The sequence below is a fragment of the Haliotis cracherodii genome, unplaced genomic scaffold (assembly GCF_022045235.1).
Source record: "Haliotis cracherodii isolate W230 unplaced genomic scaffold, xgHalCrac1.p SCAF_11, whole genome shotgun sequence".
NCBI lineage: Eukaryota > Metazoa > Mollusca > Gastropoda > Lepetellida > Haliotidae > Haliotis > Haliotis cracherodii.
Window position 1 is genome coordinate 12,524,352 of NW_027266266.1, and position 243,793 is coordinate 12,768,144.

The following is a 243,793-nucleotide window of genomic DNA, read 5'->3' on the forward strand; positions in this document are numbered from 1 at the left end:
ACTAGGATTGTTGACATGAATAAGAATGCAACGAAAGAAGATGTGATAGAAGAAAGCAAGAAGTTGTTTTTTTCCTAAAGGAGACTTGAGTGATTTTAACTATGATCTATTGGATTTCAGTCAATGTGAAGTTGATGATGGCAAAATTATTGCTGATATGGACAAAGAAATGAAGTTCCCAGTTCGGAGGTTTTACACATTAACAACTCATGACCATAAAGCTCATGATAACAACTCAACACTCCAGGACTCTGACGAATCCCTCCCGAGTGTACTTGGACCAGACCCGTGAAGATTCCGGGGTAGAATAGGTCTTCAGCAACCCACACTTGCCGTAAAAGGCGACTAACGGGATCGGGTGGTCAGGCTCGCTGACTTGGTTGATACATGTCATCGATCCCAATTGCGTGGATCGATGCTCATGCTGTCAATCACTGGATTGTCTGGTCCAGATTCGTTTGTTTACAGACCGCCGTCATATAGTTGGAATGTTGCTGAGTGCGGCGTAAAACAACAAACCAACCAACTAACTCCACTCAGGTAGAATGAGTACTTGCTGATTCAGGGAAATGGTCTGGCACCGTGCAGTCCTCATCATAATGCATTGGTCCTTCAAGACTTTGACCAGACAAGTAACTAATTGAGATTTTAATGTTTTTAACATTACAGCTCACCGTTATCAAAATGGGTTTGTTTTTAATGGCTCACTGTCCATCATCCAACTGTCCAAGAGATCAGAATTAAAATCTTCTCTAAATTTATTGGACATTTCAAAAAAAAATTATGTAATTTTACATGTATCTTTTCTTTTCCACCCTTTGAAGTTTACCTATCATAACATGTCTTAAATGTTGTTTTATAGCAATTTAGACACGTTTTGTAACTTTTTGTAACAAGGGACTCTTATGTATTACATTTCTTAGCTGATCTAGTGCTTTATAAATATATGTCTCACTTCTCTCTAAACATTTACAACGACCTTTGCTTACAGAATGACTATCACGTTGTTCGAAGGCGTCATATCAAATGCTGTGATGGTGCAACCTGGATGTATTCATGCCAGTGTACAAGAGCAAGGGAGGCACCGGTGTTAGCCATTGAAGAAATGCATTCCGCATTCCAAGAAATCAAAGGCTTGTTATGTTTATTTGTAAAATGTGAACACTATTGAACGTGACATCACCTATCCCTAACCTATGACGTCACCTAACACTGGGCGTGATAATTGCCCGTCGTCTAGCAATATGAGGTCATTATCAAGTTACAGTGGCCCGCTCATTTGTGATAACATGCGGGCGGTTTAACGATAATTCCATAAATTTTAGCTATAATGCTATTTATGATACACTATATTGTCATTGAGAAAGCACCATCATGCACTGTGCAGACTTGCAGAATCATACTGTGGTTACATTTCAAAGAGTGCTTTAGTTTCTCAAAGAATATCTTGGGGTGTGAATTTGACTTTTTTTTCTCTTCTGCTTTTTAGTTTGTGATTATATTGTAAAGCCTAAAACACTTACATGTACTTTAATGTTCTTATGTATGTGTACATACATATTTCATGGGAAACTGCAAGCTACAGTTTTGTTTAATACAATATTAATTCTGTTAATCTAGACGAGTCCGATCACCAATATGGCAAGTCACATGATATTCTAAGTTCACTTTTTGATGTTTGGTTAAGGTTTACTTTTGAATTTAAATGTTGATTTGAAATAAATGGTAACATTATTATGATTATATATTTTTTTAAGTAATTCAACATATAAGCATATTATATTTTTTTTTGCATATTATACATTGCATGCCTTTATGCCTATTGGTTTCGCATGTCTAAGGTCTGTAATTTTATCCTATAGGTGGAGTTGTATCTCATTTTGTCGACAGAACACGCTGTGTGTGTCCACATATCTAACTCATCCACAGAGTCATATGGCATAGTGAAAGTAAACTTTCAAGGTGGACACACTTTAGCATGTTCTGTCTGTAAAAAGGCTCCTTGCAAACACACAGACGCCATCAAATGTACTGGGCACTCATCAATCAGCTGAGGTGTTGAAAGACCTTTTGGCAGCTAAACCATCTTTCAAGGCACGATATGTCCCTCACCCAATACTTAAGAGCCGAATAGACTTCAGCATGTCTAGTTTTGAAGCAAGGTCTAAAAGCAGTTTTGTCCCAGACACCACAGGCATCTGTGTTTGTGGATGTCCTTGGGGTGAGCGCACAGATGGCCAGGAATCAATGCTGTTTACGACAACCACTTCATCAAGAGGTATGCAGCTGTTTCAGTTTATATTCCATTTTAAAAAAATCAGTATATATACAAATGGAAAAAAAATGTGCCTCATATAAAGAAAATAAGAACATAATACTTGGTCATTTGTCTGATCAATGTTTTTTTCATGCGAACAAATTCATGCGGAAAACTTGTATAAAGGTTTATTTTCAGCAATCAAATGTATTGCGTAATCTTTATTCAGGTTAAACAAAAGTGTTTTATGTGCACCTGACAGTTCCACAATCATTGTATGCTGTTCACCTTAAACAATATGCCCCCAAAGAACACACACACAGACATATTGCTGAGTGTGGCGTTAATCAACAAACAAACCAAATCATAAATGTGCATTATATGATTTTAGAATAAATGTATTTTTATTGACCTTTATATGAAGCATAGCTACTTTTTTCCGTTTATATATTTCAACTTTGACTTGCAATGTATCTACATTTGTTTAATACATGAAGTTAAATAAATAAAACAACAAGAGTGTTTATTATCTACTGCTTAAAAGGTTCTGAGTGAGCTACTGTCATGGTGTGATGATTTGCTCTGTCTGTTGTCTTTCCCTGTTCAGACCGTCCCATCAAGCAAGGCTACAGTAATCCCATATCAAAGTCAGGTGACTCTAAATGAATCTGGTGAGCCAAAGGGTTAGTTAGTTGGTTGGTTGGTTTGTTGTTTAACGCCGCACTCAGCTATATGACGGCGGTCTGTAAATAATCGAGTCTGGACCATACAATCCAGTGATTGGCATCATGAGCATCGATCCACTCAATTGGGATCGATGACATGCATCAACCATGCCAGCGAGCCTGACCACCCGATCCCGTTAGTCGCCTTTTACGACAAGCATAGTCACCTTTTACGGCCAGCATGGGTTGCTGAAGACCTATTCTACCCCGGAACCTTCACGGGTCGGTGAGCAAAAGGGCATTGGTGCTATTGTGTTAATTTAATGTTCATCTCTATGCATCTGTTTGAAATTGTTGTACGGTTGATGTCCAGCCGTAGTTGACAGTCATTTTCTTTGCTTTTATGTCTTTATTTAATAACAGGCTGCGTAAGTGCATGTATTATACTGTAAAGTCGGGCCCTGTACCGTTGGCATGGTCCAGCTGCATATCTGTGTAAAATACACAACATAAAAACTAGGACCAAATTACTACCGAGTGTGGTTTGTTGTTTTACGCCGCACTCAGCAATATTTTACTATGTAATGTCTTATAAAGGTTATTTGTATAATGAGGAGATTTTTTTTCTTTTCCAATTTGTTCAGTTTTTGATAGACAGTGCAGCAATTGTGAAAGGACAAAAGAATTTGATGGTGGGGAGGAACACCTTCTCAACATGGGAACCTATATGGTTTCCCACCAAGTCTTCCGACAGTATTCGAAACAGTTCCTCACAGACGGGTAATATACATCTATGTGAATTTTATATTTCATAGGGCATAAACACTATAATTAAGGCTTGAAACTTCCTGAATATCTTCTTGTTTTTTAGAAATACATTGTCTCTACTATTAAAGAAAATAGCAAATATATACAAGTAAGTGTATATCATTTGCGATCATTATCAATGAATCCATTTATCGATGAATTGTCATATCCCTTCCTTGATTGAATGCTTGCCGTAAAAGGCGACCAAGCTTGTCGTAAAAGGCGACTAACGGGATCGGGTGGTCAGGCTCGCTGACTTGGTTGATGCATGTCATCGATCCCAATCGCGTGGGTCGATGCTCATGATATTTATCACTGGATTGTCTGGTCCAGACACGATTATTTACAGACCGCCGTCATAGAGCTGGAATATTGCTGAGTGCGGCGTTAAACAACAAACCAACCAACCAATCCTTGATTGAAGTTTTTCACCCAAGTAGAAATTCTACTTAAGTCATTATTTTCTATTTAGGTTGTTTGAAGTCAATGGCTGGCTTGGTTGATGCATGTCATCGATCCAAATTGCGTGGATCGATGCTCATGATATTATTCACTGGATTGTCTGGTCCAGACTCGATTATTTACAGACCACCGTCATATAGCTAAATGCGGCGTTAAACAAACCAACCAACCGATAAATACTGTTAGTACCTTCTAGAAGTATCATTTATATAACTAAGAAATACTGAAGGTCTCAGTATTAATACTAGTGGTACTTCAGCCATCACTGTACTTACATCAAAACAAGTAACCAGGAGCTACCTTTGTAACATTTTAAAACTCCATTTTCATAATTTCCAATTATATGCCATAAAAGTTAAGTTTGTGTGTCATCCCCTTGTGGCAAACTTAAAACAAAGCTTAACTGATATCACACAAAAACAAGCCTTAAAGCCTTGTCGTTATCTACTGCATGTGTTAAATAACCTCTAATTCTACTGCTATAGTTTTGTAGGATATAAACGCTCATCTAAAACTCTCTTTTACAGAACAACGCCAGATCTTAAGCAACTTCAACCTCGAAACACCTGTGCAATCTCATGACTGAATCAACGTCCATGACCGAATCGTAGAATATCAGATCTGGAGAAAGCTTTAAGGACCTGTGCAGTTTCTTGAACGAATCGTAGAATATCAGATCTGGATGTCATCATTTTACCAGACACTGGTGTGGCAGCACGCCGAAAGGGAGACTGGGAATTCAGTAACCAACTGTCATACTACTGGTTGATGTTTCAACAACTATTATTTACTCAACTGTTTGTAGACTAGTAGAGCTTGTACAAAGGTCACTGGCATGCTATTGATAGTATTTAGTAGTGGAACTGATTCTTCTTGACAGTTGCAGAATCTGTTCTAACCTAGTCCCTAACTTCATGCAACATTCAATATTTTAAGGGTTACACAATATGTCGATGATTGCCCTCATTATTCTTTTGTTGTTTGTTAGTTGTTTAACGCCGCACTCAGCTATATGACGGCGGTCTGTAAAATAATCGAGTCTGGACCAGACAATCCAGTGATTGACATCATAAGCATCTATCCACGCAATATTGGTGGATTGGTCGGATGAAAGGTCGTTCTGACATGACCCCGAATGGCATGTCCTCAGATCTTTGTTTAGCGGTAGCGCGAGAACTACTATCTGATTGTAATGAGATTCTCATTTTATGATGCATTACTTTCATGACTTACACTAAATCATAATTGAGACTGTTTTCATTAAAAAAAAACACACTTTTACTTTCGTTATTCGGCCAGTGGAATCTGTCAACAACAAACCAGGTCTTTTTGAAAAAGCCTGGATCTCGGTTCATGCAATATGCATGCAAATTACATGCGTTATCGTAGATGACCATATTGGGAGCTGTGAATATAGATGTGCTGATAAAATATTTTGCTCAAAATAGCAATCGAGAGGGTGCATATACAACTGCAAGAAATATTTTGGATATGAGGGTGTTTCTTGTAAATAAATGTTTCAGGGCTACTTCTCACTGTTTTGATTGCAAAGAAAATATAGGCAAAGTTAGTGTATGTATAATAACGAAGTTGATATCCATAATATTCCTTGTCAAATTTAACAGCAAAGCCATGATTCAATTTAGATAAGAATTCTGAGAGCAACTTTCAAAAAGGACATTCTCTGATTATAAACACAATATTTCTGCATGGTTTAGTTGGTTTGTTTCAGTCTAGGAAGACAGAGAATGTCAAGATCTGAAATACAAAGGCCATACCAGGGAAGAAAAAAATAGATATATACTGAAAAATGACTGGCTGAACTGTATTTACCTCAGGCTGGTAACAGCAGCATTATCGGTACATGTGCAATACGTGCATACAACGGCATGAGCACTCTAGAAACTGAAGGAAGGATATCGACCCACCTTTCTTGAAACGTGTACGCAGAAGGCAAAAAGGTACATTTGGTGACTCAGAATCCTCCATTATGCTAAATCAATAGCACACACCTACAAAAGAAATATTACAGGTATTTGTGAACTGAAATTATACAATCAACCCAACTTATCCCTCTACATGTTAATTGCCTAATTTGAGTTATTGTTTTATTAGTTACGGACTGGAAAAAAAGACAATTGAAGGTTTGTCATTATGTTGGTTGGTTGGTTTGTTGTTTAACGCCGCACTCAGCAATATTCCAGCTATATGACGGCGGTCTCTAAATAATCGAGTCTGGACCAGACAATCCAGTGATTAATATCATGAGCATCGATCCACGCAATGGGGGCCGATGTCATGTATCAACCAAGGCAGAGAGCCTGACCACCCGATCCCGTTAGTCGCCTCTTACGACAAGCATAGTCACCTTTTACGGCAAGCATGGGTTGCTGAAGACCTCTTCTACCCCGGAATCGTTTGTCATTATGATTACCTCTGGTGACCTTGACATGATGAACATCATTCTTTTGAATGACATCACCCTACTTAGTATCATGTATCACAAGTTCCATATTGAGTTCTGATATAACCAGTTGATGAGACGAGACATAAGGCCAAACAACATTCACCATGTTCACAGGATAACGTGAACAATCCTGGGATCAGTGAAGGTTTGACACCCAGGACTTTTCCTGCAGGGTCCCCTTGCGGTCCTGTCATCCAGGACATACGATCCTCTTCTGTTGCAAATGTCTAGTGACGGGAAGTACTGGGTCATCAGGTCGGGCTGTGCCTCTGCTACAGAAGTCTAAGAAAAAAATGAATAACTATATAAAATGAGAGAATACATTTACTTAAACTCCAGGAGAAAATATAATGAAAAGTATATGTCATTTGTGGGCTACACAAATTAATATTTTTGTAGTAAATCATTCATCACTGTGAAAAATCTCATACCATGAATATGGGAAAGGGACTTCCAGGCGCAAATTACTCTATCATAGTCCATAAAATAACAGCTATCAGCCGTTGAACAATTAAGATGAAGACTGAAATTTGTCTACATGCCTCCAAATCATGTGCATCAACCTTTAAAAACTGACCTACATTTTCGACAAAAGCAAGCAACAGGGGTCGAACATAAGCAGGAGTTTCTGAAAAGTTAGATAAAAGGGAAAAGAGTGTTGGGACTTAATCTTCCAAAATGGCCATGTGAGAGATGTTATGTCTAAAATTTGCCCCTTTAGACATGAGGATATTGAAAACATTTTCTTCTTCAATGTGAATTAAAGCCATCAAAGGATAATCCGAGCTAATGGTATGAATGAGAGAAATAAAGATTTAGGGGCACTTTCCATAATGAAGATTTGAATCAATTTCAGATAATTTCAGAAAACATAGACTCCAAAAAGGGCGCATATGTAGTCAGCAGTTTCTTGAGCTCTGCCATTTCCTGTTGGGTGAGGTTGCGGATTGAAAACTGCCTCAGGATCTTCCTGCACCTCTGATTTTCACTATGACTCGACAGCTGAAAGTTGGCAAGGTTGCTGTTACAACAGAAGCAACCAATATCCTGGTGAAGTCTTTATTACTTGACTACTGCAACCAGAGTGAAATCAATTGGTCGTTGGTCGCTTTCTTTTAAAAAGTATGATATCAAAAAGGTCCTGGTAAAAGGCGACTAACGGGATCGGGTGGTCAGGCTCGCTGACATGGTTGATACATGTCACCGATCCCAATTGCGTGGATCGATGCTCATGATGTCAATCACTGGATTGTCTGGTCCAGACTCGATTATTTTACAGACCGCCGTCATATAGCTTGAATATTACTGAGTGCGGCGTTAAACAACAAACAAACAAACACTTCTGATGCGTTGTGGAAATCCTTTTTTTTGCTTTAACTGTCTTAATGAAGTATCCAGCAATAACTTTCGGGTCACTGTTAGTTGTGTTTGACTCCAGCCATAACATGTTTCCTGAAAACCCATCAATACATTTCATTAATGGCAAATGGTTTGAGTTCATGATAAGAATCTTCGTGCCACACAGAGTCAGGTCCTTTGCTTACGTAATTGCGCCTTTTTAATCGATGACGTCTCCGAGGAGCAACGCCTTCAGGATCCAGCAATTGAATTATTTTCAAAACAGCATTTCTCGGAACATTCAAACCTGCATGTATACACCTAACGCTTCCAACGGTAACCATGGAGCTTCCAGAGGATTGTGTTATAAGGTTAAAATGCGTCTCAAAAACAATAGAAAATGGTAACAAAAATTAATGAAACCGTATATGGGTGCAATGAGAAGTTGCATTAGAGATACAAAGTGACAGAGCTTTTAGTTCGAAAGGAATTAATAGATAAAATACATTTCACATTTATCACAAGCGTATTCTTGTTATCTAATATTTATCATTGGATTGGTTCCAGGTTATCGTCCATTAGTTAATGAAACAAGCAGAGAGGCAATATATATATATATATATATCATCTGTAGCGTCCGGAGTCACAAAATCAATAGATAGATGAGCAATCTGGTGGCACGTAGGCTTCGGTATTTTTTCGATTACGACTCACATGACTTCATGGTCAGATCTAACTTTTAACGAATGAAAATGAGGTATTGTGACATGGGACAAAGACAGGCCAGGCCCGAACACTATGAAAAGATACCTTCAACATTAGGAGAGGAGAGCCCGGTTTGCAATCGATCGAGACGAATCCCGATCGTTCTAAGTTTTCCCAATTAGTGACGAGCCTGGCCGGTCTGATCCTGTCGTGTATTGATAGATGGGCTGAGAGTAAGTAAAAGTATGTGAGTATAAAGCTGGTGTTGCGTTTCTTTATTATGCGAGTATGAATGCTGATAGATACTATTTGGAGTAAGCGTCGTTAAATCAATCACTCCTTGACGAAGCCGAGCCGATGCTGACATGGCGAGTTGCAAAGCCATGGCTTAACTGACCAGGAACGGCAATACTTTCAGAAACTGTAGTGGGGTCGCGCTTGACGCCCGAAAGCAGTTACGACAATTGTAATTGTTCCATGAGAAACAAGGCAACATCAAGAATATCTGTCTGTGTTTTTCTTCTACAGAGCTTTAGTTTTTGCAGTTTTCTTTTCAATGTTGACCTGGTGATAACTATGTGATCCACAACAGCCAAAAAGCAGAGAATTTTCGTGTGTGATAGACCTAAATTGAAATATAAATTTAGTTTTACAAGATTGTCGACTTCAGATATTTTTTTACCGTAGGCGACCAAAAGTGGAAGAATGATCCTTTTATACTGCCTTTTATAAGTACATGTACGTTTTTTTCTCATAATTACGACTTTTTAAACCTTCGAAACTCGTAATTATGACTTTTATCTCGTAATTACGAGTTTTGAGAAGTCGTAATTACGAGTTTTTGTCTCGTAATTACTATTTTATTCTCGTAAGAACGACTTTTTAAAGAGAAAAACAAAATACCAATATGGTCCTACTTGGCTTTCGTACCTTTCTACTGGCATCGTCTGTAGTTTGTTCTTTTACCCACTTCAGGCTTTTCTGTCTCTTTTCAAGCGAATGAATTCTTGATCGATTGTTATTTCGTTGTTGCAAGAACACGCTTCGGTTAAAAACAGAGAAGGGTTCTTTTCCGGAGCATGGTATACCGTTCATTGTTTCTTCGTCATGTGTATTGACAGCATGCTAAACTGATGAATGTTTTTCATTTATTATTTTTGTTGTTCCAAGGGCAACAAGTTTGAGTTTAGGGTTCAAATCAGGTTTGGGTTTATAAATCTATATTTACAGATGGTTCTAAAGATGAAGGCGCTGTAGCTTGTACCACTGTCATTGCATCCAGAACAATATCTTTACGATTGCCAGATAACAGTTCAATATTCGCAACAGAAACAAACGCAATTTTAACAGCGCTAAAATATATCAATAACCCATCAAAATATATACAATTCATTATTTTTCAGATTCTCTTTCTTAAGGCAATCAAAAATATGTCATTTAAACATCCACTTTTAATCCAAATTCTTGAATTATTTAATGATATGGTTACACAGACACGTTGGTATCACTGGGAACACAATGGCCGATCATGCAGCAAAAGCAGCACTCAGCAAACCTGTGACACCACTTCTGATCCCCTACACTGATTATGAACCCTTGATTGGATCTTTCATCCGAGATCTTGTCTGGTCCAGACTCGATTCCTTACTGACCGCCGTCATATAGCTGGAATATTGCTGTGTGCGGCGTTAAACAACAAACCATCCATCATCCCATATCTAATGCAAGATAAGTGGACACCCAAGTAGGTATAAGTAAATTACATGAAAATAAACCCCACATCGGTTACACCTACTTGGGCTCTCAGTCCAGATTTGAAGAGGTCATTATGCGACGATGTCGTATTGGCCATAGCTGATATACGCATGCATATTTTCTAAAAGGTGAGGATCCTCCGTTTGTCCCTTGTGATGAAAGAATCACACTCAAGCATGTCCTGCTTGACTGTTGATTTTTCCCATCACAAGGGATAAATATTCTAGAACAGTTTTGGTTTGGTTTGTTGTTTTACGCCGCACTCAGCAATATTCCAGCTATATGACGGCGGTCTCTAATTAATCGCGTTTGGACCAGACAATCCAGTGATTTACATCATGAACATCGATCCACGCAATTGGGATCGATGACATGCATCAACCAAGTCAGCGAGCCTGACCACCCGATCCCGTTAGTCGCCATTTACAAATACCTTTTTGATATTACATTTTTTAAAAGATAGCAAATTAATCCATAAGTTTTGATGAACTTAATGTATTATTTTATACATTGGTAGTGCTAATTAACAACTTAGATTGTAAGCGGAAGTTGCGTAAAATTATTGTCCCCCAAAGAGGCTATGTAAGTCCCAAATCATTCGAAGTATTTTTATGCATGCCAGACTTTTAAACGTAGTATTTTCGTTATTTTAATCTTAGGCTTAACTGGTAAACTATCGCCAATGAATGTAGGGTGGTATAAATCCTACCGGGGTCCGTGCAGGAAGCAAAGGTACTGTAAGTCCCCATGGTCCCCAGTATGGTGATCACCCTTCAGTGACTGACGATCTCTAGCCCATTTTTATATTATGTTGTTAACTAATACTTTCTGCTTTTATATATTCTAAACAAGCTTTAAATCGAGCCTGTGATATTCTTGTTATTGTACTGTCCATCATTGACAGCTTTTTCTTCAGTCTACATATATCTATTATTGTAGACTAAAATCTAGTCTCTGAAATGAACATATGGTACATAAAAAAACAGTTGTTCAGTTATCTTAATAAAAATATAATAAAAAGGAGCCCAGTGACTCTCTTCATTTTCAGATACTGCCGTAATCTAGACTTGCCAAACATTATAGACTTGCATGGGCTGTATTTGATATATATTTGTATCAGGGTCTGTAAGTCAGACTAGTATTATTGATGTACCTCTCGTCACGACATGCCTGAAATACTGCCGATGTGACGTTAAATCTTAACTCACTCACTCACTCACTCGTTGACCAAATATGAATTAGTTTCGAAAATATTGCACTATGTAACATTAAACGTCAATACAAGAATCAATTACAGACCCGTGAAGATCCGGAGTAGAATAGATCTTCAGCATCCGATGCTTGCAGTAAGAGGCGAATAACGGGATTGGGTGGTTAGGCTCGCTGACTTGGTTGATGCATGTCATCGTGTCAACTTTTTTAAATGACTGTAAAGATGGGTCATTTTTTATCGATGATTTTGACATTTCGTGTCGTGGCAAATATATGCGCACAATTTAAAGACAATTATAGCTTTGCTTAAATAAAATTCAGAATTGGTGTTTAAAAATGGTTTCAAGATCCAAGACAAACTGTATTCATTTTTGTCGAAGTTATAAACCCCATAAAGATGATGAATCGTTTCAAGACGATACTCCCACTAAGGTTGTTGAGGAAGCCAAATTTTGGGGACTAATTTTTGACCACCATTTAACCAATGTGTCACATATAAGTTAACTGAAGAATAAATGCCTGAAGGTTTTTTAGACTGATTGAAAGTCGTATCAAATTCTAAGTAGGATTAGACAACCCTCCTCCACTTATAGAGATCACTTATTCGCTCAAACATAGATTATGGCTCGACTGTACATGGTGGAGCCTGTAAGTGTAATCAACTACGATGACATGCATCAACGAAGTCAGCGAGCCTGACCACCCGATCCTGTTAGTCGCCTCTTACGACAAGCGTAGTCGCCGTTTACGGCAAGCATGGGTTACTGAAGACCTATTCTACCCCGGATCTTCTTGCCGTAAAAGGCGACTATGCTTGTCGTAAGAGGCGACTAACGCGATCGGAGGGTCAGGCATGCTGACTTCATTGATGCATGCCATTGTATCCCAAATGCGTGGATTGATGCTCATGATTTGAATCACGGGACCCTACTAGATTATTTGAAGACCGCCGCCATATAGCTGGAATATTGCAGAATGGGGCGTCAAACAACAAACAAACACACAAACTGATGACACCAGGTGTTCGCGAAAACGGTTAGCCTATCCTGTCCTCCTGGACACATACACTTACACAGTTTGTATAACGTTAAATGTTTGTTTGTTGCCTATTAAGAGGCCCGTGAAGATCCGGGGTAGAATAGGTCTTCAGCAACCCATGCTTGTCGTAAAAGGCGACTAACGGGATCGGGTGGTCAGGCTCGGTGACTTGGTTGATGCATGTCATCGGTCCCAATTGCGTGGATCGATGCTCATGTTGTCAATCACTGGATTGTCTGGTCCAGCCTCGATTATTTACAGACCGCCGTCATATAGCTGGAATATTGTTGAGCGCGGCGTTAAACAACAAACCAAACCAAGCCAAGCCAAGCCTAGCAAGACGGTTGACAGTACTACGTATCAACGGTATAGCTTGAATACATTATTTATCCAAGAGTCTAATTACAACTGTTTACTAGTTAGGGTTCGTTAAATGAACCGATGATAGATATTTGACACGTTTCATGCATATGCCAGCAGGTGCGTGCTTTGTTGTTTATGATAATTGAGCAAGAGAAGGACACCATTTTGAAATGTCGCCCAAAGAGGTAACAGGTTTATGTGCGATTGTCCTCCACATTTGCTGTGCTGATGCAGGTACGTGTCTATCTTTTGTTAATCATGTATATGGTTTGTTTGTTGTTTAACGCCGCACTCAGCAACATTTCACCTATGTATGACGGCGGTCTGTAAATAATCGAGTAATGACCATCGGTCCACGGTAGAATCCGGGATGGAATAGGTCTTCAGCAACCCATGCTTGCCGTTAAACAACAAACAAACAATTGTATGTCCTGTTCATAAGAAGTTGCTTAGCCAAAGTATTAGAAAACGGTGTATGTATTCAACTTTTTGAGAGATAATGACATAATCATTTTAAGTAATCTCCAGTCGTTTTTTGTTCCTAGTGCTCCAACCACTTACCAATTTATCTATTTGTATGACTTTATTCAAAAAGCCGTTGATGATGGTAAGGAAGGGCAGTTTTTGTGATATAAGTAAAGCTTTTTAATAAGGGTATGAGTACAAACTGGAGAACTATGGTACTAATGAATCATTATTAAATGGTTTGAGGGTTCTTTGACGGATAGAAAACAAAGAGTAGTTAACAACGGATGTAAATCAAAATTAAGCTATGTACTGACTTGTGTACCACAAGGGTCTGTACTTGGCCGTTGCTATTTTTGATTTACTTTTAATATTATACTTTTTGCTGATGATACGTCCTTGTATATTGTTGTTGAAAATCCAGCCATCCCAGCTTTAGCGTTAAACAATGATCTGATCGAAATCTCCAACTGGGCGAAAACATGGCAAGTGGCAAGTGGGTAGCATGGTGGTTAAAGCGTTCGCTCGTCTCGCCGAATACCCGGGTTCGATTCCCGACATGGGCACAATGTGTGAAGCCCATTTCTGGTGTCCCCGGTCGTGATATTGCTGGAATATTGCTAAAAGCGGCGTAAAACCATACTCACTCACTCACATGGCAAGTGAAATTTAACCATGAGAAAACTGAAAGTATCTCATTCTCCCGTAAATGAATTGAATCATTGTAAATTAAGTTGAAATGCATAAAGATTTATGCCCACTGATACCCACTGCCATTCTCATAGAGATAGCATTGTAATAAAATTCAGTCCGATAAGTCCTGTTTGAGAAGTTTAAAATACCGCCTCTAAAGGAAAAGTCTCGAAAATTTGTATAAAGCATTCATCTGAACAATATTCGATTACTGTAGTATGCTTAGGAGATACACATACTGTGTTTTCAATGTAGAGCTAGGTTACCTGTAGATTTAACCCCGCTAAATTGAATTTGGAACCGAACGCGCAGCGTGAGGTTTCAAATGTTAAATTTAGCGCGGTTAAATCTACAGGTAACCTAGCTCTACATTGAAAACACAGTATGTTTATCTCCATTCTACCATGACTAAATAAAACGCGAACTCTTTGGTGTTAGCAAATATACTGAGTGAAGCGGCATGGGTTGAGTTCAGTGTTTTGAGTGGGTTATCAATCTGAATTGCGGAATCACCGAACAAAATATGGTGCTGTATATACGCAAGCAGTTTGTTTATACGTAATAATGTCGAACATATGACAGGCATTGAAAGCATATAAGCAAGGCAACTTGGTAAGCTAACATGAGGTGGGCATCCCTAAAGAAAACAAAGCAAGCTTTGCAAGGCTTTCGCTCTACATCGCGCATCACCATTATGACGTCATATCGCACATTGTGACGCAAAAGATATGACGTCACAGTCGTATATAGAAAAGCGCCAAAATTCCAAGCTCTCTGTTGTCTCCAAAACGTAAATACATACCCTTTTTTGATTTCTGTCGTATTTTTCTGCACGAAATGTATTGCCACACATCCTTTGAATATTGTAGTAACCGCATCTGTGCATTTTGTAACCTGTAATTGTAGATATAATTATTTAAATGTGCCCACCGACAATGACTGAAAATAGTACTATTCTATCAATTTTAGCTTCCGCGGTGATGCGGCCGTCAAACCAGCTGTTTCAATCAAAGGGGGTTTATTGTGATTTAATAGCCTCTGATTGACCAATCAGAATCGAGTAAATTCCAAATTCATGGTTGAATTTGGAATAATTGTACTACAGATCAAGAATTGATACTGGACAAATTAAATCTGGATGCTCCAGGAACCATATGTGGCGGAATTTTGGGTCAAAAAAGATTGTGTACAGAAACATATCAGGAACTGTTATTGCTAATACGCAAAAATAAATCCCTATCCTTATTCTACAAAATGACAAAAAATAATGTAGCACCAGCTTATGTCTGCAACCTTATCCCAGACCAAGTAAACGCTCGCAGTGATTAATCTTAGAAACCCTTCCAAACGACTAGATGTAAGGTGAGGTGAAATGGAGTTTAACGTCGCGTCCAAGATTATTGCACTTATATAGTGACGTGCATGCACGTGTGTTTGTGACTTCTTGTACTGATACCGAGTTATTGTGCTAGCTCACTGAGATGCCATGCCGCAGTTTAACATGAATACCCCACTCAGACACAGTATGCTGACTCCGAGCCGACTAGTCGTTATTTCAGACTTTTTCTATCATTGTCACTATATTGTCGACCCGTGAAGATCCGGGTTAGAATAGGTCTTCAGCAACCCATGCTTGCCGTAAAAGGCGACTGTGCTTGTCGTAATAGGCGACTAACGGGATCGGGTGGTCAGGCTCGCTGACTTGGTCGATGCATGTCATCGATCCCAATTGCGTGGGTCCATGCTCATGATGTCAATCACTGGATTGTCTGGTCCAGACTCGATTATTTTCAGACCGCCTTCATATTTCTGGAATATTGCCGAGTGCGGCGTTAAACAACAAACCAACCAATTTTGTATATTAGCGTGGGACTGGTTGGAGTATTGTTCTAAAAAGGGGTATTTTCATTGTTTAAATTGTCAGGAATTTGCATGTTTTTCGGCCAAAAGCATCTCAGTGAATATCCTCGTTTTTTGTACTTTCCCTAGAGTCTAACCTTGTCGAAGGAAAGCCATCAGACGCATCATATTTAGAGAGTAAACCACCTAGTGTATTGAACGATGGAAAGCCAACTGCGACAACATGGGGCAGTGGAAGTTGTTTAGCCCTATCAGACAGCGACCCCTGGTGGCAAGTTGATTTGCAAGGCAAGGTCATAGTGACGAAGATCAAGGTCACAAGTAGAAGTGATTGCTGTCGTGAGTATGATACAAATCTGTTTTCAAATTTTATTGTCGCCGGAGTATGTAACATATTATTGAACCAAATTAACTACTAAACCAGTGTGTGCGTTCGTACGTGGAAATATGTAGACTCCGAGAAGACCTTCTATAATGCCGAGTGCCAGGCAGGGTAACAACAAGTACCATTATAATGTATTTTGTTATGACGCGGCCAGGAGATCAAACATCCTCTGTCGAAGGAAGCGCGATACCTTAATTGCGTGGATCGATGCTCATGATATCAATCACTGGAGTCTGGTCCAGACTCGATTATTTACCGACCGCCGTCATATAGCTGGAATATTGCTGAGTGCGGCGTTAAACAACAAACCAACCAACGAAACAAACAAATCATGATATTAATAACTGGATTGTCTGGTCCAGACTCGATTATTTACAGACCGCCGTCATATAGCTGGAATATTGCTGAGTGCGGCGTAAAACAACAAACCAACCAACCAATGCACCATAGAGGCGGTCCACCTACTTTATATAGATGGAGCGATATCACTGCCCAGTTACAATGTTAACTTTGCTGTATGCTCAGGGCTGGGTGTGAAATTTAGAAATTTTCTCAACTGATATAGGTGACACGGTTAATACTCGATCTACTTCGATTCTCAAAGGGGCGGTGGAATAGCTTATTGGTGCGATGGCCCAGGTTCGATTCCCTAAATGGGTACAATGTGTGAAGTTTATTTCTAGTGTCACCCACCGTGAAATTGCTGGAATATTGCTAAAAGCGGCGTAATACCTCACTGACTGACTCAGTCGATTCTCAAACTTGATGTTATGAAGAAGCAGCCTGAATTAACTATGGAAAACTGGAACAATACCTTTCGGCTTATAAAATCCATAACGATGATATTCAAATCTGAATCTCCTTGTTGATTCTATCAAGATTAGATTACAAACGCAGTCAAGTGTCAATTTTTGGTAGCTTAGTGGTTTAAGCGTTCGCTCGTAACACCGAAATCCGGGTTCGATTCCCGACATGGGTACAATGTGTGAAGCCCATCTCTGGTGTCCCCCGCCGTGATATTGCTGGAATATTGCTAAAAGCGGCGTAAAACCATCCTCACTCACTCACTCACTCACATGGCAAGTGAAATTTAACCATGAGAAAACTGAAAGTATCTCATTCTCCCTTAAATGAATTACCCACTCACTCAGAAATTGCCCTGAATTGACAGTGACAGGTATAGTTTGTAGTTTGTAAATGACTCGATTATTTACAGACCGCCGTCATATAGCTGGAGTGAGTGAGTGAGTATGGTTTTACGCCGCTTTTAGCAATATTCCAGCAATATCACGGCTGGGGACACCAGAAATGGGCTTCACACATTGTACCCATGTTGGGAATCGAACCCGGGTCTTCGACGTGACGAGCGGACGCTTTAACCACTAGGCTACCCGACCGCCACCCATCATATAGCTGGAATATTGCTGAGTGCGGCGTCAACAACAAACAAACAAACAAAACTTTGGTAGGCCTGTAAATTGTTACCCCATCCAGAGCATAATCCATAGAGCTACGGTTTGCTTGGTCGGTGGTTTGTGAGGTGAGGTGAAATGGGGTTTAACGTCGCGTCCAAGATTAATGCAATTATATACCGACCTGCATGTACGTGTGTGTGTGTATGTGTGGCTGACCGGACTGATGCCGATTTATAGTGCTAGCTCACTGAGATACCATGCCGCAGTTTAACATGAATACCCCACTCAGACACAGTATACTGACTCCGAGCCGACCAGTCCTTGTTTTAACCCCTTAATGCCGAGCGCCAGACAGGGTAACAACAAGTACCATCTTTTAACGTCTTTTGGTATGACGCGGCCGGGGATCGAACTCCGCACCTTTCTCTCTCCGGGCGGACGCTCTACCACTGGACCACGGAGGCGGTCCCGGTGGTTGGTAGTACGAGACTTGCAGATGGGTAACTAAACTAATTTTACTTTCAGCTGGGAGACTTCGCGACTTTTCCATTGATGTGTACGAGATGAACCCTTCTCTACACCCGAACACGGTTGGCGACCATTGCCACTACTACGCAGGGATTATCGATGTCGGTGGGGCCACCGTCACTGTCCCCTGCGACAATGCAGTCACTGGACGCTTTCTACGTGTCTCTGGAAGGATATCGAAAAGTCATAACCTTCCCTTCCAGCTTTGCGAAGTACAAGTGTTCGGAGTGGCAATTTCTAGACTAACGACATGTAAGTGTGTAATCTAGTTTCAGCATAGAATTTTTGAAATGTATTATCATACACTAACAATTCCAAACATTTTTTTAAGACCCGAGAAGATCCGGGGTAGAATAGGTCTTCAGCAACCCATGCTTTGCGTGAAAGGCGACTATGCTTGTCGTAAGAGGCGACTAACGGAATCGGGTGGTCAGGCTCGCTGACTTGGTTGATGCATGTCATCGATCCCAACTGCCTGGATCGATGCTCATGATATTAATCACTGGATTGCCTGGTCCAGACTCGATTATTTACAAACCGCCGTCATTTAGCTGGAATATTGCTGTGTGCGGTGTTAAACAACAAACCAACCAACCAATCAGCATAGATGTTGGTTATCGGCCCATGGTTCAGCAATTTACAGCAGCCATATTAGTCGTGCATGTATAAGGCCACCGGGTGGTCAGGGTACGCTAACCTTTTCGAACACCTGGTATCTTCACTGTTAGACAGTGATTCATAAACACATACTCATGATATACAGTAAACTACGGTTATAACGAATACGCTTATAACGAACTGACGGATATAACGAACTAACTTTTTAGTCCCGACTATTTGCTGTAGTTATGCTGTAAATTGCTTATTACGAACTGCGGTTATAACGAACTAAAATTAGCAGTCCCTTTAAGTTCGTTTTAACCGTAGTTTACTGTATTTAGGTTATACGGTTTGCAACTTTACATATCACAGGTGTAAACTTTTCTTTTGCAACATTTGTAAGCACATGGTTCGCACATTCCCGGGTGGTGGGGTAGCCTATTGGTTTAAAGCGTTTGCTCGTCACGTTGAAACAAAGCATCCATGTCAAGAAGGAAAAATAAATTATGTATGTCTGGCTGTTGTCCGTCTGTCAGTCATGTTTCTTTTTCACATAAAATTTGAATAAGTAATGTTTAATAAGAAAAGTACATGTTTATGTTTAATCTTCATTCACTTATGTCCAAATTGTTTTTGTTAAGAATATCTGTAACTGTTAAGTGAGTCTGATTGTTTGTATGATGCCTTGTTTTGCATTTATTTGTTGTAATAATCATAACCAACCAACCAACTCCCCTCCACGCAATGGCTTCAAAAGGACCACGAATGAAGGACGTGTGAACTTTTATGAAGGTATTTTACATTAAATGCTTTGAAAAAATTCGAACAATCCTCGATGAATCCACTGTTCATTTCTTAACACTCGTTTTTTTCTATCTGTAATTACCGTATTTGATGTAATAAGCGCCAAGGGCGCTCTCAAAATTAGAAATAGGGGACTCTTATTAGAATATTATTTTGGTGGAAAAAACCAGAAAGACTTGAAAGATACATTTCATGGTTTATGCTGACAGCCTGAGATGTTTATGTACGACAGATATATTTTTCTAGAATGTAATTGCCCATGATTAAGGGGGCATATAACAAACGAGTGCGTATTGAACGCGAATAATTAAGTCTTGAGAACATTGATCAATCGGAAGAGGTACTAATTGGGATTGTTCACTAGCCAATATATTAGCAAATACCGCCGTGGGCGCTTACTAGAGCGGGGCACTTATTACGTCGAGTACGGTACCCGTATCTTTGGAACACGACAGAAGTCTCCAAGTATAAATGAGACTTAAGAATATACAACAATAAGAAAGTCTTTTGATAGTCTTTCTTTCCTTTCCAGGTGCATCATTTGTCCAATATAAAGGCAAACGTTTCAACAAAACACCCAGCAAAACCATCAGTGTGAACAACAACAGCAGGGCGACCTGTGCTTCTGAGTGTGAACATCAATTCACATGCGCAGGATTCAACATCCGGTACAAGCCTGAAGTCACGTGTGAGCTTATTGTTGCTGCGGCCATATCAGCCCAGGTATCTGATGCTGCCTGGGATTGTTATTTGTACGAACCATGTCCAATTACGTGTGTGTGACTTCACTGTAATAACCAACACACATATGAGATTTATTAGTGTTAAAAAACACGAATATCAAAATACACAAGAAAAGCCTGATCGTTCCACTATATGATCAATCAGGAAGATCCGGGGTAGAATAGTTCTTCAGCAACCCATGCTTGCAGTAAAAGGCGACTATGCTTGTCGTAAGAGGCGACTATCGGTATCGGGTTGCCAGACTCGCTGACTTAGTTGATGCATGTCATCGGTCCCACATTGCGAAGATCGATGCTCATGATATCAATCACTGGATTGTCTGGTCCAGGCTCGATTATTTACCGGCCGCCGTCATGTAGCGGGAATACTGCTGAGTGCGGCGTTTAACAACAAACAAACCAACCAACGATGCCAGACAGACAACAGTAAGTCGTTTTCAGAAGCCTTTTCGGTTGTAGGCGTGTGTATGGTTCAGATTATGATACATACTCGTAAGATAGCTACGCGATAAATCACAAAGAAAAATGAAGGACAAAGTGTGGTTTATTTCACGATAAAACATTGTTTATCATGGCGTTATTTCTGGAGAATAGAACATGCGCTCGCAACTTGATGACGTCGTATATTGGATGACGTCATTTTGTAGAGGGCGTGTGAATTGTTTCCCATAGATGTAGCTGGGCAACGCAGATATACGCTATGGCCCAACGATCGCATCCAAAAGCGGGAGAGATGTGACAATCGTCATTGGGAGATGATGATGATGATGATGATTAGTAAAATGTTTTATAGGTGTTCGAGCAACTAGGCCCATTTACACCGTGTCCATAATAAAAGTTTGCTAAGTACCTGGATATTTTATAAGGTATCAAAACTGCCACATGCTTTAATAATTGGGAGAAAAAGTAATGGACGTGAGGATTGTGAGGATATGCGGGAAATACCCCCCTGTACATAAAATGGACTTGTCCGACATTGCCGAGGTCTGATTCTATTGAGGCAAATATTGTTAAAGCTTGCATGTTTTATCACCATCCTTAAAGAGGCTGTACATAATGTTGATATCTCATATAAGAAAAAAACGACTCGTGTTTATCGTACAATAAGACTATGCAGGGAGAATAAACCACTCGGGGCTGCGCCCCTCATGGCTTATTCTCCCTTCTTCTCCATTCGCGGCTTATTTCTTAAATACACATGTAGTAGACAAATTGCAAGTGATTCTGTGGCATTTGATTGGCTGAACAAGCAATTTCTGTTGCGAGTAGGTAGCCTTCCAGTACCTTATGCGATTGTTTTATCATCTATTAGTTTCTTTCACAATTACATGAAATTAATAACTTTGTACACGCGAATATAGCACAAGATCCATTCCTTATTCGGTAGAAATACTTTGACACTTTCGTCTTTCAAATACAGTGTTAAAACAAATACATTTATTTCATCTCCTTGTTACTTTTTATCTGGGTATAAAAGACCAGATATTCTTTCAACTCGTTTAAGACATTCCTTTAATTTCTCAGAAAACGTATCATGCTTACGTAGAAATCGGTGTGGAAATGTCTATCACATTTTTCTTTAATGTCCTAATTATGTCTTCAGAACTTTCATTGTAATATTATATTGTCGGTTGGAGTTATATGTCGATCTAAACTATTCTGGGGCTAATTTTCATTATAACATAACATTTTATGTTTAGAAGTGTGCATTATGATTAACATTTTCTTCAAATTTTACTTATCAAGTTATGTATATATATAATTGATCTCGTTTACGTGTATTTTACATTTGTTGTTTTTTGATTTCCAGATCATTATTAAAAAATGTATTGATCATAACAATATGTAAATATCACTATTTTACTATTCTCGCTATTAATAATACTGTCCACTGTCTGAGTATATGTTTATGAAGAGGGCGTCGTAAATTTAAATTTTTTGCCTTATCCTCTTGATCTTTTATGTTAATAAAATATGTTTAATCAATGACACTGCATTTGTTCGGAGTTTTAACGTTCAACAAGGTATTGGGCCCCGGGTATTTTTTAAGTATTTTGTACAATATTTTGAAGACATGCTTGTTTTTAAATTTGGTGTGATGCTATTATCAACTGACATTATTGAAGGCTCTGTCCAAGGGGTTAAGTATCGTAAAAATATTGTCCCCATGTGTGACACGTAATCCTATCATACTCGATGTAACTATCATTAACCAGTGTTTTTAAGCAAATTGCAAACTCACTGATGAGTATTTTTTTAATATTGGCTAGCATTGTGCACAAACACCAGTAGCTAAAGTGATGACGTAAATCCTGCTGGGGTATCATGCAGGAAGCAGAGGTACTCTAAGTCACCTAGCGAGGTGGCCTATAGTTTTGGTTACTGGTGGCCTATAGCTCGTGTTTTAAAACTGTATATATAAAATTGTCATGCTCAAATATGTTTCATAAATTGTTTCTAAAAGGTGGCCTATAGCTCGTGTTTTAATACTGTATATATAAAATTGTCATGCTCAAATATGTTTCATAAATTGTTTCTAAATATAGGTGGCCATTACCAGTTATGTCCCTTCTGTGGCCCTTCTATTGACCAATCAGCTTAAACTGGACTTTTATCGTCAAATAAGGCCCTTGCCTCGGGAAGATGATGCAGTTCTCTGTGTTGCCTATCCAAATGTTCCTGTGTGTTTTCAAGGAACAATTTCCCTTGCATGTGATTGTGACACGTGTCAACCGTTGAGGCAGGATACACTCGCCTTTTCGCGAACACCTGGTATCATCACTATTTGATAGTGATTTACAAACACTATTTGATAGTGATTTCCAAACACATACTCGTGACATAATAGGAATCGTACAATCGACTCTGCTTATATTTCTTATGATTATGGAAATGTTTTTGTCAGAAAAACACCATGACTGGATTTGCACCCACAAATATCGACGAAGCTGTTCCAATTGGTGGTGAGTCCATTATGTATGGTAACCAAACTTCATACGATCTTTAATTCTAATGAAACTCTTTAATGAACGGGGCGGTCGGGTAGCCTAGTGGCCCGGGTTAGAATCCCGACATGGGTACAATGTGTGAAGCCCATTTCTGGTGTCCCCCGCCGTGATATTGCTGGAATATTGCTAAAAGCGGCGCAAAACCAAACTCACTCACTCACTCACTTTAATGAACGGTTATCATGGGAGGGAGGTGTTGTCATGATCACACTGCCGAGGGGACAGATCAATTAAATATTACGTGCGGACGTTAGAGTTAGTTTGGGCTGTATGTAAGCTATACTGTCTGAATGGGTGGATATTATGCAAGTTGCATGGAGTGAATGGCGTTGTTGTATGTATGGCGTTGTGTGATTGAGTGGGCCATAAAAGAGACAATGGCAAGTGCAGTCGTTTGATAATCTAACACAGGTTTGTGTGAGTCTTTGTTAAGTAAATAGGTTTTGTGTAAATCGATAAGGTTAGTTAATGACTTAAAAATGGCTTTGTTGTTATTCCCTGCCGTGACAGTCTAGTCAAAACCATTTCTGATAATGATGCATCAAGATCCAGGGCCCAGTTGCACAAAGCGATCTTAGCGTTAAGATGGTCGTAATTCCTATACTTTCACATTAGGCTTAAGGTAATCTTAACGCTAAGATGGTTATGTGCATGTGTGCCCAGATTAATAATATTGTGTCAGTTTGAGGTTTGCTGATTATAAGTTGATGCTATATAAATACCTTAATATTTATTCATCATACGTTAGGCTTGCGTGACAACGGTATAAGGATCTACACCGAAACATCGCCATTACAGTAAAATGTAGAAGTTGTTATCAATAAATTGTGTCTCCGTTGTCATGATGTATTGTCGTTTTTGTGTAGTTGTTCCAAGGCGTTTGTGATTACGTTTCAAGGGGTGTCGGCACCAAGTCCGTGCTCGTACATTATTGAATGTAAAGGGAAGTCTTAGGGAGCTATCGGCCAATAAGAATTGCGAAAATTTGTCACAAATTCATAACCGGGATGGATGATCTCTTGTGTCAAAATCCGAATTAGAACAGTCCACGGTTGTTTTATGATATCTTTGTCCATCAAACGTTCATTTTATGTTTTAATATTGAAAAAAACGATGAAAAGTCACAAATATCCAGCTTATTACCAAGGTTGATGCAGGGAGTTATTCTTCAGGCTCATCGTGACAGGGGCACCAACTCAGAATGTCGACGCACAACACGAACTGGCGTGCAGAAACGTAAACGTGTCAAGTGCGGACATTGTGCCCCGGTTGTAATGATCAATGAGACACTAACTCAGCCTCGTGTCCATTTAACTTCATTGTCAACCATGTTTTCACTCCAGGCCTCTTTAAATCATTACTCGAAGACATGGATAGTGTGGTTACTGGAGAGACAAGTGGAGCTTTGCCGTTTTACGAACACCTGTTATGACCAGTCAAGCTCAGATCCATTGCGCGTGCGCGCGTGTGTAGCGGCCATCAAATTTCCGAGTCCCGTGGTGGGATTCGAACCACGGACCTTCTGATCAGAGGTCTGACTCCTTGTCCACATGACCAAAGGGGTTAACCCCGTCAGCAAGCTGACAAGGTAAGGGATCTCATCTGTGGGACGACTCCACGCCTGCTACACGTGCGTGCTTGTACAAGTGCTGACCAATGCCGATTTTAAAGTGCAAGCATGGAGAAACCATGCCGCAGTTTAACATGAATACCCAACTCATAAACAGCATACTGACTCCGAGCCGACTAGTCCTTGTTTTTTAGCCCCTTAATGCCGAGAAACCAGACAGGGTAACAACAAGTACCATTTTTCAACGTCTTTTGGTATGAGTGAGTGAGTTGGGTTTAACGCCGCTTTTAACAGTATTACAGTTATATATGTTTTACAGAAAATTTATGTTGATGCCGAGTTGGTATTGCACTAGCGTGGCAAATCTTGCAATCAACCGAAATCTGCACAACAGTTTACGAACCGGATGATGATTTTGATTGGACTATTTATAGACTCGTTAGTTCACCCAAAATATAACACCATAATACTAGCCTAGTTCGGCAAGGGTGGACTTTAAAGGTCGCTTATCACCCTTGCCTCGGGAAGATAGGACCATCTTTGTGAGACTTTTGGAATGACGCGGTCGGGGATGGAACCTTCCGTTCTCCGGGCAGACACTCTTTCCCCTACACAACACACTCTTAGTATTTACACAATGTATTTGAAGTACATGCATTATAACACCAGGTGGTAATATATATGACATATAAACTGAATCAGAAGGCTTGAAACAGTAAAGCATTGTATTGAACATTTTTATTACAGCCTAATAGTTTGAATTTTTTTAAAGGCATTTCTAAGAAGTTGACGGGTGACAAAGTAGACAGAATTTATGGATAATACTTTTTTAATGTCCTATTATAGCGACGTTTTAGTATAGATTCTTATAGCGTTTTCATTAAGATGTGAACCTTTAACTACTTAAATGTAGTCGTGTGTATGAGCATCACAGAACAATCAATGACATTGTTGAAACGTCAGTCAAGTAATTGACTCCTACTAAAAATGTACGCTTAATTTGTTTATAGATTATTCATATTTAATGATGTATCAACTGGTTTAATCTCGAGAAAGGTCGACAACAATACCAGTTTACAATGCACTTCAAGTCCGTTGAACATGCTAGGTATATTAATTAGGACTACAAAGTATAAGCAAGTGGAGTGTATCGACAACTCAGGCGGAGGTGAGGTGAAATGGGGTTTAACGTCGCGTCCAAGATTATTGCACCTATATAGCGACGTGCATGTACGTGTGTGTGTCTGTGTGGCTGCTTGTACTAGTCCGGACTGATGCCGATTAATAGTGCTAGCTCACTGAGATACCATGCCGCAGTTTAACATGAATACCCCACTCAGACACAGTATACTGACTCCGAGCCGACCAGTCCTTGCTTTAGCCCCTCAATGCCGAGCGCCAGACAGGGTAACAACAAGTACCATCTTTTAACATCTTTTGGTATGACGCGGTTGGGGATCGAACCCCGGACCTTCCGCTCTCCGGGCGGACGCTCTACCTCTAGACCCCGGAGGCGGTCCAGGCGGAAGTGGAGAGACCGGCAATCAATACCAGCAATACAAGAGTACATGAGATTGTTATTTAGAATAGGTACCCAGAGCAGTACAGACCAGGCATATTGTTTCAAACATCATTTTGTTTGTATGTACATTTCCCTGGCCGCGTCATACCAAAAGACGTTAAAAGATGGCAATTGTTGTTACCCTGCCTGGCGCTCGGCATTAAGACGATGACTTGTCGGCTCGGAGTCAGTATACTGTGTCTGAGTGGGGTATTCATGTTAAACTGCGGCATGGTATCTCAGTGAGCTAGCGCTATAAATCGGCATCAGTCCGGTCAGCCACACATACACACACACGTGCATGCACGTCGCTGTAGAATTGCAATAATCTTGGACGCGACGTTAAACCCCATTTCACCTCACCTCACCAACGACCGACCAAGCAAACCGTAGCTCTGGATTATGCTCTGGATGGGGTAACTATTTACAGGCCTACCAAAGTTTTGTTTGTTTGTTTGCTGTTGACGCCGCACTCAGCAATATTATGACGGCGGTCTGTAAATAATCGAGTCCGGACCAGACGTTCCAGTGATTGACATCATGGGCATCGATCTACCCATTTGGGATACGATGACACGCATCAGTCAAGTCAGCGAGCCTGACCACCCGGAGTCAGTATACTGTGTCTGAGTGGAGTATTCATGTTAACTGCGGCATGGTTTCTCAATGGGCTAACAATATAAAATCGACAGTAGTTCAGACTAGTACTAGCAGTCACACACATGCACGTCGCTAAGTGCAATAATCTTAAACCCCATTTCATCTTACCTTGTATGCACATTAAAATTTCATAAATTGTGGACATCTAGTAGTAAATGAATACTCCTATCACACAGAGCGGCATCCTTGGGAATTCCGGATCAGAATATGGGTCCCCAGCAACCTATGCTGGTTGTAAGAGGCGATTAAATGGATCGGGTGGTCAGGCTCGGTGATTTGGTAGACGGCAGCGTGGGACGATGCTCATAATATCCGTCACTGGTTTGTCTGGCCCAGATTATTTTCAGGCATGAGTATATCTCAATTCTACTACAATAAATACCAATGACTTCTAATTCGAATGGTTCGAAGCTCAAAATAGCCGTCCATTATGAAATAGCTGTTTGTAATAGTCCGGACTAATGCCGATTGTGTAGTGCTAGCCCACTGAGATACCATTAACCATATTAACATGGATACCCGACTCAGACACAGTATACTGACCCTCTTTGTATTGTCCCATTATCGAAGGGTAACAACAAGTCACCATTTTTTAACGTCTTTTTGCTATGACGAGGCCGGGAATCGAACCACCGAGATTCCGCTCTGCCGGCGGACGCTTTACCCACTAGACTACGGAGACGGTCATTTTACAAAGTGCCATGTCAACGCCAGTAATATATGGAGCACGACTGGAGCTTGAGGCTTGTCTCTTTCGTTGTGAGAACCATGGTCTATTAAAGCAGGTAAAGACTAAATAATAATAAAATGATTATTAACTAGTGTAGTATTACTTAAATGATGGTTACACGTACATTTGTGTGGAGGGTTCGTATTACAAGGCTTTACCACTCGAGTCGGGGACGACACAGGGTTGGTTGTTTTTAAAGAATCGGCTGGCGATCACAAAGTCTTTTTCAAGTAGGACATGCGTGTGTGTAGATTTTCAGATGACTTATTTATAAGATTGCGATGACATCGAATTTGCATTGACGCAGACACTAAAAACAGAACGGTGAGTAGCCCGTGAAGATCCGGGTTAGAATTCGTCTTCAGCAACCCATGTTTGTCGTAACAGGCGACTAACAGGATCGGATGATCAGACTCGTTGACTTGGTTGATGCATGTCATCGTATCCCCATTGCGGTAATAATTGCTCGTGAGGTCAATCATTGGATTGTCTGGTGCAGATTCGTATATGTACAGACACCCATCATTAGCTGGAATATTGATGAGTGCGGCGTTAAACAACGTTGTGTGTCCCTTTTCACAAAGTAATGGTTACCCTACGATTACGTAACTGCCGTACTTTAACATAGACTTACGACAGTCGTAGCGCTTTAGATGTTCGTTACTCCCATACTTCAACACAGACCTACGGCAGTCGTTACACTAAGGTAGTCGTAACTGCAACTTCAACATAGACTTACGACAGACGTAGCGCTCGGATCATCGTAACTCCCATATTTTAACACAGACATACGAAAGTCGTAGCGCTAAGATGATCGTAACTCCAAAACTCTAACACAGACTTACGACAATCGTAGCGCTAAGGTTGCCAACAGACAATCCAGACTGAAACCATCCTCGATTACTCTGTGTTTTGTATCTATATCAAATTACGCGAAGTACACTAAATCAAACAATGCATTATTTACATTGTGTTCGTTTGGTTGTTATTTAAAGTCGGGAAATTGTTTACAGTTGCATATGAGAACAACACACCTGAGTTGCTCTCGCCTTCCCATAAGATTATACACACCTCCACTACCATTCGCCCTTGGGTAAAAATGCATTATTGAGTATATTCTTTTTCATGACAAAAGAAAATTAATCAATATGAAGACGTTGATTAAATAAGTACGTAACTGAACTGACTGCACGCTTGTACAAAACATATGTGGTGTAGAGTTCCCTTTGATCCATAGTAGAAACAGGATTGATTTATCGATTCCAACTTCTTCCAAGACGGCGTTCCGGATCGGTTGTTCATAACTTATAGGGGCCACGGGTGGACCAGTCGTCTAAGGCACCGCGATTCGCTGTGAAGAGTTGCGTCCCTTGGGCACGCCAGAAACCTATTATTTTGGGTTCGATAAGTATTTGCAAGGTATAGTGATGACTTTGTCCCCTTGTTGAAACTCCTCTGAAACTACAAGTCCAATGGAGCAGGAAATTTGCATGAATGGTCCAAGCTGTGCTGTCTCTTAATATTGCTCACAAAATACTGAGCCATTTTAGACGTGGTCGCCTCAAGGCCATATTTAGAAACCCATAATGGCTATCAATAGGCCATCTTTTTTCAAAATGTGTTGAAATTTAGTATAAGTGAAGTTAATAGTGAGGCGTAACTGGGTAAATATTTGTAAATATTATGAATGTTGCCCTTAAAAATAAAAGTAGGTGTAAAATCAGACACCCACAACTTAAACGTCACTGCAAACTAGCCTACCTCCATGTTTCATCAAATATTCTGCATACATGCAATAGGTTTGGGCATATATTTGCCAGGGAAACCTTAAAAAGGAAAAGAAATTGGTCGAGCAACATTGGGGGAGGATGGCCCAGAGGCTCAAACTGTCGACGGACAGCGGTTTTTTACCAATTTTACTTGTGTGTCCTAAACGATGTTGCAGAATACTTTATTTTCATTTTCACAGAATCTTTCGCACCGAAATATTTTAACGTTAACGTATATATTTGTACCAATGAAGGTTGGAGCGACTACAAGTCAATGGAGACGCAGGGCCATTTGGCTCTAATTTTAACTGATCGATCGGGACATAAGTTGCCCAGAAGTCTAAGGCGCCGAACCTCCGATTGCAACTGCATCCGCTTGCAGTTTCTAATCCCCCCCCCCCCCCCCCCCCCCCCCCCCCATTATCATCCTTAGTCTCTCGGTTTCCGAAAATGCCCGTTTTTACCTCTACGAGTCGTGTCATTTTGGTTTATCCTCCAACGTTTAGCTTTTATGTGCAATAAAATAAAGTACCGTTCTAAACTGCCTTTAACAATACCCCGATCATACATCTTTAACCAATCTATAATGCTTCTTATTATTTCATCTCTAAAGGGAGGTGATGCTTCCGGTTTCGTGGGTGTCAAAGCTGAAGCACACCTGGCTAGATTAGAAAATCGAAAGGTATATTACATGTTGCCACGTATTAATTAATGAGCGTTTTGCTAAACAGTTTCTATAATCTATCTTTTTGTTACAAAATATCAACTCGAAACTTTGAAAGTGACTACAGTTTAATAAGATCATTTTTAATTGCCTAAATTCCCTAAAGAACCGGATTCCTATCGCCCTATCTCATTAACTTCCCATATTTGTAAAATCACGGAATCCATTATTAACAACAGATTACAATTACCTCCCAAAACCTCCTTAACGAGGACCAGAGTGGCTTTATGTCAAACCGCCAAACTTTAAATCATATTTTACATTTGGAACATGACGTTAAAACAGCACTCGCCCAGAAACTGTACACACTGGTCCTATTTATTGATTTTAGTAAGGCTTTTGATATGGTGTGGCATAACGGCCTAATTCAAAAACTTAAAGAAAAAGCCAAAGATGGAAGAATTCTAAATTTCATTCACTCATTCTTAACAGACAGAAAGTTTACAGTAAAATCAAATCAAACATTGTCTGATCCACATTCATTAGAAAATGGCACCCCACGGGGAAGCATCATATCCCCAACTCTATTCAATAAATCATTTAAAAAAAACCCAGCTCAAATAGTAGGAAGTGGCGCCTCACAACTGGAGCTGAAACCTGAGATATGAGATATGAGAGCAACTCATTGTATGAAGTTACGCGTCACAACTGCAGCTGACACAATAGAGACCAAGCCATTATATGAAGTGGTACTCACAACTGGAGATGAAACATATAAGACCAACTCATTGTACTTCAAGGCCTTAGGCGTATTCTTAATCAAAACGGAACTAATAAAACGCATCTAAAAACACTATAATCTACCAAATCAAAATTACATAAACAAACAAACATCCACCATACCCAGCTCCCTTAGTTCTCCTCCCCAACCCCATCGGCACCTATTCCAAATCTCAAAATTCCAAAATTCTATATAAGCAACCCCTAAAGCCCCCTCTTGGGTTGCACACACCACTTTCGCCCCTTTCGGAAACACATTAAATGGCCTGGCCGTGCCCGTGTGCGAAATACGCATCAGTCGGAAAGCGCACGTTAAATCTCCAAAGTAAGTAAGTAAGCAAGTAAGTAAGTAAGTATGAAGTGGCACATCACAACTGTAGCCGAAACATGAGAGACCAACACATTTATGTTTGTTTGTTTGTTTGTTGAACGCCGCACTCAGCAGTATTCCAGCTATATGAGGGCAGTCGGTAAATAATCGAGTCTGGACCAGACAATCCAGTGATTGACATCATAAGCGTCGATCCACGCAATTTGGATACGATGACATGTATCAACCAAGTCAGCGAGCCTGACCACCCGATTCCGTTAGTCGTCTCTTACGACGAGCATAGTCACCTTTTACGGCAAGCATGGATTGCTGAAGACCTATTCTACACCGGATCTTCACGTGTGTTATGAAGTGGTGCATCACAACTGGAGCTGACACAAAAAAGACCAACTCATTACATGAAGTTGTGCACCGCAACTTGATATGAAACATATGAAAACAACTCAATATATGAAGTGGCACGTTACAACTGGAGCTGAAACAAAAGAGACCAACTCATTATATGAAGTTGTGCACCGCAACTGGATATGAAACATATGAGAACAACTCAATATATGAAGTGGAACGTTACAACTGGAGCTGAAACAGAAGAGACCAACTCATTTTATCAAGTTGTGCACCGCAACTGGATATGAAACATATGAGAACAACTCATTATATGAAGTAGCGCGTCACAGTTGGAGCTACAACACTAGAGACCGACTCATGGTATGAAGTGGTTCATCACAACTGGAGCTAAAACACTAGAGACCGACTCATCATATGAAGTGGCGCGTTACAACTGGAGCTGAAACCTGAAGGACCAACTCATTACATGAAGAGGTGCATCACAACTGGAGCTACAACACTAGAGACCGACTCATCATATGAAGTGGCGCATCGCAACTGGAGCTGAAACTTGAGAGACCAACTCATAACAGGAAGAGGTGCATCACAACTGGAGCTACATCACTAGAGACCAGCTCATTATAACAGGAAGTGGCGCTTCCTGGAAACATTAAAAGACTAAATCATCGTTACTAGAGGGTACATATCAGTATAGACTATTGTCTTCATTTTGTTTTGGAAATGATCTTTTGGTAGTGATAAGCAAATTGTTATAAAACTCAACAAAAGTTATTTGCTAGAGCGGGTATGCACAACAGAGGTTCATAACACGAAATCTTTGCATTGACTATTGTGCTAAATAATGACCAAACGGAGTCAAGGTATCTGTTCATTTGAACCTGAACCTTTTTAAGATCTATCCGTATATGTGCTCCAGAGATCAGACTTCCAGACGACCTCAGCTGACAGTACAACTGCCTTTCTACGGTAACTGGGGTATCATTGGGTGTGGACAGCACCCGCAACTCATTCTTACACTTCACCATGAATGCGGAAGGTTATACTTTCCCTACTACTCGGAACATTCGGACCAGCAAAATACACCCCTATATCTACTGACCACATTCTTCACAGGGAAAGTCCAGCATAACATGGCTTTCTCAGAATGGAGCCCACATGACCACGGACAGGTGCAATGTGTAACCCATGTCCAGGCACCTTGGTCGTCTAGGTATAACCTACAATTGTAGGACATGCTTACATGCAGTCTAAGTCACCGTGACTATAGAAACTATATGGAGTTAAAGGAGCACCTAATTACACCATACTATTGAAAAAATTATTCTGTCTGGAAAAATAACCGGCTTCGCCTAAGTGATGCGTCTCAACTGGATATAAATCATAAAAGAAGAAGCTCATACTAGGAGGGGTGGCGCGTCTGAAACATATGAGACCAACTCATTATTTAAAGTGGTGCATCACAACTGGATCTGAAACATATGAGACCAACTCATTATATGAAGTGGTGCATCACAACTTGAGCTGAAAGGTAGGAAACCAACTAATTGTATGAAGTGGCACATCACAACTGGAGCTGAAACATATGAGACCAACTAATTGTATGAAGTGGTGCATCACAACTGGAGCTGAAACATAAGAGACCAAATCATCATATGAAGGGGCGCATCGCAACTGGAGCTGAAACCTGAGAGACCAACTCATAACATGAAGAGGTGCATCACAACTGGAGCTACACCACTAGAGACCAGCTCATTATAACAGGAAGTGGCGCTTCCTGGAAACATTAAAAGACTAAATCATCGTTACTAGAGGGTACATATCAGTATAGACTATTGTCTTGATTTTGATTTGGAAATGATCTTTTGGTAGTGATAAGCAAATTGTTATAAAACTCTACAAAAGTTATTTGCCAGAACGGGTATGCACAACAGAGGTCCATAACACGAAATCTTTGCATTGACTATTGTGCTGAATAATGACCAAACGGAATCAAGGTATCTGTTCATTTGAACCTGAACCTTTTTAAGATCTATCAGTATATGTGCTCCAGAGATCAGACTTCCAGACGACCTCAGCTGACACTACAACTGCCTTTCTACGGTAACTGGGGTATCATTGGGTGTGGACAGCACCCGCAACTCATTCTTACACTTCATCATGAATGCGGAAGGTTATACTTTCCCTACTACTCGGAACATTCGGACCAGCAAAATACACCCCTATATCTACTGACCACATTCTTCACAGGGAAAGTCCAGCATAACATGGCTTTCTCAGAATGGAGCCCACATGACCACGGACAGTTGCAATGTGTAACCCATGTCCAGGCACCTTGGTCGTCTAGGTATAACCTACAATTGTAGGACATGCTTACATGCAGTCTAAGTCACCGTGACTATAGAAAGTATATGGAGTTAAAGGAGCACCTAATTACACCATACTATTGAATAAATGATTCTGTCTGGAAAAATAATCGGCTTCGCCTAAGTGATGCGTCTCAACTGGATATAAATCATAAAAAAAGAAACTCATACTAGGAGGGGTGGCGCGTCTGAAACATATGAGACCAACTCATTATTTGAAGTGGTGCATCACAACTGGATCTGAAACATGAGAGATCAACTCATTGTATGAAGTGACGCATCACACCTGGAGCTGAAACATGAGAGACCAACTCATTGTATGAAGTGACGCATCACAACTGGAGCTGAAACATGAGAGACCAACTCATTGTATGAAGTGACGCATCACAACTGGAGCTGAAACATGAGAGACCAACTCATTGTATGAAGTGACGCATCACACCTGGAGCTGAAACATGAGAGACCAACTCATTGTATGAAGTGACGCATCACAACTGGAGCTGAAACATGAGAGACCAACTCATTGTATGAAGTGGTGCATCACAACTGGAGCTGAAATGTAAGAGACCAACTAATTGTATGAAGTGGCACATCACAACTGGAGCTGAAACATTAGAGACCAACTCATAGGAAGTGGTGCGTCACAATTGGAGCTGAAACATGAGAGACCAACTCATTGTATGAAGTGACGCATCACAACTGGAGCTGAAACATGAGAGACCAACTCATTGTATGAAGTGACGCATCACACCTGGAGCTGAAACATGAGAGACCAACTCATTGTATGAAGTGACGCATCACAACTGGAGCTGAAACATGAGAGACCAACTCATTGTATGAAGTGGTGCATCACAACTGGAGCTGAAATGTAAGAGACCAACTAATTGTATGAAGTGGCACATCACAACTGGAGCTGAAACATTAGAGACCAACTCATAGGAAGTGGTGCGTCACAATTGGAGCTGAAACATGAGAGACCAACTCATTGTATGAAGTGACGCATCACAACTGGAGCTGAAACATGAGAGACCAACTCATTGTATGAAGTGACGCATCACACCTGGAGCTGAAACATGAGAGACCAACTCATTGTATGAAGTGACGCATCACAACTGGAGCTGAAACATGAGAGACCAACTCATTGTATGAAGTGGTGCATCACAACTGGAGCTGAAATGTAAGAGACCAACTAATTGTATGAAGTGGCACATCACAACTGGAGCTGAAACATGAGAGACCAACTCATAGGAAGTGGTGCGTCACAATTGGAGCTGAAACATTAGAGACCAACTATTTGTATGAAATGGCACATCACAACTGGAGCTGAAACATTAGAGACCAACTAATTGTATGAAATGGCGCATCACAACTGGAGCTGAAACATGAGAGAACAACTCATAGGAAGTGGTGCGTCACAATTGGAGCTGAACCTAGACTGGACTGGATTCTGGGGTTTAACGTCTACTTCACAGTTAATGTATTCCGTAGACAGGGTAGACTTTGAGAAGGCATTTGATTCCATTGCTTTGTCATTTATAGACAACTTTTTATCCTGTTGGGGATTTGGTGAAAATTTAAGAAAATATATACTCACGGAAAAGAAACGCAAGTGGTTTTAAGCAAATAGGTAACAAACACGGAACCATAAATTGATACGAGTTTTAGCATGTAGTGACTCCTCAATATTTTGGTTGCATTTTGGAAGCCCCGAGTAAAAACGCAACGTAAAAAACGAATCGCCAAAACGCACCATTTCAATGAATATGTGGGTAACATGCACCCATTTCACCCATATATATAAAGTATAGCGTAATGGGTTATATATGTATTACAGATAAGCTGTAATTAGATATAGAGCTTACTAAAGAAAGAAAAAGGGAATAAGGGCCTAGCCTAAGTCTATAATCGCTGGGGTGGGGAGTCATGGTGGCGAGGTAGGGAGTCTATTGATGACAGTGAGCGGTGTTATTGTGTCCTTGACATTGACAGTTGGCTGTGTAATTGATGTTCTACATTACAGTCTGTAGAGTGGAAGACAGTTCGCACTTGATATTTCTATCCCGATCCTAAATGGGAAAAAGTTTGCTTACATTATGATATTTTAAAGCAGAGTTTGTTTGGGATGCTCTAAAAATTGTCCCAGAGTTTATCATTAAGAATGAAATTGATAATGGAGTTGTATATTGCAGAAGGGTTGAAAGGACTGAATAGTAAGGAAATATTGTGCTGATAGTGTGATGAGATAGAGTGATATGGTTGAGAGTGGAAAGTGCTGTTAAGTGGACAGTGGTTAAAAATGTGATCTAGATCTTCGGGAATGAGGCAGTTTGTACAGATACCATTCAGATGTCTTTTTTGCTTAAATAAATTATAGTTAAAGATTTGTATTGCCACTGATAATACGGGATATTATTTTATCAAAAAGGTCGAATTGTCATAATTGTGGCATTTATAGATAGGTTTATGAAAAATTGTCTTAATCCAGCAGAAATTTTGAATTTTGATGGATTGTTATTTTTAGATTTGAGCTCGGTTTTGGAGGTGTGAAAATCAATGGATGGTGATGGTTGAGTTATAGCTAGTTTAGCTGCTATGTCGGCACTGTTGTTACCAGGTGTGTTGGATATGCCAGGTAACCTTAGTAGACTTACAGATTTATTTTCTGATTTTAATTCTGAAATGAAATGGATGATGTTGTTTATCAAGTCGGGTTGGTATGTATGTGGTTAAGTATTAATGATGGGTGTTTTTCTGTAGGGAGATGTTGGGTTGTGTATGTAGTACACTGTGTTGTGATGTGTCTGTTGCTGGTGCTGGTTGATCAAGTATATAATGTTGGGGTCGGGGAGTGTGTTTAACATTGGTGAGATTGTGGGTATGTAATAGTTTGAATAGGCGAGTAAGCTATGGGGCTTTTTCTGGGTGGGTTTTGAATTTTTTTTATTGTAGATATTTTAAGTTGTCATATTTTTGTATAAGTGTTTTGTATATTGGGTTAAGTTGGGCAGTAGTTTAAGCTGGATTGATGTCTGCAGTGTGTGACTGAGCGTGTGTCTGCCATTTGTTATATTGTATTGTGGGCAGTACCAGTCCTGGTACCTGTGGCTATTCTTTGGGTTTTAAATAGATAGGGTTTTAGTTTATCATGATTTGTACTTATAATGCCACTTAGGACCGGAACGGCATAATCTATTTTTTAAATATTTGTGTTTTATATATACTAAGAGGTGTTTGTTTGTCTGATCCCCAGTCGGTGCCTCTGTTGGTCCTCATCAGGTTTAAGTCTTTTTCGCAAGAGTTGACAAGTTTTGAAACATGGGGAGTCCAGGTGAGGTGTTGGTCAAATGTGACTCCTGGAAATTTTGCTTCTATTTGAAATGTGATTTCTTCATTGTTTATTTGAAAGCCCAACTTAGTAGACCATTTTTGAATACTGTTAAGTGCAGAGTGTATTTGGTTTTAATGAGGTTTAATGAAGATGGAGGATGACCAGGAGGAAATGTCGTTTGCAAATTTTGCTGTTGATCTATTATTGTTTTCAATAGTTTTTGGAAAAATGTCATCATCATCATGAAATTGAATAATAATGTCCGCGACAATATGCTACCTTGTGAGGTGTCATTTTCTTATGGGTGGGTATCTGATAATGTTTCATGGGATTTAACTGTGATATATCTGTCTGATAGGAGTGTATGATATTTAAAATTCTCCCATTAATGGCTTTATTTTCTAATTTGTTAATGATGTCATCATGACAAACCAAATCGAAAGCTTTGCTGAAGTCTACAAATAAGGCCAGTGTATATTGTGTTTGTGCTTGTGCTGTCCTAATGTCTTGTTCTAAATGTAAAAGTGGTCTAAAGTTTGTCTATTGTTTGTGAAGCCAGTCTGGTCTGAGCTAATAAGATTTTTTACTGAAATATGATGCTTGAGCCTGTTATTTATAATTGATTCCATAATTTTGCATAAATGGGTATTTAGTTATATGGGGCCATATGAGTCAGACTCATTTTTGGGTTTTCCTGGTTTCAGGACTGGTACTGCATTTGCATGTGCATTGATGAGTTGGTTTGTTTTGTCTCTAAGATTTATGAATAAAAGTTATTTTGATTGGTCCCTCTTTGATTTATTAAGGACCTTTTTTCTTAATTTTCTGGGTTTTTAATTTCAGAGCTCCACCAGGGGACTGGGTTATGGGAGTAGTTTGAGGAGATAGTGGGTGTAGATTTTAAGGCTAATTTATTAGTTAGATTTCTGTTAAATGTGTCTATGTTTGTGTCATGTATTTGGTCTATGTCTGTTTGTTTGCATAGTTTTGTTAAGAGTTGCCAGTTAGCTTTTTTTAAATTAAATTTTATTTGCTTGTAAGAGTCCGAGGGGGGTTTGGTTGGGGTGGGTGGGTGTGTGGCTTTTATGTAATGATATTTTTATGGGGCAGTGGTCGCCGCCCAAGGTGTCATTATGAACTTCGGCAGGATAATTGATGGGGCGGGGTCTGTTTTTCCGAATGATTTGAAAGCCTGGAATTCTGTAGGCCATTTTAGGGGATAGTCGTGTTTCCTGTGAAGCTACTAATAGTGGTTGGATTTTATTTAGAATAAAGATTGATAGTCCGTCAAAGGTTTTAAATGATTCCATTGATGGTTCACTTTTTGTGGACGATTTTAATATTTCATGTCGTGGCAAAAATATGCGTACCATCGAGAGACAGTTGCAGCTTTGTCTCAACAAAATCGAAAAATGGTGTCTCGAAAATGGTTTTAAGTTTTCCAAAGCTAAGACCAATTGGGTCTCATTTTCGATCGCCATTTAACTTTTAAGCCGCATATTAACTATCTTAAAACTAAATGCCTGAAGGCTCTAGATTTGTTGAAAGTTGTTGCTAATACAAAGTGGGGAGGTGATCAGACAACCCTCCTACACGTGTATAGGTCTCTGATCCGCTCTAAATTAGATTATGGCTCCATCGTTTATGGTGGAGCCTGTAAGAGCAGTTTACAAAAGTTAGATTCGATTCACCGTCAGGGCCTACGACTCTGTCTTGGTGCATTTCGAACATCTCCTGTTGACAGCCTATATGTAGAAGCTGATGAACCGTCATTGAAGCAACGCGTATCAAATTATCACTACAATACATTACTAAATTACATTCTAATCCATTAAACCCCGCATACAACTGTGTTTTTCAACCACTTTACGAATAGCTTTTCCACCGTAAGCCTAAGCTGGTACCACCACTAGGCCTTCGGATTGAACCTCACATTACAGCTGCAAATATTGAGTTAGATAATATTTCTCCTTTCAGGCTTCTGTCTTCTCCTCCTTGGCAACTTATCAGACCGCAAGGTGGACTTGACTCTCACATATTTTTAAAACAAGACACAAATCAATTAGTATATCAGCAAGAATATATACAAGTTAGAGCTAAATACGAATCCCACCGTTCCATTTTTACAGATGGATGCAAGGACGGCAGCAGTCTCCAGTGCTGCTGTCATTAGATCCAAAACCCTATCATCCCGCTTACCAGACCATAGCTCAATTTTCACCGCTGAAGCCAAAGCAATATTAACTGCTTTGGAATATATCCAAAAACAGTACAGTTGTAAACGGTTCATCATCTTTTCCGATTCATTATCGTGTCTACAGGCTATCAAATCTAGCTCTTTACATCATCCATTCATTTTAGATATTTTAGAATTGTATAATGACCCTGTTTCTGGCCAATACGACATCGTCTTTTGCTGGTTGCCTAGTCATGTTGGAATCACGGGTAACACTATAGCCGACGCTGCAGCAAAGGCAGCTCTCAACAAATCTGTGACACCATACAATGACTATAAACCTGTTATTAGATGCTATATCAAAGACCTAATGCAGAAGAAGTGGGACACTCAAGTGGATATAAATAAATTACATGCAATAAAAGCAAATATCTGTTATACCTACTGGGGTTGCCAGTCCAGATTTGAAGAAGTCGTATTAAGACGATGTCGTATTGGCCATTCTCGTTATACTCATGAATATTTGTTAAAAGGTGAGGATCCTCCATTCTGTATCCCTTGTGATGAAAGAAGCACAGTCAAGCATGTCCTGCTTGACTGTATTGATTTTTCCATCACAAGGGATAATTATTTCCAGGTTTCATCTATGAAGGATCTTTTTAAGGTAAGTACTCATTTAATTAGTTTTTTTTAAAAGAAATTGAATTAATAGATAAATTTTGATCAAATGTATTGTAAAAAGATTATATAATTGTGATTGTTAGTGGCTGTACCTACAAAGGGGGTTGAAGTAACATAAAATAATTGTCCCCCTGAGGAGTACATAAGTCCTATTTCATTCAAAGTATTTTTCATTTTCCATGTTTTAAATTGTAGAATTATCGTTGTTTTTTAATGATTTGGCTTAACTTTGCTGACAATCACCAGTAGCCAGAGCGATGGTGTAAATCCTGCTGGGTTACCATGTAGGTAGCAGAAGTATCGTAAGTCCCCATGGTACCCTGTATGGTGACCTACCTTTGGTTATTGGTGATCTAAAGCCCATTGTTATTGTGTACTGTTTTGAATTGATACAATTTTATGATGATATGCTAGTTTTAAATCTACATCTGTGATAGTCTAGTGTTTTTACTGCCCTTTGTCGACAGATTTTATTGTCTATATTTATGTATTATTAATGTACAACTTGATTTAGTCACGATATGGCTGAAATATTGCCGATGTGACTATAAATCTTAACTCACTCACACTATCTTGGGCAATGAGGCCTCACGTTCATGCCCATTGGCTTGGAGGCCATTGTAGTTCCATTTTAGGTAATAAAAATTAAAGTTAGTTATTTAGTTAATTTTAAGCTTTAAGGTTGCTGTTTTGAGGGAGGAGAGGGACTTTTGGTAAACTTTGGACTTGGTAGCCAGATTGTGTATTTTTTTCACAGTGGGTAGTTTCAAAAGAATTGTAGCCACTATAAACTGAAATATTTTGTTCATGTTGCTGTGCAGAGGATGCATTTTTTTATGTTTTGTATCTTGTTGGCCAGAAAAGTTTTCCTGTTTTTGGTGATGTAGTAGGGAATGGGGCGGGGGTGAGGATTGGTTGGTGTGTTGGTTGTTATTTCGGGGCCCTGAGAGTGTTGAGTTGGTTGGGTGGCAAGGTTATAGTGTGTTTGAGCCTGGGGGTGATTGTGTTGGTTTGTGATGATGGGAGTAGTGCTTGTTGGTGGGGTGGGAGGCGGGATGTGTGTTTCGGAGCCTCTCTGTATTGTAGTTTGGGGATCGGGGTGGATGTTGCTGAGACTATTGTGTATGTGACTGAGGATGAATGTGTTTGGGCTCGATGGCGAGTTTTGTGTGGAGGCCTTTGTGGTTTGGTTTGGGGTAGGGTAGGGTAGGGTAGGGTAGGAGGGGGTGGGGTGGGGTGGGGGAGATATGAGCTGAACGATGAGTCGATGATTTGTCTTTGCTGTCTAGATATATAACTCCCTGTATTAGTGATTGCCAGCAAGGGGTTTGCCAATTTATGTTTAACCAGTCGATGATGAGGTTTGATCAGGAAAAGTAATTTTGAAGCCTCGGCCGCATATGTTGACATATTTAAAGTTGATATTAGATTTTTTTCGATTTTTTTTAGGCAAAGAGCAAATTCATTTGGGAAATCATTATTATCGGGGATGGAGAAAATGGATGTGGATAATAGGGGGAGGTCATATTTACCCCTGCAGAAAAAGATGAATCCATAAGAAAAAAGAGTTGCATTAAAAAAAATAACCGTCGTTTGAAAAATCCGACTTGAGGGAAGTGTGTCCCTGGGCGCTGAGTAACAACGGGGGTTGGTCTCTAGGGACGCTTGAGCTGGGAGCCGGTCGTGGTAGCTAGGCTGTAGGCAGGGGGTCAGACAGAATAAGGAACTTTAGTGGTGTTGGATAATAGTAGCTTGAAGTCTTGAAGGTTGAGGGTGGTTAGATGATGTTTGATGATTATGGTAAGCGCTCACAGGCTGGTTAATTGTCTGAAGACCATGATTGAGAGAATATGAATGGGGAGCTGAAACATTACAGATCAACTCATTATATGAAGTGGTGCATCGCAACTGGAGCTGAAACATTAGAGACCAACTCACTATATGAAATGGTGCATCGCAACTGGAGCTGAAACATTAGAGACCAACTCATTATATGAAGTGGTGCATCGCAACTGGAGCTGAAACATTAGAGACCAACTCATTATATGAAGTGGTGCATCGCAACTATAGCTGAAACATTACAGTCCAACTCATTATATGAAGTGGTGCATCGCAACTGGAGCTGATACATTGGAGACCAACTCACTATATGAAGTGGTGCATCGCAACTGCAGCTGAAACATTAGAAAACAACTCATTATATGAAGTGGTGCTCACAATCGGAGCTGAAACATTACAGACCAACTCATTATATAAAGTGGCGCGTCACAATCGGAACTGAAACATTAGAGGCCAACTCATTATATAAAGTCACAACTGGAGCTGAAACATTATAGAGATCAACTCATGGTATGACGTAGTGCATCGCAAATGCAGCTGAAACACTAGAGACCAACTCATTATATGAAGTGGTGCGTCGCAACTGGTGCTGAAACATTAGAGACCAACTCATATTATGAAGTGTTTGTTTATTTGTTGTTTAACGCCACACTCAGCATTATTCAAGCTATATGACGGCGATCTGTAAATAATCGAGCCTTGACCAGAAAATCCTGTGATTGACATCGTGAGTATCGATCCACGCAATTGGGATCGATGACATGCTTCAACCAAGTCAGCGAGCCTGACCACCCAATCCCGTTAGTCAGTTTTGGGTGAGAAAAAGAGTAATGCTTGAGCCAAGGTAAGATATTTCCAAACCTAACTGGAAGGTCTGCTAGCGTTCTTACCTGGCGTTGGATTGTTTCCTCTGCTGCCGCCTACTTGGCTGATCTGCAAAACCTTGTTTCTTTTCCTCCTTTGCGTAGACGTGTGCTGTGTACAATCATTTCAATTGTACTGATAATCTGCAAAGCACCCTATAATAGAAACAAAAAAGAACAACGTGAGACTGTTTCTCTAAACTATTTCACATAAAATAGCCAAAAGCATGACCTGTGTAGGTTTAGTTCTTTTTGTTCATTACATACTTACACAACTGATTTTGATGCATTTTCGATGCATGCTGATTATGCCCTCGGATCCCAAATTTAGATTTTCAGAGATTTGTTGCATACAGCCCGCTTCGCACGTTCTGATGAACTTAAGTCTGGATTCATATAGAACCTGAAATATATATTCATTTTACTTGCATATCATTTCGGAAACTTTCAATAGTCACAAGTGCAAATTGGTTTGGGATTTCATCTCTCAATTTGCGAATAGTACCTGTGGAACATTGACAGAAATGGCGAGAAATATCGTCTGCTATGCGTTTCGTATGGGACAGGTTTTACTTCGTATGTGATCAGCATATGATTTTATCGCCGAAATGTGACACACTTTTATGTAAGGATTAAATATGATACAAAAGAATTCCTAGATGGATGCTTACCACAGATACCCCCAGATGACAGGAAACTGTAGCGCCAAATAAATGCGACGTCACGTCACTTTTCTCGCATAACGTATGGCGTTCACAGGGCATGGGCAGCTTTGAAAGCTAGTTAGAAAACAGAACCCCGATGTTCTGTTAATGGAACACGTAGAGAGAACGCATGTGTTCATCGAATAGACCGTATATGTTCCACAGTACACATAAATGCTCCAGGTAAATTTAGCTAACAGAATGCCAGTGTTCTGATACAGGTAAATGTTTTGTAATGCAGGCAAGTAATTTCCATGTATTACCAATGAGCTGTACATCAATAACGTTTCTTGATATATTTAGTCAGGCTACATATGAGTTATTATTAACACAAAGTATGCCGTGTTTATAAACTATTATTCATCAAACTTAAAATATCACCTTTCTTATACACATTTTCTGATTGACTTTCTGTTTGACCAATCTATCTGCATCTCTTCTTCTCTAAAATAAATATAAACACAAATATATGGTCGAATTTAAATTTATCTAACAATATTCAGCATATTATCTCTGCTAATGTGCATGGACTTCTCCCGGAAGAGAAGACGCGCGTTCTACAACAGATCACAGGCGTGCAATAGTGCTACCGGAAATAGAACATTCGAATTCTGTTGCAGAAGGTATAGACGCGTCCAGTGTTCAATATTAGAACACATAGATTTAGAGCATGGCACCGAGAACACTTATGAGGGAATACACAAGCTGGCCGCATCCATCTCGACCGGTTGAAATCCCAACATACGAAGCTGTCCTGGTTGTTGTTGACGGGATTTACCTGCTTACCATATTGCAAGAAACCCAGGCAGAGGTCCCCGTGTGTAACTCCCCAAGACCGGGTCGGTTCACGAGCCATTTGTTTGCGAAAAAGGTGGTCATACAACGCCCAGAGTCACCTCCATACCTGAACGCCGATCCCCGGATAGTTTCGACGTAGGGCAGTCGCTACTGAACCCGTTCCGGATGCTAGGTTACGTTTATTCCCATGAAGATGGGAAAAGCCGTCGTCCACGCACTTACGCTGAGATATTTTGGTGCTTGTGATTAAAATGGTTTAAATATAACCTAGCCTGAAAGGAGATTTCAAAAGTGTGGCCACGACATCTAACGTTAGGCAACGCTATATTGTAAACAAATTGTGTCAAGGCAGGTTTCACATGTGGTAGCTCGGCCCTCGTTTCTGTCGACGGTACACGCGACACGCGACACAAACATAAAACAACTATTGAATACATCGACATAACTTCTATAATGATGTTTGTTTGTTGTTAACCGCCGTAATCAGCAGTATTTCAGCTATATGACGGCGGTCTGTAAATTATCAAGCCTGGACCAGACAATCCAGTGATTGACATCAAGAGCATAGATCCACGCAATTGGGATACGATGACATGCATCAACCAAGTCAGCGAGCCTGACCGACCGATCCCGTTTCGACAAGCATAGTCACCTTTACAGCAAGCATGGGTTGCTGAAGACCTATTCTACCCCGAATCTTAACGGGTTCTAAAATGATTACAGCAATACCTTTTTTGCATTAGGGTTAACCGCATACGATGTGCTGTAAAGTACGATTTCCATTTATTTTTCCTTTCATTGAAACTGTGATAATGACGGTATGACTGGTTTGCTCAAATAGTATTTTCCGCGAGTCATGGTACATGCTGTGACTGTACAAGATAATTGATAATCAGTTATGTATGTATATACATCATCTAATACACATTATAAATTTCCTCAGAAAACGGATTATACTATCATAGGACGACTGCTTGTATTTCCAACATTCTGCCATGGATATTAGATCCAATTAATATTAAATTTACAAATTATTGATGTAGACTGTACTCTCGATTAACGTATGATAATCTATTGCAAGTCTTCAACTCTTATTTGATATGTTATCTGAAAAGTCAGCAGTGAGTAAACGCTTTATTATTTTTCGTTCAATGACGTTACAATCTTCAATTTTATTTGTGTAGGTTAAATAGACGGTTGGTGATTTCCCGCCGCTGTGATTTTGTCGTCTTGACAGGTGCGCGTGATTTGACCTCGTGTGTTGTGACGTGGATGACGTCACGTCAAACAGCTGATCAAATGTTGTGGTCGTATAATGGATACGCGTGGTTTCAGTTTCCAAAAAATTATATATTCTCTTTGACAGACCTAGAATGTCACGAATGGGAAGATTACCACGGCGACCGACCAGTGAATGAGAGCGTTTGTCACTAGACTAACACTGTTAGAATATTTGGGGCCGTTTTCTATTTTTGGTAGGTTGCTGTTTAAAGGTTTGATATTCCAAGTAAATAATGTGCATTTAGTTGAGTAAGGGAATGGAATGTTTTACAGTGAGAAGATTGTCAAAATGGACCCAATATTAAACACCCTTTTTAAATTTTTAGCCTCATATATTTGAATCTCGCATGGTTCAATTTATAACATAAACAGTAAATATAACATTAGATCTACACGCAATATATAGGTAAATTCATAATCAATTTCTGAATGACAAAATGATTTCAGTGTAGACTAACTGTGATCTCGTTTTGATGTTTTAAATAGTTTTCATTTTTTTGTTTTTTTCACTGTGCATTATATAACTTGAGACTACAGCGTTGTGAGACTGAGCGGCTCGCGCGGTAGCCGCGCCAAAATTGCCTTGTGCGCTGAATGCAGTGGGCTATTGTGACATTGAACAGAATTGCTGTGAGTAAGCAAGGAACTACGCGCTAAGGGAATTTGGTATTGATTGCTACCCGAATGGGAGCCTGCGAACTTGATAAAATAGCTTAACGCGCGCTGTACCTCATTATTTGTTCAAAGTAGGGTGCGTACCGGTTGATTGAACCGGTGGTAAGCTTGATACAAGTAAGTCTGGATAAATATTTACTGTTGCATCTACACCTGCCCCTAGCGACAACATACCCGTACTTAGTTGCTCCAATAGGCAATATTTAATCACTTGTCAAATATTTGTCTTTCAGTTATATAGATAACCTAGGTGTTGTTTTGAAAACGAAACCAAACACAATTACTTTTGCTAGAAAAACAATAAATATACTCTTTATACAAATATACTAGACGCATATTTGATCACATGTATTCCCTCATTCAATCAATAACATTAGCTGCCCCTGACTTATCAATAAGGTCACGGTCATTACTAAAGAGCCTGTCGACACCTTCCGTTTTAATCCTTCCCAAATTATCGAAAAGGTATGTTGTTTCACACTTCTTTAGCATGGACTCGGATAGAAATATATTGTCGGCTATCGACACCATAGTGATGTGGATCGCTGTCGCTATTAAGAACATTTCTAACATGATATCTTCGATGCGTTCTTTGTGTTTTTTCGAAGTGTCAATTTGAATCACACAGTTTAACAAAATGAAATGTCAATGTTTGAACGTAAATCAGATTATTTGTTTGTAAAATATCTATGGCAAAGAATGCCGCCATTTTGGATGAAGATAACATAAACTAACGACAGGTATATATGTAGCTATCTTGGATTGATGATAATCGTATGGCTACGATAGTTTCGAAAATAGGCTACGATAGCTTACAATTCCCTTACAATAACTTTATGATGCTTTTAGGGCTACGATCGTTTCGCAAAAAATCTAGCTCATTATTATAGAAGTAATGCGTCTTAGCTGGAGCTAAAAAAGATACGCTCGTCTTAATAAAAAATGGGGCGCCTCACCTGATACTGACACATTAAAAGAACAACTGATTTCAATAACCATGAAATTGAAAACGATAATGTCTGTATCTGAATCGTTAAGATATCTAGGTGGATCTCACCTTGAGCTAAAACATTAAAAGTATAACTCATTTTAATAGGAAGTGGCGCGTCTTAAATGAAACTAATACATTAAAAGACTAACTCGTGATTGTAGGAAGCGGGGTGTCACAACTGAAGCTAAAACATACGAGACGAACTGATCATGATATAGGGTTTCGCGCATCTGAGCTGGAGCAAAAACATTAAAAGACGCACTCATTATGATTCATTCATTCACATTATTTCACGGTATAATCGGCCGTAGCAAGTAACATCCCAGTATCAATACAACGTCCGACTCGCCAACAGCTTTCAACCTCCACCAATAAAGTCTCCATCCAAAGCCTCCGACCCTACCACAATCCAACAAAGTCCTGCCCCCATTCTTCTTCAAGTAAATAAAAGCGACAATACCCTTACTACATTTAATAGAAATCTCTGCTGGGTTGATTGTACGATTCCGACTATGTCATGAGCATGTGTTTATGAATCACTCGAGAATAGTGATGAAACCAGGTGCTCGCGAAAAGGTGATCGTATCCTGCACCACCGGTGGCACCCGTCACAAACACATGCAAAGGCAAGTTAATTGTTCACCTGAAACAACACGTGACCATACTCCATGCAGCCATCATTCCAGTCTCCATTGCCGGTGTCCCGGTATAAACTCTCCCCCGTACAAATTCTCCCCCCGCAGATTTTATACCGGTCCAGATTCTCCCCCGGAGAATCTGATCTGAAATAAAATCTCCCCCGGGCGGAGTATAAAGTCTCCCCCTGGTTATTCAGTTTGTTGCAATTTCTTTAAGTGCTATATTCTTTAAATAGTTATCTTTAATGTAAGGAGGGTTACTTTAAAAAATAGATTTTGAAATATGGTCATAATGAATTGATATTTCAGCATATTTTATTTGGTAGCTGTACCTTCCATCCTAAAATAATTATAAGACATAATCATGCCAAACAAAGGATGGGAGACAAGAGTCTCTACAGAGTTTGATGTTTCTAATACAGTTGTTGTCTGTATACATTTTTTAATATACCAGTTTGAGTCTACATGTGAACACAATCGATGGTTTGAAATGTTAGTCTAAGAACAAAACAAGTCACCTTCATCTTTGATTGACTGGTGTATTTTTAATCTTTATTCAGCACTGAAGAGGCCACGGGCCTATAGTACGAAGCATTAAGTTTATGAATAATCAGCATTGATTTTGACTCCATAAACTGTCATAAAGTATTCATAAAGTATCAGGGGTCATTTCAACTTGCAAAATGATTGACATAGTCCTTTATAGAGCGAGGATTGGGCTGTTTTCCCACCCGATTGAGTGATATTACAACATCCACATGGTTTAGAATGGTACAATGAATGGTAAAGCATGCAAATTACACTAATACGCGATATTTCATAAGAAAATATCATATCTCCGTTGAAACATAAAACCAATATTTATGAATCTACATATTGATATAAGACTTCATCACTGTAGCCAATTCCAAAATTTTAAATATAAACTTTCGGACAGATCAGTTCAAAAGTCTTCAACCTTTAATACATCACAGGATTTGTAGCTAGACACGGGAATCTACAGTCTTGACTGTGTGTTTTCTTTGATGAGAATGTTTCTCACCGACCTTAGCGTGTAAGGGTGTGATGTCCTGGGCAGGAAATGACAGTGTTTTGACTACTCGTCTTTCATTAATTAACGTGTTGGGCATCCCTAATTAACCTTTACTAATTCATGTTAAACCAAAACAGGATGGTTTCTGGAAGTGGACATTCGCGAATGTCATAGGGCTGACACAACACGTGTTAATAACTGTCCTAGAACTTCTAAAGTTACTAAACATTCTTTATATCTAACGACTAGTATTATATCTACCTATATACCATTTTATTTTCTCATATTGCGGTAGTTAAAGAAAACACAGTGCTCAAAGTGAAACCATTTTCACTCCACATTCTAAAACATCGTCTCTATCAGAAGTGTTTGGCAACTTTTGAACTGCATGGCAGGTATTTATAAAACGACTGGGGGAGGAAATATTCTTTGGGGGGGGGGGGGGGGGGGGCAGATTTTATTTCGTAGGGTTGGGGAGAGTTTATTTAGAGAGGGGCGGAACTGTACCGGTATAAATTCGCCGGGGGGGGGGGGGGGGGTTATTCTGGGGGCGAATATATTTCGTGACAACGGCGCCAGTCGAGCCCTGAAGTTCATTCAGTTTGGACTACATACTTTGAAGGTTCATACTTCAATGAACTCACACAAAGTGAAAGTTCATTCTTAAGTAATCCCTAAAGGTAGCCCTGAGGGCAAGAACTGGAATCTTCCTAAACAAATTACTTACATTAGCTGACCTATTATCTACCCCCACCAACTCTGAAACTCTTAAACTGAGCAAGAGTATCAAAACATTAATATAAAATATTCCAAATTGTAAATCTATATGGACATAAATCCCTTCACATGAAAAGTATTACTAAATGGCACATTTGTTACTAACTCGACCCATTTAGACAAAATAAATCTTTATATCACGATCAGTAACAAACTTCTGTTCGATCTCTATACATTAAAATATAAAAACAATCTAGCTTTACTTTTCAGGCCATTTAGTGCATCGACAGTATTCTCGGCAATTTCAAATTTCAATATAACATACAACAAATAATTTAAATTAATCTTTGACAAAACAAAATTCCAAACAAACCAATTACCATATATATTGAATCTTGGCCATGGACAAGATAGAGCTGCAATGAATGGTTAAACGGTCATTTCACAGCAAATGCTCTGCATGTATGTATATTATGTTGTTGGCCAATGTGTGGAGGCGTTGGACAAAATTCTCCTTGTGAAAATTGATTGAAAAAAATAATTCGGTTTGTGTATAATGTGCACGCGCGGGTTCGAATCCCATCATGGGTACAACGTGTGAAGCCCATTTCTGGTATCCCCCGCGTGATATTACAGGAATAATGCTAAAAGTGGCGTAAAAAACATAATCATTCATTCATTCTTTATCTAAAAAATACTGATAAATAACATACCACTTGTTCGTACGGGTTGAGTTTTAAAATCGTATATTAACACTGCATAAGTGTGTTGAGGAAGCCGTTATGACGGCAACGAAACTGTTTTCTCTTACATCACTGGTGTTGAATGGAGATACCATGTTGAAACGTTCGCTCCTGTGACGAAAATGCGGGTCTTGTACCCAAATTGGGTAAAATGTGTGAAACCCATCCTTGGTCTTCCCGTCGTAATGCGGTTGTTATTATAATTGTGTAATTGGTCAAATTGAAAACACAAATGACCTATGTGTAAGAACATAAACAGAATTTAGAATCCACACACACGTACACACACACGCACGCACACACAGAGTGACAGAGAAACGCTCTTACCGGCCTGGTGCTCTCTGGTTCTGTTTGGTATCGACAGGGCAGGGAATCAAGCTGAAAAATGTTTCTTCGTGAAAAGTCTTCATAATGCACATGCCATACCAAAGGTTTAAACGCAGCGTTCAAAGTAGCGCGTGAATAATTTAAACATGAGAAATAGGGGTCTAAGCCCACCGGTGCATTTGATAGAGTGAGCGTCGTCTGCTTCGATCCACAGGGTCTGGATTACGCGCAGGAAAAACTCGTGCAACGGAAGTGTTTCCCGATTGGCTAAACTCGTAACCATGACATCACGTGACTATTCTGGTGAACACCTGCATGAAATATACAACATTTCTAACCTGATTTGACATTTGTTTATATAAATAATCTTAACCGACAAAGCCATTGGCTGTAGGGTTTGTTTAGCGAGGTTAAAGCGTTGACTCGTCACACCAATTCACCAAATGGGTACACCATGTAGAGCCGATTTTGACGCCCCTCTCCGTAATATGGCTTGGATTTTGTTCCAAATTTCGCAAATGATTTAGCAATTATAAATGGTAATTTTTGGCGGTATTCATCCTAATAGAATGGAAATGTAATACAGTGGATGGTCAACCATGAGTTGCCAAGCGCCTTAACATTTTAAAAACGTATTAACTGAGGGTCAAAGGACAGTATACCGAGTTTGTTTTTTTTACGTAATGGAAATTATTGAAAAAACTGTTGTTAAATTTGATTATGTCTATTTACCCATCACTCTTTCCTGAAACAGTTTGTGAAAAGGAATCTGTGGCTGAAAAACTTTGTGTAAAAATATACTGGTTTAAACGCAGCGTTCAAAGTAGCGCGTGAATAATTTAAACATGAGAAATAGGGGTCTAAGCCCACCGGTGCATTTGATAGAGTGAGCGTCGTCCCTAACATGTTTGAAATGTTATTAATTTATGCCGACAAGAGCAAATGTATTGATTTTCAAGATGAGATATCGAAGACACCCATCAACGAAATTCATAAAGTCTGTCCCATCGAATTGCCTTGTCGTGGTTAAAGCATTGGTCGTCACGCCGAATGCTCGGGTTCGATTCCCCACATGGGTACAACCCGTGAATTGCCGTAAATAGAATTCCGGGGTTGAATAGGTCTTCAGCAAACCATGCTTGTCGTAAAAGGCGATTATGCTTGTCGTAAGAGGTGACTAACGGGATCGGGTGGTCAGGCTCGCTGCGTGGATCCAATTGCGTGGATCGATGCTCATGATGTCAATCACAGGATTGTCTGGTCCAGATTCGATTATTTACAGACCACGGTCATATATGTGGAATATTGCTGAGTGCGGCGTTATACAAAAAACAAACCCAAAACAACAAATCTTAGGCGCCGCAATTCGCTGTGCAGATAACTAGAGTTGTGTCCATTGGGCAGCCTGAAACCTATGATCGTGGGTTCAAATCTCGGTTCGCCCCGATTATGTTTTTTTGTTTGTGAGCTCCATACTCGTGGGTTTCACCAAAGTGGTCAACGTCTGCAACGCTGGCGTGACAAAGGGACGCTACTTTGCTCAGCGAATTGCGGCGTCTTAGACGACTGGGCTACCCGAGCCCTGTCGTGAAATAGAAGAAGAAAATATATACGATGTGAATGATATACAATACATAGCAGCATATGGGAACCGTTTTTAATTTAACTATAACGGTGTTACAAGATATTCTGGAAAACTTTTAAAAAATGCACGAGGTGGGGATATATGTCTCCTCGATATCTCCGGCGTTCGCATTTCGGTACACATGTACCTACGATCACTGACCTGCGATCCCTGGAGATATAGAGGATGTGAAATGTGTCAATAATATTGAAAAAAATTCTCTTAAAAAATAGCAATCTGGGCCACTTCTAGACACAGTGGTATATGTAATAATATAGTAAGTCTTACAGAAATAAAGGAAATCAAATTATTCTCTAATTAAAATTTCTTTAAAATGTTATGTCCTGGTTGGGGATATATTGTATTAATTAGTAAAGATTCGTATAGTATATATAATGTCTTTTGATGTAAAAGTGTGGGGTGGTCGGGTAGCCTAGTGGTTAAAACTTTCGCTCGTCACGCCAAAGACCCGGGTTCGATTCCCGACATGGGTACAATGTGTGAAGCCCATTTCTGGTGTCCCCCGCCGTGATATTGCTGGAATATTGCTAAAAGCGGCGTAAAACCATACTCACTCACTCACTCACTCACTGATGTAAAAGTGTAGTGTGGATGACACATAAAAGTATAGATCTGATACAATTTCTACACAGTTAACTGATGACATTTGTATTTAGGCGCCCAGGGAGGCCGAAAGTAAGCATGACATGCCTGACACAGCTGATGACTGTTACCACCTACTTTTTACAATCACTTAGTCGGTGTACATATTATATTGACAAATTTATCTTAAAAATTGTTTTATTTTTCAGGTCCCTCAATGATAATATGGATGAAAATAAAAGCTACAAAACCCTTTCGATATTCATAAGAAATCTCTGTACAAAACAGAGTCGATAGTACGATTCTGACTAAATCATGAGAATGTGTTAATGAATAGCTATCAAATAGTGATGATACCAGGTGTTTGCGAAAGGTTAGAGTATCCTGCCCCACCGGTGTCAGAAGAAATTCCTGGCGTTGAGATCCATTTTCATTGTGTGCAAATTGTGTTTATTTTCATGCAGAGCTACAAGTCATAAAATATTAGTGTGTCTTGTGAGGTACAGTGCTTCAGGCAACAAGAGAACTGTGCTTTTGAAATAGTCAGCCAGAGCACTGATAAATTGCCACTAAGCATTTAGCCAGTGCTTGTGCTTTTTTCTTCAGTCTTTTCCCCGGCCTTCGCCTTTGCCCCAAACTACCTCATCCAGCATCAGCCACCCTGTATTATAGCAACTTACAGAAACAGCGAAGGCTGATTGTTGTCAGAGACCATAAAACAAGATTTCAATGAAAAAGGTTTATTTTAGTGAGCATAGAGAAAAACAGTACATACATCAGATGGAAATCGTTCACGAATCACCTCGACAACACACGATTGAATAACTCTGATTCTTCAACTATTTCTGCAAATCCAAAAAGTGAACCTCTTGTTTATGAGGTGTAGATTGTTTCTGAAATGAAAAAGTGTCTTTTATTACCAAACATTCCAAAAATATCATACCATTGAAATATATATTTTTGTCATTCAATCTGGAGGGAAGCCTATAGAAGAAGCAACTTATATTGATGATATATGCATAATTTTTATACCATGTTAATAATCCAATAATAGCCGAAACAGTTTATAGTTTTCTATCATGTTGACATGATGTGCTTATTTCTATTGGTTTGAATACTTCTTGAAATATTGTGGACATGTTTCAATATCACTGATGTAATTTAATTACCTTACAAGTTACATATGTTTTCATAACTGTCTCGCATTTATGTACTGGAGATTTATTTTACATGTCAGATTTGTTTGTTTTGCATGATAGATGTTCAAATGCATAATAAAATAAATTGATGAAAGCAAATCATATTATATTTTTTTCTAAACTTTATTTCAAGTGTTCATATAAAATAGGGGGGTGGAGTAGCCTTGTGGTTAAAGCGTTTGATCGTCACGCTGAAGACCCATGTTCGATTCCCTACATGGGTACAATGTGTGAAGCACATTTGTAGTGTAACCCACTGTTATATTGCTGGAATATTGTTAAAAGCGGCATAAAATCCTGTACATATACATCTGTTTCCCCCTTTCTTTAGAGTCACAGCGTTACATTCATAAAGCAAAGAATTTAATCAAAGATTTCAGGGCATACTTTCATATGAAATTTGAGCTATGGTTAATCTCTTACTGGTCCACTGTAAACAACTCATTGTATTAGGCCTGTATTTTGTATACTGTATTTTGTTTGGATTTTTACCACATGATATAAGGTATAACAACATTTAGAACACACTGAACACAGGTTATGGGGTTGATCTGCATGCGATTATTTCCAGGCAGTTAGAACAATGTTTTTATGGTTGTTACAGGTGATTTGCCCAAAACATCAGGTCAGGAAGTTTACAATTTCAAATATGTTTTATTAATTTTCAACAAGTTTTAATTATAGTTTCTATAATAATATATATAATAACACATACTAGTATCTGGTCCACTCAATTGAACAACCCCCTGTTTTTAATAATTAATGATATATTAAACCTTTCGTATATTTAAAAGTTTGTTAACATTCTTTTTTTAAAAATCTGTCCTCATAGTGGATGATAAATAGTTTAAATTCCCTGCAAAGTTGCAATGCATTTTTCTATGTAGGTTGTCACAACAAATCAAAAACCAATTATCTATTAAATAGATATAGGCCTACTGCAGTAACTGGTTTCAAACATTTAAACACATCAATGGAGTGATCTATCGTTTCACGTTCAAATGGGGACGGTTTTGCTCGGCTGGTGCTGGTGTGACATACGGAATTCAGTTACTTATCCATAAAATATATTTTGAATTCGGATGGGGAAAAATCCTGTTTCACGGGTGCTTACAGAACTCACGATTTTCTAGCAATTTACTCTCAATAACTTAATTGTGTTGCACATGTATGGTGTGTGATTAATGTTACGTGTGTATTTTGCATCGAAGTGTTGACTTCGCTTATGAGTATTTAGCCAATGAGAAGTTTTCATAGCCATAGACTGGGTTCCTATCTACCTAAACTAAACCGCGCTAAGCTTGCGTCGCGTTCCAACTGTGGAACCAGTTTATCATAGCCAGTCCGACTTTTAGGCTATCCCGAGATTAGAGTTACCTGCCCGTGGATATCACGAAAACTGTGTATCGGAAAACTTCGACGATGGGAAAACGGTATTATTGTGATTATTGCGATAAATCTTTTGCAGATAACGCAACCAACAGGAAGAATCATTTGATGGGCGTTTATCATCAAAAGCAAAAGAAAGCCCATTACGATTCTTTCATAAAAAGAGGTAATTTAATAATTTTGATAACTTCGAAATTAGATTTATCATGTCTGAGACATTGTCTCTTCACCCCTCATTCTGAGTTCATGACAAGATAGGTTCTGTTTAGACTTTTGCTCTCCACTGTTCGACATTTCATTTATCATTGCTTAAGTTACGATTCAAGAGGTATCTGGTAGGCTAATGAAAGGACACACATCATCATTTAATCTAATTCTTAGCTTCATATTCTAACAGATTCTTGTTCTAGTTCTTATTCAGCGAGCCTGACCACCCGATCCCGTGAGTCGCCTCTTAAGACAAGCATAGTCACCTTTTACGGCAAGCATGGGTTGCTGAAGACCTATTCTGGATTTGTAGTCAAGTTGTATAAAGGTGTGTCAGCTATATGTGTGAGGAAAGTTCAAAGTGCTACAGGTCTCAGATGTTTATCACTTTGTTGAAACCCACAAGCTGACAAACCTAGAAACATTATAAGACAAACCAGGATTAGAACTCATTATCATAGGATCCTGACAAGACTAAGGGACACAACTCTGCGGAATAAACGTAAAATATCGTAGTAGTGGGACGATACACTGACGCATCTGTGAAACGGGATGTTTTACTGTTCGATACAAGTATCGATCACAGTTGCACACTAAGTAAAAAAATATTGATTCTTACTCTTACTTTAATAACTGTTTCACCAAACACTAATTAGTAATGAAAATTATTTGGAAAAAGTAAATATTTTCATCCATTGCGGCATTCTTGACACTATCAACTGTAAATCGTCAGTGTGCCAGGTATTTGGCCATACTGTCTATGAACACGATGACTTACGCACCACAGATGAGAGCACATGCAAGCATCGTGATACATATTGCATCGTGACCAAGGTATCGTGAAACATATCGGATCGCACAGTTGGTGTATCGTCCCAGCCCTAATAACCAGTGTGCATATTTTGTGTTGATCTGCTACACGGATTTACACTGCTTACACACTGATTTTTATGTTTATACTCAATAAATGCAAAATAGCCATGAAGATCCAGGTTAAAAAAGGTCTTCAGCAACCCATTCTTGCCGTAAAAGGCGACTATGCTTGAGGCAACTAACGGAATCGGGTGGTCAGACTCGCTGACTTGGTTGAAGCATGTCATCATATTCCAATTGCCTGGATCGATGCTCATGATGTCAATCACTGGATTGTCTGGTCTAGACGCTATTAGTTACAGACCGCCTTAACAAACAACAAACAAACTATAAATGCAAATATATTGATTTCAATTCTTAACAGACATGACCAAATTTGATTTACGGATGGTCCCTAGAAAGTCAGAGTAACAACAGTTAATATCAGCACGATCAGAGAGTAGCAGTTGGCTTCACACGTAATATTCCTGTTGGGAATTGCCCTGGGCTTTTAGGGTGACGAACAAAGCTACCACTAACCTCTCCACTACCCCCCGACCCCAATATCAAAGATGCCTCAAGCTATTCAACAGTGGCCCGTAAATAATCAAGTCTGGACCACACAATGCAGTGATTGATATCGTCAGCAAGATGGCGAGATGACATGTAATCAGCCGAGCCTCACCATCCCATCCACTTAGCCATTTCTAATGAGTAGCACAGGCTACTGGGGACGTATTCTAACCCTGAATCCCCATCTCTCGCATAGATTTTCTATAATGGCGATCATTTTCTTAAAATTATTTCAGGCGACTATGCTTGTCGTAAGAGGGGACTAACGGGATTGGGAGGTCAGGCTCACTGACTTGGTTGATGCATGTTATTGTATCCCAATTGAGTGGATTGATGCTCATGACATCTATCCTTGGATTGTTTGGTCCAGGCTCGATTATTTACAGACCGCCGTCATATAGCTGGAATATTGCTGAGTTTGGCGTTAAACAACAAACAAACAAACAACTGGAATACTGTTCTAAGCAGCACAGAGCCAAACTCACCCACTCACTCACATACTCACGTTTCAAGCATGTTTTCTCTGTTCCAGATCCGGCCAAGGTCTTAGCGGAGTCTTCCAAACTACCATTGTGTCACAACTTCAAAACTACAGGTACTGTGTCCTTGTTAGTTACGTCAACCAATGTAAACAATCGGTAATTTCCTTGCTTAATGCTCGGCAAATACCAATTAACAAAGACTCTGTTGATATTTTCCATATTGAGAAACACTTGTGATGAATGATCTCTTTAAATTAATGTCAATTAATGACTTATAATGATTTCCTTTTTCATGTCTGTATGACAAATACTTGCCATCTGTGTAGCGATGTGCAATGTCAAGGTCATGCACACATTGAGACAATTAAAGTGTGCTACAGTCGGTGAGGTGAGGTGAGATGGGGTTTAACATCGTGTTGAAGATTATATAGTGAATTGTGTGTGTGTGTGTGTGTGTGTGTGTGTGTGTGTGTGTGTGTGTGTGTCTGTGTGTCTGTGTCTGTGTGTCTGTGTCTATGTGTACCATGGGAATTTGAAGTCTGACCTTCATTCTCAACTCGACACATACAGTTCTTGCAGGCCTCTTAGGGAACATAAGGGAAAAATATGGTCACTTTGAAGAATATTTACAAACACTGGATCAGTAACAATGATACTGTTCCAGAGGTGAGGTGAAATGGGGTTTAACGTCATGTTCAAGGTTGTTGCACTGATATAGCGACGTGCATGCACGTGTGTGTGTCTGCTTGTACTAGTCCGGTCTGATGCCAATTTATAGTGTCAGCACACTGAGATACCATGCCGCAGTTTAACATGGATACCCCACTCAGATACAGTTTACTGACTCCGAGCCGACCAATCCTTGTTTTAGCCCCTTAATGCCAAACACCAGGCAGGGTAACAACAAGTACCATCATTTAACGTTTTGTGGTACGGCAAGGAAAGGTTTCGAACACCCAACCTTCCTCTCGGGCAGGCACTCTATCCACTTGGAGGCGGTCCTGTGCTTACAGTAACTTTGTTTTCAGGGGCGGTCGGATAGCCTAGCGGTTAAAACGTTCACTCGTCACGCCGAAGACCCAGATTCGAATCCCGACATGGGTACAATGTGTGAAGCCCATTTCTGGTGTCCCCCCGCCGTGATATTGTTGGAATATTGCTAAAAGCCATGTAAAACCAATCTCAATCTCATTCAATTTGAAATTTCCTGACAGCTCATTGCTGAAAAAGAGGGTCATGTCATTTGAACACGTTAAATGAAAGTGCTGCTAGCTTTGTTATGAGGGTAACTAGAGGCAAGGGACTTTCTGTTTCATAGTTGAACTGTGTTGGGCGTGTATTTTTATGTGAAACAAGGACTCGTCAGCTCGGAGTCAGTATCTTGCGTCTGAGTGGGGTATCATTGTTAAACTGTGGCATGGTATCTCAGTGGGCTAGCACTATAAAATCGGCATTAGTCTCAACTAGTTCAAGCAGCCAGACACATGTGAATAATGTTAAACACCCCTCACCCAACCCACATTAAGCTGACAAGGTGTGATGTATGCCTAGCTGAGATACTGTTCAAATTGGGGGCACGGGTGGCCCAGTCGTCTAAGGCGCCGCGATTCGCTGTGCAGAGTTGCGTCCCTTGGGCACGCCAGAAACCTATGATTCTGGGTTCGAATCCCGGTTCGCCCTGATTATGTTTCTAGGTTTGTCAGCACCATACCCGTGCTAGTGGGTTTCACCGAAGTGACCTGCATCACTTCGGGCTTTCCTCCCACATTAAGCTGACACGCCGTGATATGACTGGGATACTTTTTTGAAAGCGGCGTTAAACCCAACTCACTCACTCACTACTGTTCAAATTAGTGGTAACTGACACCTCATTTATTCACGCACTCAAATTGAACCCAGACAGCAATATGCATTCTAGCAGCTGAGATGACATCCTCAATATTCACATCTTCCTGAGGCAAGGGAGTTAACTGACTGTAAAAGTCCAGTTTCCACCCTTGATGAACTAGGCAGGTATTATGGAGTTATATTTTCTATGCATAGTCAAATCAAAATCGACATTCAGTTCTTAAGCTTCTTTGCAGATTTCTGTTGATTGCAGGATTTGCAAAGCATGTGCACCTCCAACTCAGCTTCAACAGATATTTTCCAAATCTTTTCATGTTTTTAATCAAGGTGCTCACATGATTTGATGCACTTCGCAAGGTGAGACCTGTTTTATCACAATATAGATCTGGATTATCGATCAGATCGTCTTGACTAGGGGTCGCCATTTTGTTTAAAGCAAATGCAAGTCATACGAGAGGTCGAACCTGATTGGTCCATATTAGAGGCATTGAAGGGACATAACTGGTAATGGCCACTGATGGTGCTACAATTGAGCCCCGAAATTCCAGCCTAGTTTGGCAAAGGTGGACATTTGACTTTCATAGTCAGGTAACTCACTTGCCTGGGGAAGATGCAAAATTCCAGCGTGTTAAATCTAAAAAAAATTCATGTTCTATTTTCATAAATACCCCAGACGCATTTCCCTTTTATAGCTTCATTTCAGAAGTGGCATCACTACCTCAATATCTCCTCTTACTTAGCAGAGAATTTCTCTTGCTCTTGAGAGTAATTTGATTGGATGTTTTTTTAGCATCAGCCTATTTGAATCAGGCTCCATGCAAAGCTATGGCAGCAAATGGGTCTGGGTAGTTTTTCGTAATAGAAGGGAGAGTTGAGGATGCTGAGGTGAGAAAACATGGATGTCAGTCTTAGATGTTGTGTTATGTTTAGAGTATCACTGGATATATAAATGCTATTGTTTTTCCAGGGGAATGTCATTATGGTGTCAACTGCCGGTGGTCACATGTGACTGACAAGGTCAGGGAAGAACTAGAGAATGAAAGTGAGTAGACAGACAGACAGACAGACAGATTTATTTCGTTTATGTGGCCAGGAGGCGAACAGTACGACATTTTGCCGGAGGATAATTTGTCGTGGAGCACTATTTGTATATTGGATCTAAATAGATGTACACATTTGAGATATATTAGTTATCAATGTATCATCTTTCTTTCATATATCTTATTAACAAAAACTGCAAGTCTGAGAGAAGGTAGCTATTTTTGCCGTTCTTTGCTTGTACAAATATTCTTTGTGTTGGATACGTATAATAATAGCAGGCATTCTCATATTAATAACACATGTGAAAGTAGGGTAGTTGTGATCATCTTAGCGCTACTACTGTCTTAAGTCTAGATGAAAGAAGGGTAGTTGTGATCATCTTAGCGCTACTACTGTCGTAAGTCTAGATGAAAGTAGGGTAGTTGTGATCATCTTAGCGCTACTACTGTCGTAAGTCTAGATGAAAGTAGGGTAGTTGTGATCATCTTAGTGCTACTACTGTCTTAAGTCTAGATGAAAGAAGGGTAGTTGTGATCATCTTAGCGCTACTACTGTCGTAAGTCTAGATGAAAGTAGGGTAGTTGTGATCATCTTAGCACTATGACTGTCGTAAGTCTAGATGAAAGAAGGGTAGTTGTGATCATCTTAGCGCTACTACTGTCGTAAGTCTAGATGAAAGTAGGGTAGTTGTGATCATCTTAGCGCTACTACTGTCGTAAGTCTAGGTGAAAGTAGGGGTGTTGTGATCATCTTAGCACTACAACTGTCCTAAGTCTTGGTGAAAGTAGGGTAGTTGTGATCATCTTAGCGCTATGACTGTCGTAAGTCTAGGTGAAAGTAGGGGTGTTGTGATCATCTTAGCACTACAACTGTCGTAAGTCTAGATGAAAGGAGGGTAGTTGTGATCATCTTAGCGCTACTACTGTCGTAAGTCTAGATGAAAGTAGGGTAGTTGTGATCATCTTAGCACTATGACTGTCGTAAGTCTGGGTGACAGTATGGAAGTTGTGATGATCTTGACGCGAAGATCCATTTGTGGAATACAGCCTGGTTTCTTAAGTGGATAGTGGCATGAAATATCAAATGTTTTTAAATTTGTCATCCTTCAGACATTCACCTGTGGGGTTTCAAGTTAGAATATGTCTGCAGAAACTGATGCTGGTCGTAAGAGGCGACTTAATGTATCGGGTGGTCAGGCTCAGTGACTTGGTTGATGGCGTGTCATCATTCCCTGACGACGTGGATCGTTGCTCACAATATCAATCACTGGATTGTCTGGTCCTGGTTATGTATTTAGCTGAAATATTGCCGAGTGCAGCGTTAAACATTTCATCCATTCTGCTGTTCTGTAGGTTTATGCATGAAGTTGTAATGTTAATTGAATATATACTTTCACTGCACTTGTATAACAAGTTTTAACAATCTGTTAAGAGAAAGGGTAAGTCAGCCTGTGATATTGTAATAATTTGTCTTCCTTCTTCAGTCAGGAGTAGAAGAGAGGCCACACAGAAGCAGAGGCAAGAGGAGGAGAAGGTGCCCACACTTGAGGAATGGCTGGACAAACGGTCCAAGAAACTGAAGACTGAAGAAGATGTGAAGAGTGGCATCACAGAACCATCGGATGAAGCAGCAGTGTTCCAGCTGCCGGTGTATTCACTACCTCCAGTCCTTGCCAACATCCCCAACCTGCCTCCCTCACTCCTGCCCCCACCCCCAGATGCTTACAAGTATCTGCCCTTGGAGGAGTGGGGATGAACTAGAGGTACATGGGTAGGAGCTTGGCCCTGTTATTATGTACAGACTGAATAATGCTGAGTGCGGCATTAAATGCAAACAAAAGTTTCAGATTGGTCAAGTTGGTCAGGGGGCACTTAATATGGAGAATATGGTAGCTAGGATTGAACATTCACTCCCTTCCTCATTGTGTCCATCTGACTTACACTTGAGTGACGAGCTTAGATGTCAGAAGGGGGCACTGCAACTCCTGTGCAAAGTTGTGTCCCTTGGGCATGGAAGAAAACTATGATCATGGGTTCGAATCCTGGTTCACCCCAATTATGATGGACCCGTGAAGATTCCGGGGTAGAATAGGTCTTCAGCAACCCATGCTTGTCGTAAAAGGTGACTATGCTTGTCGTAAAAGGCGACCAACGGGATCGGGTGGTCAGGCTCGCTGACTTGGTTGATGCATGTCATCGATCCCAATTGCATGGCTCGATGCTCATGATATCAATCACTGGATTGTCTGGTCCTGACTCCATTATTTACAGACCGCCGTCATATAGCTGGAACATTGCTGAGTGCGGCGTTAAACAACAAACCAACCAACCAATTATGATGCTAGGTTGGTCAGCACTATACCCGTGCTTGTAGGTTTCACCTGCATCACTTTAGGCTTTCCTTCTACATCAAGAAGACATGCTGTGATATAACTGGAACACTGTTCAAAGCAGTGTAAATCCCAAATCACTCACTCAAGTATGACTCGACACAACACGACAGTGATTATAAGATTTATTACATGTCATATATTATGGGAATCATTTCACAATTTCCTGTATGTACAGAAATTCATTGTCAATAAATGGACAGAAAACCTATCAACTTCTGTTTTAATCTTGCCATCTTGTTCATGCCAATATTGGACCAACACCCAAGTGGGTGCCGGTTAACTCCGTGACATTTTGATATTTGTCGAGGTGGGGGTTGATATGAACATGGTGATGAAAACTAGGAATGAAACAAAAATGTAATTGAAAATCAAATCATTTTTCTCTGAAATAAACTCAGACTTCCTATTCTACTACTACTAGTAATGACACTCGTCTTGACCTTACAAACAGTACTGTCAAAATGGAATCGTGAAACATCAGAGGTTTCTCAAGAAACTAAACACGTGACTATTCATGCCCAAGGTCAGAAAACCAAGGTTTGACTATATTTCAGCAGAAAAGCCTATTTCAGCTCCAGTGCAACGAAATCAGCTCCACAGCAACGCCTTCAGCTGTAACAACCTAGCAACAACAACAGCATGTCTTTAATAAACAGGAACTAGAAGATATGCTGTGCACAGTAAAAACATGCCAACAATGTACATAACAGATGTAAAATTGGAAACAATTTACAGCTTACTTTTGGCGGAAGAGCAATGTAAAAACTTGCCTCAATATTAACATCTTAACAATTTACAACACCTATGCATAATACGTGTAACAAGGCACCATTTGTTACAATTCTAAATTTTCGGGTTATTTTTAGTCATTCTTTATTTCAGTGCAGATAGCTGCTTCAGGTTTTAATCTGAAATTAAATGAGGAAGAATTTATGGATGTTCCTTTCTATATTATGAAACTGCTTGCTCCTTCATCTGGTGAATAAGAAATCCCCTGATGAAGGAGTAAGTATATACACCGAAACGTGTTCCTCATAATAAAGAAGTTGACATCGATAAATTCTCTTCCTTATGTATCACTTCTAAATGCCATTCAAAGACTTGAAATTTAATATTATGAAAATCATTCAACCTTGACAAATAACTTTGAATGTATTATCGAGCATTATGTTAGGCGTAATTTGCGCAAAAACAAAGCTGCAGGGGACGTGATGACTTTTCACCATAAAGCTTTTCAGGTGCATTAAGGCTGTGTACGTTCCGATACAAGCCACAAGAATTCTGGCCTGATTAAAATACCAAAGACTGACTGCTTGTCCTACAAGTATGAATAAACCAATCTCAATTAAATCAGATCTCTCACTCCAATGCAATAAATCTCTGGGTAAAGATCTGAAAACACCATTGAAGGTTTCTTTGGAAGTTTGTTTTTGAGATAGAAAGTTCAGACACTGGTTGAAAGCTTTGCTACCTCGTACCAAGAAGTTAGATCCAGCCTTGAGGCTGATTACAAAGTTCGCCTGTCATGACCTACTTTGGAAAGTTTGGATCTTCACACAGAGAGGTATCAGAGTTAGGCATCTGTGTCAATTAGATTGGACTAAAATACACTTTGACATGAATTAGTAAATTATCTACAGAAGAAATTATCCAAGATTTAGCCAATCCTATTTTCAAGCTAATGATGGCAGTCGACTGGCATACATTCAATATCAGATTCTCTTGTTCAGTTCTTAAATATTGATATTGAATATCTATGAACAATAAGTAAGATATTATGATAAGGCATATGATTAACATCTTTATTATCCATACACAACATTTAAGGGCAACTTGTGATAAATTTATAGGACCAGGGTGCAACCTGGTTTTGTCTGGTGTAACCTGGTTTTGTCTGGTGTAAACTGGTTTTGTCTGGTGTAACCAGGTTTTCATGTCAACGTGCACTCACCGCAGGTTAAATCAAGTTCGTAAATCAAGCCCTGTGTACAATAAAGACCTTATCTTTAATATTCCTTGACATAATTATTACAACTTCTAAATAACTATACAGACTTTGTAATTAAGATACTTTAGCTAAAACTTAAAATAGAAACTTTCTTTAATCTTTTTGTCAATCTGGTTAAACTAAACGTATGATTGTGGCAGCTTAAGTTGATATTATAAGGGTAACGCTATTTTTCAGGGCATTATTATTTACAGAAGCCCAAGGTCTTCCATTAACTCCCCAATGAAGGAGGACGGTTGAAAAGACCGAGGGCTTCTGCAAATGATTAATGCCCTGAAAAATAGCATTACCGTTATAGCTAGAATGGATGGAATTTGCCATAAGATAAAAAGAAACAACAATATCGGTTTGGAAACATTTACTGCAATCGACACCAATGTCAAAGACCATCTTTTACAAATATGGTAACGCCAGAGAACTAATCAAACGACGTCACTATTGACCATGACGTCACCGTTTCCTAACCTATGACGTCACCTAACAACGGGCGTGATAATGGCCTGTCGTCAAGCAGTATGAGGGCATTATCAAGTCACAGTGGCCCGCTAATTTCTGATAACATGCGGGCGGCTTAATGATAATTCTATCCATTTTAGCTATAATTTCTTACAATTAAGTACGTATGTGGTCTTCTGTGCCCTTATTGCATTACCCCAGTCACACCACTAGGGGAAAACAGGATTGTATCACAGAGATGCAAACTCCAGGTCCTCTGCAACCGAAATCAACATCCTAACCCTTCGCTTTTCTACTCCATCAACCTGCTCTCTGCCTTCAGTGGACTCTCGTTTATTTAATTTAATTTAATATAGACATATTAAAAGACATATATGTCATACATCTGAATGACATGTATGTCCGAAATACGAGATTTAAACATTCAAGTCTTAATACAAAGACAACCGAAAGCTAAATATTTATGAAAAGATCATAAAGAGCGAATGAACACATTTTTATTTGAAAAAAAAAAGAAGTAAATAAGAAGTAGAAAATGTTTAAAAATATAGTGAGTAGTACACTGACGAGGGACGTAAAAGGTCTGGAATGTATCTACGAAACTGAGACATGAGTATGATATGGAAACATTTGGACCGAGTATGGCTTAACTAGGATGCTTATACTGAACATATCCTGCCCAACAGTGCAGCATTCGTGATCACTCGTGTCATTCCAAGAGTAGACGCATGGCGACTGAAGCCCCTTCTTGGCCATCTTATCTTATCTTATCTTCACGCAAGTAGGCATAGCCAAAAATATAATCAGCTTGATGTGTGACGTCCGCCTTTGTTTCGTAAGTTTATGTTTATATGTTAACATACACGGATGTTGTTTTCAACCAGTTGTTATGGATGGATAAAACAGACTCACTTCAGTACATGTATATTTAGTGAGTGAGTGAGTGAGTATGGTTTTACGCCGCTTTTAGCAATATTCCAGCAATATCATGGCAGGGGACACCAGAAATGGGCTTCACACATTGTACCCATGTCGGGAATCGAACCCGGGTCTTCGGCATGACAAGCGAACGCTTTAACCATTCCAGCTGTATTCCAGCTATATGACAGCAGTCTGTAAATAATCAAGTCTGGTCCAGACAATCCAGTGATTGATATCATGAGCATCGATCCACGCAATTGGGATACCGTGACATGCATCAAACAAGTCAGCGAGTCTGACCACCCGATCCCGTTAGTCGCCTCTTATGACAAGGATAGTCCATTTTACGGCAAGCATGGGTTGCTGAAGACCTATTCTACTCCGGATCTTCACGGGTCGAAAGAGACGAGTGGTGACGAATGCTGACCTAGGATGAGCTGTAACAACATTGTTTATGTCGCAGCAAGATACATGTATAAGGCTAATACTGTATACATACAGCATACTTTACAACACGATATTAGGATCGTTGGCAATTACAAAGTCGGCTAACTCTCCATGTTTTTGGTCCACGAAATATTAGAAATTGATAAGATAATTTAGCATATTCATTGATAATATTTCTCTCTGTCCAAATATGAGTCAAATTGATCATAATGAAAAAACAAAAATTGTACTTGTTGCAACAGAAAGGATATGTTAAAATACATGACAAGATCCTGGTAAGATAATCATATGATATTGTATCTCTTGGGAATAAACCAAAGAAGGAAGCATGAAATTACTTTATCAATGACAAAATATTTTTATTCATATTTTAAATCTTTTCATATTTGAAGTGAAAATTATTTAACACTTCCAGCAAAACAAATATGAATATTTTGGACATAATTCTGGACAAAACAACTGGTCAGGCAAACATGGTACAGTGAACAATAAACAATGAAGTCACCTACACCAAGTGCCTTTCATCGTTTATTAGTTAATTAACAAAAGAATTGGCTTAAAATGAAGGTGGTCGGGGGGAAAAAAACAACCCAAAAATGCTACTAATGAATGTAAACAAACTTGTACGTCATACCTGTGATTGTGAAATGATACAGAAGGATAAATGATTGTTTGTTTTTGTTAGAATAAAAGATATTTATACATAATTCACCATTTCTAACAAACAGTGTTCACAAAATCTTGAAGTTTTTAATCTCATCTAACTGTAAAACAGTCAGCCAAAAACGTTATCGTCCACTTCTTTTTCATAATTTCAGGTTATTTTGTCAGTCAGTCCCGTAAACCAATAACAAAATTCAGGCCTAAATCCAACCAAACCAGCCATTGATCGACATTCAGATATTTGTTTATACCCAAGAGATCTGATCAAGTACATATACAGCAGAACACAATATGAGGAACTGGTTACCATGGTTACACAGACTTCAACATAAATAGTAAGCATTGACTATAAGACGATGAGTAATACTGAAAGATGGGTTGAATCACAGTTACATGAAACGATAAGGGTTTTTTTCACAGGTAACAGTGTGAAAGAGTCTCTAAGAATGCTGAAAAAGTCACATAGTTTGAGAAAAAGATTCACAAAAACAGCGTACAGGTGCCACGGTTATATTCATATTGAACTAAAAACATAATAATCACAGTTATGTTATTTTTCAAATTGATAAGTATATTCAATTCAAATTTTGTTTTCCAGAAAACAATTGAGCTTTGTGTGAACAGTATAAGATTTGGGTCTACAGGATAATCATAGGTTTGAGCTAAAGTGTAATAAATTTACATTTGAGAGAGTATCATGAATATCGGAGGTTACGAACATACTAATCTGATTTCATAATGATGATTATAACGGGAGTACTAGTTAATTATATCAAGTGAAATCATTAACTAAGTGCTGTGGTACATAAAGTTGGCACACAAAATTCACTTAACAATACACTGCTGTTAGTAAAAAATCATATCTATAATATGTCTGATTTTTATCATAAATTATAACACCCAGTCACTGAATTCATAAAGAGATACCATTCGATTCACCGAATATGGGAGTGAATCGTTGCAGCCCTACTGATAACAGTACGATTATCAACCTTCTTTCGAATTCAGGGAATTTATCCAATTGAATATTAATCAGTGAGATACATTGAATATTCTTAAAGATACGAATACAAGACGTACAAATTTGCTGAGTTACTGGATGAATTCCAACTGTTTCTTGAATAACGAAAGGAATGTTCTAAACACACCTGTCTGTCTTTAACGAATGCTTCAGCCCAGGTGTTCAAACATTATTAAATTAAAGGTAAAACATCCACATCAGATATCTCATGGTGGAACCTAACACACCTGGACTTGTCTTGGTGCCAATGTAGTGTGGTTTAAATGACCTTGCTAGAATATGAACTAGACCATTCATCAGACTTATATGGCCGTAGAGAAAAACGTAAGTCTCCAGCCAATATTTGAGAAGTAATGTGACATACAGTTGATATTTTGAGTAAAGTTTGTTTGTTTGTTGTTTAACGCCGCACTTGGCAATATTCCAGCTATATGACGGCGGTCTGTAAATAATCACGTCTGGACCAGACAATCCAGTGATTGACAACATGAGCATCGGTCCATGCAATTGGTATCGATGACGTGCATCTACCAAGTCAGCGAGCCTGACCACCCAATCCCGTTAGACGCCTCTTATGACAAGCATAGTCTGTAGAATTCATTTAATATATTCAGTACTTATAACCAAAGAAATTTAACCCATGTGCAGGCTAACACAGACATGACACAACCAGAAGAAGAATCTTCACCAGCTAGATATGTGCTGTGACAAGATTCTGACTCTTACTGTAAGCTGCAATTACCTTATCAGAAAACATTAAGCAATGGAATTGATTCAAAAAAAAATTCCAAAGAATTTCTGTTATCTACACTATGATGCAAGATCTTAATCTAGGATACAAATTCCAATCTTCACAGTGACCATTTGTCATCCTTTGTTTTGTCGAAGTCAGGCAATCCTTTTCCCCGCTTACTAGAGGTGACCTGTTATTTGACAAGGAATCCTTTGATGACAAGCAGCCCTGCATCTTTGCTTCAGTGATAGCAGTTGAGTTCAGTGCAGCGTGAAAGCAATCTGTTTACGTATTCAGTTGAAGCACTCCAGTGCTAGAGCGTGACTGACTTTTTGTTTTAAGCCGCTTTTAGCAATAATCCAGCAATATAACGGCGGCGGACACCAGAAATGGGCTTCACACATTGTACCCATGTCGGGATTCGAACCCGGGTCTTCGGCGTGACGAGCGAATGCTTTGACCACTAGGCTACCTGACCGCCCCTCCAGTGCTAGAGGTACATGTATGGTGTCACTGCCTACCTCCCAGTGCTGCTAGAATTTGGATTGGTACCTGCGTGTTGACAGACAACCTCTTTATCTGCATCACATGGAACCATGGTTGCACTCTTGAATGACATAGCACTTGAACTCTAGACCACTATGTAAGCCTTGTAATATCTACATGTGAGTCGTCACCATATATCCTTGGAATTTTTTAATCTATCATCATCCACAGCACATATTGAATCTATCAATAATACTGAAGTTGAATCATTCAGTATCCACAGCGCCTCACTCCTAGTGCAGTGAAATCCTTCAGTTGTTCACAGTGCCTTGCTACCTGTACAGTAAAATCCTTTAATTGTACAGAGAAATTCCATCATTTGTACAGCACTGAAATCCTTCCATTGTACAGTGAAATCCTTCAATTGTACACCACTGAAATCCTTCACTTGTACAACACTGAAATCCTTCAACTGTACAGCACTGAAATCCTTCAAATGTACACCACTGAAATCCTTCAATTGTACAGTGAAATCCTTCAATTGTACAGTGAAATCCTTCAAATGTACAGCACTGAAATCCTTTCAATTGTACGGCACTGAAATCCATCCATTGTACAGTGAAATCCTTCAATTGTACTGCAGCTGAATACTCAGTATCCTCACTACTTGTGCAGTGAAATCCTTCAATTTTTCCACAGCAACTGCATCCTAATGTATCAACCATCAATATGACTTCTCTGCATCTTTCTATCAACCATCCTTCATGTCAACAGAGGGTCATCCGCCTTTCTCTGAAGCCTTTCAAGCACTGAATCCTTTCAAGCCTGTATCTTTCAGCAGAAATCAGGAACTCAAAGAATTGCATTTGGATCCTTCAAATCAGGTACCCAACAAAACTGCAGCAGAATCGGCAAGATCCGGAATCATAAAGAAGTGCAGCTAAATCCTACGAAATCAGGAATCTGTTGAAATCCTCATTCAACACTTGAATTCCATCACATCCTCAATCTTTTGAATCAACTGAATCTCTCATCCTCTCATATAACCACAATCCAATCCTTCGATTTCAGCAATTGCCGCCATGTTTTCCCAGGAGATAAATTCCTCAGATATGTATCCAAGATTTTTCATTACGGAAGAAGGTTTCACTGCAACTCAACGTTCTGTCCAAGAGGAAAACGAAAACAGTAACAGGGGGTTGATGCAGTAACTACATCAGCGATGAAATATGACATCGAAATGTACAACACAATGCTGACACGTATAGCGGACGGTCGATGTGGATAGCTCCGTACTGCAAGATATGATGACACACACACAATCTGTTGCACTTGGCCCAAAGGTATCCTGAAGAGTTGTACCAGGCTCACAAGCCTCACATCTAGTGCTATGCTTCACCTGAAATTGACAACAACAGTGTCATGTCTATTTCATAGTACATGTTGCAGAAACAAAACATTATCTACATAGGTTAAACTTGACATTAGTGTAAGTATTGCTATGTTTGTTTGTTTGTTTGTTGTTTAACACCTCACACAGCAATATTCCAGCTATATGACGGCGGTCTGTAAATAATCGAGTCTGGACCAGACAATACGGTGATTGATATCATGAGCATCGATCCATGCAATTGGGATACGATGACATGCATCAACCAAGTCAGCGAGCCTGACCACCCGATCCCGTTAGTCGCCTCTAACGACAAGGATAGTCGCCTATTACGACAAGCATGGGTTGCTGAAGGCCTATTCTACCCCGGATCTTCACGGGTCTCTACAGAATGAAAAGCAAACCCCAAGTATTTGTCACAGACTGCTGAGTCATCATCTAACAGACTAAATGTCTGTAAACTTGACATGGATTGCAAACTCACCTACAATGACACAAAGCAGAAGGCATCTAATTAACCCAGTGATACAAGGAGCCTTTATGTGAGTGAGTGAGTTGGGTTTAACGCCGCTTTTAACATTATTTCAGTTATATCACAGCGTGTCAGCTTAATGTGGGAGGAAAGCCCGAAGTGATGCAGGTCTCAGACGTTTACCACTTCAGTGAAACCCACCAGCACGGGTATGGTGCTGACAAACCTAGAAACATAATCGGGTCGAACCGGGATTCGAACCCACAATCATAGGTTTCTGGCGTGTGCCCAAGGGACGCAACTCTGCACAGCGAATCGCGGCGCCTTACACGACTGGGCCACCCGTGCCCCTGGAGCCTTTATGTGAGAGTTAGACATGAATCTTACAGTTTGGGTGATTACACCGATACATTGGAGCAAAGATAAAGGGATTAAACAGGAACTTCAACAGAGGCAGCGTTATTAGTGATATTTGTTACCAGAAGATGTATAATACATTCTGCATCTTTTGCCACTCTAGTCTAGTAAAATTCTATTCCATCTCTAGCAATAATAGTCTGTATGATTACACTAAACGCTAGGGATGAAACGATACATGATGTAACACGATACATGGGTCAAGGTCGCGATACACATATTTACGTTACTAGCATGGAAGCTTCCGGTGAGTGAGTGAGTGAGTGAGTGAGTGAGTGAGTATGGTTTCACGTCGCTTTTAGCAATATTCCACCAATATCAGGCAGGGGACACCAGAAATGGGCTTCACACATTGTACCCATGTCGGGAATCAAACCCGGGTCTTCAGTGTGACAAGCGAACGATTTAACCACTAGGCTACCCGATCGCCCCTGGAAACTTCCGGACCAAAAATATTTCAGCTGTAGACATGTTCGTAGTGGCAATTTTTAGTAGCGAACTTGAAACCCTAATTTCAACACACTTTGCGATATTTGACTGACAAAAACGCCAGGGGTCATTAAACGAGTAATAAGTAATTTATTTCCGCAAGTGTATCATCTTGTATCGTATCGTATCATCGTATCATCACATGAAAACTGTATTGTTTCTCCCCACTAAACTCTCCTGAAAATGTGTCTTGTACACTTGAACGTTTTAAGCACAGATTGCACAAATACACTTGGGATATTACAGATCAATCACAAATGACATTAAATAGAAATGTGTAACAAGCTTATTAGTTCTTTTGTCAGAAAATACAAAGTGATGTATTCCAAGCAATGTGTAAGCATTAGAATAATACCAAACCAAATATTTGGTAATGCAAGCAGAAATTGCTATTTTTGTTGTAAATTTAGAATTTAAGTTTTCCCATTTGAAAATAGTGTTGTTATTGAAACAGATAATCACATTCCCTTCTTTAAAGAAGCAAGGAAAGTCCAACAGATAGGGAAGCTGAGTTGTTAGATGACGTATTTGCTGATACATATATTACTGAATGTGTAGATTACCATGTCGTAAAGCACACGTCTTCCACAATTGAAAGTATTACTACGCTGAAAATTGAAATAGCTGAATTAATTGAAAGTCCACAGCAGACTAGTTTATTCTTTAACAAATGATAATACACAATATTTTGCACCCCAAAAATGCGTTTTCATAAAAAATAATTATCTTTAATTATGCAATTTTGTTAAAACTTCAAACTGCATTACAACACTTGTCATATTAATGATATTTAGTTTTGATGACAAAAACGTGCACATATCTCCATATTCTGTGTTGACAGTTTATCCTAAAGGGTGAGTGAGTTTAAAGTAACGCCGCCAACAGTATTTCAGTTTGTCACATCTTGTCAGCTTGATGTTGGAGGTAGCCAGAAGTGATGTGCTTCTTATGTTTACCAATCTGATGAAACCCAATAGCACTGTTATGGTGCTGACAAACCTACAACCATGAGGGGGAATCTGGGATTCGAACCTTCGATCATAGATTTCTGGCAAACTAAAGTCGCAAGTCTGAACAGCTAAATGAAGTACCTCAAACAGCTCGGCCCACTTGCACAAAGCCATCTTAGCGCTAAGATGAATGTAACTCCCATACTTGAACATAGGCTTATGATAGTCTTAGCGCTAAGATGATCGTAACCCCTATAGTTAAACATAGGCTTACGATAGTCTCAGCGCTAAGATGATTATAACTCCCAAACTTTAACACAAGCTTACGACTGTCTTAGTGCTAAGATGATCTAACTCCCATACTTTAACATAGGCTTACGATAGTCTTAGCGCTAAGATGATTGTAACTCCCATACTTTAACATAGGCTTACGACTGTCTTAGTGCAAGGATGATCGTAACTCCCATACTTTAACATAGGCTTACGATAGTCTTAGCACTAAGATGATCGTAACTCCCATACTTTAACATAGGCTTACGATAGTCTTAGCGCTAAGATCATTTGTGCAAGTGGGGCCAGCTGGACCACCCGTGACCCCATTATTCCAGAGATGAAATTGTACCAAGTGACTTACTACAATCTATATCATTGAACCTAGGACTGTGAAGTGCGTCTTCGTGGGAGCCACTGGTCACTGATGTTGACCGGCTCCCCCGCTGTCCCAGTGGAGCCTGATTATGACTGGCCAAGAAGCTGTCAATGTCCTCATCCGACAGATCATCAAGGTCATCACTGAAACGAGGAAAACAAATACTGCATCAAGTTTTTATAATAACCTTTTGTGACAAGAAAGTACCTGGACCACGCTTTGTGGCATGTGGTGTGTGTAGTTGCTTGTACTAGTCCAGACTTATGCCGATTTTATAGTGCTAGCCCACTGAGATACCATGTCGCAGTTTAACATGAATACCCCACTCAGACATAGTATACTGACTCCGAGCCGACCAGTCCTTGTTTTAGCCTTGTACTACACTTACACAGCAACGTGCATGCACGTGTGTGTGGCTGCTTGTACTAGTCCAGATATATGCCGATCTTATAGTGCTAGTCCACAGAGATACCATGCTGCAGTTTAACATAAATACCCCACTCAGACACAGTATACTGACTCCGAGCCGACCAGTCCTTGTTTTAGCCCCTGAATGCCAAGCGCCAGGCAGGGTAATAACAAGTACAATATTTCAACATCTTTTGGTATGACTCGGCCAGGGATCGAACCCCCGACTGTCCGCTCTCCGGGTGGACGTCTACCACTAGACCACAGAGGCGGTTCCACCTGTGTCATAACCGAAGCAGGAAATTAATGGTGTATGTTCAACACAAAGTGCATCAAGTAGTGTGTGGCAGTGCAACAGGAAGTGGTACCGACCTGTCCGACAGGAGACTGTCATCGCTGTCCAGGTCCTCCTCCAGGGCAGCCTGCAGGTCATTGATCCTCTTGAAGGCCAGCTTCAGGTCAGACTGGTTCTGTATGGCGTCGACCTCCAGTTCCTCCACTCTGTTGTCCTGTAACACAACATGGAGGACATGAAGACAAACACTGAATGGGCAAAAACTCAGGCTGTGTATTACAATATATAAGATAGCTTTGCGATAAATCGCAAAGAACATTAAAGAATGAAGCGTGGTTTATTTCACGATATCATGACATCATTTCTGGAGATCGCATCTTGATGACGTCATATATTGGATTATTTTTTAGAGAAGTGCCCATCCGCAGCCATTGACAGCAGATGCCAGAATTATCTCCCCTTGACCAGTAAGTTTCATAATTGCCAGTACCATATCTACAATGCACACTGGTATTAAATAAACTTTATGGTGATTAAGTAGACCAATTCTTACCAGTTCCTGTTTCTTATTGGTGGCATCAAATTCCTTCTTCTGGGAGTCTGTCAACTCTTCTCGGAGATCCCGCAGCTGTTTCTGGAGACGCTTCATCGACTCCTCCATCTGCATTTTCGACATTCCCATGTCTCCTTTCTCCGTCTTCTCCTTCTCCAGCTGCTCCTTCAACCTGGATACCTGGACCTGCACATCAACATCAACGGTAACTCTCGCACGGTCACGCTCGCTACATGAACCAAATAATGACATACTGTAATGCCGACATATAGCTGCAATATTGCTGAGAACTGCTGACATATAGCTGCAATATTGTTGAAAACTGACGACATATAGCTGCAATATTGCTGAAAACTGCTGACATATAGCTGCAATATTGCTGAAAACTGATGACATATAGCTGCAATATTGCTGAGAACTGCTGACATATAGCTGCAATATTGCTGAGAACTGATGACATATAGCTGCAATATTGCTGAGAACTGCTGACATATTGCTGAGAACTGCTGACATATCGCTGCAATATTGCTGAGAACTGATGACATATAGCTGCAATATTGCTGAAAACTGCTGACATATAGCTGCAATATTGCTGAAAACTGCTGACATATAGCTGCAATATTGCTGAGAACTGCTGACATATAGCTGCAATAACGCTGAAAACTGCCGACATATAGCTGCAATATTGCTGAGAACTGACGACATATAGCTGCAAAATTGCTGAAAACTGCCAACATATAGCTGCAATACTGCTGAAAACTGCCGACATATAGCTGCAATATTGCTGAGAACTGACGACATATAGCTGCAAAATTGCTGAAAACTGCCAACATATAGCTGCAATATTGCTGAAAACTGCTGACATATAGCAGCAATATTACTGAGAATTGCCAACATATAGCAGCAATATTGACTTCTAGCCAAACAATGTATTTTGGCATTATTTTCAGTATATTTAGTTTATGGACTAGTATTTCTTTTATCTTTCAAGACCAGAAGAAATTTTACTGAGACTCAAGCTTCGGACTGGTCACAGACTGAGACACTGGAGATGTGTTGATCCTCAGTCCTGAATCTCACCTCTATTCTCTGCCTAGTTGTCTGTTCCAGATCTAGTTTTCCTTCTAGCTCTCGGATCTTGTTCTCTAGCCGGGTGACGGAGTGCTTGTCCACGCTTGTGTCCTCATACGACATGACCCTGGATGAGAGATTCTCCACCTACAGGGGCAAACAGCTGGTCAGTCACAGAGGTCAGTCAACACAAAGACAAAAAATGATTCTATATGATATATATTACCAGTTATCTTGATCATGGGTAGGTCAACCGGTCACCTTTGACAAAAGCTATTAGAGAGTTGCAGGTCGCGCACCTATGTCATGCACTGATGATAGCTGGCTGATTTCTATCTGTAATTGCGTATGATGTCATGAAATCTCAGATCTTACCTCTTGCTGGAGGTTACATCTCTCTGTCGATAATTCTTCTATCTGCTGAAGCTGTGATGAAAGTGTTATGTGATCAACAGATTGCTGAAAAGAGAAATTGACATCAGTAAAATAACAGAATGAAAATGAAAAGCTGAAAGTAATAGTTCTAGTGGTGTGGAGGGATATATTCTCTCAAGAGTCTCTGAATGTTTTACACATTTTGTTTTTTCATATATTTTTTGGTCTTCGATGTTCTAATTTGTCTCTTAGGAATTTTACTTTACATGTTTAAAAAGCACTACATGAGCTCTGTTTTTTTTCAATAACGTGTACTGTTTGTTTGTTTGTTAGTTGTTTAATGCCCCACTCAACAACATTCCAGCTACATGACGATGGTCTGCAAATAATCGAGTCTGGACCAGACAATCCAGTGATTGGCATCATGAGCATCGATCCACGCAATTGGGATAAGATGACATGCATCAACCACGTCAGCGAGCCTGACCACCCGATCCAGTTAGTCGCCTTTTACGACAAGCATAGTGGCAAGCATGGGTTGCTGAAGACCTATTCTACCTCAGATCTCCATGGGTTCTAACATGTACTGATGTGTATACCATGACATAAAGTCAGGTGAGCTAAAACAATATACTCAACATTTAATAAGCACTAAACGCAATGAAAGTTGTATGAATCACTTGGGACGGGTAACTCGGGTTGGGTGGGTACTGAGTAGGTCAGGTGAGGTGAAATGGGGTTTAACGTCGCGTCCAAGATTATTGCAATTATATAGCGACGTGCATACACGTGTATTTGTGTGTGTCTGCTTGTACTAGTCCGGACTGATGCCGATTTATAGTGCTAGCTGAGATACCTGACCGCAGTTTAACATGAATACCCCACTCAGACACAGTATACTGACTCCGAGCCGACCAGTCCTTGTTTTAGACCCTTAATGCCGAGCGCCAGACAGGGTATCAACAAGTACAATCTTTTAACGTCTTTTTGTATGACGCGGCCCGGGATCGAACCCTGGACCTACCGCTCTCCGGGCGGACGCTCTACCTCAAGACCACGGAGGCGGTCTACTGAGTAGGACCCGGGTACCCTGACCCGAGTTACCCATCCCAGACCTAGCATCCCCTCCCTGTACGCATACACACAGGCAACTGTGAGTGAGTGAGTGAGTGAGTGAGTGAGTGAGTCATTGAGTGAGTGATTGAGTGATTGAGTGAGTCATTGAGTGAGTGAGTGAGTGAGAGAGTGAGAGAGTGAGTGAGTGAGTGAGTGAGTGAGTGAGTGAGTCATTGAGTGAGTGAGTGAGTGAGTGATTGAGTGAGTGATTGAGTGAGTGAGTCATTGAGTGAGTGAGTGAGTGAGAGAGAGAGAGAGTGAATGAGTGAGTGAGTGAGTGAGTGAGTGAGTGAGTGAGTGAGTGAGTGAGTGAGTCATTGAGTGAGTGAGTGATTGAGCAAGTGATTGAGTGAGTGAGTCAGTGAGTGAGTGAGTGAGTGAGTCATTGAGTGAGTGATTGAGTGAGTGATTGAGTCATTGAGTGAGTCATTGAGTGAGTGATTGAGTCATTGAGTGAGTGATTGAGTGAGTGATTGAGTCATTGAGTGAGTGAGTGAGTGAGAGAGTGAGAGAGTGAGTGAGTGAGTGAGTGAGTGAGTGAGTCATTGAGTGAGTCATTGAGTGAGTGATTGAGTCATTGAGTGAGTCATTGAGTGAGTGATTGAGTCATTGAGTGAGTCATTGAGTGAGAGAGTGAGTGAGTGAGTGAGTGAGTGAGTCATTGAGTGAGTCATTGAGTGAGTGATTGAGTCATTGAGTGAGTCATTGAGTGAGTGATTGAGTCATTGAGTGAGTCATTGAGTGAGTGAGTGAGTGAGTGAGTGAGTGAGTGAGTTATGCTCAATGCTGCTTTGAATAGTATTTCAGTTTTTACACACATGTCAGAATAATGTCGGAGGAATTTCCAATGTGATGCTGGAACCCATTTCACAAAGAGATTGAAGTAGCACTACGATTATCACAAGTCTCATAGTTAAACAAAAACCTACGACAGTCATAGAGATAAGATTTCTACGTGGAACACTTAGACATTTACCACTTCGGTGAAACCTACAGTTTTTAGTAAGGTGCTGACAAACCATGAATCATCATTGGGGCAAAAATTGGAATGGAAATCACAATCACAGTATTCTGGCATGCCTAAGGGAGACAACTCTGACAGCAAATTGAGGAGCCTTAGACAAGTGGACCCCTCAGAGCCCCTCATAACAGTGAGTGAGTGAGTGAGTTGGGTTTAACATCGCTTTTAACAGTATTCCAGTTATATCACGGCGTGTCAGCTTAATGTTGGAGGAAAGCCCGAAATAATGCAGGTCTCAGACGTTACCACTTCGGTGAAACCCACGAGCACAGGTATGGTGCTGACAAACCTAGAAACATAATCGGGGCGAACCGGGATTCATACCCACAATCATAGGTTTCTGGCGCGCTCAAGGGACGCAACTCTGCACAGCGAATCGCGGCGCCTTAGACGACTGGGCCCCCTCATAACACAGTATGATTGACAGAGTGTATTACCTGTTGTACAGCAGCCTTGTACTTCTTCATGATCTCGGTCAGATCCTCCTCGTTCTCCTCCAGCTTGTTCTGGAGGTCTGATTTCTCCCTCATAAGCGACATACAGCGGTCCTCAGCCTGAAGAACACCATATACACATATACATCATCATCACTATCATGAATAATACTATCATCATCATCATCATGAATAATACTGTCATCATCATCATCATCATCATGAATAATACTGTCATCATCATCATGATCACTATCATGAATAATACTATCATCATCATGATGAATAATACTATCACCACCATCATCATGATGATGAATAATATTGTCATCATCATCATCATCATCATCATCATCATCGTCATCATCATTACCTCCTGTTTGCTGCGGGAGAAGTCTTCTATCTGCTGCTGAAGGTCCTGTATCTCCAGCTCCATGCGTTTCTTGCCCTTCACCGCTGCCTGAGAGGAGAACAAGGCATCATCCAGCTGAAATACAGAAACAGATGATGACAGCAGTCCCTATTTCACAATGGAAGATGTCGGACTCCTGGCTCAAAGCAGAAATGGAAAGTCATTGCCAGTGGTTCCCATGGCAGTCGTCAGCAATGCTATTGTCACCAAACTATAGGTCACCAGGTCATTGAAGTGTCAAGTTCACTTGACCTGTTCAGACTGGACTTCAAGACAGATCAATATTCTCCAAGGTTTAAAACAACTGATTTGGTTGGTTGGTTGTTTAACGCCACACTCAGCAATGTTCCAGCTATATGACGGCGGTCTGTAAATAATAGAGTCTGGACCAGACAATCCAGTGAGTAATATCATGAGCATCGATCCACGCAATTGTGATCGATGACATGCATCAATCAAGTGAGCGAGCCTGACCACCCGATCCCGTTAGTCGCCTTTTACAACAAGCATAGTCACCTTTTACGGCAAGCATGGGTTGCTGAAGACCTATTCTACCCCGGAATCTTCACGTGTCTTAAAACAACTGAAATTTTGTTGCATCTTAGTTACTGTCAAAGAGCATGGTCCTCAATGGTACTGATGCCAAGGGCCACACAAAGAATCTCACTGTGATTTTTTCAAACATCAATGACCCAGACCTACTAATCTGGAACACTCTTGTTCTTTGTAGATGACAGTTGTTCTGTGATACTGATTCCAAGGGCCCTCCAATGAAGCTCACAGGTTTTTCTTTCAAACATGACCCAGACCTCCTGATCTGAGACACTAGTTATTTGCAGAAGACACTGCTGTAGTGAAAGGTGTCACCAGGTCTCCTCACCTGGTTCTTGAGCTGGTGTATCTGCACCTTGGCTCCCTCTACAGTCTTCTGTTTCTGTAGTGTGTTGCCAGCATCCTTCAACAAAGCCTTCGTCTTCTTCAGAGTCTTTCTGAGCCTCTTCTCAGTGTCTGAAACAGTTGTATAAATCATGTTTCCTCAATACGTCTGAAACAGTTGTATAAATCATGTTTCCTCATTACATCTGAATCAGTTGTACAAATCATGTTTCCTCAATACATCTGAAACAGTTGTATAAATCATGTTTCCTCAATACATCTGAAACAGTTGTATAAATCATGTTTCCTCAATACATCTGAAACAGTTGTATAAATCATGTTTCCTCAATACATCTGAAACAGTTGTATAAATCATGTTTCCTTCAATACATCTGAAACAGTTGTACAAATCATGTTCCTCAATATGTCTGAAACAGTTGCATAAATCATGTTCCTCAATACATCTGAAACAGTTGTATAAATCATGTTTCCTCAATACGTCTGAAACAGTTGTATAAATCATGTTTCCTCAATACGTCTGAAACAGTTGTATAAATCATGTTCCTCAATAAGTCAATGTGCCATGTCTGCCAGCAAATCACCTCCTACAAGTTGTAACAGGATCGCGAGGGATACATGGTTTTTTATGCGACAAAGAATTTATCTTACATATTGACATGCATCAACCAAGTCAGTGAGCACGACCACTTGATCCTGTTAGTCACCTCTTATGACAAGCATAGTCACATTTTATTGCAAAGATGGCCTGCTGAAGACCTATTCTACCACAGATCTTCACGGGTCTAATATGACATTGTAAAAGAATTAAAACAAATTCAAAATTGAAGAAAAACAACCGTTCGATTAAGCTGAGGTTAACTTGTGCTGTCACATGACTTTCATCGACTCTAAGAAATCCACGTGCAGCCTGACTTGTCATGGCGGGGTATAAGTGATTTATTCACCCACTAAGTAATTTATTTCCCTCCAAGGCGGGAGACTTGGTTTTTATCAACATCACATGGACCAATCAGATCTCATCATTCTGACATGGAGGTATGATAAGAAGTATTATACGTGAGTTGTTTAAAGCAGCGTTCAAGATTATTGTACTTCTATAGTGACCTGCATGTACATGTGTGTGTGTGTGTGGCTGCTTAATTGCCTGTTTTATAGTGCTAGCCCACTGAAGTACCATGCCGCAGTTTAACATGGATACCCCACTCAGACACAGTATACTGGCTGTGTGCCTGTTTAAATGGTCATATACCATCGAGGTAAGGTGATTGAGTGAGTGAGTATGGTTTTACGCCGCTTTTAGCAGTATTTCAGAAATATCACGGCGGGGGACACCAGAAATGGGCTTCACACATTGTACCCATGTCGGGAATCGAACCAGGGTCTTCGGCGTGATGAGCGAACGCTTTAACCACTAGGCTACCCGACCGCCCCTCGAGGTAAGGTAAGACTCAACAAATGATACTTTTTTATATTTTGACCATATCTTTAATTAATGTCCCAATGCTACTTTTTCCCATTCCTCAGACTTCTACATACCCTTATCCCTGGCTGGGGCATGTGCTCCTATATTCTCCATCTGCCTCTCCAGATTGTTCTTCTCCTCCATAATTCGCCGCTTCTCCTCGTACTCTTCCTCCACCTGGGACTCCATCTGCCTCAACTGTAACAACACAACGTTGGTTACAGGGAGCACACAGGGAGAAACAATGTTGGTTACAGGGAGCACACAGGGAGACACAACGTTGGTTACAGGGAGCATACAGGGAGACACAACATTGGTTACAGGGAGCATACAGGGAGACACAATGTTAGTTACAGGGAGCATACAGGGAGACACAACGTTAGTTTCAGGGAGCATAGAGGGAGACACAACATTGGTTTCAGGGAGCATAGAGGGAGACAACATTGGTTACAGGGAGCATAGAGGGAGACACAACGTTAGTTACAGGGAGCATATAAGGAGACACAACGTTAGTTACAGGGAGCATACAGGGAGACACAATGTTAGTTACAGGGAGCATACAGGGAGACAACGTTAGTTTCAGGGAGCATAGAGGGAGACAACATTGGTTACAGGGAGCATAGAGGGAGACACAACGTTAGTTACAGGGAGCATATAGGGAGACACAACATTGGTTACAGGGAGCATACAGGGAGACACAACGTTAGTTTCAGGGAGCATAGAGGGAGACAACATTGGTTACAGGGAATATACAGGGAGACACAACGTTAGTTTCAGGGAGCATACAGGGAGACACAACATTGGTTACAGGGAGCATACAGGGAGACGCAACGTTAGTTACAGGGAGCATACAGGGAGACACAATGTTAGTTACAGGGAGCATACAGGGAAACACAATGTTGGTTACAGGGAGCATACGGGGAGACACAACGTTAGTTACAGGGAGCATACAGGGAGACACAACGTTAGTTACAGGGAGCATACAGGGAGACACAACATTGGTTACAGTGAACATAAAGCAGATACGACATTGGTTACAGGGAACGTACAGCAGAAGGTTATCCCAAGTCTACAGCGAACTTCAAGTGACAATGTGGAACTGTGAGATCACCGTGAACATTACTGTTGTCGCGAATCACAGGTTTGTCTGGCCCAAACTTGATCCTTTACAGGCTGTCATGATTAATTGGAATATTTCTGACTACAGAGTATAGCAAAGTTCATTCATGAGTCACAAGACCAACCCCTGATAAATGCTCATACAAAACGCACTTCCAAAGAAAAAAGCATTATACCTTAGTCACACAAAACTCACTAGCAACTGTAGCTCAGTCACTGACTCCCTCTACAATCCCGTCTCCTCCTTACCTTCTTCTGGGTCTTGAACCTCATCTCCTCCATCTCCTCATCCTTCTCCTCCAGATCCTTCAGGTGCTGCTGACGACTGCGCTCCAGGTTCATCTCCAGACGTAGTTTACCCTAGAAACATGGAGGAACACAATTCATGTATCTGTCAACAGAAGGCAGAGCTGACCTACTTCTTCAGATAAAATCTTAGCCCCAGGTTAGTGCTAACCTGGATCCTGAATGTTTCAATACAGTTCTATATCTATCTCCACCTGCCTTATCTGATGCTGGCTGAAACTCCGGCCCTCAGCATCAACCGGCTCCAGCTATTGCCCCTGCCCAGCTTGGTCATCCCCTATCCTACCCCTTCTCTTTTCTTCCTCTCTTTTCCCTACCAGAGCCTGGCTGAAACCCCCTACCCCAGCACCAAGCTACCTAGCATCCACCTGCCATGCCAGCTCCCCCTTCCTTAGCCGTTAGCCTCAATCTGGTCCAGGTGCTGTATCAACCCAGCTTGGTCATCCTCTACCCGACTCTTGCTCCTATCCCTACCAGACCCTGTCTGAAACCCCCTACCCCAGCCCCCAACATCCACCTACTTCATCTGCCCAGCTTGGGTCATCCTCTACCGTACCCATTCCCCCATTTCTATCCCTACCAGCCCTGCCCGTTGCTGTATCTGCTCGGCCTGATCGTCCAGCTCCTCCTCCTCCCTACCAGAGCCTGGCTGAAACCCCCTACCCCAGCACCAAGCTACCAAGCATCCACCTGCCATGCCAGTTCCCCCTTCCCCAGCCCAAAGCCTCAACCTGGTCTAGCTGCTGTATCAACCCAGCTTGGTCATCCTCTACCCTACTCTTGCTCACATCACTATATGTAACCAGACCCTGGCTGAAACCCCCTACCCCAGCCCCAAGCTACCTTGGCCCAAGCATCCACCTGCCATGCCAGCTCCCCTGTCCTTAGCCATTAGCCTCAACCTGGTCCAGCTGCTGTATCAACCCAGCTTGGTCATCCTCTACCGTACCCCTTCCTCCGTTTCTATCCCTACCTGCCATGAAACCCCCTACCCCAGCTCTCTGCACCCACCTGCTCCAGTTGCTGTATCTGCCCGGCCTGGTCGTCCAGCTCCTCCTCCTGTTCCCGCAGCTTGGACTCCAACGTGTGCTTGGCCCGCTTCAGCACCACCACCTGCAGGAGAACAGACACTGTCCGTATACATGCCCCCTCCAACACACCTTCAGCCTTACAATGGGTTTAACGTCGCGTCCAAGATTGTTGCACTTATATAGCAAAGTGCATGCACGTGTGTGTGGCTGCTTGTACTAGTCTGGACCGATGACGATTTTATAGTAGCCCACTTATAAACCATGCCACAGTTTAACATGAACACCCCATTCAGACACAGTATACTGACTCCAAGCCGACCAGTCCTTGTTTTATTCTCTTAATGCCGAGTGCAAGGCAGGGTAACAACAAGTACCATATTTTTACGTCTTTGGGTATGACGTGGCGGATGCTCCACCACGAGACCACAGAGGCGGTTTATATTCAAGAAACACTGACTGCACATATAGCTTCTTTGGCCAACAAGTTTCAACTTTCATGTCAGGTCCGTAGAGGCCCTTGAGATAACATCACCACTTGATTTAACACAGCAAAAGGTACATTAAGCTATCTGAATTTACTTTTACCTTTATTTGTTCAGACTATGTTACAATTGTACCGGTGGATTACAATAATTCATTTTGAACATTAATTTCTGTAACAACATATTCCATTTGCAAAAGATATAAGATTAAAATATTCAACTATTTCGTAAATTTCTGAAATTTCAGACCCAAACATCTCATTATTTCTTACAATCTATGACTTTAAAACTTTCAGCACAAGATGTATATCGTGTTCAAGGGTATATGACCCATATTACATGAAAATACATGCAACATATGTGAGGTTATAGCTCACTCTAAGCTGGAATATACACAGTAAATATTTAGCAAGGTCCAATTTATTTCTTTATCTTCAACTGTACACAGTTGGTAAAGTAAACTATTCACAACCATCAAATCACTTAATTTATCTCTCACACGTCCTTTAAGGGTAGTTGACTATGACAGGATTTTCATCTTAATTACATCCTATACAGAAAATGTGAGCATCACATGGAGTGCATACTCCTCTGCATATATTGTGTGTTCCAAATAGGGCTGTGTATTGACCTGGATTTTGTATTGCAATATATTGCCATACTTTAACCTGTATTGCGATACGTATTGCAATATATTGCCATACTTTACCTGTATTACGATACGTATTGCAATATATTGCCAATTTACATTTTCATGAGTTAATCAGAGATATACCCTGTATTAATGTCTAATACCATCAAGCTCCTTCCCAGCGTGTGACACCTTTGTTACATTCTCGGTTTAGAGAGCTCTGCGAATAGGCTATCGCTGTGAAGAGCTTGATAGTCGTGATGTGTACATGCTTATTGATAAAAAGATCGTCAGAGGCAAGTTGTATCAGAAAAATACTATTTTCCATCTCCATATCGATTAGGAACACATAAATATACTTCATTAATAATTGCCCCAATATATTGCTATATTTACAAACATAACGCAATACGTATTGCTGAGGATTTGAACAACTATATACCGGTGTACCAGTAATACTACACACCCTTAATTGCCTAACGAGTTCAACCTGCTGCGAAATAGAACTCTTTTATCTGTAATGGACACTTATTTGAGTTAAGTAAGACTCACATTCTAAAAGGTACTTAAAGAGGCAGAGAATTGAGGAACTGTTTTATCGGTAACTAAAGGATGCCAATCTTGTGATGAACAATCTTCAAAAAACCTTATGATCACTAACTTCTTGTGATAACATACAATGCCAAAGCCATGCCAAAAAAGTAATTTCTTGACATGAGTACACCTGTTGGGTAATTTAAAACTTTAACTGCTTGTCACTCCTGTTAACTAAAACAATACCTCATTGTTGTCTTTGCCTGAAGACAGGAGATCAGTAAGTTCTTTCTCAAGCCTCTCATTCTTCTCCACCTGGGACTCGTAGTCCATCTTGTAGCGCTGTGAAATAGACACTCGTACATTTCAGTGCATGTCACAACACATCCAGCTGTGACAGTGGGCCAGGTGTCAAGCCCTGCTCCTTCATTACACTAAGACAAGGCACTACACTGCAGGGTGAACCACACAGACCACTGAACCAGGATCAGGTTCATCCTTGAGCTTGACACCATAGCAGTACTGATTTCACTTGAAGTCAAACTTTGAAGTTACACAACCGATAGCACACACAATGCCATTTAGAAAGTGGTCAAATGTAATAAATGTTATATTTGGGATAACACTTTGTAAAGTACAGATTCTCATACTTTTGGGGGGACACAAAAAAACCCACCCCCCCAAAAAGTACGAGAACCTGTACTTTACAAAGAAAGTGTTATCCCAAATATAACATTTGTTACGATAGCAGTTTGCAGGAGAAAATCAACTTCAGCCAGAAGCAATAGGTATCCTTCCAGACGGGACATTTCTTATTTGATAATTTGCTGATGTCATATGTATACATCATAATTATTATTATCATAAACTAGTAATTGTTTGTTTTGTTTGTCGTAATACGCTGCTCTCATCCAGTGATTGACATCATGAGCATCAATCTATGCTATTGTGATACGATACATGCATCAACCACGTCAGTAAACGTGACCACCTGATCCCGTTAGTCGCCTCTTACAACAAGCATAGTAGCCTATTACGGCAAGCATGGGTTGCTGAAGACCAATTCTACCCCAGATCATATTCGTAAAGGAATTGGTGAGTGTGTTTGACAGCATGACTTCTGAGAGTTCCTAGGGCTTCGTCCTCCCACTAAAGCACATGTAGCACATGTGGTGTCTCCTTTGGCAAGAGAGTATGTTCAATATATGACTCTGTTCACCCAGGCTGCTATGTGAATGGGTACCAGGTAGGATGAGATGGCAAAGTGACTGTTAAACCTAGTGCCTCACAAGCAGCTTGGGTTGTATACTCCCCAGGGAGCTGAGAATGAAAATCAAGTGCACACTGACCAATTGACTGGGGTAATAATAAAGTATTGTTTTGAGCATATCCCTGTGTGATGTGGAAATATAGTGCAACATAAATGGCCTTATTGTTATCATTATTAGAGCTAGGGGACAAAATCGGAGTAAGACTTTATTGTCTTGTTCATGGTTGAATGCATCTTCAACCGAGCCTGACTGACTGTCCTGCTAGTTTTACAAAGCTCTGTGACATGAGAGGGCAGTATAGAGGAAATCTGATGACATGATGTCCAGTACTGATAACCAGATTGTCTCAATTACAAACTGTACACGAGACTAAGACATGCAACATTCAGGAATTGTGCACAGTGCTTCCATAGATTATATAAAATATCATAAGGTCAGGTTAATGTATTTTCTTGTTTAACATAAATTTTGTATAAGTATAACAGTAAATTCATCAACATGCTTTGTTTGAATGAAAACAGTTTCATGAAAACAATGTTGTTGCCTGCCTTTCTGTATATTCATCAAAAAAATCTGATAACAAGGAAATGTATAATTGAGGTAATAGTGAGAGTGAGTGAGAGAGTTGGGTTTAACACCATTTTTCTTTACAGTATTCCAGTATTATCAGAGCATGTTAACCTAATTTGGGAGGAAAGCACAAAGTGATGCAGGTCTTAGATGTTTACCACTTTGGTGAAACCCACGAGCAAGGGTATTGTGCTGACAAACCTAGAAACATAATCGGGGCTAACCAGGATTCGAACCCACAATCATAGGTTTCTGGCATGCCCAAGGGATGCAACTCTGCACAGCGAATCGCGGCGCCTTAGACGACTGGGCCACGCGTGCCCCCCACAGGGATAAGAAGGGAGTCGTGACACCTCACCTGCACATCTTGTTCCAGAGTGTATTTCTCAGACATCAGACTGTCTCTCTCCTTCTGAAGCTTCTCTCGTAGCATGTGTTCGTCTCTCACGTCCTCCTGGGCCATGTTCAACTCTGTGTCAAACCTACAATGGCAGATACACATAACTACCTAGCATATAGTCAACAAATGCAAAGCCCTACATAGAGGTGAGGTGAAATTGGGTTTAACGTCGCGTCTAAGATTATTGCACTTATATAGCGACGTCCATGCACATGTGTGCGTGGCTGCTTGAACTAGTCCGGACTGATGTCAGTTTATAGTGCTAGCTCACTGAGATACCATGCCGCAATTTAACATGAATAACCCACTCAGACACAGTATACTGACTCCGAGCGGACCAGTCCTTGTTTTAGCCCCTTAATGCCCAGCGCCAGACAGGGTAACAACAAGTACCATCTTTAACATCTTTTGGTATGACGCGGCCGGGGATCGAACACCAGACCTTCCGCTCTCCGGGCTGACGCTCTACCACTAGACCACGGAGGCAGAAAACATTCAGCGAAATTAACAAAATGTCTTAATGCTCATCAGCTATCCTTTTGTTAAATACAAATTTATCATTCTGTTATTAATTCACATTATTTCTTCTAAATTGTTTTGGGGCGGTGGGGTAGCCTAGTGGTTAAAGTGTTTGCTTGTCACACCGTAGCCACAGATTCAATTTCCAACATGGGTACAGTGTGTGAAGCCCACTTTTGGTGTCCCCTGCTGTGATATTACTGTAATGTTTCGAAAAGCGGCGTAAAATTCAACTCACTGTGAATTGTTTGTATAGCATTTCCAGTGTTTGAGTCAGTGATTGCGTACCTGCGCTGTTTCCGCTCCAGCTCGTTGTTGCGCGTCATCTGCTCCTCCAGGTGCAGCTTGGTGTCCTGCATCTCCTGCGTGATGCGCTGCACCTTCTTCTTGGTCAGCTGCACCAGACGGCGCTGTTCCTCTGCCTCCTCTACTGCATCGTGCAACTACATCAACACACAAAGCAATGGCAAAGTCTTAGTATGAAGGTGAGGTGAGGTGAAATGGGGTTTAAAGTTGCGTCCTGAGATGGAGTGAGTTCTCAACAAACGCAATGTCCCAAGTCAACAATCAGGCAGGGGTAGAAACTAACAGTAATAGTCCACTAGTCCTTACAATGATAACACATAGAAAACCCCTTAACATTGGCAAATTTCTACTAGTCCTTATGATACCTTAATTATTGGACAGATTGACAAGGACTATAGGACTAGTGCCAATTTCTAACACCGTCAGGGACCTACCCTCTTCTCGAGGAGTCGCCGGGACTGCAGCTCCTGCTCCATCTCCTCCTCATGTTGCTGATGCAGCCTCTTCTTGGTCATCGCCAGCTCCTTGGACAGCCGCTCGTAACGCTCTTTGTAGATGGAATCTGAACACCAGATGTAGCAGTGTGAGTGAGTGAGTGAGTGAGTGAGTGAGTGAGTGAGTGAGTGAGTGAGTGAGTGAGTGAGTGAGAGTGAGTGAGTGAGTGAGTGAGTATGGTTTTACGCCGCTTTTAGCAATATTCCAGCAATATCACGGCGGGGGACGCCAGAAATGGGTTTCACACATTGTACCCATGTCAGGAACCTGGGTCTTCGGCATGACGCGCGAATGCTTTAAGCACTAGGCTACCCAAACGCTCCCATATATGACAGATGCTGATGACTTCTTTTGACACTGGATCACATCACTTGAAGGACATCCACGTGACACACTCACATTGGTCTTCAGCAACCCATGCTTGTCATAAGAGGCGACGAACAGGATCAGGTGGTCAGGCTCGCTGACTTGGTTGATGCATGTCATCACACCCCAATTGTGTAAATCAATGTGGATTGTCTGGTCCAGACTCAATTATTTCCAGACCACCGTCATATAGCTAGAATACTGCTGAGTGAGGTGTTAAACAACAAACAAATAAACAAACAAACAAACAAGGGAGAAACCTCTCACCATCTGCGTCGTCATCCAGCTCCCCCTCGAGTGTCTGCGCCTGCCAGATCCTTGACTGCATCACTTCCTGTTCAAGTCTCTCATTCTGTCTTTTGATCGCGTTATACTTGGACTGTGGAATTGCAAAGCACAAATCTGACTGAATAATAGATCCATTGACAGACTTCAAAATTCATGCTAGTCTACTATCCCGAGCCTACTAAAATGTACTGAGGACAAGCAAAAATCAAATGATGGTCGTCCTCATTGACTAATAGCTGTTGAGGGTTATAATTCTGAACCAGTTCTGAATACTTCAACTCTGCTACAACTTGGAACTGAATAAAATTTAAGACAATAAACAGTTAGGACAGTAGGACTAGCTAGAACTCCAAGGGCCAGGAAAATAAGGTTATACTCGTCCTATGGACTTGTCTTAAAACAACAATAAATTAAACACTCATTCACTCAAACCTTACACTCACTCAAACCTTACACTCACTCAAACCTTACACTCACTCAAACATTACTCATCTTTCAAACTTTACTCTTTCACTCAAACTTTACTCATTCACTCAAACCTTACACTCACTCAAACCTTACACTCACTCAAACCTTACACTCACTCAAACATTACTCATTCACTCAAACACTACTCATTCACTCAAACATTACACTCACTCAAACAAGACACTCACTCAAATCTTACACTCACTTAAACCTTACACTCACTCAAATCTTACATTCACTCAAACATTACGCATTCACTCGAACCTTACACTCACTCAAACCTTACTCTCACTCAAACCTTACACTGACTCAAACCTTACACTCACTCCCAAGCCCTGCTCTACACATGGAAGGTTTGCCTTGGGCTCACCTGCACATCCTTGAGGTCCTTCTCCAGCCTCATCCTGTCAGCAGTCTCCGCTTCCAGCAGCTCAGTGGCATTGTGGGAGGTCGTGTTCTCCTCCATGAAGTCGGCCGTCATCTCCGACAACTACACACACAACACGACTCACATTTCATCGGATTTCAGTACACACAACACAGTTGGCAAGTCAAAGGTTTTACTTGAAATCTACACAACTCACATTTCATAGGATGACATCAATGACTAAAGGATAACAATATCTTACCAATAAGGAAAGTAGAGGCCAAAATTTAGTACAGGAAATTCACAGACAATGCCCAGTGTGCGCAAATGATAATAATCATGAAATACTGTTACATTTACATCGGAAAATGTTTTTGGGGACCATGTATGTATTAGTCAACAATATATGATGACAAATGTTGACAGAAAATGTCCTGTTGCTATTTGTAATTAATAACTAACACAAATCATTACAGTGAGGTAGCTTGGGCATGACTATTTCAATATGTAGTAAAGTAACAGTAAATATAACCTTCAGTAATGCAGACATCATCTTCAGGTGAGGTGAGGTGAAATGGGGTTAACGTCGCGTCCTAGATTATTGCACTAACTTTGTGTGTGTGTGTGTGTGTGTGTGTGTGTGTGTGTGTGTGTGTGTGTGTGTGTGTGTGTGTGTGTGTGTGTGTGTGTGTGTGTGTGTGTGTGTGTGTGTGTGTGTGTGTGTGTGCTTGTACTAGTCCGGACTGATGCCGTTTTATAGTGCTAGCACACTGAGATACCATGCAGCAGTTTAACATGAATATCCCCCTCAAGACACAGTATACTGACTCCGAGCTGACTAGTCCTTGATTTTAGCCCCTTAATGCCGAGCACAAGGAAGGGTTATAACAAGTACCAGCTTTTAACGACTTTTGGTATGACGCGGCATGGGATCAAACCCCAGACCTCCGGGCGGGCGCTCTACCACTAGACCACGGAGGCGGTCATCTTGAGGTAAGAATCATCACATATTGTTTGAGGTTTGTATATCATGACTGTACCACACACGTCACATACCCTGTTTTCCAGTTTGTCACACTGCAGCTTGTAGTCTGCCCGGTCCTTCTCAACCTTCTCCAGCTTCGTCTTCATCTGTTCTAGTTCCGCCTGAAGCAAACACGCATCACTGGTGTCAATCTGGAGTTTTTGTTTATTGTTTTATGTCAATGAGCAATATCATAGCCTTATCATGGTAGTCCATAAATTATTATCTAAGCCAGACAAACCAGTGGTTGATATCATGAGCAGTATCGCAAGCTGTTGAGATACGATGACATTCAACCAAGTCATCCGATCCATTTTAGTCTGCTCTTGTAAACAAGCCAAGGTTTCTGGGGACAATGCTGGTGAGTTGTGTTTAAACAGTATTTAAGTCACATCATGCTACATCAGGGAAAATCTGTGAAGATTCAGGTTAGAATTGGTCTTCAGCAACCCATGCTTGTCATAAGAGGCAACTAACAGGGTTGGGTGGTCAGGGTCCCTGACTTGGTTGCTGCATGTTATCGTATCTTTCAGTGAAATTTACGGATTGATTTGCTTAATGCTTAGATTGACAGTGAGCAGTATGACAATGTATCTTTAATATCAAAATGACCACATAGCTATCTATCTGAAGGGGTTCAATACGTGAACATGGGACCGTACAACCTTTGTAAACAAAGGATAAATATGCAAATTCAAATAGATTTTCATGTGTAATGGTATTTCCTCTATGAAAGTTAACCATGTCAAATGTGTAGACTATTTTCCAGTGAAAAGGGACATAAACAAATATAATTCGTTGAATGGACATGCAAGGTGTGACGAATCATCACATCTTGCTGGTCTGAGGGAGAATCATCACATCCTGCTGTAGTGAGGGAGAGGCACAAGGAACTCTGGTAGGAGACAGGAAGCAGTACCTCAGCGTTACGGAGTTCCTCTTCTGTGCGGTGGACGTTCAGGAGGGGTTGGACCTTGGTGTAGAGTCTCCACCACTCCCAGTCTCGGATGAACATGTACTTCCTCACATTCTTCTGGATGCAGTTGACAGCCAGATGCTGGACCTGGGACAGATGACAAGGTCAAGGACGCTCAGAATATATACACATCCCAGGAAAGTGATAGACACTTGATGCACGTCTGAGTGATCAACTCTCAGACGAAGACACGTACCCCATGTTACAGGAATTGTTCAAGCGAGAAAACTTTACTATTTTTAGGTCTCACATATTATTACGCCCAATGCGATATTATCCTTATTTCGGTGAGTGCTCAGAAAAACAAGGCATTTTTCCAGAGTTTGAACAACATGTCACTATCAGTCTTCGCTATCACTCACTTTTCCATTAGTATACAATCTGGAACCATTCTGATTTAACAAACTAACATAAATTAGTCTACGAAATAGTAAGTGGTAAACAGTAAGACTTTAAAGGCATTCCCAAAGACATAAACACAAAAATAAATACCACTACATTTAGCGTTTGAACAAAGATGTTCAAGATTCTTGTAATGGCAACCTGGACACAAGTAGCCGCGATGAGTGAGTGAGTGAGTGAGTTGGGTTTAACGCCGCTTTTAACAGTATTCCAGTTATATCACCGCGTGTCAGCTTAATGTGAGAGGAAAGCCCGAAGTGATGCAGGTCTCAGACGTTTACCACTTCGGTGAAACCCACGAGCACGGGTACGGTGCTGACAAACCTAGAAACACAATCGGGGCGAACCGGGATTCGAACCCACAATCATAGGTTTCTGACTTGCCCAAGGGACGCAACTCTGCACAGCAAATTGCAGGCGCCTTAGACGACTGGGCCACCCGTGCCCCCAGCAGCAATGATACCGGGCTTCACGTTGGAAAAAGTTTGAGACTTACCCTGAGTTTCTCCAGGTATTTGCGACCGAGGAACCCTCTGCAGAAGGACTGGAAGGCTGTCACAGTGCCCGTAATCTTCTCATCTCTCGTTACCTCCAACTGTGCTAGCGCTCCAGGACGAAAAAATACCTGCAAGTACAAAAACTTGGTTAAAGATCTTGTACAACAGTGACTGTACATACAGGTCACAGAAGCCTGTTATTGATTGAATCTGGACTGGACAAACCAATGGTCGATAGCATGAGCAACAAGTCATGTTGCAGGTCAGGTTAACACAGCCGACAAGCAATCCGTAATCCAGTCGTGTCACAACCGACAGGAATAATTCAGAACCTGCTTAGCATCCCCTAAGCAACACTACCTCTTGGGTCTTCATTTTGGGTGCATGGCAATTATTCAATGACTGCCGACACAACATACATAAGGCTGGCAAAACGGTAAGATAAATTGTGCATTACATGTATATACACAGTTGTTAACCTGCTTAATTGCAGAGTCTGTATACACAGAGACAGGTGAGCAACTTGATAACACATAAACACTACGAAAAACCCTGGTATTTATAGAACATCTGCTTATAATCTTGTTAGTATCCTCAGAATTGTGATACCTCGATCTGTGTTTATGTTGATAGCCTATGCTTAAACAAAAATAATCTGAATTTCAACCTCAAGATTAATGAAAGCAGCATCCAGTTTTAACACTAACACTTTTTTCAGAAGCAGACATATTTTCCTGATGTAGCCAAGGTATCTGTTGTATGTAATTTTTTTCCATCTGAACTGAAAATTCCTCCCAGGATCTTGCTTTAACAATTTCTAATATTTGCGAACTCTGTAACCTAGCAACTATACAGGTTTTTATTTCAACATCTGATGAATTACAAAATTCCTGAAAAAGACTGCCTACTCAGCAGTAAACAATACTTATGCACACAGGGAATTCAATATCAGCAACAGCTGTTGAATGATTTGTTGCAATTTTGCTACATGCATATAATTAAAATCATGGTATTATGAAGAATGCCTTGTATATATTTTTATATTCACACTCCCTTAACCTCCACAACATATATATGTGTTTGTATTACAATACATAATTTCTTATAATTTTTCATTTTGTGTTACTCAAAATTATAATATTCTATTACAGCTTAAACATAAATAATTCTTCATAAGGTTTAATGTGACAAAAATAATATAAACAGGGATTATCCATCTATTAATCTGTAAGAAAACTTAAATCCCAAGTCATGTTTCAAAATTTAACCATGATGGCATGCAGTCCTTCAAGCAGGATCAAACATGCATTTAGTACATAAACCTGTCCCCTCACGTGACTTGGATCGTTTGTGATTACTGAGTGAGTGAATCTGTGGGTTTAAAGGTGCTTAAAAGCATTTCAGTGATATTAGAGAGTGTCAGCTTAATGTCAAAGAACGTCCAAAAGTTACAATTTTGTTGAGACCCATGAACACAGGAAGGAGATGACACCCCAAGGATCATAATTAGGGCAAATTTGTAGTAGTACCTAAACCAGCGAATCCTAGCACAGCTAAGGGAGGCAATCTGCACATCAAGTTGTGGCTTTTGACACCACTGGCCATCTGTATCTGGTCTAATCTCAGATTCATAACGACAACCAACAGATCCTGGCACAGCTAAGGGAGGCAAATCTGCACAGCAAGTTGTGGCTTTTGACACCACTGGCCATCTGTATCTGGTCTAATCTCAGATTCATAACGACAACCAACAGATCCTGGCACAGCTAAGGGTGGCAAATCTGCACAGCAACAGGTGACCCCTTTGTTGTGATTACACAAGTGGTAGCTATGAACTTAAGGGTGAATTTGAAAATACAGTCTTAAAGTTTGAAATTGAGTATTTAATTGAAATGCCTCCATCAGTCCTGGGCCCTGACGCCTGTTTGTACTCAGCATAACATATAACACATGTGTAAAGGAATTTGAAGTGACCAACATCAACATATCAACTTGGAAGAGGAATTCCTGTCTTTTGTCACACAGACTGAGATCAATACTCCCCTAGACTAATGCTTAAGTCTCTGAAAGTCTATTTTTATGATAGAAACAGGCAACTCCATGTAAACTGAGGAGCCTCAGTGAGATTCAAAACCTGTAGGACCCATGAAGATCTAGGGTAGAATAGGTCTTCAGCAACCCAAACTTGCTGTTACTGGCGACTATGCTTATCTTAAGAGGCGACTATAGGGATCGGGTGGTCAGGCTCACTGACTTGGTTGATGCATGTCCCAATTGTGTGGATCGATGCTCATAATGTCAATCACTGGATTGTATGGTCCAGAATCGATTATTTACAGACCGCCGTCATATAGGTGGAATATTGCTGAGTGCAGCGTCAAACAACAAACAAACAAACAAACAGAACCTGTGGAAAATCTAGACACAGTAAGGGCTTGGTGAAAGGGGAAATAAAATGGTTCAAGTCCTGTGAGACACACTAACACACCTCCATAAGGCAGATGACTCTATTACAGGAAAACTGTCACATCAAAAAAAAATTAATTAAAACAAGCAAACCGAAACCTAACATTAAGGACCACTTTAAGCTCCTTAGATTTGGCCTAGCATCATATGTACTTTGTATTTTCATTTGTATGTAGTTGCTAACTTTTGTGACTTAACTATTACACTAGGGCACAGTCAGTTCTGGGGCCGAGCCAGCAGTTGTTAGTCAACCTATTACAGATAATGAGGAAGCGGACTTCCCCGGAAGTAACAAGTGTTTTACCAGTGGCGTGAGATCCTGATGGGCACTGCTTCTCAGTTCCCACTATCATCACATAAACCTCACTATATGTCACACATAGGCTCTGAAACACCAACAAGCTCTGACACACCAACATGACCCTGACACACCAACAAACTCTGACAAACCAACAAACTCTGACACACATAGGCTCTGACACACCAACAAGCTCTGACACACCAACAAACTTTGACACACCAACAAGCTCTGACACACCAACAAGCTCTGACACACATAGGCTTTGACAAACCAACAAACTCTGACACACATAGGCTTTGACACACCAACAAGCTCTGACACACCAACAAGCTCTGACACACATAGGCTCTGACAAACCAAAAAACTCTGACATACATAGGCTCTGACAAACCAACAAGCTCTGACAAACCAACAAGCTCTGACACACCAACAAGCTCTGACACACATAGGCTCTGACACACCAACAAGCTCAGACACACATAGGCTCTGACAAACCAACGAACTCTGACATACATAGGCTCTGACACACCAAGACATGACCCTGACACACTGATAAACCCTGACCCACATGCCTTGATACATCAACATGTTCTGTCTCTGTCTCCTACTCATTCATTCAGTCACTCTCTCACACACACAAGCTACGACACATATATGCCTTGATACATCAATATGATCTATCTCACACACACACACACACACACACACTCTCTCTCACACACACACACACACACACACACACACACACACACACACACACACACACACACACACACACACACACACACACTCTCTCTCTCTCTCTCTCTCTCTCTCTCTCTCACACACACACTCTCACACATACAGACTCTCTCTCTCACACATACACACGCACATACAAAAGCTATGACACACATGCCTTGATACACCAACATGTCCTCTCACACACTTTCTCTCTCTCTCACACACACACACACACACACACTCTCTCTCTCACTCACTCACACATACACAAGCTATGACACACATATGCCTTGATACACCAACATGTCCTCTCTCACACACACACACTCTCTCTCACACACACACAAGCTCTGACATGTCTTGATACACCCATATGCTCTGACACACCCAAGCTCTGACACACACCCAAGCTCTGACACACATACGCCTTGATACACCTCTCTCTCTCTCTCTCTCTCTCTCTCTCTCACATTGACATTTTGCCACACAGACCCCACCCCTTACACATCACACACTCACACAACATTCTCAAAAATAATTACCCAAACCATTCTTACCTGAAAACATGCTCACACACCCCACTCTTCAATCAATTCCAAACTGCTAACATGTATCCTCGCACCTACACCCTAAAACATTTGACTCAAACCAGGTGCTGGGTAATTCTAGACTGAGGCTTATCATAAACCCACCTCTAATCTTATTGCTAGAAATTTCTTAAATAATGGCTTTGAAAACAGTCTACAAGAGGCAAACAAACTGAGCACATGTAACAGTAAACCCAACACAGCTGAGTCAGTAACAGCAGATGCGTGAGTAGAGTGGCCACTCAGGTGAGTCAACATACACTGGAGCGGTTTTATGAGAGAGTGAGGGAGTAGGGTTCTATGCCACTATTAGCTACAAAAAGAAAATATTTAGTCTGACTGAGAAGGGTTTTCACCACTTTGAACCTAACTTCAGTTCTGTAACAGCATGTCAGTTTGATATGGATTGTTAACCAAATTATGAGATGAAGATAAAATGGAAAATGAGGAAGTACGAGTGACTCATCCTGTAGTAAACAGGTCCATTCCACAAGCGATCTTAGCGCTGCAGTGATTGTAAGTCTATGTTAGAGTATGGGAATTATGATCATTGTAGCAATCTTAGCGCTGCAGTAATTGTAAGCCAATGTTACAGTATGGGAATTATGATTATCGTAGCGATCTTAGCACTGTAGTGATTGTAAGTCTATGTTACAGTATGGGAATTATGATCATCGTAGTGCTAAGATTACTTTGTTGAACAGGACTCAGAATTCCATTTTACAAGCGACCATAGCGCTGCAATGATTGTAAGTCAACGTAGAGTGTGGGAATTATGATTATCATATAGCTAAGATTACTTTGTGGAACAGGACTTAGGATCCCATTTCACAAGCGTTCTTAGGGCTACAACTGTCGTAAGTCCTATTCCTTAACATCAACTTACGATAGTCGTAGCACTATGATTACTTTGCCGACCATGTACCAGGATCCCATTCCATAAGAGGTCTTAGGGTTAGGACTGTTGTAAGTCCTATTCTTTAACATTGACTTATGAAAGTTGTATCACTGAAGATCACTTTGTGGAACAGGACAAGAACAGTTACTGGAGCCAGCTTCTCCCCAGCAAACCCTTTCATCCAGCTCTCTCCCACAGCCACAATTTGTCAGAGCCATAGAAAAATCTCCCATCCTAAATTGGCACAATCATGTCGTCAGCACCTGGCTGCTGGGTAAGTAGTCCACATCCTCTGTGGTGCCTGACTGGCAGCAGCTGCAGCCACTGATGCACTACTTCATCACCAGATGTGCAATTTCAAACAGGTTGTCCGCTAGTGCGAATACAGAAAGGATCAAACTAACACCAAAATATATCATTATATCATCTTGTGGCTGTGTAACACCACAATGTTCCCACTCTATGATTAATGATGGAATATAACCAAGGCTGGACCAAACAACCCAGTGATTGATATCATGAGCACTGACTGATCCTTGGGGTATGATGTTCCACAAGTTTGTTTGTTTGTTTGTTTGTTTTGTTCGTTAACGCCGCACTCAGCAACATTCCTGCCATATGACGGCGGTCTCTAAATAATAAAGTCTGGACCAGACAATCTAGTGATTAATATCATGAGCATCGATCCATGCAATTGGGATCGATGACATGCATCAACCAAGTCAGCGAGCCTGACCAACCGATCCTGTTAGTCACCTCTTACGACAAGCATAGTCAACTTTTACGGCAAGCATGGGTTGCTGAAGACCTATTCTACCCCGGAATCTTCACGAGTCTACTACTTTATCAGATGAAGTTGACATCCATATGTTCCTTATTCTCCTTATGTGTATCACTTCCAAATGCCATTCAAAGAACTGTATACATGATTTGATAATCTGGAGACTGTTTATTGAGGCCAGTTAAAAAGGAACCATTGTTCGCATGGTCTCTCTGTATTTGGCTGTCTCTGACAACTTGACTGGATGCATGTTGGCAGAATATGATCATTAAAAGTGATGACAGTCACTTATACTTATACCCAAGCTTAACATATTTCATTTTCTTAGTTTCTTAGGCTTGGACTTTTCATATCATTTTAAAACAACTTGTGAAGTATAACAGTGAGTGAGTGAGTATGGTTTTACGCCAATTTTAGCAATATTCCAGCAATATCACGGCGGGAGACACCAGAAATGGGTTTCACACATTGTACCAATGTCGGGAATGGAACCCGGGGCTTTGGCTGACGAGCGAACGCTTTAACCACTAGGCTACCCGATCGCCCCAAAGTATAACAAGCCTTTGAACAGTGTCAGGTCACAGCATGTTGAAATGTATGTAGAAAGCGACAGCACTAGAAACTAACATTTTTTTGTCCACATGTCCTTTTAATGATAACATATAGCAAAACCTTTAAAAAAAGGCAAATTTCTACTAGTCCTTATGATACCTTAACTATTGGCCAGTTAGGCAAGGACCACAGACTAGTGCCAATTTCTAACGCTGGTATACAACAAGCAGAGTCATGGTTCTGACAGACCAGCATCATAATCAGGAAGAATCTGGGATTCAAACCCATGACCTTCAGTTTCTTGGAAGAATGCACAGCTAGATGCAGACTTCAGACCATGGGACCACCCACGCTCCCAAAACACTCAAACTGCTGACACATCAAGTTTCTCGAATGATGCAAAAACACACTGAAACTAATGAATCAATTATGGCAGACACAAAATTAAACCGAAGCATAAAAATTGACGTTTGATAATAGCAGCAGTCACGATGTATAACCTGACACTCAAGTCAGCAGATGGTTTTATGCCTGCCGGGAGACATGACGTCTACAACAGAGTCCTACCACTGGCTTCTAGGAATGGCATGCACATTGTGTGATCTAAGAATAATACTGTGAACTCGTATACCCCAGTTGGGTGACACCAACCGTATTAGATGAGGCTTCTCAAGGATAATAGCTCCTATAATTACCATAGCAACATGCAGGCTTGCTGTACATGAGTTCATTCTTGGGTTTATGGCAACATGTGGGACTGGGATTTGTCTGATTTTTTTTGTCAGCTTCACATGAGCTGACACATTCTGGATGTTTTTTAGGTTCTATAGGAGCCTAAAGTCAGAGTTAGAATTCACCACTCATCTCATTTACCAATGTTGTAGGAGTTGGGTTAATCATTCCAGTTATATCCCATCGTGATGTTTGTTTGTTGTTTAAAGCTGCACTCAGCAATATTACAGCTGTATGACCGCAGACTGTAAATAATCGAGTCTGGGCCAGCCAATCAAGTCATTAATATCATGAGCATAGATCCACTCAATTGGGATCGATGACATGCATCAACCGAGTCAGCGAGCCTGACCACCTGATCCCGTTAGTCCCCTTTTACGACAAGCATAGTCACCTTTTACGGCAAGCATGGGTTGCTGAAGACCTATTCTACCCCGGTCTTCAGCTGTATGACTGCGGACTGTAAATAATCGAGTCTGGACCAGACAATACAGTGATTTCTTTTGTTTACTCTCTTTTAGCAATATCATGGCAGGGGACACAAGAAATGAGCTTCAGACATTACACCCATGTTGGGAATCGAACCCGGGTCTTCAGTGTGACCAGCGGACGCTCTACCACTAGACCACAGAGGTGGTCTTCAATACAAGGAACAAGGCTAACGGCAGATAGTTGGGAGATGCTTGAGATTGGGAGACAGGCAGCAGAAGCAAGCTCCCACTGTGTATAAATAAACAGGTCATTCCAGCCATCATAGTCCCCTCGCCCTTATCAGTAGATTCCAAATCTCATGTCCGCCTGTCACTTACATTTTGATAAACTATTAGCAACAACTTGAAGCAAATTCCACCGTTCTCAGGTCTTAAAGTAAACTGTCTTTGTCATCAGTCAACTTCTAAGTCATGCCTATCAAACAAATTTCATTCATTTTTTACAAATTCCCTTTTACATGTTTCAGAACACCATAGGAAAAAACATCTGTCAATATCTTATCCAGAACAACACTGAATGCACCCAGCCACCATTTGGGAAACTAAGCTTATCTGATTTACATTAGCCGTCCCCCTCAAGCATGTCAAGACTCCCCGGCTGGTGAGAAGCATTATGAACAAGTGTGTGGTCAGTGACAGGTCATAACAAACTGCCCCATCACTCATCACACTGACCAGTGGGCAATCACTAGACAATCCCAGAGGGCTGGCTATCGATATAGATTACAACTAAATATCAATCAATTATCGAAATAACCTTTAAGCAAATATGCAAGGAAGTCCCGAAAGAAATCAACATATTGGTTAGCAGTGGCACATTTATGTATAGAACACTTTGTGGACATTTGAGATGTAACAAAAACAGCTGCTCTCCGTCTTCGACAATTGACATAATTGACAATAACAAGTCTGTTTTAATATTTCTAACCTTAATTTCATCACAATAGTTTATGTAAGTTATTATTGATGACAATTTCATATTGATAATCGTTAATATTTCTTCCCATCAACGATAATTCCGATTATCCATCTTTTTAGCCAACCCATCAATCTCACACATACCACCTCAACCAAGGCTGACCATGTCAGAGGGCTACCATCTGGCTATCTATTCATTAACTGACAGTTCTCCTATGTACTTAGTGGGATGTTTGTTTGTTTTTTTAGTTGATTTAGACATCAACTTGGTCCAAGATGCATAAAAGATATCTGTTTTCAGTGTATACCATAAAGGAAGGTTGCATTGGGTTTGTTTGTCTTTAGGGAGTTCTAGGTTTCTGGAACTGTGGCAGATCAGGGTTTCTACAACAGTGGCAGATCAGGGTTTCTACAACTGTGGCAGATCAGGCTTTCTACAACTGTGGCAGATCAAGGTTTCTACAACAGTGGCAGATCAGGGTTTCTACAACTATGGCAGATCAAGGTTTCTACAACTGTGACAGATCAGGGTTTCTACAACTGTGGCAGATCAAGGTTTCTACAAGTGGCATATCAGGGTTTCTACAACTGTGGCAGATCAGGCTTTCTACAACTGTGGCAGATCAGGGTTTCTACAACTGGAAGTACATGGAAGAAAACTGAACTACAAGCAAGGCCAACAACAGATTCCAGCCTCAAGCTTATAAACAAATCCTAGGAATCATTCCTGATTCCAGACACTTAATGTCTTAAGAAGTGGTCAACATCAGCGGTCACCTATGGTCATTAGGGGATACCATAGGCTACTGACCACACACAGAGTGGCAGCTATGAATGTGGCCAGATACACGCAACCTGGCTTTAGGAGGGCTGGTTCTACTATAAAGAAGGAAGTGATCCATCAAATGGAACTATGGAACTACAGATCATGTCATCAGGTTGTCTTCAAAATAGGTTTAACTTAAAACACTATCCACTTTCAAACTAATTGTACAAAAATGAAGATATTCAATGAACACAATGAGTGCTGATGTAATGCATTAAATTGCACATTTTGTATTGCCAATGTTTTACTTCAGCAAATAATGTTATTAAATAGTATGAACATTTTTACTGTGTAAACCTGTAAAACAAACAGTGAAAGCAATCCTGATTACAGTTTAAATACTGCACATACAACAAATTAACATCAAGTCATTTTGAAATATGTCCTATAACACAATGCAGAGATTATCTAGGATTCCAAATTTGGCAGGCAAATTTAGAAGGAACACGTTTTTTGTTCAAAATTGGGATTTTAAAAAACCCCACCTTTTTACTTTATTTTCAGGGTTATTTCAACATCACGATGTAACACAGCATTCAATACATTAATGTTGTATTAATCCTCTTCCTCTGTAAAAGTTAAAGGTTCCAGTTAACATTAAGGACTAACCTTAAGATCCCCAAACTATAACTTGGGATTTATCAAGGATTTCAAACACCTACTCAAAATGTTCAAAATTGGGATTTTGGGTTAATTTTCATTTTCTCAAATTAGGCGGTATTTTAACATTGCATTTCAATGCAATTGTGTAAAACAAGACACTAAAGCCTTTCGATCCTCTTTATAGACCATGTTGTCAGGGAAATACAAGTCACCTCAACAAAGTTGGTTGGTTTGTTGTTTAACGCCGCACTCAGCAATATTCAAGCTATATGATGGCAGTCTGTAAATAATCAAGTCTAGACCAGACAATCCAATGATTGACATCATGAGCATCGATCAACGCAATTTGGATCAATGACATGCATCAACCAAGTCAGCGAGCCTGACCACTCGATACCGTTAGTCGCCTTTTACGACAAGCATAGTCACCTTTTACGGCAAGCATGGGTTGCTGAAGACCTATTCTACCCAGGATATTCGCAGATCAACTTTACAAAGCCATAACATTGGTTCTCATGATTGGTTAAAACTAGAACTACAAGAATTGGGAAATTTGTAATTCTATTTTGGGAATAACTACTGACAAAGGCTGCAGACCTGGGGACTAACATCGGCCTCTGAGCAGGTCCTGATAAACTCCTGATAGCCCTACAATCCCATCATAAACCTGTAGGGTGCACGGGTGGCCCAGTTGTCTAAGGCGCCGCGATTCGCTGTGCAGAGTTGCGTCCCTTGGGCCGGCCAGAAACCTATGATTGTGGGTTCGAAATCCCAGTTTCTAGGTTTGTCAGCACCATACCCGTGCTCGTGGGTTTCACCGAAGCGGTAAACGTCTGAGACGTGCATCACTTCGGGCTTTCCACCCACATTAAGCTGACACGCTGCGATATAACTGGAATACTGTTAAAAGCGGCATTAACACAACTCACTCACTCGCTCATAACCTGTAAATAACTCATAAATAACTTGGTACACTTTGAGTCCGATTCCATCAACAACATTAAATCAACTGACAGCCTGTCTTGCCACGGCCATTGACATACACACTACTGCCCGTCTTCAGTTCCCAAACATCCTCAGATCAGATTCCATGTCAAAGATACCATTTACAACTCCCACACAAACAGGCTTCATCAGCTCCTAGGGTATGGCATTAACGGGTTAAAGTATGTACCAACTTTGTGCATCTAGGATTTCCTCTATTAATATATTAAGGTTAAAACATAAATTGTTTAATTGACATTCTAACCCTTATTGTCTGTCATACAGACCCTGAAACAATATATCCAATACAGACCATGTAAGTCTATAATGTTTGGCAAGTCTAGATTTCTGAAAATAAAGAATGTTTCTGGGCTCCTTTTTATTATATTCTATAACCATTATTTAACAACTGTTTCTTTTCTGTAAAATATGTTCAGTACAGAGACTAGATGTTGGTCACCCTTATTGTTAAAAACAATTGTTACAACGTCCGTTACTACATGATACAACTGGACAGTCATACACTTGAACAATGGCACTCCTGAACCAAAACACTCCAAAACAATCATACCCCTAACAATGGAATATTTGACAATCATACACTTGAACAATGGCATTACTGAACCAAAACAATCATACCCCTAACAATGGAATGTTTGACAATCATACTCTTGAACAATTATATTTTGTAACAATCATGCTTCTGAACAATAAGATAATTGAACAGTTCTTTAACTGAACAATCATTCCTGAACAATGATTGATAATTATACTCTGATTAATGAATTATCATACTTCTGAACACATGAACCAAGTCAGCTAACCTAACCACCCGATTCCGTTAATCGCCTCTTACGACAAACATGGTCGCCTTTTATGGCAAGCATGGGTTGCTGAAGACCTATTCTATCCCGGATCTTCGCGGGTCGACTATGATTAGGGACAAGATTTTCTCTATTATACATACACAACATTTCAGGGCAATTCTTGAGGGCTGACTTCATCTGATGAATGAAGGGGCAAGAAGTAGTCTAGAAACATTGCATATGAATGATAAAGTTATTATCCATAATATTCCTTGGCATAACAGCATTATGAATTGGCACTACTCATAGTCCTTGCCAAACTGCCTAATAGCTAAGGTATCATGAGGACTAGTAGAAATTTGCCATTTCTAAGGGTTAATGTTAAATTATCACTATAAACGAAAATGTTAGTTTCTACCACTGCATAATTATCCCATAAGACTTGTCTTCCACCAAAAATACTCACTTAATCTCCAAAGATGACACACAGTCATAACCCCATTACCTACCAACACCACAAAGATCAAACCAATTTTCAGACCCTCTGCAACTCCATTGATCCAATTCACAAGAATGCAAAGAACCTGACCGAAGCCCACAGAACCTAACCATGCATAGCCAAGTTCACAAGGTAGAGTCCATGTCCCCTCGCCTCCAGCCTGCATGTTTGCCGGAGATGCATATCTGCCTGAATGGCCTGGACTTGTTAAACACAGATTGGCCCTCGGAGAAAACAACAACGAGGTGAGGAAAACAAATGAAATGCATTTAAAAGCCTTGTGGATTTCACACATGAACTGGGCATGGCTCAGGATGATATCAACAAATTCTTGCCTCAGCCGATGAGGTGTAAGCAAAGACTGCTTCACGTTTTGCTATGTGCTGAGCTGTGGAAGTTATTGAGGATTTCACATTTTTGTTACGGTAGCTTATGTTTTTTCAATTTGGTACGAGCGTATGTGTTCTCCTCAAACTGTCACACGGTGACCCAATTCGCAACTTGTCTGTGTTGCATTATCCAAAAGGGTCAATGAACAGCTGAAACGATCTGGTATTTGTTGATCTACAATTTAGCCATGGTTGGAGTGAGTGAGTGAGTATGGTTTTACACCGCTCTTAGCAATATTCCAGAAATATCACGGTGGGGGACACCAGAAATGGACTTCACACATTGTACCCATGTCGGAAATCGAACCCGGGTCTTCAGCGTGACGAGCGAACGCCTTAACCACTAGGCTACCCAACCGCCCAGCCATGGTCGGAAATATTTGTTCTTCATTTTTACTGCCATCTTATGTGATACTCAAAACATTAATCTAAATTAATCCCCCTGATATATAACTTAGTGAATGTTGTTTTATGAAATTTATGCTAGGTTCAGCAACATTCCAGTCGTAGCACAGCCACCTGTGTCTTTACCAGGCTAAACACTGTCTGTTGTTTGATGCCACTCTCAGTAATGTATGAAGGTGGCCTGTAAATACCAGAAAATCTAGTGATTGATATTATGAGCAACAATCTGAATACGAACTGAATACGAAAGTAGACTTAAAATAATCTGACAGACAAGTGAGTAGGTGGAGGAAAATTTCAGACAGCCCGACAGAAAAGTTACAAGCCACGGGCAGGCGGGCAGGCAGTTATTTAGCACTCTGCTGTAGTTCACTTAGAGTAACATCTAGTCTCTGAAATGAACATATCGTAGAGAGAAAAAACCAGCTGTTCAATTATCTTAATAAAAATATAATAAAAAGGAGCCCAGAGAATGTCTTCATTTTCAGATACTGCAGTAATCTAGACTTGCCAAACATTATAGACTTGCATGGGCTGTTTTTGAGATATTTGTATCAGGTCTGTAAGACAGACTACAGCTCACTATAAACTGGAATATCACTGAGTGCAAACAAACAAGAAGATCTTTCTAGATCATAAGAAATTTTACAAGACATGGCTTCGGACTAGTGGATAAGTTGCAGGCAGCATCTGTGGGACAGATATGATATTCCTAACACGTTCTCTTAACAAACTGATGTTCTTTCCTCACAATAACAGAACCCACAGAACATGACCCCTCATTAGTGAATACGCTTCTTCCATCTGAAATACACATCCATGTGGACCCAACAGCTGATATGAGTGACATGCTATCACAGACTATTTCAAGCCATAACTATCTGAAACCTACATGCTGCTGGGGAGATACTCTAATCACCCAAGAACAGCAGCTTCTGTGAGCGACTGGGAGAAGGTCCTAGGTGTGATTCCTCTTATTGGATGCCCAACAAGCAACACAGATTTATCATATTGCTACAGGAAGCATGATGGCACAATATCACCTTGCTCGTTTTAGATAAAAAACCCTTATCTCATGACCATGGAACATAAATATGTTTAAAAAATATGTATTTATTGACATACAGCAAAACCATTAAGACTCAGTGTGTACTGGTCTTGAAGACTTAATGCTTTTTATTATAATTTACCTTTTTTATGTCAGTGCCCAAACTCTACCAGCCAAAATATGTCTTGTGAAATTTATTTATGTGTATGATTACATTAGCATATGGGCTTCTAACTAATATCTTTGTAGTCCGAAATATATTATATAATATTATACCTTTCATTTTTGGTTTACAAAAATTGGCCTAAAATTCAATGAAAGTGTTTGAAAGAAAATATAATAATTTGAAACTTCCATATTAATACTGGTACTTATGAAGGATAACACCATTATTGAAGTATGATTGTGAAATGAAACTGAAACATAACTGTTTTCTGTTACAATAAATGTTTTTATACATAGCATTCACTATTGGGTGAGTCAGCCCCCAAAATACAGTCAACAAGTCATTATATTTTTCTTCGAATTTCAGCTTTTAGGGGGTCGGTTGGTCTCGTAAACCAACAAATATGTATAAGGCCTAACCTTTATCTTATCAAAAGGGTTTTGAACACGTTATATCAAGGAAATTCACAGGAATGCCAACTAGTCATGATCATAATCCACAGGGGTGAACACAACTAGTCCAAGTAGTCCAAACCTCACTTCAGACGAGTCGTCTAAGCACCATAACAAGGCCTTCACAGTTTTAACTAGACTCAGACCAGCTAGCTGTTTGCCATGCTTATTATCCTAGTCTTTTGCCATGACTGTGGAATTTACATTTTTTAGGTATTTATGGTTTACTTAAAGCCTAGGCAAGTCTAGATCAAACTAAACCAAGTCTAGTTTGCTTGATTCCACAGAATGAAAGGTTCTTTTGAAGAAAAGAAAGAAAGAATTATTTCAAAGAAATGTTTTCATTGACTAAGTGCTCGTCTATTATTATCCAAACATGCTGAAATAATCTAAGCCTAACCAGGTGACAGTTATGAAAACACATACGCCCCACCTTAGCAACACAAATCATACCAAGTCACCTGAAACAGTCGAATAAGATTGTAATAACCTTGCAGGTTCATTTAAGAACTGACCTCAACAATTTTAACGATTTAGCAGAATTACCTTTCATGCCCCCACAAACAAAAAAATTATACTGAAGTCAATTTTCATAAATCGACAATAATGATTTCACATACTGCTTACTTAAAAATTCACACACAAAACTGTTGACGATACAAAATTTGTGACATTATTCAGCGGAATAATGCAAAACAAGCCCAACCCACTCTTATCAGCCAATCAGGAAACAGTCGTCCGGTAGTGAGCAAGGTCTAAAGTATTTTTGGTTGATGGAAACACAAATGCAAATATTCTAAACTGGTTAGCCAATCAAATGTCTTGAAATCACATAGAATTTATATAGAAACAATTACCTGTCAAATTCTATAGTTTATCCTACTCAAACTTGCACTAATATCATATTCGAGTTGACTTACCTGGGCATTCTAAAATCCTCCATTAAGTCCTGTATCGGTCCACAGCCAAGTAGCAACATGGTTAGAATGATCAATTACATCAACTTTCATGCTACAAATCCTAAAAATTACAGCAAAACTACCCAAAGTCATGACAGCCGAACCAAGGTTTCATTTCTGTACCCCAATTTCTCTAGCATATCAATTACTTTCAAAGATTATAGAACACTGTGAAACTATTTACCCCCACCACATACATACTGAATGTGTATGAAATAGCTTGAACAACTGTCACAGCCTTGCCTGGTCTAGCTATAAAAGATATCATCTATTACCTCTGATCACCTTTAATTAATTGAAGGTAATCAAGAACGTACACATCCTGAGTTGGCCATCCCCCCAAGGCCAATACACCAATTAACAGTATCAGACGTCTGACAAGGAATTTCACCAACAACATAATCTGACACTTACATTTGACAGAGAGATAAGCCAGACGTATTGGTATGTGAATGCCACTGGGTTGGGAGCCAGCAATCTTCATTAGTATCACACCCTATCACTTCAATTAGATTAAATTAACTTAATTTCCAATTTTTTGGCTTGGGCTGAAAAGATACCGGAAATCATGGAACATGTTAACTGGTGCTTGATGTAAGACATAAACATGAAACAAAACAAACATGTCCGTCTGTGATTTAAACCACTAGTCCCAAGCCCGAGTCTATTAAAAAAGATTTTGGTCTAGTAAGCTTGGCTTTTAAAATATATAAACATCAACACCAGAGTATAACCTGTCTCGATATCAAGGAAACAGATTCCATTGGACGTAAAAAGCCAAATTAGGGTGAAAATTATATCAATGGATCACTGAAAATCAGTGATGACACCAGGTGTTCTCAAAAATTGTAAGCATGTGCTGTCCAGTCATGTCCAAACATGACCAATAATCTTCTGAAAATTATGTCAAGTATCAGGGTCGGCCTAGTAGATTCAAACATTTTAGTGACTGAATAGAACCATAGTCGATATTACGAGCACAAAAATAATTCCATAATACATTTTCTCCTCTCAATTATTGAAAATAACACGAAAACGATAAAATATCTTTAAAAAATTCACTCGCCAAGGGACATCAATAAGATGGGGCAGATAACTGAGGCTTGAGGATTCAATATTCTCAATCCACTGAGAAACTGAAAATTCCTCTTCAACTATGGTCAATAAAAGCCAAGCTTTCACAGCATATTCCTGTGTGTGACATGAGATATCGTTGTATCAGCTACAAAACATTCAGCCCACACCCACTTGGTGTTTTCTGAACAAACAGGTACTGAACATGATAATCTTGGCTCCTGATTCCTGTCTGGTGTCAGGCCAGAGATGTAACAGTGACGGTGGCGCCTACGCTGTCAGGGAAACTTCAGACAAAACACTGGGACAGTCTTTGGCATGAATGTGATCACCAACACAAAATTTCTGATATATGGTACTCAACTCAACTCAACTCTTGACAGGGATAGGGTGAGGTGAGGTGAGGTGAAATTGGGTTTAACATTACGTCCAATATTATTGCATTTATACAGCTACGAGCATGCACGTGTGTCTGTGTGCCTGCTTGTACAATCCGGACTAATGCCGATTTTATAGTGCTAGCATACAATACCATGCCGCAGTTAACATGAATACCCCACTCAGACACAGTATACTGACACCGAGCAGACCAGTCCTTGTTTTAGCCCCTGAATGCTGAGAGCCAGGCAGGGTAACAACAAGTACCATCTTTTAACGGCTTTTGGTATGACACACTCTCAATGAGGATGCTCTACCACTAGATGCACTCAGCAATATTCCAGCTATATGACGGTGGTCTGTAAATAATCGAGTCTGGACCAGACAATCCAGTGATTGACATCATGAGCATCAATCCACGCAATTTGGATACGATGACATGCATCAACGAAGGCAGCGAGCCTGACCATCCAATCCCCTTAGTCGCCTCTTACAACAAGCATAGTCGCCTTTTACGGCAAGCATGGGTCGCTGAAGACCTATTCTACTCCAGATCTTCACGGGTCTGTGCAGTGAGATGCGTAGTCCTGCAACTGATGGCTAGGGTCACTGGGCTCCGGGTTTGGGGAAAGGGACAGGCTTTTATGTTTTCGTAAGAACTCTTTTGACAAATGTCATGTCATTTAAAGACTGTGTTGGAAATTGAAACAGAAATTGAAACAAAAATTAATTTTTCATTCAATATTTACTCAGGAAACTTGCATAAAATACATCCCCCACTATGGGTGCTTTCGCATCCACGTACAGAAAAAAGTTTGTTAGATCATTTGAATAGGGTCCATCTGAGCTTATACCATGATTTGTTATAAAATGACTGATAAAAGTTGGGGTGTATGTAACCAAGAAGTATTCATTATTAATCAAGATAAGCATGAGTTAGTTGGGTTTCACTCTGCTTTTAACAGTATTCCAGTGATATCACAGCATGTCAGTTTTATGTGGGAGGAAAGTGATGCAGGTCTCAGATGTTTACCGCTTTCGTGAAACCCATGAACATGGGTATGATGCTGACAAACCTAGAAACATGATCAGGGCGAACTGGGATTCAAACTCACAATCATAGGTTCTGGCTGCCCAAGGGATGCAACTCTGCACAGCAAATTGCAGCCCGTAGACAACTGGGCCATCCGTTCCCCACTGACTCAACAAATACAAAGAAATCCTAACTCCTAACATGTTCCAAACCATCACCATCCTCCAATTTCTTCACAAAAGGAGACACAAGATAAACATGTCTTTAAGATCCAATCTCAGAGACTCAAGAAAACCTAATCACAAAAACAAAACACCCAATTTTACACCTGACAGGAACTAGACACATCTACAAACTCAACACTGAAATGTACAAGATAATTGACAACAAAGCACTGACAAACCTTCCCACAGAGGCGAAATCCAAACCAGCATGTAAGTTGCAACGCTTCTACATGTCTGTCAGCATCAACGAGAGAACGCTCATTTCGGGGCAGTCTATTTGGAGAAGAGGGGTGTGCAGTATGTGTAACCCAACCACCAGATGCATAAATTCAGAGGTCGGTAAACAGTTCTAAATTTAACTTATTTGCAGCATTTGAATGAAATTGCTGGAATTTCGGAAGGGCTCATCTTGAAGTGAATGGAAGTCATAAGATACACTTGTTCATTCAGGTAACGCTAACATACAAATTGGATGTTATAATGAAGGCTATGATTCTTAACTTTAGATTTCTACTTGAGCTGTCTCTGCCCCTGACATACCCATTTATAAAATGCTCCATAATGTCAAATACATGAGGCTTCACACATTATTTCCTGGTTAAATTAATTTCTTTAAGTGGCATTTCAGAAACTGGAAAAATGTGAGGACAGAGTTGACTCACTGATATCAACTTCTTGTATACAATGTTGCAGTACTGAGGCTGGTACTGTCATCGACAAAGATTTGTTGTTTTGTTTGTTTGTTTGTTGTTTAATGCTGCACTCAGCAATATTCCAGCTACGAGGACGGTTTGTAAATAATCCAGTCTGGACCAGACAATCCAGTGATTGACATCATGAGCATCATTCCATGCAACTGGGATACGATGATAAGCATCAACCAAGTCAGCGAGCTGACCACCCGATCCCGTTGGTCGCCTCTTACGACAAGCATTTTCTCCTTAAGCGTCTAGCTTGGATTGCTGAAATCCTATTACCCCAGATCTTCTTATCAAGAAAGTGAAATATATCATTCATTATGCAACTTTTGATTGTAAAATCAATTGTTTCTTCATATAATACACATATGTAATCAATTATATGCTGGCAACAAAATGTCAAGTATATCATTTCTAGCACAAAGTTGGATTGTTGAATCAGTTATTTCTTCTACTAATATACATTTATATATGATAAATGTTTGCAAAATACTATTAAAAATATCATTCTTTACGCAATTTTAAATTGTCATCAATTATTTTTTTTACTAATTTACATGTGTATATCAATTTGATGCTGGCACCATTTTGTGAATTATATCATTTTTTAAATCAAAAGTATAAAGCCAGGAATTTACATGAAGTGAGAGGATATACAAGCATATCACACAAAATAAAACATCAGATTGCCTGGTGTCACAAGTGAAACAAGAATAACTTTAATGAAAAACATTTCATAACTCAATTCAATATTCTGAATATTCAACATCCCACTAACTCTAGACTAACATTTAGTCTCTGAAATCTTATATTACACAATATCCTTCTTGACTCTAAAAATATAAAAAATTCCCTATGCTGATTTCAGATAGAGCTAGCTTGAGCTGGCTAGACTTGCTTTTGTATATATTTCTAGATTATTAATTTTTCATAAAATAAATATATTCCACGGTCATGGCGCAGGAGTACACTAACTCATGCATTCTGAGCTCAATGGCAGATCAATCCATTCCTAACAACAGGGGGTACATGACAGAATGTCTCTTTCACCCTCAATCCCCTCCCGCAGAGCTTAATGACCTGTGCCAACAGACATGACCTCTGCTCTTGGGGTCACAGCTAATGATGAGGAAACTTGTTAGCTAAACTAATATCTTGATGACGGAGGTAAACAGATCTGGAATTAAAATATTTTCATCATCTCCAAGTCAACCCTGACAGCGATCCCTACACAACCCAACAGCTGTCACTAAGTGTCACGTTACGCCTGCATTAAACTTTCATTCAGCTGTGCTGTAATATTTATTACATTGGGATTTGTTGTGCAGAAAGTAGCATTTACATTTACAACAAAAGGCATGTAGTTTGACTTCCCATTAACCTATTTATAATGAAAAAATTCAATATTTACTGAATATTCTTTTATTATTTTAGTCAATTTCAGATGTGCTTGATCCAAGAATACAAATTGTTTAGTTCTAGTGATAATGTTATAATACGGATCAAGTTAGGACAAGTGTGTTTTCATTATATGAACTATTTTTATCTAAATTTAATGGTGAAAAAAATGTATTTCACATTTGTTATTTTTCTTATTTCCATTGTTTAATTTCTCGTTCATACAATTTTCTCTCCTCTTGTTCTTCTCTTTATTTTCCCTTTTTGCAAAAACCTGGTGTCATCGCTATTTGATAGTGATTCATAAACACCTGGTGTCATCACTATTTGATAGTGATTCATAAACACCTGGTGTCATCACTATTTGATAGTGATTCATAAACGCCTGGTGTCATCACTATTTGATAGTGATTCATAAATGCCTGGTGTCATCACTATTTGATAGTGATTCATAAACACCTGGTGTCATCACTATTTGATAGTGATTCATAAACACCTGGTGTCATCACTATTTGATAGTGATTCATAAACACCTGGTGTCATCACTATTTGATAGTGATTCATAAACGCCTGGTGTCATCACTATTTGATAGTGATTCTTAAACACCTGGTGTCATCACTATTTGATAGTGATTCATAAACACCTGGTGTCATCACTATTTGATAGTGATTCATAAACACATGCTCATGTTATAGTCGGAATCATAATATGTTTGTTTGCTGTTTACTCAGCAATAGTCCAGCTATATGACGGCGGTCTGTAAATAATCGAGTCTGGACCAGACAATCCAATGATTGACATCATGAGCATCGATCCGACCCGTGAAAATTCCGGGGTAGAATTGGTCTTCAGCAACCCATGCTTGCCGTAATAGGTCACTCTGCTTGTCATAAAAGGCAACTAACGGGATCGGGTGGTCAGGCTCGCTGACTTGGTTGATGCATGTCATCGATCCCAATTGCGTGGATCGATGCTCATGATATTAATCACTGGATTGTCTGGTCCAGACTCGATTATTTAGAGACCACCGTCATATAGCTGGAATATTGCTGAGTGCGGCGTAAAACCAACCGACCAACCAACCAACCATGAGCATCGATCCATGCAATTGGAATCATAATAAACTGCTCTTAGCAGAAACATCTTATGATAAAGGAAAGGGTTTTGTCACTTATATTTACATATTCAAATACAATTTTAATATTGAAATACACATTTTTCTTTAAAACAAGAATTCTCTAAATAGCCAAATCACTTAAGGACACCACCTCTGAAAATATAATCCTCATCCTCAATAAACAAAACATGGCAATAACCGCCATCCCAACAAACAATCTCTTGTCCCATCTTGGAAAAGGAACAATCTGATTTATGGGGGCCACAAGCAACCAGACATAATAAAACAAGCACTTCCTGCGAGAAGAACTACAGGGAACACACCTGGCTCACTCCTGGCTTGTCCAGATGGCTCCGAACTACAGGGGAAGATCTGTCTTGGTGATCAGCACTGACAGCTACTGCTCGAAGGAGGTGTGTGTGACAGTGAACAGGAAATAATGTTGTCTATTTCGCTACAGACTAAATAAACAGGAAGTTACCAGGAAGTTACATACCGGATCTAACACCAAGAAACTCTACTGCTTGATCGGTCATAACAAGAAGAAATATCTTACTTTATCATATAATGGGTAGGTTTCTCGGCAGGATAAAGCCAACGGATAAAAACGATATCCGTTGGGGTCATATGCGGATAGAGATGCAAATATTAAAGGTCAAGTAGGGACTACTTTCACTGTTTACAAACAACATGGCGTCGCCCTTGTCATTCGGCGATCGAGTCAGAATTAACTATCGGGAATCTGGATAAACTAAAGGGATAATTGCTATCTTTATTAAAAGAACAGTCTAATATACTGAAAATCAGTGTCTAACTGTGATGTAGCTAAGGCATTTTATAACTTTTGGCAACTTTGGAGATATAAATTTCGAAACAATTTTGCGAGGGCACTAGGCCCAGCCAAGCGGGATCAGTAGCCATATCTGTGCTTGTCGACCTCTGCGGCTTAAAACCTTTTCCACAAATTGAAATAGTTGGATTTGGCCGAAATATGTTTGAATTGTTACCTTGTTTCGTTTTGTCGCTCTGTGTACATCTGACTGTACTTGACGTTATGATAGGACAGACCGACTGTCAACAAAGTCTGAACGTGGCCGTGACGTCTCAAAGACTAGGGTTTGAGTAGCTTCCCTTTGACAAAGGGCAGTTACTCTAGCAGACAGACCGATGGATTGCCGCGAAATGCAAGTAAAAACAATTGTTGTTTTGCGTATATGTTGCTTCGCCACTGTATAAGAAACAGATTTTAGTTGGAGCTATATTGGCTACTGTCACAGTCCGACTGACACATCACTTACCCTGTGACGTAATAAATATTAATGCGCGCATTCCAGAAAAAATCGCAATGTTTCGGTAATGTTTGTGAGAGAGGGAAAGCTATTTTCAAGCACAGAATTAAAGAATGACATTAGATGATAAAGAGGTTATCACGCTTGTGTGTTCGGGGATGGTAAATATCCTGTATTAGGAATAAACACTATGTATTTAGCTCGCCAAGGCTCGCTAAATACAATGTTTATTCCTAATGCAGGATATTTACAATCCCCAAACACACTCGCGTGATAACCTCTATATCCCTATCACTTGTTGAGTAGTTTAGAATTGTAAAGAGAACGGGTATATATGTTTAGATATCGGTGGAAACAGTTACTGCTGGTAGGAGGGGTGTTTGAGAATGGAATAGGGTTATAAAGATGTCTTTTGTTTGTTTGTTATGACAGCGGTCTCTAAATAATCGAGTTTGGAGCAGACAATCCAGTGATTGAAATCATGAATCCATGCAATTAGGACCGATGACAAGCATCAACCATGTCAGCGAGCCTGACCACCTGATCCCGTTATTCGTCTCTTACGACAAGCATAGTCACCTTTTATGACAAGCATTGGCTGCTGAAGACCTATTCTACCCAGGATCTTCACGGGTCTATAAAGATGTCACTTCACTTTAGATGTATTTTGAAGGTAATAGCAGCTCTCATATGAAAAGCATCTGGGGGAAAACAAATTTCAACAATATTTATTTTTGTTATGTCTCCCACTTGTAATATAGATCCACAATAAAAGATGTGCATGTCTACATCACCATAAGTGATTCAAGAAGGCAGCTGCAGTTTTAACTCAACGGCAGAATGATTTTTTTTTTAAAATAAAAAATAAATGATTGACATAGCTATTTACTTTTATTTATTTATTTTATTTTATTTTGTGGAAAAGCTGCAATAAATCTGTGAAACATAAAATTTAAAAAGTGTGGCATAATAGTACTTGCAGTCACCTTTTAAGAACCATTTAATGACACAAAAAACGCTAGAAAGTTGTCTATTTCACGATACATGTGAATATAACGCAGGAGGTAAGACTAAGAAGCTGTGGTTTCAATGATAATAAATCCAGCATAAATGAACTGAACCACTTAGTTCTGGGTAATTAGTACTGTTTCTCCTTGAGTGGCAGTTATTGGCATGTTGTCTATTTCGCTATAGACATGAGTGCACATTACAGGAAGTTGCATGCTTCAAGTTCAACATTGGGAACTTCGACCCTCCGTGAAGTGGCTATTTGTTTTGAGTGAAAGAACTGAAACACTTTGTCTGGGGTAATTTACTAAGTACTGACAGTTCCTTCTGAAAAAAACATTTGACGACAGATGGAAAATTGACTATTTAGCTATGGACATGATGAATTTGTAATGCATGATACGGCGCTGAGAAAATAGAATTGCAGTCAGTGACTCTAACCACTAGTCAAAGCCAAAGTCTAGTAAAATTCTGTTTGTTTATTTTGTTTTGTTTGTTTGTTTGTTGTTTAATGCCACACTCAGCAATATTCTAGCTATATGACGGTGGTCTGTAAATAATCGAGTATAGACCAGACAATCCAGTGATTGATAACATGAGCACCGATCTACACAATTGGGATACGATGACAGCTCAGCTAATAATAGTTCATATGATAACGCTAAAATCTACTGAAAGAGTCTCAACAGTTTTTGGCAGAGACCACAATCACATGAATTATTGAAAGGATCTGTGTTCAGAATGAATAAACGGGAAAGCCTAGTGCAAAAACTGGTGTAAAGTTGTCTATTTCGCTATAGATATGAGTGCATATTGCAGAAAACAAGGCTCATGTTATAAGGATCTGAATAAGTATATTATAGATAACTATTATTATCAACTTTTTCTTTAGAAATGTTTGACAGACAGACAGACAGGTGGAAAGTAGTGTATTTCAAAAAGTAAACAAATATCACTGACAACCATGAAAAAAATACAACACAAAATTAGCGAACATCCAAACATCGCTCAGCTGACATTCAAACATATTTCTTCAACATATTTGAAGCATCTTCAATGATAAATTAAAACATCCCATCTTGTTCACTTCAAAAACTTGCGTGATAGCGATAATGTGCTGAAAGAGGTTTAATCTGATACAAGCATTTCCTGTGTCTGTCAACTGTCAGATAAAGCCGCTATAGTTATGTGTGTAAATCTACGTCCCACCCTATCAAGCTTTGAAATCTACATCCTATCCCACTGTTTCCTGCTGTATAGATAATACGTTTCAATTATTCCCAGATCCTGCGAATGCACTTTGCTTGATGCGATGGACCCACAGTGCCTCTCATCACGACAGATGTCAATTATTGTCATCATATACAAATCTACTGGACACTTATCTTATCAATTGACATGAAACCTAGTAATGGCTATATCAAACAAAACTGTTGAACTTCAAAAGGTCTGAGGTTTATTAAATGTCATAAAAATAACACAACCGTTGAACTCACACGATTTCAGAATTTACAACTTTGGTCATAAGAAATTGAGATAAAGCAAAATGTCCAGTTACAATTATAAATTTAACTCTTATACTCAAACTACTGCTAATAGTTTTTATGTGAATGGTTAAATTAAGTGGATAAAGCTGAACTGAAACACTTTAACCACTAGGCTACCCGACCGGCCCAGGTATCATAAGGACTAGCTGAAATTTGCCATTTTTATGGGTTTTGCTACATGTTATCATGATAAGGACAAGTAGAATAAAAGTGTTCTACCGCTGCAACGGTGCATCCAAATTCTTTAACGATAGAGTTGAAGGCCTTAGAATTTAATTGAGTAAAGTTTTGACCACAGATGAGAATTTCGCTCCTTTCAAGTTCTGTACTTTTTCAAACATACATTCCAGAAATAAAAACCCTTTGGAAGGTACAATGTAGAGAAAGAGAAGTCCTAATCATTGTTTCTAATATTTACAAACACAAAACTTAGCTCCTAATATAAGGAGATGAAAGCTTATCCATTTCGCCAAACACTCATCTTTGGTCACAGATGAACTTCGGTACTGTTTTCTCCAGAAATTGAAAAATCATTCATAGATGTTATCACAACAGTGTACATAATGCTGTTTTAACCCTATAACTCCTCATGTAATATAATCACCCATCCATCCATCCATCCATCCATCCATACATACATACATACATACATACATACATACATAATAATTTCATCACTACATAAAATAAAATGTTTTTAATCTTACAGAGCTGTTAACGGTTAAACCTTCATACTGATGTGTGTTTGTCTTGTTGATACAAATACGAAATGTAGGGTTCAAAGGTCACACCAATGTTCATTGACAGTCCACTTCCTGTTCAGACAAGTGCTTGACAAGATCATCTTGAAGCACTTTTAACACGTTCCCATGTTAGGCCTTTCAAATTTTATTAATTCGTTTCCAAACATGTTGACCTAAAATTCAAATTAGGTGGATCAAAACAAATAAATATACTTTTATACTTCCAGATTAGTGCTGCTAATGAATGAAAACAACCTCATAGGTAACACACACCATCATCGAGCGAATGAGTTAGGTTTTACGCTGCTTTTAGCAATATTCCAGCAATATCACGGCGGGAGACACCAGAAATGGACTTCACACATTGTACCCAAGTCGGGAATCGAAACCGGGTCTTCGGCGTGACCAGCAAACGTTTTAACCACTAGGCTACCCCACCGTCCCATGCCATCATGGTACTGTGATTACAAAACAATACCGAAAGATAACGGGTTGTTTGTTCTTTGTTGGAATAAAGATTTTTATACTTATTATTCACCATTCCTTACAAACACCAGTGATAAGATGTAATTCTTTTTTTTTTCATTTCACCTTATTGTAAAACAGTTGGACACACAAAAGATTAAATTCTTTGAGAGGCATTTAGAAGTTGAATTACTAAGTAAGCATAAGATCTACTGATGAAGAACTACTTTATTACAATTGTAATAAGGAAGTTGTTCATCCATATATTTTATCCTTATTACACAAAAGACTGTCAAAAGTCTTTTTTTTTTCCTTCTCATTCCAAATATCTTTTTGTCAGTTGGTCTCACAAACCAAATAAAAGATGTACGCCCTGAATATCAGTGAGTGAGTATGGTTTTACAGAGCTTTTAGCAATATTCAAGCAATATCACAACAGGGGACACCAGAAATGGCGTCACACATTGTACCATTGTGGCAATCGAACCCAGATCTTCGGCATGATGAGCAAACGCTTTAACCACTAGGCTACCCCACCGCCCCCCTAGAATATCAAAGTCCATGAGGTACTTCAAGAAGTGAGGTCAGAATTTTACACATCATCTGCATCAGTTAAAGCGAGAGGAAAAACCAAACTCCCACAGGTTGCAAATCTTTACCCTTTCCGGGAGTGAGTTTGGTTAAACACTGCTTTGAGCGGTATTTCAGTTAGCCTATGAGCCTAAGGTGGGAGAAAAGTCCAAAGTGAAATCCAGATAACACAGACATAGTTATGACAAATCAGGGATCATAATCAGAGCAAATACATAGGATCATAGGATACTGACACTTTTAAGGGAGGCAACTCTGCATAGTTAATTACTTTGATGAAACCTCTAAATCCCAGAGGTCATTGTAAAGCCAGGGTAACTGACTGACCAAGCAAATAAGTCTAACAACATTCCATGAATTTATACTTTACCTTCACATAGCATAGGTTGACTATGACTAAACCTCCAGGGTTTGTTAATTATATGATTAACTTGTAACAATTTATGTAATTCGTACGATTACAACACAATATCAAACTCACATCGCTTTCCTAAATCTATAGTGAGCAATAACCAAACGGGAAGTCAGTGCGGATATTATAATTGTGAATAAAACGTGAAATAAAATTAATTAGTGATGTTGTGCAAAGTTATAAACAAAACGCATGAATAAAACAAAGATTCAAAATCATAAACTGAAAAATGGTTTCATGACAAGAAAAGACAAAATTCACTGAAAAAAAAATAATTTAAATTTCCAACCCAAAATTTTAGGATAAGCCATCCAACAGTGTGCACGGGTTAAACCTCAACCTATGGGTTAGCATCAACTGGGATTCATAAAGAAATAAATTGTTCCAAATCAAAATTGAACAAGTAACATCACCAACACAACAGAATACCTACTAGAGAACTTTGTGAAGTATGTCCATTCTGCCAAATGCAATGGAAGACATCAAAATCAGAAAAAAAACTTTAACTAAATTTAAACATACCACTGGAATCTGAAATTCTAAATCAAATAACAAATTTTATGTCTCTCTTACTATCAAACACCCCTCTCTCCATACTACCCTCTCTCCATACTTGATCCGACCCATGAACATCCGGGTTAGAATAGGTCTTCAGCAACCCATCCTCGTTGTAAAAGGCGACTATGCTTGTCGAAAGAGGCAACTAACGGGATTGGGCTCACTGACTTGATTGATGCATGTCATCGTATCCCAATTTCGAGAATAGATGCTCATGATGTCAATCACTGGATTGTCTGGTGCAGCTTCGATTTTTTTACAAACCGCCATCATATAGCTGGAATATTGCTGAGTGTGGCGTTAAAAAACAAACAAATAAACCATACTTGATCCATATAAATCACCATATATAATTCATGACTTGACTTTCATTGGCAGACAACATGGGAAATGCGAGCCAGGTGCATACTTTTTGTGATCATGTTTTTCCTTGATTTTAAATGAGGGGTCTTAATAGTCAAAAAGACATAAAATTTCATTATTTAATCAGAGTTTCAAATTTCTGTGACTACATAAAGAAATTAGTTCAAAGTAAAAATGTTCAGCTGTGAATCTTTCAAAGCATTTCAAGAAAACAGGAAATAAGGAAATCATGAAATTCAACAAATATAATGTAAGTGGGATCTCTTCTTCAGAAATCAGGGGTTGACAGACCTGCTGGTACTCCGGTCCGTGAACAATAGAAATAGCAGTGGGCCAGACATATTTTCTCACTGGCCCATGGCTAGTTGATGTCCTATTCTATCATATCCCTCAAAAGAAGTAAAAAAACAACTGATTCTTTCATATTAGTTTTGTTAACTACCATGACAGATTAATTATAGTTATATGAAAGAATCACGTGTTCTTTAACTCATCTAGAGTAGTATGATTATATACCAACACAAGCCAGATGGCCAGTTCATTCAATAGGGATTTAATAAGGATGAAATGACACAGCAAGGTCCCGATACGATACGTATCAAGATACATAGGTCCTGATACAATATATATCATGATACACATTTTTACATCAAATCATGTGGAAACTTCTTGACAATAAATATTTCAGAGCAAGTTCTGAAGGGAAAGCTAGCTGTACACAGATATTCGTAGCGGCTATTTGTAGTTGTGAACTATGAATATTTTTGCGAAAACATTGCTGGTGAGGATGGTGTCGTAAAATAAATAGTAAGTAATATATTTTAGCAAGTGTATCGTCTTGTACTGACACAGAAATATCGTGTACCTTATCGTCGCTTGAAAAATTATGATGCACTGGTGTATCGTTTCACCCGTATTTATTAATCTTAACCTGAGAAATCATTCTACATTTTTGGCATTGAGTTTATGCCATGTGAGGGAGTGAGTGAGTGAGTTCGGTTTTACGCCGCTTTTAGCAATGTTCCAGCAATATCAAGGCGGGGGACACCAGAAATCGGCTTCACACATTGTACCCATGTCAGGAATCGAACCCAGGTCTTTGGCGTCACGAGCTAACACTTTAACCACTAGGCTACCCGACCGCCCCTTTATGCCATGTGATTTATTTGGATATTGTTTAAATGTTGCAGCTGTGCAGAAGACAATGTGATACATTGGTCCTCCTCTCGTTATTGTAACAATAAAGTAGACTAAAGATCTACTCACATTTCTACAGTGTTAAAGCAATAGGTTATTGCCTGTGCCTTCAATACAGCACAAAGTTCAAATAGGAGTGTGTGACTAAGCTGAAGGCTAGTACTCAATAGTATCCTAGCAATGTGATAGCAGGTCATATTAAGAGTGGAAAACAAAATACAATCTCGATTGGTTGGTTTGTTGTTTAACGGCGCACTCAGCAATATTCCAGCTATATGATGGCGGTCTAAAAATAATCGAATCTGGACCCGACAATCCAGTGATTAATATCATGAGCATCGATCAACTCAATTGGAATCGATGACATGCATCAACCAAGTCAGCGAGCCTGACCACCCGATCCCGTTAGTCGCCTTTTACGACAACCATAGTCGCCTTTTACAGCAAGCATGGGTTGCTGAAGACCTATTCTATCCCTGGACAATAGGTATTGTAAATATTTTCAATGTAGGAGAAACCACCCACACTACCATGGTGCTGACTGACCAATCAAATTCGAAAATGTTTAATCAACAGGAACAGAAATTTACATATTTAAAACAGCTTGTTCAGAATTGCGCTCTAAACAAAGGCGGATTTATTCATAGACGGAGCAATATGCATTTGAAACAGGATGTTTTCTGCAGTGCACTTTGAGATTGAAGTAATTTCTTTCTCAAATGAAATAGCATACCATAGATACTGTTTTGAATCAAAATATACAAACCAGTCAGACGAAATTAATAACATGTGTGAGGTAATCTGTATTTGTTTAAGTTCGAAAAATTGCACTTGGTAGCACATTTCGTACTGAATGAAATTCCTGTCTAGCACAACCTGACACAATTTGATATCATTCCGCCATAAAGACACAATACAGCATATTGTAATTTTTTCCATGAAATTAATTACTTAGATCTAAATATCTGACTTGACATTTATGCATTTTGATATATTCTTGTTTGGAAGACACATATGGTAAGTAACACTACAGCAGTCATAAGCCCATGTGAAAGTAAAGGAGTAACAATCATCTTAGAGCTAAGATCGCTTTGTGGGATGGGGCCCGGATCAACATCACAATAATAAATTGTATTTTTTTATCTTATGATTGGCATTATTATTGTGGGCATTTCTGGTCAACATGACCTGAGTCATGAATGTCATAGTGACCTAGCTTAGTCATGAAATGTCACTCTATGATGTAATCTTGTAAGACTTCGAAAAATATTTATATTCTCTAGAACTAGGTGAAGTTAAAAGGGGGGTTGACATCGCATCCAAGATTAATGTGTGTGTGTGTGTGTGTGTGTGTGTGTGTGTGTGTGTGTGTGTGTGTGTGTGTGTGTGTGTGTGTGTGTGTGTGTGTGTGTGTGTGTGACATTGCATCCAAGATTAATGTGTGTGTGTGTGTGTGTGTGTGTGTGTGTGTGTGTGTGACATTGCATCCAAGATTAATGTGTGTGTGTGTGTGTGTGTGTGTGTGTCAGCGTCTCTCTCTCTCTCTCTCTCTCTCTCTCTCTCTCTCTCTCTCTCTCTCTCTCTCTATATATATATATATATATATATATATAGCAAATGTCAGCATGACCTAACAACAGGTAATGTCAATGAAGTGAATAGATGTTATTTTATGCCACAATCAGCAATCTGGCATTGTCAAGGCAGCCCCTAAATAATCCTATCTAGGCCATGCCAGCAAACATGGGCTTGGTAATAAGACACACAATCCTCAGTCGTGTCTCACATCAAGCATGCAGTACAGGGGACCGGGCTCCTCATCCACACAAGGGGGACAACTCTTTAAACAACGTCCTTGCTCGATGGACTACAGGGGTTACTTAATGACTACTGATACATGTTCTAATAGGACCGCTGACTTACCTGGCTGAGCCCAATCCTGTAGCTAAGCTTGTCAATATCCAGATTGTCCATGACCTGTAGCACTGCCTGAAATACACAACACACAAATCAGCCAATAATCAAAGTCCTACCCTTAACACTAACTTATGAGAGTCGAAGCGATAAGAGTGAGTGAGTATGGATTTACAACGCTTTTAGCAATATTCCAGCAATAGCACAGTGTGGGACACCAGAAATGGGCTTAGCACATTGTACTCATTTGGGAAATCAAACCCAGATCTTTGGCGTGATGAGCGAACGCTTTTACCACTAGGCTACCCGACCGCCCTATGACAGTCGAAGCGATAAGAGTGAGTGAGTATGGTTTTACAACGCTTTTAGCAATATTCCAGCAATAGCACAGTGTGGGACACCAGAAATGGGCTTCACATAGTGTACTCATTTCGGGAATCAAACCTGGGCCTTCAGCTCGACGAGCAATGCTTTAGGCACGAGGCTACCCCACCATCCCTAGAGCTAAGATCGGTTTGCGGATCTCCTGGTGCAGTTCTGTGGCTTCCTTCTACACAACCTTGTAATGTCTATATTGCAATGCAGGATGTACCAACAGTAATTTTGTATTACAGATGGAGTTAGATGTAGTTCAAATTGTTGCCATGGTTTCTCCTGGCTGAGCATCAGTGCTCAGACAGCCTGGAACTCCTCGCCACATATGTTTTGGTTTGCGTGCTGCTTAATGCCACACTCAGCAATATTCAAGCTATATGATTTGTTTGTTTGTTTGTTTGTTGTTTAAAGCCGCACTCAGCAATATTCCAGCTATATGACAGCGGTCTGCAAATAATCATGTCTGGACCAGACAATCCAGTCATTGACATCATAAGCATCGATCCACGCAATTGGGATACGACATGCATCAACTAAGTCAGCTAGTCTGACCATCCAATCCCATTAGTCGCCTCTTACGACAAGCATGGTCGCTTTTTAAGGAAAGCATGGTTTGCTGAAGACCTATTCTACCCCAGATCTTCACAGGTCTCAAGCTATATTACAGCAGCCTGTATATATTTGAGTCTGGACCAGACAATCCAGTGATCGATATTCTGAGCAACAATCAATAATGTTGGGGTACGATGACACACAATCAACAAGTCACATAGTCTGACCACTCAATCCGGTTAGTCATCTCTTAGGACCAGTATAGATTGCCTGGGATCAATTCTCACCCACTTGTGCCAGACTTGCATCCCTACAGTTCTAACAAGACAACAGTGTCATCAAGAATACTTCTGATTATCTGTACTCTCTAGTCATGAGTTATCCACACTGCATTCTCAGTAACGCTTTCAATAGCCCAGGTTACCTGCATCAGGCCTTCAATACTGACTGTTGACTAACTTCAGTTACCTTTTTCTCATCCATATCCTTATCCGGGCGAGCATTGGGAGCAACCAGCACTTCAAACTTCTGCCTGAACTCGGAAAACTGCATATAATCTGGGAATCCTGTCAAAGTAGATAATAGACTTCTATAACGGTTTACAACATCAATGCATGCTGTAGTCATGTCTAATCTACCTTATGACTACTGACCGATTTGTCATAGGAGTTATATCCCCTTTGACTACTGTCTGATTTGTCATAGGAATTATGTCCCCTTTGACTACTGTCTGATTTGTCATATGAGTTATCTCCCCTTTGACTACTGTCCAACTTCTGTCATGAGAGTTATGTCCCCTTTGACTGCTGTCTGATTTGTCATATGAGTTATCTCCCCTTTGACTACTGTCCAACTTCTGTCATGTGAATTATGTCCCCTTTGACTACTGTCCGCAAGCTCTTTACAGCGATAGCCCGTCCGCGAGCTCTCTATACTATCGCAGCCACCAGTCTAAACTCCCCACTGTGATAGGTGACCAAAACCATGCTTCGAGTTGAACTCGCAACCGACGGACTGTTATGTTCATAAACAAGTGACGACTGCCATGACGCCGAATACACTTACGCTGACTAAATTATTTTCTGTGTTTGTCCCATTTGAATTCCTATTTCATTTCCACTATCATGTAATTGGTATAGTAAGAATGTAAGGGGGAATTTCGATGATTTTCCATTCTGCAATCTCGAACCAATTTGATCAAACAAACAAGAAGGTAAATTCATCTGGGAAATATAGTCAGCCGTAAACTTTTCAAAAATTCACAATGATGGCATAACCAAAGACATAAAATTTAAAGATTCTTGTAATGGCCGCGATGTAACCGAGAGTGTGACGAATGTGTCAAGCACTGGAAAGGAGCTTGTACTAATTCTGTCATATGAGTTACCTCCCCTTTGACTACTGTTCGACTTCAGTTCACAACTTGGTGAAATGAAAATGAGAATGAAAATCTAAATTTTTGCATCACTCAAATCGCTGATAACATACTTGAAAACCAAATGAAAAGACAACTTTCTATTCAGCGGAGGGGATAAATATTTCTTTGTAAAGATGATGATTTTCTTACCTTGTCTGAAAAGTCTGACAGCATCGATGATCTCAAAGCCACGAATTTGTGCTCGGACAAGTGGGACATTCAGTAGGATCTCATCATGGGAGTTAGGCTTGGTGGCGTTTGACAAAGAGGACTTGAGCTCACACAAGCCAGCAGAGTGTTGCGGCACAATACAGTGCAGAAAGTGACACTTCGTCTTCCTGATGGTCTCCATCACAGAATCCTAGAAGAAAACAGCGTATGTGATTAATGTTGAATGCCACAGTCAGCAATATTCCAGCCATATGCAGCAACTTGTAAATTATCGAGTCTGGACCAGACAATCCACTGACCATTGGGACATGATGATAAACATATCAACCAAGTCACAGAGCCTGACCACCTGACCCATTTAGAACCAGCAATAATAATAATAGTCTATTTGTATGGCGCACATATCCATGCATAGTGCATGCTCAAAGCACACAACAATAAGAAGTCCTTTGGAGACAGAAGGTCGAAAGATATAGGATTTGAGTTGTGAGTGAGTGAGTGAGTGAGTTGGATTTAAAGCCGCTTTTAACAGTATTCCATTTATATCACGTTGTGTCAGTTTAATGTGGGAGGAAAGCCCGAAGTGATGCAGGTCTAAGACGTTTACCACTTCAGTGAAACCCACGAGCACGGGTATGGTGCTGACAAACCTAGAAACATAATCGGGGCGAACAGGGATTCGAACCCACTATCATAGGTTTCTGGCGTGCCCAAGGGAGGCAACTCTGCACAGCGAATTGCGGACCCTTAGATGACTGGGCCACCTGTGCCCCGGAAGATTTTGTACTAATAACTGGTTGAAAATAGGTGGTTCATTGAAAAATATCATGTCTAGCGTATATTTCCTGGCCAGATATATTTTATGGGCATTTCTTCAGACTGTCGTAACACAATTTATATATAATATTAAACAAATATTAATAAACGTTGTTTCAACGGTATGTAAGTCAGAGAAATCCCTTCTCCGAGGTTTTGGTTGAAACTGTAAACCCTCGGGTCAGAATAGTCCTCATGCTATTCCCTCCATTACTGGTTATACATTTTTTCACCAAACAGAGGTGTGTTTTCTCCTACACTTATAAACCTATTCATTGGGATTGCCATTAAGTAAGACACTTCTTTCTATAGGCATTAAAACCTATTGTGAGGTTTTACTTTCCAGTCGGGTTAAATCTCATAAATATCCCAGGGATTTTATATAATGTCCTGGGTATTTTATTAATATAACTTCCGTTCAGATTGTAACATGTAATGAAATGTAAAATCAAATGACAAATGTTTTCTATATATTCCCGAGGAACGAACTCGCAACCTTCATATCTGTAGCCCTGTGAGTGTACCATGAGGCTGCAGAGGTGTTGATAAGCCTCACTGGTTTTTAGAGTGTCCTTTTCAAGATCCGTACGCCAGCAACAGATATTTTACGCGAGTTTCCTAAAGTTCATGGAAAGTATGTTCGAAACATAAAAATGTTGATAAATGTTGTTTTAAGTTTCTTTTTTCGGTTAATAAGCATGGAAAAACACTTTCCCTCGGTTTTGGTAGACAGAGCATGCCCTCTTGATTTTTCCCTCTCCCCAGGGCATGCTCTGTCTACAAAACCTCGTGAGCGTGTTTTCTCCAATACATAAATCGCTGTAATGATGGTGTAATTTAAAGAATTTAAGCAGTAAGTTTAAAAAAAAAAATTATGATGATGGATAGCAAGGACTCACCACTTGGAACTTCATCTGTAGACAGATAGACTTCTTCTTGAGCCCAGCAGTGCCGGACATGAACGTCCTCCTCATGCTGCCAACCCGCCTCAGCGACGTGGTTCCCTCCATCCCGACAATAGACCCACTGACTACACCGGCCACGGGCGCCTTCACGCTGGTGAACAGCGTACTCATGTTGTGTCTGAAACAGTCGTCAGTTCAAAACATGGATGTGTGCACGTGTTTGTTTTATGCACACTCAGCAATATTCAAGTTATGATGGTTCCTGTAAATAATTGAACCTGGACAGGTTAATCCAGTGATTGATATTATGAGCAACGATCCACGCATTTGGAGTATGATGACACGCCATCATCCAAGGTAACGAGCCTGGCATTTAATCTCCTCTTACGACCAGAGGCCCCGTTCTACCAAGCGATCTTAGCGCTAAGACCATCATCATCCCTATATATTAGCATGGACTTATGACAGTCGAGAACAAAGCTAAAATCGCTTTGTGGAACGGGGCCAAGCAGAGGTTGCTCCTTAGCAATCGCCAGTTTGAAACAAATCTAAATAAACATTTTTGAAGTGGTCCTGAAGCAATTATTTCTGGGGTTCTAATGAAATTTAAACCAGATGCTACCATAATGAGTGAGTGAGTGAGTGAGTATGGTTTTACGTTGCTTTTAGCAATACTCCAGCAATATCACGGCGGGGGACACCAGAAATGGGCATTACCCATTGTACCCATGTCGGGAATCGAACCCAGGTCTCCGGTGTGACGAGTGAACACCTAAACCACTAGGCTACCTGACCGCCCCTATATAAAAAGCTATCAGCTAATTGTTTGAAGACAAAATACCAATTAAGGTTAGGAACAGTTATGGGACAAAACAACTTAAAAACATATAATGGACCAATTGTTATGGAATGTACAGTTAGAAAAACATTATTACAATTTTTGTCTTTTTCAGAAAACAATTAAAATGCTAAGTAACAAAGATAAACCATTTTAAACGCTTTCTAACTACGAAATTTGAATTAATGACAGACCATTAAAACATAAAATCCAGTAAAGTTTGAAATATACCAAACATAAATCAATAAGATGGATGGTTGGATGGTTTCTTGTTTTACGCCGCACTCAGCAATATTCCAGCTATATGACGGCGGTCTGTAAATAATCGAGTTGGGACCAGACAATCTAGTGATTGATACCATGAGCATCTATCCAGGCAATTGGGATCGATGACATGCATCAACCAAGTCAGTGAGCCTGACCACCCGATCCCGTTAGTCACCTTTTACAACAAGCATAGACACCTTTCACGGCAAGCATGGGTTGCTGACGACCTATTCTAGCCCGGATCTTCACGGGTAGAAATCAATAAAAACATTGTGTTGCTTGTCCAGCCTTACTTCTTGGAGTCCTGCAGCACGACAGTGGCGTTCCTGGAGATGGGGCTGTCCCTGCAGGACTTGAGCCAGCCGCTGGCGTTGTACTGTACGGGGTTGGTGCCCTGGAAGTGGTTCAGGATGAACGTGTGCCCCAGGGAACCCTTCCTCAACAGACTGTCACCTGAAACCAGGAACATTTGCATCGAGTGAATGTGTGCCCTAGGGAACCCTTCCTCAACAGACTGTCACCTGAAACCAGGAATATTTGCATCCAGTGAACGTGTGCCCCAGGGAACCCTTCCTCAACAGACTGTCACCTGAAACCAGGAACATTTGCATCCAGTGAACATGCCCCAGGGAACCCTTCCTCAACAGACTGTCACCTGAAACCAGGAACATTTGCATCCAGGGAACGTGAGCCCCAGGGAACCCTTCCTCAACAGACTGTCACCTGAAACCAGGAACATTTGCATCCAGTGAACGTGCCCCAGGGAACCCTTCCTCAACAGACTGTCACCTGAAACCAGGAACATTTGCATCCAGTGAACGTGTGCCCTAGGGAACCCTTCCTCAACAGACTGTCACCTGAAACCAGGAACATTTGCATCCAGTGAATGTGTGCCCAAGGGAACTCTTCCTCAACAGACTGTCACCTGAAACCAGGAACATTTGCATCAAGTGAATGTGTGCCCCAGGGAACCCTTCCTCAACAGACTGTCACCTGAAACCAGGAACATTTGCATCCAGTGAATGTGTGCCCAAGGGAACCCTTCCTCAACAGACTGTCACCTGAAACCAGGAACATTTGCATCTAGTGAACGTGTGCCCTAGGGAACCCATCCTTAACCTATATCGCATTTAGTTTCGTAACCCATTGGTTTCCCACTGAACCACTAGAAGCAGGTGATGAAAGGGTGTTCAATATAACATGTCATTACTTCAGTTGTGCACATGCTGCACATTGTCTTTCTCTGGCATGCTTTCATCAACTTTCCTTTCATACCACTATGCACTGTATTGTTTCACTATAATGTATCCCAGTGTCTTCTTATTCTTTCTGGTATTTCTTGCAGTTAAACTGCTAATAAGTTGGATAAAAACCTCCTCCTCTTTCTTGATGGCAAATATATGCCCATAGCAGAGGGAAAATGGTGGAGGGCTAAAGGCCCGACCCAATGCCCTGATGCCCTGGACTAACATTCTCAGTCAAAACCAGGAGGAGGTTTTTATGCTTTACCAGCGGTAGAAACTAACAGTTTTAGTCCACTATTCCTTATAACAATAACATACAGCAAAATCCTTAAAAAGGGCAAATTTCTACTAGTCCTTAAGATACCTCAACTATTGGCCATTTTGGCAAGGACTACAGGACTAGTGCCAATTTCTAACGCTGTTTACTTCTAACCTGGTATCTTCATGGAAATGGTGACTGTAACTTACGTCTGACAGGTTGCTCTCCATGTTGGGAGAAGAATCGCTCCATGAAGCTGTCTTCTGTGGCGCCAGGGAAGATGGCCTCCTCGTCCAGTATCCATAGCAACCCTTTCTTCTCAGCATCCCGTAGGTCCTGGGTGGAAGTGCGTACCTGGGAACATGAATACACCAACACTTATCACCAGTTGGGATGAGGGAATTTTACTTTGGAATTGATTACTGCTTAAAACTATAGATATAACACGGCGGAGGACACCAGAAATGGGCTTCACACATTGTACCCATGTCGGGAATCGAACCCGGGTCTTCGACGTGACGAGCGAACGCTTTAACCACTAGGCTACCCGACCTTCTAGTTTGTAGATAATGGAGTCAGCATCAGAAAAAAACAGTGGCTGATGGCAGGAACAACAATCCACTTCACTGAGATATAACCACACCATAAACGAAGCTAAATTTGTCATCAGATCCCAAACCTGATTCAGCTCTTATTAAGAAAAGAGGGCTGCAGGGGACTACACATTTTATCACAGAATCTTAAAATTCCTCGTATAATTCACATTTTAAAATTATCAAAGCAACAAGTGACTCTGCAGTAGCACTCCCTTCCCCAAACAAAAACACCAAACACTTCGGTCTACCCAAACTGTGTCAGCTCATGTTCCAAGGGACATAACTCCTAACAGCTCGATAACTTCCAAAGTCATGTGACAATTCCTTCAAGTCTTACCGTGCCCTGCTGTGGAGCTTTGTCTATGAGTGACACGAGTGCTGCTGGGCTGTTAGTCACAAACTCAAAGTCGCAGTCAATGTTTTCCTGAAAACATATGGAGGATATTTACTTGATGATCATGGGTATAAGATGACATATCTACCGTATTCGCTGAAATTAGGGTTGTTTTGTTTGTTGTTTAACACCACATCCCGCAATATTCCAGCTTTAAGACGGCGGTCTGTAAATAATCGAGTCTGTACAAGACAATCCAGTGAATGACATAATGACCATCGATCCACGCAAATGGGATACAATGACATGCATCAACCAAGTCAGCGGGACTGACCACCCGATCCCGTTAGTCGCCTCCTACTACAAGTATAGTAGCCTTGTACGGCAAGCATGGGTAGCTGAAAACCTTTTCTACCCCGGAATCTTCACGGGTCTGCTGAAATAAGGAAGAAGTCGTACATTCATATTTTAGATGCAAAGTAATAATTAAGATTAAGTAATAAATTTGGGATAGTTGGCAGTTATGACAAATTACCAATCACAAGACAGACCTAATCGTCACAGAAATTAAGTCTAACGATAATTTGTTCCATGTGTCACAAGCTGTGTACAGGATTTTACGAGCTGAACCTTCGTGCACTCCCCTTAACCTTTGACCTCACAGCCTACAAGCCCATTCCAATTGTTAAAGCAAACCTTCACGATCAGAGGCATGTTGAGGAGGGCGGGCGCTCGAGATATTATGCGAGCACGCTCTGTTGAACACGGCTAGCCGCGCGAGCGCACGCCTGTACTCGCGATCGAGCCCGAGAGGTAGTTCGCCTTGTACTCCAAGATGGCGTCGCACATTGAACAAATGTTTGCCTTTGAGGAGAATGGAACCGATGTCAAAAGAATAATCTTTTAGACTAGATCTACCATCAAAAAGTTATTTTTGCATTTTCAATATATTGACCTGTGATGATCAGGGAAGATTTTGGATGCAGTGCCGCGAGAGCCTCACTGTACTCTCGCACGATCGCTTGCCCTCCTGATCACGCCTGGTGACACATGTAACCTTAACCTTAACCTTGACCTTGACCTTGACCTGCCGTGACCCACCTGTGCGTATCTGTCCTGCTGCTGGGTGAAGGACAGGTCGTGGAAGAACAGCTGCAGCCTCTCCTGGGCGTAGTTGTTGCAGAGGTCCTCGAACGATGCCCCGCTCTGCCGCCCACAGGTCGACGGGTTCTGGAAGCCTGGTGCATCCACCACTGTGATGGAGAACTGTGTCCGTACGTTGGAAGACAGAGATCTGGGAATATAGGAGAGCGTTCAGTTTTTTCCGATTCTCACATGGAATCCCCATGGGGAGTTAAACCAGAAGAATGGATGAAACTGCATGAGATTTGCTTGAGAAACAGTGCATTGAAGCCATACAGAAGTTAGTACTTAATTCCATAAACCAACTGTTTTCATTGATACTACAGCATGTAACCTGATACTTAAAGACATAGAAGAAAAGACCACACTGCCAATTCCTTCCCTTACCCATTGGGGCCCAGTCGTCTAAGGCGCCACAATTCGCTGTGCAGAGTTGCGTCCCTTGGGCACGCCAGAAACATATGGTTGTGGGTTCGAATCCCAATTCACACCGATAATGTTTCTAGGTTTGTCAGCACCATACCCGTGCTCCTGCGTTTCACCGAAGTGGTAAACATCTGAGACCTGCATCACTTCGGGCTTTCCTCCCTCATTAAGCTGACACACCGTGAAATAACTGCAATACTGTTAAAAGCGGCGTTAAACCCAACTCACTCACTCACTCACTTCCCTTACCTGTTGATGAGGGACACCACAGCGTTGAAGACATCGGAGTACAGCCCCACAACAAAGGCCTCTAGATGTTCCAAAGGTGAAGCTCCAGAGTCGGAACTCAGGTTACCCGACTTTTCAGACCCTGGTCCAACCCTGCAATACCAGACAATTTGAGAGATTCTAATCCAAGTCAACAGAGACATTTACAAAACATATTTTATTTTTGTGGAAATGAACAAGCATAGACCCATCGGCTCACACAGTGTGCTCTTATTTGACAAGGCATCAAGTCATCAGAGTTGTCTCCCCTACCTCATAGATTTTGTTCAAGTGGGAAATACATAAATATACATTGATGAATGTCTGTTCATATGAAGTAGTATGAAGTAAAAGTCAAATTTGTCATGAGAAGAGCCTACTGTATTCAACATAATTAGCACCCAGGGCACTCTCAAAAATTAAAAATAGGGGCTCTTATTAGAATATAATTTTGGTGAGAAATAAAAAAGAGTTTAAAGATGGTAAATTTTGTGGTTTATGCTGACAGCCTGAAATGATACAAAAGAAAAGTCTGTGCGTATTATACACGACAGATATATTTTCCAGAATTGAATTGCCCGTAATTAAGGGTCCATATAACACACGAGTACATATTATACACGAATAAATAAGTCTTGTGTACATTGATCAATCGGAAGGGGTGCTAACAGAGTTTGTTCACTAGCCAATATATTAGCAAATATCGCCATGGGCGCTTATTAGAGCAGGGCGCTTATAATGTCGGATACGGTAATCATAATTTCTTTCAGCAGGATTAGTAACTGTTTTCAACTCATACGAATACACACTATTCATTGTAAGACCTCCTAAATCAAAGGAATAATGGAAGCAACACATAAACTTCCAAGCTCCTTCCCAGCACGTGACACCTTCGTTACACTCTCGGTAACATCGCTGCCACCAGTGTGGACGCGGCCATTACAAGAATCTTAAAATTTGCCCTCTAACCCCAAATGTAGTAACGTTTAATTTTGTTTATGTCTTTTGGAATGCCAATACATTTATTTTTTAAATGGTTTACGACTGACCATCTTTCACAGATGAATTTAACTTTTTGTTTGCTTGATCACATTGGTGCAAAATTGCAGATGAACAGAGAAAATCACTCGAAACCCTCCTTACATACTTTCTATACCAATAAAATGATAGTTAAAATGAAATAGAAAGTCAAATTGACAAACAAAGAAAATAATTTAGTTAGGGTAAGAGTATTTGACATCACGGCAGTCATCACTTTTTTGTAAGCATAATGGTCTGACGGTTTCGAGTTCAACTCCAAGCATGGTTGTGACCACATATCACAGTAGGGAGTTTTGACTGGTGGCAGCGACAGTATAGAGAGCTCCGTGAATGGGCTATCGCTGTGAGGAGCTTGATAAGCTTCCTGGAGTTGTCTGCCCTTACCTCATAGAGGTGCTGCGTGTGAGAGTGGAGGTGCCGGACATGGTGAAGATGGACCTGGCCAGCTCCTCCACCGTGGTCCCGAGCAGGGAGGCTGCCTTCTGTGCTGCTGCCGGCTTGTTGAACTGAGACTTGTTGTTGCTTCCTGAAATCAGGAACTCATTCAGCAATGGCTTCTCAATGAGAAATTTGGTAAAAACGGAAGTCTTGTTTTATCCTTTGTTTACAATGGGTTTAGTTTCACGTGCAGCGAAGCCCTATGGATAACTAGCAACAAAGGTCATTCTGAAGTGTTTGTTTGTTTGTTTAATGCAGCACTCAGCAATATTCCAGCTATATGATGGTGGTCTGTCAATAATCAAGCCTGGACCAGACAAACCAGTGATTGATATCATGAGCATCAATCCATGCAATAGGGATACCTTGACATGTATCTACCAAGTCAGCAAGCCTGGCTATGCGATCCTGCTAGTTGCCTCTTAAGACAAGCATGGGTTGCTGAAGACCAATTCTAACCAGGATCTTCATGGCTCCATTATGAGGTGTAAATACATATTGTCATACTCCTCACTGTAGCAGTTGTCAAAGCGTATCTTTATAATTATACAAAAGAATCTTTAAATCACACTGAAAGGCTTTTAGAATTAGTGCATTTGTTAACAATCACTAGACCAATCTGGTCACGTGATATGCAGTCTGTCGCTAGTGTAATGCAATTTCATCACATCGTGGAGTGTGTCCCAGTCATCTCACCTTTTGTCGCTCCTGCCACTCCCAGATGGAAAATGGCCGCCAGCACGGAGAAGATGGCCTTGGACTCATCGTCTGAGACCCCAATGGTCTGGAGGGCGTGGATGACCTTCCCCCACTGAAGGCTGGCCTTCTGCCGGTCATCGGGCTGGAGAGAGAAAAAAATAAAAACACTGCAGAAATATCTAAATTAACACAAACAGGTTGATAGCAACAACCACTTGTTAAACTGTCAACACGGAAAAGATGGAATATATGTACCTCGATATGTACCGTATCATGACACAAGTGTCGCCATATTTATCGATACACTAGGAAGGCGTATCGTGTCAGGGTCAAGTAAAGGCAATCATTTAAGATTAGATATCAACCAATCCTGACCAAAGACCATTCGCCACACATCCCGTTTTGAAGCAATGATGGCAAATGTGAAAACAAGGCATCATGACCCCTGTATATCACATGGTGGAAATATATTTTCATCTTGTCTCAGTACTCAGGTAATATAAAATTATTCAAAGACATACCCTTAAAAACCTAAGACATGTAGACATTTGAAAATTTACAAATGTTTTTCTGTCCCAAGGGTATGCTCGTATTTCAAACCCTTGTAAATTTTGAAATCTTAGACCCTACCAAAACAACCACAAGAAATGCATGTGAAACACTCTATGATGAAATAGTCATCACTCCTTACCTTCTGAAGTGGTGTCATGAATAGGTTGTGTTCATTCAACACTTGAAGCTGAAGTTCATTCCTGAAAAGAGAACAATCATGATGGATAGTAGTCCATATTCTGGTCCTCAAGATCTCCTGTGATTGTAGCTGTCCTAATCACGTGACACAGGACTCGTGACACAGGACACAGGACACGTGACACAGGATAAGGGACACAGGACACAGGATAAGTGACACAGGACACGTGACACGTGACACAGGACACGTGACACAGGACTCGTGACACAGGACACATGATCTGCCTAGAGACACTGCCACCTGTCTGCACACAGCTCCGTCTGCACAATGACCTGTCAGTAACCGGCTGGTAATCAATGGATGAAGACTTCATGTGTTTATGTGGGATGTCAGCATGACATGGATCTGGAAGTTTGTTTGTTTGTTTGCTGCTTGACACCACACTCAGCAATATTCCAGCTATATGACAGCAGGCTGTAAATAATCAAATCTGGACCAGAATATCCAGTGATTGACATCATGAGCATCGATCCACGCAATTGGGATACGATGACATGCTTCAACAAAGTCAGGGAGCCTGACCACCCGATCACGTTTGTCGCCTCTTCCGACAAGTATAGTTGCCTTTTACGGCAAGTATGGGTTGCTGAAGACTTATTCTACCCCGGATCTTCACGGGTACAGTGGGAAATGGAACCCAGGTCTCGAGTGAGGAATGAAAGCCTCAACCACTAAGCAATCCCCCTAATGAACCAGGAAGAGATGACAATATACACCCACCTCAGCTGTGCTTCCACCCCAGCCAACATGTAGTAGAACACATGGAAGGTTGGTTCCCCCTCCGGACGACGCACGATGCGGTTCTTCTCAAACATCAGCACCTGAACACACAGACATGATAAATACCTTGATCAATGGTGAGCGAGTTGGGATAATGCCACTTTGAATAGTATTTTTTTTTTTATCACAGTGTGACAGGCAGTGTTTGAAATAAAGTAAATCACTAGGCTGCCATCAGGACCCACAGACTCCCCAGGGAGATGAGAATGAAAATCGAGTATGCGCTGACCCGTTGACCGAGTTAATAGTGTAGCACTTTGTGCATGCATTAGGATGTAGATTTGGTGCACTTTGAATATACACATTATTTTTATTATCGAACTTCATGATGAATATTAATGAGAATGAACAATTAACCTAATTTCATAGATATCCACATAAAAAGGCTACCAGACAATAGACTCCCTTTTTGTGTCAAGAATCAGTCTATTCTTAGGTAAAAATGTATACAACTCAAAAGAAGTAAAAGAACACCCATTTTTTTCAAATGACTATAGTTATTCTGACCATGACTGGATTAACTATCATCATATGAAAAAATTGTCTCTTCTTAACTTCTTGTGTTGTTTACATCAACAGCGAAGAATGTATTTTGTATTTTTGAAATTGGTACGAAGCTAAAAGACTCAATATCCCAGGGTTAGAAACTAACAGTTTTTGTCCACTAGTCCTTATAATGATAACAAATGGGCCAATTTCTACTAGTCCTTAGGATACCTTTACTATTGGGCAGTTTGGTAAGGACTACAGGACTAGTGCCAATTTCTAACGCTGATCTCCATTAGGTTGTAAGCTGACCACACTACAATAACTGTCCAGCTAAAGGGGCGTCACAATGCCCTTGACCGTCACCCCAACTGGACACTATCTCCTACCTGTATTGATGCCGAGTTGATCTGGCCGGAGTGGTCGAAGTCCAGCGTGGTGATCTGTGTGTAGCGACTGGCGTTAGTGTTGAGCAGAGTGCGACTGTTGCCGAAAGATTCCATGAGTGACATAATGGCGGTCAACTTGTCCACTACAAACAGATGGTATATATTTAAATGTTAGATATCCAACGTAATCTTGTCAACTTGACACTCCATCAACTCAACACGAAGTATGTAAGCATAGCTCGGGTACTTTACTATAGTCGTTCTTGTTTTATTTAATGCCACACTCAACAATATTCCAGCTTCATGACCCAGGGCTTGTAAATAACTAAAATTTTCTTCGTGTTTATTGTAATTCCTGTATTTTGATTAGCTGAACTGGTCACATGTTATTGCATTCATTTCCGAATGAATTTTATAAATTAAGACACGCCAACCGAAGCGAACTACTTTATTACTACAGAATGTCTGGGAATCCCAATATTAAAAGAGAGAGCATAACCTTTCTGTTCACATTTAGCAAAATTCATGCATAATCATTGTCCAAATGACCTTTTGAGACCGAGGGTCGAGAAGGAAGGAAACAGCAGACGTGCAGGCCCGCTCCCCTGTTTTTTTTTCCCCTCGCTGGGTTCCACAAATTTCGTGTTTCATTTCTAACCTGCATTTTCCAACTGTGTCTTCCCGTTCTCAGGGAACAAGTGTTTGAATCTGGCGGTAACTACACGGATTCATACAGTTTGCACATCAGTTTTCGATTCTATCGGAAGTCAATCCTAAAATAATCAAGTCTGCACCAAACAATGAAGTGATTGATGTTGTGAAAGATGCTCCAAGGTGTCAGGGTACGGAGACACACTATCAACCGAGTCACCAAGTCTGACCACCTAATCCTCTAAATCGCCTCTTACGACCAGCACAGATTGCTGTGGACCAATTCAAACCCAGAATCCACACAAGAGTATGGCAATGTGATGTTGTTTGTTTGTTTGTTTGTTGTTTCAGCCATATTCCGGCTATATGATGGCGGTCGGTAAATAATTGAGTCTGGACCAGACAGTCCAGTGACTGACATTATGAGCATCGATCCATGCAATTGGGATCGATGACATGCATCAACCAAGTCAGCGAGTCTGACCACCCGATCCGGTTAGTCACCTTTTACGACAGGCATAGTCGCCTTCTACAGCAAGTATTTGCTGAAGACCAACTCTACCCCGGAATCTTCACGGTCTGGCAATGTGAAAGAAATGCAACAAGCTGTAATAATCTTAGTGCTAAGATCCTTGGACAACAGGCCTGAACACAAAGCTCACCATTCAGGATGTTGTACATGCTGAACACAAAACTCACCATTCAGGATGTTGTACATGCTGAACACAAAACTCACCATTCAGGGTGTTGTAGATGCCGAACACAAAACTCACCATTCAGGATGTTGTAGATGCTGAACACAAAACTCACCATTCAGGATGTTGTAGATGCTGCCGGCTGACAAGGTGAGATAATGAAGGATATGTTTGGCGTTGATAGTTTTCCCGCCGCCACTGCGGCCCATGGTGATGATGGACTGGTCCCTGCGCGAACTCAACATCTCCCGATAGGCGATCTGGGCCATGGAGAACACATGGGGAGGCATGTCCTCCTGCTTGCACCCCTTGAACATCTGGACAACCTGCACGATGAACAACATATATATTGTGAGTAAGCCAAAATGTTTTAAAATATTTTATTTTACAAATCTGCCAAAAAATTGCCGAAAATTAAAATTTGAAAAGAAGAAGAAAAAAGCAGTGTGTTTTTTCCACCGACCAGAAATAAGTAAAATGTTTTTAAAAAATCATTTACAATCACTATCGATAAAACATACATTATTTAAACAACTATAATTAAAACCTGTGGAATATATATCTTAAAAAGTTACAAACACAACGGTTGTCGACAAATCAAGAAAGGAAATGAAAAAAAAAGGTTGAAATCGAAATGAAATTATCATTTCAAAATTTGACCAGAAAGTTTAGGCCCAAACTCCGAACACTCTGGCACCGATGGTTTTGTGACCGACCTTGTCTGAATACAGAGGCAGCTGCTGCATGGGGTTTAGGATGATGAGGGAGGGGCCGCCGTAGGTGTGGATGAGGTTCCCAGCATATCTCTGTCTCAGCGTGTGCAGGGCACTCGACTCGTTCAGGTAACGCAGCGACGCCAGGTCTTCAGCGCGGTCAAACTGAGGGGGGTTTGCCTGAAACCAGAAAATTCTTACAAATCATTCTCTAAAGAAAACACCATGTGATTACGAAATCGTGTGGACGAAAAGCTGTCAGTATGAAACTGAAAATCAAGCCTTCCAATAAAACAGTGTTTTTCATTTGTTTTGCATGATATCCACAGAACATTTTTTGAAGCTTTATTTGTTTTCAATGCTTTGAAAATATTACCAAAAAGCCATTGCTTTTGTTCATCATGAGGCCAAAACAGGAAATGTTTCAAGAGAAGATAGGGCCACGACCAGTAGATCCAAACACACACAGTTGTTGCAACTTAAGACCACAGGGCCACCCTATCCCTGCCATCACAAACAAGTCTTCAACTTACCTTTTCAACATCGTCCTCATCCACTTCCAACACATCTCCCGAACTTTCAACCTTGACCTTGACCTTTCCTTCAGGAAGTGACCCTGGGTCTGCTTTGAGGAGGTGTGAGGCTGCAAATCCCCCCTTGTGGACGAGCCAGACCTTCTCTGTGTCCATCCAGGCCTTCTCAGTGTTGACTTCATCCTCAGATTTGGCCTGCAACAAGACACACAGGACTCAAACTCAGGACTAGGGAGCACCTGGAGCACTACTTAGACTCAAATACCCCATACAAGGTGCAAATGTGGGAACAGTTATCATTTGTTTTGTTTGTCTGCTTGTTTTCAACGCCAAACTCTGCAATATTCAACCTGTAAACAATCAAGTGTGGACCAGACAATCCAGCAGTCAATGACATCTTGCACATCGATCTACGCAATTTGGACATGGGGACATGCTTCAATCAAGTAAGCAAACTCGTTGGTCGCCTCTTACGACAAGCATGGGTTGCTGAAGACCAATACTTTCACAGTCATTGAAGAAAGGAAACAAGGTGAAAAACAATCAGTGTTCGAAATAATTTCCTGACCACCTGCCCGTGGCTGGTAACTTTTCTGTCAGGTTGCATGAAATTTTCCCTCATCTGCCCAACTGTCTGACAGATAATTTAAAGACTACTTACGTATTCAGTTTAATAATAACTCCTCGTAGATTCTCAAGTAATTGTTTGCATTATTTCTACAGAACCAAGATGAGATAAGCTTAGTTTTCTAATTTTTTGTGACATTAAAGTATTTATAATGTCTGAATGAGGGCAGGTAACTTTGAAGATGGGCAGGCAACCTTTATCCAACGCTGTCTGCAGTCATCAAACACAAGGGTGATATTTACAGAACCATGCAAGGAGCCTGGGTCAGATGCCCGAGAAATGGATGCATATTTATCACAACCATCAGCAAAAGCCTATTTCCAACTCACTAAGCCTTTATCAAGTAGTAACAGAAGATAACTGATACTCCACCCCAAACTGACACTCCATGCAACAAGACAGAGACTGCCATGCAAACATTAACCAAGCAGGGACTCCATGTCCTGCAGACAAATCTACCATGAGGTCACCATGACCTTACTGAAGGTTACCTGAAAAGACATGGGAAGTATTCAACAAGCAAATGCAAGTACCATAGAGACCTCCTTGGAAGATCCAGATCAGCCTTTATCTCGGAAGGAAATCAACGCCCCATCAACAATCATCTCCATGAAACAGACCACCCATCTACACTATAGATAGTGACACTGATGCTGGGCCAAGTACTAACTGTGGAAAATCAATTCTTTCCCCCTGTATGCTGACATAGGCCCATCAATGGAGCAATGAGGGAAAACGTGAAAGTGAAATAGTGTGACATGATAGACCGTCTGTGTCATGAAAGGTATGGCAATTGACACTTTAAAGGAATGTACGATCTGAGGAAGTGAGAAAAGTTTAAGTTTAATGCCACAGTCAGCAGAATTACTGCTCAATCATGGCATCCTATGAATAATTGAATGGGTGAGTGAGTTGGGTTTCACACTGCTTTGAACAGTATTCCAGTTATATCGCGGCATGTCAGCTTAATGTGGGAGGAAAGCCCCAAGTGATGCAGGTCTCAGACGTTTACCACTTCCGTGAAACCCACGAGCACAGGTATGGTGCTGACAAACCTAGAAACATAATCGGGGCGAACCGGGATTCGAACCCACAATCATAGGTTTCTGGCGTGCTCAAGGGACGCAACTCTGCACAGCGAATCACGGCGCCTTTGACAACTGGGCCACCCATGACCCCGAAATCATGAAAGTAAAATATTGTGACATTATAGACCGTCTGTGTCATGAAAGGTATGGCAATTGACACTTTAAAGGAATGTACGATCTAAGTTTAATGCCACAGTCAGCAAAATTACTGCTCAATCATGGCATCCTATGAATAATTGAGACAGAGCAAGCCAACCTGAGCGCTTGATAGGGGTGGCTATTGGGGCTTTTTTCACTATGTGATTGTACTCTGATAGCATCGCGATAGTATTATTTGTGTTGTTTGTTTGTTGTTTAACGCTGCGTTCAGCAATCTTCCAGCTATAAGATGGCGGTGTGTAAATAATCAAGTCTGACCAGATAATCCAGTGATTGACATCATGAGCATCAATCCACGCATACAATGACATGCATCAACCAAGTCAGCGAGCCTGACCACCCGATCCCGTTAGTCGCCTCTTACAGCAAGCATAGTCGCATTTTACAGCAAGCATGAGTTGCTGAAGACTATGAGATAGTATTAAACCAACTTCAGGGCTTGATAATTACATTAAACAATATAATCGAAACAAATAAAGTATTGCCGACAATGTCAAAGTCGGCCATTCCCCTCTACTTGAACCAAAGGGAGGTAACTCATCTGAAGTTGTAATCCTTGTTAATCACAAGACAGGATTGAAGCCTGACTGTAATGAACTTTCAAACACATAATTTATGTTTTATTTATAACAAATAATGACTATTAAAGCTATAGATTGTTATGCACATTATCGACAACAGCAATGATTTTCATAATTCCACCTGATATAGTACAATCGTAGGGCAAACAATTGCAATACACTGATAGTCGGATATCCATCGTTACTCTCCTAGTGGTTGATGTCATGATGAACAATCAACACTATCTGGACCCCATCACACACAATCAGCGAGGTCACACACTCTCCCATTTCAGCCAACTGTAAAATCCTGTACTGCCAACAATTAAATCAAATAGTTTCAAAAAATATTTTCTTGAATTTTGTCAAAATACCATGAAAAGCTGACTTGACGTAACAGCTGTCATAATTGGACTCAAGTTTAACATCATCAAAAGAATGGCATGACACTTGCAGTGCCACAAATAATGTTATTTTCTCTCATAGTGAGTTAGGGGCGTAGGGGTAGTCTAGTGGTTAAAGTGTTTGTTTGTCACGCCGAAGATCCGGGTTCAATTCCCACATGGGTACAATGTGTGAAGCCCATTTCTGGTGTTACCATCGTTAAAGCTGGATTATTGCTAAAAGTAGTGTAAAACGATTATACTCACTCATTCATATTGAGCTCACACTAAATGTTCATCTTATCATTTCAGCCACACAATGTCTACAGAACAATACCATGGATACAAAATAACCTGAAAAGTTTTCTAACTTAAATCGTGCTATCACGTATTTATAACAATATACCTAAAAACCTGACAATTGGCTCTTATCCTAGCAAAAACATTAGACATTAACTGACTCCTAGGAGCTCGTGTCAATTTCCAACCTCTGAAAGCTCACAAATATTTAGACCAGCATCAGTCACATTTCCAAGACATGAATATTCATAAACGATTGAAACCAAATACACTCAGAGTCAATACACAAGGAACAATACATACATAAAAACTTCAAGAAACGCCATGATGTGAAACAGACACAAAATCAACACGAATCATAAATACCCAGACAACCATCCTAAACAGCCAAGAAATGAACGGAAGTGATGGCTGTCGTTCCAACCCCTCCGACTGGACACAATGTCTGATTATGAAAATCAATTGTTGAAATGATGGGGGTTTGACACTGAGAGAGTGCAGCTGCCCTAACATCCAGCACCATCAACACACCCTCTGTCTAGCAACACACATAACTGGCCATGCTGATTAATTACACAAATTATTCAACTGGGACTTTCATGGAATTTCAAAATAGCCTCAAAATGAAATTAACTTCATAACCTCACACTGAGAACTGCGTTTTTAGACCACACTTTTATATTAAATAATCTTCAGATATACTGAACATTAAAAGTTATGGATCATGAATAGTTGGGGGGATATTTTTGTGTAGTGAAGAAAAAGCTCACAATTTCATAAAAACATTCCAAAAAATATTCATGAACAAGTTATGGATCATGAATATTTGGGGGGATATTTTTGCTTCGTGTAGAATAAGCTCACAATTATAATAAAAATATTCCAAAAAATATTCATGAAAAAGTTATGGATCATGAATATTTTTGGGGATATTTTTTTTGTAATGAAGACTGAGCACACTATTTCATTAAAAAATATTCCAAAAAATATTCATGATACTAGCAAAATAAAAGAAATTATATATATTTAGAACTTAGCTTTTAAAATCAAGGCTGCAATGGCATGAGACATCACAGCATTTGATCAATGGTTATAAAAAAATTATAGTAATTTGTATGATTTTCTTGACTGTGTCATTCCTAAATAATCAAAGATGACGCCGATAAGGAAATAAAAACAACTCTTAACTATTTTTATTATGTTTTATGGTCGTGGTGTCCAACTCTCGTCAGTTGAATCCATAAACAAAAGAAGAATAAAGTATCGCCTTATAGCCCATTGGATGGATTCAGAGGCAAGCTTTATGTTCAGTTTTTATGTTAAGGAATTTGATCCAACTTTTGACAGATGAAAGTGAATTAAATGTGCTGTGGTACTGGAAAGTTCACCAGAATGGATTATGACATCCAAACTTGGAAACTAGACAAAGGAAATGAAACAATCGCAGGAACTCTAACTTGCAGGGATGAAATTGAATTGGGCAAATTAGATTTGTCTCAAATAGAAATGGACTGAGCTTCATTGAATGGAACTACCCATTAGTGCAACTTGGAATAGGAACTCAATAACCTTACTGGAAAGAATTCCATACTGTTTCATATTTAATTTAATTATGTCTCAACAACAGACCCGTGAAGATCCGGTGTAGAATAGGTCTTCAGCAACCCATGCTTACCGTAAAAAGTGACTATGCTTGTCGTAAGAGGCGACTGATGGGATCGGGTGGTCAGGCTCTCTGACTTGGTTCATGCATGTCATCGATCCCAATTGCATGGATTGATGCTCATGATATCAATCACTGGATTGTCTGGTCCAGACTTGATTATTTATGGACCGCCGTCATATAGCTGGAATATTGCTGAGAGCAGCGTTAAACAATGAATCAACCAACAACAAAAATACACGTTGTCTCTTTCACAGAAATAATCAGAATATTTGTACAAATGGGATGTATTCTATGCAGGTCAGTGACTTGACCGGAATTTATAAATGTATGATTTAGCACAACAGACAGTACATTCTTTACACTCTTTTAACAAACCAATACACAATCTTATCAGAATCTTTTTGTCAATATCATATTCTGATACAGTGAGACTGAAATATATTTGGGGCTCCATCCATCCATCCATCCCTTCCCCCTCCCTCCCTTCCTCCCTCTTCCCCTACCTCTATCTATCCCTCCTTCCCTCCATCCATCCATCCCTCCTTCCATCCCTCCTTCCTTCCCTACATCCATCCCTCCATCCATCCCCCCTCCCTCCCCTTCCATCCATCCATCCATCCATCCATCCATGGGATTGTCTGTGAGTGTGTGTCTGCGTCTGAGTGACAGTGTAAGTATGACATCTGTTTTCTGCCAGGAGAACTAAAAGCTAACATTTTCCACCCACCTTCCTCACATCCATGTCTACAGGAAAGGTACCCACTGCATCAACACGTCGTCTGTCACCCACTTCCCCCAATGCCACAGTGCCATTGTACAAAGACCATGAAGTAACTCTGTTATGTAATCATACTGGCAAATTTCAAACATGTCAACCGAGAGTCTTTGGACTTGAAGCACACAGTATCCAGTTTGTTCGGAGAGTCTTGAGACTCCAAGGACATTGCATAATTTATTTTCGAGGTCTGCTTCACATTTTCCTCCCAAAAGACCCAGGGTGTTTGCACAAGTCGAGAAAAACATCTGTTCAGGTATAATTAATGGGTAACCAGGCTTTAAACATTAAGCAATATGGAAATACCCGTGTCCTTGGACGCAAAACATTTTGTGCGTTGTCAAAAGTGAACATGAATATAATATCCTTAAAACATGACATAATACGGGTGACTTGGAGACACCCTTCAGACACGGAAACATGACTGAGTCAAGTCTATCTGCTCATCTTAAGTTGCTATTTCTATACTGGCTACAGTTCCATTCATAGGCTAAAGATGGTTCCCATCATTCATTCATCAGCCCTCCAGCAGGGAAATTTAGAGAAGAAATCGACATCCTTGACCGTCATGCATAACCACATCTCCACTGGTGGGATATGGGTAAGGATAATTCTAGGATGGGGCCTTGTACTTTTGGCCCCTAAATTTGAAAAAAAGGCCCACTTTTAAATGCAATGGGGAATTTTAACATTGTGCTGTAACAGTCATCCTATGTCAGAAAATTCCTAGAGTGAACCCTGTATGGGTTTAAGGTCAAGCAGTTATGTCTCTCTCCTATTTCAAGAACCCTAAAGCAATATGATTACTTCAAGAGAAGGGAAATCTGAAGCAGTCTGTTCGATGAGAACAAAACATAAGGCTGATTACTTCACCAGAAAAGAAAAAATCTTGAAGCAGTTAGTGTTTGAAATAATTTTAAACCCAACAAGACAATCGGGCGGATAACCCATAAGTGTTGCCTGCCCATCTTCAAAGTTACCTGCCTGCATTCAGACATTATTATATTGAAAAATCACGATAAATAAGAGGCTAATCACATCTTGATTCAGTTGAAACAATGCAAAACAATCACTTAAGAATCTACGAGCTATGATAAAACTGAATACGCAAGAAGTCATAAAAATATCTGCCAGACAGTCGGGCAGGTGGAAGAAAATTTCATGAAGCCCAACAGAAAAGTTACCAGCCACGTGCAGGCTTGCAGGCAGTTTTTTCGGACACTGGAACCAGCCTTTCAGCTAAATGTCGGCAGCCTGTAAATAATGAAGTCTGAACCAGGCAATCCAATGATTGATATTGTGAGCAATGACCCACACTGACAAAGATGTGTCATCAACCAACTCACTGAGCTTCAGACGACCTGAGCCATTAAATCGCCTCTTACAACCAGCATTGGTTGCTGGGGATAAATTCTATCCCAGAATCCCCATGGGGCTGAAGCAATCTACTTGATCACATCTTTACCACTTTTATCTCATAAAAAACACATCAACCTGATTAAACCTTACACATTCAGTTCCACACAACTTGAACATTAACCAGGGTGTTAGTCATTGCTGTCTTCATGACGATGCATAAACACAATAACATTATCATGTTTAGAGTATGCAGACGATGCATAAAAACGTTATAGTTGTCACGTTATGAGTGAGTGAGTGAGTTTGGATTAACGCCGCTTTTAACGTTATTCCAGTTATATCACAGCATGTCAGCTTAATGTGGGAGGAAAGCCCGAAGTGATGCAGGTCTCAGACGTATACCACTTCGGTGAAACCCATGAGCACGGGTATGGTGCTGACAAACCTAGAAACATAATTTTGGGCGAACAGGGATTCAAACCCACAATCATAGGTTTCTGGCGTGCCTAAGGGATGCAACTTGCACAGCATATTGTGGCGCCTTAGACGACTGGGCCACCAGTGCCCCTATCACGTTAAGAGTAAGCAGACGATGCAGAAACATGATAACATTATCCCATTTAGAGTATGCAGATCATGCATAAAGATGATAACATTATCACGTTTTGAGTACATGGTCCTAGGATATATTTTATTTATTCCCATTCCGGATTAACAAATCATGACAAGGTACTGTTTTGAACAACCATTAATAACGTACAGATGTTCCAAAAAATATTGTCCGGAATATTGTCCGGAAGGCTGGTAACTTATAAGGTCCAGACGACCAGCTTTCACCTTACTAAACAAAACGATTATATTTTTTGGTTTGTTTATTTGTTGTTTAATGCTTCACTCAGCAATATTCCAGCTATATGACAGCAGTCAGTAAATAATCGAGTCTCAATCCACTCAATTGGGATACAATAACATGCATCAACCAAGTCAGTGAGCCAGACCAACAGATCCCATTAGTCGAAATCTTACCAGCATAGTTGCCTTTTACGGCAAGCATCGGTTGCTGAAGACATTAAAAGTGTTTGGCACAGACTGCAAGAGTTCACACTTGCCACCAACTTTCTCCAGTCTCTGGTCAGGGGGCTATGAGTCCACTCTAGGCCGGCAGAGATCTTGACTCTCATCCAGGATGACACTGACCTACACCTATAGTCCCATAAATTCACACACCTTTCACGTTTTTGACACACATTTCGGCCCGCCCATGAAAAGTTTCTGTGCTGGGTTTAACATTTCTTACAACAATCTAGAAGATTAATGGAAAGCATCATAGATTCATAGCGCCATATTGTCTGAAATAAAAGTCTTAATTACCATGGCAGAAGCAGGACAACAAAGGTGTAACTTGGATTAATGCAAGTTTTTTGTAACGCTCCTGATAATAAATCTTCCAAGGCCTACACATTCTTTGTCTTTTGACATTGCTTAGCAGATACAAAACATGTTTTAATCTTGATCTTGAAAAATATTGAGGATTATATTTTTTTCCATGTAAGAGGCAAATATTTAATTGATACCACTGAAACAAATATTCCAGCCGCATGGCGGGGGTATACCAAGAATGTGCCAGTATTGCCTTCCCAGTCTATGTGTGAGTGAGTTGGGATTAACCCCCTTTTAACAGTATTCCAGTCATATCATTGCACGTCAGCTTGATGTGGGAGGAAGGCCCAAAGTAATGCAGGTCTCAGACAACTACCACTTTGGTGAAACCCACGACCACAGATATGGTGGTGAGAAACCTAGAAACATAATCAAGCAAACCGGGAATCGAACCCACAAACTCTAGATAAAGGTTCTAGTGTGCCCAAGAGATGCAACTCTGTGGGGCCTCAGATGACTGGGCTGCCCCGCTAATCAGTAGTAAGTAGATTTTATTGCACAGACTCATGCTCCATTTATGGGCTGGACAAGATCTATAAATATATAACACCATGCCAGAGAATAACCAGTCTCGATTATCTGACGAAACAGATTCCATTGATTAAAAAGCAAAAAAGTGACAATTATACGAATGAATCACTGATAATCAGTGGTGAAACCTGGTGTTCGCTGAAAGTGTAAGCATGCGCTGCCCTACCAGCAGCACTGTGTGAAAACTCAACACATACACCAAAAGGATAACTATAGGAAACCATCAGCCACACATTGGTATAAATTTAGCAATTAAAACAAGGGCCATAACTATGTAAAAATACATTTTAGATGATGGTTTTTGAAAATCAATCAGCATATTTATCCTTTAAAGATTACTGTATGCAAAAGTCATCCTAAAAGCATTTTCTGCAAAAATTTATCCCTACTGAAGTTCAGGACAGACGCAAGTAGGCACAGCACCCAAACCAATATCCCCCGCCCCACTCTGTGGCAGGGGACAATAAACCAATCAATCTGCCCTTACCTTGTGAGTGAGTGAGTTAGTTGGGTATAACGCCGCTTTTAACAGTATTCCAGTTATATCACGGCGTGTCAGCTTAATGTTGGAGGAAAGCCCCAAATGATGCAGGTCTCAGACGTTTACCACTTCGGTGAAACCCACGAGCACGGGTATGGTGCTGACAAACCTAGAAACATAATCGTGGCGAACCGGGATTCGAACCCACAATCATAGGTTTCTGGCGTGCCCAAGGGATGCAAATCTGCACAGCGAATCGCGGCGCCTTAGACGACTGGGCCACCCGTGCCCCCCCTTACCTTGTGACTGCATCATGTAGCAAGGTGATTGTATTATTCCCTTCCTGTCTATAGTCAAACAAAAACTGTCTGAACAACATATGAAGAAGACTAAATTGAAAACCACATGCAAAACAGGGACTCACCATTAAATATTCTTGGGGAGGGGGTGCTGGGATTTTTATCAGAGACATGATATGTTTTTACGGTTACTGCTTCAGGTTTGTTTCAGAGATAAGAAGAGTCAAACAATTAACTTAAAATTCACAAAACACCTTTTTTTCAAGGACATCAAGCATATCCAGTACACAACTTATTTTGGGGAGGGGGCACAACATGGAATATCAAATGGTCCGTCCCTGAGGAAAATAAGAATAAAGTGAAGTTACAAACTCCCTTCCGAGACATGTTGCAAGGTGTGTAGCTAAGCCCCTTACTGTTTCAAACAAAACTGAAAGAGCAGCAAAGACTGAAGTGTAACCCTCGGATTAAGTGGCATGAAGACCTAAAGTTCATGCTAGAAATCTTTCTAAATGTCAACTGCACTGTCACATTTTGCACAACCTAGAAAACTGTGAAACGACACAGAATGTTTGATTAAAACCTTTAAACTATAAAGAAAACTCTCAGCAAGATATTGTAGGCTCATGTTAAATCTGCTTCTGTTCTGTTATCAGTGTATAGCAGGATGTGAGGGCTTGGCTACTAATTCTGTCAAGAGACAATGAAGAGAAACGCATAAAAACAACAGAGCTATTTCATCTATGTGCCTTCAAGGCACACTGGCCCAACCCCCCCCCCCCAGAACAAAAGACGTCGTAAGGTGTATGTGTGTGTGGATGTTAGGCCCTTCACAAAATGTGACCTCAAGAGTAATAAAATGACAGGGTACCCTTTCTGAAACAGACAGGATTTATTATCTTTGAAACTCTGCCTCATAAAGAGGAACTACATCTTGAGTGAGTGAGTGAGTGAGTGAGTGAGTGAGTGAGTGAGTGAGTGAGTGCCTTATCATCACTTAAGTAAACCTATTATGTCAAGCTAACCAAAACCAAGAAATCTCTGCCTCATAAAGAGGAACTACATCTTGAGTGAGTGAGTGAGTGAGTGAGTGAGTGAGTGAGTGAGTGAGTGAGTGAGTGCCTTATCATCACTTAAGTAAACCTATTATGTCAAGCTAACCAAAACCAAGAAATCTCTGCCTCATAAAGAGGAACTACATCTTGAGTGAGTGAGTGAGTGAGTGAGTGAGTGAGTGCCTTATCATCACTTAAGTAAACCTATTATGTCAAGCTAACCAAAACCAAGAAATCTCTGCCTCATAAAGAGGAACTACATCTTGAGTGAGTGAGTGAGTGAGTGAGTGCCTTGTCATAACTTAAGTAAACCTATTATGTCACGCTAACCCCAAAACCAAGAAATCTGAAATGACAGATCATAAACATTTAAACATGCCTAAATTTACCATAAAAGGCCAATCCTTCCCATCGCAACTCTATCCCATGTCACTGCGAGCAAGGTCAGACCAAAATACAATCGTACCAAGAAACTGTAAAATGTCCAATCTACTTGAACAAATAACATAAAACAAGATTCATCTAAATCAACAGCAAACAAACACAACTCTCTGAAAATATATCTAAAGGCAAATGTACCCAAAAAACTTTCTGAAAATAAATCTAAAAGCAAATGTACCCAAACAATCTCCGAAAATAACTCAATGTACCCCGTACCACCCACAATGTTCACAGCATTACAATTTCAGAATTCTAAATGTGAAAAAAACAATCACACAACAATAAACCTAACAACAATATGAAACACACGTAAAAAAACAAGGTTTTATTCCTAACATCTTCACTCTTTCCTGAATCTTCCACAGTGGTCTATGGCAAGGAGAATGTCCTAAGCCCTTACTATTTGTAATCTGAGCGGTAGTAACAGTTGCTGCTTTGCACGCCTATATTCCTCCTTGAGAACATCCAATCTCATTCAAAGTAAATGGTGCATGGACGCCCAAGCAAAGGTCTCTCTAAACTTACATTTATCAGTATCAGTTAGAGTGGCTGTCGCACAACTACAACTCGCACAGCAGGGGCCCTATTGCTTCACAATTCAACAAATAAATAATGTTAACCAATTGCTATGATGCAAACATTAGGTTGATATTTCAGTTTTTTCTGTCCCTAATAAACTGTTTATGAAATTACCAACTGAATGGTGTTGTAGACATATTTACTATATTTGAAGATAACACCCTTGTAACTGGCCAAGCAGAGGCTGGTTAATGTGATTTTTGGTTAATGTATGTCAATAGCTTGTTCATTAGTTGACATTTTATTGCCAATTTTTTATCTTTTAATTGTCCTCAAAAGCAACGCAGTTTTGGGGATTTTTCTTTGCCAACACATAAAATTAAATATCCTGAATGTCTCTAAATTGACATATAGACTAGATATCTGGAATGACAATGGACACACTTGCCTGAAACTGTCTGTCCTGTGTCAAACATGTAAAAGTTGTCTTTTGAAAGTACAAATGTCTTATATATAAATATTACAGTTTTTTAATACAGTATCATTTTCTACCATTTTACGTAGCCAAAGATTTACATTTAGTCAGAATATGAAGGTAAGATTAATGATACAAGATGATGAAATCAGACAACAATTTAACAAGTTCCATGCAATGAAAGAAAAATATGGTAACTGTAAGGGAAGCATTTGAAGATCATGTCATCTATATCATCTGCAATGCATGTGTGTATGAGTGAATGAGTGAGTTTGGTTTTACACCGCTTTTAGCAATATTCCAGCAATATCACGGCGGGGAACTCCACAAATGGGCTTCACACATTGCACCCATGTCGGGAATCAGAGCTGGGTCTTCAGCGTGATGAGCGAACGCTTTAACCACTGGACTACCCGACCGCTCCCTGTGTGTATGAACATACAAAATATAGTCTATATTTCTAATACCCTTCTCGGGGCAGTTAGGTAGCTTAGTAACAAAAGACAACAGTTCTCTGAGGTTATGTATACATTCCTGAAACCTAAAAAAAATATATAAAAAATAATAATAATAATTCATGAATAACATAACCCTTTTTGTTTACTACACTCTGGAAACAAAACCTAGAGTACTAGCAGAACTTGTTTCTATATCATCCCCAGAGTCGGTTGTTGTGGGGAGAATAACGACTCCATGTGCCCAATCGCCACACACAGAGATCTACATCATATATAATACCATCAAAGGAAGTCACAAGAAAGACTAACATGTAATAGTGTCCCTCCTCAGATTAGGGTATAATTAATCTGTAATACCCGCTCAAAGGCTGTAAGAGCAATCAGCGTGATTGATATGTACAAACTCATAAACATATCCCACAGCTAACTAATCACTGATATCTCTGACCAGTATGTCCACTTACATCAAAGGGATCAAAATGACCAAGTTACCAGCCTATACCTGACCATTACTAGCCATAAACATTCCACTCACTGCAATTACTTCCCTTTGGTGTTGTGCCTGTGATAACAGGATGAACATAACTTTTGTATCAACCCTGGTTATCAATGTCCAAACATCGTCAATTTCTTAAAAGTTGAAATTAACAACTAGGATGAAATTGGCTTTTATTATGGTCAGTTTAGATACCTGTGTTCCCAGTTTTCATTTTGGCATGGTAACAGTGAGTGAGTGAGTGAGTGAGTGAGTGAGCGAGCGAGCGAGCCTTAACGCCACTTTGAGTATTCCAGTTATATCACACAAAACTAGAAGCATAACCAGGCGAACTAAGATTCGAACCCATGATCATTGGGTCCTGGTGTGTCCAAGGGATGCAACTCTGCACAAACAGCACCTTCGAGGACTGGGCCACCCATACCTCAGGCCACGGTAATGGCTACAATTCTTTAAACACCTTAAATTTCAGTTAAAGTTTAAACTAACAAATAGGGTGAAATTCACTCATATTTGTTTTAACAGTGTACATAGTTTTCATTGTGGATCTGTCATTAGCTCCGTAACAGCTACAGTTCTTTAAACATCTTAAATTTCAGTAAAAATTCAATCTAACAAATAGGATGAAATTGACTCACATTTGTGTTGACAGTACACACATTTTCCATGATCTATTCAACCTGAGCGACAGTTAAAGTTGTTCTTTCAACATTGTGAATATCAGTTAAAGTTGAATTAACAAGGAAGGTGAGAATGACACCTGGGCAGTGTTATAGACGTGTTGACAGTGTAAATACCCTCATGGATGCCAGTGTTGTTTCTGTGATAGCTTGTGCACAAGGACAACAGCAGCAAGAGTTATTTTTTAATTTGTAAAACAATGATTGAGACGCCTTCCTATATATTTCTTTGTACGATGTCTGAAAGAAATGGGTTTAACCTTCAAAAACGTATCCCTATTACAAAATAAAACAAGAGTTTGCCACTAATGTGGCTATATCCCCCGCCCCTGTTGCAGAATTTATGACATAATTAAATCTAAACAAACCCTAACCTTTTTTAACCGAGGTGGAACTTGTCATGGAAATTGTTAAGAAAAGAAGAGTTGTTGCCATGGAAAGGTAAAAAATAAAAATTTCTAAAATTTCTAAATAGCAAAAGGCACCAGTTCAGCATGTACTTGACAGGCCTGGAAAGTTTCATGAAAAAATATCGAACGGTTTCTGAGTTATGCTCCGGAAACGATCCCTACCCTCACAGAACCTAAGTCCATCTTGTTGCCATGGAAACGTAAAAAATAAAAATTTCTAAAATTTCTAAATAGCAAAAGGCACCAGTTCAGCATGTACTTGACAGGCCTGCAAAGTTCCATGAAAAAAAAAAAAGGTTTCTGAGTTATGCTCCGGAAACAAAACGTGACGGACTTTGTTTGGCGGGGGATAATTATGGGGGGAAATTGAAAAGTAGAAATAGTCTCTTCTACAGACCCTTAGTATAATAAAACACTAAGACAATATAATTAATATCTTACAATCAGCCCCATTTTAGTCTCAGCTCAAGCATTACTCTCTCTCATTCCCATCTAAAGCAGAAATCAAAAGGCTTAAGGTTCCTCTCATGGGTTCCCTTACTGCCTACACTCTGAGCTGTGTCACAAAATCATTTATTTTAAGATAACTTTGATCTTAATCAAGATATGTACACAATCCTTTGTGAGTGAAAGTGAGTGAGTATGGTTTTACGCCGCTTTTAGGAATTTTCCAGCAATATCACGGCGGGGGACACCAGAAATGGGCTTCACACATTGCACCCATGAACCCGGGTCTTCGGCGTGACGAGCGAACGCTTTAACCACTAGGCTACCCGACCGCCCCTACAATCCTTTGTATTCTTGTAACAGAAAAAACTGATCATTCTGATACTAAAATAGCGCTGCTGACAATGACGATGAGATTCTACAACGCTCGTCACAATATGGCTGTGATATTGCCGATGTGATTTTAACTCACTCACTCACTACAACAACTGTCACTGAATATCAACATGTAACACAAAACATGATCATAAAAGAACCTAAAGGTAATCATAAAAAAACTAAGCTGAAAAAAACTCATAAAAACCTGTCTGCCACATTATCCTAAAACTAACATTTTTATATCTGTACATAAAAATCCAATGAAAACACTTTCCAAAAGCTTCACAGCTTCAAGACAATCATAATGTCATCTTTCTGAGGCAACCAACTTGTTATCGTGGCCATACATCAAGATTAATAGGCATCGCCAGTATTCATGATAATCTTCATATATCCAGGTACCGCTAGTCAGATAATAAATGTCATATTTCCTTCCATAAAAGCCATTTTTCAGTTTGAGGTAAGTCTAACATGTTTGAGATACACTCTAAAACAGGCTGGTCAGGGTAAACTTGACACCTGAATACCACCACTTAAAAAACTGGTCGTAAATGTCATGTGACCTATATTCAAGGGAGTATGAAATTCATAATCATACAGTACAGGGTTGCCGCTTTAATACGCCCAAGAATAGCTGAGTCTGTCACTGCTGGTGATCCAAACTGATGATTAGAGGCGTATAAATCCATGAGACACCTGTTTTGAAGATGTTTGTTGATATAGGAATTAATTAATTGTTGTGCCTTTATTCACAAACATTGCTTAGATAAGTAATTAAACTCCTGCTCGGCCCGATTTGAGAAAGTGGGTTCAGTCTAAAGACAATTTGAACAGTCGTTACAGCCATGGTGCTGGTTATCGACCCATGAGCACAGGTATGGTGCTGATAGATCAAGGATCATACTCAGGGTAAATTTGGAATCCTGCATGACTAAGGGAAGCAACTCTGCACAACCAATTGTGCTTAGACCACTGGGCTATTCATATCTCTTTAAGCCAAGTATAAGATTTCGACATTAAGGCAATCTAAGATCCTGGCATCACTAAGGGAAGTAACTCACACAGCCATTTGTTGTGCTTTGACCACTTGGCTACCCACATCCCTTAAAGCCTAGCATAACAATATGAATCCAGAACATGTGTTGTATCAAGAATAGTATTGTTCCTTTTTTACCATCTTCCAAAGAAAAGGGTTGTAATGAAGTGTGCTTTTCCACTTACCGTTATCGACTTCTTATGTGCGGCAGCAAGTAATTCCCTTTTCCTTCGAGCAAAAGCATCCGCAAGACTTTCAAATTCATATCCACTAGGTGACCGTTGCAGTAAGTTTCCTGAGTCTAAACTAATCGATCCGTCCCGAGAAGCACATCTTAAAATCAGAGGTTGTTTGGGTGAATGATTTTGACCAACACTTGTCCTTTGGTAACCATCACTCTTTTTCCGAGAACTATGGAGGTTCGTATGTAGGTTACTCCCACTAGTGCTCCTCCGAACTCGGGAACTATTTTTGTGTAACGACTGATCTGATGCACTGTCTCCAAACAAAGCATATCCACGAGAACGGGAATTTCCACCATAATCAGAATTAATACTCCTGTTGCTTTCACTTCTGCGAAATAAACCTTCCTCTTGACCAGACTGTTGTGACCTTGACCCTCCAAAATCGGAGTTAATACTTCTGTTGCTGTCGCTGCGATAAAATGAGTTCCGCGAATGAGGTCTTTCTATGTTTCTTGATGGAGGTCGGTCAGCATTTCGGGAAGGCGGTCTATCCATATTTCGGGAAGGCGGTCTATCCATATTTCGGGAAGGAGGTCTATCCATATTGCGTGAAGGCGGTCTATCCGAGACCCGTGAAGGTGGTCTGTCTGAGTTTCGGGAAGGGGGTCGGGAGTCTGAATTACGAGATGGAGGTCGGCCTTGTTCTAAATTGATGCTTGTCCCACTTTCCGATCTGCGAACGCGAGACGCAGTATGTAATGCACCATATTCACGATGTCTATCCCCACTGCTGCTGCTGCGCTGCACTCTTTGCTTAGAAGAGGAATTTCTTTCAACGTTAGCGCCACTGGATGTCCGTCGAACATTTTTTGTCTGAGGCGTAGACCGATCCATGTTAACAGACCCACCACTGCTGACTCTTCTTACATTTGTCTTGGATGGGGAATCAGCCCCAGATATTTTTCTGGGGTTTCTTGTAGGGCTATCCAAATCCTCACTCGGAACACGAGCTCGCGGTGAAAATTCGTAACTCAGGTCATTTCCACTTTCACTGCGTCTCACACGAGGTCCCTGACTGCAAAACTCTTCCTCGAAAACCTCAGAGCGCCGTAACCGAGAACAGTGATTACAACCAAGTTTAAGCTGTTCTGGTTCGTTTTCAAATAATATCGTCTTTCCACCTTTAAGTCTCATAGACGCTTCACTACTTTTACCAACAGGGGATGAATCTGTTTGTGAGGATCCGGAACTACTTTTTCGTGATGGTTTACCTCCACTCAGATTAGGAGTAGCCGAACGGTCGTTACGTCCACATGACACGGGGGTCTGTGAACGATCTTCTTCCAATCTCCCACTTTGTTTCCGATGACAATCGGCACTGTGTACCTCCATGTCAAGTTCGTGCTCATCAAATCCATTTGTCCTTGACCTTTGTGACGGGGTCCGACTTTTCTGCCTCGAATCAAGCATATCGTCTCGAGAAAATTCAGAAATTGTTACCAAATCTCCAGACATGGTAATTAGTTTATCTCAAACGACACTTGATTACCGGTAATACAAAAAACAAACAAGTTCTGTCCCCTTCTCGTTACTAACTTGTTATCAACTTACGTGACTTGGAGACGAGGAACTTCGTAACACAAACACAGTGATCCTAATTCAGAATATATTGCCTTCCTTCCACCATGTTTGTTAACAAATCCTGAGCATGTGTGAGCTCTACAGAGAAACAACTTGCTATCAGCTATCAGCTACCCAGTGAAGCATGGCATCTCTTGATAAAATCTGTCTGTAGATTTTGTATTACAAGACCCAGCACACCTTGAAATGGATTCTTTTTGAAATCATATTAATTTCAACCAGGTTATTCCAATAAATTCACATAAATTTTCGTAAAATTTACCACTGGTACATTTCTTGTCAATTTCATAAACACCTTGAATGACAGACGAGGACGTTACAAGCCCCAGCAGTGGTGATTTCAAAGTGGGAGTCAAGTTACAACCAGTTTTCTGTCATATTACAGTAAAAAATCCACAGCCTAGTGACTAGACACAAACACTAAAATATTCTCGTTATATTACAGTCAGTTGTCAGTCATCTTGTCCCATCTGTCACCTTTTCGGTTAAAATGAACAAGAAACTGTCATGGAATGTAAAATATTTCACCAAGGTAAATTCAACTCCGGAGAAAATAACTGACGTGCAATCTGACATGTGTTTATATCCACTGTCACTCCTGGTCAGGTACCACCCCGCTAATAACAATGACAAGCTGCACCCACCGAAATCCACACTCGTACATATCACAAGTATGTCGTAAATATCAAGCAGGCAGCGTCCATTTCACTGTATGTTAAAGAAAGAGTCTCCTCTCAAGCCATGTCCCATGAGAGTCCAATGTATCCGTTTGCATCACAGGTAACGTTGGTTGTAGCCAGTGATGGCACATCATGCTGTAGGCAGAAAGACACTGTCCCTCTCGCAAAGGAATTTTATCTTGGCTATCACAGAGCCCCCTGATGTTTGCACAAATAAAGGATAGAAAATTACTTCAGCGTAATCCTGCCGTGACCGCAGCGATCACTGATACAAGCCTGCCTACTCCTCAGGTATTCAGTGTTTGCGGAGGTGAGCTGGATGTGGTTGGGGGCATGCGAGGTGACGAGCAGGCTCTCCTTACACCTGGCACAACTGCCAAGTTTTGAATATCTCCACAAGAATTTTCTTGGTCATAACTTCCCTTTTCAACAAGGTAAAGATTAAAAACATTCACCTCTGTTTTCCCATGCGTGGTCCTCCATACACAAAGTCCTACCCCGTGTGGTAAATCTTTAACGAAAGTAACATGATTGTCGTCAATTTCACTCTTGTGATTTTGTTCATTGACAATCTGATCAGTCATACGATATGTCAATCAAGTATTTACATGCAATGTAAACTTCTTTGATTATTTCTGTCAAGGTTTTTTTCTGATGCTTTATCTCACATATTTCCTTTCACCCTAACAAGATCTCATAAAATTTGTCAAACAAGGACCCAGAATCCTCAAATTTCAAGCTAACAAAAACCACTTCAATCACTTCTCAATCTTGAATATCCACAATAGAAATCCAGTCAAAACGTCTTTGTTCTTTAAGTTTCATTGACACATGTCAAAACTGAAATGAACACTCAAAGATAAGCAAGTTTTTTTTAAAACATGAAATAATGTTTTCCACATCAGAAATACACAATATCCCAAACACTTGCTCCAAAACAGTCAATCCAAAGTGTCTGCACTTTCACAAGGCTGGGCCAATCAGAGGCTGAACATTCAGTGAGGTGTCCCGACCTTGTGTGGAAGTAATAATGGTGAAATCACTTCTAACACTCACTCATAATCCTCTACTAAGGCCATCCTGTTTATTAGCAATCCCTTAATCTCCTACTGTTTCTTGTTTGATGTAAGTAAGTCAGTTACTTAAGTTCAATCAGTCATACCTAAACCCACAATCACATCCAAGTAAAATGGCACATAGTATCATGTTCCCACATAATCAACACTGCAAATCTTTGCCTCTGATTTAAAAAAAAAATGCAGGGCAATGTCAAGAGTTCAATGTCAATGGGACAAATGGATATTTTTAAAGTTTCTCAAAGCGCCCATTCCACTTTTTTCTCGCCATGTTAGAGTCTGTAACGATGTAATTCAATGACACTTTCTGCACCTTGAGTCAGATAACTGGTCTGTTCAAATTTGAGCAACAAACCTACCCTGCCAAACTTGAACTTTAAGTTTCCCTTCTCCTCCACATACTCAAATGTCACGTCCGTTCATACTTTCTCTGTTCTCTCCTTTGAAGTTTGAATCTGGGTTTCAAATCCAAGACGGTCTTCGTAATTTCTGAAATCTCTTGTAGATAGCACTATCCTGGAGTCAAAATATCTCAGTGTGGTCCAGTCGGTACAACACACATTGAAAGCACTTTCCTACTTAATGATCGTAAGAAAGATGGCCCCATGCAAAGCCTCCTCGTCAATGAAATAACGGATCAAACATAAACACCAGTCCTTCACAAAACATTCACCCTTCCAGAAAAATCCTGGTCGTCTCAAATTCACAGCAGGAATTTAAATCCGTGATATAAGATCCACCATACAATTCTGTTGTCTGTGTTCCAACTGAACATAAAAACTGGGTCACTTTGGAGAAAATATTTACAAAATCACATCTCTGTATTATGTCCCATCACAATGAATCCAACTCAGGTAGGTGCACAGGTAAGTATAAGAAGAGGCTGACAAAGCCACGTTTCTTTTGAGGTCCAAAACCTTTGAGAAAGGCTGTTTAATTGCACCATGAAATCCGTCTCATGCTCTGATTGTGATGATAGGATTCACGTCCATGAATAACAGCTCTCGAATCTCTTTCTAACAAAGGTGATGTCTTAGACAATACAAGATGAACGTCAGATACAACGGAGAGTGGTGATTCTTCTTGAAGAGTTTCTGTCAATCTTATTCACAATGCACGGGTTATTGCCGTCCGAACAGGTTATTAAGTCTCCGTCTATTCTATGTCGTTTCTCTTTGCTTGACAGATTACAACCTCTCTGAGATACATACATCACCTAAACATCTCTGTCGCTTGTTATTCATGATATTTACATATTTCTTACGGCACTGAAAAGTTTCTCTCTGGGTCACCGACTTATATAGTGTCACGTATGATACAGTGTCAGTCTCAGCATAACTTATCTTTTTTGAGTTAGTATATCAAAAAACATTCAAATCCTTTTTTTCATTATAAACACATTTTTCACAAGTTTAAATCTGATAGCAACAACCTTTCAGCAACAAAATGTTATCTGCTACGTTTCAAACACCATTAATCCAGGAGTATTCCTGTCTTCTCTCCGAGGCACTCATTTCAAATTCTCTTTAAAATCCCACACCTCATGGTTGTCAATTTCAGTCAGTAAGCTGTCAATATCGTGATTCCTTGTTGTCCCCTTTGCACTTTATGATACAGATTGACATCTATTTCCACACAGCAACGTCGCTAACGAAGGTAATGGCCAGATACTTGCTTCCCCAGACAGTCTACCTGTAGACTTTGTGCCTGTGTATATTTCACTAGCTTGTCAATTTCCCAAGTCAGTTCAAGGGTCAAGTCTCCAAACCCATGAGAAACATGGATGGTATCACCCGACAGTCCAGGCCTGTTCCAAGTCGCTGTCAATAACACCTTACACCTCCACAGTTCAAGTAAAGCCAATTTGTAGATCTGAGATTACATGTTTTCTATCAAACCAGTCTACCACGTTAACCACTTGTCCAAAGCCTTTAGCAAAATGTCCTTCTGTATAATAAGCTCGGCTGATTTAAGTACGCATTTTAACTCAAAAATCAAAACAGGATTCTAAATGTAAGTCCAGACAGCTTCTCTCTCGTAAAGCAACTTAAAAGATATGTCCTTATCTACAGCATGTGTAAGATCTGATAACAAGGCAGAATCTCACTGATCTCTATCCAAGGTACATAGCGACAGTGAAATGTACAACATCACCACAAAGGACAGCCTGGTTATGTAATGCATTGTCAGGGAGGAGTGTAATTGATCATTTGTCAAGGGCTCTCACTGTGTGACAAGCAGTTACACCGACTTACATCACATGGACAGTCTGACATATCACTGGATAGCCAACAATGATGAGAAGGTGCCATGGCTTAACCAGAGAATTAATGTACTGCTGTTGTTGTATACTAGTTATTGTTTTGTATGTATTAAGTGTCCAGGGTGGGATGAATTTTCATCATGTAAAAATTTTAGATTATGCTTTGCAATATTATGAGCATGTGGTTGTGTTTTTAGTGTGTTTGTGTTTGAGAGTGAGTGAGTGAGTGAGTGAGTGAGTGAGTGAGTGAGTGAGTGATGGAATGAGTGAGGGAGGGAGAAAGAAGAAAAACGAGGTAGAAGAGAAACCAGGGAGAGAAGAAAGACAGAGGAAAGAGCAAGAGTGAGTGAGTGAGTATGGTTTTAGCAATAAGCCTGCAATATCACGGCGGTGCACACCAGAAATGGGCTTCACACATTGTACCCACGTTGGGAATCGAACCCGGGTCTTCGGCATGATCAGCGAACGCATTAACCACTCGGCTACCTGACCACCCAGACTATAGGACTAGTGCCAATTTCTAACACTGTTGATACAAATAATAATAATAATTTAAAGAAAAGAGGCAAGAGAAGAGAAAAAGATGAAAAGTGAGAGAAAGATGAAAAGAGAGAGAAGAGAGAGAAGAGGAAGAAGAGAGAAAAGAGAGAGAAAGAGAGAGAGAGACTGCCTGACTGACTTACTGAAGATAACCTAGTTGACTGTCTTATCTTCTGAAAGCTTCATTACCTTACAACAATAAATCCAATGGTATGATTGTTATAATCACTGTTACATTCATGGTGTACTGAATCAGACAAGTTCTATTTGTTACACCGTGACATCCACAAACATGAATAGCATGCACCTAACACATGTATGTTCAACTCCAGTCCATCACCATCATATGTCTCAAAGCACCATCTCCTACAGATTATAGTCTTACAAAACATGTTACATGTAACATACAGCCACCATACTGGCTTACAGGATATCTACTTCTCCCAACCAGTGAACCCCCAACTGTAATATGAACCAAGACATTTCTTTAGTCCTCAGGCAAGATATCAAAGCACAAAGCACCTTGATGCCCAATACCATACAGCTAGAATGACAGATGTTTGACCGTCCCCCCAGGCAATTAGACAACCGTCTCCTCCTCAGTCAGTTGACCTCTTGCAATGGTCTCCTTGACCAGAGGTTCAACAGCCTCCTGCCTGGATGACCATCAGGTTTACATCAAGTATCCCTGCTGACCAATGTCCAATCTACCTCCTCCTCATATTCACAGTATGGCTGACATATGGCAGCTCCGAATCCGGTTCGCCCCGATTATGTTTCTAGGTTTGTCAGCACCATGCTTGTGGGTTTCACCGAGGGGTAAACATCTGAGACCTGCATCACTTCGGGCTTTCCTCCCACTAAGCTGTCAAGCCGTGATATAACTGGAATACTGTCAAAAGCGAAGTTACACCCAACTCACTCACTCACTCCGTACATCCCTTTCCTTGCGACTTCCAGGTATGTTAGACTAACATTTAGTCTTTGAAGTGGATATTTTTTTTGACTCTCCAAAACTTATTTTGATTGATATGCGCATATAGTTGACCAGTAATCTTACCTATCCCTGCCTTCAAGTGTTTTGTCAGCCCTTGTCCACAACCCATCATCCATACACACACTCTGACCTCAAAGACCACAACAGCTGACCAATTAAAAAACCATCCTTCTATTCTCCCTGGCAAGCCATCATCCACACCTACATCAACGCACACTCACATCCACATCCACACTCCCACCAACACCCAAAGACACACACCCCTACATCTACAGCCACATCCACACCCCATGGATCAGCACATACAGTTGACCAATGATACCTCCCATTTCTTCTCCCTATCTGCCTTCCACACTCTGCCCTTGCCCACTCCTCATCATCCACACCCACACCCACACCCTGCCCCACGCCCACACCCTGTCCACACCCACACCCTGTCCACACCCACACCCTGCCCCACGCCCACACCTACACCCTGTCCCACACCCTGCCCACACCCACACCCTGCCCCACACCCACACCCTGCCCATACCCACACCCTGCCCCACGCCCATACCCTGCCTACATCCACACCCTGCCCCATGCCCACACCCTGCCCAACAACCACACCCTGCCCATACCCACACCCTGCCCCACACCCATACCCTGCCTACATCCACACCCTGCCCCACACCCACACCCATACCCTGCCCCACACCCACACCCATACCCTGCCCCACACCCACACCCTGCCCCACACCCACACCCTGCCCCCCACTCACCACCCACTCATGCACCCACACCTTTGTTGGGAAGGAATGTGAACAAGATCCTTCCTTAGCGACAGTTTCTAATTTTTTTAGTCACCATTATTAGCCACCCCGCTAAAATAACAGGTTTTATGTCCACGATATATATTCCCATATTATTCGTAAGAAGAAATTGTATTTTAGTTACAAATTCTTCTTTTCTTCTCCCTGTCTTTTACCAGTCTACCGTTGTCCACAAGACATTATCCACACCCTCATCCACACCCACATTCTCACACACACAAGCATGCACGCAACCATACTTGCTACCATGCACGCACACAACCATGCACGCAATCACGCATGCAACCACACCAACACCTCAACGACCTGCACATACACATTACCAATAACACAACCCTTTTCCTCTCTCTAACCCAGGAGCGGTCAGGTAGCCGAGCGGTTAAAGAGTTCGCTTGTCATAACAATGACCCGGGTTCGATTTCCGACATTGGTATCATGTGCGAAGCCAGCGTTAGAAATTGTCACTAGTCCTGTAGTCCTTACCAAATTGCCCAATAAGTAAAGGCATCCTAAGGACTAGTAGAAATTGGCCAATTTTAAGGGTTTTGCTAATAAGTTATCATCATAAGGACTAGTGGACAAAAACTGTTAGTTTCTAACCCTGGAAGCCCATCTCTGGTGTCCCCAGCTGTGAAAGTGGCTCACTCACTCACTCACTCACCCATCTCTGGTGTCCCCCGCTGTGAAAGTGGCTCACACACTCACTCACTCACTCCATGTTCCACTACCATTCAGCCCTTGACCACTGACCATCGTCCCTACATCAACACACAGGTGAACGCAATGGGTTACACAAACACCAAAGTGACCTTGGTCAACACGGACTCACCTCTCCCTGTATCACTGACCACTGACCACTGACCCATCAGCCTCTACATCAGGGCCTGGGAATTATTTCAACATTCTCACAAACTAACACCATCTTTTCCCACCTTCCCCCAAATCCTTCTTTGAATTGAGGTCTTGTCTTGAATGATATTCAGCTCTTTGAAGTCCAACAAACAGTAGTTCACAAAGCAGTCTCATATTAGTGGCAGTCAAATCATCAGACCCTCCATGCCTACCAGAAACTTGCACAATTGTAACAGGCTCCTAACTCAAAATTCAAACTTGCAGTCATAACTGTTAATATGAGCAAGTATGTCTTTTTGATGCTTTCAGCAATATTCCATATTTGGCTTTACATATTTTGGGAATCAGTTGGAATACAGACCACCAGATTGTCCTTCCACCATATTGGTCAGGAATGTGCACAAGATCCTTCCTCATCAGTAACAGTTTCTAATTGTTTTCATCATTATTAGCCACATAGCTTAAATAAGACTTTGCCCCCACAATTTTTATTAGCATATGATTTGTAAGTAGAAATTGTATTTAAGTTAGTTTTCATAAAAAAAAGAATATTTAAAAAATTAAAGTGAGTGAGTGAGTGAGTGATTATGGTTTTACGCCGCTTTTAGCAATATTCCACCAATATCATGGCGGGGGACACCAGAAATGGGCTTCACACATTGTACCCATGTCGGGAATCGAACCCAGGTCTTCGGCGTGACGAGCGATCGCTTTAACCACTAGGCTACCCGACCGCCCCTTAAAAAATTAAAAGTGGGAGAGTTGGTGGCTATGAAACTATGTCATCGAAGGGTTTTGGAAAAATCTTTAGGACATTTTGGAAAACAATGAATCGAAGTCCAGGGGTAGAAATTAACCAAAAAAGTCTACAAGCCCGAATAAAGATAACATGTAGTTGAATCCCCAAAAATGTTTGAAATCCTACTGGCCCTAGGGATACTTTTAACATCGATTAGCGGGATCGGGTGGTCAGGCTCGCTGACTTGGTTGATGCATGTCATCGTATCCCAATTGCATAGATCGATGCTATTGCTATCAATCACTGGATTATCTGGTCCAGACTCGATTACTTACAGACCGCCATCATATAACTGGAATATTTTTAAGTGCAGCATAAAAATACAAACAAACAAAACAAAAAGTATTGACAAAGCTTGTCCTCACTAGTGCTCTTTTCTATCCCTGAAGTTGTAGAATATGGCTCAATTTGAACCCCTGCAGTTGTGGTACTGATTTCTCCAGATTGACCTTTCCCTGGGTTCAAGTGGGTCCTCCTTCACCCCTCCAACCTATCAGCTACCAACACCCTGGATGTAAGTATATGTATGCATACCTCTCCACAACACTTCTCTGTGTCCTGTGTCATATACAGCAGATATTGTCTATATCAACCTGTCAATCACCACTTGGAAGAGTTCATTCAATTAATGAAGAAATACTACTTGAAATATAGCCAAATGTGGCATTAAACATTAAACAAAGTCTCCTGTTTGTGAGGGTTCAAGATCATGAGATACGAAGAGCAATACAAATGAAATATCTTTTGTGATGCCTAATTTCTCATATTATCTTATATCCCCAAGATAAGGATTTGTTTGTTTGTTTGTTGTTTAACACCACACTCAGCAATATTCAAGCTATATGACGGCAGTCTGTAAATAATCGAGTCTGGACCAGACAATCCAGTGATTGACATCATGAGCATCGATCCATGCAGTTTGGATACAATGGCATGTATCAACCAAGTCAGCGAGTCTGACCACACACACCCAGTAGTCGCCTTTTACGACAAGCATAGTTGCCTTATACGGCAAGCATGGGTTGCTGAAGACCTATTCTACCCTGGATCTTCACGGGTCCCAAGAAAAAGAAGATCAGTGGTTAAAAAGAATATGAAAGGGATCGCTTGACAGTATTGGCCTCCTGCAGTCTTTACATCACTGCAACATGTCTCCAGTTGCATTTGGAAGAAAAACTAGTATACCCGTATGAAACAAACCACTAGTCAGAAGCCTGAGACTAGTAAAATACTGTTCCGTCAAGTAAGCTCAGTTAATAAAAATCCATATCAAAATAATATTAAAATCTACAGAAAATGATACCAAGGGCCAAATTTGGGCAATTAGGCTCAAAAGTCTTTGACCCAGACTGGCACACACAATTTAAATTTTATTGACATTTGTGAAAAATTTGATTGCACAAAACCAAAGAAAAATGCCTCATTAAACACGGATATTTGACATAGTTTAGCCTCTGTTTCACAAATCAGCAAGCCTGGCTTTTTACACTACCAATACCCTCAGGTATGTCACATAGAATACCAATCATTTTCAAATTACCAAAATCCACCTGTGCCCTTATCGCAATTGACAAGCGTCAATTTCACAAATAAGTGAAATACCTCCTACACAGCAATACCTACAACAAGGCATAGCTTAGCTATAGCCTTAGGATTTACCTGGTCAATTCAAACCCATTACTACTAGATAGCGCCTGTTTGAATGGGCTTGCCAGGCACAAAACTGTAACAACGTGTCTATGCTAAATGCCCTAAATTTCACGTCTTTCATCCGCAAATGTTTGAGACTCAGCCAATGAAAGATTGTAAATATCAAATGGGTGCAGCTCAGAATCTACATTGTAAATCAATCTACACTAGAAGTATTTCTAACCCTGCTCCAAAACTTTATTAGCCACAGTGCAATAAAACTTTGTCTATGATTTATGAAAAACTAGGACAAAACCATTTCAAAACCGTTGAGTCATGATCTCAGACAATTTTAGTTCCTCATTTTACACAGATTTAGGTGCTCTTTTACAATACTTCACCAAGGTAAGGCATTTTATTTTTTATTAGTTGGATCACAAAATTTTGGGCCTAAAATTCAATGTAGGTGGTTGATCAGGGTTAGAAACTAACAGTTTTCGTCCACTAGTCCTTATAATGATAACATATAGCAAAACCCTTAAAAAGGACAAATTTCTATTGGTCCTTATGATACCTTTACCATTGGGCACTTTGGCAAGGACTATAGGACTAGTGAGCGAGTGAGTATGGTTTTACGCCGCTTTTAGCAATATTCCACCAATATCACGGCGGGGGACACCAGAAATGGGCTTCACACATTGTACCCATGTCGGGAATCGAACCCGGGTCTTCAGCGTGACAAGCGAATGCTTTAACCAATAGGCTACCCGACCGCCCCGACTATAGGACTAGTGCCAATTTCTAATGCTGTTGATACAAATAATAATAATAATTTCAGATTGGTAACGCTACGAACAAACTGATTGATTATATAACAAAACAAAAGAGTTTTATTATTATTATTCACAATTTCTTATGAGCAGTGGAGATAAAATCACATTGTTTTAATAGAATTTTTTTTCAAAAGTCTTCTTTTTCATAATTCAACAAAATTCAGTAGCCATGTGATAATTCAAAGGCTGGCTAATTTTTCCAGCACCTGATACAATTTACACCATTCCCTCATTTGAAGATGAACAGTTCAGATTTCACATTTCCTTGTCATAACTTAAAAATACAGACTTTGGGGCTTCTATATGGAACTACAACAGCAGTCAACCTCAATGCCCCGCAGTGAGGACACCCAGCAATGTCTAACACTATTATTACTTTCCATCCCTCGCCACTTGAGGGGTGGTCGGGTAGCCTAGTGGTTAAAGTGTTAGCTCGTCACGCTGAAGACCCGGGTTCGATTCCCGACATGGGTACATTGTGTGAAGCCCATTTCTGGTGTCCCCCCGCCACGATATTCCTGGAATATTGCTAAAAGCGGCGTAAAACTGTACTCACTCACTCACCTCGCCACTTGAAATAGAATCACGAAATATGACGATTATTTATAAACGAAAATAGCTGCATGTGTGCTAATCCGTATAAAGTGAAAACAACCAATTCCAGACTTATATTCAGCACTGTATGCATCTGAAACTTGGTTATGGCGCTTTAAATATGTGCACGATTTCTTCTTTCATTTCGTGCTGGTAATGAACATAAGCTGCTATATATAGCCACTTGCAGTCACCTGACCACCGACCCTTACCCACATTGTAACCAGTACATCAAAACTCAATAATGTTTATTGTTAACAAAAATTGATATTTCTTGCACTTTGCAATTTTTGCCATTACTGTAAGTTAGTAACATTCCTTATCAGAGGAATGGCTTCTTTTCACGTAATAAGTATGAGCAAACATGCAGCTATCTTCAATAAATAATAATCGCGATATTTCGTGATTCTATTTCAAGGAGCAAGGATAAGTAACATCCCTCCCTATATGGTTCATCTCCTGCTACAACAGCACCTGCAGCGACCTGCATCATTCATCACACAGAAACACATGGACTCGTGTAATGCAGCTCATTGTTACATTGCGTGGAGACAGATGCTATTAATATTCTGCTAAGGAATGTTTCTGGGGTCTTCTCTCCCTGAACATCCATGTTGAAATGTACCCTGCCTCACTCTCAATGTCATATGTCTTCTGTTGCAGCCCTCCAGCAAGAATATCAAGTCAAAGTTCAAGTAAGTTGTCTCCCTTCATCTGTCTTCACTCACCTGTATTTGCGGTAATCTTTATAAGTACCCCTAAAGACTGAGTGAGTGAGTATGGTTTTATGCCGCTTTTAGCAATATTCCAGCAATATCACGGTGGGGGACACCAGAAATGGGCTTCACACATTGTACCCATGTCGGGAATCGAACCCGGGTCTTTGGCGTGACAGGCGAACGCTTTAACCACTAGGCTACCCGACCGACCCCTACCAAGACTGAAAATTTACATGACAGTCATAACGTTCCCCAGCATTTGACAGATTATTTTACACCAAATAGCAGTGCAAGATGGGAGTATAAATAAAACTAATTAGTATCAAAAAAGATTTAGTTTCATAAACGTTTAAAGAAATCAAATTTTGTTCACAACTGCTCAATCTCTGAATTGATTTTAACTCATGTTTTCTTTGTTTGTTTGTTTGTTGTTTAAGGCCGCACTCAGCAATATTACACCTATATGACAGCGGTCTGTAAATAATCGAGATGGACAAGACAACCCAGTGATTGACATCATGAGCATCAATCCAATCAATTGGGATACAATGACATGCAACCAAGTCAGCGAGCCTGACCACCCGATCCCATTAGTCGCCTTTTAACTCATGTATAGTTTTAAAAAGCACCCCACCCTTTATCAATCTTTAATGCATACAGCAAATGATATGCCACTGAAAAGCTTCTATTAATACCCCCATTTCACTATGACCACGAATGTCCCGAATCGTCAAATGATATAATACTGAAAAGAAGCTAGGGGACACCTGATATTTTCATACAGCTATAGCTAATCTGTCAACCAGATTACTAGGGATGAGTATTGGAGGTTTAAAGTGTATCACAATATTTTACAATGCACAAGGCTGTATTTCGATATGTATGAAGATATATTGTATAATTCTAAGTTTTTCATTCAGGAACAAATATGAAACACCAGTGAATGAATTGAAGTTCAGAAATGGAACAAAACTAGTTGCTGGTACAATATGATGTTTCTTCAAAAAATATTCTCCAGATGCAGGCTCTGGACATTTGGCATGATAAATATCGCCATTTGAAATCACCCAATATACCGAGCATTAAAAAATATATTGTGATACATATCGTGGAAAGAGTGAGTGAGTGAGTTGGGCTTAACACCGCTTTTAACAGTATTCCAGTAACATCACGACGTGTCAGCTTAATGTGGGAGGAAAGCCCGAAGTGATGCAGGTCTTGGACGTTTTCCACTTTGGTGAAACCCACGAGCACGGGTATGGTGCTGGCAAACCTAGAAACATAATCGGGGCGAACCGGGATTCGAACCCACAATCATAGGTTTCTGGCGTGCCCAAGGGATGCAACTCTGCACAGCGAATCACGGCGCCTTAGATGACTGGGTCACCTGTGCCCCTTATCGTGGAAAGAATGAACCCCAATTGACCGATACACCGATAATACTGCACCCGTAGTAATTAGTGCCGTATGTAAGAATTGAAATGTCTGTGTAATGAATATTGTGTTGGCAGACAAGGAAAGTTGCGAACACCATGAATCAACCCGGCAGGTGCTGCCTCTTTGCCCAAGCCTTGTCAGAGTGACTTCTTTAAGAGCACAGAAATAGGTCTACCCTTATCAGCGCATGTTATCTCTGGGTTAACACTTACTTAGTTCATATTTTAGTCAGTGTCTGACATCACAGCAACAGTGTGGCTATTCACGCTGGTCTATCACCACACATGTGTCAACTCTACAATGTCTGGTCTGTCAACACGCGTGTGTCACTCTACAATGTCTTGATTATCAACACGCATGTGTCACTCTCCAGTGTCGTAAAGCTGGTAAGATAGAGAGAGATGAGATTAATATCTGCCACAGCAGCCCCACTTGTGTTGAAGCCTCTTCCTGGGCCTTGTTACACAAAGTAATGGTTGCTCTAAGACGATCGTAGCTCCCAAACTTTAACATACCGTATTTCCTCTATTAGATGCCCGGGCTCTACTTATTTCGGACAAACCTTTGACCCGGCTTCAATTAGAGGCCCGGCGTCTATTGGAGGCCCAGCTTCTATTAATACCCCCATTTCACTATGACCACGAATGTCCCGAATCGTCACAAAATAGAAGAGAAAGGGAGTCCTCATTATGTAATTTAGGTCCCAAAAAGGGATCATTAATTGTATCAATTGATCGACCCGGCGTCTATTAGAGACCCAGCGTCTATTAGAGGCCCGGCTTCTATTTCTTGCACTGAACAATTGACCCGGCTTCTATTTCTTGCACTGAACAATTGACCCGGCTTCTATTAGAGGCCCTGCGTCTAAAAGAGGAAATATGGTAGACTTACAACCGTCGGAGCACTACGATTGCCTTGTGGAACGGGGCCCTGGTCCCTTCTTAACAAAGCAATATCTTAGTGGCTTTGGTGTAAGGTGATCTTAACACCCATTCCTTAACATTGACTTACATCAACCGTAGAGCAAAGATCACATGACACCTCGGGGCCCAAGGTCTTTGGGGCTGTTCCACAAAGCAATCTTAGCACTTAGGGGATCATAACTCCCATCCTTTTACCTAGACTTACGATATTTGTAGCGCTAAGATTTCTTTGAGGAAGGGGCCCTGTTTATACAAAGCAAACGCAGCACAAAGACATTCCTATTCTGTAACACTGACCAATGACAGTGTTAGTGCTGAGATCACTTCGTGGACTTGGCACAAGACCCTACTTTATAAAGCAATCTTAACTCTACTACCTCCAGTAAAATATCCTGTCCATGAAGATCCAAACTGTGTGATTGCTTGTGAAACAAAGTCCTGGGCCCATTTCATAAAAGGATCTTAGTGCTACGTTTGTCTAAGTCTGGGAGTCTCAGATATCTTAGCATCAAGATCGCTCTATAGACGGGGCCCTGTTTAAAGTGGTCTTACCCACAGTGAACAAACTTTCGTAACAAACTTTCGTAATAGATCTTCAAACACAGTGCCATGTAATTTGTTAAATTGCAAGCTACCAGCAATGATGAGCACTCAGTAATATTCCAGCTATATGACAGCGGTCTGTTGAAATCGAGTCTGGACCAGACTATCTAGTGATTGACATCATGAGCATCGATCCCTGCAATTGGGATCGATGACATGGAGCAACCAAGTCATCGAACCAGACCACCCGATCCCGTAAGTAACCTCTTATGACAAGCACAGTCGCCTCCTCCAGCAAGCATGGGTTGCTGAAGACCTATTCTACCGCAGATCTCCACAGGTCCAGTTTGACAGGGTCTTCTTTGTTTATTACTATTAGTTTGTTGTTTAATGCTAAACTTAGCAATATTCCAGCTATATGACAGTGGTCTGTTATAATCAAGTTCAGGCAATCCATTGATTGATATCATGAGCACCGATCTACGCAGTTGGCAGTTTGACAAGTGAACACCTGAACAACAATGCTACCCACCACCCTCATAGCTCCAGTATCCCAAGACATCATGTATTGAATGAGTACAAGAAACAGAATCTCATATGACATGTTTTCATGATCATGTCATCTTGTACTACTCTTGGTAAGAAAACAAAATATTTACCTATCTACTAGACAGTAAATAATACAGCTATATCCACACCACACTGACCTGATATCTCATCATGAACAGTAACAACCATCCACTGTCAACAAACAGACACGATGGATTTCAGGGAACAGAATCTGTTTGTTTTATATCACCCTTGTCGTCTACAGTATACCCTGTGGGAACTAGCTCCACAGCAATCGTAACTTACGCGTAAACCTCAGTGATAGACATTGGCACTAGTCCTGTAGTCCTTGCTAAACTGCACAATTGTTGAGGTATCATAAGGTCGAGTAGAAGTTTGCCATTTTTAAGGGTTTTGCTATATGTTGTCATTTTAAGGACTAGTGGACTAAACGTTAGTTTCTATCGCTAAAACCTACGTCACCCTACAGGGGATACCCACTTAATGTCGCTAATATTTCTCTGTTGTTTTCATCAGAGATATTTACCCTGTTGTCATAAGAGTGAGTGAGTGAGTTGGGTTTAATGTCATTTTTAACAGTATTCCAGTTATATCACAGAGTGTCAGCTTAATGTGGGAGGAAAGCCTGAAGTGATGCAGTTCTTAGATGTTTACCACTTTGGTGAAACCCACGAGCATGGGTATGGTGCTGACAAACAAGAAACATAATCGGGGCGAACCGGGATTCAAACCCACAATCATAGGTTTCTGGCGCACCCAAGGGACGCAACTCTGCACAGCGAATTGCGGGCCTTAGATGACTGGGCCACCCGTGCCCCCCCGTTATAAGAGGTATTGGCCCTGTTGTTTCATCAGAGATAGACCCTGTTTTCATAAACGGTATAGAGGTAGTTTCCTGTTTCCACTAGATATATTAACTCTGTGTTAATTAGAGATATTTGCCTATTGTTTTCATAAGGGATATTTGCCATAATGCTCTTATAAAAAAATATTTAGACAATTGTTCTTCTTACATATATTTGCTTTGTCATAATCATGATAAGAAATATTTGCCCTGTTGTTTTGTAAGGGGATATTTAAAATTTGTTTTATCAAATGAGATATTTTCCCTGTTTTTCGGATGAGATATTTGCCCTGTTATTTTCCTTAGAAATTATTCCATTTTTATTGGAGACATTTGGCCTGTTGTTTTGATAAGCAGGTGTAAGAGCAAATATGGCTTTACAATTTTAGGTGAAGCTGTATCTAATGAATACTAAACAGTGTCAGAAAATTCAAGAAAAATTTGTAATTAACTCAGCTTTGAGTGTGCACAACTCAGGAACACTGACGCCTTAGTCTAACTGGCAAGTTCTGTGTGACGTACTCGGGTGACCTTGCCTCCGGACTTACCCGAGCCTGAAGCAAAACCTCACACAGACAAATGCACCCGATTGTTTATCTTGTTTTTTTTTCACTCTTACCACATACACCAAGGTGATTACGCCCACCCTAACACTCAAATAAACATCACGGTTCACTATGTAAACCTACAAATCCTTTCAAATCACGGTCTACAGGTAGGCTGGCATTTATTGCATGACACTGGGGGTGAGTCAATCAAGTATAAATGAAGTATCTATTGCTCTGTTGACTTTTGTTTGTTGTTTTTGTTGTTTAACGCCGTACTCAGCCATTTCAGAAAAGTCTGGACCAGACAATCCAGTGATTGACATCATGAGCATCTGTCTACACAATCGGGATACCATGACATGCATCAACCAAGTCAGTGAGCTGACCACCCGATCCCGTTAGTCGCCTCTTACGACAAGCGGTCACCTTTTAATACACAGCCCTAGCACTCAGCCATTTCAGCAATGATGACGGTCTGGACCAGACAATCCAGTGATTGATTCATGAGCTTTGATCCACGCAATTGGGATACCATGACATGCATCAACCAAGTCAGTGAGCCTGACCACCCGATCCCGTTAGTTGCCTCTTACAACAAGCATATAAGTCACCTTTAATACACAGCACTCAGCCATTTCAGCAATGATGACGGTCTGGACCAGACAATCCAGTGATTGACATCATGAGCATCGATCTATGCATTTGGGATACCATGACATGCATCAACCAAGTCAGTTAGCTGACCACCCGAACATGTTAGTTGCCTCTTACTGAAAATGATCTCCAAGACAAGTTGGGCACTAGATAGTGTCACAGACAGTACTCATTTGGGCTGTTACAATTCACTTGTGGATTCGATGAATCGAACCCTATCCATTCAAGAATTGAATTCATTATTCATGGCCACAAGAATCGAATATTTATGAATATGCAGTCAATTGCATTTGTATACCCTGTACCTACAAATATCCTTAAGAACATATTATATGCATAGATTTCTGCAACAACAACACTCCTCTCATAATATTTAATTTGACAGTAATCTGGTCACTGGTCACTGGTCACTGCCACATTTGAGCAGATACTAAGAACAGTATAAGAACAGTATAAGAGCAGTATAAGAGCAGTATAAGAGCAGTATAAGGATAAGAGCAGTATATAAATGTAATGTTATTGTTATTGTTTCACTGAATATGACAAATAATACATAAACTGCTGACTTGTTACTGTATTCCTGAATTGATATTCGTTTTCATTACCCTATATTCATGATACGAATCGTATTCGCCTCATAGTGTATTTGTTGCAGCCTTGTATTACTTGACTACCTTCGAAGTCACAATTGTCCAATATACTGCCATTTTTCAATACCTCACTGACGACATGTAGTGATAGAGATGACTTGGTTACACAGAAACAACTACTTAGTGTGTATGTATGCTGTAGGGTAACAGGAGGTCTCGTCAAATTGCACGAAGGTGACGTGATGTTCTGGGCGTTATGTTGTGTAAAGGGTGATGAATATTTATGATGCTGAGGAGACGAAGCATTCGCTGTTACCTGTAGTCACGGGACATGGTCACCGGCCATTACTGTACTTCACAGTGACGTGTACTTGACATGACACCCAGGGGCTACAGGAAAAACATGGGGGGATGGGGACAGGGATGGGGACGAGGATCGTTTTTTTTGGCAGGCATATTTATCACCCATCGAGCACAACACGTACTTTACTGTAGAGTTTTTAAAAAGATTACAACATTTCTGCATACAAGTATCATGAGTGAATGAGTGAGTGAGTGAGTGAGTGAGTGAGTGAGTGAGTGAGTGAGTGAAACGTTGTTTTGTCATCAACCACCGAGCACAACACGTAGTTTACTGTAGAGTTTTTAAAAAGATTACATTTCTGCACACAAGTATCATGAGTGAGTGAGTGAGTGAGTGAGTGAGTGAGTGAGTGAAACGTTGTTTTGTCATCAACCACTGAGCACAACACATACTTTACTGTAGAGTTTTTAAAAAGATTACAACATTTCTGCATACAAGTATCATGAGTGAGTGAGTGAGTGAGTGAGTGAAACGTTGTTTTTTGTCATCACCCACCGAGCACAACACGTAGTTTACTGTAGAGATTTTTAAAAGATTACAACATTTCTGCACACAAGTATCATGAGTGAGTGAGTGAGTGAGTGAGTGAAACGTTGTCTTGTCATTGTCCATTTTGGCTGAAATGTTCGCACACCAAATGCCATGACTCCCTAAATTGTATTCCTACATAGTTAACAAAATTGAAATATATTAATGACACATTTATGCAGAAAGGTAATTTCTATAAAATCTCTCCAGGAAACTATTTCGTGTTGTGCTAGTTGGGTGATAAATGTGCCTATCACGGGACTCCATGTCTATCAACTATTGCTTTACTGAAACAGTACAAACAGAATTTTGAAGCTACATATCTAAGAAAAAGAAACATATTCTATTACAATCCATCTTTTAGCAGTAAAATACAGAGTTTCTGAACACCAAATCATCACAAATACTTATATTCTCATACAGCAGAGACCCCTATCCTCTCCAACCAGTCAGTGAGTCAATGAGAATGAATTTGCTTGACAACGGTATAAGGATCTATACCGAAACGTCGCTTTTCACAGTATTAAAGAAGTTGTTATCCATAAAAATTGTGTCTATCTTGTCAGTGAGTATGGTTTTACAATGTTTTTAGCAATATTCCAGCAATTTCACGTGGGGGGACACCAGAATTTGGCTTCGCACATTGTACCCATGTCGGGAATCGAACCCAGGTCTTCGACATGACGAGCGAACGCTTTAACCACCGCCCCTCCTCTCCAACAAAGAAAGAGAGATAATTTATAAATACTGTCATGTATTAGTACACAGCCTGCTCCAGTAAGCTCTCCCTCACGTTTTGAAAATAAAAATGTCCTGTGTACTTTAATAAAAAAAACACATTGTAAAGAAACTCAAGATAAACATGTTTAAAGTGGAAAGGGTAGTCGTTAATCAGCACCACCCTTGAACTTCTGACTAAATAATCAAACACAGTATCGAAACTTTCAAGCAGAAATTTACACAAAACCACCTCCACAAACGACCAACTGACAAAACAAAGTTTAACAAAGCACCAAAAATCTTGAAAAGATTTCATCTTCTCTGAACATCACAAATCATCAACCAATTTCAAAATTCATAAACCAACCTTCAAATTCCAATGCTGAAATCTACAAGGGTCGAAATATTCGTCCATAAATATCACAATCCGTTTGTAGAGTGTCCAAACCAGCAAGTAGCTACCTCCCATTGGCACATGGGTGTTGCACAACAGAACACTCTGACATTCAGAGCGGAGCCTGTTTGCAGATTGTTTGTGAAAAGAAAAGACACATACACTCAATGAAGGACCACATTGTGGCCTATTTGCCAAATAAAGAAAGGAACTTTCTCCTGTTGAAAGACAATATTAGCAAACGAGCACATTGTCAAATCAGTGTATGGGATATCTATTCTGGTTTTCTTTTCCGTCATCAAAGGGCAGTTAACTGGTTGAGAAGGGTTGGATTGATGATTAGAAATGGTTCAGGAATCTGGATCAAGGAAGGACATGGAACATACAAATGCTTCACCAAATCGAAATTTTCAACAGCTGCAGTTGCCTACATCATTTGTTCCTAATTAAGTCAAGGTAAACTTTTCTTCTGTATTTACTCATATTTAAATGATAGGATTAAATGTGATCACTATACCTGTTGGGGTTCCCATAATGGCCCCCAGCACCCTGTGCTTGTTGTTAGGGCTGACAAATATGAGGCTAGGGTGTCACAGTGTAAAGATCATTCCAGGAATTTTCTGATGTGGGCCCATTCAGCACTGTTAAGTGAAATTTGGAACAATTTCTATGTGATGACTATATAATACAATGTCATGCTTTTGAAAATGTTGGCCTTTTTTCTTTAGATTTATGGGCCAAAAGCCCAAGGGTTCTTCCTAGAATTATCCCTGACCATGCGTCACCTGACTAATAGTTTGTTGTCCTACATTCATATGATAGCAGGGAGGGGGGCCCACTTGTCTAAGGTGCTGCAATTAGCAGTGCAGAGTTGCATCCCTTGACCACACCAGAAACCTATGATCATCGGTTTGAACTCTGGTTCACCCTGATAATTTTTCCTGGTTTGTCAGCACCATACTGGCCGGTACTTGTGGGTTTCACCAAAGTGGTAAATGTCTCAAGACCTGCATCACTTCAGGCTTTCCTCCTAAATCAGGCTGACATGCCGTCATTTAACTGGAGTACTTCAAAGTGTGGATTGCTGCCCGTGCAATCAGCCACTGCCTGGCCCCGACTCAATTATTTTTACAGGTCTGTGATTTAGTGAGAATATTTCTGACAGTTGCATAACCAAGGGCATCTTTATCAATATCATCTTCCTGAGGCAAGGGAGTAAACCCTTTCAACTAGGCTGGAATTTCTGGGCTCATTCGCTGTGCTACCAGTGGTTATTAGGAGTTATGTCCCTCCTATTGACCAATTAGATTCCACCTCTCAGATCACTTACATTTGCTTCAAACAAAATGGCAGCGCCCAGTCAAGACGATCTGATCGATAATCAAAATCTATGTTGTGATAAAACAGGTCTTCCTTCGCGAAGTGCATCAAATCATGCGAGCACCTTGATAAAATACATGAAAAGATTTGGACAATATCTGTTGATGCTGAGTTGGCAGTTCACATGCTTTGCAAATGCTGCAATCGACGAAATCTGCACGGCAGTTTATGATGTCGATTTAGCAAAACGATTTCGATTGGACTATGCAGAGACTAGTTAGTCCAGCCCAAATATAACTCCATAATTCCAGCCTAGTTTAGCAAGGGAAGAAACTGGACTTTTAAAGTCAGTTTAGTCCCTTGCCTCAGGAAGATGGATCATTATATCTAGCCACATTTGCTGAACAAACAAAAAGTAAGGAATCACACCAAATTATCCGGGACAAAAGGAGGTTACTTTAAGGGTAAAAATCTACAAGAAAGCATGAGCATACTGTATAACACCTAGCCAAACACAAACAAATATGTTTATCATAATCATAACACCACTAACATCTGTCATAATAAACAGAAGAAATTCCGGGGTAGAATAGGTCTTCAGCAACCCATGCTTGCCGTAAAAGGTGACTATACTTGTCGTAAAAGGCGACCAACGGGATCGGGTGGTCAGACTGGCTGACTTGGTTGATTCATGTCATCGATCCCAATTGTGTGGATCGATACTCATGATATTAATCACTGGATTGTCTGGTCCAGACTCGATTATTTACAGACCGCCATCATATAGCTGGAATATTGCTGAGTGCGGCTTTAAACAACAAACCAACCAACCAACCAATAAACAGAACCCTTGTAAAGAACAAAGAAAGGTACACTGCAGCAGTAGAAAACTAACATTTTTAGTCCACTAGTCCTAAAAAAGCAAAACCCTTAAAAATTTCAAATTTCTACTAGTCCTTATGATACCAGAAGTCTTCGGCTGTTATGCAGCGACTACAGCACAAGTGCCAATTTCTAACACTGCATTGCATAAATACAAAGTCATGAGATTTCAACTTTTGCATTTGAATAACATTACAGAATGATTAAATAATGTCATTTTATCTTTATTTCTTTAATTTTAGATTTAAGGGAACATCCATTTAAATTGCAACAATTGAAACAATTCATTTGGGACGTATTTCTGAACAAACTTTTCATCTAAAAAATCTTCCCACCCCCCACATAGAAATCAAATGAATGCTTCCTATGGTCCATTACAGGGTGGTTCGTGTCCCCCTCCTGCTCTGTTAATCATTCAAAATAAACCACATTTTTTCTAATATGTTCAAGATAACTTAATTTGCCCTAAACTGATAAGACTCCTCTTTACAAGCAGGCTAACAGACAGCTGTCTAGCCTTGCTCCACGGCTCTACTGAATGAGGTGAGGTGAGGCGAAATTGGGTTTAACGTCGCGTCCAAGATTATTGCACTTATATAGCGATGTGCATGCACGTGTATGTGTATGTGTGTGTGTGAGGCTGCTTGTACTAGTCCGGACTGATGCCGATTTATAGTGCTAGCCCACTGAGATACCATGCCGCAGTTTAACATGAATACCCCACTCAGAAACAGTGTACTGACTCCAAGCCAACCAGTCCTTGTTTTAGCCCCTTAATGCTGAGCGCCAGACAGGGTAGCAACAAGTACCATCTTTTAACGTCTTTTGGAATGACGCGACCGGGGATCGAACCCTGGACCTTGCGCTCTCCGGTCGGACGCTCTACCACTAGACCACGGAGGCGGTCTCTACTGAATGATAAGTCCATGGATGTATAGTAAGTCCATCCTCATAATAGGCAAGTCCTGATTAGCAGACAGTACAGGATGCTAATCTTTTATAATGACATCTTGTTCTTATTATTCATAAAATATAGAAATTATTATTTCAACTAATATTCATTGCCCTAGAGACTGGTGCAAGTCTAGCCACATGAAATGAACAAGCAGGTGATATGTACACCGTGTATCTACTGACAAGGTGTATGTTGCGGACACACACATGGATGCAATGTACACAGAACATGTGTTTCTCCTCTGTGGGAGTGCATGCTTCAGCTTTCATCCACTTCTACAAGCCTTCTTATCAAATATGCCACATTCTCTGGTATTTAACATTTCGAGGATCTTTTGTGTGAACTGCTAAAAGAAGCTTTGTATTTCTTGGTTCTTACACTTACTATACACTTACATGTCAATGAATTACTTCCTAACACTTCTCAGTGGCAGGTTTTACATTGCAGCATATACATTTCAGAGCAATTTTATCAAATGTTGCTGATTACAAATAGACAAATATGTTTCAGTTTTTTGCATAAAAACGCAGCCTTCAATCCTTTACTTTTTGTCTTTTAATGTGAACTGTTTAGAATATGAAAAGCTTTTCCATAAAATTTTATTTAATAAGAAGGCCATTTTTAAAAATTTTTTTGGATCATAGATCCGCTGACCCTATTTTCTTCAAAATTGTTAAAATATTAATCCAAATTTACACATTTGTTTTCCACCAACGTCATTCATGCAAAATTATTTTGAGATTACTCAGTGCTTTAAAAACAATCATCTGTAGAAACTTGTTATCCTTCAGTTGACAAGTCACAGCAACATTCCTAGCAAAGTAAATCTAGAGTTATGTCCCTTGTCCTTACACACTGACTTGCCGAAATTAGCACCCTTAGTCTTCACTGAAAACTAGGCTTCCAGCAGACAATGGCGCTAAACATGGTGAATTAATTTATATAAAATAATATAAAAACAATCACAAATTCAAACTCAAATACCTGCTGTCATACTAAAACATGCATGTCACTGCACAGAAACTACAGCCATGTCCATTACAATCCATAGCTGTCAATTATGTTTGATTGACAGGTAATGTACATTCTCCTGTTAGTTATGCAATCTACATGGTAACAGCCATGTCAAAGACGAGAATAATGAATGGCCATACAATGCACCATACTGGTCATTGATGAAGCTGGGATTAATCTGATCTGCAGATATAATTAATGTGTGAACATTCTAGAGGCCATAACTCACGTCATGTCAGGCTTTCATGTCATGCTAATTTCAACACTGCCAACAGAAAGTAACCCAACAAAGGTAGAAAGTCGGAAATATACTCTCTCACCAAATCATAAATAAATATGTAAATACGAAAACATTTGAAGGGAGCTGTTCAAAGGTAGGAAAAATATTCATTTTTGTAGTTTTGAGATAACCCCCCACACACCCAGTTGATGCCAAATATAATAGACTCAATATTTGAGTTTTATGCTTGTTTGTTTAACGCCACACTCGGCAACATTCCACATAAATGATGGCGGTCTGTAAATAATCAAGTCTGGACAAGACAATACAGTGATTGACATCATGAGCATTGATCTACGCAGTTTGGGAACAATGACATGCATCAACCATGTCAGCAAGTCCGACCACCCAATCCTGTTATAGTCGTCTCTTATGACAAGCATAGTCGCCTTTTAAGACAAGCATGGGTTCCTGAAGACTTATTCTTGGATCTTCACAGAGATTCATGACCTAATGATGATTAGTACATCGCTGCTGTTTCAGGAGAAGGTCACTTGGCTCAATGTTATAATATTTTATAAAGATAATATAACTGTTGTTTTTTTCTGTAAAATATTTACATTTAAGAGACTTGATGTTAGTCATAGAATGGCAACCGGACACCATTTGTAATGTTGTGAACAACAACTTCTGTATTCCTCATAAATCGCCATGAATTGTGGCAAATGGAAGCCAAGACTTAATCTCAGAGAGCAGGAAAAACGTTTCAGGAGTTATAAGTTCAAAAATGTTCAGAGCCCTGCTAGGTGTCTACGCGACCTCAGGTTCGGCCCCTTCACGTCCTCCACCATTAAGTTGTAGTCCAGATAATTTGGAGAAGGGCCAGTAACTTTCAGAAGGAGCAAGCCCTGGTGACGACAGACATATTTGTTGTTAAATCTACCCCTGTAGTCTGCTTGATTCTCTTACGTATACTTGCTATATATTTACACTAGCTAACACACAAACCTAAAGAATCAGTCAACTGTTCTCTGATATTAATGGAAAACTAATCATCCTGTCACTATTCAGTAAATTGACGACTGAATAGCTATCTGATACTTTATCATGGATATGAACATTAACAGAGGACCTGTATTCTGATCAAGTGCCGTCTTAATAAAACCAGCATGTCACATGATCACAGGCTATTGAAGTAACTCCACAAGCGTGAAGTGTTTGGTGTTGAGCTCCGATACTGTGACCCACAGTTTACGAGGTTTGGGTAAAGCCGTGACCTCTGAAATGACCCGCTATAATTTCCCATGTCATGAGGATATGAACTTTATTTGTCCATCATACAAAACTTACACATAGATCTTTCAGATTTATATATAGATCTTGTGGATTGAATAACTGACAGCCATATTGTTGACAAAAAATACACTTTGACAAAACAAAAAATTAATTTGAATTGAATTGAAAAGTGACTTGAATTAATTATGTGACGCAATATTGCAATATACAACAAAAGAAGTTAAAGAAGCCGATTCTCTCATATAACTATAAGTAATCTGTTCGATTATTTCACATTACTATAGTTAATCTGTCATGCAGTGACAGGTGAGCTACAGCAATATGAAAAAATAGGGTGGTCCCTAACTTCTTTTGAGTTGTGTTTTATCATCCACAAGAAAAAAAGTGTTACTCATGCTGTATGACAAAGACAACGCTATGTTTACCCTGATGAATGTGAAAAATAATCACAAAAAAAGTATTCACTTTTTCTCCACTGAGCTGAGTCAGCCTTTTAGATCATGTTGATATTGCAGCTTTTATTTTTCAAATATTTATTAAGATTACTTATGACATAATTATAACAATGCTAAACTAAAATAAAACTATCCCTATTGATAAATATAAATATATGTTTTCAGGTAAACATTATCCATCATTTACAATTGTATAGTGCCCCGTTTCAGTATCTTGTGATGTCGTTGTACATAGCGATATTGATGTATCGATACATTTTTAATGTCAAAACTGTATCGATACAAATTTATGAATATTCATACTAAATTAATAATTCACTGCCACAGAAACTTTCCACTTGATAAAGTTATCATGCAAAAAAATGGACAATTAGAAGGTAGAAACACGATCATAAACATTTAATGGATCTGTCTACTTCATATTGAGCATTAAGTTGATTAATTGCAGATCTAGATGGGAAGTTACACATACTGAAAAACTAATTTTGTTATCAATCAATATATCAATACATGTATATTGGTATACTTTTGAGCCGACATAGCAACACTGAACTTTCCAATCAATAACACGGGATCTTGTTAGTGAAATACTTGTCTGTCATGCAGACCTGAAACAAATATATCCAATACAGCCCATGCAAGTCTATAATATTTGGCAAGTCTAGATTACTGTAGCATCTGAACATGAAGAAAGTCTCTTGGCTACTTATTACTATATTTCAAAACGATATTTTAACAATATCTAATTAATTTTGCTGTAAAACATGTTCATTTCTAGACATTAAGTCAAGTGAAATACCTGTGTTGATAGAAGTGTGAACAAAATGTCTGAACCTAGTAACCTAAAATTAACTGTCATAAATAATAAACAGGAAAAGACAAGGCAAGTGCCTTTATGAAAATTTAGAGGTACTAATTGCTTTCTCCTAAATCTAGTTATGTTACACAAGTAAGTCCAAAATGACCAGCGGACTAGTTAGACGTGGGGGATGGTGTCTACCTGATAAACCATTCAAATTTCAACTCATAAAACAATGAAGTCAATTATTTCACAAAAAACGAATATCACACACACAAAATATCAAAGTTCAAATCCATGCATGTTTCCTGGTTACGACACGGCAATCAGTCAATCAATAGTACTATTTACCTGTGCACAGTCAACTTGCTTCAACTTTCTCGCCAGATGATTACTCGAAACAAGACGAGTAACACCTTTTTTAGATATTGGTCGTTTTTTAATCATGGCCGCCATACCTCCAAATCGGAGAACCGAAATTCCGAAACAACTACAGCCGTCCCCAATCCATGATACTATCTCTGATCGCCAGCTGACAATGCTTATTCTGCTGTCGATCACCACGAATAAGAATGCCAGACGACAGGTCTGCCACTTGTGATTCCTCGATCTTAATGTCGTTCAGTCACTTAGTGTACAAATATGCCCGTAAAATGACTTGACCACTTGAGAAGTGTATGCCCCAGCCATAATGGTTTATTCATCTGCCTCAACACCCCTGGGTTTCAGGATTTGGGGTATAATTTCCATGCCTGCACTATATACAGAAGTTGCAAGTCAGGTACAGTGACTCATTTTCTGTGGATATCATTGACCAGGTTCCTTCACACGTGCCTCACTATAACAACTTTTGGCATCTGGTGAGCAAATCCTTTGTTCATTTCTATATTTAATTTTTCATCTGTGAACCATTCCAAACTTAAAAGCATCTTATATTATTAAAGAAATGAATATTTGCAAATTTTCTAACAAAAGTTAAAACATCTGTGGAAAATACTATCAAGGCGCCAGCTTTCCATTGGTATCATAAGATTATCAAAATTCATAAAATTCATTTTAATTTTCACTAATCCACAAAAATTATCTACTCGACAGTTGCCATGTACCTAATGGTTAAAGTGGCAGTCAACAAGGATTTGTTTGTTTGTTTGTTTGTTGTTTAACGTTGCACTCAGCAATATTCTAGCTATATGACGGAGGTCTGTAAATAATCGAGTCTGGACCAGACAATCCAGTGATTGACCTCATGAGCATCGATCCATGCAATTGGGATCGATGACGTGCATCAACCAAGTCAGCAAGCCTGACCACCCAGTCCACAAGGAAATGTCATTGGTCCTTTCTGAATTTGACTGGTATCAAACTAGTGGATGTATGTTAATTCTTTACCCTAATCAGTAATGTCATATACTGTTGTTTTTGTTTTTTGGTTGTTGTTTTTTAAATCTAATACATATTCACCTTCAATCAACTGCAACAAACTGTAATCTTTGTTAATTATGTATGGAGTTTGGTCAACACTCAACTCATCAGAGTGTATAAAAAAGTCATAGGGTCTTAGTAAGTTCTTCTGAAAATGTTTCAACATGACAATCACACATACTACAGTGGTCTAAACTTTGTTTGTATGTTAAGAGGTTCTTGTCGTCGCCAAAATTATTACAAACTGAAAACTTATCAGGAAGATAAAGGGATCCTAAATTTGACAATAATGTTAACAATTTGGACTAATAGGGGATTCCTAAAATATGATACAGTTAAAAAAAATTCTTAAAATTGAACCCTAAACTGTTCAGGCCAATTACTGTGATACCAATCAGGGCAATATGCAGGGATTTAGCTGGTCCTGCTCAGAGGCCAATATTAATCCCCAAGTCTGCAATAATTGTCAGAAAAACATCCCAAACTGTAATCATAAATTAATTTTCATACAGTTTTTTATTTGTTGAAAGTTAGGATTGTCTAGTCACAAGAAAAGTCAGGGGAGACTGGTCATTTTTAGAGTTCAAAAGCAAGGAGAAAAACTGTACACAGTACAAGGTTTTAGTTCTTAGCATCATATTCTTGCATTGAATTAAATCTCAAAACACCATGTACTAATACCTCTTAATTTAAGAAACTTTAAAATAATTTTTAACAAAATAATTATTTTTTTCCCAATCCTAATTAAATCTCCAATATGGATTGAGCCTATGTGTCTATTCCTAAATATGACCGCTATAAGAACAGCCCTAGTCAATTACAGTCTGACTAGTGGTTCAACTTGTTCATTCATTATACAGGACAACAAGAGAACAATATACACAACTCTATACCTACATCGCCTTATAGCGAGGCAAGGTGGGACATGCCATAAATCAATTATTCTACACAACTTTAAGGTAGTGGTATCAGGTATATATGAGCAGGTTAAGAAATTCAATATGGTTCCTTTTGCAGTGCTTGAATAGGTGCGAACTAATCGTAAAAACAATCTTTTTGTGAGCAGGTAATGAGGCATGCGTTTTGTAGTGGGTCATCGATTTCAGGCATGCGTTTTGTAGTGGATCATCGATTTCAGGAGCAGTAATAGTGTTCTGGTGGATTGTGATTTCCTCATAAAATGGCAGGTTAATTGCGTTATTCGTGATAATTGTACTTATTATTACCCCAGTAACTTAATTCCTGTTTCAGCCTCATTGAATAGAGAAGACTTCAAAACACATTGTAGACAGGTGTTACTTGTTTTAAACAAACAAACAAACACTTTTGTAAAACGTTGTCAAAATGTCAAACTCTTATATCAACTTATATGAAGAAATTATAATACCAACTTATTTTTTTTAAATTAACTTAAACCTTAATTTCTTTTTGTTTAATTTCAGGTAAATTTGTAAAAAAAAAATCTTCTACCTGAAACAAATCAACTGAAACAGTGAAGATGATTTGCTTAGGTATGGTATAATTTTATCACTAGCATTCTGGAAAGAATTGCTTCCAAAAACAAGGGCGCATATATCAGACCAAATACCTTGGAATTGCAGAAAGGAACAGTTGCCATAGAAACCACCTGAAATAATATATAAATTTACACAAAGCACACATGCACATTGAAATTATATCCACTGTCTGGGGAGAGATGAACTTTGAACATCCACACCTGGCTGGATGGGTGTTAAGGCAAGCAGAGTTATCTCCCTTTAACTGAGCATGCTATGTTGTAAATTCTCATCTCAACCATGTGAAACCTGCCTAATTGCGTGTAAAATCTGTGGCTCCATACTACTGATATCAAACACTTGACAGGGTTAGAAACTAACTGTTTTTGTCCACTAGTCCTTATAATTATAACATATATCAAAACCCTTAAAATGGGCCAATTTCTACAAGTCCTTATGATACCTTAACTATTGGGCAGTTTGGTAAGGACTACAGGACTAGTGTCAATTTCTAACGCTGCTTGAAACAGTGACTTAATGCACCCAGACAAAATTACTTACAGGCCGCTGTGATATAAACTGAAATAATGTTCCTATACTGCAGTGTAAAACAAGATTCACACACACAAACTGAATTAGTCATATTTTCAGACACATATCCACTTCGGCTCAATGTACAAAATTTGTTCGGGTATGTCATCCATATCGATGCTCATGATGTCAATCACAGGATTTCCTGGTCCAGACTTGACTTTTAACAGACCACCATCAGAAAGCTGGAACATTGCTGAGTGCGGGGTTATGCAACGAACAACATAAAAAACAAAAAATATAAGTATCTGTGCTTATAGCATGATCAAATTAATCAACACCTAAATGTTATAGGAATTACACTGATAAACAGCTCAAGATCTATAATCTGCATATTTGCGAAAAATATGCCAAAAGAAATTACCATAACCGACTTAAGTTTGTGTTGCTTGTGTACAAATTAACATGGAGAAAATTAAAAAAACAATAGTATAACAACACTTTGTGTAATTACCCAGAGTAACCTTTTCATCTTGCATACCTGAATATCTTCACACATCCTTGTTTACTATTAGATGCAGGCATCAACGACATTCATAAACACTTACAATAACCCAGGGACTTTATCATTATTGTAATAGTGAGTGAGTGAGTGGGTATGGTTTTACACCGCTTTTAGCAATATTCCAGCAATATCAAGGCGGGGGACACCAGAAATGGGCTTCACACATTGTACCCATGTCGGGAATTGAACCCGGGTCTTCCGTGTTACGAGCTAACGCTTTTACCACAAGGCTACCCGACCGCCCCATTATTGTATTATATGAATGTTTCTCACTAGAAATTTATTTTGCATTTGAGTGAGTGAGTATGGTTTTACACCGCTTTTAGCAATATTCCAGCAATATCCTGGCAGGGGACACCAGAAATGGGCTTCACATATTGTACCCATGTCAGGAATCAAACCGGGTCTTCGGCGTGACGAGCGAACACTTTAACCACTAGGCTACCCGAGCGCACCATTTTGCATTTGAACAAAATGTAATTAAATGTAAAATTAAATGACAAATGTTTTCTTTATATTCTCATGGATCGAACACGCAACCATCGTATCTGTAGCCCAGTGAGTGTACCACTAGGCTACAGACGCCCTGATAAATCACTATGTCTTTTTCAAGTACTCGTACGCCAGCAACAGATATTTTACGCCTCTTTCCAAAGGTGCATGGTAACATGGAAAGTATGTTTGAAACATAAAAATGTTGATAAATGTTGATTTAAGTTCCTTTTTTTTGTGTTCATAAGTTAGATAAAACACTTACCCTTATTTTTTTATGAGATTTAAAAACTCTCATCCTCAAGATAAAGTCTCAGGGCTGACACCCCTTGGTTTTATCCCTTGGATTCCACCAAGCATGACCAACATGACCCATAAAACCACAACTACAATTTGTACTTGCTCAAACAGCCTGTTGAGAGTTATAATTGTGCAACTCCTTTTCACTTCAAAATAAAACTATCAGGCAAATGTTACGTATTTGTGAGCAAGTAGGTTTGTGAGCAAAACTTTTACTAATCTTTGTTGACAAATTCCGAAACAGTTAAAACATACCCTTTTTTCCACAAGTGTCTAAATGTCTCGCAGTATATGGCAAGCATGTCCCAACACAGGAGAAAATCTCATTGGGAAGGGCTTGGAGTGTCTGTCAAAATGTCTTAAAAGGTTGTGTGGTTTTGTTGCTGACCCTTCTCCACATTCTTGGCATATACACCGTGATAAACATGGGAAAACAAACAAACCACAAACCAGGAAGAACTTATCAGAATAGATGCAGCGGTAAAAACTAACAGTTTTAGTCCACTAGTCCTTATTTTGATAACATTTCACAAGACCCTTATAAATGTCAAATTTCTACTAGTCCTTAAGATACCGTAACTATTGGGCAGTTTGGCAAGGACTACAGGACTAGTGCTAATTTCTAATGCTGGTAGATGCCATATATTTATTAACATGAAGAGGGGCAAGCTGTGCATTAAGCTTCTTTCAACAGTTTGTCTTTCAATCAGCTCATAAGCTGTGGGAGGAAACCCAAAGTGATGCAGGTCCTAGACGTTGGGGTAATCCACAAGGGCAGGTGCAGTTGCAGGTGTGGGTGCAGGTGCAGGTGTGGGTGCAGGTGCAGGTGTGGGTGCAGGTGTGGGTGCAGGTGCAGGTGTGGGTGCAGGTGCAGGTGCTGACAAACCGGGACCCTCGGCAAAACTGGGATTCAAACAGCGTCAGGATCCTGGTACGCCAAATGGAGCGAACACAGCAAGGTTAATCTGTGTCACCTTCGACAACTGTCCCACCTGTCCGGTTAAAGGAACTTCAGACTGATGTCAGTACTCTCGGGTCGCGGGACCATGAAAGTGATGTGCCAGGCGTCAGGAATATGAGGGGCATTCAGGGCTGAGGACCACTACTCATAAGGCTGAAAACATTATGGGTGTCTTTTCAGGGGATCCTAGGAATCTGATGCACTACGTTTGTTGTAAGAGGCATCTAACAGGATCGGGTTGTCAGGCTCGGTGACTTGGTCGATGCATGTCATCGTATCCAAACTGCATAGGTCAATGCTTATGATGTCAGTCACCCGACGTCTGGTCTAAACTCGATTATATACAGACCGTCGTCATATAGCTGGAATAATGCTGAGTGTGACTTTAAACAACAAACAATCAAACTGTGACATGATCTGGCATGTATCTCAAAAGCTATTTGAAAAACTTGTAAAAAATTAGATACAACAAAATCCTAGTCATATTAATTCCTGGGGTCCGACGAAAAGACATGAAGTTATGGGTAATTTCAGAGAAGCGAGAGACCCATATCAAACCAATGCCATACATGGTTAATCAGGATTTTCATTGCATCATCAATATTGCAGCTTATTCCTTTGAACTCTGCAACATTAAAAAGTGTTACATTAAATTGCTGAATTTTGTGGATAACCAGATAAAATATTTCCATTTTTAAAAAATCAAAATTAAGTAATTTGTTTTCAATATTACAGTTTAATACAAAATGTGTACGCGAACTAACAAATCATTCCGTACAGGACAAAAGGCGTACAATCACTATGAAAAGAAGTTGCATTAATGGTCAATGAAAAAAGTAATGTTGCAGGCTACTGTTCCTACAGCCTGTCTCAGCAAAGATCTAGATACAATACACAATAAAAAGCCATCACATGCAAGAAAGAGTTGACTGTCAGAAGCATTCATAAAATCTCCTTTTGACTGCCATTTGGGAACAGCGTTTGTTGGAACAGGAACAGATGTTGCTTCACAAGAGTGAGTGAGTGAGTGAGTGAGTGAGTGAGTGAGTGAGTCTCAGACATTTATCACTTCGGTGAAAGCCACAAGCAGGGGTATGGTGCTGACAATCCTAGAAACATAATCGGGGCGAACCAGGATTGGAACCCATGATCGTAAGGACGGGTTTTTCACAGTTCATGGGTGAGACTTGTTTGCGACATTACCAAAACTATCAATTTTAACTATTACAGGAAAAGACAGACATGGTAATAAAGTATCTCACAACCTAGGCATTCTGAGTGTCAGGTTTATGTGAAGAGGAAACTATTCAAACAGGACAACTGTGAAAATTAACAAACTATTGATTGTAATATGCTACTCAAAAGAAGTTAGAGAACACCTGATTCTTTCATATCATATCTGTCATGTGTGAGTTAGTGAGTGAGTGAGTGAGTGAGTGAGTGAGTGAGTGAGTGAGTGAGTGTGTGAGTGAGTGAGTGAGTGGGAGTAAATCCCGAAGTGATGTAGGTCTCAGACATTTATCACTTCGTCGAAAGCCACAAGCAGGGGTATGGTGCTGACAATCCTAGAAACATAATCGGGGCTAACCGGGATTGGAACCCATGATCGTAAGGACAGGTTTTCGCAGTCAGTCAGTGAGTGAGTTGGGTTTAACCCCGTTTTTTTAACAGTATTCCAGTTATATTGCGGCATGTCATCTTAATGTGGACTGAAAGCTCGAAGTGATGCAGGTCTCAGACATTTACCACTTCAGTGAAACATGTCATGACAGATTAACTATAGTAACATGTAAGAATCGGGATGTCCTTAACTTATTTTGAGTAGTATATGTAATCATTGAACTCGGGTTTTCTGTAACTGTATGTCTCCATGAGGAAGAAACAGTTTGGCTCTTGTTTCTAATACCTGATTTCTTAGCCTCGAGCTTGAAACTGAGGAAATAGAGCCGTGATACTAACATGTGAGCTGTGTAGACAGACTGGCATTCTCTTCATGAACCTGTCTCAAAGGGATTAGGGGTTAAAATAATTTCCCTGAAACCTATGCTTAGTTTGTTTGTTTGTTGTTGAAAGCTGCACTCAGGAATATTCAAGCTATATGACGGCGCTCTGTAAATAATCGAGTCTGGACCAGACAATCCAGTGATTGACATCATGAGCATCGATCCACGCAATTGGGATCGATGACATGCATCAACCAAGTCAGCGAGTCTGACCACCCGATCCCATTAATCGCCTCTTACGACAAGCATAGTCGCCTTTCACGGCAAGCATGGGTTGCCGAAGATCTATTCTTTCCCGGATCGTCACAGGTCTGAAACCTATGCTGGTCCCAAGACAAGCCTTAATGGGGTGACAGGCTCGGTGACTTAGTTGATGGAGCTCCATCATACAGCAACAGCATGGATCGTTGCTCATGATATCAATCACTGGAATGTCGTATCTAGACTTACTTACAGACGATTACCACTTCGGTGAAACCCACGAGCACGGGTATGGTGCTGACAAACCTAGAAACATAATCGGGGCGAACCGATGATATCCATCACTGGAATGTCGTATCTACACTTACTAACAGGCAATCTTCACACAGCTTGAACATTGCTGAGTGCAGCATAAAACAAACATACAAAACAATACTTTAAATACGTTTCCTGCACTAATAGGACAATGTGACCACTAGATTCTCATGTTCCTCGTCTATCCTTGTTTGTTTGTTTGCTTTTTAACGTCACACTATGCAATATTCAAGCTACTTGACATCTCTGCAAATATCGCATCTGGACCTGACAATCCAGTGACTGCCACCATGCACACCTGGTAGAGTGTATAGTATATTTATAAACATTACTGTCCATTCACAGTTATCAATACATTCATATTGTCCCTTACTTTTGTCATCGAAGCAAGGTTATAAATTAATATATTTTCACTCGTCTGCATAAATGGTCTGCTACAGAGTTGCCATCTACCTAATGGTAAAGACTAGGGCTGGGACTGGTTACTCGGGTACTCGGGTCGGGTGGGTACAGGACTACCCAGACCCGTGGTTAGTCACGTGATATATTGTTTAATGAAAAACGTTATCAAGAACTCCACGGTTACACTACAAGTAACTAATGTTGGCATTTCATTTTGACTATGCACGCATTCCTTCTGACTTTCATATGTTTGAATAAAGATAAGTAAGTGAGTTGGGTTTAACGCCGCTTTTAACACTTTTCCAGTTATATCGCGGCGTGTCAGCTTAGTGTGGGAAGAAAGCCGGAAGTGATGCAGGTCTCAGACGTTTACCACTTCGGTGAAACCCACGAGCACAAGTATGGTGCTGACAAACCTAGAAACATAATCGGGGCGAACCGGGATTCGAACCCACAATCATAGGTTTCTGGCATGCCCAAGGGACGCAATTCTGCACAGCGAATTGCGGCGCCTTAGACGACTGGGCCACCCGTGCCCCCGAAAAAAGATAAAGCTTCAGTGTATGCATGACCAGATCCTTTTATATGTTTATCAAAATACTTTTTGCCAAGGCTACAGTCAAACTATTCCCAATTGGACATTTTGTGCCCATCTCTTGACCTACAGCAGGTACCGGGGTAGGGTAGCATAATAGGTGGCTGAAAATGTGGACTCATAACAGCCCCAGCAAAGAGGTAGTCCACAATGAAATGTTTCTGGTCCTTTCTGAATTATATCAGTTGGGGATTCCAGTGTTTGGCATTGTGAGCAACAATTCATGCCATAATGAAGACATGCAATCAATTAAGTCACAGTCTGACCACCCGATCCATTAGGTCACCTCCTGCTGGGGACAAATTCTAACCCAAAATCTTTACAGGGGCCGATCAATAAGAATATAGGATCCCCAGCAACCTATGTTTGTTGTAGGAGGCGACAAAATGGATCCGGAGGTCAGGCTCAGTGACTTGGTTGATTACATGCCACAACTGAAATAGACGAAGCTCATAATATCAATCACTGGACTGTCTGGTCCAGTCTCCATTATTTACAGACCACTGTCCTACAACTGGAATATTGCTGAGTGCAGCATTAAACAACAAGAGTCATCAGAAGATGACAAATCCCCCCCGGCCCTTACAAATTCAAAAGAACAAATTATCGGCCTGTTAAGTCCACTTGACAAACAAAGAATGGCATGCTTTCCTGATCCATCCCTAAACATCTCATATGTACAATTTCTGTCAACCATGACACCCTTTAAGGCCACCACCTGAACAGTGATCTGATGGTCAAACAGCCCTTGACATACACAGCATATTACAGATACCTAGGGCCTATCAATGTTGCGGAAGACAGCTCAAGTGTCCGACAAACACACATAAGAAAGCTCTATCTCTTCAGCCACCACATAATGAAATCGCCCATGTTGTCAAACCTACACCTAAAGAGGACAGCCGACCTTCTGAACATGTTGAGGGCAATGCAAACATGAAAACTGAATGGTTATACTGTGGGTTTTCTTGTTCTTGTACAATGGGCGCTGATAGCAATCAAAACACATTGTTACATACGTGTATGGATTACAAACACAACACTTGAGTGAGGTGTATAATGTGGGTGATTTATTGTGTTCTGACAATGGCATATGTCCTATGAGTGTCTGGGTTGGGGTTAACGCCACTTTTAACAGTATTACAGTTATATCACTGCGTGTCAGTTTGATGTGGGAGGAAAGCCCCAAGTGATGCAGGTCTCAGACGTTTACCACTTTGGTGAAACCCACGAGCACGGGTATGGTACTGACAACCTAGAAATATAATCGGTGTGAACCGGGATTCGATCCCACAATCATAGGTTTCTGGCGTGCCCAAGGGATGCAACTCTGCACAGCGAATCGCGGCGCTTTAGACAACTGGGCCACCCGTGCCCCCTGTACTATGAAATCCTGTGTAAGGGTCCCCTATGATTCATGGCAGACACAACTGATGTCAGTCGTTATCAGGGCTTTACTTGATTTAAGGAGGATTAAGCTCAAGATAATTGTCTGCCCTACCAAATATATTACCACTTTACAGCAAGTTTTGTTTGTTTGCTTGTTGCTTAATGCCGCACTCAGCAATATTCCAGCGGTTTGTAAATATTTGATTCTGGAATAGATAATCTAGCGATTGACATGAGTATCAATCTATAAAATTGGGACGTGATGACAACATCAAGTCAGTGAGACAGACCACCCGATCCTGTTAGTTGCCTCTTTTGATAAATATGAGTTGTTAGAGACTTGGCAATAATTTATGGACCTACGATATGCACTCCTCCACTTAAGGATCCAACTCTAGACAATGCTTTGTCTCTGAAAATATATAATTTTGAAAGAAACAAACAACTCCATTTAAATTGAAAAGGAGCCCCAGTGAGATGGGAGATTCAGCCCTGAACATGTGGAAAATCTAGACTTGCTTCATTTAGGGCTATACAATTTAAGTAAGGGCTGAGCGGAAGGGAACATAATATGGTTCAGGGGCCGTGAGACAGACTAGATCCAACACTGACTGGTCACTAATACACATGATATACAGTAAATTTCTATTGGAGTCATTGTTGATCTTTGGTTTCCTCTCCTGGTGATGGATTAAATTTATGAACATGACCTAGAATTTGGTCAATCTTAAACTGTTTAAAAGCAAATATAGGAGTTATAAACAGTTATTTTTCGAGGTCCAAAATGTCCTAAAGATGTTTTTTTTCAAATTTGGTAATAATATCGAAGATATCCGAAGTTGCTAATTATGCTAATATTCTGAAAATGTTCTTTTGCATTTGTGTCTAGTAATTTACTCAATTATTCTAGGGTGTCATACTAACCACCAATGGCATTATACTTTTAAAAAAAAAAATTCAAATTTTTCATTTCATATTTTCCAACTGTCATAAATATGAGACATTTTACTTTATGACATGCACATCATGTCAGTGTGACCATCATGTTCACGTCAATAGCTCTCTAATTACAGTCAATACACTCCCCTGTGATGTGTCAACATAGACACCATCAGCTGCCGTGTATGCACACATCACGGCCTACTTGCTCCGTCTCAGCTAATCACAATCACAGGACATAATAAGCATGATAAATAGGGCTCTTCAAATTTAATTTTTCTTCTGCTTTCAAAAATTCAAATTAAATCCACGTGGTGTTTGGATGGTCCTGGGTTCTTGAGATTTTCTCCAAAATTATATACTTGAATCAGGAAACCTCTACATCTTTAACTTTTAACACCAGGATCATGAGAAGCACAGATGTTCATGCTTAATTTCAAATACTCATGGCTTTCTTAATATTTCAAAAAGTCATGTTTCTGAAGAAACTCAACCCTATTTACCCAAATATGGCTTTCTTAATATTTCCAAAAGTCATGTTTTTGAAGAAACTCAACCCTATTTACCCAAATATGGCTTTCTTAATATTTCAAAAAGTCATGTTTCTGAAGAAACTCAACCCTATTTAACCAAATATGGCTTTCTTAATATTTCAAAAAGTCATGTTTCTGAAGAAACTCAACCCTATTTACCCAAATATGTCTTTCTTAATATTTCAAAAAGTCATGTTTTTGAAGAAACTCAACCCTATTTTGCCAAATATGGCTTTCTTAATATTTCAAAAAGTCATGTTTCTGAAGAAACTCAACCCTATTTAACCAAATATGGCTTTCTTAATATTTCAAAAAGTCATGTTTCTGAAGAAACTCAACCCTATTTACCCAAATATGTCTTTCTTAATATTTCAAAAAGTCATGTTTCTGAAGAAACTCAACTCTGTTTTCAGTATAGACGTGATTAAACTAGGGCAAAATTGGATAATGTGCAGCTGCATTTCTGTGGAAGTGAAACCAACAAGCATGATGTCATCAGCTAGCCTGCCAACAATCCAGGTCTGAAACAATACACCCAGGAAGGTGTGTCTCCCAGACATAGGGAGGGCGATAACTCAACACCAGGAAGGACAAATGTAGTGTGACACATAGGGAAAGTCTCAAAACTTTCAGAGTCCACCAACTTTCTTTGTTTGTTTGTTTGTTGTTTAATGCCATACTCAGCAATGTTCCAGCTATATGACGGCGGTCTGTAAATAATCGAGTCGGGACCAGACAATCCAGTGATTGACATCATGAGCATCGATCATGCAATTGGGATACGATGACATGCATCAACCAAGTCATGGAGTCTGACCACCTGATCCCGTTAGTCACCTTTTACGACAAGCATAGTCGCCTTTTACAGCAAGCATGGGTTGCTGAAGACCTATTCTGCCCCAGATCTTCATGGGTCGAGTTTACCAACTGATTGGACACTTCAGCAGCCCATTCTTTCCATAAAAGACGACTATGTTTGACATAAGTGGCGTATCACGGGATCTGGTGGTCAGGCTTACTGACATGGTTGATGCATGTCATAGTATTCCAATTGCGTGGCTTGATGCTGATGATGTCAATCATTGGATTGTCTGGTCCAGAATATTTACAGACTGCTTGACTATTACAAACAAAGAAACTGATTGGACATATTTAAACAAAATTTTAGCACCCATTACCCAACCTTGATTGGACATTAATCGGATTAACCTGGCATAAGACACAATATCCTGTTTTTAAGCAGAACAAAATTGATTAAATATATCTTTTACATCATTGTTCTAACTTGATGCACTGGTATGGGAAAGCTTAGTAATCTTAGAGTAGTTTTGTTCAAATACATCACTTGATAAAACTTGCACAACGTTTAACAAATGTTTAAATTAACAGGTTTTTCAAACACCATCCATTAAATTTCAAGGAATTACGTCCAGTGGTTGACTATTAACTTTTGGGATGACCCCTCACTAGAGTGCTTAAAATAATAATTTCCCCCCCCCCCCCCCCCCCCCCCAAAAAAAGTTCAAATTTCCACAAAGTAATTAAACATGCTGATAAGTTTCCTGCTCACGTAAAGTCAGTGAGTGAGAATGCCGACTTTTGATTTATGATCTTATGATCTTATGATCCATGTAGCGCCAATGACTATAGTTAAAACGGATCATTTCAACCTTTAGTATAACCTCAGTACTTTCTTCATTTCTCCCATGGAACTGCAAGCATCAAGAAAATAAATCAACATCACTTGAAATTACGCCCAATGTTCCTATTTTCTAGATATGAGAACCACGGCTGTCATATGACAAGGATCGATTTTGCTATATCCAAGCTGCACCAGTGCAGGTAAAACACTGCAATTCCAGGTAACTTTTATTGCAAGGATGCACCCACTGCAGGTAACATTTCCCACCACAAGTGCACGGCAGCAGTTATATTTGATAAAAGTGGCAAACTGAATTCTTTTACATGTAGTACCGGATGCAAATCTTTTTTCAAATCCAGGAAATAAAAGTTCATGAAATTAGTGAGATACACAGGTGGTCTGAATGCAGTGTACTTGTAGAACTACCTCTTCACAATTACCACTAGAACAGTCACTCATGAGGTTACAATCACATCAAACAGATACTTTGAAACTTCTGTTTGTGGTTGTTTACTGGACGTCATAATGTGAAAACCATATACAGATTTCCTCAAAATAAAGTTCTAGAGCACAGTCTCAAGTTTATTTTCTCTTTGAATTTATTTCATATTTAAAATAACTTAAAATACAGTGTTTCAATTTATGATAATTTGGTTCAGCCAATATTTTGGTGATGCATTACCTGATTAAATAAAAATAAAATATTCGAGCACATTCTCAAGTTTATTTACTCTTTGAATCTTTTTTATATTCAAAATATCTTAAAATACAGTATTTAAATTTATGATAATTCGGTTCAGCCAAAATTTTGGTGATGCGTTACCCGATTAAATTAAAATAAAATACTGGAGCACATTCTCAAGTTTATTTACTCTTTCAATTTATTTTACATTCAAAATAACTGAAAATACAGTGTTTCAATTTATGATCAACTGGTACAGCCAATATTTTGGTGGTGCAACCTGATTAACTTACATGGTTGCACCTGGAGCAGGTGGTAAATCAGAATCAAATCGTATCCTGTATCATCGATATTAGTCAGTCAGATATAAAACGGGACACAATTTGATCCACTGGTAGACTTGTCCTACCATTCTCAAGAAAACATAACAGCATTTGTGTAGAAATGTTTCCTCTTGTCACTAGTCACGGACCCTGGGCATTTGGAACAAGGAACTTGGGGCTAACTTCTTTCCTGTGTTTATAAAAGATTTTAACCAAAACCCCACCAGAATAAACAAACATAGAAACTCAAGAGTAAACATGTGCGGAGGCTTCCACAAAGACTGCCGATGTTACACATGGTGGTCTAAACAAGTGGACACTCAGGTCTAACTGGTGAGATCAAACATGATCCTGATTTTATCCCGACCTTTCAAGAAATCAAGCCTTATCATCTTGGCTCAACTTTTGACCGTAGATTGATTTGACAGAAGTTCCTGACAATGGCAGATATGAAAATAGAAGGCTTAAAATCTTATTCTACATTTTTCACACACTTTGTGGTCCTGAATTTCTGTTCTTATAGAACATTAAATATTTCTATTTTCTATTTGAATAAAAAATATATAACAATGGCTTCACGAAGCGTAAGGGCTAGTACTGTAATTTGAACCATGTACGTGGCTTTAATAGGTTATGATTATGACAAGAATATTGATATATTAAAAATGTCCAGCTCCTATCTCAGAATCATAATCAGATTATTTTTTTCAGCTAATCAGCACGAAGTAGATAACTATATGATTGTTGCCTGCTTGTTGGAAATACCTCATATCAAACGACACTGATACTGCAGTTTACAAACAGCTCACATCAAGCCGACCAAAGATTTACCAGTTTTACCTAAGCAGGGAAAGACACAGCCACTATTCCGTTAGTCCGAGACTAGTGAAAATCCAGAGGGACTACCGGGTAGTTGTTTTCTACCAAAAGAAAGAGAGTTTCGAACCACTTGTCTGAAATGAGTTAGTGAGCGAGTATGGTTTTACGCCGCGTTTAGCAATATTCCAGCAATATCACGGCGGGGGACACCAGAAATGGGCTTCACACATGTCGGGAATCGAACCCGGGTCTTCAGCGTGATGAGCAAACGCTTTAACCACTAGGCTGACCGACCGTCCCCTGAAATGAGTGAGTGAGTGAGTTGGGTTTAACGCTGTTTTTAACAGTATTCCAGTTATATCACCGCGTGTCAGCTTAATGTGGGAGGAAAGCCCGAAGTCATGCAGGTCTCAGACGTTTACCACTTCGGTGAAACCCACGTGCATGGGTATGGTGCTGACAAACCTAGAAATATAATCAGGGCGAACTGGGATTCCAACCCACAATCATAGATTTCTGGCATGAGCAAGGGATGTAACTTTGCACAGCAAATCGCGGTGCCTTAGACGACTGGGCCACCCATGCCCAATTGTCTGAAATGAGATGTGGACAAGCTGGATTTGACCATCAGTGTCTAACCCTGATGAGATTCTGCAGTTTACTAGACTTGTAACAATTCAACGATACCTCTGGTATCATCGATACTTAGGTACAGAGTCTACAGACAATACTTGAATCGTCAGTTTATGAGATCGCGATATGCTAAAAATAGAACAGGAAGTGATAGAGTTACCTCTCGTAATGGCAAAAGTAGCATAGAGCGACTTGTTAGAATGGCAGAACATGAAGACGTGGTGATAGAATACGCGCCCATTACTAATATATCTAATAACCATCCCTTCATTAAAAACTGTTTTTTCTTGCTTTTTGTTGATATGTTATTGTTTTTGAGATAATAATAAACAAATGTTTGAAGCAAGAGGATTTAAGATTTTATTTCTGTGATTTCATCATTTCTTAACTATTTGTTCTGGTATATCGCGATAACACTGGTATTGTCAGTCCATATCGTGATACGTATCATATCGCAAGACACAAGGCAATTCTCAGCTATAGAGTTTACCAGTTTCAAATAGCTGACATCAAGCCACTGAACGAGGACTGTCTTTACCAGTTTTGATAAAGAAGGCATCAAGCTAGCTGTGTGACAGACAGTTTCAAACAGTGGAGATCAAGCCGATGTGAGATACTTGTATGTCCATCAGTCTCAGCTTCATCAGTCAAACCACCTGGGCCCCCTTCCACAAAGTGATCTTAGCGCTAAGTCGATCGTAACTCCCATTCTTTAACACTGACTTACTACAATTGTAGCGCTAAGATTGCTTTGTGGAACAGGGCCCTGGCCAACACAACACGCCTTTGAATATCTTATACCATTCTTCAAGATAATGTGTAATCACATGAACTATCAGAATATCAACAAATTCACAAGACATCCAACAAGATTTGTTTGTTTCCCAATAAGAGACACAGAATTAGATTTCAAATGATTATTCCAACCTAAAAAATTCTAATAAAATCGATTCACAAATTTCAGTCTCTTGAAACACTACACCAGTTTCAATAACATAGTTCCGCCACTAATCACTGAATCTTAAAATAACTGTCTCAAGAGGAGAAGACCCAGCAAAGGCTATGGTCTCTCCAGCTAATCCCTGAACACTTCTTCAACATTCCTCACCTGTGTTACAGGTGTTTTGCTTACCTGCCAATCCCTCGTAAATACCTGTCTGCGAAATGCAGAGAGTAAATCACTAACGTGAAGCGTGGGGCGATGACAGATCGCACTTCACAGCGGTCACCACCATGACCACAGACAATCACAGAAATGTCGACAGAAACTGCACTATATTTACTGGAAGCTGAAACATTAGGATTTACAGCATTTCTTGCTTACTCCAGTATTTTTGAATCCACTTTGTATCTAGCTTCTTAAAGCCCCTCGGGGGTGGTCGGGTAGCCTAGTGGTTAAAGCGTTCGCTCGTCACGGTTCGATTCCCGACATGGGTACAAAGTGTGAAGCTTTCTGGTGTCCCCGCCGTGATCTTGCTGGAATATTGCTAAAAGCGGCTTAAAACCATACTCGCTCACTCACTGTTTCACTGTAGTACTAGGTGAGGTGAAATGGAATTTAACATCACATTAAAGATTATTGCACTTATATACTGATGTGCTTGCATGTGTGTGATGTGTGTGTATGCTTGTACAAGTCTGGACTGATGCTGGTTTAACAGTGCGAATGATGTGACCGGAATAATGCAAGTTGCTGAGATATCATGCCACAGTTTAACACGGATAATCCCCTCCCGCTGACCTCCAGGCAGGGTAACAACAATTACCATGTTGTAACATATTTTTGTATGACACGGCCGGGATCACACCGCTGACCTTCTGCTCTCTGCTTGCATGTAGTACTCGGAGGCTCATTATGATATATTGCCGGATCCAAATCCTGTGAAGATCCAGGGTGGAATAGGTCTTCAGCAACCCATGCTTGCCGTAAAAGGTGACTATGCTTATCGTAAGAGGCTACTAATAATGGGAATGGGTGGTCTGGTTCGCTGACTTGGTTGATGCATGTCATCGTATCCCAATTGTTTTGATCGAAGTGCATGATGTCAATCACTGGATTGTCAGGTCCAGACTCGATTATTTACAGACCACCATCATATTGTTGGAATATTGCTGAGTGTGACGTTAAACAACAAACAAACAAAAACAAAAAAAACAAATTAAAAAAAACTAGATATCAAATCTACAGCTAAAAATCTCAAATTTCAAAACACAGCGGTTTATCTATTACTATTAGCCAGGAATTATGACGGGCCCTGAGAAGGTGAATACAGGAAGTCCCCAGATGCTATCACCACAATAGGACTGACACATTGACTTGGTTTCCTTAATCATTGCCTATGACTCACTTGAGCCTGGAGAAGGGAAATGACAAACCATGGCGCTTACAAACCAAACATTGTAACCCTGCCAATTCTGGGACTTGAATCCTGAAGATCCTTGCACGACTAAGGGACACAACCCCTGGACTGAGTCACGATGTACAAATCTTTACTTTCTGCTTGGGACAGGTTGTTGGAAAAGTGTACGGTGAGAATAAATGATTTGTATGTTTTGTTTTTTTGCAGCATTTGCTGATGAATTTCAATTTTTCAAGAGTGAGTGAGTTTATGCTTTACGTCACATCGGAAACATTTCAGCCATATCGTGACTAATTTTCCAAGAGAGACTTCACAGAAGGCTTTGTAGCATATCACTAAAATAATTGCATACATGGTCTAACATGCAAAGTTAAATCTCTATTGTGTACATCAAACGTTAAAAATAATCATTGTTATTATGTGATATTTACTATGATCAAATCACCCTGAAAAAATTACAATAAGAAGCCTCTCTCACTACATGTGGAACCCTGTGTATAAAAGATAACATGTTATCGACACCCTTGTACTACCAGTGCTGGTTTGTAAAGAATTGCATTAGGATTTGACACGCTGACTAAGCATTTGCTAACTGGATGACACGATAAGGGCAATCACAGGCACAGGCAGAAACATGTACCGTATTCGACGTAATAAGCACCCAGGGCGATCTCAAAATTAGAAATGGGGGCTCTTATTAGAATGTTATTTTGGTAAAAAAAACAGTTGAAAGAAAAATTTCGTGATTTATGCTGACAGCCTGAAATGTTTATGTACGACAGATATATTTTTCCCGTATAAAATGCCCATAATTAAGGGTGCATATAACACACAAGTGTTTATTATACACGAATAAATAAGTCTTGTGTACATTGATCAATCGTAAGAGGTGCTAATTGGGATTGTTCACTAGCCAATATCTAAGCAAATGTCGCCGTGGGTGCTTATTACGTCAAATGCGGTAAGTGTTTTATCTAACTTATGAACAAAAAGAAGAAACTTAAAACAACATTTGTCAACGTTTTTATGTTTCAAACATACTTTCCATGTTTCCATGAACCTTAGGAAACAGGTGTAAAATATCTGTTGCTGGCGTACGAGTACTTGAAAAAGACATAGTGATTTTTCAGCGCTTGGAGCGGAGTGAAAAAGTGAGTGAAAGATAGAGTTAAATGCCACGATACTTCAGCTCCATTACAATAGCCAGGAAACAACGAAGTCTGGACAAGGTAAACCAGAGACAGAAAGTATGAGCAACGATCCATACTATCAGGGCACGACAACATGCAATCAGCCAAGTCAGCCAGACAGGATATAAACTTAACAACCAATATGGATCATCAGTTATGTGCATCAAAACCCATCTGCATAAAATAGGTGCATCACTTTTAAACACGATGCATAACTTACATTGAAGCCCCATCAGTACGAAGCATTGTTGCTATGTCGAATTGAATTCACATTTTTACGACATGACAATTTCCTAGATACCACAAATTTTGCAGATTATTCCACACTGACCCCTCAGTATCCTCTCCTGATGTACCTGTCACATGTACATGATACATACGCCAGCTGCAAGCATTCAAGGCTGTGGCATTAATAGAAGCCAAGATAAAGTTGCTTCCAGTTACACCAACTAGCTACTTAATGCTTACAGATAAACCAAGTCAACCGTAGACTTACTTCACGTTCCCTAATGAATATGGGAGATTGATGTCATTCCTATTGGTCAACTGACTCATTACTTGTGTCAAGGACCAGGTGTTAGGAATATAGGGCAAGAGGCAGGGTTTCAGATTGTCGTTTTCTAGGACACTGTCTGATCTTGTTCCAAAATGTCCCAATAAAATAATCAAATTTGGGACTGATATACACATGTTGTATGAAATATCATGACTATGTCCCAATGCTGTTTGACTTAAGAAAGACAGCCTCTGTGGTCTAGTGGTAGAGCGTCCGCCCGAAGAGTGGAAGGTCCGGGGTTTGATCCCCAGCCGCGTCATACCAAAAGACGTTAAAAGATGGTACTTGTTCTTACCCTGTCTGGCGCTCGGCATTAAGGGGCTAAAACAAGGACTGGTCAGCTCGGAGTCAGTATACTGTGTCTGAGTGGGGTATTCATGTTAAACTGCGGCATGGTATCTCAGTGAGCTAGCACTATGAATCGGCATCAGTCCAGACTAGTACAAGCAGCCACACAAACACACACACGTACAACCATGTCGCTATATAAGTGCAATAATCTTGGACGCGACTTTAAACCCCATTTCACCCATTAGTCATTGAATCTTAAAGTATTCAGCAGTAAGTCATCAATATTCAATGTATATTATAGTGCCCTATAAGGAATCAAGCCTCAGCCGGACAAGCCAGTGGTTACAGCATCACCAACATTCCACGCAAAGGTAAGAGGACACATCATCAGCAAGATCACACAGTGTCCACTACGTCTAGGACGTTACAGCAACTCTGCAATCCAATAACACTTTTAGTCCACTAGTCCTTATAATGAGACCGCCTCCGTGGTGTAGTGGTAGAGCGTCCGCCCGGAGAGCGGAAGGTCGGGGTTTAAAAGATTGTACTTGTTGTTACCCTGTCTGGCGCTCGGCATTAAAGGGCTGAAACAAGGACTGGTCAGCTCGGAGTCAGTATACTGTGTCTGAGTGGGGTATTCATGTTAAACTGCGGCATGGTACCTCAGTGAGCTAGCACTATGAATCGGCATCAGTCCGGACTAGTACAAGCAGCCACACAAACACACACACGTACAACCATGTCGCTATATAAGTGCAATAATCTTGGACGCGACTTTAAACCCCATTTCACCCATTAGTCATTGAATCTTAAAGTATTCAGCAGTAAGTCATCAATATTCAATGTATATTATAGTGCCCTATAAGGAATCAAGCCTCAGCCGGACAAGCCAGTGGTTACAGCATCACCAACATTCCATGCAAAGGTAAGAGGACACATCATCAGCAAGATCACACAGTGTCCACTATGTCTAGGACGTTACAGCAACTCTGCAATCCAATAACACTTTTAGTCCACTAGTCCTTAAAATGAGACCGCCTCCGTGGTGTAGTGGTAGAGCGTCCGCCCGGAGAGCGGAAGGTCGGGGTTTAAAAGATTGTACTTGTTGTTACCCTGTCTGGCGCTCGGCATTAAAGGGCTGAAACAAGGACTGGTCGGCTCGGAGTCAGTATACTGTGTCTGAGTGGGGTATTCATGTTAAACTGTGGCATGGTATCTCAGTGGGCTAGCACTATAAATCGGCATCAATCGGGACTAGTACAAACAGCCACACACGCATGCATGTCGCTATATAAGTGAGATAGACTTGGACGCGACGTTAAGCCCCATTCCACCTCACCATTATCATATAGGCTTACGATATCGCTAAGATCCTTTTTGAAACGGGCCCTAGATTTACTGTATACTGTTTTAGGAATTATGATGTTTTATTGACCTGAATGACTGAATTCAATTAACGGACTGGCTATCTCAGTGTGCTAGCACTATAAATCTGCATCAATCCGGACTAGTACAAGCAGACACACACACACACACACACACACACACACACACACACACACACACACACACACACACACACACACACACACACACACACACACACACACACACACACACACACACACACACACACACACACGTGCATGCATGTCGCTATATAAGTGCAATAATCTTGGACGTGACATTAAACCCAATTTCACCTCACCTCACCTTATAATGATAACATATAGCAAAACTCTAAAACGGGCAATTTCTACTCGTCCTTAGGATACCGTAACTATTGGGCTGTTTGGCAAGGACTATAGGACTAGTGCCAATTTCTAACGCTGAATACGTATCGCGATACTTTGCTCACGATCCGATGCGTATCATGATACGTTCATGTGATCTGTAGACCCTCAGCCATCATAGACAGGATGGCCAAATACCTGGCACACTGATGATTTACAGTATCAAGTATGGCAAAACGGATGAACATTAGAGCTGGGATGGGCAACTCGGGTACCCAGGTTGGATGGGTACTGAGTAGGACCCGGGTACCCACATGACTACCCGGACCCGTGGTTAGTCACCTCATATATTGTTTCATGACCAAAAAAATCACTGTATAACTACATGGTTACACGACAATTTTAAGTCTCTAATGTTCGTATTTCTTCATGACTATGAACACGTTCCTTCTGACTTATGTGTGTTTGAACAAAGCTAAAACTTCAGTAAACTTCAGTGTATGCATGACCACATCATTTTATACGTTATCTAAATACATTCTGTCAGGGCTACTGTCAAACTATTCCCAATCGGACATTTTGTACCTATCTCTTCTCTTGACACCAACAGCAGGTACCCGGGTAGGGTCGGGTAATAGGGGTGTGGGTACCCGGGTAGTAAATTTGGACTCGTCTCAGCCCTAATGAACATATTTACATATTCACTACTAATTTCCACTACTAATTAGTGCTTGGTGTAACAGTTACTAAAACAAACACGAAAGGCGTAAGGTAAGAATTGATATAGACTACTCAAAAGAAGTAGATTCTTTCATATTACAATAGTTAATCTCTCATGCCATGACAGATTAACATTACCAATATGAAAGAATCAGGTGATCCCTAACTTCTTTTGAGTAGTATATTTGTTGCTTAGTGTGACTGTGATCGATAAAGTAAATAATCACGATCCACCAATGCACTCGTGTATCGTCCCACTAATCATGTCCAAGCAACCCTATTTAATTCACTCTTACTAAAAGCATTCCCTTGGGACCTATTCTCGCCAAGAATCTCCACAGGGCTCTCAAATCAAGCCAGCTATTGGTCAGTATGAAAGGAACTCAGCACCATCAATACCCCAGCAATCAGCAAATGTGTAACCAAACTAAAACTACAAATCCTCGGACATCGGAATCAATCCATTTCGAAAGAAACTGTAATGAACCTGAGTGTTTAGTCAAGATAGAATGACTGAAGTTACAGATATTCAAGCTAGATTCACTTCCAAAAGGCAACATTAATGTGGTAGGGAAAGTCAACAAAAGTTTATAAGGCTACTGTCAGATCATACTCAATGACCACAAATATTAAAATATTTAATCATCATTCTTAAACCATTATGATCACACTTTTATTCTGTTGATTCTGAGCCAGTAATTCACTGGTCATTCTGATTCTTCATAAAGTGACGCAACTATTGGTCATTATACACAAATTATTGAGAAATTACACATCAACCATAACATCGTTTAGGTCAGGGAAATCACTCGAATCTGTTGATTCAGGAATTAGAGGGGCGGTCGGGTAGATTAGTGGTTAAAGCATTCGCTCATCACGCCGAAGACCTGGGTTCGTTTTCCGACATGGGTACAATGTGTGAAGCCCATTTCTGGTGTCCCCCGCTGTGATATTGCTGGAATATTGCTAAAAGCGGCGTAAAACCATACTCACTCACTCACTCACTCACTCAGGAATTAGAATTACTTCCAACATCCGCCCAATCCTTCCCCTGGTATTTCTGAACCAATCAGGACCCTCTAACACTGGGGTCAATTTAACAGCTGGCCTGTTGGCCCTTGGTCAGTTAAAATTACGAAAGGCTTGCAGAAACAGAAACATGATAAAGTAGATGGCCCGTCCGGTTAGTCAAAATTTCACCCCTTATCTGTGTATGTTTAATATTTTCAATTGAACACTGCTTGTGAATCCAGTAATTTCAATGACAAAATATTTTGGATCATTAGATCGTGTGAATTGATGGCTCTAAGATCATCTCGGTAGAATGACACGACCAGTGGCCATTTTGTAATATTCTGTACAACAACAACTATTTTTGCTCATAAAATCGCCACAAAATGAGGCAAATGAAAACCAAGATTTAATCTGATTATCTCAGTGTGCAAGAAAAAACATTTTAGGGGCGAGGAGTTCCAAAATTTTTGGGGACTGGATAACTCAGTCGTGGCCTGCAACATTCAGTTTGGGCCAGTTAGTTTGGAAAAGGGCCAGTAACTTTTGAAAGGAGCAGGACCAGCTGGCTACATATGAATTTGTTGTTAAATCGACCCCAGGAAGAGTGCTATGGGGGATACTTACCACTGTAGGGTGACATAACAGCTTCTGATGACAATGGGCAGGGCAGGAGCACCAATGCGGCCACACTACCACAACTGTCATGTTTCTGTACTGGCCCCAAGGGAGGAATGTTATACAAAGACAACCATCAAAGGCCAGATTAGCAGATACCGTATTCGATGTAATAAGCGCCCTACTCTAATAAGCGCCCATGGCGATAATTCCTAGCATATTAGCTAATGAACAATCCCAATTAGCACCCCTTCCGATTGATCAATGTATAATACGCACTCGTGTGTTATATGCACCCTTAATCATGGTCAATTAAATTCTGGAAAAATATATCTGTCGTACATAAACATTTAAGGCTGTCAGCGTGAACCACGAAATTTATCTTTCAAACTCTGTTTTTCCCACCAAAATAATATTCTAATGAAAGGCCCCTGTTTGTAATTTTGAGATCGCCCTGGGCGCTTATTACATCGAATATGGTATGTCTTAATTTGCCAGCAGACAATAGCCATCCCTCCAGACATGAAGACTAACGTGATAGTTTTCTGAGAACCTTTAGCTGAACGCTTTATATCCTGTGTAGCGACATTGGGGCTGGCACAGGATATGCAAGCATTTACCTAAGTACTGTACTTTCAGATCGCAGTTAATCCGATGACAACATGTTACACATCTTAATCCTTATGGCTATGTCAATTCCAGGGCTCCACGGGTCCAAGATACCCATCCATGTCTCCATGGTCAGATTCAGGGGTAGAATAGATCCTCCAGTACCCAATGCCTGTGTCCCGATCGGGATACTCAACCTTTTTAGAATAGATCCCCAGCTTCCAGGGTAGGCCATCCCTTGAGCCCCTTGCTAAACTTAACAGCAGTGCTTTGCGTTTGAAACTGCCAGTCCTGTTGAACTGGCAACCATAATAATTATAAGTCCTCCCTAAGTTTTGTCAGTCCCTACTTTCAACAAATGAGACGCTTGAAAATTACCTGGTTTTGATGTTAAATGCATAATGGCATCTCTGACATAATTTACTTAGATCAACAAAGTTCAGTCACAATTTTCGCTCTTTTTTTTATATTTCGAGACTAAGTCGCCACAAATATATATTCAACCTCGAAGCAAAGCAAAATGTTATTTCCTTGCACTAAAAATAGACAAGGTGAAACGCTGATGACAATAGACAAGCTGACTTCGTTTAAAACATGAATATCGCCAATGTTTTGTTCAACAGCAAAGATTTCGGAGGTACTTGATTTGCTGATCGACGGGGACTGGGAGTCACATGAATTACCGGTCCAAACCTAATTTTATCGGTAGAAAACTGGTAATTACCGGTAATCAGGAACACTGCTTAACAGCTGACAACAATGAGGATTGGAGGGTTATGTAAATGATCAAGTGTGCCCTGGCTGTTTGTATTCTCATACCCTTTAATGGTTTGGTTGGTTTGTTGTTTAACGCCGCACTCAGCAATATTCCAGCTATATGACAGCAGTCTGTAAATAATCGACTCTGGACCAGAAAATCCAGTGATTGACATCATGAACATCGATCTACGTAATTGGGATACGATGAAATGCATCAACCAAGTCAGCAAGCTTGACCACCTGATCGCGTAAGTCGCCACTTAAGACAAGCATAGTCGCATCATACGACAAGCATTATTGCCTCTCACAACAAACATGGGTTGTTCTTACCCAGATCTTCACGGACCAACATCCTTTTGAAATTGAATCTCCGCTCATTAATACCAATTAAAGGGACTAAGTATCTATTTTGAAAAAATACTACAAATAGGTTAGCACCAGAAAATATGAAGACATGACATTACATAGTCTGTCTTACAGACCCTGATACATTTATATCAACTACAGCCCATGCAAGTCTATAATGTTTGGCAAGTCTAGATTACTGCAGTATCTGAAAATGAAGATATTCTCTGGGCTCCTTTTTATTATATTTTTATTAAGATAAATGAACAGCCTGGGGGGTTTTCTGAAAATGAAGAGAATCACTGGGCTCCCTTTTTATTAGATTTTTATTTTCTGTATGATATGTTCATTTCAGAGACCATATGTTAGTCTAGACATTACATAGAACACATTGGACATATTAGAACGTTGATAAGCTGTGTCCTTCATCATGTTCATTGTAATCACTAAACAATCAATATCAGTGAGGGGTACATGTCGTGCTTGCCGCAACCTTCTTTAAAATGTTTAATAGACGACAGTCGTCGTCATGATTATTAAATTACCCCTCTCTATCTATCCTTTCTTTTTCTTTCATTGTTGAATCGAGGAGTTTGTTATTGTTTCCTGTGAGTCTTCTGACTTAGTAGCTAAATTTCCAACCTCTCACATCATATATATTATGTATATATTTTGTTTATATTGTATATAGTGTCTCATAAGCCAATGTCTGGCTGGTTGCACTTTATACCAGCATTAGAAATTGGCACTAGTCCTGTAGTCCTTGCCAAACTGGCCAATAATTTGAGGTATCATAAGGACTAGTAGAAATTTGCCATTTTTAATGGTTTTGCCGTATGTTATCATTATAAAGACTAGTGGACTAAAACTGTTAGTTTCTGCTCTTGCATAAACCTTTTGTGCATCGATTTTATATTGCACATGTTGTGCATGTGACACTTGAATAAACATTTAACTACTACTACTACTACTACTGCTACTACTACTGTATAATGTGTTTAGTAACTAGCTGATCAGCTGGGCTAGTTGAACATGGTTTTGTTACAACAGTCCAGATGACTGGACAAAGCCTGGTTGTATCTTAGCATGCTTAGTAACATGTGCTGCTAAACAAACTTACACAGCATTATGGGATAGTAGACATTCCACATGAAGCAGAGGAGTCCATTTCTACTGAAGGGGGGCGGCGGTGGAGTGTGATGTGGTGCACATGGAGTTCAAGCTCCATGTGTGTTCCTCATTGAGCAAACCATCCAACCCCGCTGCACGGATTAAACAGATCCAGAAGTTTCATGGCTAGGTCATAATGTTTCTTAAAATTGTTCAGCAGAAGCCATAGTGGTCAGTATTCCGAAATTCCTACAGTTCTCTGGTGATCTTTGCGCTCCAGGGATTCAAACTGATACTATCCCGAGTATGTTGGCCTAATATTAAAAGTATCCTGAGGGCTACAAGAATTTCTGGCTCCTAAGGGGGTGTCTTCATATAAATATCATTTTTGGGGCTAATAACATTTCAGGTTATTAAAGTTGCCTCCGTGCTATTCTTAGTCTATGTTACAGTACTGGGCTTTATTCCACAAAGCGATCTTAGCGCAAAGACGATTATAATTACCCATTCTCTAACATAGACTTACGACAGTCGTAGCACAAAGTACTAGGCTCCGTTCCACAAAACGATCTTAGCACAAAGACGATCATAACTTCCATACTTTAACATAGACTTATGACATTTGAAGCAGTAAGTACTAGGCTTCTCTCCCAAAAGTGATCTTAGCGCAAAGACAATCGTAACTCCCACACTTCAACATAGACTTACGACAATTATAGCACTATGTTCTGGGCGCCGTTCCACAAAATGATCTAGCACAAAGATAATGGTAACTCCCATACTTAGACTTAAGCCAATCATAGCACTAAGATCACTATGAGAAAGGGGCTGGGAGCCTTAGCACTAAGATGGACTAACACAATAGGTCCTGACCTTGTGATCATATTTACGCAGTTATATCTAAATATTCTTAACATTTAACATGGACGACCACACAGTCAGCTGTTTGACATAGATTCAACAAGTTGTACATTTCACCGCCACATGTTACGACCACTGTGAAATATCTGCCTGTAATCATACTGCCAATCTATTGATGACGGACATACATTCAGATATTGTGAAATGGACAACCTGTTCACCAGGTTTTATCCCACTGTACTCAGCAACCTGGAGAGACTGTCACTCTGACATTAGCACAGGGCTTGAGAAAATACTTGTCGATTTCACTGCTTCATAAAATTGTTGTTTATCAAATGTTTATTTCAAACTAAATATTGAGAGATGGGTAAAAACATTGTATGTCTCTCCCCACAGACACAACCAAATATCATTATCAACTTTCAATGACAAGCATATTTGTGTGTTTAAGAAATACACATCAAACAGACATTTCTCCAACTGATTTTTCAGTTATGTTAAACATGTTAAACATTTGGTTTTTAGAACAAAATTCAATATATGGTTGTTTTATTTCAATTAATGCCATATATGGTATTCTGTTGCCACATGAAAGTTGTTTCATCATGTAAAAACAGAATTTTGGTTGTATTACTTGTTATACCTCTTACCAGCCCTATGTTCTGGCAGTGTTTTGGTCAAGAATTTCGGCATTTGGCACCCCCGATTTGGCAACACAGTTTCCAAATTACTACCTAAGATAAAACTTGCTGAAGACTACAACTATTTTTTTTTAAACAATATTTATTTCCACTTAATACAGTGAAAGGGGATTGATAAACAGGCAGAGCCTATATAAATATCTCTCCCCATCAAAGTTTGAACAAGCAGCAGTAGTATATACAGTTGTATAAACTTGATACTATGTCACATGTGGTACATCAAAGGTAAACAGTTCTTAGTGAGATATATATAAGAGTGCATGTTTAGACAAATCTTTTGCTCATAGAGAAGAAATGATGTACAGGGTCAACAATTTCACAGAATCCAATTTGTATTTAAGATTTGGACATTCCAAAAATGGCAAACCTATGTCCCAAAATATACATGTTTTAAGTTAGTGCACAATTGTTAGCCAAATAACATCATAAAGACATTTTATTCTGTATTTGAGGCCACATGCCATGATGGCCCATTGTACAGTTGACAGTCAGTTTCATTATTTTCAGGTTTAATAGGCACTCAGCATGCTGAGGTGCACTGTCAGTAGTTCACTGTCAGTTTTCAATGTGGACGAGAAGACAGCACGGAGCTCCAGATAAGCTTTTGGTGTTGTGGGTATTTTACCCATGCATTTTAAAATCATTGGGTATCAGTAATTCTATCTGGGTATTCAGATTTCTGTTACCCACTAGTTTTTACACATGTGGGTATTTAAGTTAAATATTTATAAACACTATTCATCTAGTCCCTGCAAACTGGTGTCGTGTGGGTTCGAGAGCTTTATAGGACTCAAAAATACCAGGATACTTCCACAAGAAAGTGTGATAGCAAATGATCATGATGTAACTGTCATCGTGGAGTTTGGCAAGGTTGACAGAATGCCTGTTTATAATTTCAAAATAAGTTGCTGATTTGCTAATCGAATACGCAGGGTTACTTCACAATATTTTGATGATACGCACGAGTTTTATGTTTGTAGTGTATCTGTAATGTTTGTTGTGTATTTGATATGCTTGGATTTTATTTTACTGCGTATTTCTGCATTTCTGATGCGAATTTTAAGCAGATACGCAGCTTATCTGGAGCTCTGCAGCAATTAGCAGGAACAGGCCTCAACAACAATCCTAATACCGGTGTAACTGATCAGTCAATCAGGTCCTGAGTAAGGATAAGATATATGCCTCTACATGCCTCTCAAAGAAGTTGATCGGGTCCTTGTTATTGAGACTGATCCACAGCTATACAAATGAAAGTCAGGTGTTGCTACCTGTTAATTGGCTTGACCCACAGTTACATAACCTGTGTAAGCTGATCAGTGAACCGTGACCTGATTAATATGACCTGATACACAGGTAAATAAACAAGGTAGAAAAATTCAATCACTTGAAACTGTTTACTCCGTAGGTAATAGAATCAACTTGTGGGAGCTTGTTAATTCCACCTCTGTAAACAATAGATTCATGTGATTTCTCTGAATTTCTCTTTAAGTTTGCATATGCCCTTGTGAAACCTTATCTTTAATAGTGTCAGTTACATAATTCACTCACTTCATACAGTTCTCTTGCTTGCCAAATATATCTTCCTGTTTCTATTTATAATTGGTGTGAACGACCTCCAAAACGACCCTGGGCCACTCTAAATTTTCAAACAGTTTTAACTATCAATTCCAAGCAAAAGGATAGTTTATAATGGGTATAACAATTTTTTTGTGCCCAAAGGAGCGCTTAGTGCCAGTCCTGCTCGTATACTGCCTTCACACAAAAGTACAAGTTCTGAGTGAGTGAATGAGTTGGGTTTAATGCACTTTTTACAGTGTTCCGGTCATATTACAGCATGCCAGCTTAAAGTGGGAAGAAAGCCCGAAGTGATGTGGGTTTTAGAAGTTTACCACTTTGGTGGAACCCCCAAGGAGAGTAATGATGCTGACAAACTTAGAAACATAATCGGGATGAACCAAGATTCAAACCTCCAATCATAGGTTTCTGACGTGGCCAAGGGACCTAACTCTGCACAGTGGATTGCGGTGCCTTAGACAACTGGGCCACTCGTGCTGCCTCTTACATTCAGAGGCATTATAATATCGTATTAAATGTCATAATATCAAGCTACTTTACACAAGCAAATCCATAACATATTAAGTTCAAATGTACTATAACCTTAAGTGGAATATCTTTAATTCCAAAATGGGAAACGAAAATTTGCTGTTTAAGTGGGGCAGAATATGAGACTGCCTTGAAAAATATGCGAAATCATATTTGAAAATGTCGGCTCTGCTGGAACAACCAATTCAATTATTACTCGCCATCAAAGTAGAGTGACTCATGACATAATTATCACAATGAGTTGGGTCAAAAGGAATGAATGAGTGAGTGAGTCACTAAATGTGCCAGCAAAGTGAATGTGATGCTGTTTTCAGCCGAGGTTGACACCATCAACCAGATCAACTTAACACTACAGAATCAAGTATTTATATCATCAGGCCCCTACTTCATAAATATTTGGTTTAATAATAATAATAATAATGATAATAATAATGATGATGATGATGGTGGTGGTAATGATGATGAGGAGGAGGAGTCATGAGTCCTTGAGGTCTAAAGTTTTAAACACTACAGTATGAAAAGAACCACTTCCTTTGATCATGGTTATTGTTAACTGTGTGACAATTCATTGTTATTTCAAACACAGCTACTGTGTCGCATCCATCAACTACCTGTCACCACCAAGTCCATGTTCCAAAATAACCCTCACAACAGAAACCCATAACCATACTCATTACCAAACAGTCAGCAATAACCTCTGGCCCTTAGAAGTGGTGGCATTAACGTTTTCTGCTTGATATGGCAATCATAACTCGCTGCACACACGACTACACGAGAAGCCAAAATAAGCAAGCTAAACATACTGAACACATACGACCTTCGACATTACACTCTATTGCAGTGATTACCTCTGCGTTAGTCATAACAAATAGGCCACTGCACCAACACGAGCCACACACACAGAACAGGTCTCCAGGCAAAGTGATTGTTTGTTTATTGCTTAACGCTGTCAAAAACTATCCTGTATACAAAATTGGTACACATACAAAATACCAGATACCATCCATCATGTTTGTTTGATGCTAGAGCATTGATGAACACAACAGCACCAGCAGCATGGCTGTTTTTTAAATAAGGCGATGAAGCTCAAAACATGCAGAATAATTCTCTCCTTGCGATTATAATGGTTAAATATATAATCAAACCTCAAAATTGAATCTCAAATCACTGTATTGAGTTACAGTGGGTGTGGCTTGTCCCATGAAGGTCAAGGACATGTTGTGTCATTCAGGGCCGACACTTCAAAGAAACCTTTTAATTTTAAATCCTCAGGTGTTCAATACAAACTTTTCTATATATCTATTATGCTCATTGATCAATAGAAATAATCAGCCGTACGGAATAACCCCTTAGCATTCTAAGGCCCCTCTTTTTTAAACATAAGGGAGCCCTCAGGCCCTTGAAAAGAGAAGTTGTTGCATCACTGCTGTCTGTATATCCATAGCCAGGTGTAAAGCGTTATCAGGTCACTGCTGCCGTCACTTAAATCACCTGATGGATGCTTGACGTAATAACGGGATTGACAGCTCACCACGCTTGAAGGCACTCTGATCACAGTGGAGTAAACCTTCCTCGATTCTTTGAAGATTCATTGATGTGAGAAGTACATTTTCCTCATTCAATTGTTATTGTTAGCATGCTTAAAGGAAGTGTCTAGACTCGCTCTCTCTTATGTTCAAAGGAAGTGCATGGACTCTCTCTCTCTCTCTCTCAGAATGAATTGCACGCCTATGTAACATCACTTTTGCCAGGTACCAGCCCCTGTACTGACATGCAGTACAGACAGGTGGAATCGGTGGGGGATGTGTATCAAGGCATATACCAACTACTCTCATCGAAGTTTCCTGTGAGAAGCACAGCCCGGCGTTGTCACCTTACCTGTATTGATGACCGTGGGTTGCACCATGGCCTTAGTGGATTTTGACCCCATTCAGTTATAAGTTTCATTGCATCAATCGATATAACCATGATCATCATCATAAAACAAGCATACCCGCTTAACAGTATGTTTACCCTTGTCCCTCTGACCCTTGTTTCACAAAGTTGCCAATCATATACTTGATCAAAGACGTAAGACAACAATAACGATAAGAACAAAAGATCACTTTGTGAAACTGGCCTTCAGATTTCTAATAGTCATCATCAATAACATAAATATCAATATATATAACAGCAGGTCAGCGTAAGTCGAAATTTGATGAGGCTGACAAATCTTCCAACATACAAAACAAACAAATTAGACTGACGTACCGTATTCAACATAATAAGCGCCCAGGGCGCTCTCAAAATAAGAAATAGGAGGCGCTTATTAGAATATTATTTTGAGTTGAAAGATCCTAAATTTCGTGGTTTATGCTAACAGCCAGAAATGTTTACATGCAACGGATATATTTTTCAAGAATTTAATTGCCCATAATTAAGGGTGATATAACACACAAGTGCGTATTATACACGAAATAAAAAAGTCTTTTGTACATTGATCAATCGGAAGGGGTGCTGATTGGGATTGTTCACTAGCCAATATATTAGCAAATATCGCCGTGGGCGCTTATTAGAGCGGGGCGCTTATTACGTCGAATACGGTAATTTAAGATGTTTACTTACCCCTTTCTTGTATCGAATACTGCCGCTTCTCTTCAGAGTCCCACCTTTGACGACCTGATCTTGTACATCAATAGCGCCGCCATCTTTTCCAGGACGAACACTAAGCTCTATCAATTCTGGAATCGGTTGTACTTTCAGTTTTAAAGATTCATCCGCTTTTTTGATGATTTCAACAATTTCTTCCCTTGAGCTTCCTTCTACATTTGTACCATTCACTTCTACAAGCCTGTCTCCAGGAATCAAACCTGTCTGCATACTCCGAGGTCCACTTCCTGGCTCGGCAAATATAACAGTTCGATCGGCATCACCATTCCCCTTTTCAGGAATGGTCCCTTTACGCAGACTGAACCCGAAATCTCCAGCGGGCGTTCTTTTCACTGTGATGTTCCGTGTGCGTGCAGGTTTTGGTGGAATAATGGCCGGTAATTTCAAATCTTGGAACTCTTTCTCTCCCGGCATGGGTAATTGTGGAGGCAATTCTTCAACAACAAACGGTTCACTCTCAACACTCCGACGTGGCTTGGGTTTTGGTTTGCCAGGCGATCCTTTTAATTTCTGTGTTAATTTTGCATCAATCTCATCCACCAAACCTGACATTTCTTCATTTCGCCTAGTGTTCTCCTGCAACATTTTAACATCATCCAAATTCCCCTCCGTCCCGGCTTCATAAAGTTTAGCAGTTTCTTTCAAAATTCCTTTCATCCTAGGTTTGGGCAAGAGGGGTGGGGGTTTGGACCCCATTGGGGCCTTCGAGGACTCCACCTTCCTTTCTGGGGGTAGCTCCTTTGTCGGGCTAGGTCGCCCTGACGAACCACTAGCACTAATATTACTCTCACTACTGTCACTTGGTGTCAGGCCATCTGGAGAGGTCTTATCCTCCTTTCTACTTGATTTTCTGTCGCTGAACCTCCGGAAAACGCCTTTCTTCACCTCCTCCAATCTCGACATCTCTTCCGGGGTAATGTGGGGTCTGTCTTTTTTCTTTTCTTCTTTCTTTTTTTCTTTCTCCTTTTTTTCCTTTTCTTTCTTCTCCTTCTTCTCTTTGTCCTTTTCCTTATCCTTCTTTCTAAAGCTGAACATGGTTACTGGTTTTTCTGCAACTGTCGATCAGGTTAAAACAATGCGATGCTCGAAGGTATATCAGTGTATTCAACACGCGAATATCTAGTCAACACTCAGACGCTCGCTTCACTTAGATGTGTCATAGGTCATAATCCACATTTCTCAACGGTAACATCCACAGAAAATCACTAGACACCTACGGATAATGGAACCTGGAGTTGCATGCACATCCGCTAAATACATCAGTTGTAAGGTGCTACAGGAAGCGAGCCTTACCGGGTTCAAAGTTGTTTCGGTATCATCAATCGAAACAAGATGGCGACACCGGTGAAGGGAATAGACACTTACCCTGACAGCGACGATGTATTATCGGGCCAAGAGCTATCACCATTTTAATGATGTCTACACTGGAAGTGACCTAGTTTGTGTCGTAATGAGACCATATTTCCTCGTTTCTAAAGCTTATGCATGTGCCAAATCAATTGCGTTAACAACAAATCCGGGGACATTTAAAATACTATTACACGGGCAACTTTTTACCTCTACACCGAACACCTGTTAGACAAGAGTTATCTCACCCTTATCTCGAACAGGTTGGCGTTTTGTTGCATGGATAAATTTACCTTCGGGCACTGAGGGTTTTTCTTTATTTGATGTTTTGTTTGTTATTATGTAATCGTCAAATACGAAATGTAGAAATAATGGAGATGTAACTGATGCAGATGCGTTGTGACAACTGAAACAAAACCAGTGACAATATATAATGTTTTAACAGCTTATACCGCGGATGCAATGCAAGTACTCAGGGCCTGTGTTGATTTTATAGACGGTGCCCACGAATCGATGGCATACATTACCGAAAGTACAAGGGTTTTTTAAATAAAATACTTTTTTTTAAATCCCGGATTCCTCAAAACTAAGAATACTGTCTATAATCAGATGGAGTCTGCATATGTCATACAGAGGCGGATACAGCTTTTCTAAGAGATGGGGTGCAGATTTTCATAAAATTTCAACTAAATATATCTTCTCTCTGAGCTGTTTTCCTCTATATTCGCCCCCGCTAAAGCTTATTATTCATCATCATTTCTTAAAAAATGGAATCTGTTCTCGAATTAAGCGATTTTATGACATAAAAAAAATTGAAGCAATTTAATAACTTCATATTGTGTCAAAGGTTATTGACACTTGAGTGAAATATGGATAGGGTAACCTTATATTCAAACCTGTGAGCCATGGGTCGAATCCCGGTTCGCCCTGGTGATGTTTCTGGGTTTGTCAGCATCATGTCATCTTCCCGAGTCGAGGTATTTAACCGACAGTGGAAACTGGACTCCGTGGTCTAGTGGTAGAGCGTCCGCCCGGAGGGCGGAAGGTCCGGGGCTCGATCCCCGACCGTGCCATACCAAAAGACGTTAAAAGATGGTACTTGTTGTTACCCTGTCTGGCGCTCGGCATTTAGGGGCTAAAACAACGACAGGTCGGCTCGGAGTCAGTATACTGTGTCTGAGTGGGATTTTCATGTTAAACTGCGGCATGGTATCTCAGTGGGCTAGCATTATAAATCGGCATCAGTCCAGACTAATACAAGCAGCCACACACACATGCATGCACGTCGCTATATAAGTGCGATAAACTTTGACGCGACGTTAAGCCCCATTTCACCTCACCATTATCATATAGGCTTACGATATCGCTAAGATCCCTTGTGAAACCTTCTCCAGATTTACTGTATACTGTTTTAGGAATTATGATGTTATATTGACAGGAATGACTGAATTCAATTAACGGACTGGCTACATGGTCTACTGGATAGAACGTCTGCCCGGAGAGAGGAAGGTCGGTGGTTCGATCCCTGGCCGCGTCATACCAAAAGACGATAAAAGATAGTACTTGTTGTTACCCTGCCTGGCGCGCGAAAATAAGGGGATGAAAAAAAGGACTGGCCGTCGCGGAGTCAGTGGGTATTAGATGATTGAGTTTCACCTCGCCTCAGTTTAACGTCGTTTTTTTTTCTATATCCCACACGACACATTTGAAGGATTGAAGAACGCGGCGTGGCAAATTGCCGCGCTCCAGACTACACACTAGGCCATGAGTAGCCAACAATTATGTGTATGTAGACATTTTCGTTTAGTCTGTACGGTCCACGCAATTGGGATATGATGACATGCATCAACCAAGTCTGCAAGCCTGACCAACCGATCCCGTTAGTGCCTCTTACGACAAGCATAGTCGCATTTTAGGGCAAGCAGGGGTTGCTGAAGACCTAGTCTACCCCGGAATTTTCACGGGGCGTGGGAACTTTAAAGAAAGTCACATGTAGTGTTCAATGGACAAACGCCTAAACGCTTTAGAAGAAAATAATTCATCTTCAACAGTTAGTAAGTTCTTGTTGTATATAGTGGTCGTTGTATGTGTGTATGTATGTATGTATGTATGTATGTATGTATGTATGTACATTATAAAATAGCATACCACTGATGACGACCGAGACCATAAAATCATCTCAAATCTTTATTATGTCTCTGATGACGGATAAACGTTTTTAATAACTGGTAGCAATGACATTCCTCTGTAACTGTGCGCTTCATAATCAAAGGATTCAAACCGAAAATAGATATAATTTTAAAACTACTAAAAATATATATATATATTCAATCGAGAAAATTATTGCTATAAAACAAGATGAAAAAGATAACTCTAACAATAAATGGTCACTTTTATTTTCAGCATTTGATTCTTAGCTCTCTGTTGATACATGCTTTGTTGGAGTCTGTGTGTTGCAAACTTTAAGGTTTGAAAAATGACAATGTTTGTTTCCAAATCTTTAAATTTTAAGAGTGCATTGTGTCATTTTATGCAATCTGAAATATGTTTTTAACGGAATACTGTATTACTCTGCGACTCTGGTAATAATGAAAATTTCAACAACAAAAGGTGCGTTAGGGTAGCCTAGTGGTTAAAGCGTTCGCTCGTCACGCCGAAGACCCGGGTTCGATTCCCGACATGGGTAAATGCGTGAAGCCCATTTCTGGTGTCCCCCGGTGATATTGCGGGAATATTGCTAAACGCGGCGTAAAACCATACTCACTCACTCAACAACAAAAAATGTGCGTGTCATATGCTGACCCTTTCTTATATGAAACGGACGTATAATACCTAACGCCGTACAGTCGCCCCTCCACGTCCCCCCTTAAAGTTTCATCACTTGTGAGATCGTCTCTTAGCATGGCAAAACTGTTTGACATATTTGTGATATCGAAATAAGTTGTGATATCGAAAAGCCACTAGGTGCTGCATGGGTATAGCAGGCAGTTCGTATGAGGATATTTCTAACGACTTTCTACTTGAACCAAAGAGTGTTTTTGGCTACTGATTTGCATCTCCAGATTAAGGTCGTATGGACCGCGACGATGATGATGGTGACGACGACGACGGCGACGACGATGATGATGATGATGATGATGATGCAACACCTACATGTTTTATTCATATTTATTTATTATCCGAACCTTCAACTCGACGATACTTGTATTGTTACTATACATTGTGACAGTTCTTGTGTTCTTTTTATTCGGCTAAATTGTCAATAATCGCAAACAACTGAAGGGATGATGTAGATCCTGCTGGGGTCCATGCAGGAAGCTAAAGTACTGTAAGTCCCCATGGTCCTTAGTATGGTGATCTACCTTCAGTTGCTGGGGATCTATAGCCCGTTTTTTATAATGTATTGTTCTGTTTAGTGATGCTTTCTATGGTTCCATGCTAGTTTTAAATCATAATCTGTGATAATTCTAGTTATTGTACTGTCCGTTGTTGACAGATTTTTATAGATTACATGTATTTATTGTATTTAACCTTCGAAAGTCACAATATTGCTAAAATATTGCCGATGTGACTTAAAACTTTAACTCACACACACCAATGACCAGCTGAAGACAAAAGATTTGTTCGAACGTGGTGTTACGGAGCAATGTGTTGTTGCTGTTGTTGTTGTTGATCAACGCCGCACACATCAATATTCCAGCTACGTGACGGCGGTCTGTAAATAATCGAGTCTGGACCAGACAATCCAGTGAGTGACACCATGAGCAACGATCCCTCCAATTGGGATACGATGACATGCATCAACCAAGTCAGAGAGCCGGACCACCCGACCCCGTTAGTCGCCTTTTACGACACGCATGGGTTGCTGGAGACCTACCACAACCCGGATCTGCACGGGGGACGCAATGTATAACACACTTGTATGTTTATTAACAGTGCTATCTTCAAAGAATGAGCAATACAGATATTTACTCGCTAGGGAAATACACGAATTCTGACACTCGTTTCGTAAAATCACTGTGACACACATGTCCGCGTAATAATCCTTACATGTTACCCTAAATGTGTAAAATGTCGGAAATTTTCACTTCGGCAATTTACAAAATGCCAAAATATTTGAGTCATTTTACTAATTTTTTCTGTCGGATTGACTAAAAGTTATTATGAAGTTCAAAAGGGCTTTTAAAAATCCCACAGTAGACTAATAATGCTAGGATTAGAAGCCTAAAAATATAAAAAAATTACATTGACTTTCATTTTCATTTACTCCTGTCAGTTTCCGTCCCCACTGGTTGATGATACCTGTAAAGATCCGGGATAGAATAGGTCTTCAGCAACCCATACTTGCCGTAAAAGGCGACTATGCTTGTCGTAAGAGGCGACAAACGGGATCGGGTGGTCAGGCTCGATGACTTGGTTGATACATGTCATCGTATCCCAATTGCGAGGATCGATGCTCATGATATTAATCACTGGATTGTCTGGTCCAGACTCGATTATTCACAGACCGCCGTCATATAGCTGGAATATTGCTGAACGCGGCCTTAAACAAAACAAAAAACAAAACAAAAAACACACTGGGTGATGAAATGGAGCATAAAAATGTTTGGAATTCATTATCATAATAAAATAAATGGACAAATAATTGTAAAATGACTGAAATATTTTTGCTTGATGTAAATTGCCTCAGTGAAAAATGTGATTTTACACATTGACAGGACCATGTATTAGTTTTGGACTATCAAAATTTTCGAATACAGCGTCCCTCTTCTATAAGTGTTTAATACCAGACACTAAAACTCACTTGTTTGATACTATTAATAGGAGATAAACATTGTGTGTTGCAAATATACAGTATTTGCCTACAGGAAAGACATTTCATTCTGACGATATTCCACAACAAAGAACCGCATAAGAAAGAAAATGAAGAGAAATATCCACAACGAGAATTTCTTGGTTAAATCTTAAGTTTGTTTGTTTGTTTGTTTGTTGTTTCACGCCGCACTCAGCAATATTCAAGCTATATGACGGCGGTCTGTAAATAATCGAGGCTGGACCAGACAATCCAGTGATTGACATCATGAGTATCGATCCACGCAATTGGAATCGATGACATATATCAACCAAGTCAGCGAGCCTGACCACCCGATCCCGTTAGTCGCCTTTTACGACAAGCATAGTCACCTTTTACGGCAAGCATGGGTTGATGAAGACGTATTCTACCCCGGAATCTTCACGGGTCCACAAAATATGTGATCAGGTTATTTGTGAAAATATGCCAATCCAAAAAAAATGTTTATTGGGAAGAGGAATCTATTAGACATACGGAACAATGTGATGATTGTTTTTATTAAATCGATTTGTACAAATATCCAATGAAAATGCATTTTTTAATGTATCCAATTGAAGCGCACGTAATATCTCTTTGGTAGTTTTCGGGGATATCAGTCCATAGAACAAATCATCCGACCCGAGTCAACCGATGTTACCACATTTCTAGCAACCAAGGTTGACTATGTTCAACCTGAGTCAACCAGCGTTAATCAAGGAGAACTTAGGCCAGTACTAAAAATAAAATGCAATCTTGGATATGATAATGACTGCCAGAAGAGGGAGAAACAACCGCCATTGCTACAACACACGGCTATGAGAGGCTAACAGGTGTTCATTGTTTGTTTGTTGTTTAACGCCGCACTCAGCAATATTCCAGGTATATGACGGCGGTCTGTAAATAATCGAGGCTGGACCAGACAATCCAGTGATTGACAACATGAGCATCGATCCACGCAATTCGCTGAGCAAAGTAGAGTCCTAAGATTTGTTTGTTTGTTTTTCCCCCTGAATCTTGTCGATCACATTAGTGTCAAAAGGGACAGAAAATTCAATGATATAAATGATTAGATTGGATTTATCAAACAGGACAAGGTCAGGTTGATAGTCAGAGGCTGTAAACGGGCCTATTCCAAATATTTTTGTATTCATCATTTTCCACGACGCCCTCTGTATGGTGATGATGATGATGATGAATATGATGACGACGACGATAATGATGATGATTATTATTATTATTGTGATTATTATGGTGATGATGATGATGATGATGATTATTATTATGGTGATTATAATTATTTACCTTTGCTCCTACGAGGCCGAAGGTGAAACATTTATCAGTGCACAACAACAGATTCCCGTGGTTTGATAAAAGTCACGGATCACAGTGCCCTTAATAATACATAGGTTATGAACTGAACAAAATGTCATCTATGAGAACTTCGCTTTTAAATATTTGATATATCAGTACCAAGAATGGCATTCGTTGTTTATCGTGTCAGGAAACTGCTACTTTAATAATTCAGGAAAAGGTATATATATATATATATATATATATATATATATATATATATATATATATATATATATATATATATATATATATATATATATATATATATGTTTATCGTGTCAGGAAACTGCTACTTTAATAATTTTGATAATTCAGGAAAAGGTATATATATATATATATATATATATATATATGATACAAAAGTCCAAAGATGAGCTGTATACTTTATATATGAGTAAAGGAGTTACAGCATATGTAGTGCTTTGAATGAAAGAGCTGCGTTTAACGCAGATTTGATGTTTACCACTCCGGGCGGACGCTCTACCATTAGACCACACAGGCGCTCCAATAAATGGAAGATTAGGTACTGCTGAGTTCATAAGGTTTTGATAATGCTTTAATAATGTTTTAATAATGCTTTAATAACTGTTATCTTACCAAGTAGGGTAAGGGTCGCGAATACTTTTAATTATGACTCATGCTCAGTTATCCATTCATATAATGTTTAGGGGCGGTCGGGTAGCCTAGTGGTTAAAGCGTTCGCCCGTCACGCCGAAGACCCGGGTTCGATTCCGACATGGGTACAATGTGTGAAGCCCATTTCTGGTGTCCCCCCGCCGTGATATTGCTGGAATATTGCTAAAAGCGGTGTAAAACCATACTCACTCACTCATATCATGTTCGCTGCTATTTTGCTATTTTCGCACAATGGAATCTGTTTCGGCGGATAATCGAGACTGGTAATTCTCTGGCGCTGACCTTTTATATTTACGTGCAGTACATTATCTTTGTCGAATCTGTAAAGCGGCGTAAAACCATACTCACTCACTCACTGAAGCCCCTCGTTTCACTGTAGTACTAGGTGAGGTGAAATGGTGTTTAACATCACATTAAAGATTATTGCACTTATATACTGATGTGCTTGCATGGGTGTGTTCGTGTGTGTATGCTTGTACGAGTCCGGACTAATGCTGGTTTAACAGTGCGAATCGCCTCAGAGTTCCAGATAAGCTGCGCATGTGTCACAATGTGAGCTTGTGTGGCATTAGAGTAACACATGAACAGACGAAAGTTAGAAGTTACCTGAAACATGGCATTAGAGTAACACATCAACAGACGAAAGTTAGAAGTTACCTGAAACATGGCATTAGAGTAACACATCAACAGACGAAAGTTAGAAGTTACCTGAAACATGGCATTAGAGTAACACATCAACAGACGAAAGTTAGAAGTTACCTGAAACATGGCATTAGAGTAACACATCAACAGACGAAAGTTAGAAGTTACCTGAAACATGGCATTAGAGTAACACATCAATAGACGAAAGTTAGAAGTTACCTGAAACATGGCATTAGAGTAACACATCAACAGACGAAAGTTAGAAGTTATCTGAAACATGGCATTAGAGTAACACATCAACAGACGAAAGTTAGAAGTTACCAGAAACATGGCATTAGAGTAACACATCAACAGACGAAAGTTAGAAGTTACCTGAAACATGGCATTAGAGTAACACATCAACAGACGAAAGTTAGAAGTTACCTGAAACATGGCATTAGAGTAACACATCAATAGACGAAAGTTAGAAGTTACCTGAAACATGGCATTAGAGTAACACATCAACAGACGAAAGTTAGAAGTTACCTGAAACAGCAATTTAACCATAATTATTTAAAATGCACAGAAGATTAGGTCCAAGGGGGTTAAACTATATTGACTTTCCAAACACATCGACCAAACACCCAATATGAATGAAAACATGTGAACGAAAACAAAGTGACTTTCAAATAATCCGGACTCATTTGAAGACAGAAGGCTTTATTTCAACAATACATTTCCTTTGAAATCGAAGCAAATAAGTTGGGCCACCATTGAGGGAGGTATGCGAATAAGTTGGGCGGTCAAAAGGGATGCGAATAAGTTGGGCGACCATGGGGGGAAGGATGCGAATAATTTGGCCGACCAATGAGGGATGCGAATAAGTTGGGCCACCATTGAGGGAGGTATGTGAATAAGTTGGGCGGTCAAAAGGGATGCGAATAAGTTGGGCGACCATGGGGGGAAGGATGCGAATAATTTGGCCGACCAATGAGGGATGCGAATAAGTTGGGCCACCATTGAGGGAGGGATGCGAATAAGTTGGGCCACCATTTAGGGAGGGATGCGAATAAGTTGGGCGACCATGGAGGGAGGGATGCGAATAAGATGGGCGACCATTGAGGGAGGGATGCGAATAAGTTGGGCCACCATTGAGGGAGGGATGCGAATAAGTTCGGTGACCATTGAGAGAGGGATGCGAATAAGTTGGGCCACCATTGAGGGAGGGATGCGAATAAGATGGGCCACCATTGAGGGAGGGATGCGACTAATTTGGCCGACCAATGAGGGATGCGAATAAGTTGGGCCACCATTGAGGGAGGGATGCGAATAGGTTGGCTGACAAATAAGGGATGCGAATAATTTGGCCGACCAATGGGGGATGCGAATAAGTTGGATGACCATTGAGTGAGGGATGCGAATAAGTTAGGCGACCATTGAGGGAGGGATGCGAATAAGTTGGACCACCATTGAGGGAGGGATGCGAATAAGTTGGGCCACCATGGAGGGAGGGATGCGAATAAGATGGGCCACCATTGAGGGAGGGATGCGAATAAGTTGGGCGACCATTGAGCGAGGGATGCGAATAAGTTGGGCGACCAATGAGGGATGCGAATGTCAGGTAAGTTGGTACAATAGATTGAAAAGAGAACCCTACCAAGGATGGATCCAGCATTTTTAAAAAGGGAGGGCTACAAAATATATAAAAAAATGCTGTCTCAAGTAATTCTACTGACAAAAACATACTATATTTGGCTTTCCAAAATGGGTCGGAGTTGGGGTTGAGGTTGCTCTGTAACAGATGTCAAATATATAAGTATCCCTACAGGTCGGTACCCAGTCAAAAGAAGTAATAATCGGTGCAGTGTTGTAAACATACAGATTAGTCACACTGCAGTCAGAAACTGTAGTTATCTTCCCGCAAGAACTGTTACTTGGTCCTCGCCAAGTCAATTATCCCTTAAATGACAAACGCATAAAGTGTAATCCTTGCGAGACAAGTGAAATCTTCAGCGAAAGTCAAGTATATTCTGTGAACTGGTTAAAAAACGACCTCACAGATTATGCCAAATGCATCTGTGCAGTAGATGTCGTCCCATCTGTAGTCAAACCACGACGCCTGCAGGACGCACAGGTCGTATTTATTCTTGTCGGGTTCCGAGGGGGCCCACTTGGCGTCAGTGACGGGGAATCCACCTGTCCACCGATAGTCACCCCCCATAACTCTGGTCAGTCCGATGAAGAACCCCATTTTCTCTGAAATAGAAGCAACAATTATGAGGAAACGTCCGAGTCGAAGACATCCAGTAGTATAGGTAATGGGGGTTCTGCAGCAACTCCACTGGAGCTGGATTTATATACCTATACTGCTACTACAGGTGGCATTTTTTATACCAAAATGATTATACGATTCAACGATAGTCATGATTCGTATTAAAAGAAACATTAATAATAATTAATGATGAATAAAATTTACTATAGCCCACGAGGATATTGGAAAGGTGTAGGAGCAATAAAAAAATTAGCCACATCGGCTAAGGTATCTAAAGATGTGGCCAAGGATTGGTTAAAGAAACAAGCGACGTGGCAAATATACTTACCGGCACCGCGTTATATACCGAGGAAGAAATTTGATATTTTTACAACGAATGAAGTTCATCAGGCTGACCTGTTGTTTCTTCCCCACGATAAGGTAAGACGCAAAACGTATAAATATGCTTTAACAGTAGTGGATGTGGCTAGTCGATACAAAGAGGCTGAACCATTAACCTCGAAAGATTCAACAGAAGTAGCTAATGCACTGAGTCGCATATATAAACGCAGACCACTAAAATGGCCTAAGCTATTTCAAGTAGATCCCGGTCGCGAGTTTATGGGATCGGTAACTAAACTGTCAACAAAGCACGATGTCGAAATCAGGCGTGGTGAAAGAGAGGCCCAACGCAGTCAAGCTATCGTTGAAAGATTTAACCGGACATTAGCGGAACGTTTGTTTGGCTATCAGTATGGGATCGAAATTAAATCGGAGCTGTTGAGATCAACCGAATGGGTGACACGTTTATCAGCCGTTGTATCAGCGCTGAATAATGAAGTAACGAGATTAATAGGGAAGAAACCATCCGATGCGATTAAAATGAAATCCGTGAATTCCGAATCTTCAGCACCGAGGAGAGGCAAAGAACGAAAACTTCCGGATAGAGTAAGGGTAAGATATTTATACTAGCCCGCTGAACTCGAAGGAGGCCTACGTCGCGCAACTGATCCCATTAGGTCCCTTAAGACATACATTAGTCGATTGGTAATGAAAGAAGGAGAGCCTATTTATTTATATTATATTTACAACATACTTCTTAACACCCTTAGCTTTTCTTATTTCTCCATTATCGGACTTCTTTATAGACTACATCTTAGGTCTTAATCCGACATACTCCACTATAGGAGTCCCAGCACATTCATCCTTCATCTTACCGAATACCTTTTTATTTACTACGTTGTGCAGTGGATTATCTTTTGGGTAATCGCTCGTGTCGTACATATCTATTTTTTCTGCCATATCTTTATATACATCCTCGGTTTGTATTTCCATCAACAAAGAATCTGTGTCGGGCTTCTTAAGATCGTTGTAATAAAAGTCATACATTAAGTGTTTTGACAAGTCGAGAATACTCATACCGACGTACACCGGTCTGTTGAATTTTATATTACTCTTCTGCATATGCAACGCGGCTAAGTCATTATCGAATATCTTGCTTCTGTTAAAAGGCGGACTGGTATATGCTTTCTTAGATTCTCCATAGTTTTACCAAATACCGAGTTATTCATGAGCTTATATAGATTCTTTTCGAAATCGCTGGTAGCTATCTTTCTTAAATCTGTGTTCAACCTTATATAGGGCTCCATCCAAGGGCTTTGATCCACTTTAGAACTCTGTGTATTTTCTTAAGTTTCATACCTAACGATAGATATAACTGGAGATTTCTGTAGTGAACTATATATTTTGTCTTATCCATCAAATTTGGTATGAGTTTTTCTACGTTAGCTAACCTACTATTACCCATCAAGGAGAGTTGATATTCCGACATCCAATCTTTATTAACCATTAATCTTTCGGGAGCTAGCAGATAACTGTTATGATCTTTATGTAACGAACTTGGATATTCCAAGTCAACTTCTAGTATGTACCCTTTATTCACATCATTCACTTCGATATCATCGACCCACTCAAAACCACCCTTGGGTAAAGGTTGACTCATAGCCCATCCGTAAAAATTGTTAGCGTTGAGATATAATATGTGCGTGTCGGGTTTATTCTGATCATATCCTTCCACTAATTTATTATTAGCCTTAGAATACGTTTTCGCTGGCATCGATATACCACCTCTTAATCCTATCTCAATAAACAAGTGCATATCGTAATCTGTGAGTAGTTTTAGTTCCATGCCGGTCTTCTTCAACAATGCATCCAACGATAGTCAGGGACTGGAATAGTACCATGCCGGGTCCAAGCCGTATTGTTTTAAACATGTCTTTCTAAATATCTTGAATATATCGGCGAGTAACAGTACATCGGTTTTTAAGTACAGATCGTGATAATCGCCTAAATTCTTACAACTTAATTTATCCCAGACCGTCAGAGCGTGTTCATAATCGGCATCTGTTATTTTAGATTCTGTTAAGTTACTATAGAATGATTCAAGGCGTGGTAATTCAGTTTCTTCGAATCTAGACCAATCATCCATATATTCGTAAGGATATACACCTTTTCACAGCAACAAATGACGAGTTATCTTATCGGTATATTGATTTGTTATCGCAAAATCATCGGGATTGTTCGCATTAGCTAAATTGTCCAGGGAAGATAACAGAAACTGTACGGAGTCTATGAATCTAAGCCCATTACTTTGCTTTATTCTAGATTTCCCATCCTTGTCCCTATAATGTATAGGTTTAGTCTACGATAACGATATGTATGTTTCCATATCATTAGGAATGCACGTTAAACCACCGTCGGTCTTTGAGATAGCTTGCATAATGAGATGTGAATCGTATCCCCTAAGGTTGTGAAACACAACGGGGATGGGTATAGTTTGAGAATTCATTTTTAGTTTCAAGTTACACTCGTTATGCGCGGCTCCCCGATAATTACCCGTGACGTGTCAATGATCTCTTACGGAATCCCCATTCAGGGGTTTGTTACAAACATGACAATTCGTTGACTTCTTATAGGCCCTCCAATTATCCCTCGTCATACACATGGGTTTCTTACACGATAATTTTTCCCTGATTATTCTCTCTTCGTTTTGTAGATATTCTATAAACTTTCCTGCTGCATCGGGACTTCTGTAAATCACGGGCGTGTTTGTTTTCCCATCATACCTTACAACTATATATCCAAACCCACAAGGAATATGCTCTTGAGTTTTGTACGTATTATTATCTTGATTATTTTCTATGGGTTTGATAAGCGTTTCGAAGTCGGCGTAAATTACGTACGGTACTGGCATTTGATTACAATAATGTTCAAATTTTAATATATTTTTTCCCTCTTTAGGCATATCGATCCTGATAGCGGTCTGTCCAACACCTCAACAGTCTTCTTTATGTGCTTCAAATAGATCTTGTCTGCTGTACCCATGTAGGCATCTTTCGCAGAAATATTTCTTTTCCTTATGTTTTGTTTGTTCGTATAATAGCCTGTTTAAACTCTTTATCCATGTATAATGATATTTTCCATCTTTTTCGATCAGAAATGAATTGATTCTGGGGATATGTTTCGGAGCGGAGCTTATCCTGTGTACAACAATTCCTTTAGAATGTCCGAAAACATTTATAGCTAAATTATTTTGCTTTTCCATCTTATCAATTTGTGATATTGGTGTAGGTTCGTCTATACCATCGAAGTTGAGTCCATCGTTTTGCAATTTTAGAATCTACGGGGAACAATGCAGATCTTATCATCATTCTTAAACAATCATCGGATTTATTCTTTACATTAATTATGGCTTTTTTCTTCTTATAATATGGGGGTAAATCTATATAAGATCCACCTTTGAAGGGCATATAATTTGCTATATCTAAATATAAACTATCGATTTTATCCACACCCCAACCCGAACCTCTATTAGTCCAGCGATCTAAAATTTCCTGTATTCTCTGAATTGATGTATCTAATGATGCGTTTATAGTATCGGATTCGGTTATAACTTCTTTGATTGCTACGGAAATATGGTTCGGTATATTCGGTGCTATCGTCTGCGCTACTTTTACTCAATAACATTTTAATCGTCAGCTGGTATTTTATACTATGTAAATCATCTAACTCCTCGTTAATTTTACTCGATATGATGGGCTTAATATCGTTAGCATCCATGTTGGAATTAATATCCATCTTCCAACCTCTTAGATATTTACCAACGCCGGCGGATGTGGGTAAAATATTAATTCTTGTTGTTGTTGATTATCATCATCATTATGTTGAATATCAATATCAAAATCATTATGTTGATCATCATTATTATCTAGTAAAGCGATCCATTCAGCTCTTCTCATTCGAGAATAACCTCAAAGCCCACTGTTTTTCGCTTGAGCTTTGAGTTCTCTAACAGTCTGGGGTGATCTGTTGTATTCCAAACCGAGTAAGGTAATCAATTCAGCTTTTCTCATTCGAGAATATCCACATAGACCACGTTGCTTTGCCATAGCCTTCAACTCTCTGACAAAAACCATTGTGGTTGAATGGTATATGCAAAATGAGTCAAATGTCTAATTGGTTGTTTTTCATATATCTAAATACGTATTCTCCCCAACTTATTCCTCTCATTGATGTAATCTCTCTTCCTAGCATAAATAATCTGGTTCCTGACCCTATCAGCACCGCGTTTCTTACATAAACAATAACGACCTTTGACCCCTATCCCGCATACAGAACACGTATAGTTTATGTTTCCGCGCCTGATGTAATAATTGTGTATGCCGCAGTAAATATCAACACAGCGTCGGTTACATAGAGTTTTTTCCGACCATGAGTGTAAATCTGCACTGATTCATGGTTTATACATCTATCATATCATTTGTCTAAATGCAAATCACATCTACACTAGTGAGTTATTGATTAGCTGTCGCTCTAACTAGGTCATGGTTTATGCCTAGTTATGGTATAACTGAAAATCAATACAGCAGCTAACCCCATTATCACAAATGCGACCTTGCGGTCGTCCATTCTGTATATTAAGTTGCGCATCCATAATCACGTACAAATATATGTTTAATTTACCAGCCGTTTCCTGGAGCTTCGTTATCTGTATAGTGACACCCTCGCTAGCATTTTCTATTCTCCTCCCACTGCCGTGTAGTTGGTCATCGTCCGTTGTTCGCATGTCGAGCCATAGCACGTACTTCGTGGTGAGATATTCACCCATCGATACACTCCCGAGAGACAGATCTTTCACGACCGCGATAACTTCCGGGCTTCGTTTTATAGAAGGAAGTTTTTTAATCTCATCCCACTGGTGATACGCTAGCATTCCTTGACTATATAGTTGATTCGGAACGCCCTCGATAGTCAATTCTACTTTTGTAATCTCGGGATTGTAGAACTTCTCGGCATTTCTTTTAAATGCATCGGAGGGGTCCTCAAACAACATTAAAATACCCTACAACGACCTCGTGGGGACGTTTAGATTGATATTCCACATCAAATATTTGTTGTCCCTCGTGGGAATCTAGTAATTCAAAGTCTAGGGGAATATAGAATCGGTTACCTAATGCGTCGGCAACGGCCTGATCTTTTACGACGTTACCATCACCATTTTCAGCGCCCACGCGCAGTCTCAATGTGTTCCGATTACAAATACCTCAGTACTGTAAGTTTTCCCGCTCTTTATCCGTTCTCCAGAGATCCATGTAACAATAGTATACATCGCTACCATCGATACTCAAAACCTCATTACCGCTAATTTTAATGGCGATTTTCTTAATGATAGCACGACCTATGTTCAAAACCTCATTGCCGCTAATTTTAATGGCGATTTTCTTAACGATAGCACGACCTATGTTCTGAACGGCCTCCTTGTTAACGTCGGTAGAAGTCAAAATAATCGTAAATGCTTGTCGGACAGTTCCGGGAACTAACACATCGTGTGCGCCGAGATTAGGAAAGCGAACCAGAAGCGTTTGATTCTGATCGATGGTACTAGGGTTATTAGTTTTAGTTACAGACTGACGAATTGCTTTGACCCCTAATGGATCTTGAAGTCTACGTTGTGGGTTTAACTTGTGTCTGTATTGAGAAGACATTGTTATATTGAAATTATATAACCATATGTTTAATATAAAAATGACTGATTTTGATCTAGATTATTTAGATAACCCGATTTCAATCGAAGAGGGTACTGATGAAACAGGCTTTACGAATCTTAGCGATGAACTTTTGAACCCAACCGTAAATGATGAACTTTTGAAACCAGCCGTTGATGATTATTACGATACCTTTAAAGATGTTAGTTCTATTGTTCATGAATATTCAAAGTTTACGATAGATAGTAAAGGAATTATCATGGTACAACATTTATACTAAGTTATCTTATAATAATTAGATCTACATCAAGTGCTTTTATGAGTTATCATGGTGTAATATTTATACACCATTTCATATAATTATAGTTTAGCAAGTAATAATTATCATCAGGTAAAATGCATATATAAAATATCAGTAGTTTCAGTTATAGCTTTTTAGATGGTTGCTAGCCTAAGGTATCAAGATCCCATCTCCCAGACAAAGGATATTTATTTAAGTATATCTGTCATCACCTACCGGGGTATATCAGAATAACATTACTTCAATTAAGACTCATTAAGGATTAGCCCCCATACAAGCTCGTCTATAGTGCATTAAGGATTAGCTCCCACACAAGCTCATCTATAGTGACACCCTAATCTCTTTCAAAGCATCCAGTAAATATGTCAACAAAATTAGTGCCAGTCCAACAGGATAAACAGGATTTAGTATTCCCCTCTGTCTAGCCATCCATTTAGCTTAGGACACAACCAATCGTGTATCAACCAATCACATTCCTTTCTATTGTTCAAACTTTCATTAAATACATACTGTAGCCAAGTTCTAGCAGAGAAGGGGTTTGACTCTCTTACCAAGCAGACCTCTCTCCCACAGCCCAGAGTGTGCACCGACTCTCTGTGGCACCCTCAGTTATTATCTAAGCATAAATTGTAAATTGTTAATTGTTCTTGTAAATAAAATTGTGATTAGTCTCCTGTGACTCTGGCTCTTTGCTGACTAATTCCCCAAGAAAACCAGCACGTCATTTGGAAGGTATTGTTCACCCAGAACAGTTCCATGATAATGCTTTTATGAGTTATCATGGTGTAATATTTATACACCATTTCATATAATTATAGTTTAGCAAGTAATAATTATCATCAGGTAAAATGCATATATAAAATATCAGTAGTTTCAGTTATAGCTTTTTAGATGGTTGCTAGCCTAAGGTATCAAGATCCCATCTCCCAGACAAAGGATATTTATTTAAGTATATCTGTCATCACCTACCGGGGTATATCAGAATAACATTACTTCAATTAAGACTCATTAAGGATTAGCCCCCATACAAGCTCGTCTATAGTGCATTAAGGATTAGCTCCCACACAAGCTCATCTATAGTGACACCCTAATCTCTTTCAAAGCATCCAGTAAATATGTCAACAAAATTAGTGCCAGTCCAACAGGATAAACAGGATTTAGTATTCCCCTCTGTCTAGCCATCCATTTAGCTAAGGACACAACCAATCGTGTATCAACCAATCACATTCCTTTCTATTGTTCAAACTTTCATTAAATACATACTGTAGCCAAGTTCTAGCAGAGAAGGGGTTTGACTCTCTTACCAAGCAGACCTCTCTCCCACAACCCAGAGTGTGTACCGACTCTCTGTGGCACCCTCAGTTATTATCTAAGCATAAATTGTAAATTGTTAATTGTTCTTGTAAATAAAATTGTGATTAGTCTCCTGTGACTCTGGCTCTTTGCTGACTAATTCCCCAAGAAAACCAGCACGTCATTTGGAAGGTATTGTTCACCCAGAACAGTTCCATGATAGAATATTGCGACTGCGTGGCGCTCCGGATATTGACCTTATGCATTATCGTACTCGTAAGCCCCTAGCCTTGTCTACGATAGCCGCTAAACACGGCATCAGCACTGTTCATGATGAATTAGGTTTTGAGGACTACTACCGACGAGAAAAACTTCCTGCGAAGACTACTAAGGCTCTTCGGACTGTGCCTACTGAACTCGGTAACATAGATAATTTGGAAGCTTACTCGGACTGGGTTGTAGAAGCCTTGGCCACCATTGATGATCCTCAGTTAGAGGTATCACCATCCTTAGAGTTCAGTATTAGGGAATTATGAGGTCTTGACAAGGCAATGCAAACAATGCGGGGAGAACTCATCAATAATATAGCTAAGATATCCGAAATCGACAAGCATATAGATCAAGAGAAAACAAAACTTGAACAGGCGGGCGATGAGTTCAGTAGACGTCGCGTAGCGGAAATATTGCGTAACTTAGAAGACGAAAGATCGGCCCTCCTCGAAGCTGCTTCCAGTAATAGAGAGGCACTTCGTTCGCAAATCAGTTGAATTCGAGAAACTATCGATCGAGTCCTCAACGATGACACTACACTGGCCGATAAAATTAAAACATTGTTCAGAGAACAGGGAATAACAATTGCCAGTATTTTAACCGCGTTGGGATTTATTATATCGACTTTGACTCTTGCGTTAACCGGTGGTACAGGTGGTACAGGTGGTACAGGTGGTACAGGTGGTTGTACACTGCCTACGTCGGATGGTATAAAAGAGTGGATAAAAAAGCATTTAAAAGCATTAGGTTCAGCACTGGGAAAGCTTGCTGAGAAAGCCGCGGCTGCACTTCCCGGTATAATAGGGAGTATTGTTTCCTGGCTATTGAATTTATTAGCTAAGACCACCACTTGGCTTAGTCAAAACTTGTGGGCACTGATCGTAGCAATTGCAGGGCTGTTGTAGGTATCCGCTAAGAACTATTTAACCAAATCATGAGTAAACCAGCCGCGACTCCACCCGCTACAAGCGCTGTTTTTTAATCGATATGTTGTTGATTTTTAGCCGCAATATGGGGTGGCACTTGTGGTTGTGCGTCAGTAGGAGCGATAGTAGATAACTGGGGCTTGACTGTTCCCATTTCGCCTGTGATTGTTTGCGTTATTAATTCGACGTTAATATCTGAATTTTTACCTGTTTTTTGTTGATCGGTAGCGATAACAATTTTTTATTATAACCGATCACTTGACCGATCTTAAGTTCCATATTACTCGGAGACATGTATAGTCCAGGCGCATAAACGTAGTCCACTTTGGATTGAGCGTACTGTAATACATCTTGAAAACGTTTTATAGACGATGGTATGTCAACTGGTGAATTAATGGCGTCCTCCACGTTTGTGACAAACTGTTTTTGCTCATCGAGCGCCGTCCCAGGACCGATAATGGACGATCGTGTTTGCGATTGTGCACCGAGAATTGCCCATACATAAGTTCTTATCGATTCATTAACTCTTACAAATCCTGGGTTAGTAAAATTATTTTCCGTTTTATCATGAAGAAATTCATTCCAAGCATTTGCGGTATCGTTCAGTTGTATAAATTTTGTAACAATATAAATTAACCCACTCTTAAAACTCATAATATCCCCTCTCCAATCGTTACTCGAAAGTTCCCAGCCATGATACCAATGATGGGTTTTTAAATTAATCAAACATTCTTGAGTAAAGTTTTCTGGTATGTAACAACATAAACACATTAAATGGACCTTTTTTATTAACTTCTTTAACTAAATCATCGCTTTCTTCTTTGACGGTTATTTCCCCTGTGTAAGGAACACCTAGACCATGGTTTGCTCCTTTAATACGCCAATCTTTACTCGTAGAAATATTAAATTCCTGACAAATACGCTCATACGCGATCCTATTGTACGGATTATTTGTGGAATTCCACACCCCATCCTGCGGTAATGGAGCATTAATTTCTTTAAGTATACGTCTAATCTGATAGTACATGTGAAATGATATAACAGACTTTTTTAGTTCAAATCCTGGGGAATAAAGAGATACGCCACATCCCGTTGTGGCACACCATATGGCAAAGTTTAACTGATTCTGCCAAAATTGCATCGGATTTTGAAACCAATCGTGCACCATTTTATCGCTAGTTGCCGTGACCCTGTACTTTTCAAAGATATCAGGGAATTTAACGAAAAATTCAGCACCAGAGGCAGTTACAAAATCGACTGATTAGTAATGTATCTCGATTTTTTTTTAAGTTATGATATAGTATCATTGTATGTTTAATATGTATGTTACACTCCCGGGAATAACAAATGGTCAGTCTATTGAACTGCTTCATACTATCGATAACTCGGAAGGTCAGCTCGAAGTAGCTCTATGCGATGTAACGTATTACCCACATATAGGATACTTAAGTGTAACACTCCATATTATAAATAACGGTTGATTCATCAGGACCTGGAACGCTCAGACAATGTAATACAATTGCGCTTTCCGATCTCGGAGACATAGAAGGATTCGATAAACCCGGTGTCAATGGCAAGTTATACGCTTTACACTTACAAGATAATGTATATAAGTGGAAAGAAGTTACATTCACGGGTAATCTAGAAGATTTAAACGATTTAGACGTTAGTAGACTCATTAAAAACACTTCGTACAATATTACTCGCAACGACGATAATAAATGGACTATGATCGAAGCAAACATCGAGTGGCTATTGAATATCGTCATTACCCCACCGTATGTGATGATGGGTAAGGCACATAATTTAACTAAGATAATAAATAGTGGGATCGTACTTGCGGCTTATATCCTGTCAAAACGAAAAAGTGTGTTAGTCTCTCCCCTGCCAGAAGACCCAGGTCATATGTTATATAGTCGTCCGGCCTTAAAAAATGTTAGTTTAAATTTGGTTACTGAGTTCGATGATATTAAAGTTAACTTGAGTGCAATACCTAATATTTCTACGCTTATTATTGAAGTCTTGTTCGGAGATGCACCGGAAGATGCCTTCGAAATATTACCAGGTCTATCGATTAAATGGCTCAAGAAACACGAGCATCGACGTTGCAGTATTATTCATATCGGAGCATCACCTGTTGCAACCCTCGAGGGGGTCCAAATTATTAAAAGTGGTAGTATTTCTCTTACTAAGATATTCTTGCCGTATAATATTAATTTGATAAGGTTGATGTATACTCTCAAAACATTTAAGCAAGACCAATTAAAGACTATTGTATGATCGTAATATACATTATGGGTTTATATCCAGCGCTCGATGAGGCATTTGAAAAGATGGATACTGTTGATGGATTACGATTACATCAAATAAGCGACATAAAACATCGAATAG

General features: G+C 40.1%; 3 protein-coding genes across 5 annotated transcripts; 2 read left to right on the top strand and 1 right to left on the bottom strand.

The window, feature by feature from the left end:
- The first annotated feature begins 13,239 nt into the window (after window positions 1–13,239).
- Window positions 13,240–20,602, top strand: LOC139455399 (uncharacterized). Its single transcript, XM_071236954.1, has 4 exons — window positions 13,240–13,303; window positions 16,217–16,426; window positions 18,413–18,667; window positions 20,352–20,602. The coding sequence occupies exons 1-4, from the start codon at window positions 13,240–13,242 to the stop codon at window positions 20,600–20,602; spliced, it is 780 nt and encodes a 259-aa protein (XP_071093055.1).
- Window positions 20,603–55,963: 35,361 nt separating this feature from the next.
- Window positions 55,964–62,713, top strand: LOC139456220 (zinc finger matrin-type protein 5-like). Its single transcript, XM_071237803.1, has 4 exons — window positions 55,964–56,121; window positions 58,120–58,182; window positions 60,885–60,959; window positions 62,442–62,713. Exons 1-4 carry the CDS (start codon window positions 55,989–55,991, stop codon window positions 62,711–62,713), a joined length of 543 nt encoding a protein of 180 aa, XP_071093904.1. The 5' UTR covers window positions 55,964–55,988.
- A 7,079-nt stretch (window positions 62,714–69,792) lies between these two features.
- LOC139456221 (unconventional myosin-XVIIIa-like) lies at window positions 69,793–222,861 on the bottom strand. 3 transcript variants are annotated; one of them, XM_071237805.1, is made up of 40 exons: window positions 159,180–161,054; window positions 142,931–143,125; window positions 142,401–142,577; window positions 141,800–142,010; window positions 140,339–140,481; window positions 139,404–139,504; window positions 138,624–138,684; window positions 137,930–138,074; window positions 137,180–137,321; window positions 135,737–135,868; window positions 135,020–135,212; window positions 133,922–134,008; window positions 133,198–133,342; window positions 131,779–131,938; window positions 130,375–130,558; window positions 128,639–128,849; window positions 127,540–127,637; window positions 126,154–126,219; window positions 94,548–94,676; window positions 93,593–93,736; window positions 92,706–92,795; window positions 91,653–91,772; window positions 90,794–90,905; window positions 90,100–90,227; window positions 89,648–89,802; window positions 88,799–88,922; window positions 86,846–86,941; window positions 84,933–85,034; window positions 83,865–83,975; window positions 82,571–82,694; window positions 81,018–81,145; window positions 80,099–80,212; window positions 79,729–79,845; window positions 77,155–77,238; window positions 76,789–76,926; window positions 75,709–75,894; window positions 75,233–75,369; window positions 74,438–74,595; window positions 73,417–73,461; window positions 69,793–71,484 (listed from the first exon to the last, which is right to left on the bottom strand). In XM_071237805.1, the coding sequence occupies exons 1-39, from the start codon at window positions 160,692–160,694 to the stop codon at window positions 73,457–73,459; spliced, it is 6,468 nt and encodes a 2,155-aa protein (XP_071093906.1). In that variant the 5' UTR covers window positions 160,695–161,054; the 3' UTR covers window positions 69,793–71,484; window positions 73,417–73,456. The 3 variants fall into 3 exon arrangements, with proteins under 3 accessions (XP_071093906.1, XP_071093907.1, XP_071093905.1); XM_071237806.1 differs by lacking the exons at window positions 73,417–73,461; window positions 159,180–161,054 and adding an exon at window positions 221,485–222,861; XM_071237804.1 differs by lacking the exon at window positions 73,417–73,461.
- Between the last annotated feature and the right edge of the window lie 20,932 nt (window positions 222,862–243,793).

What these genes read in the sequence shown, in the direction of transcription:
- LOC139455399 (XM_071236954.1), top strand. Translation starts at nt 13,240, where the DNA reads ATGTCGCCCAAAGAGGTAACAGGTTTATGTGCGATTGTCCTCCACATT. An exon ending in AAGTAGAAGTGATTGCTGTC is followed by an intron (nt 16,427 to 18,412) that starts GTGAGTATGATA and finishes TTTTACTTTCAG; the next exon opens with CTGGGAGACTTCGCGACTTT. An exon ending in AATTTCTAGACTAACGACAT is followed by an intron (nt 18,668 to 20,351) that starts GTAAGTGTGTAA and finishes TTTCCTTTCCAG; the next exon opens with GTGCATCATTTGTCCAATAT.
- LOC139456220 (XM_071237803.1), top strand. Translation starts at nt 55,989, where the DNA reads ATGGGAAAACGGTATTATTGTGATTATTGCGATAAATCTTTTGCAGAT. An exon ending in TCACAACTTCAAAACTACAG is followed by an intron (nt 58,183 to 60,884) that starts GTACTGTGTCCT and finishes TTGTTTTTCCAG; the next exon opens with GGGAATGTCATTATGGTGTC. An exon ending in GGAAGAACTAGAGAATGAAA is followed by an intron (nt 60,960 to 62,441) that starts GTGAGTAGACAG and finishes TTCCTTCTTCAG; the next exon opens with TCAGGAGTAGAAGAGAGGCC.
- LOC139456221 (XM_071237804.1), bottom strand. Translation starts at nt 160,694, where the DNA reads ATGTCTGGAGATTTGGTAACAATTTCTGAATTTTCTCGAGACGATATG. An exon ending in ATGAGGACGATGTTGAAAAG is followed by an intron (nt 142,578 to 142,930) that starts GTAAGTTGAAGA and finishes TTCTGGTTTCAG; the next exon opens with GCAAACCCCCCTCAGTTTGA. An exon ending in TGCCTCTGTATTCAGACAAG is followed by an intron (nt 142,011 to 142,400) that starts GTCGGTCACAAA and finishes TTCATCGTGCAG; the next exon opens with GTTGTCCAGATGTTCAAGGG.